Source organism: Bos javanicus, chromosome 3 (assembly GCF_032452875.1).
Source record: "Bos javanicus breed banteng chromosome 3, ARS-OSU_banteng_1.0, whole genome shotgun sequence".
Lineage (NCBI taxonomy): Eukaryota > Metazoa > Chordata > Mammalia > Artiodactyla > Bovidae > Bos > Bos javanicus.
The window spans coordinates 98,001,263-98,289,620 of record NC_083870.1 but is presented as its reverse complement, the minus strand read 5'-3'; the positions used below and the strand labels follow the sequence as shown (position 1 = coordinate 98,289,620).

Sequence of the window (288,358 nt, the reverse complement as noted above, 5' to 3'; positions counted from 1 at the left end):
CACAGAGTCCAAAAGACTCTTCTATACATCTGTGTCTCTTTTGCTGTCTTGCATACAGGGTTATCATTACCATCTTTCTAAATTCCATATGTACGTGTTAGTGTACTGTATTGGTGTTTTTCTTTCTGGCTTACTTCACTCTGTATAATAGGCTCCAGTTTCATCCACCTCATTAGAACTGATTCAAATGTATTCTTTTTAATGGCTGAGTAATACTCCATTGTGTATATGTACCACTGCTTTCTTATCCATTCATCTGCTGATGGACATATAGGTTGCTTCCATGTCCTGACTATTACAAACAGCACTGTGATGAACATTGGGGTACACGTGTCTTTTTCAGTTCTGGTTTCCTCGGTGTGTATGCCCAGCAGTGGGATTGCTGGGTCATAAGGCAGTTCTATTTCCAGTTTTTTAAGGAATCTCCACACTGTTCTCCATAGTGGCTGTACTAGTTTGCATTCCCACCAACAGTGTAAGAGGGTTCCCTTTTCTCCACACCCTCTCCAGCATTTTATTGCTTGTAGACTTTTGGATTGCAGCCATTCTGACTGGTGTGAAATGGTACCTCATAGTGGTTTTGATTTGCATTTCTCTGATAATGAGTGATGTTGAGCATCTTTTCATGTGTTTGTTAGCAATCTGTATGTCTACTTTGGAGAAATGTCTATTTAGTTCTTTGGCCCATTTTTTGATTGGGTCATTTATTTTTCTGGAATTGAGTTGCAGGAGTTGCTTGTATATTTTTGAGATTAGTTGTCTGTTAGTTGCTTCATTTGGTATTATTTTTTCCCATTCTGAAGGCTGTCTTTTCACCTTGCTTATAGTTTCTTTTGTTGTGCAGAAGCTTTAAATTTAATTAGGTCCCATTTGTTTATTTTTGCTTTTATTTCCAATATTCTGGGGGGTGGGTCATAGAGGATCCTGCTGTGATTTATGTCAGAGAGTGTTTTTCCTATGTTCTCCTCTAAGAGTTTCATAGTTTCAAGTCTTATGTTTAGATCTTTAATCCATTTTGAGTTTATTTTTGTGTATGGTGTTAGAAAGTGTTCTAGTTTCATTCTTTTACAAGTGGTTGACCAGTTTTCCCAGCACCACTTGTTAAAGAGATTGTCTTTTCTCCATTGTATATTCTTGCCTCCTTTGTCAAAGATAAGGTGTCTATAGGTACATGGGTTTATCTCTGGACTTTCTATTTTGTTCCATTGTTCTATATTTCTGTCTGTGCCAGTACTATATTGTCTTGATGACTGTGGCTTTGAAGTAGAGCCTGAAATCAGGCAGGTTGATTCCTCCACTTCCATTCTTCTTTCTCAAGATTGCTTTGGCTATTCAAGGTTTTTTGTTTTCCATACAAATTGTGAAATTATTTGTTCTAGCTCTGTGAAAAATACCGTTGGTAGCTTGATAGGGATTGCATTGAATCTATAGATTGCTTTGGGTAGTATACTCATTTTCACTATATTGATTCTTCCAATCATGAACATGGTATATTTCTCCATCTATTAGTGTCCTCTTTGATTTCTTTCACCAGTGTTTTACAGTTTTCTATATATAGGTCTTTAGTTTCTTTAGGTAGATATATTCCTAAGTATTTTATTCTTTTCATTGCAATGGTGAATGGAATTGTTTCCTTAATTTCTCTTTCTATTTTCTCATTATTAGTGTATAGGAATGCAAGGGATTTCTGTGTGTTGACTTTATATCCTGCAACTTTACTATATTCATTGATTAGCTCTAGTAATTTTCTGGTGTAGTCTTTAGGGTTTTCTATGTAGAGGATCATGTCATCTGCAAACAGTGAGTTTTACTTCCTCTTTTCCAACTTGGATTCCTTTTATTTCTTTTTCTGCTCTGATTGATGTGGCCAAAACTTCCAGAACTATGTTGAATAGCAGTGGTGAAAGTGGGCACCCTTGTCTTGTTCCTGACTTTAGGGGAAATGCTTTCAGTTTTTCACCATTGAGGATAATGTTTGCTGTGGGTTTGTCATATATAGCTTTTATTATGTTGAGGTATGTTCCTTCTATTCCTGCTTTCTGGAGAGTTTTTATCATAAATGGATGTTGAATTTTGTCAAAGGTTTTCTCTGCATCTATTGAGATAATCATATGGCTTTTATTTTTCAATTTGTTAATGTGGTGAATTACATTGATTGATTTGTGGATATTGAAGAATCGTTGCATCCCTGGGATAAAGCCCACTTGGTCATGGTATATGATCTTTTTAATGTGTTGTTGGATTCTGATTGCTAGAATTTTGTTAAGGATTTTTGCATCTATGTTCATCAGTGATATTGGCCTGTAGTTTTCTTTTTTTGTGGGATCTTTGTCAGGTTTTGGTATTAGGGTGATGGTGGCCTCATAGAATGAGTTTGGAAGTTTGCCTCCCTCTGCAATTTTCTGGAAGAGTTTGAGTAGGATAGGTGTTAGCTCTTCTCTAAATTTTTGGTAGAATTCAGCTGTGAAGCCATCTGGACATGGGCTTTTGTTTGCTGGACGATTTCTGATTACAGTTTCAATTTCCATGCTTGTGATGGGTCTGTTAAGATTTTCTATTTCTTCCTGGTTCAGTTTTGGAAAAGTTGTACTTTTCTAAGAATTTGTCCATTTCTTCCCAGTTGTCCATTTTATTGGCATATAATTGCTGATAGTAGTCTTTTATGATTCTTCGTATTTCTGTGTTGTCTGTTGTGATCTCTCCATTTTCATTTCTAATTTTATTGATTTGATTTTTCTCCCTTTGTTTCTTGATGGGTCTGGCTAATGGTCTGTCAATTTTATTTATCCTTTCAAAGAACCAACTTTTGGCTTTGTTGATTTTTGCTATGGTCACTTTTGTTTCTTTTGCATTTATTTCTGCCCTAATTTTTAAGGTTTCTTTCCTTCTACTAACCCTGGGGTTCTTCATTTCTTCCTTTTCTAGTTGCTTTAGGTGTAGAATTAGGTTATTTATTTGACTTTTTTCTTGTTTCTTGAGGTATGCCTGTATTGCTATGAACTTTCTCCTTAGCACTGCTTTTACAGTGTCCCAAAGGTTTGGGGTTGTTGTGTTTTCATTTTAATTCGTTTCTATGCATATTTTGATTTCTTTTTTGATTTCTTCTGTGATTTGTTGGTTATTCAAAAGCGTGTTTTCCAGCCTCCATATGTTGGAATTTTTAATAGTTTTTCTCCTGTAATTGAGATCTAATCTTACTGCATTGTGGTCAGAAAAGATGCTTGGAATGATTTCATTTTTTTTTGAATTTACCAAGGCTAGATTTTTGGCCCAGGATAATATGATCTATCCTGGAGAAGGTTCCGTGTGTGCTTGAGAAAAAGGTGAAATTCATTGTTTTGGGGTGAAATGTCCTATAGATATCAATTAGGTCTAACTCGTCTATTGTATCATTTAAAGTTTGTGTTTCTTTGTTAATTTTCTGTTTAGTTGATCTATCCATAGGTGTGAGTGGGGTATTAAAGTCTCCCACTATTATTGTGTTATTGTTGATTTCCCCTTTCATATTTGTTAGCATTTGTCTTACATATTGTGGTGCTCCTATGTTGGGTGCATATATATTTATAATTGTTATATCTTCTTGGATTGATCCTTTGATCATTATGTAGTGTCCTTCTTTGTCTCTTTTCACAGCCTTTGTTTTAAAGTCTATTTTATCTGATATGAGTATTGCTACTCCTGCTTTCTTTTGGTCTCTATTTGCATGGAATATCTTTTTCCAGCCCTTCACTTTCAGTCTGTATGTGTCCCTTGTTTTGAGGTGGGTCTCTTGTAGACAACATATATAGGGGTCTTGTTTTTGTATCCATTCAGCCAGTCTTTGTCTTTTGGTTAGGGCATTCAACCCATTTACGTTTAAGGTAATTATTGTTAAGTATGATCCCGTTGCCATTTACTTTATTGTTTTGGGTTCGAATTTATACACCCTTTTTGTGTTTCCTGTCTAGAGAATATCCTTTAGCATTAGTTGGAGAGCTGGTTTGGTGGTGCTGAATTCTCTCAGCTTTTGCTTGTCTATAAAGCTTTTGATTTCTCCTTCATATTTGAATGAGATCCTTGCTGGGTACAGTAATCTGGGCTGTAGGTTATTTTCTTTCATCACTTTAAGTATAGCTTGCCATTCCCTCCTGGCCTGAAGAGTTTCTATTGAAAGATCAGCTGTTATCCTTATGGGAATCCCCTTGTGGGTTATTTGTTGTTTTCCCCTTGCTGCTTTTAATATTTGTTCTTTGGTTTGACCTTTGTTAATTTGATTAATATGTGTCTTGGAGTGTTTCACCTTGGGCTTATCCTGTTTGGGACTCTCTGGGTTTCCTGGACTTGGATGATTATTTCCTTCCCCACTTTAGGAAAGTTTTCAACTATTATCTCCTCAAGTATTTTCTCATGGTCTTTTTTCTTTTCTTTTCTTTTTTTTGTCTTCTTCTTCTGGGACTCCTACGATTCAAATGTTGGAGCATTTAATATTGTCCTGGAGGTCTCTGACACTGTCCTCATTTCTTTTAATTCGTTTTTCTTTTTTCCTCTCTGATTCATTTATTTCTATCATTCTATCTTCTACTTCACTAATCCTATCTTCTGCCTCCATTATTCTACTATTTGTTGCCTCCAGAGTGTTTTTTATCTCATTTGTTGCATTATTCATTATATATTGACTCTTTTATTTATTTTAGGTCATTTTTAAACCTTTCTTGCATCTTATCAATCCTTGTCTCCAGGCTATTTATCTGTGATTCCATTTTTATTTCAAGATTTTGGATCATTTTCACTATCATTATTCAGAATTCTTTATCAGGTAGATTCCCTATCTCTTCCTCTTTTGTTTGGTTTGGTGGGCATTTATCCTGTTCCTTTACCTGCTGGGTATTCCTCTGTCTCTTCATCTTGCTTATATTGCTGCATTTGGGGTGGCCTTTCTATATCCTGGTAGTTTGTGGAGTTCTCTTTATTGTGGAGTTTCCTCGCTTTGGGTGGGGTTGTATCGGTGGCTTGTCAAGGTTTCTTGGTTAGGGAAGCTTGTGTCGGTGTTCTGGTGGGTGGAGCTGGATTTTTTCCCTCTGGAGTGCAATGAAGTGTCTAGTAATGAGTTATGAGATGTCAATGGATTTGGAGTAACTTTGGGCAGCCTGTATATTGAAGCTCAGGGCTGTGTTCCTGTGTTGCTGGAGAATTTGCGTGGTATGTCTTGCTCTGGAACTTGTTGGCTCTTGGGTGGTGCTTGGTTTCAGTGTAGGTATGGAGGCTTTTGATGAGCTCCTATCGATTAATGTTCCCTGGAGTCAGGAGTTCTCTGATGTTTTCAGGATTTGGACTTAAGCCTCCTGCTTCTGGTTTTCAGTCTTATTTTTACAGTGGTCTCAAGACTTCTCCTTCTATACAGCACCATTGATAAAACATCTAGGTTAAAGATGAAAAGTTTCTCCACAGTGAGGGACACCCAAAGAGGTTCACAGCGTTACATGGAGAAGAGAAGAGGGAGGAGGGAGTTAGAGGTGACCCGAATGAGATGAGGTGGAATCAAAAGAGGAGAGAGCAAGCTAGCCAGTAATCACTTCCTTATGTGCACTCCACAACTGGACCTCTCAGAGATGTTCATGGAGTTATACAGAGAAGAGAAGAAAGAGGAAGGAGACAGAGGCGGCCAGGAGGATAAAAGAGGGGAATGAAAAGGAGAGAGACAGATCTAGCCAGCAATCAGTTCTCTAAGTGTTCTCCACCATCTGGAAAACACAGAGATTCACAGAGTTGGGTAGAGAAGAGAAGGGGGAGGGAGGAGACAGAGGCGACCTGGTGGAGAAAAAGGAGAGTCCAAAGGAGGAGAGAGCAGTCAAGCCAGTAATCTCGCTCCCAAGTAAAAATGGGTACTGAAGATTGGGTTCTTAAAGGTACAAAATTGATAACAAATACCAAAAAGCAAAGATTAAAAATTTAGAGTAGAGGTTGGATTTTCAAAAATACAATATTAAAGAAAAGGAGAAGAAAAAAAAAGTCACAAAAATTATTTTTAAAATATATGGTTTGCTTTAAAAAATAGGGTCTTTTTTTGAAAAGTAATAGAAGGTTATAAAAATGAAAATTAAAGGAGTAATAGAGGACTTAAAAATTTTTAAAAGTTAAAAAAAAAAAAAGAATGATCGTAAAAATATATCTAGGACTTTCTCTGGTATTGTTGTGGGCAGTGTGGGGTCAGTTCGTTTTCTGATAGTTCCTTGGTCCAGCTTATATTTCTCAAGATCTTAGGCCCCTTCCTATGTAGTCGGTACTAACTACAGGGTTTTAATCTATTGCACCTGTCACTTCCAAGGCGGTTCCCTCTGTTTTAGCTTCTTCTGTTTTCTGGTCTCTTCAGTGTCTGATTTCTGCCCTGACACAAGGGAGCCCATGGTGGACACTTTTTTAAGGCTCATTGTTCAGTCGTGCTGTGGGGAGGGAGGGACGCTGCAAACAACACTGGCATGTGCTCGCAGTGTCTCGGCCACACTGGGCCTGCGCCCGGTCACTTCGCGTGTGCTCTCCCTGCCCACACAGCTCAGGCTCTAGGTTCTCCTCCGGGAACCCTCCAAGGCCAGCCCTGGGCTGCATGCACCTCCCAGGTCTAAGCTGCTCAGGTTCAGGCACTCCGGTAGTCCTCAGAGGTGCAGACTCTGTGGGGCCTGCGTTTTGTGCCCTTCCCAGGTCCAAGCAGCTCAGGTGATGAGGTGTTTGGTGAGCACTGTTGCTGCAACTTATCACCTCTCCTGTCCCTGCTGCTCGGTTTTCTGGGTGTACAATCGGCACACCTTCTCAGGCGGATGATGACTGTCCAGAACCCCAAGAAGTCTTAGTTAGCAAAGAAGCCTGCTTGCAGTTTGGTAGATAATGTCTCTCTGGGGCTGTGATTGCCCTCTTCCAGCTCTGGCTGCCTGTCACTGGAGGGGGATGGTCTTCAGCTGGCTAATTCTGTTCAGTCCTTTGTTCTGTGCGCGGTCCTGGCGGTGTCTTAGGTTAGAGCTTTTAGCGTGGTATCTATCCCACAGTCTGGTTTGCTAGCCCAAGTTGGTTCGCTCTGATTACCCTCGGGGCATTCAGGCCAGATCCTTACTCTTAACCATTGCAGCCCGCGCCTCCCTGCCCAGCCCCCACCTGCTAGTGGTGGATGCAGGCATCTGCACTGCTTCTTCGCTGGGGGAGTTACCGTTGGGCTCCTAATCTGTATGCTTTTGAACTGTGGTGTTGGAGAAGACTCTTGAGAGTCCCTTGGACTGCAAGGAGATCCAATCAGTCCATTCTAAAGGAGATCAGCCCTGGGTGTTCTTTGGAAGAAATGATGCTAAAGCTGAAACTCCAGTACTTTGGCCCCCTCATACGAAGAGTTGACTCATTGGAAAAGACTCTGATGCTGGGAGGGATTGGGGGCAGGAGGAGAACGGGACGACATTGGGTGAGATGGCTGTATGGCATCACCAACTCGATGGATGTGAGTTTGAGTGAACTCAAGGAGATGGTGATGGACAGGGAGGCCTGGCATGCTGCAACTCATGGGGTCACAAAGAGTCGGACACAACTGAGCAACTGAACTAAACTGACCACATGATGTACCAGGAAAAAAACAAAACCTGATTAAAGGCATTTAGTGGGAGAAGGCAATGGCACCCCACTCCAGTGCTCTTGCCTGGAAAATCCCATGGACGGAGGAGCCTGGTAGGCTGCAGTCCATGGGGTCGCTAAGAGTCTGACACGACTGAGTGACTTTCACTTTTCACTTTCACTTTTCACTTTCATGCATTGGAGGAGGAAATGGCAACCCACTCCAGTGTTCTTGCCTGGAGAATCCCAGGGACGGCGGGGCCTGGTGGGCTGCCATCTATGGGGTCGCACAGAGTTGGACACGACTGAAGCGACTTAGCAGCAGCAAAGGCATTTAGTGAGTTAGTGGTAAGGTGTAGGAGGAGGGGAGATATCCTTTAGTTCTGTGATTAGATTTCAGTCTTTTAGTGAGCGTGTGTCCTTGACTATGAACTTCATAATTGCTTCTCAGTTGCATCCCTCCTTGCTGCGTGCGTGTGCTCAGTCCCTTCAGTCCTGTCTGACTCTTTGCTATCCCTTGGACCGCAGCCTGCTAGGCTCCTCTGTCCATAGTATTCTCCCAGCAAGAATACTGAAGTGGGTTGCCATGGCCCCCACCAGGGGGCATGGATCAAACTAATTTCTCCTGTGTCTCCTGCATTGCAGGCAGATTTCTTTTACTCATGAGCCAAAAAGGGAAACCATATCCCTCCTTAATGGGACACAAAGGATACAGCAGACGGAAGTTGGATGTTTTCCTGCCCCCAGGTAAGTTAGACTCTGAGAAAATACCAATAGGTTAGGTTCTGGTAAAATATTGTCTCTTGAGGGCAGGCCTTGCTAAGAAGAACATATTTCAAAGTAATTGCTCTTCCCCTCCTCCTTCTAAAAACACAATGGCATTTCCCCCAATATTCCCTGTGAAAGCCTAGTAAAAACCATGGAGGTAAAACACAGAAGTGAGCTTTCTCATGATTGGGTCCCCTTGGAGTTTTTAACTTTCAGACTTGTCTACACTTGAGCCTGAAAGTGAAAGTGAAGTCACTCAGTCGTGTCCGACTCTTTGTGACCCCTTGGACTTGTAGCCCACCAGGCTCCTCAGTCCATGGGATTTTCCAGGCAAGAATACTGGAGTGGGTTGCCATTTCCTTCTCCAGGAGATCTTCTCGACCCAGGGATTGAACCCAGGTCTCCCACAGTGTAGGCAGATGCTTTACTGTCTGAGCCACCAGGGAAGTCTGGCCTACAGCAATTCAGTTATTACAGTTTAGATTTTCCTACCCTTGTACTGGCTTCCACAAAGATTTATGGCCTGGAAAGTTGTGAGTCTCTCTCTCCACTTAGGGCTTCCCTGATAAAGTGAAAGTGAAGTCGCTCAGTCGTGTCTGACTCTGTGGCCCCATGGACTGGAGCCTGGTGGGCTCTAGGTGCCAGTCTGTGGAATTTTCCAGGCAAGAGTGCCAGAGTGGGTTGCCATTTCCTCCTCCAGGGAATCTTCCTGACCCAGGGATCAAACCTGGGTCTCCAGCATTGCAGGCAGCCGCTTTTACCGACTGAGCCACCAGGCTTCCCTGATAGCTCAGTTAGTAAAAAATCTACCTGCAACGCAGGAGGTCCTGTTTTGACTCCTGGGTCAGGAAGATCCCCTGGGGAAGGGATAGGCTACCCACTCCAGTATTCCTAGGCTTCCCTTGTGGTTCAACCGGTAAAGAATCCACCTGCAATGTGGGAGACCTGGGTTTGATCCCTGGGTTGGAAAGATGCCCTAGAGAAGGGAACTGCTACCCACTCCAGTATTCTGGCCTGGAGAATTCCATAGACTGTATAGTCCATGGGGTTGCAAAGAGTTGGACACAATGAGTGACTTTCACCTCAGTATCCACTTCTGTATTTCTCTAATTTGGGAAGGAGCAATTTGTCCTATTACCTCAATTCTCTGTTGGATCCAGGAAGAGTTGTTGACTTTCAGTTTTTTTCCATTTTTTACTTGATAGCAGGCCATAGTAATGACTTCCAAGCTCCTTACATGCTAGAATGGACACTGTAGGTTCTTTCCACAGCTGTCACTCAGTAAGAAGAGAGTGGATGCTCTTACCTGAAGTTGATGTCATCACTTGTAGAAGAAGAAAGCTCACACAGGACCCAGAAAAAGAAGAGGATTTAAGCTTCATCATGCCTGGAAAAAGAGACAAGTAGAAAGTCATAGACTGAGATATGAGGCAGGAAATGTCAGGATGCTCAAAATTAAATCAAGATCATCAATAGGTACAACTTGGGACTCTCCTTTCAGAGTATAACCCCTCTCAGTATTCAGTAAAATGTCTGAATTTTACCATGTCTCCCCACTTGGTTCTTCTCAGGAGAGGCCTTCTTAATCCCTCTTTCCCATAAATTCACACTCTGCTTTTTTCCTCTTTCACTTTATGACCTAACTGACTAAATAAGCATTTCCTATGGCACGTGTAACAAATGGAGCAGAAAAAAATATCCTAAGTGAATAAATCAGGGGAGGGAATAAAAAATGGCAAACACAAAAGCCTGAATGCTTAAATATGCATGATGAAATAAGGAGAGTCTTTTTTGGATTATGTCCTTGAACAATTAAGATGAGATCAAATTATGGTGGAACTAAAATAGCTTGTCAACAATTTTATATATTAATTATAAAAAAGAAAGAGTGCTGAATTATTAGCTAGGTATCTTGTATTTTATCTGGCAACCCTCTTGTAACTCATAGAAACATGTGAGTTGGATTACAAAGTCAGTAAGTAAAAAACAAAAAAACATGAGATAATAAGAAAAAAAGGGGTTCAAATATTTATATATCTTTAAGGGAAGTGTAAACTGTATTCACATCATAGCTATGTGCTAAAAAAATGCGTTAAGAGCTGAAGGAAGAAGTTCCTCTGGTCATGGGAAACAAAATCTGTCTACTATTGAAACTAAACAAAATTAATCTACTTTCGAAAAAAAAAAAAGAAAGTCCTATTTGGCCTTTATAAAGCCCATGTGAAAATATTTAAAGTAATTGTGCTTTAAATTTTATTATTGTACATATCTGATAGATATGACAAATGATTATCAGCAATGCTAGCCTTTAAACAATTCACATCAATGGATAAAAGTAGGCAATTGTTGGCATAACACCCAGAAAAACAGATTACAATTTCCAAAGGAATGTAATCTCTAAATGACTCATAGTTATTTTGGTATCTCCCTCCACTACCTCTCATTCCTATTTAGAATCATTAACTTAAATTTTGAATTTATGAAAGATAAATAGTCATTTTTAAAAGCAAGCTACAAAAGAAATAAAGGCACATGTTCAGACTTATAACAAATGTTCATATTTTTATTTGTAATACTCCATAGCTGAAAATGGCTCAAAATTTTACATACAGATAAATGGATAAGCAAGTTGTGATATGTCCATATGATGTAATTAACTCAGTAATAAAATTATTATAATTAATAAATAAATATATATTTAATAAAACATATATAATTAATTAATTAAATTCTTATATTTCAATTATTCCTCATTAAATTTTTTAATCTACTTTTAAAAATACAGTTAAAACACTAGTAATATTCTTTTATGGGGTACTTATGTTTAATAACAATACGACATATACTTAAGGAAAGGATTCTTGGTCACTGGGGATACCTACCGTAGTGTCTAAAGCATTGGCATCACTGAAAGCTTTTTGATGTCTTTAAAAAAAGAGGCTAGGGAAGGGGTTCCATTTCTGGGACCCAGTGCAGATAGGATCGGCCTTTAATTGTCAGCAATCGAAAAATGAAATATGAAAGCAGATCTTCCTTTTTTTCTTATTTTTAGCTGCCCTGGATCTTCACTGTGGCTCATGGGTTTTATTTGCCCCGTAGCATGTGGAATCTTAGTTCCCTGACCAGGGATGAACTGTATCCCCTGCAGTGGAAGGCAGATTCATAACCACTGGACCACCAGGGAAGTCTCCCAGATCTTCTCTTTTGAAACACCTCACTGTCTATTACTTTTCTAAATCTACAAGTACCACTAGTCTCTGATAAAAAGATTGGCAAAATACTACACAATTAGAGCTAAAAGAACCCCTAACAGCATGTTTAAGGAGGTGGAATATAGCCTTATCCTTATCTATCTTTTACAAACTGGTCACTTACTTGAGCTCCAGAATCCAGAAGAAATTCTTTCCAGGTCCTTCATTAAGTTGTCTCAGTGTCCAAGGGTGAATCAGCCATGCTGCTGTACTGATAGTCGGTAAGAGATACTACAAAGTAGGTCCTGTGTACCACAGCGTCCACCTATTGCCTGCCAGCTGAACTTGTTTTTATTCTAAATTGAAATCAATATGCTTTAATAGAGACAACAGCAAGGTGCCTGTTGTCTGTATTACAAAATCTCAAAACCACTTGCAGCTGCGCCTTGCATGTCCTGAGAGAACTCATGTTATCTTTGCAAGAGACATGTACTGACATAACATGCCTTAGCCTGAAATGACATCTGAGCTCATCAGTCTTTATGTGTATTCCCCTGGACTTTTCCTTTACATCATGAGAATTCTGGGGAAATCTTAAGGAGAATTCTTTCTCTTATTAACAGACATATGCCATGCAAGTTACCTACGTAAGCACAATTTAAAATTTCCTCTTATTCATCCAGCCCTACTGAATACTATCTATTCTTCCCTACAACTGTTTTGTTTTCCTGCTGAAAACCATATTACATTCAATTTAGAGACGGGCACAGGACAAACACTGGGAAAATAATTTTCTAAGCTGTTTTTAGTAATGAAACAATGGAATTTTTAAAGTAAGAGGAGCCTAGAGAAAGCTTAGACAGTCTGTGCTAGAAATTGTCTGGTCCATAGGGGACTTTAATGACAGCGTTCTAAAAAGGACTTGAACCGAGGTCACTAGTGCCACGAAGTACAGCTATACGAGCTTATGGAGGACAGAACTTACAAGCTGATACGTGCAGGACCATGGACTAACCTCTAATTCTCCCTCTTTCATAGCAAGCTGTTCCGAGGCCAGGCACTGCTGAACTGAAGGCAGCATGGAGAGAGTTCCTCCTGTGATCCTCTGCTGTAATGCTCTACTTCTAAGACATGAGAAGTAGGAAGCATTCATGTGACTTTAGTCTCGTATGCATGCTAAGTTGCTTCAGTCATGTCCGACTCTGTGTGACGTTATGGACTGTAGTCTGCTAGGCTTCTCTGTCCATGGCATTCTCCAGGCAAGAATACTGAAGAGGGTTGCTGTGCCCTCCTCCAGGGAATCTTCCTGACCCAGGGGTCAAACCCAAGTCTGTAACAAGTCTGTGAATATGTCCTGCAATGGCAGGTGGGTTTTGTTTTTTTTTTTTTTTTTACCACTAGTGCCACCTGGGAAGTCCTGACTAGTCTTAGCCTGCTTTCTTGAGCTAACTCAGACCTTTTGAGCCATTTCTGCTGAGCTCCAAAAGGAGGGTTTGGAAATGAGGGCCATCTAGACTTTTTCCTCTATATCTCTGACACTTGGAGGTTCAGTAAATATTCCTTCCCACTGTGTACACAGACCGGACTAATCTGTTTTTGGACCAGAGGAAAGTTTCACAAGGATTCAAAATTTGCTATTCTTTCATCCACATAAACTTTAGGATTACCTAATAATTTTCAGTTAAAAACTGTTGGGATTTTGATTAAAGATAATTGACATATCAAGACTTCTGACCAATGATTATGGGTATTGCTCAATTTATTTGAGTCATCTTTATCTGATTACTAGCAAGTGTAATTATCTTTTTGTTAGACATTAGGGGTTTTCCCTTTGTGGAAAACACATAATAAAATTTTGTCTTAGATGAGGATCCTGGGAAACTGTCTCTAAAATGTGGAATTGGATATAGGAAGTTTAATTGGAGTATATACTTGGGATCAACACCAAGAATCAAGTGAGTGAAGTAGGATTTAGCAAGAACTGTTGTTGAACTGTGATGAAGCAACAATGAAGGTTGGTACCACAGGAAGCTGGGATGGTCCATTAAGGTTGCTCCACCATGAGGTGGGGTTGGGAGTTGTAGACCCGCGTACAACTATAAGGACAATCATTGGTACAGATTTTCCTTGTACCTGAAGAGGATGCATGACCTGTGACAAGGAAGCTTTGGTTTGCTTTGGTTGAGGACAACTCCCATGAAGGCACTTAGCAGAGAAATTGTAATCACTGGCATCTTGGGAATGGGTGACTCAGTCTTGAAGGGAGATCTGGAGGGCCTACCAGAGCATCTGCTATATACCACCCCATGCACTGCTTGATCCATGTGCATTCAATAGTAAATTAATCTAGAAGTCTCCATGCTGTCTTTTCCGAGTGAGCTTATAGCTGATCTTAGGGCCACAACTAACACCATCTCCCTCTTCTGCTACTTATTCTAGATTCCTCAACCTTTCAGCTATTCCTCTCACAGCATCTCTGTGAGCCTATGTAGCTCAACTAATGTGATGACTGAGCTTCTGATCCCTGAGATATGTAAGACCTTTATTACCACAACCTTCTCAAGTGATGAATGTTACATTTTACCATTTGCTATTAATATTTGACAAGTTGGGTGTCAAGCAGCAAGAAGGAACTTTTGGAGGTCATGGAAATGTTCTATACCTTGAATGTGGTCATGACTACAAGATAGAGATTTCTAAAAATGCCTCACACTATATTTTAAAAAGGTGCATTTTATTGTATATAAATGGTATTTCAATAAAATTTTTTAATTGAGAAATGAAGTAACAAATGAAGCTCTAATGGATTATCTGGCTGCCAAACTATGTAAATTATATACTAAGAACCTTAAGTGTTTGTTGAAATGACTCAGAAGACTTAGTTTATTAAAAAGGTTTTATTACAAAGGACATAATCCAGTAACAATAGAAGGGCATGCACTGAAAAGAGTTTGGAATTCCCAGAAGTGGTCTTCTTGGTCTACCTGTAGGGTAGCCTCACGCAGAATATGCATTGCCTCCAGATCTCGGATCACCACTGTGTTTGGTGAAGCATTCCAGGGCTAGAAAGCCCCAAATCTACCTATGGGGGGGTCTCATATTGAACTGTTCACATAAATCTATTCCAGCTATGTGACTAGACTTAGGCTTTGAACCCTGATATTACCTACTCCCTCCCCCCACCAAAATCTGGTGCTAATCTTAAATAAGATTATCATTCCTAAGCAGTGAAGACAGACTGATGCTTCTGGCTTTGTAACAACTTACAGACCCATGGTTTCAGAACACCATTTATCTTTAGTTGATAGATTTTACATTATTTACCAAGGGTCAATAGCTCTAGAGATAAGCATTCAGTCAATCCAGACCAGCTGAGATTAACTGATGCTGTAAACAAACACAGTCTTCCCTCCCGCCTTCGTATGCCTCTTCGTGATGATAAGCATAAATTGCCCCTGTCAAGATAGTGGCAACTTTCCTCACCTGCTATTTACTTGGCCTGAGAAACCCAAACATTGCGTGGAACTTCTGATTCCGGCTATGATGAAGTAACAAAGATAGGACCTAACATTAATAAACAATGATTAAACAAGAAAAATAAATAAAACACACGAAATAAATTTTAAGAAATGGATTTTTTTAAACTGTGGAAACAGACACAATAAAATCAATGAGGCAAGTTCTAAATCATCTAGGCTTCTGGGAGGCAAGATCTGATTACAGTTAGAGGAACAGAGAAAAGAAACAAAAGGCCTGGCTAAGTTGAGAAGATCTAATAGATTTCAGGAAGATAAGGTAGAAGGAAAAAGTAAGGCTGAATTCCAGGAAGAAGGGATCCATGAAGGAAAAGAGCTACCGAAATCTTCAGTTAAAGCACCTTGAACATTTCTGATTATTAAATAGTACATGTATAAAGTAAAACTCCACGAAACTGGGCAAAGGATGATTAATATTGCCTTAATACCATCACTAAAGGCACTACAAGAAAATTGCAGACCAAAATCCCCTGTGAAAACTGATTCAAAAATCCTCAACACAATACTAGTAAATAGAAGCCAGTAGCATATTAAAAGGGTTATACAACATGATCAAGTAGGATTTATTCTTAGATTAAAAGGATGGTTCAATACAAAAAAATTGATCAAAATAATATACCATATTAACAAAATGAAAGGAGAAAAACCACATGATCATCTCAATTGCTGCAGAAGAAATATACAACAAAATTCAAAATCCTCACATGATACAAAAAACAACTAGAAATAGAAGAAAACTGTCTCAGCATAAAATATATGAAAACCCACAGTGAACATCATTCAGTTCAGTTCAGTTCAGTTGCTCAGTCGTGTCCGACTCTTTGCAACTCCATGAATCACAGCATGCCAGGCCTCCCTGTCCATCACCAACTCCTGGAGTTCACTCAATCTCACCTCCATCGAGTCGGTGATGCCATCCAGCCATCTCATCCTCTGTCGTCCCCTTCTCCTCCTGCCCCCAATCCCTCCCAGCATCAGAGTCTTTTCCAATGAGTCATCTCTTTGCATGAGGTGGCCAAAGTACTGGAGTTTCGTATTCAGTGGTAAAAGACGGAAAACCTTTCCTCTAATATCAGGAACAAGGTAAGGATGTCCATTTTTGGCACTTCTATGAAATGGTAGATCAGCAGTAAGATTATCTGCTTGCCAATTCGGGAGACATGTATTCAATCCCTGGGTTGGGAAGTTCCCCCGGAGAAGGAAGTGGCAACCCCACTCCAGTATTCTTGCCTGGGAAGTCACATGGGCAGAGGAGCTTGGTGGGCTTCTGTATTGGCAGATGTATTCTTTACCAATGTGTCATCTGGGAAACCCATGTATATACCACTTACATCTTTTGTCTATTGATGGATACTTGGATTGTTTCCAAATCTTCAGCATAGTACCTAGTTCACAATGTAGTATTGTGTTCTTCAAATTTTTTTGAAAGCATAGACCTCGTGTTAAATTGACCACAAACACACACACACAAAATCAAACATAAAACAAAGGGACACGGAAACTTTGGGAAGTATTGGATATGTCTGTTACCTTGATTGTGGTGATGGAATCACAGGTGTTTGGGTTTGTTTGAACTCATCAAATTGTACTCATTAAATATGTTCAGTTCTTTGTATGTCAATTATACTTCAATGAAGCTCTTTTAAAAAGGAAAAAGAGTTCATGATTAAAGTACAAGTGCTCTTTCTCCTAAGCTATTGACAGAAATGTTGCCTCTCAATACTGACAAAGATTCTTTGCTTGATCTAACATTAGTCAGGGTCATGAGGCTTTCCTAGGCCCATCTGTGCACTTCCTTATAAAATTTCATTTTACCAGGAACCTTGCTAAATCAGTTTAACCAGAATCCCCACACCCCTCTCACTATCCAATAGCCTCAATGTCTGACCAGGTTCCTCATCCTCCACCATTACCTGTATCATGCCTGATCACCTTGACCTGTCTTCATTCAGCAAAAATCCCTTGTCAGATTTCCCCTTACTCCTGATGTTTCCTCTTAGTGCTTTTGTTCACTGACTTCCACCCTGCTGCTTGGCAATAAATTCCCATTTGCCCCTGCTGAATTTGGAGTTGAGCCCAATCTTTCTCCCCCACTGTAAAATTCCATTCCATCCTACTTGATGGTCCTGCATAAAGAATGTATGACCATCTTTAACAAATATCACTGAATATTTTTGGTACGATGGTGGCTCCCTTGGAGAGAGAGTTTGGGACTTCATCCTAGCAGTCTTCAATATTTTGTTTGCATATCCTCTAAAAGGATTTAAGTAACTCTGTAATCCCTTGAGAGCGTCCTAGGTAGTTCAGTGGTAAAGAATCGGCCTGCCGGTTCTTTGGCAAAGGCAGTAGATGATCTAACCAATTTAGATGTTGCTGTAAAAGTATTTTTAAGATATGATTAACATTTAAATCAGTAAGCTTAAAGAAAAGCAGACTACCCTCCACAGTGTGGGTAGGCCTTATTCAATCAGTTGAAGACCTTAAGAACTAAAACTAAGATTTCCCAAAGAAGAAAAAAGAAGAAAACATCTGGCTCATGGCTGTAATGTAGAAACCTTGCTTCTATTTCCAGTTTGCAGAACTATCCTGCAGATTTTGGACTCAAGACAGCAATGTCAACTCTTCCTCAGATCTCCAGCCTGCTGGTTTGCCTCATAGATTTTGAACTTGCCAGTCCCCACAACAATCTCCTGACTCAGTTCCTCTAGTATATATATTTATAGACAGATATTCATATATATGTGTATTATATATATGATAGACTAATTAATATATATCAAAAATGGAAATTAATATAATTACCTCTCCCTGACCCAAATGACAGAATTCCTTAAAATCGCTGAGCCCAAAGCTAAAATCCTAAAAATAACCTTGCTAAATTAGCAGTTTCTCTCTCCATTAGTCATTTGGAGACCTGAGTTTGATATCTTTTATTATATTTTTACAGTTAAAAGTGCTGATAAAAGTTTCCAAGAAACAAGCAATATCCCTCCATTTCTAAAACTCTGCTAGAGAAGAGAAACTAAGCCAGAAGCTACTTCTTCAGAGAGATACAACTGATGAATCTTTGACAATACTAATCATGGGGAAAAAGTAAATATGAATAAACAATATTAAGAATGGAAATCACAATGTAATTGCAAAGTCAAGAAAAAATAAAGGTAATAAGATTGAAACAATGATTGTATACTAACATATTCGAAAATAGATGAAATGAGAAAATTCACAGGAAACAATCAACAGATTATGGCAGAGACTACCATTTTTCCTACAGTATTTGTTATCTTGTCCTTCTATCTCATTAGAACATTTTTTTTAAGTGAGTACGTAGCCCAGTGAAATATAAACCACATTATTCAGCATCCTTTGTAGTCCTGTAGACAGATGAGACAATTAAATATAAGGGTAATGATGGTCCTACTCTGAAGAAATATCCACAGAAAGAGGGTGTGTTCTCTTTACTTTGGTTCAGGTACTTTTATGAACTGCATGGAAAAACAATACAATTGAAGAGATAACTGGTGATTGTGGAATGGAATGGACTTCCTGCCTTAGTGAGAGAGAGGAAAAAAGACACTGCCATCCTGTTTAAGCCATGATTACTTGGAGTTTGCATTAACCTGCATCTAAACCTAATCTAGAAAAAACAAAACTGATGAACTGGATTTCATCAAAATTAAAAACTTCTTATCAACAATACCATTAAGAAACTAACAGAAAAAACTTCAATCAGAAGAAAATATTTGCAATGTATACATCTGACAAAGGGTTTGCATCCAGAATATATAAATAACTTTTACAACTCAATAAAAAATTTTAAAACAACCCCATTGAAAAAGATTTAAACAAACACTTCAGAAAAGAAGATATATGAATGGCCAATAAGCACGCTAAAATGTGTGCAATATTACTAGGTGTTAGGGAATTGCAAAGTAAACTACACTGCGATTTCACCTCAGAGTCACTGAAATAGCTAAAATAAAAACACTGGCAACACAACACCCTGCCAAGGATGTGACAACTGGAACTTCTATATACTGCTGCTGTGTCCAAGACTGGCAGTTTCCAGTAAAGTATATATCTACCCAATAACTCAAAAATTTCTACCCCAAGGCATTAATCCAAGAGAAATGAAAACACATCTACAAATCTCTTTGTATAAGAATGTTCATAGTGGTTGTATGGTCAGGCCACTCAAGATGGCCATTCTCTTGCTCTCTGTACCTTTCCTCTGCTCCACCAGTGTTTGCTTTAGCTATGCCTTAGTTACATGACGGATCTTCTTTCTTGCCCCAGGTCCCAGGTAATGATTGTTCCAGCTTTAGATCAGAACACTCCACTATGCTTCTCAAAAGGATGGTTAGGGACATGCCCCTTTGCTGTTTTCCCTGGTAAACAATGAGCCCACTAGATACCAATTGCCACTATACTGATAACCTCCCCTGCCATCAGACTTCCCTTGTGGCTCAGCTGGTAAAGAATCTGCTTGCCATGCAGGAGATCCAGTTTCAATCCCTGGGTTAGGAAGCTCCCCTGGAGAAGGGAATGGCTACCCACTTCCGTACTGTTGCCTGGAGAATTCCATGGACAAAGGAGCCTGGTGGGCTACAGTCCATGGGGTCCCGAAGAGTCAGGCACAACTGAGCGACTAACATTGTCACTTTCCTCCTGCCACCAGGAGTGAAGTCTGTCTCCACGTCTTGCCTTGCCATCCACAGTACATGGTGGAGTGTGGCTCTAGGACCTTCCTTCAGACATGTAAGCTCCCCCATTCATTAAACCATTGATATCTCTGTTGCCAACTCTGGGCTCTTTCTTCAGTCTTGAAGCTGGGTAAGCACAGCCCTTGTAGTCCTGTCAAAAACCAGAAATAGTCCAAGTGCCCATCAGAAGGCAAATAGATACAATGTAGTGTATGGATAAAGGAAATATGCTATAGGGCACAATGAACAAGTGCATGCATTTTTCAAAATTCTTTGAACTGCACACACGATTTATTTGTTGCACTGTAGTGTTAAATTATCGGAGAAGGTGATGGCACCCCACTCCAGTACTCTTGCCTAGAAAATCCCATGGACGCAGGAGCCTGGTAGGCTGCAGTCATGGGGTCCCGAAGAGTCGGACACGACTGAGCGACTTCACTTTCACTTTTCACTTTCATGCATTGGAGAAGGAAATGGCAACCCATTCCAGTGTTCTTGCCTGGAGAATCCCAGGGACGGGGAAGCCTGGTGGGCTGCCATCTATGGGGTCTCACAGAGTTGGACATGACTGAAGCAACTTAGCAGCAGCAGTGTTAAATTAACCTTGATTATAAACAGGAGAATGATTCTATTGATTATCCTCATTGTTAAGGGTGGGGAAAGATAAATTAATTGATAATCAGTTGACCCAGGATGGGAATTTTTCTAACTCCCCCTAATTTTTTCCTTCCCTGGGGACGTTTACCTGTCTCTACATGTTAGAATCTCCTTGACATTTAACAGAGCTCATTCCTGAGGTATGAGTGGGAAAGACAAAGGATAAAGAGGAAAATACTGAGCCGGGGAAATCTTAGAAAATTTTATTTTTGAATATTGGCAAAAAGCAATAGTAAAACATGGTAAGTTGTTCATACATGAAAAGATTCACTATAAAGAAAATCCCAAGGAATTGAAAACATGAAACAAAACAAAAAACTCCTGGAACTGATAAGCAGTGATAGCAAGATTGTAGGATACATGGTTAATATCCAGAAATCAATTGCTTTTGATTCTATCTTTGCCGTTCCTTGGGAATATGTAATTATCTAAAAATTAAGATTCTAAAGTGGGAAATTTTATCTACTCTCATAAACTACAAATATCTGTAATCTTGCCTACTTTTGATAACTTGAATGCTGATAATCCATCAAATGACATCAAAAATTGCTGCTCCACCCTTTGAGATTTATTGATGGGACATAAGCCAAGAAACCCACAAAAATATCTGAAAAATGAGGTAATTTATTTTAAAATCATCTTATACTGAAACACATGCACATCTGTAGCCCTATCTCTCAAAGAAAATTACTAGTAATGTAAGCAGCTTTTGGCAGGATGTAGTTTTTTGCAGGAACTTTACAGAAGGACCCTTTGTCTTGTCACTAACCTTAAACCAGGCACCTCTGGCTCTACTCATCTCCAGCCTAAGTGCAACTTTCAAATATTTTGATCACAGAATGCCTTGACTAATCTATTGGTTCTTTCCATACATCAAAGCAGAAAATGAATAAATAATTAACAGATGACTAGATCTTTTCTCTAGCATCCCCTTCAGTAATTCTGGCAACAAATCGTGTGAACAAGACAGAATCTAAAGAAAAATCACAAGAAGTTGACAAGCCTGCACACAGTGGGGGATGGAGTCTACATTGACCCCTATCTCAGTGATTAACTGAGACTGTTACTGAATTCGAGCTCGCTCTGCTAGCCACATGAGAGGCCAATAAATCTGAGGGACGAGATACTGAGACAAAGAATATGGCTATTTGGAAAGTCGGCTGGCCTAGGAGATGGGAGACAAAGTTTGTCAGAGTCTGGATGCCAGGTTCTTTTAGAGGGTCAGAGAGAGAGGCAATGAACAATTTACGTAAAAAGGCAGAATAGAGAGAGAGGGGGAGTGAGGAACTAAAGTCAAAAGAGTCCTCAGTCTTGCAAAACATCTCAGGGAAGGGCCAGCCTTTGGAAGGGGGTGTGTTAATCTCTTCTATTCACAGGTGGGCAGGGTCAGATTATCTTTCCGAACCAAGGCACTTTAGTTTACCATCAGGCAGAGGGGCAGGGTCTTCTGAGGCAAGTTATTATGTATGATTGTAATAACAAAAAACGAAAAGCAAATCAAAGAAACAGCTTCCAACATGGACTCAGAATTGGCTTCTTACCGACTCAATGGACATGAGTTTGAGAAAACTCCAGGAGATGGTGAAGGACTGGGAATCCTGGCGTGCTGCAGTTCATGGGGTTGCAAAGAGTTGGACATGGCTGAGGGCCTGAACAACAACAGGAGGACTGCTTTCCTTTTTCCCTTTAAAGAACTTTCATGACAAAGCAGAATCTTCAGAAGTAGTTTTTTGGGGGACATTGAGTCCATCATCTCCCCAATTTGCTGGCATTCTGACTAAAGGCAACTTTCCTTTCTACCAACAACTGCCTCTTGGGTACTGATTTTCCAGCAGCAAGCAGCCAGTCCTAAAATGGTATGAGTAACATTTTAGTAAGTGTTTCCCTGGTGGTTCAGGTGGCAAAGAATCTGCCTGCAATGCAGGAGACCTGGGTTCGATTCCTGGGTCAGGAAGATTCCCTGGGAAGGAAATGGCAACCCACTCCAATATTCTTGCCTGGAGAATTCCATGAACAGAGGAGCCTGGTGAGCTACAGTCCATGGGGTCGCAAAGAGTTGGATATGATTAGATAACATTTTGGTATATTTTCATGAGTGCTTACAAAACTTCAGCATGCATGAGAATCACTTAGAGAACTTGTTAAAACATGCACCACTGGGTTCTACCCAGAGAGTAGGTGGAGTTTCTGATTCAGTAGATATAGTCAGGTGGAGTCCAAGAAGTTCCAGGTAGTGGCAATACTATCTATGGATATCCAGATCACACCTTTAGAATGACTGATAAACACCATAATTGTATTTTCCAAAATTAAACTAATTGAGAAATAATACAAAGATTAAGGCAGATTGTGAAATAAAATGTCATTGTGTCATTTTAGTCACTCAGTCATGTCAGACTCTTTGCAACCCCATGGACTGTAACCTGCCAGGCTCCTCAGTCCATGGAATTCTCCGGCAAGAATACTGGAGTGGGTTGCCATTCCCTTCTTCAGGGGATCTTCCCAACCCAGGGATCAAACCCAGGTCTGCATTACAGGCAGATTCTTTACCATCTAACTACCAGAAAAGCAATAATAAATCATTGGTATAAGATACAGTTAGCATATATGAGTGGGTGGGTGATTCATGACTCTAGGATTTAGGCATATGACATAGAGTCAGACAGCTGCTAAATTTACCTCCGCTGAGAACACATGTGGTCCACTGGAGACGGGAATGGCAAACCACTTCAGTATTCTTGCCTTGAGAACCCCATGAACAGTATGAAAAGGAAAAATGATGGGATACTGAAAGAGGAAATCCCCAGGTCAATAAGTGCCCAATATGCTACTGGAGATCAGTGGAGAAGTAACTCCAGAAAGAATGAAGGGATGGAGCCAAAGCAGAAACAATAACCAGTTGTGGATGTGACTAGTGATATAAGCAAGAGCAATATTGCATAGGAACCTGGAGTGTCAGGTCCATGAATCAAGGCAAACTGGAAGTGGTCAAACAGGAGATGGCAGGAGTGAATGTTGACATTCTAGGAATCAGTGAACTAAAATGGACTGGAATGGGTAATTTAACTCAGATGACCACTATATCTACTACTGCTGGCAGGAATCCCTCAGAAGAAATGGAATGGCCATCATGGTCAACAAAAGAGTCTGAAATGCAGTACTTGAATGCAATCTCAAAAATGACAGAATGATCTCTGCTCGTTTCCAAGGCAAACCATTCAATATCACAGTAATCCAAGCCTATGCCCCAACCAGTAACACTGAAGAAGCTGAAGTTGAATGGTTCTATGAAGACCTACAAGACTTAGAACTAACACCCCAAAACGATATCCTTTTCATTATAGGGGACTAGAATGCAAAAGTAGGAAGTCAAGAAACACCTGGAGTAATAGGCAAATTTGGCTTTGGAGTACGGAATGAAGCAGGGCAAAGGCTAATAGAGTTTTGCCAAGAAAATGCACTGGTCATAGCAAACACCCTCTTCCAACAACTCAAGAGAAGACTCTACACATGGACATCACCAGATGGTCAACAACGAAATCAGATTGATTATATTCTTTGCAGCCAAAGATGGAGAAGCTCTATACAGTCAGCAAAAAAAAAAGACCAGGAGCTGACTGTGGCTCAGATCATGAACTCCTTATTGCCAAATTCAGACTTAAATTGAAGCAAGTAGGGAAAACCACTAGACCATTCAGGTATGACCTAAATCAAATCCTTTATGATTATACAGTGGAAGTGAGAAATAGATTTAAGGGACTAGATCTGATAGACAGAGTGCCTGATGAACTATGGACGGAGGTTTGTGACACTGTACAGGAGACAAGGATCAAGACCATCCCCATGGAAAAGAAATACAAGAAAGCAAAATGGCTGTCTGCGACCAAAATGATTCTTTGTGACCCCATGAATTGCAGTACACCAGGCCTCCCTGTCCATCACCAACTCCCTGAGTTCACTCAGACTCACTCACTCACTCAGTCCATCGAGTCAGTGATGCCATCCAGCCATCTCATCCTGTCGTCCCCTTTTCCTCCTGCCCCCAATCCCTCCCAGCATCGGAGTCTTTTCCAATGAGTCAACTCTTTGCATCAGGTGACCAAAGTACTGGAGTTTCAGCTTTAGCATCATTTCTTCCAAAGAAATCCCAAGGCTGATCTCCTTCAGAATGAATTGGTTGGATATCCTTGCAGTCCAAGGGACTCTCAAGAGTCTTTTCCAACACCACAGTTCAAAAGCATCAATTCTTTGGTGCTCAGCTTTCTTCACAGTCCAACTCTCACATCCATACGTGAGCACGGGAAAAACCATAGCCTTGACTAGATGGACCTTTGTTTGCAAAGTAATGTCTCTCCTTTTCAATATGCTATCTAGGTTGGTCGTAACTTTCCTTCCAAGGAGTAAGCATCTTTTAATTTCCTGGCTGCAATCACCATCTGCAGTGATTTTGGGGCCCAAAAAATAAAGTCTGACACTGTTTCCCCATCTATTTCCCATTAAGTGATGGGACCAGATGCCATCATCTTCGTTTTCTGAATGTTGAGCTTTAAGCCAACTTTTTCACTCTCCACTTCACTTTCATCAAGAGGCTTTTTAGTTCCTCTTCACTTTCTGCCATAAGGGTGGTGTCATCTGCATATCTAAGGTTATTGATATTTCTCCTGGCAATCTCAGTTCCAGCTTGTGCTTCTTCCAGTCCAGCCTTTCTTATGATGTACTCTGCATATAAGTTAAGTAAGCAGAGTGACAATATACAGCCTTGACGAACTCCTTTTCCTATTTGGAACCAGTCTGTTGTTCCATGTCCAGTTCTAACTGTTGCTTCCTGACCTGCATATAGGTTTCTCAAGAGCCAGGTCAGGTGGTCTGGTATTCCCATCTCTTTCAGAATTTTCCACAGTTTATTGTGATCCACAAAGTCAAAGGCTTTGGCATAGTCAATAAAGCAGAAATAGATGTTTTTCTGGTACTCTCTTGCTTTTTCCATGATCCAGCAGATGTTGGCAATTTGATCTCTGGTTCCTCTGCCTTTTCTAAAACCAGCTCGAACCTCAGGAAGTTCATGGTTCACATATTGCTGAAGCCTGGCTTGGAGAATTTTGAGCATTACTTTACTAGCGTGTGAGATGAGTGCAATTGTGCGGTAGTTTGAGCATTCTTTGGCATTGCCTTTCTTTGGGACTGGAATGAAAACTGACCTTTTCCAGTCCTGTGGCCACTGCTGAGTTTTCCAAATTTGCTGGCATATTGAGTGCAGCACTTTCACAGCATCATCTTTCAGGATTTGAAATAGCTCAACTGGAATTCTATCACCTCCACCAGCTTTGTTCGTAGTGATGCTTCCTATGGCCCACTTGACTTCACATTCTAGGATGTCTGGCTCTAGGTGAGTGATCACACCATCATGATTATCTTGGTCATGAAGATCTTTTTTGTACAGTTCTTCTGTGTATTCCTGCCACCTCTTCTTAATATCTTCTGCTTCTGTTAGGTCCATACCATTTCTGTCCTTTATTGAGCCCATCTTTGCATGAAATATTCCCTTGGTATCTCTAATTTTCTTGAAGAGATCTCTAGTCTTTCCCATTCTGTTGTTTTCCTCTATTTCTTTGCACTGATCGCTGAGGAAGGGAATGGCAAACCACTTCAGTATTCTTGCCTTGAGAACCCCATGAACCATATGAAAAGGCAAAATGATAGGATACTGAAAGAGGAACTCCCAAGGTCAGTAGGTGCCCACTATGCTCTGGACATCAGTGGAGAAATAACTCCAGAAAGAATGAAGAGATGGAGCCAAAGCAAAAACAACACCCAGTTGTGGATGTGACTGGTGATAGAAGCAAGAGCAATATTGCATAGGAACCTGGAATGTCAGGTCCATGAATCAAGGCAAACTGGAAGTGGTCAAATAGGAGATGGCAGGAGTGAATGTCAACATTCTAGGAATCAGCGAACTAAAATGGACTGGAATGGGTGAATTTAACTCAGATGACCACTATATCTACTACTGCTGGCAGGAATCCCTCAGAAGAAATGGAGTGGCCATCATGGTCAACAAAAGAGTCTGAAATGCTGTACTTGAATGCAATCTCAAAAATGACAGAATGATCTCTGCTCGTTTCCAAGGCAAACCATTCAATATCACAGTAATCCAAGTCTATGCCCCAACCAGTAACACTGAAGAAGCTGAAGTTGAATGGTTCTTTGAAGACCTATAAGACCTTTTAGAACTAACACCCAAAAAAGATGTCCTTTTCATTATAGGGGACTGGAATGCAAAAGTAGGAAGTCAAGAAACACCTGGAGTAATAGGCAAATTTGCCCTTGGAATATGGAATGAAGCAGGGCAAAGGTTAATAGAGTTTTGCCAAGAAAATGCACTGGTCATAGCAAACACCCTCTTCCAACAACTCAAGAGAAGACTCTACACATGGACATCACCAGATGGTCAACAACGAAATCAGATTGATTATATTCTTTGCAGCCAAAGATGGAGAAGCTCTATACAGTCAGCAAAAAAAAAAGACCAGGAGCTGACTGTGGCTCAGATCATGAACTCCTTATTGCCAAATTCAGACTTAAATTGAAGCAAGTAGGGAAAACCACTAGACCATTCAGGTATGACCTAAATCAAATCCTTTATGATTATACAGTGGAAGTGAGAAATAGATTTAAGGGACTAGATCTGATAGACAGAGTGCCTGATGAACTATGGACGGAGGTTTGTGACACTGTACAGGAGACGGGGATCAAGACCATCCGCATGGAAAAGAAATGCAAGAAAGCAAAATGGCTGTCTGGGGAGGCCTTACAAATAGCTGTGAAAAGAAGAGAAGCGAAAAGCAAAGGAGAAAAGGAAATATATAAGCATCTGAATGCAGAGTTCCAAAGAATAGCAAGGAGAGATAAAAAAGCCTTCCTCAGCAATCAATGTAAAGAATTAGAGGAAAACAACAGATAAACAGTGGATATTTATAAATAGGCCTGTGGTCATATCCCGATAAACATAATAGAATTTACCACTTTGTTCTGTTACAATTAGCATATTCTTTTAGGCAATGGAGAGTCCAAGTACAAGTCCTGAGGCTCTTTTTTCGGGGGGTCTGGTTTTCCATTGGTATGCCATTTCTATAGACACCAGGCACAAAGTTCAGAGTCCATTGGGAGGGTGACCATGTGTGTACCCTAATGTTCACAGCCTGGCCTAAGATGGAGTCCAGCTCTGTCTGTTTCCTCCTTCAGAACCAGAGATCAAATTGCCAACATCTGCTGGATCATGGAAAAAGCAAGAGAGTACCAGAAAAACATCTATTTCTGCTTTGTTGACTATGCCAAAGCCTTTGACTTTGTGGATCACAATAAACTGTGGAAAATTCTGAAAGAGATGGGAATTACCAGACCACCTGACCTGGCTCTTGAGAAACCTATATGCAGGTCAGGAAGCAACAGTTAGAACTGGACATGGAACAACAGACTGGTTCCAAATAGGGAAAGGAGTTCGTCAAGGCTGTATATTGTCACTCTGCTTATTTAACTTATATGCAGAGTACATCATAAGAAAGGCTGGACTGGAAGAAGCACAAGCTGGAACTGAGATTGCCAGGAGAAATATCAATAACCTTAGATATGCAGATGACACCACCCTTATGGCAGAAAGTGAAGAGGAACTCAAAAGCCTCTTGATGAAGGTGAAAGAGGAGAGTGAAAAAGTTGGCTTAAAGCTCAACATTCAGAAAATGAAGATCATGGCATCTGGTCCCATCACTTCATGAGAAATAGATGGGGAAACAGTGGAAACAGTGTCAAACTTTATTTTTGGGGGGCTCCAAAATCACTGCAGATGGTGATTGCAACCAGGAAATTAAAAGACGCTTACTCCTTGGAAGGAAAGTTATGACCAACCTAGATAGCATATTGAAAAGCAGAGACATTATTTTGCCAACAAAGGTCCGTCTAGTCAAGGCTATGGTTTTTCCAGTGCTCATGTATGGATGTGAGAGTTGGACTGTGAAGGAAGCTGAGCGCCGAAGAATTGATGCTTTTGAACTGTGATGTTGGAATAGACTCTTGAGAGTCCCTTGGACTGCAAGGAGATCCAACCAGTCCATCCTAAAGGAGATCAGTCCTGGGTGTTCATTGGAAGAACTGATGCTGAAGCTGAAACTCCAATACTTTGGCCACCTCATGCGAAGAGTTAACTCATTGGAAAAGACCCTGATGCTGGGAGGGACTGGGGGCAGGAGGAAAAGGGGACGACAGGATGAGATGGCTGGATGGCATCAGTGACTCGACGGACATGAGTTTGGGTAAACTCTGGGAGTTGGTGATGGACAGGAAGGCCTGGCATACTGCGATTCATGGGGTCGCAAAGAGTTGGACTCCAAATTCCCGGCTCTTTTCTATGGATCCAGTTCTAACTGAAACTTCCCTGTGGGAAGGGATCTGATTTCCACCTTCTTCTAAACCAAGACAGTTGTAGCACAGAACTAGAAAGTGCTAATTCCTAAAGTTTGTCCCAGATAGCACCTGTTTTTTGTCCCATATCCATTTATGAAATGATAACAAGCTGTCATAGACAGCTGCCACAAAGGGTAGAGATGGTCAGAAAAGGACTCCCCTGATGAGAATAGATGAGTCATTGGAAAAGACCTTAATGCTGAGAAAGATTGAGGGCAGGAGGAGAAGGAGATGACAGAGGATGAGATGGTTGGATGGCATCACCTACTTCAGTTCAGTTGTCAGTCAGTCACATCTGACTCTTTGAAACCCCATGGACTGTAGCATGCCAGGTTTCCCTGTCCATCACCAACTCCTGAAGAGCGGCATGCTGCAGTTCATGGGGTCCCAAAGAGTTAGACATGACTTAACAGCTAAACAACAACAACAACAACATAGAGATTTTTAATTTTAGAGACTTATAGAAAGTCAGCATTTTGAGGAGTTTCAGAATATTTCAGGGAGATAGTTGGTGTCCCAAAAGTCTCAGAGAAATACAGAAAACTCTAGATATTTACATATTTTAGAAAGATATTGAGAGAGTTGATCAGAAAGTGTGAAAAAATCAGAGAAGGATTGAGATACTTCTCTGACACACTGACTCCTACGTGCCGGGAATGTCTCAGAGAACTTTTGACATCTTGCTGCAATTGAAAAATGCCATGACTCCCTCATCTATCTACAGATATTGTCTGTGGGAGTTTAGCTTTGATCATGGGTGTGAGAGGGAGTGAAGAAAGAATTCCCACCTATTGGTTTCTCACCTATTAGAACTAAAGAGCCTCTTGAGAGAATGAAAAAGCTGGCTTAAAACTCAACATTCAAAAAACTAAGATCATAGCATCTGGTCCCATCACTTTGTGCCAAATGGGAAAACAATTAAAACAGTGACAGATTTTATTTTCTTGGGCTCCAGAATCACCGCAGATAGTGACTACAGCCATGAAATTAAAAGATGCTGGCTCCTGGGAGGAAAAGCTATGACCAGCCTAGACAGCATATTAAAAAGCAGAGACATTACTTTGCCAACAAAGGTCTGTCTAGTCAAAGCTATGGTTTTTCCAGTAGTCATGTATGGATGTGAGAGTTGGACCATGAAGAAAGCTGAGTGCCAAAGAACTGATGCTTTTGAACTGTGGTGTTGGAGAAGACTCTTAAGAGTCCCTTGGACTGCAAGGAGATCAAACCAGTCAATTGTAAAGGAAATCAACTCTGAATATTCATTGGAAGGACTGGTGCTGAAGCTGAAGCTCCAACATTTTGGCCACCAGATGCGAACAGCTGACTCATTGAAAAAGACCCTGATGCTGGGCAAGATTGAAGAAGGAGACGACAGAGGATGAGACGGTTGAATGGCATCACTGACTCAATGGATATGAGTTTGAGCAGGTTCTAGGAGATGGTGAAGGATGGGGAGGCCTTATGTGCTGCAGCCAATGGGGTGGCAGAGTCAGACAGGGCTGAGCTGAGCGACTGAACAACAGCATTGGTTTTTCTGCCCAGGATGGTGGAATGGAAGATGCTAAAATTTGTCCTATGTCTCCTCCCTGTGGTCATCTGTTGAACTTCACATTCTGAAAACTGTTTCAGGGGCCCAGGCCCAGACTCATCCCAGTCAGAATTACCCGCTTTAAAAGCCTAGATCTTATAATTCACACATGACTATCTCCCTTCTCTAAATCCCTATCTCAGTTTAAATAGTTATAGTTGTGTGCATTCATCCTGCATTTGACACCACCAACAGCATTTCCCATGGATGCAGAACTGAGCAGTGTTTTCTATTCTCTCTTTAGTATTCACAAGCAAGCCAGGGATCCTGAACACTGAGCCTAAAAGAAGTGAATTCACTTGTCCACAGTTACACAGTAAACTGAAGTGCTGTCATTAAGACCTACCCCTGTCTTACTTCAAATCCCTCATCCTTATTCTCTGTCCCCACCTCCGAGCTCTTCAGTTGAATTTCCTTAAAGGAAAGCATCTAAGATCTGCTTTATTTCTGCCAATCACAGGCCAAGCACAGGGTTGGATACACAGTAGAAACTTGGTGAATAATGATAATTTAAAACTAATTGATGACTGACTGATCACTTATTGATCAATGCCTGATTGGGGTCAGTGACTGCTTAGAAAGCCCTCCTAGGACAGATGGCTTTCCTGAAACCTAACAGGCTTGGTGAGACCACTGAGATATGTTACACCTCCATTTGCTGCATGATACAAAGGCAATTTTTTCCTGCATCACATTTGCCAGCATCAGCACGGGGGAGCCAGGAGCCCTACCGAAGCGGGTAAACTTCCAGAGAAAAGTTCCACAGGGAAAGGAGAGGAGGGGTAAATGCTGCAGACCAACCAGAGTGTCAGAGTCTAAGCTTCACACTACGGAGTCTAACAGAGCAAGCATCACATGCCTTCTCGTTGTTGTTCAGTCGCTGAGCTGTATCCGACTCCTTGCAACCCCATGGCCTACAGCATGACAGGCTTCCCCGTCATTTAACTGTCTCCTGATGTTTGCTCAGATTCACGTCCATTGAGTTGGTGATGCCTTACAAGGGGCAAATCTCTCCCTCGGTGAGACTCCTTTCCAGTTGTTGGCACGTAATGCTGACAGCTCCTCACAGGCGATCAGGCTTCTAGCTGCAGAATAAACTCCAGGTGAGGGGCCTGGTCCAGTCTGGCAGGCGTGGGGCCTAGCTGGGGACTGGAGCAGTGGGAATGGGCTGGCGAGTCTCTCAGAGTCCAGTGCAGGAGGAAGTCCAGCTTAGATATTGGGATACTGTGCTCAAGCCTTGCTCCACCACTCGCTTGCCTCCTGACCTTGGACAGTGACTGGAATTCTCTGAGCAAGGACTCTAACTTGCTTGTGGTCCGTTCACTGAGTCCTTGGGGAGCCCCCAGGCTGTTCAGGGTCTGAGCTCACAGCGGCCCATCAGAGCTGTTGTCACCCTAGCTGGGGACATAGCCAGGAAAAGCCCAGAGTGGGCAGTGCTCTGATGGGGAGTGCATGACCCCCCAACCTGGCCACTAGAAAGGCAGCAAAGAGCAGTCTGAGGAGAGGAGGGGAGGAAGGGAATGATCTGTCAGTCAGCGGACCTCCTGGAGGAGCAGGAAGGGCAAGAGCTATGCAGCCAGGGCCTTGACCACCCACCCTAGTCCCGTGTGCCCAAGCAGGAATCCTCTGCAGTCTCCTGACAGTGGGAGCTGCCCAGCTTTAGCGCTCCAGACCCTGGCCTATCCTGCTGGTGTCTCTCCTCCTTTCTCGATGCCCTGAGCCTAGACCACCTTGGACACACATACAGTTCTGCACAGACCCTCTGAAACTCTTCTCTCTCATTTTCACTAGAGGGTGAAAGAAGCCGCCTCCACCCCTTGCCAAAGGGAAGCAGGAACGGTCACCAGGTCACTCTAACAACTTTTTGCAAAGCAATTGCCATGGGATTCTAGCTCAGTTCAAACAAAATTTCAGCTGGCCCATGGAGTGTCCTCCAGCCAAAAATGTCATTATTTGAGCCACACCTCCTGCAGTAAAAGGCCAGTCATCTGGGCTCAGTCACGGGCCAAGAGCGCCAGGGCAAGTGAGACCTCAGGGTGAGTGTTCAGTGCCAAGGGAGTGGCTGTGGCTAGGGCAGCAGGTGCCCTGAGCTTAGCTGTTGCCATGGTCTCCATGGCATGACTCCCCGGGTGTCCTGACTCACTTTTAGAATTCCAGGGAGGATACTCGGCCCCTATTATATTGTCCTCATCCATTGGACCTCAGCCAAAACTGAGACAGAAACTATCCCATTTCAACATCTAATTGCATACGCATTATCTCACGTAATAATCCTAACTTTTTAAGAGGTACATATTATTGCCTCACTTTGCAGATGCAAAATCTTGGCCTTGGTGGGTTAAATGATTCTTCTGTCTTAGGTAAGCTAGTGAGCAGCAGAACTGGGACTCATACTCTGACTCCAATCTTGGCTCCGCTACTTCAGGAATGCGGGACTCCCCCTGGGAGCTCAGGGAACACAAGCATGCGCTGGTCACGCCTGTGCATGGGCTGTGGCCCCACGCCAAGCCCTTCTTCCACGCTCCAGACAAAGCCCCAGTTGCCAAGTGTCAGCCCCACCTCTCCTCTTAAGAAACCTGTTTACCAGGCATGTGGGGACAACGGCAGCCACAGCAGCTGACTCTGAGCTGTAGGCTTCAGATCTGACCCTGGGGGCAGGGAGAGCCCCAAGTCCAGGACAAGATCTCTTTCTCAAGTTCAACATCAGGAAGTAAGGACAGGCACTGTCCCTCAGAACCCTGGGGCCAGTGGGCTGGAGTGAGATTTCATCACCACGGGGAGGAGCCAGGCTGCTCTACGTCCTAGACTTGAGTTGTCAGAAGCCAGGTCAGAGTCACATCAGACTTGGCAGCTTCTGCGCAGAGCTGAGGCCGAGACACTGAGCTCTGGAGGTTCCAGGCTGCGCTGTGCAGGTAGGGGTCTGACAGGGATCATTTAGTGATGAGTGTTTTTACTTTCTTCTTTTTCTTTCCTCTCCTTTCTTCATCCCTGGGTCTCTGTTATCATCTTTCTCAATCTTACCCCCATATACAGATGGCAATCCTTTCTTCTTGGAATTAAGTCTCCGGTCTGTCCACATGAGCCCCCATCCTACCTGGGACCTGGGAGCAGGTGTGATCTGGACCTGGGCACAGTCCAGTGACTTGGCCCTTTGGTGGCTGGAGCGGGAGGCCCCGTGAAGAGGTTAGTGCCTCCCCTGCTGCACAGATGGCGTAATTTTCTCCTCCATCACAGCCCCTCCTCCAGGATCAGGCCTGCTCTCCTCTCTCTGCCCAATACAGAGCACAGCCACTGCCCCAGGTACCACTGATATTGCGTTCTTGGGAATGGTGCCCCCTGGAGTTGTGTGATGGGACAGCCCTGACAGAGGGCGTGGCCCAGAATGTGCTCAGTGAGTGACTGGGATCAGTTAAATGGAATTGCAATTGAATTTGAATTTAGAGGAGCATGTGAAAAAACAATAGCATCACCAGACCACGTGGGCTGAGGGCTAGGACACTGGCAGGAAGGGGGCAGAGGTGGCCAGGGGAAGAAGGGTGGCTGGGGGCGAGGGTGGCAGGAAGGGGGCTGACAGGTCTCTGGAATCAGGACCCAGACCCAGGGGGGCTCCTGTCCTCTCTCAGAGCCCCTACAGGAAGGGAAAAAATGAAGCAGTTTCCTACCCACCCTGAGAAGGGATAAACCTCATCTCTCTCCCTGTAGACATAGGACTAGGACAGAAAGGGTTGTGTGAGGCAGCCCAGCTTTTAGAGTCAGTCAGGCCTGAATTCAGAACCCAAACAAGCCACAGTTACAGGCCGTCACCAGTGAACCTCAGCCTCTCACCTGTAAAACAGTGATGAGAAAACCAGCTCATTCAGTTAATACAAAACTGTGATTGTACTGGGGTTGTGAGCCACACAAATCTTCTGCCACATGCTGGTAGATATTAGTCCTTACCTCCTGTTGTTCTGGAAGAGGACGTTCTCAGCAGGAAGGTTGGCTGCTGAGAGTGGTTTTTCAGGAAGAACTTGCAAGCAGCCAGGGTGGTGCCAGCCAAAAGAATAACACCATGTGCCCTGGTTTCTTCCTGGGCCTGGGAGCACCCCAAAAAGACAGGAATGTCCAGGCAGCAGCATGAAAGGGGGTTTCCTTCCACATGGAAAACTCAGCTTCCACAGTGTGGACTGGTCTCTGGGCCCTGAGAGCCCCCTCTGCATCAGCATTTCATTCTCAAGCTCAGGATCTCACCTTTAGAGCTTCACTCTGTCAGTCAAAGGCGTCGCTGGTTAGTCAGTCCCTTTAGGATTTGAACAAACCCAGGGCTGCTTCTTACCCAGAGCTCCATGTCAGGGATAAGTATTTGCAGGTGCTGGGAGCTGAGTGGAATGTCTGCCAAGGGCTGGGGACCCTAAATGGAGGATTCTGGACCTTGGCCTCACACGTGGGGCAGGGACCCCAGGGGAGAGGAAGCCACAAAGGTCTGCATGCTTCCAGCTCAGTAAGAACAGCCGAAACCCTGCGCTCTCCATCCTTTCAACTAGGTGCCCTTCTCTGCCTGAACCTCTGTGCCAGCTTCCTCAGCCCCATCCACCCCCATGCTGGCCCCAGGAGGGTTCTCTAAACTGCCAGTCTCAACACCATGTCTCCTCTGGCATCCGCCAGTCTCCCTGCAGACCCTGAGCCAGGCACACTGCAAGCCCTCCCCTGAGAGCATCACTGCTATTCACTCTTCAGTGCCTGCTGGTCCCTCTGCCTGGAGGCCCTTCCGCTGCCCCTGCTCCCGGCCCACCTCCTCGCTCCAAAACCATGTGTTAGACACAGTTTCCACTCTCAGTGCATTGATCCTGCCCATCACTGGGACACAAATGTGAATGAGATACACAGAGAGCTAAGAGAGACATGCTCTAAATTGACAAGTACCTTCAGGGAGATAAACAGGGCTGCAGGCTGGGACTGTGGACGTTCCCCAGATTGGGGGTCAGAGAGGACTTCCAAGAAATGATGATGATGAAGGACACAGAACAGACTGAGACCTGGTTGGCACGGCCCTGTTGGGGGTGGCACGTGGGCAGTGCAGGAATGAGGAAGTACACGCTGAGTTCTGACCCCAGCTCCAGGGGCTCGGGAGAAGGAAGAGCATCCACGTGAGCAGGTGACCAAGGATGAAGGTGCCGTGGGACAAACTGGTCACTGTGACAGAGGATGGTGGGTCAGCAGTGACGAGCTTGAGGATAGCAGTATGTTTGCTCACCATGGGCCCTGTGGATGCTGGAGGTGAGCAGAGGAGCAGAAGGTTGGGAAGGAGCTGGGCAAACCCAAGCACATGGGGATAGAGAGACAGGAGAAGTGAGCTGTCCCATTGGATTGAAATTTTGGGTAGTGACCTCAGAGAACAAGTTCATGAGGCTAGTAGGAATAGCTGGCCCAGAGTCCAAGCAGAACTTTGGGCTCCAGAATCTTCCATGAGGGCACATCCTGGAGGCTAAGGGAGACCCAGGCTGCAGGTGGCAGCAGTAAGGGGACTGATCTTCCATTTACTGTGAGCTATGCGTGGGGCTTCCCTTGTGACTCAGGGGTAAAGAATCCACCTGCCAGTGCAGGAGACCCAGGTTTGATCCCTGGGCCAGGAAGATCCCCTGGAGAAGGAACTGGCAGCCTGTTCCAGTATTCTTGCCTGGAAAGTCCCACAGACAGATAAGCCTAGTGGGCTACAGTTCATGGGGTTGCAAAAGAGTGGGATATGCCTTAGCGACTAAACAACAGCACCACACGGGCTAAACAGGATGCAGGGAGTGAGAATCGGAAAGCAAGTGTCTCAAGCAACTCATGTGAGCAGCCTGTTCAGCGGAAGTAGTTCCCCCTTCACCCCCAAAACACAGGCTGTTCTGTGAGTGTCCTGGTTACATTTAAACCATGACAACACCCCACTGTCACTAACTCTGACAGCACAGATATGATTCAGAAATGATAACACCCAGCACCGTATCCTATTCCACACTCCTTTCTTCACTTGAAATTAAGGCTTCTCCCCGCAGTTCCTGCCCTCAGTTGAGCTGGCTGCAGGCTGGCCTGCCTTGGGAAGACAGACCACTGCTGACTTGCTTTTTTCTCACTCCCCTCATCCTGCTGCTCCCCAGGACCTGCAGTGCCAAAGAGGAGAAATCGGGGCAGGAAGGTTTTGACTTAAAGGCTGTGGCTCAGCTCATGACCTAACAAGTTTTAGTCTGACTCTTCCTTGTGGGTGCTCCCATGGTCCACTGGGGTTTGCTCAGTTGGAAGAGCCTCCCCAGGGCTCCCTGCCCACATCCCTAATCCATTCTTCCATGGCTTCCAGGAATCCGGAGCTTCACTGCCCAACTCTTCCAGCTTAAGCCCCAGGCCCTTTCCAGGTGGTCCATTGGACAGGGTCTCAGAGGGTCCCCATGCTGTCTTTTTCATGCATGTGATCCATACCTAGTACACACACATACACAGGAGGAAAACATGCACTCTTTGCCCAGCCCCAGGGTACAGGTCAGTCCCACACTGATAACTCCTGCCCACCCCATGTGGAAGCAGCTGGGCAGCCACAGCTTCTGCCTTCTACATGTGTCAGGCTGAGGCAGACTACAGTGACCCCAGCTGCAGGGACATGCACCAAGCTCTCCTAGTTTCCCTGCCAAAGCCCCTTTACTCAAAATCTTGGGGCAATGGGGAAGCAGCCCCCAACACCTTTCTCCCTTTCTTTTGGGAAAATATAGCAAAGATACACCCAGAGAAATATTCACAAAATACTTTATATTCTCTTTACAGAGCCTTTTTGTGATCCATAAGGCTTTAGTGTAGCCAATGAAGCAGAAGTAGATGTTTTTCTGGAATTTCCTTGCTTTTTCTATGATCCAACAGACCTTGGCAGCTTCATCTCCGGTTCCTCTGCCTTTGCTAAACTCAGCATGTACATCTGGAAGTTCTTGGTTCACATACTGTGAAGCCTATCTTGGAGGATTTTGAGAATGACCTTACTGGCATGTGAAATGAGTGTAATTGTATGAAAGTCTGAATATTCTTTAGTATTGCCATTCTTTGAGATTGGAACGAAAACTGACCTTTTCCAGGCCTGTGGCCAGTGTTGAGTTTTACAAATCTGCTGACATATTGAGTGCAACACTTTAACAGCATCATCTTCCAGGATTTTAATTAACTCAGCTGGAATTCCATCGCTTCTGTTAGCTGTGTTGGTAGTAATGCTTCCTAAGCCCCACTTGACTTTGTACTCCAGACGTCTGGCTCTGTGAGTGACCGCAGCATCATGGTTATCCAGGTCATTAAAACCTTTTTTGTATAGTTCTTCTGTGTATGTTTGCCACCTCTTCTTAATCTCTTCTGATTCTGTTAGGTCCTTACTGTTTCTGGCCTTTATCGTGACCATTCTTGCATGAAATGTTTCCTTGATATCTCCAGTTTTCTCAACGAGATCTCTATAGTTTTTCCTACTTATTATTTTCCTCTATTTCTTTGCATTGTTCTTTGAAGAAGGCCTTCTTATCTCTCCTTGCTGTTCTCAGTAATTCAGCATTAAGTTGGGTGTATCTTTCCCTTTCTCGCTTGCCTTCCACTTCTTTTCTCAGCTATTTGTAAAGTCTCCTCATGGGAATACCAGACCACCTTACCTGCCTCCTGAGGAACCTGTTTGCAGGCCAGGAAGCAACAGTTAGAACCAGATGTGGAGCAACTGACAGGTTCCAAATTGGGAAAGGAGTACGACAAGACTGTATATAGTCATCCTAGTTATTTATAACTTATGTGCAGAGTATATCATGTGAAATGCCAGGTTGGTGAATCACAAACTGGAATCAAGACTGTCAAGAGAAATAGCAACAACCTCTGATATCCAGATGACACCACTCTAATGGCAGAAAGTGAAGGGAAACTAAAGACTCTTTTGATGAGGATGAGAGAGAAGTGTGAAAAAGCTGGCTTAAAACTCAACATTCAAAAAATCAAGATTATGGCACCTAGTCCCATCATTTCATGGCAAGTAGGAGGGAGAAACACAGAAACAGTGACAGATTTTAATTTCTTGGGCTCCAAAATCACTGCAGATGGTGACTGCAGCCATGAAATTAAAAGACGCTTGCTCCTTGGAAGAAAAGCTGTGACAAACCTAGACAGCATATTAAAAAACAGAGACATCACTTTGCCAATAAAGGTCCATATTGTCAAAACCATGGCTTCTCTGGTAGTCATGTATGGATGAGAGGTGGACCATAAAGAAGGCTTAGTGCTTAAGAACTGATGCTTTTGAATTGCAGTATTAGAGAAGACTCTTGAGAGTCCCTTGGACTGTAAGGAGATCAAATTAGTCAATCCTAAAGGAAATCAGTCCTGAATATTCATTGGAAGGACTGATGCTGAAGCTCCAATCTTTTGGCCACCTGGTGTGAAGAGACAACTCATTAGAAAAGACCCTGAAGCTGAGAAAGATTGAAGGCAAAAGGAGAAAGGAGTGGCAGAGGATGAGATTGTTAGATCACTGACTCAATGGACATGAATCTGAGCTAATTCTAAGAGATAGTGAAGGACAGGTCATCAACAGGCGTTTGAATCCTCAGCTGCCATCAATAGTGCCTGGGTTGGGGGTTGATTTGCCCTATTTTCTTGGTCTGTTTGCCCCAGTTTGGCCTGCACTTTGTGGCATCCTTTCTGCTTTGCCTGGTTTTAATGATGACTAGTGCGCTGTCTGGCCATAAGTAGCAATTCTCCCAGCTATTCCTGTGCAGCCCTGCCTGCCTTGGGCAGCTTCTCTCCTGCTAAATTGTTTCCAACAGGCTGTGAGCGGGAACATAAATGCCAAAGCACAACTGCCAGGCCCGAGTTGGGGCCTTAGGGCTCAGTGATACGGCAAAGGCTTGAGGTTTGAGCAGAGGCTTTATGATAGATATTCTGGTGGTTTCATAGTCTTTTGTGCCCCCACACACAGCCCCTTTTGCCCACCCTCCACACTCTCTAGGCTCTGAATCTCCAAGTTGCCTGATGACCTAACAGATAGTTCACAGGAGTGGCTGAAGTCAGCCCAAACCAATTTGTTTGGGGTTAGGGACTCCGGGAGATACTGAAGGGCAGGGAAGCCTGGCATGCTGTAGTCCACGGGGTTGCAAGAGTCGGACACAATCTGGCGACTGAACAACAACAAAAATGTCCAATGGGTTGCAGCTCAGCCTCGGCATCTGTGAGGGGTGGCTGGGGGACCAGTGCATGAGCAGCAGAACCCAGAGGGCCAGGATGGGTCCCTTGGGTGGTGGGCATGGGAGAAAGTGCACACCCAGGTCATCTCCCCACTATACTCCTCTTCTCTTCTCTCGAGTGATCAGTCTGGACTCCTCACTGTGGTTGAGGAGCCTGAGCTCAGACATCTCCCTCTCTCCCTGATTAACATTCAACCATGCGGCTAGCCTCGTAGCCTCTACACAGCTCACCCCCAGACAACTTGGGGCCCAGAGAACTCTGCTTCATTTTTAAATATGAGCAGGGAGTTCGCTGGACCCCTGAGCTGCCCCCAAGCTGAGTCTACTCCAGCCTCTCTCCCAGTGCAGTGGCCCTGTCCCTGAGCTCAGCATAGGCTATGCCTGATGTTCTGAGCCAGAGGTCCAAGGAACTAGGAGGAGGGGTGTCCCAGGAGCTACGTTTCACTTCCCTCTCCTCAAAAGGGGAGGGAAGAGGGCCTGGCCCTCTACACCCAGGCCTAGAATCCTCATAGGGTGCTGGGTTGGGTGTGGATGGCAGTGAACAGGGCCCCCTGCTCCCCCGGCCTGGACCCCTGGCCCCTGAGTGTGCAGCCGAATGCAGAGCAGATGTTCCCAAGACTGAAACGTCCCAAATTCAGCAACTTTCAGGGGCAGTACGGGCACATCTGTGTGCCTGGTTCCTAGGGCCCTTGGTGCTTTGTGTTTGTTTCTTGGTGTGGCCCCCACCCCGCCCAAAAGCGGGCAATCCATCAGGGTTTGCAGAGGCCCTCAGGAGTGCATCCCAAACTCAGTTGCAATGTGAGGCTTCACTGAGGAGGACACAGGCTTAGAGTCACTGAGAAATCTGCCCACGGTCAGCCTGCTGCTGGAGACGTGCAGTGGGAACTTAAAAGCAGGCTGTGCAGGTCTCAGGCCTGGCCTGAACCTCCGTCTCCTGACTCCATGTCTCAGGGCATCTGCATCTCTCCCTGGACCTGGGGGGCCCTCTGTCCTTTCCAGGAGCACCCCTTTGTCACAGCACAGGGCAGGAGTGTAGATGCAGCAGGTGTGAATTGTAGCCGTGCTCTGTAGCTTGGAGGAAACCACGTCTCTGCCCAGGCCTGTTTCTCACATCCTGAAAAAAGGAAAATGACACCTGGGTATGTTGGAGGTAGGAGCACGTGACATGGTGGACCCTTTGCAAGGGTCACAGCGGACCCCCCTTCTCCCTGTGCATGGATCTGACATTAAGACACCCCAACTCCAGGCCCAGCTTCACCTTTACTTCCGGGGTCCCTTTCCCTTCCTGGGCCTCAGTTCCCTCTCCACATAAGCATGACCTTGAGCATCTTGATTCTGGAGTCTCCCTTCCACCCCCTGCCCAGTCCAGGTCGCCAGCACCCTGCTCTTTGCCTCCTGTTCTTCCTCCTACTCCTGCTCCTCTCAGGGGTGGGAGTGTGTGTGTCCAGGTGCGTGTGTGTGCGTGCGTGTGCATGTTTGTGTGTGTGTGTGTTTGCAGGGAAAGGGAGAGGCTTGGGGCTGGCAGTTAGGGGAAAGGGGCGGGAGTATCAGGACTTCATGTGCCAGTGGGGCTCAGGGATGGCTCAGCGGCCAATGGCGCTCGGGCCTGTTTAATCATTACAGGAAACGAACGAAGCCAGGAGCACCTCAAAGTCCAGTCTGGTTGTGACTGACTAGCAGGTGAGCACGGAGCTGGCAGCAATGGGGCCTGGCGCTTCGGGAAGTGGGGTCAGCACTGCGACAGTTCCACGCTCAGCGCCGGGTCCCAGAGGCAGCCTGCATGCCTACGATATCGCCGTCCTGGTCGTCTACTTTGTCTTCGTCATCGGAGTAGGGGTCTGGGTGAGTAGCCTGGAGGCTGGAGGTTGGCAGGGGAGGCAGAGACAGGCTGTCATCTGCAGCCGATCGTAGAGCTGGGGGCAGGGGTGGGCAGAAGGCAGGCATGTCTGGGAAGCACAGGGACTACTTAGAAGGACTTTAAGGGGGGATCACCCTCTCAAGCCCTCCATTTAGAGATGGGCAACTGAGGCGCAGAGAGGGCTGTGACTTGTCTGAGCTCACACAGTGAGCCCGAGGCAGGCCAGGCCTGAACCCCAATCTCTGGACTCCCTGTCTCTGTGCATCTGATGCCTTTGACCCCATGTACCCTTGGCCTCCTGAGTCCCATTCCTGCCATCTTCCTCATGCCAGATCCCCAACTCTGTGAGTGCTTGACTCCTGACCCTATCACACCCTCCACTGTGCAGCATCTTGGCATGGAGCTGAGCTTTCTAAAGGAGCTGGGGCAAGTGTGCTCATGGGAAGGGAGCCAGGTGGCTCCCAATGGGTTCTGGTCTCCAGCGTGTACTGGAGCCTCAGTGCGATGTATGGGGGCCAGGGTTGGAGGCCATGGAGCCCCGAGTTCAGATGCCAACTCTAACAGTTAGGGCAGCGTGGTTCCGGGAATATACTACAGAGCCTTAGTTTTCTCACCCAGACAATGAGAATAAAAAGGACTACTTGCTTTAGGAACATGACACATTTAAGGATCTGGTACAGTGCCCAACACACAGCCTGCAGCAATAAATGACCCCTATTGTCTCTGCAGCAGTCGAGGGAAATGCCAGCACCTTTAGACTCCGCTGTGAGGCAGAGAGGGATCTGAGTCCCAGCTGGTCGGTCACTTACAAGGCTGTGGCAAGGCCAAGAACCCTCTCTGGGCCTCAGTCTCCTCATCTGTAAAGTGGGACAAGCAGTCCCTGCTTCCCAAGTTGTGTGAGGAAGAACGGGGCAAACAGGCTCATGTGAGGAAGAACGGGGCAAACAGGCTCATGTGAGGAAGAATGGGGCAAACAGGCTTGTGTGAGGAAGAACGGGGCAAACAGGCTCGCTGGCTCCCAGACCACGGTCGTGAGAACACCAGCTCCTCTCCTCCATGACTTTGGACAAATTGCTTCCCATCTGGGGACCCCAGTTTCCTCATCTGTAGTGTAAATTCTTCGGGTTCATCTATCCTTCCCGAGGACCAGGACTGACACAGGAAGTCCAAGCAAAGGCTTGACAAGCCTCAGACCCTGCACAGCAGTCCCGCCCTACTGAGTAATATATGCCTTTCTCTCAGGGGAAGAGATGCTTCTTCTAATTTCCCTTCATTCTTCCAGTCCTTCAGGCATTTCTGATGTATGTAGACCCAACCAGACATTTACTGTCTTCAGCATCTTAATTTGTTTAGTCACTAAGTCATGTCCAACTGTTTGTGACCCCCATGGACTTCAGTATGCCAGGCTTCCCTGTCCTTAACTATCTCCCGGAGTTTGCTCCAACTCAGTCCGTTGAGTCAGTGATGCTATCTAATCATCTCATCCTCTGTCATCCCCTTCTCTTCCTGCCTTCAATCCTCCCCAGCATCAGGGTCTTTTCTAATGGGTCGTCTCTTCCCATCAGGTGGCCAAAGTATTGGAGTTTCAGCATCAGTCCTTCCAATGAATATTTGGGGTTGATTTCCTTTAGGATTGACTGGTTTGATCTCTTTGTAATCCAAGGGACTCTCAAGAGTCTTCTCCAGCACCACAATTCGAAAGTATCAACTCTTTGGCACTTAGCCTTTGTAGTCCAACTCTCGAATCTTAATAAAGGTTTTAAATTTATCCCCCCTACCCTCTACCCTGTCTCACTTTCTGCATTCTGAGAGAAAGTTCTTTCATTCCTCACTCCCTTTCAGTCCTCAGAGTAATTCTTCAAAAGGACAGCCACTGCCCCCCTCCCCGTGCAGGACAGGGTTTGCTCCAGGGTCCTGGGTGGGCCTCAGTGATGTGATCTGACTTGAGGCAGGGGCAGGAGGCCACCCCCCATTCCCACCCCTGGCAGAGCCCTGCCTCTGTCTGGGGACCAAGTGCTTTGTGTCTTCCCAGCCCCCAGGATGGGAGTCTGGCTGGGTGGAGGGAGCAGGGTGGTCTCCCCACCATGGTAGCCTGAGGATGAGATCCCAACTCACTTCCTGAAGGAATATTTGGATGGGGTGGAGGGCAGAATAGGGCACAAAAGGACATGCCAATAATCTGGGCACATGCACAGTGCCATGCATTCAGTAGGGCATTTCACACACCCTACCCCACCTCCAGCCCCCTCCTCCATTAACTCCTTTGTTCTTCGCACCAGTCCTGGTGGGCAAGGTGATTGACCCCACCAAAGCCCCATAGCTTAAAGATGGTGAAACCTCCAGCCTTGGTTCCCACCCTATGTCCCCATAGTGCCAGAAACCAAAGGGCAGGTAATCTGGGGCAGAGGGCAGAGCCTGGGGAGACTCGGGATTTCCTCACTCCTGCCGTTTCCCTTCCAGTCATCCATTCGTGCGAGCCGAGGGACCATCGGCGGCTACTTCCTGGCGGGGAGGTCCATGAGCTGGTGGCCAGTGAGTTCACCTTCCTCCTTCTCCTTCCCCCACCTCCCAGTCCCACCTCATCTTCTCCAATCTGGAACAAGGCTACAGCCTCTGAGGGGTTTCCTGGCTCTGGACTCCTCTCAGGTCCAGAGACACCTAGCAACATGAGAGATATTGCAAACGCATAGCTGGGACCCGCGTCCACTGGGCACCTCCTAAGCGTGGGTCCCAGGCAGGGCGCTGGACCTATAGAGCCCACCCAGAGTGTTCCCGTTCTAGAGGGGCTCAGAGCTGAACCAGGAGGATAGACTCGTAAAAAACTTGATGGTTGCTCAGCCGGAGGGGAGCATGGGGCCTGTGAGCGCATGGAGGAGGCCTCTATCCTCCGGACAGTGGAAGTGGGCTTAGGAAAGATTTTCTTGGGAAAGTGACACATAAATACTGCAGTTCAGGGAAGGAAATCTTAGAGGTAAAATTCCACCATCCTGAGGCCTTTGTGAAGCCCAGGCCCTCCCAGCAGGCCTCCCCACTTGCTCCCTTGGTCCTCCGGGCTAGCTTCCTCTTCCTGAAATAAGGAGGGAGGCGAGCCCTGCCTCAAAACTAACAGTGCAGAAGTCCGCCCCGGGGCCACTGAAGCTGGGCACGTGCCCGGGCATGCCTGACGCATGGCACGTGTGTGCACGGACACACACCACATACTCATACCCCTGTCTTGATTCTCACCAGCCTTCCTACCCAAAGAGCGGAGGAACCCAGGAGGCCCACAGGGCTCTCTGGAAGGTTCGGTGTCTGGGACAAGGAGAGGTGCAGGCAGGAGTATGACAGAATCCCCAGGGATGTGGGGGCTGTGGGCCTGGCAGCTCACAGGGACAGGGGCAGGGCCACTGGTACTGCCAGCAACCCCTCACCAGAATAATGAGAACCCCCTGGAGGCTGTTCTGCTCAGCTTGTGCCCCTACCCCCAGCCCTAAACTGCAGCCCTGGAAGTGAGTCTGTGAGAAAGACAGAAGAGGACCGGCACGTCTCCTCTGGTCCATCAGGAGGGTGAGCAGGGGCTGGCCTGGATGTTCAGTCCTGCAGAGAACAGAGGTCTGGGGTGTGAGGAAAGTCAAGGCTTTGGAGCAGGACAGGGTTCCCCAAAGATGGAGGTGGAGCCAGGCTTGGGAATGTGTACCCCGGGAAAAAGGATGTGGGGCGCCCTCCTTGGGGGCCAGGGCTGGAGCTGAGCCACCTGCAGTGAGAGCAGCTACAGTCTGAGTTGGGGCAGAACCAGCCACGGATGAGGACTCTTGACCCCTCTGCCCCACTGGAATGTGTGTTTCTGGTGTCTGTGATGATTGTCCAACAACTTGCCTGCTTCCCTACTCAGCCAGTCCTGAGAAGTGCCTGGTTCCCCTCGTGTGTCCTGAGAGCAGTGTGGCTGGGAGTTAAGAGCGGAGGGAGCAGCAGCATCCTTGTCTGAGAGGGGCCATGCGGGTCCCCTGATGACCTTGTGGGTGTCTCCTTGAGTGACGAGTTAGGAGCCCTGGGCAGGGTGGAGGTGAAGGCACCTCGCTGTCCCGAGAGCAGCCTGGGGAGCTTCTTCCTCCAAAGTGGAAGGCCCAGTGCTCTGTGCTCTGGCCAGGGGTCCAGCCCAGCCGCAGCATCCCAGGACCACCAGACAGAGGGAGGGAGTATGTGCGGGCGGCAGAGTGGCTCAGAGTCCTCAGCTAGGTCAGACGGGTCATTATCTCTGTGCCTTTGCACGGCTGCCTCTTCTCCGAATGGTTCAGTACTTTCTGCTGCCCAGCACCACGATTTTATTAAGATGACACAGGGTCCAAAACTGGCTCTTCCCCTCCAGCCCGCAGCCCCTCCTCTTACCAGTAATGATCCTGTCTAATAATAAAAGCTAACACTAATGACCGCTTACTAACTGCCTAGCACCCGTCAAGCAGTGGTTACTGGAGCAGATGGCCAGGGTTGAAATCCTCGTTCTGTCACTGATTAGTTCTGGAACTTGAGCTAGTTATTTACCTGTGCCTCAGTATCCTCGAGAACAATGGGGATGATAACAGAACCTTCCTCCTGGGGCTGTCATGAGGAGTCAGTGAGTTGCTAAATTTAGAATAGAACCTGGCACTTGGCAATGCTGCTTGTGTACGGACCGCTATGACTGTCATCATTATCTGTCTAACAGCATGGCCTTGGAGTAGCTGGCTGCCTCCAGGAGAAAAATTAACTCAGAGGCTGGCCCATCCTGTGCTTAACCCCCGTGGCTCCTCCCCTGGAGTCTGCAGGAAAGCGGTGGCAGAGGGCCTCCCCCATCTCTCTCATGGGGGACTCTCCTTCTCCCTTTAGCCTTCTTCTTTCCAGAGGCCCTTAGGCCCATGGCCCCAGAGCAGAGCTTCATGGTCCTTAATGGACCTTGCTTTCCATGTCTTTTCTTCTTTCCCACTTTGCCTCTCAAATCTCTGGGTGTCCTGGAGGTGGTGACTTCATTTCTCCAAACATTAACTCCTTCCTCTGTAAAGTGGAAAGATTAGTACCATCCCTCCAAATACTTTTGGAGATTTAAGTATATTAGTGCATATAAAATGCCCAGCACAGTGCTCAACATACAGTAAGTGCCTAATATGTGTCTATTCTGTTCAGCCTCCTCATTGCTCCCCAGTTTCCTCTCCTCCCTCTGATCTCACATTTATGAGTTCAGGTTCTGCTTTCTCTGCCTCCATTTCAGATCCTGAAGCTCATAGTCCTGACTCCAAATTGATTCAGATGAAAACTGACCCCTGACCCTCAACCCCACTTGTGCCTTGCAGATCGGAGCATCTCTGATGTCCAGCAACGTGGGCAGCGGCTTGTTCATCGGCCTGGCTGGGACGGGGGCTGCTGGAGGTCTTGCTGTGGGTGGCTTTGAGTGGAATGTAAGGAAGCTGGCTGGAAGATTCTCAGGGATAGAGGGGTCTTAGCCCACTCCACCCTATCCTGTCCCTGACCTTAGTGCTGAGAGAAACCTCAAAGGTGCTTGGGGAGGCTGCACGGTAAATGGAGAACCCATTTTATAGATAAGGAAACCAAGTCCTGATGGACCTCATCAGGTCACACAGGACTGAAATCAGGCCTCCGGTCCCTTACTTCCCCACCCAGGGCTCTCCTCTGCATGGACCACTCCCCCTCCATCTGCATTAGGAACATGAATCCCTTTTCCTCCCCATTCTCCCAGGCAACCTGGCTGCTTCTGGCCCTTGGCTGGATCTTCGTCCCCGTGTACATTGCTGCCGGTGTGGTCACAATGCCGCAGTACCTGAAGAAGCGATTCGGGGGCCAGAGGATCCAGGTGTACATGTCTGTCCTTTCTCTCATCCTCTACATCTTCACCAAGATTTCAGTGAGTACCGTTCCCATGTGGCCATATCATGTTGCTCTGAAAATGCTTAGTAGAGGACACAGCACGTTGTTGCTATACGTATGTATGGATGGATAAATTGATAGCTGGATAGATGGATGGATGGATGGATGGATAAATGAATAGATGGATGGATGGATGGCTAGATGGAAGAGCAAGGATAACAGAAATGGAGGATGAATTCACACCCCTTCATCACACGCTCCCCGTCCACCCCCACTAACAGCAGGGTAATTAGAGATGGACGATAAATGTTTGTTGAGTGAATAACAGTCCCTCTATCCAAAGAACTCACAATTTCAAGTTCATTCACTCGTTTATCTTCCCATTAAATTAGTCTTCATTCCGCACCAAGAATGTTACCATTAAAAAGGATGTATTCCTCCTCTATAGAGGCAAACTTGGAAGACAAACTCAGGTCAAACGATTTGCCAAGGTCCACACAGAGCACTAGCTCTGGGGCTGGAACTAATGTTTGGTTCCCGTGGCCCATTCCAGGCCTCCTGCGGCTCTGTCATGTTGAAGCCCCTGTCATGGGTCACAGAATACTCAGGGAAAGGGACCAGGAAGCATGCCCTGAGTTCAGGGCTGGAAAAACTATAGCCTCTTTTCCACCAATGCTTGTAAGCAACCCTAAATCAGCTCAGGCCAAGGCTGTGACCCCAAGTCCTCCAATAAAGCCCAGCACGTGGGTATCCAGGATCTGTGTCATCTGCGGCTCCTGCTCTGTCAGGTCACCTGGGGCCCACATCAGGTCCGAGTGGGCTGGTGCTCTTTCAGGGAGCAGTTGAAGGCCCTCTGGGTTCCCACCCTCTCCCCCAGGGGCCTCTTCTTCCTGACCCCCACTCCTGCCTCATTTCCTCAGCATGCTACTCCATCCTCTCACCGCCAGCACATGCCCCTGGGAGTGCAGCTGGATCACAGGGCCCTCAGGCTCAGAACTGTGTGCTCCTCTGCTTTGCAATCCCCCCGGCTTCTCAGTGTCCACAGGCCAAGCCCATTCTCCCGAGCATGTCACTTAAGGCTCATCCTCACTGTACTCTGAGGGCCGACAGCACCTGGCATCACTGAGCAGGAAGGAGACATTGCCCAGTGGCCACACAGAGGGCCTCGGGTGACCCGGACTCCTGGGTCCCTGTCCCTGCAGACTGACATCTTCTCTGGAGCCCTGTTCATCCAGATGGCCTTGGGCTGGAACCTTTACCTCTCCACAGTGACCCTGCTGGTGGTGACGGCCGTCTACACCATCACAGGTACGGCCAAGGGGAGGTCACGTCGGGTGTAGGTGCCGGGAACAGAGACACGGAGAGGTGGAATGGGAAGCTCTGGACAGCAGGGGCACAGAGGTCCAGGGAGGGACAGAGTGAAAACTGACCAGGAGAGTGAGAAAGAGAAGCATGAGGGGGAAAGAGAGAGGCAGGCAAAGATGCAGAGTCAGAGGAAAAGATGGAAAGGCACAGTGCATCAGAGAAAAGGGGAGTCGGAAAGGGAAGAAACAGGAGGAAGCAGAGCCGGCCCGAGAGAGCCAGGGAAGGAGAGACAGTAGGAGACACAGAGAAAAATGGACAGCAGGGACCTGGGTGATGAATGGGGGACTGTCACCCAGGCCAGAGTCACCACAGGCTGCTCCAGACAACAGCCACAAGCCTGCCTTCTCCTGTCTCCTCCAGAGCCCCTCACACAGGCCTGAATGCCCAAGATGTGGGCTCAGGCAGACTTCCTGCTGGCTAAGGTGTGGGGGAGTTTAAATGGGTGCTGGGGTGGGGAGGAAGGAAGGGAGGTCTCCTGGGGGAGCTGATAGCACAGCCAAGGACGGGACTTGGTATTTCACAAAAGCACAGCTGGAGGACAGAAAGAGCAGGACCTGAAGGCCCGACCATGACCAGCCTCACCTGCCGGGCGGACTGGAGGAACACGAGGGGCGGGGAAGGCAGAGGCCAGAGTCCACTGGCTGAGGGCTCCGCATGTTCTCTGGTCTCCCCAGTGTGGCTGAGCACAGGGCGGGTGCCCCGAGAGGAAGGCCCTGCTGGTGCTGACGAGCCCTCTCCTTGGGTCCCCAGGGGGCCTCACGGCCGTGATCTACACAGACACTCTGCAGACCGTGATCATGGTCGGGGGAGCCCTCGTCCTCATGTTTCTGGGTAAGGAAGAGGCCTGAGTACATCCCTGCCCCCCTAAACTCCTCTCTGATCTGGCTCTGGATGTCACCTCCATGGTCTGCAGAGCACAGAGCCATTCCCCACTTCAGGCAGGGCTCCCAAAGAACAGGATTCTCTCTACACCAAACAAGGGCTCTTGAGCCTGAGCCCCACTTTCCTCTCTCATCCCCAAGTCCCATATGAGTTCCAAGCTCAGGGATCCCACACAGGACTGGGATCTGGGAGTGGGGGTAGGTGACGAGCCCAGTGGGGCCCCAGGGCTGTTTCATTCACTGAGGTCTCTCCCTGCAGGCTTTCAGGAGGTGGGCTGGTACCCAGGCCTGGAGGAGCGGTACAGGCAGGCCCTCCCTAACGTCACAGTCCCCAACACCACCTGTCACCTCCCCCGGCCCGACGCCTTCCACATGTTCCGGGACCCTGTGCGCGGGGACCTCCCCTGGCCAGGCCTCATCTTCGGGCTCACGGTGCTGGCCACCTGGTGCTGGTGCACTGACCAGGTGATGCCCTTGCCAAGCTTGGCCAGCTCGTCACCAACTGGGAGGGCTCCTGTGGGCAAACCGCATGCGCCAATGCACAGAGGGCTGGGACTGGCTTGGGGGGATGGGTGTGGGGCACAGTCAGCGGCCATGCCAGGGCTCACCAGGGCTGAGCGGAGCCCGAGCCAGCCCAGGCGGCACGCCTGCCCTGCTGCCTTTCCAGGTCATTGTGCAGAGGTCTCTCTCCGCCAAGAGTCTGTCCCATGCCAAGGGGGGCTCCATTCTGGGGGGCTACCTGAAGATCCTGCCCATGTTCTTCATCGTCATGCCCGGCATGATCAGCCGGGCCCTGTACCCCGGTAAGAGCCAGTCCCCCTCTGGGCAATACTGGGCCAGAGCAGGGACCACACACACTATTTCTATTAAGAACACGTAGTAAATATGTTAGGTTTTGGGGGTCTGACATACAGCATGTATTTCAGTAGGAGAAACTTGTATCTGAATGTCATTTTAAAGTCTAGCTTTCTCTTTACAAGGGAAAGACAAACTGAGGCACTCATGGTGCCTTGTAATGATATTTACTATTTGTTAAAATAAAAGGCCTAAAATCTAAAGGAGTCTATCAGGCTTTGCAGGGTGGTTTGTGGTTGAGAAATTTACCAGATACCAATAAACCATAAGACCCAATATCAGCCTATTCTTGGACCCTCTAGATGCTGGTCCCTGCGAGTCACCAGTGAACATTTTTTCTATACGGTCAGAAAGCACATATTGAGCCAACCTGAGAAGGCATGGGATAATTTGGGTCTAACTACCATCACTTCTGCAGATGAGGTGGGCTGCGTGGATCCCGACGTCTGCCAAGCGATCTGTGGGGCCCGTGTGGGATGTTCTAACATTGCCTACCCCAAGCTGGTCATAGCTCTCATGCCCGTGGGTAAGTCCATCTCCCTCGCAGCATGCTTCACACCAGCTTTCCAGCAAAATCCAGAACTCACTATCCAGGATAGATTGATTGCATTAAGGATGCACATGGATGGGAAGAGAAAATGGGAACATTTACTTCCGCACCCCACTTCCTAACACACACACACACACACACACACACGTTTTCACAGCATCTGCGAGGTGCTGCTCTGTGCCCTGGCTCTGGAGAGGCAGGGATAAAAAGCAGGACTCTGTGCAGTCTCCAGGGTAGAGGCACAATGCAACGTGACCAGCATGAGACTCAGTGGGGATGAGGGACCCATATGAAGGCACCTGACCCACTTTGGGGAATGTGAAGGAAGGTTTTCCAGAGGAGAGGACATAGAGCTTAGTCCCAGGGGACATCTTAGGCAGACAAAGGGGGAGGGGCGTGGGAAATGTTATTATGGGGAGGAGGGCTGCATGTGCAAAGGCCCAGGGTTGCGAGAGAGCGTGAAGTTTGAACTGAAAATTGCCAGTGTGGACTCAGATGCAGCAGGAATGAAGATCACCTTTGTGGGGAGGACATGGTGGCCATGTGTAGCATGGCCTTTACTCTGAGGGCAGTGGAGGGTCACGGGGGTTTCAGGCCAGCATGCATGATTAGGGGCTTCCCTAGTAGCTCAGACGGTAAAGCATCTGCCTGCAATGCAGGAGACCTGGGTTCGGTCCCTGGGTCGGGAAGATCCCCTGGAGAAGGAAATAGCAACCCACTCCAGTATTCTTGCCTGGAGAATTCCATGGACAGAGAAGCCTGGTAGGTTATAGTCCATGGAGTCACAGAGAATCGGACACGACTAAGTGACTAACACACACATACGTTATGATCAGATGTGTGCTTTAGAAGGATCACTCTACATGGAGGGTTCAGCTTAGGGGGAGGCAGGGAGATGATTACTAAGGGATTTCCAGTGGTCCAGGTTGTCATGGGGGCTTGGCTAGGGTCAGTGGCTTTAGGGATAGACAGAAAGGGTTTAGTTTACATTTGTGAGAAAGAATTGGCAAGACTCGATGACTGGTCACATTTCAGAGACAAGAAAGACAGAGAGATCCAAAGAGGGCTCGCAGGTCTTGAGTTTATAGTAATATTGAGACTGGGGACACAGAAAAAAAGGCAGGTTTATGGAGGAAAGTCAAGTTATTCCCTCCCTCCAGTAGAAACAGTGGAGGTGAAATGAATGTAACAAATAGTGGAGGTGGGTGGAGGCCCAGCTATGATGGGGCAGACGCAGAGGGACCGGATGCGAGAGGTGGGAAGGAGGTAGAGGAAGAGGTCTGGGATAACTTGGAGGTGTCCGCTTAGAGACCAGAATTTATCATTAACCAACAGAAGAAGCAGGGGCCCCAGAGGAGATGCTGTCCTAGATCCGGGACACCTTGAGCCTTCTAGGGAGGCATGCGGGGGGTGGTTAAATATTCAGACTGAGGGGAAGGAGGACTAAGGTGGATCTGGCCAGAGAGTCATGTTTCTAGATGCTTCCTCATCAGAATCATACAGATCAGATATCAGCAGGCCCCACCCTCCCTTGTTACAGGTGTAAAACAGGCCCAGAAAGGATCAGGACTGGTCCAAAGATCACACAGCTAGGTACTTGCAGAATCAGGAAACAAACCCATGGCTTCTGAACGTGGGAAACAGTAAGGAGTTTTCTCAAAAAACTAAAAGTAGAACGACCGTCAGACCCCACAGTTCCACTCCTGGGCGTATATGCCAAAAACCCAAATACTAATTCTAAAAGATACATGCACTCCATTGTTCATAGTAGCACGAGTTATAATTGCCAGGATAAGGAAGTAAACTAAATGTCCATCAACAAATGAATGGATAAAGATGGTATGCACACACACACAGACACACAAATGGAATACTACTCAGCCGTAAGAAAGAACAAAGTTTTGCTATTTATAGCACCATGGATGACCTCGGAGGGCATTATACTAAGCGAAATAAGTCAGAGAGAGAAAGACAGATGTGGTATATTATCACTTGTATGTGGAATCTAAAAAAACAAACTAGTGAATATAACAAAAAAGAAGCAGATTCATAGATACAGATAAGGAACTAGTGGTTCCTGAGAATGGGGGACCCTGCGGTGGGGAACTGAAAGATGCAAATTACTGGGTATAAGATAGGCTCAAAGATGCAGTGTACAACACAGGGAATATGACCAATATTTTTTAGTAACTGTAAATGGGAACTAACCTTTAAAGTTTGCATTACAAATTAAAATAAATAAAATAAAAATTTTAAAAAGCTCAGAGCTTTCTGCTGCCCAGGCTGGCGCTTTAGCCTGGCACCATAGTGTCCATGATAAAGGTACAAAACACTGAAAAAAACTCAATAATTAATCATCACCCTTCTCCCAACCAGGGTCCACTAACCGTGTCTACAGGTTTAAAACCCAGATTGAGATGGCCAAGCTGAAGAGAACCTTAAAGGTCACCTGGTCCCACATCCTTTAATGTTCAGATGAGGAAACTGAGGCTCAGGGAGGAGAGATGACTTGGCCACGGCCGCAGAGGAAGGCAGAGGCACAGGGTGGCTGGGACCAGCCTCTAGTTCTATGAGTTTCCTGGGTTCCTGGAAGGGCACCTCATTCAATACCTCTGCCATCCCTTCTCCTCTGAGCTCCTGACTCTGCTGGACGCTGGTAGCCTCTATAGCCCCTGGCAGATCGGCTTTCACCGGCCAGCGGTCCACAGACACCTCGTCTCTCCCCAGGTCTGCGGGGCCTGATGATCGCGGTGATCATGGCCGCCCTCATGAGCTCACTCACCTCCATCTTCAACAGCAGCAGCACCCTGTTCGCCATTGACGTGTGGCAGCGCTTCCGCAAGAACGCAACAGAACAGGAGCTGATGGTGGTGGGCAGGTGCGCAGGCCCATCCTTCCTGGGTCCTCTCCCTGTAGGCAGAGGTCTTTCCCCCTGCCCCCTGCCCCGGGTTACCCCAAGGAGATGTGGCTGGGTCTAGACCCTGCCCCGGCAGCCAGAGCACCTGGGACCTAGGGCCACCTTTCTCTCTGACATGGGTAAGTTCTTCCCCAACTCTGGACCATTTACCTCCCTCCAGATAAGGAGAAAAAAAGTCTCTTCCATGCCTGCCTGTTCAACTTTATCTTGGAACTGATCAAAAGGGTAAATGAGAGCAGCTGACAAAGCATTTAATCAGTCAAAGATGCACTGTATTGATGGGAAGGAGTTAGCAAGCAGCTCACCCCCAGTGTCTCCCAGACCAGCTCTGGCTGTCACCCCAGGATACCAGAAAGACTCAGTCTCAGCAGGCATCCTGCATCATACTTTTGTGCTGGGGATGCAGGGATGATTTATATGGTCCTGCCCCGAGGATGCACACAGTTTAAGAGAAAGGCAGAAACACAGGTAATGCAGTGAGGGGCATGGGTGGATGGAGATGTTCATAGAAAGTTTGTCTCCAAAGGATGCAGAGCTCAGCTGAAAATTTTGAACCTTATCTCATAGGTATTCATTTTATGGTTTTCAAGACATAACTTGGTGGCTATTTTTACTTTTTCTCCCTAGGTTGGGGATTTATAGTTTACATAAAGTTAAGAGGACCTTTCCGAAATCTTTGCTTCATAATTTAAGGTTCTATAACTCAAGTTTCTGAATGTTCCTTCTCCCTTCTGGTAGATGGTACTTGAGTTTAGATAACTTACTCTTGTCCCTCTCCTTACCTTTGCCCTCACTGTTTCTTCCATCACGATGCCTCCTGCCCACGGCTGCCTAAGGGACCCCCTCATGCCCACTCATCTGTGCACCCCCAGCTCTACGCCCAGGGGCTGACCATTGAAGGACCTGAGTGCAGGACAGATTTTTACAAATGGGTGGAGCATGAGAGGGGAGTGAATGGCAGGAAGGCCATTAGGTAACTGCTGCTCTACTGGGGCCAGAAAGAGAGAATGGGAGGGAAAGGTGAGGAGAGGACAGAATCCTTTTCTCTCTGCCCACCTGCCAAGTTTTACAGCAATCAGTGGGGATTGGGCGCCATCTCCTGGCAATATTCACTATTGCACCCAACACACCCAAGAACAGTTTTTCAACAGAGGCCCTTTACTGAGGTGTATAAAGGAGAAAGGTATGGATTTCTTTCTGAAAGCAGGTGGTCCATACACCCCCTTCAAGGGATCTAATTTTTAAATTCTTGAGTTTTATTTGGGTTCTATAATTCTAATGTTCTGGGATTTTACGAAAATAAATTTCTGTAATCTTTGCATCTGTGATCCTGGCCTTCTATCCGTCTCTGATTCAGCGGCCACGCGTCCCTCTCTCCCTTCCTGGTTCCCATTCACCCCCTGCTGTGCTGCCCTGAGCACTCCTCACAGTGCCCTGTGCTCTCCTGCAGAGTGTTTGTGGTGTTCCTGGTCGTCATCAGCATCCTCTGGATCCCCATCATCCAAAGCTCCAACAGCGGGCAGCTCTTCGACTACATCCAGTCTGTCACCAGCTACCTGGCCCCGCCCATCACTGCCCTCTTCCTGCTGGCCATCTTCTGCAAGAGGGTCACAGAGCCTGTGAGTACAGAGCACACCTGTCTCTCCCAGAACGTCAGAGGGTCAGGAGAGCCACTCGGTCCATAACCTGACTGCCCTCTCCAGGCTTCCATCTCCCCGTCCACGTCGACAGGTCGAGATTTATTCATTCCCTCAACAAATATCACTCCCATTATGGAGGCTCTGGGGATGCAATGGTGTACAAAGTTCACGTCTGCCACCACTGAGCCAGAGGGAGGAGAGATAATTCAACATGTGATAACAGCAAAGTCGGATGGCTTCCCAGGTGGTGGGAGCAGTAAGGAATCTGCCTGCCAGTGCAGGAGATGAGAGAGATGCAGATTCAGTCCCTGGGTCAGGAAGATTCTGTGAAGTAGGAAATGGCAACCTGCTCCAGTATTCTTGCCTGGACAATTCCATAAACAACAGAGCCTGGTGGGCTACAGTCCATGGGGCCACAAAGAGTCAGACACAACCGAGCAATAAAAAAATATACACAAGTAGGATGGCTGCTAGGGGAGCAAAAAGCAGGAGCACCTAACCTATGGGACGCCTGGGAGGGGGGTCACAAAGTGACATCTGAGCTGAGATCTGAAGGATGAATGGGAGAGGAAAGAGTGTCCCAGACAGAAGGGTCAGTGTGTGTAAAAGCCCATGGGGACAGGAAGATCTCTAACACTGCTGCTGCTGCTGTTAAGTCAATTCAGTCGTGTCCGACTCTGTGCGACCCCAGAGACAGCAGCCCACCAGGCTCCTCTGTCCATGGGATTCTCCAGGCAAGAATACTGGAGTGGGTTACCATTTCTTCCTCCAATGCATGAAAGTGAAAAGTCAAAGTGAAGTCGCTCAGTCGTGTCCGATTCCTAGCGACCCCTTGGACTGCAGCCCACCAGGCTCCTCTGTCCATGGGATTCTCCAGGCAAGAGTACTGGAGTGGGGTGCCATTGCCTTCTCTAACACTGTAAGGTTCTAAATGTCAGCAAATTTACAGCAAAGAGGATGATGAAACAAAGTGTGAGCTTACAGGGGTGCATGTGTGCCATTCATGGAGCTGCACTGAAATCTAACAGGTCCTGGGAGGTACCGGGAGGGTGACCTTGGTCACTCCCTGGGATAGCCTGGAAAAGAGAGCCCCAAATCCATTGGCTGTACCTTGGGGGAGGTAAGAAACGTTGAGACATGACTGCCCAGGACCATGTGAGAGCCCAGGGTCATCAGGAAGGAGACCACAGAGCCCCCCACCCTCAGTGGGGTAGCTAAGCCAGGCCTCTGCTGGGTCTGCTGTTTGCAGAGCTCAAGGCCCCCTGCTGATAACCAGCATGCACACTGGGACTCTGCTGCGTTCTGGAGGTTTCTATTCATTCCAGAATTTTTGAAACTGGGCCAGCATCTCATATTGTGCAAATAAAAGCCTTCTAACCCTTATACCTGGGAAACAGGTGTAGGTTAGGGCCCAACAGTGCTACAGAGAAGATATGAAATTGAGCTTTTCTTTAAAGAAGGAAGTGCTCTGATTCTGATTTATTATGACAGGAATTTGGGGAGGAAGATCCTGGTTTTCCCCACTGATTACAAAGATTCCATTCTAGTTGAACATTAAACATCTATCCTTAGTACTTAGTAATTTGCTTATCGCTGCTCGTGAGTGAGGTCAAGTCACTGCTTTGGTCATTGTTCCACTGTGGAGCCTGGCCTGTCTGGTTCTGGAGCCCAGGTCCTTTCCAGTGTATCACTCTGCCTGCTTTAGGATAAGACAGCACCTCAGCATTCATGGGAGAAGGCAATGGCACCCCACTCCAGTACTCTTGCCTGGCAAATCCCATGGACGGAGGAGCCTGGTAGGCTGCAGTCCATGGGGTCGCTAGGAGTCGGACACTACTGAGCGACTTTACTTTCACTTTTCACTTTCATGCATTGGAGAAGGAAATGGCAACCCACTCCAGTGTTCTTGCCTGGAGAATCCCAGGGATGGGGGAGCCTGGTGGGCTGCCGTCTGTGGGGTCGCACAGAGTCGGACATGACTGAAATGACTTAGCAGCAATAGCAGCATTCATGGGGAACTCACTCAGGCAGGCTTGCACACACTGTGACAACCTGTGGCTTTTAGCTTCTGAGGCTCTCCCACCTGGATCCCACCCCTGGTGTGCCCTCTCTCTGCAGGGAGCCTTCTGGGGCCTCCTGTTTGGCCTGGTGGTGGGGCTTCTTCGCATGATCCTGGAGTTCTGCTACCCAGCCCCAGCCTGCGGGGAGGAGGACCGCAGGCCAGCCGTGCTCAAGGACTTCCACTACCTCTACTTCGCACTCCTCCTCTGTGGGCTCACCGCCATCGTCATCGTTGCTGTCAGCCTCTGCACAGCTCCCATCCCTGAGGAAAAGGCAAGTGGAGTGCTTGGAGTGAGGCCCCCATGCTCCCCTTCCCCAGTGCCTAGAATTCCACCATTGACTTTCACTCTACTGGGTTGCGGTCACAGATGTCTTAGGGATGGTGAGCTCCTTGTGCTGTTAATTCCCAAGTGAAAAGTAATTCATTCAATTGGAAAATTATTCAGCGGGCACCTACTCTGGGCCAGGCCCTGTCCTGGGCTTACAAAGATGAACGGTCCCTGCCAGCCACTGTCCATGGGAAGTGGGGGGCAGGGGGAGGAGGAAAGGAAGACCTCAACACCGCCAACAGTTACTCTACCAGGAGAAAGCACAGAGGACCAAGCTCAGAGGGAGCAGTCGAGAGTAGGAGAGGCAGGCGCCCCTGGGGGAGGGGAAGGGTGGTCTGACAAGGCCACTTTGAGTTGGACCTTGAAGAAACCAATCTATGAAAAAATAAACAATCTAGCAAAGTAAGAGCTCAGCGTGAAACCCTCACAGCTCCCATGCTGATGGATTTACCAGTCCCCAGACATGGACAGGGAGGCCTGGCGTGCTGTGATTCATGGGGTCGCAAAGAGTTGGACGCGACTGAGCGACTGGACTGAACTGAGACAGGGATGCTCTGTCTTTTGAAACTTTGTTTTCTTTAGAGCAAAAGGGCATTAGTTCGCTCAGGCTGCCATAACAAAGTACAACATACTGAGTGACTTCAACGATAGAAATTATTTTCCTGCAGGTCTGCAGGCCAGAAGTCAAGGTGTCAGCAGGGTTATTTCCTCCAGGGCCTCTCTCCTTGGCTCATAAATGGCCATCTTCCCTCTGTCTTCATGTGGGCTTTTACCTATGTCTGCCTGCGTCCTAATCTCCTTTCTAAGGACACCAGTCACGTTGGATTGGAGTTCACTCATCAGACTTCATTTAACCTTAATCACTTCTTTAAAGAGGAGCTTCCCAGGTGGTGTTAGTGGTAAACAATCCACCTGCCAGTGCAAGAGACCTGAGAGATGTGGGTTCAACCCCCAGGTCGGAAAACTCCCCCGAAGGAGGGCATGGCAACCCACTCCAGTAATCTTGCCTGGAGAATCCCATGGACAGAGGAGCCTGGTGGGCTACCATCCATGGGGTCACAAAGAGTCAGACACAATTGAAAGGACTTAGCACACACCGCTTTAAAGAACCTATCTCCAAATACAGTTACACTGTGAAGTAGGGGGTGATTAAGACTTCAGCATGTGAATTTGGCGGGAACAGTATTCTGCCCGTAACAGAGCCCATGCCAAAAGTTGGTCCCTGACACACTGGGTGGAAATAATAACACTCCTTACCTTTAGAGTTGGCAAAACAATCTAGACCTTTGGTGTAATGAAATCCTACAAACAAGCAGCATCTTCACAGATGAGCCGAGAGGTTGACTTCCCCAGGGGACTCACTCCAGAAATGATCTCCGCCCACTCCTTGATCCTGCAGCTTCCCCACTGTCTGCTGTCTCATTCCGCACCAAAATCCTTCCCAATGAAAAATCTCCTCCCTGGCTCCTGGTCTCCTCCAGATACAGTTGTCTCCCTCTCTGAGCCTCAGCAGAAAACTGTGAAGAATGGTCTCCATCCCCAGCCTCCGCTTCCCTCTCATCTACTTCCCATCCCACTGCCATCTGGCTGGCGTCCCACTGCCCTCTGGCGTCGCTCATGCCAAGATGCCCAACAACCTTGTAACTAAAAATCAATGGCCACTTCCCCATCCTCACCTTAAGTGGATTCTGAGAAGAACCAGATATCACTGCCAACATGCTGCATCCTGGAGACCTCTTTTCTGCTCATTGTATTTTTTTCCTGCCAGCTGACTGCCCCTCTGCCATCGTCATGGGGTTTTCTTCCTGCTCCTTAAATATTGTTGTTCCTTGTGTGAGCCGTCATTTCCTCTCTCCCCTGCCTGCTTACTCAGTTGTCATAGCCTGCAGAGCTCACTCCTTAACCTTGACACTGCCCCCTCCTGTGACGTCTGGCTGTTCCTTTTTTCTTGTTTCACTTGCACAGCCGGCTCTAGGCTGAATCCCATCAGTTCACTCCAGGAGATCTTTCTAAAGCTAGAACTCAACCTCTTTGCTCTGCCTCTGTCTTCCGTGACTCTCCACTGCCGGCCAGTTTCATTTACCGTCAGCTCCTCCACCTGACCACAGAAATTGCTACGTGGGGCATGAAGAAAAGTTACATGGATCAAAATAGCCTGGAGTTAAAACTTCCCTTAGGGTCCTCCCCACCATTCTATGCAAAACAAAGAACTCTCTCACCTGAAGGAAAAAAAAAAAAAAAAGGACATTAAGGTTGATTACGCCCAGCTCCCAGCTGATTCAGCCTCTGGCCGATCTCCAGAATTTCTTGCCCCAGCCGTTTAAGAGATAACTACTCCGAACAACCTTGGAAAATAACAGGCCCCCTTAAGACAGTAGATTTCCACATATATGCCTATATACACTTACTCTTTTCTTGGGTTAGCGCAGCAGCTCACTAATCTGACTACTGCCCCTTCTCACCTCATTAAGGTGATCTGTTCCTGTAAAGTGCCGGTCTATTTCCGAACCTCGCCTTCTCTAACTCCCTTACCCTACAGGGCACCTGTCTGCCTGTCCCCAGTCTTGCTTCTCCCTGTCTGTGAGCTCTGGGAGGTCAGGGGCCCAGCCTGATCCGCTGAGATTTTGGCCCCCCGAAGGAGGCCTGCGTGGAGCAGGTGCAAGGAGTTCAGGTTTTCAAAGGGCGGGTGAGTCAGGTCTCAGAGCCCGACCTCCTCCAGCCGCGAGCTCCTTCTTGTTCTCCACAAGGCTCTGCCGGCCTCCCAGGAACAGGGTCCTCTCTTCTTACAGTCCGACTGCCCTCCAAAAGCACCTGAGCTGAGACTGTTTGCTTTCCCTCCAGCTGGCTCGTCTGACTTGGTGGACGCGGCATCACCCTCTCTCTGAGCTGGAGAAGGAGCCCCCTGAGAGTACAGCGGGGACAGCGGAGGTGGCCTCTGGGGAGGGCCCCACAGGGGCCAGAGGAGCAGAAGACCCCGGCCAGGGCCAGGAGCAGCCTGGAGGTAGGCTGAGGGCATATGGGGTGGAGGGGAGCGATGGAGACAGACACCAAGTCGTGGGTCCTCAAAGACCCCATTTGGGAGTTCACTGGGATGGGGTCTCTAAGGGAATCCTCAAAATATCACCCTTCCTCTTCCCAGATGACTACTGATATTAAACGAGTAAGGCAGATGGGAGCCAAAATATTGCCCTCATTACTGTGAAAGTGCAGGTGTAGGATCTGGTTTATACCACAGGGCAGTGTGCTTCCTAATGCTGAGCCACTGGGTCCTCGGTCGCTCTGAACTGGGAGGAGCTCCATTACCCTCACCCCCAACACCCCCGCCCCTGGAGATGAATCTGCTATACAACAGTTTGGGGTTTCAGCATGAGGCCCTAGCTCAGCACTCCGCCTGCGGCTTGCACCAGGGCTAAGCTGACCTGCCTCTGCCCCTTCTGTGCGCCTCGCTCCTTTCCTGGGTTTCTCACCATCTCTCCCCCGGCCCTGCTCTCTCATCATCTCCTTTCTCCCACCTGTGCTCTGCTGCTCCCCTGCCTCCCTCCCCTCTGACTCCTGTCCCTCAGCCCCACGCAGGTCCTGGGGACAGTGGCTCTGGCGGTGGCTCTGCGGACTCTCGGGAGTCCCGGAGCAAGCGCTGAGCCCTGTCGAGAAGGCTGCCCTGGAACAGAAACTGACCAGCATCGCGGAGGAGCCGCTCTGGAGGAGCGTCTGCAACATTAACGCTGTGCTGCTGCTGGCCGTCAATGTCTTCCTTTGGGGCTATTTTGCATGACTCCGCAGGCCTGGCTTCGGCCCAGGCAGGTTCAGCACTTCCATTTGGCCCAGGCAGGTTCAGCACTGCCAGGCTTGGCCGGCTGCAGACAGGCTTTCCTCCAGCCTCGCTGTCCACACGGAACCCTGAGATTGAGACTGCGGGGGGCCCTGACAAGTACCCCGGCCAGGCTGCACACTGAGGAGAGGAGCCAGGAGGCCCAGAGAGGGCGCTTGGTCTGCTCAGGACACACAGCAGGCCTTGCACTGGGTCTCGGGCTCCAGCTCTCTCCACCTCAGAACCTTTCACTCCTACCTCAGAAACAGTTTTCTCTCCTCTGGTGAGTCTGTTCAGGAGCTTTTACTCTACATGTGTCATGAGTGGCAAGAAAGTTGCAAAAATCCTCCCGTGTCTTTGCTCGCCCTTATTCTTTCCTTGTCCACCATTTCCCCCCTTTACCCTCTGTCTCCCAATCCCCGCTCATCCATTTCCAGCCGGAACCTCCCCAGGGCTTTATACTCTCATTGGCAGCTCTGCAGTGGTGGCTGTCAGACTGGAAGGAGGGACGGACCAGGTGGAGGGTAAGCAAGGTGGCAGCTGGCATTGGGGCAGGGAGCTCTTCTTGGTACACTCAGATCTCCCAGCTTCCTACTCTCACATCCAAACGTGCACCAAGTCTCCAGCCCTTGAGGGACTTGGAGGCCAGCTGGAGAGAAAGGGCTTGTTGGAGACAAGAGAGATGAAGACCGGCTGCTTGGTGCTATGAGTAAGCCTGGCAGAGGGGCAGCGAAGACTACCTAGGAGCCCCTGCAGCTGTGCCTCTGCCCTCTCCCTCTGCCTGCCAGGCATCCAGCTACCCTGGAAAAAACCACGACCTTGCCTGGATGTCCCTCCTCCAGGAAGCTGCCTGATGCCCACAAATGGATCAAAGTCCCATTCCTGCTCCCACACCCGCTGGACCTGCTTCTGTGACAGTGCTGATCACAGGACTGTGAGATTTGGCTCCCAGACCAGACAGCACTCCAAGGGGCAGGGTCCAAGTGACTTTGTACCCAGAAAGTAACAGGCGTTGCATTAGTAACAGTAAACCTTGGATGGTAATTCTACAAAGTCCTGGCTGGGTGGGGAGCTGGGGGTGGCGAAGAATCTATTTCAGTTGGAGTTTACACTGAGTCTCAGATGTCTATAATGAAACCACGGCCCTGTCCCATTGCCAGAGACACCCATGAGAATGTCCCTTCCTTCTTTTGTCTTTGTCCAGGCTGTCCCTACTCTCATGGGATACATTTTAATGCTGACTTTGATCATCACTTTATGTTAATCACTCATCATAATTGAATACAAATAAAATTACTGTTTTGAGGGCTTCAATGCATCTGTGTATATGAATACCTCTTGTAGCTGCTGCCTCTACATTTCTGTGCACCTCAACCTTTTCCCATTCTGTGTCACCTCCCATGTCTATGCTATCCTTACTGATCATCAGGACCCTTTCTGGGCACTCAGCTGTTTCCCCCAATTTCCCTCAAACCGTCTACATAAGGCATTTATGTGCAACCGATTATACTGAAGGTTTGGGGAGGGGAAGAGCTGTAAGCTACAGAAGCACAATTTAAAATTAAATATTGAACATCTCCATTTCTCAGAGCTCTTCAGCCTGCTCTGAGGACTTCCCATGGGTCTCGCCAAGTCCAGCCTCCGGCTACTCGCTGTGGTCCCCAGCTCCCTCTCCCAGCAGCTTCTCTCACGTATCCCTCTCCTCTTTTCTCTTTCGAGGACCTCTTCCTCAGTTCCCCCTGCCTTTGTTATACTGAGTCTCATCTGAACTCCAGATCTATAGAGAAATAGATTCATGAGCACACTGTTAACCATGGTCAGACAGCAGGAAGGGTGGTTCATTCTACTTCTCTACCCTCTGTGCCTGGTTAATTCCTACTCATTGCTCACATCTCAACATGAAAGTCATGTCCTTCCAAAGGGAAGTTATGTCATCCCAGGCACCATCTCAACTTGGCCACCTGCATCCCAGAGCAGGTGAGTCCCCAGTATCCAGCATGTAGTCTCATGGTTCCAACTTTACCTTTAAAGAAAGTGTCAGAGTAACATATTTGCATAATTACTACATTTACACTTATCTCGTCCCCTAGATTGTAAAGTCCCCATCACCTAGGAAGTTCCCTGGTCCATGTTAGGTGTTAAAAAAATGTAAGTAAAACAATGAATGGATGAGTGAAAGAGCATCCTTCCCAGAGGAAATCAAATATTCAAAATAGAGGTGGGGAAACTCATGACATAATTAGGAAAGGGAAAGTAGTTTAAAATGTCTGGACTGGAGGGAAAACTGGGCAGGACCGCCGCTAATCCACATGGCTTCTCTGTGCTGCAAGCAAGCCAAAGGCCCCCTTCCTTCTTGTATCTGAGACTCTTCACCAGGGCTCACAGGTGTGGCCAGAGCCAAGCTGCATCATCTCTGCCCCCACATGGCCCTTGGCCTGGTGCATTTGTGCAGGATGCCCACACATCTAGGAGTAGCAGCCCCACAATGTTGGGGAATGGCTGGGGAGGTAAGGGGGGTTAGTCCCGGGAGGTGGAGTCCTGCTGAACTTGGGACTTCATCATACCTGGATTATTGCACCAGTCAGAATGCTGTTATCTCTTCTCAGTCTCTCTTCCTCTGATTCACCCTGTGCATGATGGTGAGAGTGACCTTTGTAAAATGCAAATCTTGAGTCATTTACCTGCTTAAGATTCTTTGCAGACAGTGTTTCCTAGCCTGGCATGAGGCCTTACCAAAACTGCCAGAAATAGTCCCAGAGTTCAGTGCTTGGGCCCCTTTCTCTACCCCAGCCAAAGAGAGTAGGGACTTGGAAGCCTGACCTTCTGAACCAAATCCCAGCTATGCCACTTGCCAACTGTAAGATATTGGGATAGCCGCTAATCTCTGTCTTCATTTCCAGTCTACAAAATGCAGATAGTAATTGCAGATACTTCATTGAGTTTTTCGGAGAAGGCAATGGCACCCCACTCCAGTACTCTTGCCTGGAAAATCCCATAGGCGGAGGAGCTTGGTAGGCTGCAGTCCATGGGGTCTCGAAGAGTTGGACACGACTGAGTGACTTCACTTTCACTTTTCATTTTCATGCACTGGAGAAGGAAATGGCAACCCACTCCAGTGTTCTTGCCTGGAGGATCCCAGGGACGGGGGAGCCTGGTGAGCTGCCGTCTATGGGGTCGCACAGAATTGGACACGACTGAAGCGACTTAGCAGCAGCTTTGAGTTTTTGAAAGTTTTAAATGAGTTAATTCACATAAATTACTTAAAACAGGGCCTGGAGCAAAAATTCGGAGAAGGCAATGGCAACCCACTCCAGTGCTCTTGCCTGGAAACTCCCATGGATGGAGGAGCCTGGAAGGCTGCAGTCCATGGGGTCGTGAAGAGTCAGACACGACTGAGCGACTTCACTTTCACTTTTCACTGTCATGCACTGGAGAAGGAAATGGCAACCCACTCCAGAGTTCTTGCCTGGAGAATCCCAGGGACGGAGGAGCCTGGTGGGCTGCTGTCTGTGGGGTCATGCAGAGTCGGACACGACTGAAGTGACTTAGCAGCAGTAGGAGCAAAATTAGTCAATAAACAGTAGCTATTATTACTACCATTAGTAGCAAGTGTGACAAAGGCAGGACATGCTGTTAGAGCAAAGTAAGAGAGCAATTAATTCTGCCTGAGGAATCAGCAAAGGACATAATAGACAGTTCTTATTGGAACTGGACTTTGTAGGATGAATAGGAGTTTTCTAGCAGTTCATACAAGATAGAGGGATAGTATGTGCAAAGTTGGTAACGTGCAAAAGTGCATGGTGGGTTCTGTAAAATAAGGATAATGCTTATTCATTTGCAAATACCAACTCTGTACATTTAATTTCCCCTTATAAGTCATGTTTTGTTTCAGCTTCTTACCTCTAAGGCAGTTAAAGTTTATTGGCCAGGGCAGGGAGGAACGAGCATTTGGCCGCTGCAGCAGGGGATGTCACTGCCCCACCCATATCTCCTACGCATGATTGCTGGGTGACTCCCACTGAAAGACTAAAACTCTGCTGAGGACTTCCTCCAGCTGCAGAAAAATACTTGGCCCCCTCCATAGAACAGGCTGGACGTGCTGGGGAATTAATCACCCTTCAGCCAATGAGAAACAAGAGCTGGTGGGTCACTGTGGAACCATGGGTTCCTTGACCCCCTCCAGTGGGACAGCTCAGAGGCGTGCTCTAAACCATCTCCTGAGGCTCTCAGGGGGGTTGTGCCCCAGTTGCCCACAGAGTTAAGGTGCTCATTACATCCTGAAGAGCTGCCTTCCCTTCCCTGTCTTATTTCACCACGCCCTGCTCTGTTTCCCGAATCACCTCCTAAATAAACTGCTTGCACTTGGTTTCCCGTTCCATTTCTGAGGAGGTCAAACTAAGAGAGTCTTAGGGACTTAAAGGTCCTCACATCCTGGCTTAATTTTATACACAATGGAGTATTACTCAGCCATTAAAAAGAATACATTTGAATCAGTTCTAATGAGGTGGATGAAACTGGAGCCTATTATACAGAGTGAAGTAAGCCAGAAAGAAAAACACCAATACAGTACACTAACACGTATATATGGAATTTAGAAAGATGGTAATGATAACCCTGTATGCAAGACAGCAAAAGAGACACAGATGTATAGAAGAGTCTTTTGGACTCTGTGGGAGAGGGAGAGGGTGGGATGATTTGGGAGAATGGCATTGATTTGAGAAATGGCATGTATAATATCATATAAGAAATGAATTGCCAGTCCAGGTTCGATGCAGGATACAGGATGCTTGGGGTTGGTGCACTGGGATGACCCAGAGGGATGGTACGGGGAGGGAGGTGGGAGGGGGTTCAGGATGGGGAGCACATGTACACCCATGGCAGATTCATGTTGATGTATGGCAAAACCAATGCAATATTGTAAAGTAATTAGCATCCAATTAAAATAAATAAATTTAAATTAAAAAAATTTTGCTACTTGCTTTGGGATGCTCCATACCTCAGCTTTTTCATCTTTAATAAGGGAGGTGCAAGGGTTTGAATTCATTGAGATGAAATCTTGGGAGCCTTCTAATGCTGACACTGTATGCTTCTAATTTGATTTCACAGTGGTCTCCTCGGGGCGGGGAGGGTGGGGGGAGTGGAGGGGTGAGCGGTAGTGGAGAGCATCCAGGGAAAGCAAGTCACGTACCTTCACTTGAATAGAAACAGCACAGAGAGAAAAACCGACAAGTAGTTTTCAGAGAACTGAAATGTGATTGCCATGAGCAATAATAACATTAAGAAGCAGCTTTTGATGGTAAAAGGAAGATGTTTAAAAACAAGTAGGTGTTCTAAAAAATACCGTGAGGAAGCTATTCTTTGAGTGATTTGCAATATAGTTTAGATCCCAAAAGCACTCAATATGTGAAACTCTCAACCATGTCCCTGGGTGGGAACTGCCAGAAGCCCAGGCAAAACAGTGTCAGTTTTCCATTAACCTAGAGCGAGCGTCTCTCTAGACTTCCAGCCCTAAGTAAGATGATTGTAATTTCTCCTTTTCTCCAGGGTGATAAGTTGGGAGAACTTTAAAGTCTATCAGATAAATATAAATCCTAGAGGCTTAAATTGAGGTAATTACAGTTTACTTTCATATTTCAAGATCAAATCTCAACTTTTGCCAGGACTCACAAAGTAGAAATATCAGACTTTCTACTGCAATCTTATATAAACATTACAACTTTCATTTAAAGAGGAAAGGAAAAGCACCATTATATCTTCCCCTGAATAGAATGCAAAAGCCTGGGTCCATCTCTCAATATCGTTCATATGTAAAGTTTAGAATAATATATGTCCAGAATGGGAAGGAACCTTAGGGGTCAGCTAGCTTAGCCCTCCCACCCTCTTCAGTCAAGGTCAGTGTATCTCAGACAGCCTCCCTGACAGGCAAGTTTAGCCAGCCTCAGCTTCAGTCAGTCAGTTCTCTCGCTCAGTTGTGTCTGACTCTTTGCAACCCCATGGACTGCAGCACGCCAGACTTCCCTGTCCATCATCAACTCCCCGAGCATGCTCAAACTCATGTCCATTGAGCTGGTGATGCCATTAGCATCTGCTTGCACACCCCCAATAAAGAGAAACTAACTATCTGCCACCCCCTGAAAACAGAGCAACCATTGTCCGATGACACCGATGATAAGCAAGTCCTTTCTTTTGCTGCCTAAACTTTGCATCCCTGAATTTCCACCATTTACATCATACATGTCACATAATTTGTGAAAGCGTCACATAAATCATTTACGTTAAAATTACCCCACCATCCCTGCTATTTGTGATCTATTCACAAAACAGGGAATATCCTGTAGAACATCACATTTATCTGGGATGGGCAGCACACAGGACTAACACACGCATGCTCAGTTGCTTCAGTCGTCTCTTTTTGACCCCACAGACTGTAGGCCACCAGGCCTCTCTGTCCATGGGATTAATCCCAGCAAGAATACTGGAGTGGTTTAACATTTTCTCCTCCAGGGGATCTTCCTGACCCAGGGATCAAACCTGCATCTCCTGTATTGGCTGGTGGATTCTTTACCACTTGAACCACCTGGGAAGCCCCACTTAGAGACTAATAAAATAGGTCATTTTCCAAAAAAGAAAAAACCCTCACAACTATTGATATGAAAGTGCTTTTAGGCAAGAGCACTTTCATATCAATCGTCTCATTTGGTTCTCAGTCCCACTATGGGATGTTGAATTGTTTACAGATGAAGAAGCAGCTGGGAGAGGTGCAGTGATGTGGCTGAGGCCTGACACTCAGTAGCTGTGCTGGCCTTTGAACCCAGAATTCTGACCCCACCTTCAGGCCTCTCCCCCTTGCACTACTCACGTATGCAGCATTCTTTGGGAATGCAACTCTAGGTTCTGGGCACATGGAATAAATGGGCAAAATATCTTCAGCCTCAACAGAGGCAATCTATTCATAACAATAAGGCAGGCAAGTAAGTAAGTTACTGCAGTCCCTTGCAATAGGACAGAGATTAGAGGTAGGAACAAAATACTTCAGGAAAAGAGAAAAGAGTAACGAATTCTTAGTAGAGAGGGTAGGAAGGGATTTACAGACTTGGATTTTGAAGGGTGAATAGAAATTTCCATGTGGAAAATGGAATGAATCCTATTTCCAAGCAGAAGAAACAGCACAAAGATAGAAAGTTATGCTTAAAGTAAACTGAGGTACTCAGTGAAGCTGAAGCATCCAGTGTATAGGAGAATAAAGCAGATCAGCTAGAAGTAGACAGATGTCATCCTAAGGACATGAATGTCACTATGAATTGGGTGCAATGATGTAGCCAAAAATGGACAGGGTCAGGGAGGGAAAGTGGGATTCCCAGGTGGCTTAGCAGTAAAGAATCCACCTGCTGATGCAGGAGATGAAGGTTCGATCCCTGGGTTGGGAAGATTCCCTGGAGGAGGAAATGGAAATCCACTCCAGTATTTTTGCCTGGGAAAATCCCAAGGACAGTGGCATCTAGCAGGCTACAGTCCATGGGGTCACAAGGAGTCAGACAAGACTGAGTGACTGAGCTCGCATGCAGGGAGGGTGAATGAATAAAGGCAATGAATATACCCAAGTAGCATCTTTTGTTTTTAGAAAGATTGTTATCAACACAGAAAGAGAACACAGAAAGGGAATAAAGGATCAGAAGCTGTTGAGGGAGGGAAATTTATGAGGTGAGTGCAGTATCATTGAAAATAATAAGGACGAATGGACAAAAACAGTACGCTGTATACCCACCCTGGAACGCTATTAAGCCTTATGGCATAAAGGTATGGAATTTTGATGTATGCTGTAATGTGGATGGACCTTGAAAACATTATGCTTAGTGACATAAGCCAGACACAGAAGAAAGACAAAGGTATGATTCCACTTATACCAAGTACGTAAAATAGGCAAATTCAGAGACACAATGTAAAATACAGGCTACAGGGTTGGGGAGAGGCAGGAACGAGGAGCAACTGTTAATGGGCACAGAGTTTATGTTGGGGAAGATGAAATAGTCTGGGCATAGATAGTGCGATGGTTACACAGGATGTGAATGGACAGAATGCCACTTACAGAATTGTACACTTACACATGGTTAAACTCAGGTTAAGAATTTTACAATTACAAGAATAAGGGCTGGTGGTTGTATAGAAATATCCTAAAGCAAATATAATAAAACGATGGGTTTAGACTTGAGCCCACTGATGCTGAGGTATCTGTGGGATGACCCACTAGGACTGCCAAAGAACTTTTTTGTATCTGTGGGTCTGGAGCTTGGTGGAGGGATCAGGGCTTAAAATATCCTTCAAATTCTTGCCTGGGAAAAATGGAACCTGCCTCATAGAACTACTATTAGAACTGTGCTTCTGTGTTGGGGGTAGTGGTACTGCCCAGTGGTGTAAAATAATTGAGGACAGTGAATTACTTGAGTCTTTTATTTTGCGGGTACAACAGAGAAAGGGAGTGGGTGAGGCCTCTCTCTGTCCAGTCAGGCTTCTGGGAACTGGTTGGTTCGCATATGTTATAACAGACCATGGAGGTGGAGGGGGAGACAAGGACAGGGCTTATTGCCCAGCTGCTGGCGGTTCTGGGGGGAGGCAGCCCCAACCAGCAGGGATGACCTCTGCTACAGAGCTACCCTGCCTGGGGTCCCACCCTTCTGAGGGCAGCCTGTGAAAGTGAAAGTGAAGTCGCTCAGTCGTGTCCGACTCTTTGCGACCCCATTGACTGTAGCCTACCAGGCTCCTTTGTCTGTGGGATTTTCCAGGCAATAGTTCTGGAGTGGATTGCCATTTTCTTCTCCAGGGGATCTTCCCAACCCAGGGATCGAATTTGGGTCTCCTGCATTGTAGACAGACGCTTTACCATCTGAGCCACCGCTCACCCAGTGACTAGTAAGTATAAAGTCCCAGACATTTCAGCCATGTCAGCCTAACATGAAATGACTCTGATGGGTCATTTTGTTCCAGAGCCCCCACCCAGTGGGGTTGGCCAAAGCTGCTATCACATCTACATCACAACTTAACCATCCCTCCCATCCACTGGAATGGTCCAAGGTGCTCCCTCACAAACATCCTGCATGCTAACCTGCAGTCTCTGAGTCTGAACCTCACCTGTGACAGGAGACTAAGTAGCTACCAGCTTTTTTGACTTTACCTAGAAAAGACTCTGATGCAGGAGGAGAAGGGGACGACAGAGGATGAGATGGCTGGATGGCATCACTGACTCGATGGACGTGAGTCTGAGTGAACTCCGGGAGTTAGTGATGGACAGGGAGGCCTGGCATGCTGCGATTCATGGGGTTGCAAAGAGTCGGACACGACTGAGCGACTGAACTGAACTGAACTGAGAGTAGTCATCCCAAACTGTGCTGACTGGATCCCTTAAGGCAGTCCCAAACTCTGGATTCTCCATGTGGACTGGTGAGTAGCTAATGGCTATTTTCTGTTTTATGAGATAAAGTGTTAACAGGCTTCAATTAATCCACTTGGACAACTAACAAAAAGACTATGTGTTCAGCAAATAATTCCATCCTGGCCACCCCAAAGCCCTCCTATAACAAAAGTCATTAAACCTTAATGTGTTTTATTTTCTTTCCTGCAGCCCTGAAGTGTTTGCTGACATTTGAAGCCTGGTAATAATCATCGTCCCCCAGCCATGTTTCTGAATCTTCAGGCAAATTCTTGGCTGTCCCATTTTCTGAGTCAGATGTTCTAATCAACTAATTCATTCTAAACAGCATTGCTTCTGGATATAAAGAAGGAAGAAAAAATAAACCTCTTTAAACTTTAGGGTCATAAAACTGCACTAGAAAAAGTCCCCAGTGGAATCACTGGATGGTCACAGATTACAGATTGATAAAAATCAATATAGTTGAGATGTTTATTCATTTGGCGTGGATCAAATGAACCAAGATTGAAGACAAAAAAAAAAAAAAATTGCTCATTCAAAACCTCTTAGAGGGATTTGTTTTGGTTTTGCTTTGGTCTTCAGCTGCTTTTTCACAGTACATTTTAAAGCCCAGTAAACTAAGAAAAGCACATTTTGCATTGTATTTAAAGTAATCTCAGGAACATATAGACTGATTAACTAGGATATAGGTATATAAACCTTTATAAATAAGAGATTTCAAATGGACTCATTCTTTAAAATTGCATCTGCCTGATTAACAGTAGTAAATGTTTATTGAGCACTGATAATGTGCATATATAACTGTTATACATGCATTGTCTTGCTTCATCTTCCAACCCACCTGAGACAGGTAGAGCCTGCAGGCATAAGGTGAATGACACCACTTGCAGTTGTGCAACGTGGCAGCCCGAGGATAGGTTCATTTTCTCTTTCTCTGATGAGGGAGGGAGGCATGGAGGCACACGATGATTCAGCACCTTGCCACCAACTCACACAATTGATGCATGACACAGATAGGACTCCAACTGGCTGATTTAACTAACCCAGGGCTGTTACATTACCCTGCACCTTGCCCTCTGCTGCAAGACACAAGAGCTCACTGTGGCAAGGAACAGCGTCATCTCTGTGATAACTTCCTCTGTGTTCTAGCTGTCCCCTTTGCCTTCACTCTCCTTTTGCACATCTCTTCCTCCCCAAATCCCATGCATCCATTAAGGTCCACAGAAAATGTCTATAAAAATCTCCCTGGACCCCTTCTTCCTGTGGTAGAATTAACCACATCCTCTCTTTGTCCCCAGAGTACACTGTACCTGAATATTTTCTAGTTTCCAAGACAGAATAGTAACAGCATTCAAAAACATTTAATGAATGCACTTCTAGTACTTATAGCAGTTATCTTATTCCTTGAGACACAGAAGGAGCATTTTCTCTTGCCCTTCTGCCAACCCGCCATCCCTCATCTCTTATTTTTTTTACTCTTCTTTTGGACTCTACAGTTACCGGACTTGTTTATACTCACTATAGTATCTTCTGTAATGAAGGGTTACCACCTGTTTTTCCCCTTCTCCTTAGGACTCTAAATTTCTCAAGAGCAATGATGAAGTTTCATTCACTTCTGTATCCTCTTTCCTTGGCACCTGACACTTTCCCCAACTGACTTCTCAACGAATTTCAAAGAAATCTCTCTCTGGCCAGCTAAATTTGTCTACTGGATGTGGAATTCCATGTCTTAGTTCAAGGAGAGAAAAGCTCTTATCAACTGTATCAACCTATAGAGTATAATTCAAAATGCAATTTCAATTTCTTGAAATTAAGGTCAATGTTACTGAAGGAATAAAACATTTATTAGCCCATTTCAAAATAGCTGCACAGAATATACAAAGTCCTGCATTTTTAGTGCTTTCATTTGTACTGGAATTGAAGAAAGGTTTCCATTTCAGAAAGAAAACACCATGAGTGTAAATAAAATGTACCATCATGTCTGTATTGGGTCAATGATAATTCTTGCATCATAGGCTGTATGATACAATAGTTTAAAACATACTTTCGAATCTATCTGAGGGTGGAAGGTGTATGATATAGTAAATCACCATACAAAGGAACCTCAATGTAGCCTAAATGCACTTATGCTTCTCTCATATTAAAACTTATGTGAAAATTTATTAGAACATTAGGCCAAAGTAATTTCATCCTTAGATGTCCAACTGGATTTGGAGAGACTATTAACATTTACACTAACACCTACGCTACGAACACAGCAAGGTCATCCACTTAGATGGAGCAAGAAGATAAAAGAACTCTTCATGATAGTCAGCGTTGGTGACACAAGATTAGTACCTCAAAGCTCCCCAACAGGACATTTTCATTCTTGTTTTATACAATCATATCAAACTAGTGACCTCGTCCCCAAGCCCACTCTACATCATAAACATAAGAGGAGGAAAGGAAATTCTGCAATAATGAGACGAATGGTGAACGAGGGAAGGACTAATACCAAGGCAGCATAAATGCTAAAGACTAAACAAAAGTTATATTAGGGTGGAGGCAGTGCTCGCTGGCACAAGTGGGTCTCCTCCACCTTCACAGCCCTGCATTTATGTTGGCTGATATAACTACTGAAGTTGACTGGAAGCCAAAATCATCAAGAATGCATTGAAATATATCCGGGATCCATTTTTTTTTCCCCTAAAAAAAAGGAGGTTAGGAAATATGTGAAAAATTTAGATGTTCCTGTCAATTAGAAGAATATTATAAAGTACAACAGAACTACTTGAAAAATTCAGATATTCAGAACCCATTCATTAGGGTTCAAGGAATAGAGGTTTCCACTTTGAGGACTTAACACAGTGGAGAATGTAAAGCCTGTCCAGACTAGTAGTTTTCTTTAAAGGCAAAGCAAACTTTTAAATGCTATCAGGTCCAATCCCTTTCTCAATTCAGACTCAACTTGATATGTCACTGCTTTTTAAATTAGTTCATCTCTGACTACACCTAACCTGAAGTGCAACACCAGTCATCTCAAAACCACCTACATGGTGTGGACAATCCTGCAAACAGACTTTCAGATGGGAGCAGGATGGTGTGTGGCTGAAAAGTAACCTGATTTTTATGCTTCCTTTCCCCTTCCCTCCCTCTTCACATTTAGTTTAAAAATCAATACTAAAGAACTGCAGTTTATATAATGGGTGCTATTGCCAAGTAGCACCAAGAGTACCTTTTTTCTTTTTTTATTGGAGTATAATTGCTTCACAATGTTGTGTTAGTTTCTTCTGTACAACAAAGTGCATCAGTTATATGTATACCCATATACATGTATCCCCTCCCTCTTGGGCCTCCCTCCAACCCCCACCCCCATCCTACACATGGAGGTCATTATAGAGCACCGAGCTGAGCTCCCTATGCTATGCAGCAGCTTCCCACTAGCGATCTACTTTACACATGGCAGTGTATATATGTCAATCCTAATCTCCCAATTTGCCCCACTCCCCATTCCCCATATGCCCATTCTCTATGTCTGCATGTCTATTCCTGCCCTGCAAATAGGTTCACATATACCATTTTTCTAGATTCCACACATATATGTTAACTTACAATATTGATTTTTCCCTTCCTGACATTTCAGTCTGTATGACAGACTCTAGGTCCATCTACATCTCTACAAATGACCTGCAGCAAACGTAATTTTCAATGTCAAAAAGCACCAATAGTATCTTAATTATAATTACTCACATCTGGCCAGACTTCAGATCTCACTGGACACATTTTCAATCTTACAAACATTAGGAACTCAAGGCTATATCCTTTATCATCATGTATAACCTAACACCTCAAAGAATCATTCAGTGTTTCCAGTTTGCTGGTTTACCTTCTGACAAGTTTTCTGAGAGAGATGGGAATGAAATTAACTTGCATTACATGCAAGATGCTGCCCACACAAATGCCAGAAAGGGAAGCAAAATGAACAGCCAGACCATATGGCGTGAGCTTGACAGCATAAAGAAACTAGTTCTGCATGAGCAACAAGGAACATCTTGAAATGTACAAGACATATGTGTTTTAGAAAGAAGGCTGGAGTGTTTCATAATAAAAACAGGACAAAGTGAACCACGAGTGCTGAAAAAAGTTTTAATTAAAAATGGTTTTTTAGCCTTCAATGTGAATATACAATATGCTTCACAGATGGATTTTTATATTTAAATCTTATCCAAACCAAAAAGTAAGTGAGAAAAATAAAGCTTCTGGAAATGACACAAGAGGCTAAAATGTATGTAAACAATAGAGGATTCTGGTACAAACAAACAAGAAAGGAAGAACAATCCTTCTGTCACCCATTTGCTGCTTGCACACTGCGTAAGTAGATCATATAACCCACCTTTGGTGCAGACACGTTTCTCCCTGGTTTAAATACATAACAGAAACACAGACTTGGGAAACGACCTAAGTGTGCAGCCACAGAGCAATGATTAAATCAACTCAGAGTATATCAGTGCATTATTAAATAGTCATTAAAGTACATTAATGCACCACTTTAGAAAAATGAAGAAATGCGTATGTGTTACCATTAAAATAGAAAGGTACAAAATTTGTTTGTAAAACCAAATGACTATAGAAATACATAGAATATTGCCAGTAAAATGTACAAAATATTACAAGTTATCTCATTTTTACTTTCACATGAGTACTTTATAAGTCTTCCAATTTTTATGTATCTTTTTAAAATCAGAAAATAACATTTGAAAAATCCAATTAAAAATATTTCTAGAAATGTTTTCCTAGAAAAAGTGATATAAAAACAATGACTCTAAGTTTATTAGAAAATGTTCTTATATTAATCTTTGATGTCTGACTTGTGGACCTTGTCTATATGGTTCTGCTCTGGGTTCAAGACAGGAAGGAATTATCCCTAAAGTTCACCGGCTATGGGCAAACAATGAATGAAACACAGACATTTAGCAGATGAAGACATGAAAATTATGCTCTGTGTGTACACAGGGCCAATGGCTATACTTTTCTACCTTTTCCTTGAAAAAAAAAGTCTAAACCAAACAAAAAGCTATCTAAAGCTCTTCCCAATGCATTTAAACAGCTTGACGTTAAGCTGGAAAATCTCTGGCAATGATTTTAGTGTTTGAAAGTATCTTAATGCCAGGAATTACTCTTCTGTACAAAATATTTATTTTTTTAAGTTCAGCTGGGGTTTGAGCTTTATGTGAGATCTTTAAGATGGATCAAAAGTAAATTCAGGAATAGCATTTCTTATGAGGTTCTCTGAAGGGGTTTCATTTCAAAGCCATATTTATTTATTGTCAATGCTCCTTCCCTATGTGAAACTCTAGCTCCAGGCAACCAATCAACTTGTGATCCACGAACACACTTCACAAACACTTCCACATCTTTATGCATTGTTCAATTTTTTTCCACTTAAAAGTACTTTTCTCTTTTCCCACCTATTCTAACCAACCCATGCTGCATACTGGATTCCTCTGTATTCATAGAGCCTTTTCAGACAAGTGACTAGTTCTCTCCATTTTTTGAACCTTTACTACTCACTGACTCTTCAGCAATTATAGATTCTTATCTCTTACTAGATATTTGATACTTACTACAAGAATAAATTAAAAAGCAAAGATATTACTTTGCTGACAAAAGTCCATATAGTCAAAGCTATCATTTTTCCAGTAGTCATGTATGGATGTGAGAGTTGAACCATAAAGAAGGCTGAGCACTGAAGAACTAATGCCTTTAATTTATGGTGCTGGAGGAGACTCTTCAGAGTCCCTTAGACTGCAAGGAGATCAAGCCAGTCAATTGTAAAGGAAATCAACCCTGAATATTCATTGGAAGAACTGATGCTGAAGCTGAAGTTCCAGTCTTTTGGGCTACCTGATGTGAAGAGTCAACTCATTGGAGAAGACCCTGATGCTAGGAAAGACTGAAGGCAAAAGGAGAAGAGGCCGGCAGAGGATGAGATGGTTAGATAGCATCACCAACTCAATGGACATGAATCTGAGCAAACTCAGGAAGATAGTGAAGGACAAGGAAGCCTCGTGTGCTTCAGTCCATGGGATCAGACATGACTTAGCGACTGAATGACAACAAGAAGTATGTCATCTGCTAAATTAGAGTGAAAATTCAATGAGAACAATTTAATAAGTATTTTTTATATTATCCAAAGTGTTTTGACATGCAAATGTTCAATAAATATGCAGAAGGATGAACAAATGGCTGGAGAAACAGACTACACAACTCTTGCCTTGGATCATAATATGACTTTGGGATGTCAAGTATATTCGCAAATGATACTATGAGAATGAAATGGTATTACATGAGTCCCTAAAACTTTCGGGGGTCTGAGGACAGAATTCAAATTCTATAGTAAGGCATATGAAGAAGGACCTTAATATAATGTCAACATACCCCCATTTCACCATACACCCCTGTACTCTAACCACACTGAACTGCAGTTCCCTGAAGATGCTGTGCCTCTTTCATGTCCACAAAACCTCTGATGCCCAGCCTCTCCTCTTCTGAGAAAATCATCCACTAAGACCAAGGTGAAAGACTGATTCCTTTGTGATGTCTTCCTTCACTCATTAAGGAAGTGGTTGCTTCCTCTTCCATACACCTTCCTTTTCCATACACCGACCCAAATATCACTCACATACATTTACAACATTTTACAACTCACTGTATGTATGTTTGAGAGGTCAGGATTCAGTTCAGTTCAGTTTAGTCACCCAGTCATGTCGGACTCTTTGCAACCCCATGGACTACAGCATGCCAGGCCTCCCTGTCAATCATCAACTCATGGAGCTTACTCAAACTCATGTCCTTTGAGTAGCTGAGGCCATCCAACCATCTCATCCTCTGTCGTCTCCTTCTCCTCCCACCTTCAATCTTTCCCAGCATCAGGATATTTTCACATGAGTCACTTCTTCACATCAGGTAGCCAAAGTATTGGAGTTTCCATTCAGCATCAGCCCTTCCAATGAACACCCAGGACTGATTTCCTTTAGGACAGACTGGTTGGATTTCCTTGCAGTCCAAGGGACTCTCAAGAGTCTTCTCCGACACCACAGTTCAAAAGCATCAATTCCTCGGTGCTCAGCTTTCTTTATAGTCCAAGTCTCATATCCATACATGACTACTGGAAAAACCATAGCCTTGGCTAGATGGACTTTTGTTGGCAAAGTAATGTCTCTGCTTTTTAATATGCTGTCTAGGTTGGTCATAACTTTCCTTTCAAGGAGTAAGCATCTTTTAATTTCATGGTTGCAGTCACCATTTGCAGTGATTTTGGAGCCCCCCAAAATAAAGTCTGTCACTGTTTCCACTGTTTCCCCATCTATTTCCCATGAAGTGATGGGACTGGATGCCATGATCTTAGTTTTCTGAACGCTGAGCTTTAAGCCAACTTTTTCACTCTCCTCTTTCACTTTCATCAAGAGGCTCTTTAGTTCTTCTTCACTTTCTGCCATAAGGGTGGTGTCATCTGCATGTTTGAGGTTATTGATATTTCTCCCATCAATCTTGATTCCAGCTGTGCTTCATCCAGCCCAGTGTTTCTCATGATGTACTCTGCATATAAGTTAAATAAGCATGGTGACAATATACATCCTTGACATACTCCTTTCCCAATGTGGAACCAGTCTGTTGTTCCATGTCCAGTTCTAACTGTTGCTTTCTGACCTGCATTCAGATTTCTCAAGAGGCAGGTCAGGTGGTCTGGTATTCCCATCTCTTTCAGAATGTTCCAGTTTGTTGTGATCCACACAGTCAAAAGCTTTGGAATAGTCTAGAAAGCAGAAACAGATTTTTTTCTGGAACTCTCTTGCTTTTTCGGTGTCCAGCAGATGTTGGCAATTTGATCTCTGGTTCCTCTGCCTTTTCTAAAACCAGCTTGAACATCTGGAAGTTCATGGTTCACGTATTGCTGAAGCCTGGCTTGGAGAACTTTGAGCATTACTTTGCTAGTGTGTGAGATGAGTGCAATTGTGTGGTAGTTTGAGCATTCTTTGGCATTGCCTTTCTTTGGGATTGGAATGAAAACTGACCTTTTCCAGTCCTGTGGCCACTGCTGAGTTTTCCAAATTTGCTGGCATAGTGAGGGCAGCACTTTTACAGCATCATCTTTCAGGATTTGGAATAGCTCAACTGGAATTCCATCACCTCCACTAGCTTTGTCCATCAGATCAGATCAGATCAGATCAGTTGCTCAGTCGTGTTCAACCCTTTGCGACCCCATGAATTGCAGCACGCCAGGTCTCCCTGTCCATCACCAACTGCCGGAGTTCACTCAGACTCATGTCCATCGAGTCAGTGATGCCATCCAGCTATCTCATCCTCTGTCGTCCCCTTCTCCTCCTGCCCCCAATCCCTCCTAGCATCAGAGTCTTTTCCAATGAGTCAACTCTTCACGTGAGGCGTCCAAAGTACTGGAGTTTCAGCTTTAGCATCATTCCTTCCAAAGAAATCCCAGGGCTGATCTCCTTCAGAATGGACTGGTTGGATCTCCTTGCAGTGCAGGGACTCTCAGGAGTCTTCTCCAACACCACAGTTCAAAAGCATCAATTCTTCGGCACTCAGCCTTCTTCACAGTCCAACTCACATCCATACATGACCACTGGAAAAACCATAGCCTTGACTAGACGGACCTTTGTTGGCAAAGTAATGTCTCTGTGTTTGAACATGCTATCTAGGTTGGTCATAACTTTCCTTCCAAGGAGTAAGCGTCTTTTAATTTCATGGCTGCAGTCACCATCTGCAGTGATTTTGGAAAAATAAAGTCTGACACTGTTTCCACTGTTTCCCCATCTATTTCCCATGAAGTGATGGGACCGGATGCCATGATCTTCATTTTCTGAATGTTGAGCTTTAAGTCAACTTTTTCACTCTCCACTTTTACTTTCATCAAGTGGCTTTTTAGTTCCTCTTCACTTTCTGCCATAACGGTGGTGTCATAATGATGCTTTCTAAGGCCCACTTGACTTCACATTCCAGGATGTCTAGCTCTAGATGAGTGATCACACCATCGTGATTATCTGGGTTGTGAAGATGTGTTTTGTACAGCTCTTCTGTGTATTCTTGCCACCTCTTCTTATTATCTTCTGCCTTTGTTAGGTGCATACCATTTCTGTCCTTTATTGTGCCCATCTTTACATGAAATGTTCCCTTGGTATCTCTAATTTTCTTGAAGAGATCTCTAGACTTTCCCACTCTATTGTTTTCCTCTATTTCTTTGCACTGATTGCTGAGGAAGGCTTTCTTATCCTTGCTATTCTTTGGAACTCTGCATTCAAAGGGGTATATCTTTCCTTTTCTCCTTTGGCTCTCTTCTTTTCATGGCTATTTGTAAGGCCTCCTCAGACAGCCATTTTGCTTTTTTGCATTTCTTTTTCTTGGGGATGGTCTTGCTTCCTGTCTCCTGTACAATGTCATGAACCTCCATCCTTAGTTCATCAGGCACTCTATCAGATCTAGTCCCTTAAATCTGTTTCTCACTTCCACTGTATAATTGTTAGGTATTTAATTTAGTACATACCTGAATGGTCTAGTGGTTTCCCTACTTTCTTCAATTTAAGTCTGAATTTGGCAATAAGGAGTTCATGATATGAAACCCGTGACCCCACAGGAGACCTGCCTATGGGTGTCTGGGATTCTCCAGTGAAGGCATGGGTCAGGTGGCTTGCTGCAGGGTTGGGGGCATGGACTGTAGGGGTACATGCATGGGATCTTTTGAGGGAGGTCACCACTATCTTCATTACCTCCACCATAGTTTGGCCCCAGATAAGTAGCAGGGAGGGAACACAGCTCCACTCATCAAAAGAAAATTGGATTAAAGATTTACTGAGCATGGCCCCGCCCACCAGAACAAGACCCAGTATTCCCCTCAGTCAGTCTATCCATCCCATCAGGAAGCTTTCATAAGCCTCTTATCCTTCTCCAACAGAGCACAGACAGACTGAAAACCACAATCACAGAAAACTAACCAATCTAATCACATGAACCAGAGCCTTGTCTAACTCGATTAAACTATGTATGCCGTGTAGGGCCACCCAAGACAGACGGGTCATGGTGGAGAGTTCTGACAAAATGTGGTCCACTGGAGAAGGAAATGGCAAACCACTTCATTATTCTTGCCTTGAGAACCCCATGAACAGTATGAAAAGGCAAAAAGATAGGATACTGAAAGATGAACTCCCCAGGTCTGTAGGTGCCCAATACGCTACTGGAGATCAGTGGAGAAATAACTCAAGAAAGAATGAAGAGATGGAGACAAAGCAAAAAGAACACCCAGTTGTGGATGTGACTGGTGATAGACGCAAGGTCCGATGCTGTAAAGAGCAATATTGCATAGGAACCTGGAATGTTAGGGCCATGAATCAAGGCAAACTGGAAGTGATCAAACAGGAGATGACAAGAGCGAACGTCGACATTTTAGGAATCAGTGAACTAAAATGGACTGGAATGGGTGAATTTAACTCAGATGACCATTATATCTACCACTGTGGGCAAGAATCCCTTAGAAGAAATGGAGTAGCCATCATGGTCAACAAAAGAGTCCTTATGGTTCAGCAACACCTAGGCAAACATCACAATCACCTCGAGAGACTCTTAAAAACTCTTTAATAAGTTAAATTTATTGTATCAGGATCTCCAGAGATTGAGAGGAGGAAACTTTCTAACTGCTTCCTGAGTGACTCTCATCAGTCAGGATTTGGAAATACTGAACTGGAACAGAAAAGCTTTACCAGCTTTAGACCTGGATGCTACATAATCACACTTTCAACTAATGAGTGGAATGTTAGGTATGTCTCAGCTACTCTTTGCATACTACACTTAAGTTACTTTCAAATTATGACAATTTCCAATTATTTGGAGTAACTAGATCACTGAATTCTTTAAATGTCATGGAACTCTTTACTACTAACCATTTCTAGTACAACTCCTCATAAGTTATAAGCTAGCTAGCTTAACTTCCGTTGCTCTTCAATAGACTGGCGGTGTGTTCGTAAGTGGGATAATTAGCCAACATGTAGGGCCTGGGTAGAGAGAAGGAAAAACAAATGGCTGGAGATAGTCACAAACATATTGAAGAGTCTGAATGATGAAAACTAAGCCTTCTCCAAATATAGATGTGATCAATCAACGAGAACCAAGTATCACCTCTTAAAATCCAATATTAAAACCAATATTTAAGAGGAATATCAAGCAATAGCAGGAAAAGTTCAATAGGATATTTATGAGAAAATACTAATATTTGGTTTTAAGTCCTTACGGAGCCACTTATACACCCACTTATATCCCCACTGTGTGACCTGCAAGAGACACTTAACCCAAATTTGTAAAACTGTAGATTATAACCCTGTCCTACCTAATTTATGAACATGTTATGGAGAAATACAACAAAGATAACTTATGTTAAAGTGCTTGAAAATGGTAATAGGTATACAAAATACAAGTTATTACTTATCATAGAAGTCTAGTGGAAATAGTTTTTCTAAGGTTTTAAAAGTTTGGTGGATTAAATTCACTGAAGTAAAATGTTCTTTTTCTTCCATTTTCCCCACATAAACACTTGGAAATACTTACTAACACAAAAGCTGGCATGTTCTCTCTCATTTGGAGAAAACAATTACCCCCCTGGGTTTCCAGTGGAACTGAAATTAGTTTGACTGTTTTAGTTTAAGATTATCAACAAAAATATCTCCAAATTATGCAGTTTCTATGCCAAAACACATTCTTTATTCCATATAGCTGTAGGAATGTATAATAAGTGAACAACTGCTGGGCCACAAAGGAGAGTCAGGATAATGCAAAATATTTTTAACTTATTCCTGTTGAGTGGTAGATTCAAGTATATTATTTTATTTAGCAACAGAATATTACTATAAACAGGATAAAGAGGGGGCGGTACTAAATAATTGTTTCAGAAAACATACATGTAATAGGTAAGTCCAGTAGATAATCTGTCAGCTGTTTAACAATAACAACAATAACTGTAGTAATCATATATTTATGCAGTCCTTACCATGTGCAAGGCATTGCTTTAAGCACTTTCTATATGTTAACTACTTTAATATTCACAATGATCCCATGGGATTGGTAATAGTATCTTCATTGTATAGATGAGAAAACTAGGCACAAAGAAATCAGATAACCTGTCAAAGCTCACACAGTTATTAGGTGGCTGAAGTGGAACTGGAATCTAGAAGAGTGACTCCAGAGGCTGTGTATTTAATCACTAGGCTATTTTTCTGAGCAATGAATAATTCATATGCAGTAAGATGCAACAGCTAAAATATAATCATTCATCAGCAATTTCTAAAAACAAACACTTTAAAATTTATTTTATTTATCTTAAGTTATAAAGGAATTTTTTGAAATTGCTATTTTTAAAATTTAAGACTTCTAAAGAATTACATAGCAACCTGAGATGGGTCTACAGCTTTATGTGCATGTGTGTATGTAAGTAAGCGCACACACACACACTTCCGTGACTAGTGTCAAACAGCACAGTTTTCTGAAAAAGGTGACTACTCAATCACATTCATAACAAATTCTTAAGACTTACAGGGATGTTTATCTGACTGAGATGATCCAGGGTTACTTCTGTTGAATTATGGAGATTTAACTCTAACTTCCAAATGGGGGTTTCCCTCATAGCTCAGCTGGTAAAGAATCTGGGTTCAGGAGTCAATCCCTGGGTTGGGAAGATCCCCTGGAGAAGGAAATGGCAACCCACTCCAGTATTCGTGCCTGGAGAATCCCATGGGCAGAGGAGCCTGGCAGGCTACCGTCCACGGGGTCCCAAGAGTCAGACACGATAGCAACTAAACCACCACCACCAGATGGGTAGATAGAGCCACTGACTCAATGGACATGAATTTGAGCAGACTCTGGGACATAGTGGAGGACAGAGGAGCCTGGCAGGCTACCGTCCACGGGGTCCCAAAGAGTCAGACGTGACTTAGTGACTGAATAACAATTTTAACTTCTGCCTCTAACATCCCCCAGATCAAAAGAATAGGGTTAATTTGCAAAACATAACTGCGCTAAGTCCAAAATAAACAGAGGACAAAATAAACTTCCTAGTATCAAAACTGGTTAATAGGACAGGCCCTCAAACAACTGAGAGAAGCCACATATAAAGTTCAAGTGGACAATACTCTCAAGGACTAAGTCATGTGTTTAGTTTCACTTGTAAAATCTATGTAAAACCTCTAGCAAAGTGCACAACATATACAAGGTTAATAGGATTCTAAATAATAAAAATAAATGATGTTAAGGTCTATGCCTGGGTGGATTTATACACAAAATAATGAAAGGGAAAGCAAAAGATGTCTACTTTAAGCATCTACTATTTTTTAGGTATAATACTAATCACTTTGCAACATTTACCTAATATATTCTTCATAGTAACCATTTTAGGTAGGTATCATTCCCATTTTGTAAAAAATAAAATTAAGGTCTAATATCTTCAGATGGCACCACAGAATAGAATACAAGGCTAAGAAAGGCTCCGTGGCTTAGCTGGTTAAAGCGCCTGTCTAGTAAATAGGAGATCCTGGGTTCAAACCCCAGTGGGGCCTGCAGGTGTTCTATTTAGGCTCTGGAAGTTGGTGAAGGACAGGGAAGACTGGCGTGCTGAGATCCATGGGGTCACAGAGTCGGACACGACTAAGTGACTGAACTGAAATGAATATTATACAACCTACATAAACTAAATAACTAGTAAACTTAAGAGCCATACTGAAAGAAATCTGATTTGGTCTTGTGTCCTGAAATAATTTTGAAATTTTTTTACATTTATTCCACTTTCTGTCCAATCAGATCCTCAAGATCTATCAGAATACTATCTCTATACTGACCTGGAAGCACAGCTACTACAGTCACCCTTTATTGAGCACCACGTTTTGTATGAGGTAGTTCACATGCATTAACTGGTTAAATGAACTCTACGAAAACAGCTTCCACTTCACAAATGAGCAAATAAGTTCAGAAAAGTTAAGCAGCACAGAGGTTACAAGAAAACACAGAGAACAAAATCTGAAGTTCATTCAACTCTGCAACCAACAGTATTGTTATTATGCCAGATGGATTATTTTTAAAGTTGTTAATTTTTTTCCCAGATCACTTCCAAAAAATAATTAGGATAGTGCCTCACATGTGTCAAAGAATGTCCACATTATGTTCCTACTTAATCCTAATACTTTTATGAGGAATGGAGGGCAATGTTTATCAATATCTTATTTCACAGGCTAAAAAAAGAGGTTCAGAAAAGTTGTGAAGAAAGCACTTTTTCTATTATTCAGTGTTGTTGTCAACCTCCTAGAAATAGATGTTACTGGAAATGTTGCATACATCACTAATTTTACTGAAAAACAAACACACACAAAAAAACTCCAGTGAAGAATGTGTTTCACTGATGAAAATAAGTCTCTAAGAGGATACACCTATTCTCAAATCTATTACAGTGTTCAAAGGCATTAAAGGTTTCCTCTCATTTCTGAACTATATCATAAACTCCAAAGACTAAACTTTTAAAAACTTAAACTGCAACAGAAATGTAGTGATGCTTGTGACAGACTTAAAGTCTATTTTTTTCCTGATAATACTATAGGCACCTGTGCTCTCTTGTTTAATATTTGCATGGAATACTATTTTGCCACTCCTCCACTTTTAGCCTATGTGTGTCCTTTAATATAAAGAGAGTCTCTTGTAGATAGCATATAGTTGGGTCTTGCTTTATTATCCATTCAGCCACTCTGTGTCTTTCGGAGAGCTTAATCCATTTACACTTAAGGCAATCATTGATAGGCAAGGATTTGCTTTTGCCATTTTGCTGTTTTCTGTTTTCTATTTTGTCCCTCTATTCCTCTCTTGTGATCTTCCTTTGTGCCTTGTTGATTTTTTGTAGTAAGATTCTTTAATTCTTTTCTTTTTTAATTTTGTGTGTCTTCTTTACACGTTTGTGTGTGTGTGTGATTATCATGTGGGTGGTTAAAATGTCCACTTCCCAAAGTGATATACAGATTTCCTATTAAGCCCATCAAAATCCCAATGACATTTTTTACAGAAATAGAAAAAAAAAATCATAAAATCATATAGAACCACCAAAGACTCAGAATAAACCAAAGTGATCTTAAAAAAGAGCAAAAAAGCTGGAGACATCATACTCCTGATTTCAAGCTAAACTATAAACCTACAGCAATTAAAACAGTATGGTACTGGGATAAAGACAGAAAAAGAGCAGTGGAACAGAATAGACAGCCCAGAAATAAAGTAACACACACAGAGTCAACTGATCTTTGAAAGGGAGTCAAGAACATACAAAGGGGGAAAACCAGTCTCTTCAACAAATGATTAGGAAAATTATATATCCACATGCAAAAAAAAAAAAAAAAAAAGAAGAAATCAAACCCTTAACTTACATTATACACAAAAATCAAGTCAAAGTGGATTAAAGATTTAAACATAAGACCTGAAATTGTAAAACTCCTAATAGAAAATATAGGGGGAAATCTTGACATTGGTCTTGGCAATGATTTCTTAGATATGACACTGAAAGCAAAAGCAATGAAAGTAAAAATAGACAAAGTGGAACCACGTCACATAGAACCATATAGAAAGGTTCTTCAGTGCAAAGGAAACAATCAACAACAAAAAGACAATCAATGGGATGAGAGAAAATACTTGCAAACCTTATCATCTATTATAGTACTTCTTTCATTGTAATAAGTAAATGTCAGTTTTTCCGCCTATGAACTTGGGTCAGGAACTAGGTTTTTGTTTATCTCTGGACATTAGACCTTCAATAACATTTGTTAAATGGATGAATACTCACAAGTTCTGGTTGTCTAAGGATCTTCACATAATTAAACTCAAAGTATATCATTCAGAGATAAATAATACTCTCATAACCCCAACAACAAAAAATTGAGTTTCTCTCTAACTTTTTCATTTTTGTAAATAAATTTCTAGCTAGTTAGATAATCTGGGATTGGGAGGACAATATCTTTCTTAATTTCTAAAAGGGTGTTCCTCAAACTAACTTTCTCCCACCAGGGCCTCAATAATAAGTAAAAAGCACAATTGCTTGGGGTCCACTACTCTCAAGGTGCTTATTATGGTCACATACAAATTAGGACAAGAGCAACATAGGTTTTTTGTTTATTTTGATCTGACTTCAAAAATCCATTTTCAATTCTTGAGTTCTCCCAAGTTTTATATCTTTAAATGATTTCTGGACATTTTCCTCAATCTCGCCTCCACCCTCGTAAAAACTGATCAATATTGAGTATATCCCATCTTGGTTTCCAGTTCACCAAAGTCCTTCCCATCTTCCAGTGTCCAGCTAAAAGGCTGCCTCATTTAATGCGGCTCCAAGCCTGTGGTTCTCTTTGTGGTCCATTTTAACATTCATCATATCCCATCAAAGTTTTTGCAATCTTGTACACAATCTCTAGTTAACAGCATTTGGAGTTTTCTGAACAATCATTTTCTCTCCCATTTTCATGCTTTTACAAGTTCTGTTGCATCAAGCTAGCATACTCTACGCTCATTCTTATATTATTTTATCATAGAAGTTACCAAACCATTCTATAAATGCTGGAATATATTGTTTTCTTGTCTCTCTCAATAGATTCTTTGTGCTTATGGAAAGATACATTTAAAAATTTTATACTCTATATCTAACACAGTGCTCAATAAATACGTGATAAATGGGTGAATGGGTGGTTGAACGTGTAACTAGCCTAAGTTCCTAAGATAACATAAAAATAAACATAATAGTTGTAAAATGATTGAGTCACTTTGGAAAGCAATTCTTCAAAATGTTAAACAAAGAGTTTCCATATGACCCAACAATTCTACTCTTAGGTGTATATTCAAGGAAAATAAAAACATATATCCATCACAAACTTCACAAATGTTCATAGTACCAGCATTTTTCATAATATCCCCAAAGTGAAAGCAATGAAAACACCCACCAACTGAATGGATAAACAAAATATGATATATCTATACAATAGATTATTTTTTAGCAATAAAAAGAAATAAAGTACTGACACATGTTACAACAGGTATGAGTCCTGAAAACATTATGCTAGATGAAAGAAGCCAGACAAAAAAAACTCACATATTATATAATCCCATGTATATGAAATGTGTAAATGTCCAGAGTAGGCATAGAAACAGAAAGCAGATCAGCAAGAGTTGTGACAAGGGAAAAAAGGCATGGGGAGCAATTGCTAATGGATACAGGATTCTTTCTGGGGTGATGAAATATTTTATAATTAGCTAGTGGTTACAGTTGCACACCTCTGTGACTATACTGAAAACCACTCAACTGTATACTTTTAAAGGGTAAATTTTATAGCATATGAACTATCTCAAAAAAGCCATTATTAGGAATGAGCACAATAATGAGAATTCTCTTTTGGTCCAGATTTTTAATCAAGGGCTTAATCTTTGAAATCAGAATACAACTCTGCTGCCGAAAACTTCCTGATCTACATCGATCAATTACACAATTATAAAAATATTGGAACATTAAAAGATCATTCTAAATTAACCTCTTCCTCAATATAGGAAAGAAAACCGAGGTCTAAGAAGGATAGATGACTTAAACAAGGTTATATAACTAGTAGTGAAACCAGGGAAGACACACTCTCAGTCCAATGATTTAATTTTTTCCTTAGCTGAATTAACATTTTCCTTCCTGAAATTCCTAGGATTTTTTTAAGAGAAAAATTACATTAAAAAGAAGGAGACAGACCAATTTATCTTTCATATTGTCTAATAACTATTGCTAGATTGTAGGAAATATTAAAAAGGGGGTTAAGAGAATAAACTATGGCATCTTTCTGCTTCTTTCAATGAGAAAAGGCAGCTATTAGTACTTAGAGGTTTTACTCTTGAAAGATAATACAACATAAGAATTCATCATAATAGTTAGGGAAAACAACAAAGACTACTCTTTCCTCAAGGGAATGGAAATAGACACTTAGCAAAGATGTTAAGTATGTGGAAATTTATATTTGATCCTTCAGGGAGATGTCAAATTTAATTCAGAGGAAAATGTCTCTTAAATATTTTCTAAAGTTCCCCTTTGAGACCCATTTTTTGGTGGCCTTTGTATGATAATGGCAAATATAGGTGCAAAGTAATATATATATATATATTTTTTTGTACTTACTCAGGAAATTTTCTATGATAGCAAATATTTTCTTTAAAGTTCATATTTGCTCTTTTTACCAAGGAGCCTGGGCTTCCCTTGTGGCTCAGCTGGTAAAGAATCTGCCTGCAGTGCGGAAGACCTGGGCTCAATCCCTGGAGAAGGGAAAGGCTACCCACACTCCAGTATTCTGGCCTGGAGAATTCCAGGCACCATACAGTCCATGGGGTCACAAAGAGTCGGACATGACTGAGTGACTTTCACTTCACTTCACTGATCTTCCCGGGTGGCGCTAGTGGTAAAGAACCTGCCTTCCAATGCAGTAGACAGGAGGCTCAGGTTCATTCCCTGGGTCAGGAAGATCCCCTGGAGGAGGCCATGGCAACCCACTCTAGTATTCTTGCCTGGAGAATCCTATGGACAGAGAAGCCTGGTGAGCTGCAGTCTGTAGGGTCTCAAAGAGTCAGACATGACTGAAGGCATGTAGCACACCAAGAAGCCACTTTTAAATAGGGGAATTTTTCATTTGTTTCCATCAAGGAGGAAAAGATATTAAGTTTTTAATTAATTTTTTTTAAAAAACCATCATTCAATGCTGACCTTCAAAAACTTATACAAAAAATCATCAGAAAACTTACAACCAGAGGGTAGCTGAGTGATTGTGGAGTCCAGTATTTTCCCGACTCTGTCAACATGTGTCTGCAGATGGCATTTCAGAGGAAGTCTCAGGAGTTGGGGGAGAGGAATGGGAGGGGAAAGATAACCATAACAGCAATCACTGTTACACACTCAATTTAGTTTAGGAAAGTCTGGGTTAATCAATAAATATTTAATGAGCACCAAGTATGTATCAGACTTTCTATTAGATGCTAGAGCGAAGCATGTTTATGCCAGGATTTCTTACAGCCTCAAACATGCTAATGTTTTTACTAAGGTGACCATATGTAGTTTGCCTGAACAATTTACCACTGTTTTTTTCAGTATTACTAGCAACCCCTTTTTATTCCTGTCATCTTACCCATGACTCTCTAAGTTTGAGTGGTACACAGATTTTTCCTAAACTTACATGACCAATGAAAATACTTGTATCTACATTCCTAAAGCCATCTCTTAGAACAGCAGTCTACAAACACGGTTCAGGAAATGCTGACCTATTCCGTTCCCTCCACTGATAACTGAGGAAACCAGGACCAGAGATCTGTAGCCTAGGATACCTGGCTCCTGTCTCTGATGTGCTTCCAATACATTGCAGATAGCCACAGATAAAACAATCAACATGAAGCTGAAAAGTCTTATTATTAGATAACAGGTATTACGTACTTTCTCCAATTAGAAAAATAAATCGCCCAATTTACATACCAATTCCAACTTAAATAGAGTTCAACTCAAGTATTTTAATATCATAACTATAAAATTAACCAAAGATGGAATCAATGAGAAAACATTATCTTGTAGTCAACTCTTAAAGTTTGTAAGTCAAGTTTATCATTTCCTATTCTCTGCATTTCTTCTACTCTCTCTAATAAATATAAGGTAACTGATTTCTTTGTATCTTCAAAGCCTAACTGTCCTCAGATGTGTTTGGAGCCAGGGTAGAGGGGAGAGGGGGAAGAAGCTAATTTTATCAACCAACAACTTTTGAGTACAAAGAGTTATGCTCTAATATTTCCTCCCCTTTATGGTTCCCAGGTTTTTTTGTTTTTTTTTTTTTTAAAGTAAGGTTGCTACTTTCACGGGCTATTTGATACCTATGAATACTCTAAAGAGATTAAATTACAACATAAATCCCTTATTCTTTATGAGTTTTTACAAGCTTTTTAACAAAGGCTATTTTCTGATTCTGGTTCCACCAAAAGTTTTGACTCTAGGAAAAAACAATGCAAAAAAAAAATCTATCTTTAAAAATCAGTTATTCATATCTGGGGTCACATTTGGCCATTCCTATTTCTCGCTATCTGTTAGGCATTTTAGGTAACTTAGCTAGCTCTTTTAGAGAAGAGGGAGTAAAGGATTATAGAAACTTTAAAAAGAAAACTGTATCTTAGGAGCTAAGACATTAATAGCCTTTTCTTAGGGAGCAAACAGTAGAAAATACTAGTTAAAATAGAGTTTAAACTCCTGGGAAATTCATCTCTGTATATGTTTTTTTGCCTATGACCAAGAAATGAACGTTAATAATAAAAATAATCTTAGTCAGACAAGATAACCGGTCGAGCAAATGGAAAGAAAATTACAAGGTGATGAAGGCAGAAGAGCATTTTTAGAGAGAATATGTTCTTGGATTTGTAGCTGGTGACATGAGAGACATGTGACAGGACAGCCTTCTCGTAATCAGAATGGAGGTTTTGACTGTGTTGCAGAACTGTGGGAATATAGCACTCTCTACTGTGATTGGAAAAAGAAGGCTTGCCCATGATACTTTATCATTTGAAATAATAAACTTAAAGTCTAACTACTGTGCTCAATTAGAACCACCTGATTAAAAAAAATAAAAGAGTACAGGTATTGATCACATCAAACGTTTTCATTGAGAAGTTGACAAGGACACTCATACAGTTTATCGCGGCTGATCTCAGAAGCTTTCCTGTGTATGAGAAACAGAACTACAGGCCTTTTTGTATAAGTTCCTGTATATCTTGTCCATGCTGTTCTCAAAGATGGGTCGGTGGGATTTTCCTTTGTAAGAGGCTGCCCTGTTGGACCAGTATTCACCATCATCCAAATGGAGGGTGCCACGTGGCCGTTGAAATGAGCTATAGAAAAGGATATAAACGATTAAAACAATAGTGAAGCAAAATGAGAGGTGGGATATAAAAATTAAATATTTACTAAGAACTTTATAGGCTTGATAACACTTTTTTATTTGTTAGAAAGAAATACTGACTTTTTAAAAGGCTAAGTTTATTTTTTAAATAAATAATGAACCCACTTCAATAAATTAAGTACTTATTATAGATAAGACCTCTCAGGCATGTTAGATGTGCCATGTAAAACTGTTATGTTCTTGCTATTAAAGGTTACAAATATTTTATTCATCTATTTGGAATCTCAATCCACAGAAAACAATTTCTTCCCTGACTTATCAGTCTCATGATTTTACAGTACTTGTGAACTGTGAAACAAGAACTCTTGAAGCTGGATATCTATAAAAAGAATTTGCTGTTTCACCTGGAGTCAATCTGCCACATGAACACAATAAAAGTGGTCATGAAAAAAGGCACAAAGTGGCTTAGAGCCTGCCGCACCCTTAGAGCCTGACACAGTGTCGATGAGGATGTAAAATAATGAGAACACTTATACACTTTGCAAAACCGTTTGGCATGACTCAGTAAGGTTACATACACAACTCTAGCCAACCCCCTGGCTCCTAAGTATCCCAGCAAAATCCTCGCATGTGTGCACCAGAAGATATGTGCCAACATGTTCATAATCACACGCTTTGTAATAGAACTAAAAACTGCAAGCAATCTAAATATCCGTTTATGTTGGAACAAAAAACTGAGCTGTGGTGAGTGCATACAGTGGTATAATATGCAGCAGGGAAAATTAAAGATCTATGGCTACATGCATCAACATAGATGAAACTGAAAAATTAATTCAGTGCAAAAAAGAAAACTTCAAACAATAAACAGTTAAAATTACATTTGTGTAGAATAGTTTAAAACAAGGAAAATTAAATAATTCATTGCTTAAGGGTAGATACATGTGTGGTATAACCATAAAGAAAAAAGAAAAATCACAATAGCAGTTATTTCTATGGAAATAGGTGCGACTTGTTAGCGGCATAAGGTTATGTTCTATTTCTTAAGTTGGATGATAAGTAAATGGGCACTCCTTTTATTGCTGTTGCTATTTAGGACACACAAATCTTAAGTATATACCTCTGTTACGGCTGACATATTTTATAATAGCATTAAAAAATTCACTTCTGTAAATCGTGTTAATAGGTGTCTCTATCTCCTGATGGCTTTGCTAAAATGGGAATCTACCTCATATATTCCAGCAATCTTACTAGATTTTATCAAACTTTCTTTACACCTGGTACCACCTCTTTCACACTGGAAAATTTTGAAAATGATAACATGATTAACCTTACTTTTACTTTGTCCATTCAGTTTCAGAGAGGTAATTAACACAATTTTAAATAATGTTAGTATAATCTTTGAAATATTTCAAAAGGCCTTAGCCAAGTCTGCAATGCTATTGCTTTCATATAGTTTCCACCTTTCATTAGCTTAGCTTCAGAAACAGTCTAGCCAAATGAATACAAGTTCTTTCATACAGTTTCTCACAATCCAAACTCCTGCCTAAAAACAGTCACTCAAAACAGTTTTTTGGACATTTTGAGTCAAATGGTAAAGAAATCACATACATAAACACATTAATAGAATATTTCTGCATATACTCTGTACCTCTGCAAACATTCTACAAGTCTAAGGCCCCACGTTTGCCTCTGTTCCCTCATACTACTTTCAGTTCAGTTCAGTTGCTCAGTTGTGTCCGACTCTTTGTGACCCCACGGACTGCAGCATGCCAGGCTTCCCTGTCCTTCACCACCTCCTGGAGCTTGCTCAAACTCATGTCCATCAAGATGGTGATGCCATCTAACCATCTCATCCTCTGTCGGTCCCTTCTCCTCCTGCCTTCGATCTTTCCCAGCACAGGGTCTTTTCCAGGGAGTCAGTTCTTCGCATCAGGGGGCCAAAGTATTGGAGTTTCAGCTTCAGCATCTGTCCTTCCAATGAATATTCAGGACAGATTTCCTTTAGGATTTCCTTTAGGATTGACTGATTTCCAAGGGACTCTCAAGAGTCTTCTTCAACACCACAGTTCAAAAGCATCAATTCTTCAGCACTCAGCCTTTTTAATGGTCCAACTCTCACATCCTTACATGACTACTGGAACAACTACAGCTTTGACTAGATGGATCTTTGTTGGCAAAGTAATGTCTCTGCTTTTTAATACGTTGTCTAGGTTGGTCATAGCTTTTCTTCCAAGGACCAAGTATCTTTTAATTTCATGGCAGTGGTCACCATCTGCAGTGATTTTGGAGTCCAAGAAAATAAAGTCTCTCGCTGTTTCCATTGTTTCCCCATCTATTTGCCGTGAAGTGATGGGACAAGATGCCATGATCTTAGTTTTCTGAATGTTGAGTTTTCAGCCAGCTTTTCACTCTCCTCTTTCACTTTCATTAAGAGGCTCTTTAGTTTCTATTTGCTTTCTGCCATAAGGGTGGTGTCATCTGCATATCTGAGGTTACTGATATTTCTCCAGGCAGTCTTGATTCCAGCTTGTGCTTCATCCAGCATGGCATTTCACATGATGTACTCCACATAGAAGTTAAACAAGCAGAGTGACAATATACAGCCTTGATGTACTTTTTTCCCAATCTGGAACCACTGTTCCATGTCCAGTTCTAAATGCTGCTTCTTGACCTGCATACAGATTTCTCAGGAGGCAGGGAAGGTGGTCTGGTATTTCCACCTCTTTAAGAATTCTCCACATTGGAAAGCCCTCATAATACTTTAGGAGTCCCCAGATGTTATCTTTTTTTCATTGGATTGTATTTGCTTTATTTGTTGCTGTGTTTTGTTTTACATCAAGTCGTGCACTAATTAATATTCACAAAGCACAGATCTGTACTTTATGTTCCTGTTGTCCATAGTCATCAACTTTACTGCATAATAATGTCCTTTTCTGAACTCTGTATTTTGCCAGGCTAGTTCTACCACAATAAACCTACTCAACACAAATTTGAATTTCTATTAAGCCACTACCCAAATCTCAGAAAAGTAAGCAATAGTAGGGACATTAACTTTGAAAATCATTGTGTAGGTTTTTCTGATATTGTAAATCTAATTCCTAATCTCTATCATAAATTATTATATTTAATGCCATCAGGCATAGATTTGCTACTGCTTTGGTATTATTAGACAATACTTTTTTTCATATCACAAAGCTGCTTTAAAATATCAATGCTATCTCAATGGCTTGCAATGAATAAATAAAGTCCAATAACCTTTTCAGAAGCAACTGTGAACCTGGAGAGTTTCTGTAAAAAAAGAGCTGAAGTGGTCAAAACAGATATCCTAAAACGCTTTAAAAATCTTGAAGATTTTGACAGGGAGATATTTCTTTTTAAAATTGTAAAACTTTAGACAGTATTGTGGTTCTCTGGAAAGAATTGGGAATTGGCTCATCCTGTAAGTCTGAATTGCAAAGTAGAGATGTTTGCAAAACAGGTCCTAATATAGCCCATGGATAGGTGCAAACAAAGAACAGCAGAATCTTAAAAGCAACATTTACTTCTAGACATAGAAGCACTGGCTATCTAACTAATAGATTGTGAACATATTGAGTCAATTCTAATTTTCCATTACTGAGAACATTAATAAGCTTAAAATGGGTAAGCAACACTAAAACATCTTATTATAGTAATAGGCTTTTAAACCACACTTCTGTATTTTACTAAGAGTATCTCCAGCATTCATTCATTCAAAGCACTCAAAGTTCCTACTCTACAAAGCATAGCATCAGTGTTATGTAACATAAAATGGTTATCTTCAAAGCAGGATAACATTGCTATTTTATTAAATGCAGCATAGATATATATTTTTTTAGCAATTTTCTCTTGCTACTTCAATAGGGAGCTCTCTATTTAATTATGACAATGCTATTAAAAAAAAACACACACAAAAAAGAACAGAGACTAGGATAATATCTGCGAACTAAGCACTTTCAAAATTTAAATGTTGTTAAGATATAAATTATAAATTTTTAAAGCCTTGCATATATTTAACAAGAGAAAGGTCTTATGCAGCTTAACATGTACTAGGATACCAAGGGCATGACTAGGTTTTATACTCAGAAAAGGAGGAACTCACTTGAAACCCTGACAGTGTTTCTGTATCAGTATGAAATGAAGACCAAGTACATACCAGTTTACACACGGTATTCAGATAACATATCTATAAAGTGATATACATGAAGAAAAGGTCAGAGGGTAAGATATATGGCACACAAATGATAAGAACAGGTGGCAAGAATACACAAAAGAACTATAAAAAAAGATCTTTATGACCCAGACAATCACTATGGTATGATCACTCACCTAGAGCCAGACATCCTGGAAATTAAGTCAAGTGGGCCTTAGGAAGCATCACTATGAACAAAGCTCGTGGAGGTGATGGAAATCCAGTTGAACTATTTCAAAATGCTGTTAAAGTGTTGCACTCAGGTCAGCAAATTTGGAAAACTCAGCAGTAGCCACAGGAGTGGAAAAGGTGAGTTTTCATTCCAATCCCAAAGAAAGGCAATGCCAAAGAATGCTCCAACTATGGCACAACTGCACTCATCTCACACGCTAGCAAAGTGAAGCTCAAAATTCTCCAAGCCAGGCTTCAGCAGTATGTGAATCGAGAACTTCCAGATGTTCAAGCTAGATTTAGGAAAGGCAGGGGAACCAGAGATCAAATTGCTAATATCCGTTGGATCATCAAAAAAGGAAGAGAGTTCCAGAAAAAACATCTATTTCTGCTTTACTGACTAAGCCAAAGCCTTTGACTGTGTGGATCCACAACACACTGTGGAAAATTCTTCAAGAGATGGGAATACCAGACCATCTTACCTGCCTCCTGAAAAATCTGTATGCAGGTCAAGAAGCAACAGTTAGAACTGGACATGGAATAGCAGACTGGTTACAAATTGGGAAGGAAGTACGTCAAGGCTGTATATTTCCACCCTGCTTATTTAACTTATATGCAGAGTACATCATGTGAAACGCTGGGCTGAATGAAGCACAAGCTGGAATCAAGATTGCCTGGAGAAATATCAGTAACCTCAGATATGCAGATGACACCACCCTTATGGCAGAAAGCGAGCAGGAACTAAAGAGCCTTTTGATGAAAGTGAAAGAGGAGAGTGAAAAAGCTGGCTGAAAACTCAACATTCAGAAAACTAAGATCATGGCATCCGATCCCATCACTTCATGGCAAATAGATGGGGCAATGATGTAAACAGTGAGAGACTTTATTTTCCTGGACTCCAAAATCACTGCAGATGGTGATCACTGCCATGAAATTAAAAGATGCTTGCTCCTTGGAAGAAAAGCTATAACCAACCTAAATAGCATATTAAAAAGCAGACACATTACTTTACTGACAAAGATCCATGTAGTCAAAGCTTTGGTTTTTCCAATAGTCATGTATGGACGTGAGAGTTGGACCATAAAGAAAGCTGAGAGCCAAAGTTTTGATGCTTTTAAATTGTGGTATTGGAGAAGACTCTTGAGAGTCCCTTGGACTGCAAGGAAATCAAACCAGTCAATTCTAAAGGAAATTTGTCCTGAATATTCATTGGAAGGATTGATGTTGAAGCTGAAACCTGTTGTGAAGAATAGACTCATTGAAAAAGACCCTGATGCCGGGCAAGATTGAAGACAGGAGAAGGGGCTGACAGAGGATGAGATGGTTGAATGGCATCACCGACTCAATGGACATGAGTTTGAGCAAGCTCCAGGAATTGGTGATGGACAGGGAAGCCTGGCATGCTGCAGTCCAGGGGGTCACAAAGAGTCAGACACAAATGAGTGACTGAATAAATATACTGGATGGATGTATGATGGATGTATGGATAGATGTAAGTAAGGAATTTAGGAAGGAAAGATTCAAAATCCTGGAGATCAGGATAGATGATAGGGAGAAGCTTTAATATGAGGTAATAAAATTGTGAAAGCATTTTGCATCTTTAAAGATACAACAGAAAATAAAATGTCATAAAATATCATTAAAGCCATCAAGAGACTTCTGGTTCAAGATGCTGGAATAGAAAGTCATGCACTCATCTCCTCCTGCAAGGGCACCAAAATCACAACTAGCTATTGAACAACCATCCACAGGAGGACCCTGGAACCTACCGAAAAAGATACCCCATGTCCGAAGGCAAAGAAGAAGCTGCATTGAGATGGCAGGAGAGGCACAATCACAGTAAAATCAAATCCCACACCCGCTGGGTGGGGGACTCACAAACTGGAGACCAATAGTACCAAAGAAATTCTCCCACTGTTGTGAATGTTTGGAACCTGACATCAGGCTTCCTAGTCTGGGCCCTCGACAAAGGGACTGGGAATCCTCAGGGAATCCGATCTTGAAGGCCAGAGGGATCTGATTATAATACTTCCACAGGGTTGGGGGAATCAGAGACTCCAGTCTTGGAGGGCACAAACAAAACCTTGAGTGCACCAAGACTCAGAGGAAAGGAGCAGTGATTCCACAGGAAACTGAACCCAAACTACCTGCTAGTGTTGGAGGGTCTCCTGTGGAGGTGTGGGTCAGCAGGGGCCCACCACAGGGATGGGGGGACTGGTGGCAGCTGTCTGGGAAAGCCCCATCTTGGTGGTCACCCTTAACTCCCAAGGGATGGGTCACCTCAGGCCAAAAAGCTACCAGAGAGGGAGCAAACCCTTCCCATCAGCAGATAATCAGATCAAAGATTTACTGAGCAAGGCCCTGCCCACCAGAGCAAGACTCAGTTTTTCCCACCACAGTCCTTCTCATCAAGAAGCTTACACAAGCCTCTTAGCCTCTGCCATCAGAGAGCAGACAGAAGAAGCAAGAACCACAATCCCACAGGGAGTAAAACAAAACCATGTTAAGAAAGTTAATTAGTATGAAAAAGCAGAAAGTTACATCCCAGATGAAGCGACAAGATAGTGTCAGAATAGTGATAGTGGTTGATCCCGCTGTCAGAGGATGTCTGCAGAGGGGTAATTTTGGCCAAGATCTCAAGTTCCCTTTTGACTTCTGCTGAGAGAAGCTTTAAGGCAAGCAAGTGGGTAATTACTTTGAGTGTGATTCCCTCATATTTGAGATGGAAAGTAGAATGGGAGTGACTTCTTGCCCTATTATATAACTTGGGGATAAAACAAATAATATCATAATCATTCATCCATGGACTAGTGTCTCCCTAATATACTCTCTAGTCTCTCCTGAACATATTTACAGCCTATGCATACACATAATATTCTAGACGACCAGAGATAGATAGAACTTTATCAAGGACAACTGTGGCTATCTTGTCCCTGGAATTTTATTGTCTGTCCATTAAGCAGTAAGTAAGATCTCAAGTACTCACATACTGTTTGCTATTACCAGAATAATGATAGTGAATATAATTCAGGATCTTGGAAAAAGAACGGAGGTAAAGATTGAGATGATGCAAGAAATGTCTACCACAGACCTAAAAGAACTAAAGAACAAACAAACAAGAGATGAATAGTACACTAGAAGGAATCCATAGCAGAATAACTGAAGCATGGATAAATGACCTGGGGGACAGAATGGTGGAAACCACTGCCACGAACAGAATATAGAAAAAAGGATGAAAATAAAAGAAGCCAGCCTAAAAGACCTCTGGAACAACATTATCACATGAACATTCACATTATAGGGATCCCAGGAGGACAAGAGAGAAAAAGGACCTGAGAAAATATTTGAGGAGATAATAGCTGAAAACTTCCCTAACATGGAAAAGGAAATAGTCAACCAAGTCTTGGAAGCACACAGAGTCCCAGGCAGGATAAACCCAAGGAGGAATACACTGAGACACATAACAATCAAACTGACAAAAATTAAAGACAGAGATAAAATATTAAAGCAACAGGGGAAAAACAACAAAAAAACATATAAGGGAACTCCCATAAGGCTGATTTCTCAACAGAAACTTTACATGACAGAAGGGAACAGCATGACATATTTAAAGTGATGAAAGGGAAGAATGTACAACCAAGAATACTCTACTCAGCAAGACTCTCCTTCAGATTTGATGGAGAAATCAGAAGTTTTACAGACAAGCAAAAGTTAAGAGAATTGCACCACCAAACCAGCTTTACAACAAATGCTAAAGGCAGAAAATAAGAGAAGGAAAAGCCCTACCTAAAGAAAATAAGCCCCAAACAATTAAGAAAACGGTAATAGGATTACCTTAAGGTAAGATTTAATTACCTTAAATGTAAATGGATTAAATGCACCCAAAAGACACAGATTGGCTGAGCAGATGAAAACCTGTGCATGTATGCACTTCCACTTACATTACTCTACTTGACCCCCCAAACTGTATGCAGTTATTTTATATTGTTAGGTTAATCATGTCCCCATTATGACTTGCAATTGTAATTATCTTTTATTTTTTGTCTGACTATTGATTGTGAAAACTGATAAACATCTTTTACTATTGTGATTATGTAACTATTACTCACTTAATACTACTGTATCATGATTGGTCAACAGAAATATTATAGAATTCTATATCACCAAAGCTACCATTTAATAGAAAAACCTGTAATCACTTTTTAAAATCCATATGCATATCAGAATTACCTTGGAATTTTTTGGAAAAAAAAAAAGACAACAAGATTTCTTGGTAAATTATAGCAGTAGTTCTCAAACTTTAACACACATCAGAGTCATCTGAAGGGCTTATTACAACTCAGATTATTGAGTCTAACACCCAGAATAACTAACTGAATATGTCTGAGGTGGGGTCCAAGAATTTGGATTTCTAACAAATACCAGGGTATTTATGATACCACTCATCTAGGAACTATAGTAAATTATTGGCTTTTCTATAGAAATGTGAAACTTTAGGGAAAAAATTGGATGTTGTTTAAGTTCTTTTACTATTCACATAAACTACATAGTAAACATTAATAGAAGTTTATTCAAATGAATTTACTGAAGACTGGTTACTTACAGGTCACTTACTTCCCTTTCTTGGATGTGTAGAAATGAGCCACTGACAAGAAATAAGATCTGATTGCTTTCATCATCATTAATTCCACTGTTGATTCCTCATCTAGAGATGTTATTAAATATCACAACCATACAGTGTTTACTTAAATAATGCCTTAAAGCTTCAACAAATGCAATTGATCATTATTAATAAAGGACTTAATTTTAATATCTGAACTTTTTTTAAAAAACTGAGCTCCTAGTACACATCAGAGACCTTGATACACAGTCAAAAACAAAGGTAGGAAAAACATCGGTGCCTTATGCTTAACATGAGGAGGCAAGACAGACACAGAATGAAACAATCATTATGGGATAAATACTGCCAATTGCAAATATATACGTGAGAGGAAATGGTAGGATAAAGGAAAAAACGACAGTCTAAGATCCAACCAGTCCATCCTAAAGGAAATCAGTCCTGGGTGTTCATTGGAAGGACTGATGTTGAAGCTGAAACTCCAATACTTTGGCCACCTGATGTGAAGAGCTGACTCATTTGAAAAGACCCTAATGTTGGGAAAGATTGGAGGCAGGAGGAGAAGGGGACGACAGAGGATGAGATGGTTAGATGGCATCACTGACTCAATGGACATGAGTTTGGGTAAACTCTGGGAGTTGGTGATGGACAGGGAGGCCCGGCATGCTGCGGTTCATGGAGTTGCAAAGAGTCAGAATATGACTGAGCAACTGAACTGAACTGAACTGAACTGCTGAGGTCATAAAAGGTATCTCAGAAGATGGAATAACTTGAGCTTAGTCCTAAAGAATGGATAGACATTCACTAGATAAACAAGATGGCATTGGTTATTCTCTATATCATACTATAACAGAACCAAGGCACAAATTATCTGAAACATCATAATATACCAGGTCACACAAAATCCAAAGAATTCAAATTAGAATTAAGCAACATTTTTCTCACTTAAAACTGAAAGTTTATTCTTGTTCAAGGGACTTTAAGTCTATGTATTATTTTGATTTTTTTTTCCATTTACTAGTACCAAAGACAGCTTTTTGGCTATGTGTTACACCTTGGTAAATTCATCAAGTTAACTGGATAGTGAGCAATGGCAGGAGATTGAAATTACAGTCAATCTGTGTTATTCAAGAACATATAGTCAAAGTTTAAACTAGTCACTTTGAGATTACGTTATAAACAATTTCATAATTATAACATTTATGTTGAGCATATTCCTACTGTTAGTAACCTGAAAAATATGTACAAGTAAATAGAAAACAGTTTATATAAATAGCCAGTCCCATAAAAGGACAACATAGCTAAAAATTCAGGGCGATAGTTATAAATGGCCATCTAATGTTCTAAACATGAAATTAAAATTATTTTTATACTCTTCTCTATTTCTGTGGCCAACTCCCATCATAAAGTATCACCCCTTGCCTGATATTTCAGTTCAGTTCAGTTCAGTCGCTCACTCGTGTCCGACTCTTTGCGACCCCATGAATCGCAGCACGCCAGGCCTCCCTGTCCATCACCAACTCCCGGAGTTTACCCAGACTCACGTCCATCGAGTCAGTGATGCCATCCAGCCATCTCATCCTCCATCGTCCCCTTCTCCTCCTGCCCCCAATCCCTTCAAGCATCAGAGTCTTTTCCAATGAGTCAACTCTTCGCATGAGGTGGCCAAAGTACTGGAGTTTCAGCTTTAGCATCATTCCTTCCAAAGAAATCCTAGGGCTGATCTCCTTCAGAATGGACTGGTTGGATCTCCTTGCAGTCCAAGGGACTCTCAAGAGTCTTCTTCAACACTACAGTTCAAAGGCATCAATTCTTCCGCGCTCAGCCTTCTTCACAGTCCAACTCTCACATCCATACAAGACCACAGGAAAAACCATAGCCTTGACTAGACGGACCTTTGTTGGCAAAGTAATGTCTCTGCTTTTGAATATGCTATCTAGGTTGGCCATAACTTTCTTTCCAAGGAGTAAGCATCTTTTAATTTCATGGCTGCAGTCACCATCTGCAGTGTTTTTGGAGCCCCCAAAAATAAAGTCTGACACTGTTTCCACTGTTTCCCCATCTATTTCCCATGAAGTGATGGGACCGGATGCCATGATCTTCATTTTCTGAATGTTGAGCTTTAAGACAACTTTTTCACTCTCCATTTTCACTTTCACCAAGAGGCTTTTTAGTTCCTCTTCCCTTTCTGCCATAAGGGTGGTATCATCTGCATATCTGAGGTTATTGATATTTCTCCCTGCAATCTTGATTCCAGCTTGTGCTTCTTCCAGTCCAGCGTTTCTCATGATGTACTCTGCATATAAGTTAAATAAGCAGGGTGACAATATACAGCCTTGACGTACTCCTTTTCCTATTTGGAACCAGTCTGTTGTTCCATGTCCAGTTCTAACTGTTGCTGCCTGATATTTAGTTAGGACTAATTCTCAAACTGGACAGTGATGCTGCTGCTGCTGCTGCTGCTAAGTCGCTTCAGTCGTGTCCGACTCTGTGCGACCCCATAGACGGCAGCCCACCAGGCTCCCCCGTTCCTGGGATTCTCCAGGCAAGAACACTGGAGTGGGTTGCCATTTCCTTCTCCAATGCATGAAAGTGAAAAAATAAAGTGAAGTCGCTCAGTCGTGTCTGACTCCTAGCGAATTATACAACAATGAAGGGAATTTTCAACATCCTGAAAACTGAAGAAATTTGAAATATATACAGAAGGTATTAAAAAGAGAAAGAGCATCTCAGGACCCTGGTAATTGGTAACGGTACAATAGCAAATGTCTAAAATTTCCTGAAAGATAGGCAGTATGAAAGTTGAGAAGGACTATCTTTATAGTAGTAAATTCTTTCCCCAATCCAGCTCTCAAATCCCAAATTATTAGAAGTAAAAGGTCACTTAATAATTTCTTAATAAGAGATTTCTTTCAAGTGAATTTCATATTCAAAGGTGATAGAAGAGACAGGACAGTTAGCACGGGAAATATAATAACAAGTACTCTGATAACCACAATGAATATCTAGATCATAAGATAAAGGATTGAGTCCTGGGCATAGATTTTTCTGGGAAAAAAATATGAAAGAAAATAATTTCTCATTATGAATATTCTTTATTTGATTGTCATTATATTTCCCTTTAGTTCTTTAAACATAGCTGCTACATCCTCGGGGCCAGCTCAAACTGTTTTTAATAATTCATTTTCCATGTGTATGGGTCACACTTTACTGTTTCTTTGCATGTCCCATAATCTTTTGTCAAAAACAACAATTTAGATAAAAATTGCAGCAACTCTGGGTTCTGGATCCTTACCTAGAGTTGTTGTTATTTGTTTAGTGACTTGTCTAGACCTATGCCATGGAGTCTGTTTCCCTTGCACACTGTAGTTGCTGGTGTCTCTTGTTCTTTTCTTTTTTTTTTTAAATTATTGTTTCCATTTTTAAGCCTGGCCTTCTAGAGGTTGCCCTGGGTCAGCATAGCTTCAGTCAGTTCAGTTCAGTTCAGTCGCTCAGTTGCGTCCGACTCTTTGCGACCCCATGAATCACAGCGCGCCAGGCCTTCCTGTCCATCACCAACTCCCGGAGTTCACTCAGACTCACGTCCATCAAGTCAGTGATGCCATCCAGCCATCTCATCCTCTGTCGTCCCCTTCTCCTGCCCTCAATCCCTCCCAACATCAGAGTCTTTTCCAATGAGTCAACTCTTTGCATGAGGTGGCCAAAGTACTGGAGTTTCAGCTTTAGCATCATTCCTTCCAAAGAATACCCAGGACTGATCTCCTTTACAATGGACTGACTGGATCTCCTTGCAGTCCAAGGGAATCTCAAGAGTCTTCTCCAATACCACAGTTCAAAAGCATCAATTCTTCGGCACTCAGCATAGCTAGCTGCAGCTACTGCTGCTAAGTGGCTTCAGTCGTGTCCGACTCTGTGTGACCCCATAGACGGCAGCCCACCAGGCTCCCCTATCCCTGGGATTCTCCAAGCAAGAACACTGGAATGGGTTGCCATCTCCTTCTCCGATGCATGAAAGTGAAAAGTGAAAGTGAAGTCATGTCTGACTCTTAGCAACCCCATGGATTGCAGCCCACCAGGCTCCTCCGTCCATGGGATTTTCCAATGACTGGTCAGAGTCAATAACCCTATAAAGTTTCCATTTTTTTTGCCAATGGATCTATGTGTGGCTTAGGGAATATATTTAACATTTATCTGGTTGACAAAACTGCCCTGGAGTTTGCTTTCTGCCTTCACAAGATCTGACATTCATCCATGGACTAGTGGCTCCTTAATACACTCTCTAGTCTCTCCTGAACATATTTACAGCCTATGCATACACATAATATTCTAGACAACCAGGGATAGATAGAACTTTATCAAGGACAGCTGTGGCTATCTTGTCCCTGGAATTTTATTGTCTGTCCATTAAACCGTAAGTAAGATCTCAAGTACTCCCTTACTGTTTGCCAGTAGGATCATTATTGTTTCCATTAATCCCTCTACACATGTCATTTCCTATACTATGCTCCATATAAAGTCAGTCCCCTCAGGAAGAGGAACTGCCTGACTTTTGGCATAACTGCCCCAAAACTTTTGTGCCAAGGATCTGGGGGTCCAGGTGGGCCTTGGAGCTCCAAGGAAAATGGCATAGAGTCCTAATGCTCTTATAGAACCTCAGTAGATTTTCTTGATAAATGTTTTTCAATTTGTAAGTTTTTAGTCAATTTCCAGAGTCCTTAAGTCTTTTTTTTTTTTTTTTTGATAATTCCATTCAGTTTTGTTGCTTTTGGAGGAGAGGATTTGCTGCGATCCTCACTCAGTCATTCCAGAGGTCCATGTGGACTTCCCCTTGACCCCGGTGTCAGAGGATGTCTGCAGAGGGGTAATGTTGGCCAAGATCTCAAGTTTTGACTTCTGCTGAGAGAAGCCTTAAGGCAAGCAAGTGAGTAATTACTTTGAGTGTGATTCCCTCATCTTTGAGATGGAAAGTAGAATGGGAGTGACTTCTTGGCCTATTATATAACTTGGGGATAAAACAAATAATATCATTATCAGTTCAGTACCTTCTGGAGTTAATAACAAAGGTACTCTTATAAAATGTCTTGAAGCATTAACCATTCTGTCCTATTGTTTCAATTATGTCCTAAGGGTCCAAGAGAAGAGGCAAGGAGTGTACTGTGATCTTAAAAATGTGTCAGTATAACTTTCCTGATGCTCTGCTTAACTCTCTCACTGGAGAGGTACTAAAACAGTCTCAGGTGACCTAAAGCTGAGCCATTAACATTGCCTGTGAACTGCAAAAAGAATCAATACTAAGGCTTATGGCAAACTTTAAACAGAAACAAGTGCTTTTCCAAATATGGTCCTTATATTACTTGCATTAGAATCATGTACAATATTTTTAAAAATGCTAATTTCTAGGTCTCACTCCTATATATAAGGAACCAGAATCTATGGAAGTAGAAAGTAGAAATCTATATTTTTAGAAGCAATATCGTGCATCTAAAATTTTGAAAATCAGACTGTTTACCAACCCTTTATCAACCCTACTCACTTCTTATCCAAAGTAGAATTAATTATGTGGATATAGAACACAAAATTGGAATGCTAATCCATATGACAATAATTTAGGGAACAGAAGTCTAAGTAACAATAATAAATGGTAAAAATTCTTCCCAAGGTATGTACTTTCTTGCACCTTCCTTTTCCTGTTTGAATTACTTCTTCTTCAAACTCACTTAAAATACAGGGAAAGTAGGGTATTCCTCTAAGATTGGGAAGCAGCAACTTTGGACAGGAGTTTACATTTATACTCTGTGTAATGAACACAAGGAAAAGTCCTCACATGTTCATGAAACACTTACACGAGCCTACCACGGTAAAGATCAGAGATTTCAGTCCATATCCCTGGTTAGCAATAAAACATATTCCATTATCTGGAACTTTTTTCCTTACACTTGTTCAGAAAACTCAGGAAGGCGGAAGACATAGTAATCAGTGGTATAGCATCAATCAGTCATACAGACTCAGAGAAATTTTAGTTACATAAACTCAAAATTTACACATTCAGTTTTTAACACCACACTTAATGGCAATTAACACAGTTTTCAAAAGTCTTCATGAGATATGTTAGTATAATTTTGCAAAAATTTTATTATTACTACAACATTTCTGAAATTTTAGGCTAGAAGGGCTGAATTTCTCCTATACTATTGAAAAATAATTTTTAAATTATAATAAATTAAAATAATTTAGCTTACTTATGGACAAAAATTATGAAACCTGTTGTTTGGATGAGAGTTAATATATCCTGAAATAAATTAGGACTATGTGGATTTGCAAGGCAGCCAAATACACTGTAAATTTTAAGTAGAAAGAAAGGCAACACCATTAACTGACCATATCTGTTTTCATTGAAAATTTTCAGTAATGCAAACATTAAAACATTTTACTAGGATTTTATATAGCTAAAATAAAATATAAATAAGTAAATAAATAAATATAAAAATTTGTCACAAATTCTGCAGATTAAAAACAAGGTTATTTGGACACTAACTATGAGAAGATCTCTGTACACTGCATTAGTCAAGCTCATACCTATACTCTGGGTCACTGTCATAGGCAGAGTCTCTATATAAAAGACCTCTTTTCAGTTCCAGTTCATCTTCTTTCTCTGGGTCTCGCTCATCCTGAAAAATTTAAAGATTTCCATTAATTTATTTTATAATTAAAATTACACCCATGTTTCTTTGGTAATTGTGATCCCCCTCTCCCAATACAAGAGACTGAATTAAATGCTGAATTTCTTAAGAAAAGAAACAAAAAGGTAAATGAGAATTTATTATTCTGTTAAATAAAACTAATATAGCTTTTTTTCTGTTATAGTATCACTTACACTGTTTATCAGAGACTAGCACACAGATGTTTCTTGCATCAGTGAATGATTAGGAATGGATACTGTCTCAAGATACATAATAAAATGTGCAGAAGTGATAGTTCACATACTTTTCCCTGGTGGCTCAGATAGTAAAGCATTTGCCTACAATGCGGGAGACCTAGGTTCGATCCCCAGGTTGGGAAGATCCTCTGGAGAAGGAAATAGCAACCCACTCCAGTACCCTTGCCTGGAAAATCCCATGGACGGAGGAGTGTGGTAGACTACAGTCCATGGGGTTGCAAAGAGTCAGACACGACTGAACGACTTTCATTTCACTTCAAAAAGATTATACCTACGCTCTGAAAAATAAGTATTTGGGAAAACTATGCAGATGTAAGCATTTAGACATACCTATGACCCCCCAAAGAAGTGACTTAGCTTTATCACTCATATGCCAAAATGCAGTAACAAGCCATGAGAAGCGAAAACAAAAGCAAAGTAGTTGCAATCAAAACACATGGCTCCTCCCACTCCAGGCAGCCTCTTCTTTACTCCTGACAGATCCACTCAAAGGCAGAAGAAAAAGAATTCTAAAGAGACAGCTTTTTTTGTAAACTATGTCATTCACAGTAGTGCTCTTATATATATTAACTTTATATAATTCAGTATCAAATATCTTTCTCAACTATTGAATAATACTCTTATTCTACAGTCAAATAGGCACAGAAATAGAACTGATGGTAAAGGAACTAGTAAGCACAAATAGACTGTTATAAGGATTAGTATTAATATGTTATTCTTCATTTTATGTAAGAAATTTGTTAAATAAAGATTATGAAGAAAAATGATTTTAAAAATTTGGTGATGGCATGAAATTAATTAGGAAGAGAGCATTCAGTTAAAAAAAGTAGGGACTTCACTGATAGTTCAGTGATTAAGAATCCACTTTGCAGTGCAGGGCATGCAGGTTCAGTCCCTGGTCAGGGAACTAAGATCCCATACGCTGTGGAGCAACTAAGCCCACGTGCCACAACTACTGAACCAGCATGCTCCAGAGAGTCCGCATTCTGCAACAACTGAAGCCCACATGCTCTGCAGCCTGTGTGCCACAACTAGAGAGCCTATGTGCCACAACTACTGAAGCCCTGGGCACTGGGAGTCCACACATCACACTAGAGAGTCTGTGGGAGGCAAGATCCAGCATGATGCAACAGAGATTGTGTGCTGCAACTAAGACCCAACACAGCCAGATGAATAAGTAAATAACGTAAGCAATAAATACTACAACAGGTTTGAAAATCACAGAAAATGTGAACATATATTTAGAATTATTATAATTTCCAGATGAATTGAGCACATTACCATTATGAAGCAACTCCATTTATTTCTATTAATGCTTTTTCCCCTGACATTTTTTGGTTTACTTTTAATATAGCTATAATAGTGCTTGGATGATAAGTATTTGTACTTTTATTTTCAACTTTTCCTTGTTATCATATATATATCTTTTTCTTAAATACTATATAGATGGGTGTTGCTTACTTTTGTCCAGTCTGATAAATCAATGAAGAAGAGTATATACCATATTATCACAGAAAATGTTATTGCCAGTAGTGAGTACAAAAAACATTACAAGAGAAAGTGCAAGGAATAAAAGAAAAAACGTTTACTCATTTCTAGATCATATAATAAATGACATCAGAAATAAACATAAATCAATATTCCTCATTTAATTTTGTCAGTACGGTTGAAAAAAATTTTTGACCAGAAGTAATAAAAACGTAGACTGAATTTTAAAAGTTTTTGTATGAAAAAATACAGAACTGCCTTTAAGATCTGAATCTTAAATATTCATTAAATAACCCCTGTTTTGAGCTGAGGAGACACGGGTTCAATCCCAGGGTCAGGAAGATCCCCTGGAGAAGGGAATGGCAACCCACTCCAGTATTCTTGCCTGGAGAATCCCATGGACAGAACAGCCTGGTGGGCTACAGACTATGGGGGTCTCAAAGAGTTGGACATGACTGAGTGACTGAGCATACACAGCACACTTACTATCCTAGACTCTGAGGACAGAAAGATGATTAAGACAAGATTCCTGCATATACATGAAATAAGATTAGTTTATTCTGTGAATATATATGAGTAGAATGGATCGACAGGTAGAATTATTATGAGATACAATAAAGGACAAAATGAAGAAGACCTTTCTAATAAATAGAACATTCTAAAGCCAGAACAGTGTCTTAAGAGGGAGTAAGATCACAGTCACTAAAGCTATTTCTATAGAGCACTGATACCTATCCAGAACCAAGGAGTTCAGGGAGGGAAATTCTGCCCCAAGAAACAAAAAGACTATATAGCCTTTATGGCTATTCTTTTCAAATTTTAAGACTGTATTTTGGGACATTTATCATACATATGCAAACACATACGTATCTCTTACAAGCATCCTTATAGGCTTTTTTTTTAAAGATTAAATTGTGAAAAAGCAAAGAGGCAACAAACAACACACTTTATCCAAAGCTATTAACTATGAGTAAAGCAAGTATTTGAAGAGATATATCAGTCTCATTAATGCCAGAAAAATTCAGTTCTGGGGCATGGAGGAGGGATTCCCTTCTTATTTCTCATCAACATTCCCATTTGCCCACATGTAAACACAGATGAATGACACCAATATTTGCTGAGTTCCTTCAAGGTATCCAGGACTGAATTAGGTACTTCTCATATGAATATCTTATAAGCCTTCAATAACCTTATAAAAAAGGCACTGAAACTTGGAAAAATTAATAACTTACCCAAAGATTCAAGTTATTAAGTGGCAGAGCTGGAATTTAAACCCAGATAATTTACATTACCTTGTCTGCTACAATGCATATAAGTTGGGCTATAAAATAAAAATCTCCATTCCAAGCCATTAGATTATTCCCCTTTATGAAAATTAAGGTCAAAGTCTTTCAGCTAATATCTATTCAGTTAGTTTTTTAAGAGGGTATTCTGTAATAATTTAACCTAGAAGAAACTTTTTTAGGAATTCCATGAAGAAAAATTTTTCTTTCAGCAAAAGTCATTAATAAAATGACACTTTATTAAAAGAAGCTGTGGGCTCTCCTTCCCTGAAACTGGCAGTAAGTTAAAGATTCTCTTAAGGTTCCCATCATTGATGATCACTGTCTTACACATGCAACTGACATCATACTTAGAACAACCCTGGAACAAAGAAATAAAAGGTATCTAACTCATGCTTGCAAACTGAAAAACTTAGGACAAAAGAAGTTCAACACTCTAAGATAAAGCCACAACTAAAAAGGTAGTCATCTCACTCATTAAATAGTATTTAATTAATTATACACCATCATTCTCAAATGAAATTCTCACGTATAGTTAAAATATCTACAAGATTTTTATTGCCATCAAATTCAAAACATTATTTATAATGAATTGTGTACAAGGACAAGAATTCAAATATAATTTAACTATTAGTTCTAATTTGCATTATCACCCTGGACAATTAATAGATTTAAATTTCTAAATCATAATATAGAGAAAATTTAGTTCAGTTCAGTTCAGTCGCTCAGTCGTTTCTGACTCTGCAACCCCATGAATCGCAGCACGCCAGGCCTCCCATGACTCAAACTCATGTCCATTGAGTCGGTGATGCCATCCAGCCATCTCATCCTCTGTTGTCCCCTTCTCCTCCTGCCCCCAATCCCTCCCAGCATCAGTCTTTTCCAATGAGTCAACTCTTCGCATGAGGTGGTCAAAGTATTGGAGTTTCAGCTTTAGCATCATTCCTTCCAAAGAACACCCAGGGCTGATGTCCTTTAGAATGGACTGGTTGGATCTCCTTGCAGTCCAAGGGACTCTCAAGAGTCTTCTCCAACACCACAGTTCAAAAGCATCAATTCTTCGGCGCTCAGCTTTCTTCATAGTTCAACTCTCGCATCCATACATGACCACAGGAAAAACCATAGCTTTGACTAAACGGACCTTTGTTGGCAAAGTAATGTCTCTGCTTTTGAATATGCTATCTAGGTTGGTCATAACTTTTCTTCCAAGGAGTAAGCATCTTTTAATTTCATGGCTGCAGTCACCATCTGCAGTGATTTTGGAGCCCCAAAAGATAAAATCTGACACTGTTTCCACTGTTTCCCCATCTATTTCCCATGAAGTGATGGGACCAGATGTCATGATCTTCGTTTTCTGAATGTTGAGTTTTAAGCCAACTTTTTCACTCTCCTCTTTCACTCTCATTAAGAGGCTTTTCAGTTCTTCACTTTCTGCCATAAGGGTGGTATCATCTGCATATCTGAGATTATTGATATTTCTCCCGGCAATCTTGATTCCAGCTTGTGCTTCTTCCAGTCCAGCATTTCTCATGATGTACTCTGCATATAAGTTAAATAAGCAGGGTGATAATATACAGCCTTGACATACTCCTTTCCCAATTTGGAACCAGTCTGTTGTTCTATGTCCAGTTCTAACTGTTGCTTCCTGACCTGCATACAGGTTTCTCAAGAGGCAGGTCAAGTGGTCTGGTATTCCCATCTCTCTCAGAATGTTCCACAGTTTATTGTGATCCACACAGTCAAAGGCTTTGGCATAGTCAATAAAACAGAAATAGACATTTTTCTGGAACTCTCTTGCTTTTTCGATGATCCAGCAGATGTTGGCAATTTGATCTCTGGTTCCTCTGCCTTTTCTAAAACCAGCTTGAACGTCAGGAAGTTCACGGTTCACATATTGCTGAAGGCTGGCTTGGAGAATTTTGAGCATTACTTTACTAGTGTGTGAGATGAGTGCAATTGTGAGGTAGTTTGAGCATTCTTTGCCATTGCCTTTCTTTGGGACTGGAATGAAAACTGACCTTTTCCAGTCCTGTGGCCACTGCTGAGTTTTCCAAATTTGCTGGCATATTGAGTGCAGCACTTTCACAGCATCATCTTTCAGGATTTGAAATAGCTCAACTAAAATTCCATCACCTCCACTAGCTTTGTTCTTAGTGGTGCTTTCTAAGGCCCACTTGACTTCACATTCCAGGATGTCTGGCTCTAGGTGAGTGATCACACCATCTTGATTATCTGGGTCGTGAAGATCTTTCTTGTACAGCTCTTCTGTGTATTCTTGCCACCTCCTCTTAATATCTTCTGCTTCTGTTAGGTCCATACCATTTCTGTCCTTTATTGAGCCCATCTTTGCATGAAATGTTCCCTTGGTATCTCTGATTTTCTTGAAGAAATCTCTAGTCTTTCCCATTCTGTTGTTTTCCTCTATTTCTTTGCATTGATCACTGAGGAATGCTTTCTTATCTCTTCTTGCTAGTCTTTAGAGTTGTTCAAAGTCACAAGGCTAAGAAGTTGCAGAGCTGGCCTTGAACCAGGTTTTTATAATTCTATAAACTGCTTTTTATTGTAAGTATAATAGAGGATAACAAATTCTAAAGGGAAGATCACTTAAAAGAACACTTAAATGCTAACTTTGACATATTTCTGGAGGCAAAGTGTGGAAAAACATGGGTAATGGTTAACTTTACGTCAAACTGGATCAGCCATGGTGCCCAGATATTTGGTTAAACGTTATTATTGATATATCTGTGGTCCTTTTATGGCTGAGATTAACATTTATTTTTTTCTTTAATATATAATTTTATTTCTGGTTATAGAAACAAATGCTAAGAGGAGAAACAAAATATCCCAGGCCACATCAACAATAGATAAAAGAACAGTTAAAATAATGAAACACAAAAAGGTAGAAATTTTAAACATTGTTATAGCTTTAAAACATTAACATCTGGTACAATTAGAAATCACATTCAGGTCTCAAAATTTTTTTAAAAAAGTATGACTCCCTATTAAAAAAAACAAAACAAAAAAACAACTGTATCCCATTTGAAATGAAAACACAGGCCGGCCCAGCTGCAGTGGGTTTCCCCCTGCCCAAGTGCCGGGGTGTGTGAATCCCTCCTGGGTGCCCCAGAGCCCAGAGCCCACGTGCAAATGGTGAGACACTCCCACCCAGTGTGCCAGGGAGCCTAATTCCCAGAATTCTATAGGACTCTGCTTTTTAAAGCACTGATGATGAAACATAATGTGAAAAATAGTCACCGTAAAAAAAAAAAAAAAAAAAAAGAACATCAGCCCCCTATTAACATCCCTCCCCAACAAATGACCCTAACAGGAAAATTCTCAGTCAGGTAAGAAAACACAATTCGTGTTGGGTTTATCCCTCGCCCATGTGCGCCCAGCTACCTGGGGTCAGAGTCCAACTGCAACCGATAATCAGGGACACACTTTCCTCTCTCCTCCCCATCCCTGTCCTGAAGCAGAAATCAAGCTGGGTCAGTAGCCCTCGACTAGGTACCCAGAAAGCCCATATTGGAAGGAAGCTGGAAGAGGAGGAGACAGGGGCCAAACTTAAAAGTGTTTAATTTTTAAATCCTATTTTTACTTATTAAAAACATTTTTTTGGACAAGTTAACCCAGAAATTTAGAGGCTATGGTCTTAAGGGGCTACAGACCTGGTTGAATATCCTTTAGGCCAGTTAACTTCATGCACAAAAATTCCCTTTTGGAATCACAGGCCTTGTTGAAATTAACATTTACATCGTTGGATTTGGAATAAAGCAGACTGATCTCCATAAAATGGGTGGGCCTCATCTAGTCAGCTGAAGACCTTAATAGAACAAAGACTGATCTCCCCTCAAGAAGGAATTCCACCAGCAGACCGCCTTTGGATTTGAACTATAAACTCTCTGCTGAGTATCCACCTGACGGACCATCAGACTAACCCTCTGCAATCACATGAGCCAATTCTTTAAAATTTCTTTCTCTCTCTGTTATACACACACACACACACACACACACACACACACCCCTCCTGTTTCTTCTGTTTCTCTGGAGAATCCTAATATGAATGAGAATAAGAAACTCCTGATGCATACTACTTGGAGCCTTTAGCACCTCGTTTTCAACAATGGACAGTACAATCAGACAGAAGATTAACAAGTAAACAGAAGACCTGAGCAACACTATAAACCAGGGAGACCTAACAGACATCTACTGAACATTCTATCAGACAACAGAAGAATATACATTCTTCTTAAATACAGGAAATTCTCCAAAAGAGACCATATTATGTTAGACCCTAAAATGAGGCTCAAAAAATTTAAAAGGACTAAAGTCATACAAAGATTTTTCTGGCCACAATAATCAGCTAATTAAATCCATTATTAAGAACTGTCAAAGATGGGCTTACTTAAAACATTTAAGAAATAAATAATCTTACAAAAAGACTCTTTCAGAGAATGGTTGGTAATATTTTTCGACTCATTTTTATGAGGCAAGTGAAACCCTGAGGAGGACACCACAAGATAGGAAACTTACATATCAAGCACTATCATTAATTTAGATGTAAAAATCCTAGGAAAAATATCAGCAAATTGAAACTGGTGACATGTTTTTTAAAAATTATGACAAGAATTCTGTTCCAAGTATCCAAGTATGGTTTAACATCTGAAAATCAAGTAGTTTACCACATTAAAGTAAGGAAAAAAGCATATAATTATCTCAATAGATACAATGTAGTAAAATTCATACATTTATAATATAAGTCTCTTTGAAGATAAGGAATATAGGAAACTTCTGTAACCTGACAAAGCATGCTCACAAAAAGTCTACATAAATCATCACACTCAATGTTCGGTAATGATAGAAAGCTTTCTTTGGACGGCAAATAAGCCAAGCCTTTTCTATCACCACTTCTATTGGATACTGGAAACCCTAGAAGTGTAATAAGGCAAAGATAAATAAATAAAAGAAATAAAGATTAAAAAGGAAGAAATAAAATGTCATTATTTTCAGATTTTATGATTACACATAAAAATATCCAAAATCTACCATCTATTAACATTAATATGTGAATGTAAGGTCATCACTAGATACAGATAACTATACAAAAATCTATTCTAAGAAATCATCATACTAAGAATTAATAGACAATAGAATTTTAAAAGATACAATTTATAATAAAATAAATATCAGACATTAAGGAATAAATCTATTGAAATACATGCAAGTCTTCTAAAATAAAAATGACAGAATTGGAAGAAATTAAAGATCTACATTTATTTTTAAAGTCTATCTTTATGAATTAGAAGATTCAATACTGGTAAGATATCAGTTCTCCTCTAATCAAAGCACAGATTTAATGTAATCCCAATCAAAATCCTAGCAGGGTTTTTAAAACTGACAAGTTAACACTGGAATGCAGATAAAAATACAAAGAACCAAGAATAATCATAGCAATCTGCAAGAAAGAATACAGCTAATGGACTTATGCCATAGGATATCAAGGTATTATAAACTTACAGAAATTGAGAGAGTATGGTATTAATACAAAATTAGACAATTAAATCAATTAAATAGAAGAAAATTCAGAAACAGACTTATGTATCTAAACTCCCAATGGAACAGAACAGAATCCAGGACTATCTCCAAGAACTTACAGTGAGGAAAAGAAAGGCTGTTTAGAGAAAGATGCTGGATCATAATCATATGAGGATAAAATGAATCTTGATCCAAATCTCACATTATATATACAAATCAAATCCACATGCATTGTTGATTTAACGTGAAAGGCAACATGATTAAAGATTTTATAAATAGGAGAATATTTTTAGAACCATGGTTAGCCAAAGTTTTCTTACATGGGGTAAAGCAAGTGCTAACCAAAGCATTAACCAATGTACCAGTGCAACTGAGCTACATTAAATTAAGAACTTGTATTCCCAAAAGGACTCTCATTAAGAAAACAAATATGCAAGTTACAGATTGAAATATATTCATAATATAAAACATGCCCATCAGAAAATGTCCAGGAATGAAAATAAAAGACCTTAAGAGACACATGGCAAACAGAGAACACGTCTAATGTGTCTAATGTGTGCTCTTTGAGAAGTTCTATAAATGTCAAACAGTAAATACAAAGAAAACCACACATAAGTGTGTAATATTTAACTGCTAAAAATAAATTACAAAGAAAAAATATTTTAAGAATTGTCAGAGAAGGGAATTCCAGGAAGGTGTTACTGGCACTGTGGTGGGTAGAATACTGGTTCCCAGTGATATCCAAGCCTTAATTCCCAGAACCAGGGATTATGATACTGCAGACTGTACAGATTTGAGGTGGCTGCGTAGTTGCAGGAGGGCCTAGAGGAGCTATCCCACGTTGAAGGTCAGGAAGGGCGACGGTGAGGAGATACCCCTTGTCCAAGGTAAGGAGCAGTGGCTGCGCTTTGCTGGAGCAGCTGTGAAGAGATACCCCATGCTCAAGGTAAGAGAAACCCAAGTAAGATGGTTGGTGTTGCAAGAGGGCATCAGAGGGCAGACATACTGAAACCATACTCACAAAAAACTAGTTAATCTAATCACACTAGGACCACAGCCTTGTCTAACTCAATGAAACTAAGCCATGCCCGTGGGGCAACCCAAGACGGGCGGGTCATGGTGGAGAGATCTGACAGAATGTGGTCCACTGGAGAAGGGAATGGCAAACCACTTCAGTATTCTTGCCTTGAGAACCCCATGAACAGTATGAAAAGGCAAAATGATAGGATACTGAAAGAGAAACTCCCCAGGTCAGTAGGTGCCGAATATGCTACTGGAGATCAGTGGAGAAATAACTCCAGAAAGAATGAAGGGATGGAGTCAAAGCAAAAAGAATACCCAGCTGTGGATGTGACTGGTGATAGAAGCAAGGTCCTATGCTGTATGCAGCAATATTGCATAGGAAACTGGAATGTCAGGTCCATGAATCAAGGCAAACTGGAAGTGGTCAAACAAGAGATGGCAAGAGTGAACATCGACATTCTAGGAATCAGTGAACTAAAATGGACTGGAATGGGTGAATTTAACTCAGATGACTATTATATCTGCTACTGCAGGCAGGAATTCCTGAGAAGAAATGGAGTAGCCATCATGGTCAACAAAAGAGTCCGAAATGCAGTACTTGGATGCAATCTCAAAAATGACAGAATGATCTCTGTTCGTTTCCAAGGCAAACCATTCAATATCACAGTAATCCAAGTCTATGCCCCAGCGAGTAACACTGAAGAAGCTGAACGGTTCTAAGAAGACCTACAAGACCTTTTAGAACTAACACCCAAAAAAGATGTCCTTTTCATTATAGGGGACTGGAATGCAAAAGTAGGAAGTCAAGAAACACATGGAGTAACAGGCAAATTTGGCCTTGGAATATGCAATGAAGCAGGGCAAAGACTGATAGAGTTTTGCCAAGAAAATGCACTGGTCATAACAAACACCCTCTTCCAACAACACAAGAGAAGACTCTACACATGGATATCACCAGATGGTCAACACCGAAATCAGACTGATTATCTTCTTTGCAGCCAAAGATGGAGAAGCTCTATACAGTCAGCAAAAACAAGACCAGGAGCTGACTGTGGCTCAGATCATGAACTCCTTACTGCCAAATTCAGACTTAAATTGAAGAAAGTAGGGAAAACCACTAGAGCATTCAGGTATGACCTAAATCAAATCCCTTATGATTATACAGTGGAAGTGAGAAATAGATTTAAGGGCCTAGATCTGATAGATAGAGTGCCTGACGAACTATGGACTGAGGTTCATGACATTGTACAGGAGACAGGGATCAAGACCATCCGCATGGAAAAGAAATTCAAGAAAGCAAAATGGCTGTCTGGGGAGGCCTTACAAATAGCTGTGAAAAGAAGAGAAGCGAAAAGCAAAGGAGAAAAGGAAAGATATAAGCATCTGAATGCAGAGTTCCAAGGAACAGCAAGAAGAGATAAGAAATCCTTCTTCAGCAATCAATGCAAAGAAATAGAGGAAAACAACAGAATGGGAAAGACTAGAGATCTCTTCAAGAAAATTAGAGATACCAAGGGAACATTTCATGCAAAGATGGGCTCGATAAAGGACAGAAATGGTATGGACCTAACAGAAGCAGAAGATATTAAGAAGAGATGGCAAGAATACACAGAAGAATTGTACAAAAAAGATCTTCACGACCCAGATAATCACGATGGTGTGATCACTGACCTAGAGCCAGACATTCTGGAATGAGAAGTCAAGTGGGCCTTAGAAAGCATCACTACGAACAAAGCTAGTGGAGGTGATGGAATTCCAGTTGAGTTCTTTCAAATCCTGAAAGATGATGCTGTGAAAGTGCTGCACTCAATATGCCAGCAAATTTGGAAAACTCAGCAGTGGCCACAGGACTGGAAAAGGTCAGTTTTCATTCCAATCCCAAAGAAAGGCAATGCCAAAGAATGCTCAAACTACCGCACAACTGCACTCATCTCACACACTAGTAAAGTAATGCTCAAAATTCTCCAAGTCAGGCTTCAGCAATACATGAACCGTGAACTTCCTGACGTTCATGCTGGTTTTAGAAAAGGCAGAGGAACCAGAGATCAAATTGCCAACATCTGCTGGATCATCGAAAAAGCAAGAGAGTTCCAGAAAAACGTTTATTTCTGCTTTATTGACTATGCCAAAGCCTTTGACAGTGTGGATCACATAAACTGTGGAAAATTCTGAAAGAGATGGGAATACCAGACCACCTGATCTGCCTCTTGAGAAACCTGTATGCAGGTCAGGAAGCAACAGTTAGAACTGGACATGGAACAACAGACTGGTTCCAAATAGGAAAAGGAGTACGTCAAGGCTGTATATTGTCACCCTGCTTATTTAACTTATATGCAGAGTACATCACGAGAAACGCTGGACTGGAAGAAACACAAGCTGGAATCAAGATTGCTGAGAGAAATATCAATAACCTCAGATATGCAGATGACACCACCCTTATGGCAGAAAGTGAAGAGGAACTCAAAAGCCTCTTGATGAAGGTGAAAGTGGAGAGTGAAAAAGTTGGCTTAAAGCTCAACATTCAGAAAACGAAGATCATGGCATCCGGTCCCATCACTTCATGGGAAATAGATGGGGGAACAGTGGAAACAGTGTCAGACTTTATTTTTTTGGGCTCCAAAATCACTGCAGATGGTGACTGCAGCCATGAAATTAAAAGACGCTTACTCCTTGGGAGGAAAGTTATGACCAACCTAGATAGCATATTCAAAAGCAGAGACATTACTTTGCCTACAAAGTTTCATCTAGTCAAGGCTATGGTTTTTCCTATGGTCATGTATGGATGTGAGAGTTGGACTGTGAAGAAGGCTGAGCGCCAAAGAATTGATGCTTTTGAACTGTGGTGTTGGAGAATACTCTTGAGAGTCCCTTGGACTGCAAGGAGATCCAACCAGTCCATTCTGAAGGAGATCAGCCCTGGGAGTTCTTTGGAAGGAATGATGCTAAAGCTGAAACTCCAGCACTTTGGCCACCTCATGCGAAGAGTTGACTTTTTGGAGAAGACTCTGATGCTGGGAGGGTTGGGGGCAGGAGGAGAAGGGGACGACAGAGGATGAGATGGCTGGATGGCATCACTGACTCAGTGGATATGAGTTTGAGCAAACTCTGGGAGACAGTGAAGGACAGGGAAAGCCTTGTGTGCTGCAGTCTGTGGGGGTCACAAAGAGTCGGACACTACTTAGCAACTGAACAACAACAACAATGTAATCAAATGATTTGTTAAAAGCAGAGAAACCTTTTATGGCTATGGTTAGACAGAGGGAAATGTGACTAAGAATAAGGGTCAGGGAGATGGAATTGTTGCTGGCTTTGCAAATGGAGGAAAGTGGCCACAAGCCAAGAAATGTGGGTGGCTGCCAGAAGCTGGAAATAGTAAGGAAATGGGTCCTCCCTGGAAACTCTAGAAAGAAAACAGATACCTTGATTTTGGCCCCGTAAGACCCATTTTAAAACTCAGGTCTACAGAAGTGTAAGATAATTAATTTCAGTCACCAAATTTATGATAATTTGTTATGGCAGCAAGAAAAAACAAATATACAGAGGTATAAATCATCTCATAAGAACATATAGAAGTTGTTTTGAGGTTAGATGGAATAATTCATGGCAGACCAATGCTATTGCTAAAAACTAGAAAAGCCAGAAAAAAATAAAAATTTACAGTTTTTAAACATATTAGAAAGGTGCAGAAACAATGAAGACTAGAGATACTAAAATTTCAGAGGAGAGAATCTTTCAAAAGTGGTCTAATGATCTATAGCTCTATTTTTCCTCAAAGCATTTATACATTCTGAGCATGGACAAGAGGTGAAGAATCAGGGCTTATATTATGACAAGGGTCATTGCTGTGACACAGAAAAACTAACAAAGCTTTTGATGGCTATAGGGAAATGGAGTGATGAAACTAGTGATGAAACTGACATACAGCCAGTTTCTCAATCATGACATCTACTGATTTATAAAGCTGTACGGGACTGCTAGGTAGATAACTCAAAAGTATCTGAAAAGTAGAGCAGATATTAGCGCAGTCTTATGGTGCTTAAGAAATAAAGATATACCAGGGCAAGAAGCCTTGAAAATACAAGAAGCAAAATTCATAGAAGTAATATTGACATTTGAGGAACTGGATTCTTAACCTGAAGACTGAACAATCTGGACTAGTGAGGGTAAAAAAACTTGGTCCTGGCTCAAGCAAAGGTTATTTCTGGGGGACAGAGCACCCAGCAGAATTGTTTCATGAAACACACTAGGCTAGAGAGGTAAAACTGAAGACTCGAAGAGCCTCAAACACAGAAAAGGTCCTTATTAAGGTATTTACTAAATTTTGAAGGTATGCTAGGTATAAATCAGGTAACTTCAAAATAACAAAAGAGTTTCACTCAAAAGCTCAGTTGGGGGAAGAAAAACCACAGTGGGCCAATTTGAGAACAGTGAAATTGGAAAAAGTTTTCCTACTTCCATAGTGATGAGTACAAATGGTTTACAGTGTATTCTGAAGGGGCTGGAGCAGTCTGGGATCCATTAACTCTCAAAACTAACATCCCAAAGTCACCTGTCAAGATAAAACTTTACACTGAATAAAAACATCTGGGAAAAGAATCTAAATTGATCAGGGAAATAAAATTAAAATAAGAAAAATTCTATATAAAAGTTGGAAAGAGAAAATCAGAAAATCTAAATTGCCACATTTTCAAACAAATGACCAAAACAGAAAAAGAAGAGCTCTCAATCTACAAAGTTAGAAAAGTAAATCTAAATCATACGTCCTTCTAAAATTTAAGGAAAAAATAAATTTGCACACACACAAATCATCATAAGTGGGTTAAGCTTCATAAAAAGTTTTTTAAGAGGGGGGGGGGGGGGAAAGACCAAATAAGAGCCCTCGACAAATGCATGCCAGGAAAGATATGTTTGCAAAACAGATAAAAAATGTATTAAATTATCTATGCCCTCATGACAGACAGTTGACTTACCAAGAGTAAGTGGTCTTACAGGAGAACAACACAGAAACTTCTACATCTTTTATGATCTAGCCTTGGAAATCATACATTATAATTTCTGAAACAGTCTGTTGTTTACACAGATCAGCCCTATTCAGGCACAGTGGGAGGAAATTACACATTAATCACTTATACACGGAACTAACACTAATTGAAGGATAGAAGGGACAGAGTATAGTATACAATATGTTCTATGACAAGGTAGGTAAGTACAATTGTTCAAAAGTAGATGAGATAAAAATGTGGAAGGCATATGTTTTAAAAAAAATTAACTGTTTTTGGGTCATCTTTGGTGGTAGTTTGTTATTTTTGTCCTGAGAACATTTTGCTGAGAAAGCAAACGAGGACTTGTGTTATATCCTTTTTATATTGTATGTTTTATCTTTTATATATGTATATTTTTATATTCTCTGGTATCTTTGAGAAATGAGACTTGATGTGGGAAATAAGGAGACACATATAAGATATACTGCATTGGCCATAATGCTCATTTGTTACAGAAAAAAAATCCTGAACAAACTTTCTGGCCAACCCAATAAATTAAGGGGAGGAATCTGTGATCCTAATTTAGAATCTGAATATATGAAGTATCATTTGTTTAAAAATATGTCTTTTCTAGTTCTGCCCGATGAAAAGACCTAAAAAACAATGACCAATTCTGTAGCATGAACACCACTAGCACACGTTTTGTTCTGAATATATAACTGCCCATCAAAACAAACTAGAATTTCTTAGAGAAATGGGTGCCATCAGATCTAGGTGAGGAAATGTGCAAAACGAGCCTGGAACTGTTACAGCCTACCAAGGTCATGTCCAAAAGACTTGGGAGCCAACACGAAGAGCTTCCTATTGCCCAAAGTTACGCTCATTAAATAAATACTGTAACTCCACTTATATGCATTAATCACATATAATGTATATGTGTCTGTGTGTGTGTGTGTGTATATATGTATGTGTGTATATATATATATATATATATATATATATATATATATAAAATCCAAAATACACAAAGCTCAAATTGTTAGAACAGGGAAATTAAAATTGGCAAATTACAAAGGGAGATTTTTAAAAACTGTTCTCTCAGTATCTGATAGAATTAACAGACAAGAAAAAATCAGTAAGGATAAAGAAAAACTGAACCATATTAACAAACCTGACCTAGTTGTCAAGCACACTACTCAACAAAAACAGATATGATGTGTTTTTTTTCTAAAATGCACTTGGAAGAAAAATGGACCACATATTGAGCATAAAAGAGATCTCAAAAGTTCCAGAAGACTGAAAACTCACGTGTACTCAAGCTACAGTAGAATAGAGCAAAAATTTCTTAAAAAAGAAAAAACAGACTCCTCCCACACCAAAAATGTTTGGGAATCTAGCAATATACTTTTAAATATCCCAAGGATAAAAGAAAAATTACAATGGAAATGGTAGCAAAAATATGACTGATTAGATGGGTATGAAATCTACAGTTTTAAATACATGTATACAATAGGAGAGAGAAGGCAATGGCACCCCACTCCAGTACTGTTGCCCAGAAAATCCCATGGACCGAGGAGCCTGGTAGGCTGCATGCAGTCCATGGGGTCGCTAAGAGTCAGACATGACTGAGCGACTTCTTTCACTTTCCACTTTCATGCATTGGAGAAGGAAATGGCAACCCATTCCAGTGTTCCTGCCTGGAGAATCCCAGGGACGGAGAAGCCTGGTAGGCTGCAGTCCATGGGGTTGCATAGAGTCGGACACGACTGAAGCAACTTGGCAGCAGCAGCAGCATACAATAGGAAAAAGCCTAAACTTCATGATGTGAATAGTCACTGAAAGTTTCTAAGAGAAAGAACAGTAAATTAACTCCAAAGAAAGAAGAAGGAAGTGATATAGACCAAAAATTAATAATGTAGGAAACATATATACAACAGAGCCAATAAAACCAAAAGTTGATTTTTCAGAGGGAAAAAGTAACAAAAATCTTATTATTCCTTTGTGAGACTGACTTCTCAGTTGCTTATAATAATCTCCAATTTACTATCATCATAGAAAAGTGATTTTAAAAAAAGAATAGCAAACATTATTAAATACTTTCTATATGCCTGTGCCATTCTAAATATGTTATATATACCAATTCTACTAATACAAGAAACCTATCAAGAAACTGGAATAGAACAGTACTTGCTGAACAGACTGGTTCCAGACAGAGCCTCCATAAAATAGCACACAGTCCTAGTTTCAGGCATACAGTAGCAATTTATTAAATTTGTTAAACTTACTAATCAACTTCAAAATTTTAATATTTAAACCATACTATTCCCTGGCAAATCATATACCCTTCTTGATTTATTCTTTCATTATATTATTTTCACAAATCTCACTCTAAATTGTCATTCTTTCCACAAGCCAACTGACTACTTAACGCTATCAAATCCATTTCCTAAGAAAAACACTGATTATATACTGATCACACAAGAAGAGGTTGCCCGTTAGCAGTGGGTATATGTGCTTTGTTTGGACCACAAAATGTTTTGTTTTAATGTGAATTAAAGATAACAAATTTATATAAAAATGAATACTTTTAAAAAATAATTGGGGAGGGAGGAGGGAGGAGGGTTCAGGATGGGGAACACATGTATACCTGTGGTGGATTCTTTTTTAAAATTATTAAAAAAAAAAATTAAAAAAAAAATAAAGGCAAAGAAGGAAAAAAAAAAAAAATTGGAAGATCTGGCAACATTGTGCCTGAATTCCTATATGGCAACACTTTTATCTAGAGCTGAGTAGTGGTTTTTTCATCCAGAGAGGTTACAGACTTTCTCTATTGGTCACAGTACTCAACACCTACCCTAACTCTTGAATGCATCTGACTTCATGACTCCTGGATTTCAGGATAAAGTCTATGCGTCCTATTCTGTTTTTCCCACAATTTGGCCCAACAAGAACCTTTCAGTTTCACTGGATTATACCTCACAGTTTCCAGAATGAGTTTTATGTAAAAACATGAATTTCTAGACAGTATAGGCTGATAGGATTATATCACATTCTTATTTGTGCCAAAAGGCACCAGAAACTGGGGTTTCAGACACTGTAACAGAAGGACTGAGGTCTTTTTGTTGAAATTTTAGATTTTCTTGAAAAAATGTTTAAGTCAAAATGTCAAGAGTCTTCTCCTTACTCAACTGGGTTTTATTTCCAACGGGATCTTTCATGATCACTAACTTCCATTAACTTGTTTGAGACGGGTTCTCTTCATTTGTAAATGTCAAATTTCTGATACAGTATGTTTTACTCTCCTCTCTACTAATAAAATATTTAAGGATTTATGAAGGACCTTTTTACTGCCTCAGAAGAGGTTGATATTTAAATTCTTTGTGAAATAAAAAATTTTACTTTTAAAAATTCTTTGTGATGTAATTTTTTAAAAAACCCAAAAAACCTAATGTTTGTATTCAAGACAGTACAGCTTTGTCTGGGAGTCTCTTTCAGGCAGGACCGATGTGGACTTTGGCCTGCTCTGTATTTAGGGAGTGTGTTTTAGTGTAGAGTTTGCAACGCGTGCCTCTGGTATGCTGCTGTTTGTTTCTGAACATGGATCTTGTGTTTCCATGTTTTCACATGTTTATGCTTAGGTATATTGTAGATATATGCATAAGACTGTATGTATTCTTAGAGCTTAGTGTTCAAGATCAAAGAGTATTAATATAAATTTAAATCTTGGCTCCAATCATCCTAAGTAGCTATGTGACCTTATATGGAAGTCATAACTTTTCAGAGGCTCAGTTTCTCATCTATGAAATAGTACTTCTTAATAGTACTCACTCTGTAAAATTATTATGAGGATAAAATGGAATAATAAATACATGCATGGTGCCTGGCCATGTAAATGTTTAATAAAGTTATTATTCCTATGTAACCAATTTCAGTTTTTCTCTGGAAAAACAATAACATTTCCTACTTATGCTTTTTATTCTTATCCTTCATCATATACTGTGCCACACTACTTTTTTAATCTTTCATATTTCTTTTTTGGTTTAAAAATAATAACTGAATTACATAAGTTCCTTATGGAAAACTTGATTTCACGAAAATACCCCCAGTGCTTTGCATAGTCCAAGCAACAGAGGATGCAGATACTTGATGAAAATGTTCAATATATACCGCAAGAAAGAACTGAGGCAAAAAAAAAACAGAATAATTTGAAGAGCTTGTGTTCAGACTGCTCTTAATGTAAAACAATTTAAGATACTGAGATTTAGTATATCATGTAAGTCAACGTGAGCAACCTTACTGCCTTCCACTCAAGAAAGGCAGGTCAGGGACAAAGACAAATTAAAGGAATTAAAAGAAGTGATGCTAAGGTCTTTTACTTTCGAGTAGGAAGGGGCTGTTTGTGTGTGTGTGTGTGTGTATGTGCATGTATATGTATACTTACATTGCTTTTGTTTAAAGGCATTAGAAAGCTGCTTAAACAACACTGTGAGTAGTGCCGAGATTCCTGAGGGCAGGGGTGAGCTAACAGCCTACAGCTGTTATTTTCCTAGGGGCATTTGTGAATTCTGAGAACAGAACAAGAAGTTGAGAAAAGCATGCTTTGTCACAGGTCCACTGCTGGAGGACAAACCAACCAGCAGTGTTTTGGCAGTCTTACTATGTTGGACAAAACTGAAAATCCGAGAGGCCAAAACTCAATGAGACACACTGGGTGCAAAACTGCGTCGACGGGTCCTCAATACACTTGCAGAATATCTGAGACTGTCAAAGCTCCGCAAAAGTCTCTGAAAAAGTTTCTGCTATCCTGCCTGAGAAGATGAGCTTTATAAATAGTACCTATGAGAACAAAGCATGTGAGCAGGAAGGGGTCTGTAATCACACCAACTCTCAGGTAGAAGTCAAAAGGACTGAAAATGAAGAACTCAATAGGTTTTTAAAAAAATATTTAGAGAAAAATTGCAAAGATGAAGAGTTCTTGTACACAGGAATGTCACCCTTCATCCAAGTTCTCTTAATGTTAACATCTCATATAAGTAGAGTAAATTTTGCAAAACTAAGAAATTAACATTGTATACTATTACCTAAACTACAGACTTTATTTGGATTTCACCAATTTTTTCAATAATGTATTATTTCTGTTCCAGGATCCAAAATAGGATGCTGTGCTGCATTTAGTCATCGTTTTTCCTTTGTTTCCTCGAATCTGTGATAAGTTTCTGTGCTCTCTCTTTCTCATGATTTTGACATACTAGTCAGCTATTTCAGAGAAGGCGATGGCACCCCACTCCAGTACTCTTGCCTGGAAAATCCCATGGACGGAGGAGCCTGGTAGACTGCAGTCCATGGGGTCACTAGGAGTCGGACACGACTGAGCGACTTTACTTTCACTTTTCACTTTAATGCATTGGAGAAGGAAATGGCAACCCACTCCAGTGTTCTTGCCTGGAGAATCCCAGGGACGGGGAGCCTGGTGGGCTGCCGTCTCTGGGGTCGCACGGAGTCGGACACGACTGAAGCGACTTAGCAGCAGCAGCAGCAGTCAGCTATTTTGTACAATGGAGACGGCAATGGCAAACCACTCCAGTACTCTTGCCTGGAAAATCGTGTCCAACTTTTTGTGACCCCATGGACTGTAATCTGCCAGGCTCCTCTTTCCATGGGATTTTTCTCAGCAAGGATATTGGAGTGGGTTGCCATTTCCTCTTCCAACCCAGGGATCAAATCTCTGTCTCTCGCATTGGCAGATGATTCTTTACCACTGCGCCACCTAAATTATTATTTCTTTTTTCCATGTTCTATTCTTAGACATAAATCAAGCCCAGCCCAAGAGCAAGAGAAGAATTAAGCTCTATTCCTTGGAGTGGGCAATATCAACAACTATTATTTAGGATTCTTCTGTAAGGAAGATTGGTCCATTCTCATCATTACTCATTCATCGTTTCACTTACATCAGTGTGGACTCATGGATATTTATTTCACTGTCTGGATTATAATTCAATACTAATGCTATTTATTTTGTTGCTCAAATTATTCAAGAAATGGCCAGTTGGGGGGCTCATTTAGGTTGCTCCTGTGTCCTTTAGATATGCCCCTATTCCTCTTACATTTTGAACAATTCATCACTTTCCATAACGTAAGATGTTCCAGGCTCTACCCTGAGAATTAACTATCGCTCCAAGAAAAAAGGCCTGTTGATTTTTATAGAAAATAAATATTCAGAAATAATAGGTATTAGATCTTGGAGCTGGGTATGCTTATTGCTATTGGGTTGTCACTCCCTCTAGGCCCTTTCAAAGGGTAAAGACAGGAAAATACACGAGTATACTAACACATGTATACTCATATCTATAACTCTGAATTAATCTGTCTGTATATATTTAAAAAAAACCATGAATTAAAATTGTCATCTCAGACTCTAATCCAGCTTCACAGAGTTCATTCTAGCTTTATCCATCTTGTTTCTTTGTAACTTCTTTTTCTGACAGTGAGAAACCTGGTTATTTTATCCACAATTTATTTACTTATTTGTCCAACTCTCATATAAATGTAAAGCATTTTCAGAGTTGTTAATCCATATCACTGTGTAAAGCACATTTATCTACTAGAGCAAGGGTTGGCAAACAGCTCCCAGGGCAATTCTGGCCCTTTGCCTGTTTTGGTATGACTGATAACTGAGAGTAATTTTTATATTCTTAAATGACTAGCTGGGGAAAGACAGAATATTTCATGAAAATTTCATGGAATTCACATTTTAGTGGACATGGATAAAGTTTTACTGGAACACAGTCATGACCATTTGTTTATGTGTTGTCTATGACTGCTTTTGTGCTCTGTTAGTAGAGTTGAGTAGTTATATGACAGAGATCCCACAGCATACACACAGAAAATAATCACTATCTGACTCTTTACAGAAAAAGTTTGGTAATTTCCAAATAAGAATAGAGTGATCATGTAGTTCTTCTTGGCTTTAGCTTTACAGTATCCAGCCAAAACACCATATTTCAAAGTTATTTAGATAAGCTAATTTAAAGACAAGTCTTGTAATTTTAATACTGCTAGTTCATTATAATCTACATTAAATCTTCAAGAGTCAACATCACACTTTAAATTTTTATATAATAAATTTAACGCTTTCTAATGTATATTAGAAGAGTAAAATATTCTGTCTCCCCCCACCAAGTCATTTAAAAATATAAAAATTACTCCTAGCTATCAGCCATTTTCCTAGGAGTTTTGACAAATATATTAAGTCATATATCAGTTATACCAGTATATTAATCAGTCTCTGCACCCTAAAAATTCCCATGAGGCGAGTTTCTTTGCAGTTAACAACTTCTATGTCTCCTAACCTTTGCTATTTTAACAATGTCATATAAATAAAATCATACAATGTGTAGCTCTGGGGTTCTGGCTTTTTATATTTAGCAAACTAAATTTAAGATTCATCATGTAACATACATTAATAGCTTACTCTTTTTTATTGCTGAATTATATTCCATTGAGCTGTACCATAGTTTGTTCACTGTTCACAATTAAAGAACATGCTGTTTTTGGAAATGATGCATAAAGTTTCTATAAACATTCACGTACAGGTTTCTGTGTGAAGATAGGCTTTTAGTTCACTTGGGTATATAGCTAAGAGAAGGACTGCTGGGTAATATGGCAAATAGGAAAACGAGTCCGTCAAGGCTGTATATTGTCACCCTGTTTATTTAACTTTTATGCAGAGTACATCACGAGAAACGCTGGACTGGAAGAAACACAAGCTGGAATCAAGACTGCTGGGAGAAATATCAATAACCTCAGATATGCAGATGACACCACCCTTATGGCAGAAAGTGAAGAGGAACTCAAAAGCCTCTTGATGAAAGTGAAAGTGGAGAGTGAAAAAGTTGGCTTAAAACTCAACATTCAGAAAACGAAGATCATGGCATCCGGTCCCATCACTTCATGGGAAATAGATGGGGAAACAGTGGAAACAGTGTCAGACTTTGTTTTGGGGGGCTCCAAAATCACTGCAGATGGTGACTGCAGTCATGAAATTAAAAGACGCTTACTCCTTGGAAGGAAAGTTATGACCAACCTAGATAGCATATTCAAAAGCAGAGACATTACTTTGCCAACAAAGGTTCGTCTAGTCAAGGCTATGGTTTTTCCTGTGGTCATGTATGGATGTGAGAGTTGGACTGTGAAGAAGGCTGAGCGCCGAAGAATTGATGCTTTTGAACTGTAGTGTTGGAGAAGACTCTTGAGAGTTCCTTGGACTGCAAGGAGATCCAACCAGTCCATTCTGAAGGAGATCAGCCCTGGGATTTCTTTGGAAGGAATGATGCTAAAGCTGAAACTCCAGTACTTTGGCCATCTCATGCGAAGAGTTGACTCATTGGAAAAGACTCTGATGCTGGAAGGGATTGGGGGCAAGAGGAGAAGGGGACGACAGAGGATGAGATGGCTGGATGGCATCACTGACTCGATGGATGTGAGTCTGCATGAACTCCGGGAGTTGGTGATGGACAGGGAGGCCTGGCGTGCTGCGATTCATGGGGTCGCAAAGAGTTAGACACGACTGAGCGACTGATCTGATCTGATCTGATATTTAAACTTACACAAAACTACCTTCAAACTGTCCTCAAGAGTGGCTGTAAGTTTAAGCATTCCCACCAGCATTAAATGATAATTCCTGTTGGTCCATATCCTTGACAGTATTTTGGGGGTTTCTTTTTAGGGAGGCACTGGGGGGTAGTTTCATTTAACAAATTCTAACAGGTGTGTAATAGTATCTCAGATTGTGTTAATTTGCATTTCTATGACTACTGAGCATCTTTTCATATGCTAACTGGATAAAATGTCTGTTCAGCTCATATGCCCAGTTTTAATTTTATTTATTTTTTTATTGTTGAGCCTGAAAAGTTGTTTTATATATTTCAGTTTTGGATACAAATCCTTAATTATATATGTGATTTACAAATATTTTTATTCAGACAAGGGTTAATCTTTCTATTATTTTAACAGTGTCTTCATAGAGCAAAAAATTTTAATTTTAATAACATTTATCAATAACTTGCCTTTTCCTTTATAGGGCTTCCCTGGTGGCTCATATGATCCCTGGATCAGGAAGATCATCTGCAGAAGGAAATGGCAACCCACTCTAATATTCTTGCCTGGAGAATCCCAAGGGCACAGAAGCCTGGTAGGCTGCAGTCTACAGGGTCACAAGAGTCAGACATGACTGAGTGACTAACACTTTCACTTTCCTTTTCCTTTATAGATCATGTGTTTGATGTCGTATCTAAAGTCGTTTTAAAATATAAATTAAATGGATTTTCTACTATGTTTATGCTGTGCTTAGTTGCTCAGTCATGTCCAGCTCTTTTGCAACCCCATGGACTGCAGCCTGCCAGGCTCCTCTTCCATGGGGATTCTCCAGGCAAGAATACTAGGGTGGGTTGTCATGCCCTCTTCTAGGGGATCTTCCCAACCCAGACAGCGAACACAGGTCTCCTGCATTGCAGGCAGATTCCTTACTGTCTGAGGCACCAGGTAAGTCCCAGTATACTGGAGTGGGTAGCCAATCCTGTCTCCAGGGGATCTTCCTGACCCAGGATTCACACCTGGGTCTCCTGCATTGCAGGCATATTCTTTACCAGCTAAGCTACCAGAGAAGCCCCTACTATGTTTTAGGTCTATGATATATTTTTGATATATTTGTAATTATGTGTTAGCAGTTTGTTTTTGGTTGTCCACAACCATGTGTTAAAAAGAGAATAAATGCAAAGACTCCATTTAATTGGGTTTATACTTTTGTTAAAGATCAGTACTTGTGTGGGTCTATTTCCAGAGGATTTCTTCTATTCCTTGACATCTGTGTCTATAAGTTAATCAATACCACAGTCTTCATTGGTGGCACGGTGATAAAGAATCCACTTGCCAGTGCAGGAGCCACAAAGGACTCGGGTTCAGTCCTTGGGTTGGGAAGATCTCCTGGAGTAGGAAATGGCAACCAGCTCTAGGAGTCTTGCCTGGAAAATTCCAGGGACAGAAGACTCTTGCAGGCTACAGTCCAGGGGTCACAGAGTTGGACACAACTAAGTGCCTGAGCAAACACACACACACACATACACACACAGTCTTCACTGCTGTGCTTTATAGTTAAATCTTAAAATTAGGGGGTGGATCCTCCAATTTTGTTCTTTCAGAACTTCTTTGGTATCTCAAGTACTCTTCCATTCACATTTTAGAATCAGCTTATCAATATCCACTTGAAAGCTCGATGGGGTTTTATGATTTCATTGAAAAATAGAGTTCAAACTGGGAAAAACTGACATCTTAACATTAAGTCTTCCAACCAATGAATATGGTGTAACTCTCTGTTTTAGTTCTATCTTCTTTGATTTCTTTCAACAGTGTTTTGTAGTTCTCAGAATGCACATCCTGCATTCTGTATAATCCTGCTAGAATTATATGTAAGCACTTCAGTTTCTGGTGCTATTGTAAACTATATGAATTTTCTTTTTTAAAATTCTAATTGTTCATGGCTAGTATATAGGAAAAAATTACTTTCTTTTTATCCTGTGACATTGATAAACTTACTTCTTAGGAGTTTTTCTGTAGATCATTTGGAATTTTCTACATAAATAACCATATCCTTTGCAAATAGTTTTGTTTCTTGCCTTCTAACCTTGATGCCTTTTATCTATGTTCTTATCTATCTGTATTATCTAAGACTCCCAGTATGATGTTAAAGAAATGGTGAGAGAGGGCTTGCTTGCCTTGCTTCTGAGCTTAGGGGGAGAAAGCATTTAGTCTTTCACCATTAAGTATAATGTCAGCAGTTAGGTTTTTTAAAGATGCTTCTTAATTACGTTAAGGAAGTATGCTTCTACCTCAACTTTACTGACAGTGTTTAACATGAATAGAGTTAAACTTTGCTGTATACTTTTTCTGTCTATTGAAATGACACAGAACAAAATGTATTTACTCTGTTAACAGGATGAATTTACATTGTGTTTCTGGAATAAGTCCACTTGATTACAATACATTTTCATTTTTATATATTGCTGATTCTAATTTCCTAACATGTTGTTAAGGATTTTTATGTATATATTATATGGGATTTTGGTCTATTTTTCTTTTCTTGTAATGTCATTATCTATTTGACATTAGAAGAAATATTGATATCATGAGATGACCCAGGATGTATTTTTTCTTCTATTTTCAGGAATGTATAAAACCAGCATTATGTTTTCCTTAAAGGTTTGGTTGAATTCACTATAGAAAGCCTCTGGGCTTAGGGTTTTCTTATATGGGAGATTCCTAACTTTAAATTAAATTTCTTTAATGAGATAAAAAATTAAAAGCATCAAAACAAGCATAAGATACATATGATATACAGTCTAAAGACCCTATAGAAATGTAATTTGAAATTCCAGAGGGACAGTATTGGAACAGAAGCAATGTTTAAAGAAAGAATGAATGAGTTTTCCAAAACTGATGAAAGATATCAACTTAAAAATTTAAGAAGCTCTGCAAACAGTGTAGAATTAATCCAAGAAAACTACACTTAGGCATATCATAGTAAGATTACTAAACACAAAGTTGAAGAGCAAATCTTAAATGCAAGAGCGTGGGGAAACCCTACAGTACTTCAAAGGAATGACAGGTGACTATTCAAGTAACACAGAAGAAGCCAGAAGACAGTGAATGGCTTCCTTAAAGTGTCAAAGGAGGAAACTCCCTAGTGGTCCAGTGGTTAGACTCCATGCTTTCACTGCTGAGAGCAGAGGTTCAATCCCCGATTAGGGAACTAAGATCCTTGTGGTATGGCCAAAAAATAGGAAGATAAAGTGCCAAAAGGAAACAGCCACCAACCTGGATCTAATACAGAATTTTATATCCAGTAAAACCAGCCTACATAAAAGTAGAACCATGATGTTTTTAAAAAAACAAAATTGGAATTCAAAGCCAGGATAGTAACATTAAAGAAAGTACTACAGGGAGGAGGAAGATGACTCAAAAACTGAAATTGGAACATGGAACCTCAGGAAAGGATGAAGAATAACAGAAAAGGTAAATATGTGATTAAAATGAATAAACATTACTACACAAACAAAATGAATTTGTTGTATGTTTTATATATGTAGAATCAAAATGCAAGATAATAGATATCAAAAAAATGAGACAGGTTAAAAAAACAGTAAATGTTTTTAGGTCCCAACATTATTGGCGAGGTCAACAAAGAAATAATTTGTTATGTATGCAAGTTGCAATCTCTAGGGCAACCAATAACATAGTTAAGAAAAGTGGATAACAAGTTAATAAAAAGGAAAAGGATTATAAAAAAGTTATTAATTAAAATGAAAGCTGCATCAGTCTACATGAAAATTCTAGATTTTAAATCTGGAAAAAAATCTCATGTGCTATTCACAAGATACACACTTTAAATATAATGATTAAAAAAAGGATGGAAAATATATACCATGTATATATGGCCAAAATAAAGTTGCTATAACTGTACACCTAGCAGTGTAGGTGCTGCTACATGGTACTATGAAACAAGAAATAATACTAGAAATAAAAAAGACACTTTACAATAAAAGATTTGTATCACAGTCTGAAATCTGTATCCAACCAACATGGCTTCAAAATATATAAAACAAAGTTAACAGAACTACAAAGAAAAAGAGATATCCACAGTCATAGAACTTGAAACTTTCTTGAAATTTGCCACCTTCCTCCACTATGCAGAAAAAATAATTCCAACTAGATCATATGTTTAAATGTGAAAGAAAACAAAAAGTCTTTAGAAGAAAACATAGGATGGAGTCCTGAAGTAGACTAAGAGAAGAAATTTTCACATACTGAGGGATGGAGAAGTCATTCTGGCCTGTCCCTCATGTGGCTTGAACTTTACGCTAAGTACAGCCAGCAGTTCTTATGAACTTTATCGAACTCAAGGATACTAGCAGTTCTCAAGACAACATCTGCAGCAGCAATCAGCTGCAATCTTAAGATCACAAAGGTCTCCTCTAATGACTACACAGCCATTTCGACCATAACCAACCCTAACTTATTAACTCATCTATCTATAACTCTGTGGGTTTTGCTAATATAAGCCTCCTCCATTTTGCAGTCTGGCAGAACACAATTCAAGAGCTACTCCGTCACAGTTCAAATCTCTTGGGCTATAGTTCTCAGTCTGGCTCTAATAAAACCTTTCTATTCTTATTTTAGATTGTTTATTGATTATTTCCACTGATAAGACAAACATTCTAAAAATGCTAATACAAAAGATAAATTGGATTCATTGGACTTAAGAACTTCTTTTCATCAAAAGATATCATTAAAAGAAAGAAAAGGCAAGGTACAGAGTGGGAAAAGAAAATTATGAAACATATATCTGACATATCAAGAATCTATATGGAAATTTTAACAAATTAAGAGAGACAATGCAGTATAAAAATGGGCAAGTAACTTGAACAAATACTCACAAAAGAGAATACCCAGTCAATAAACTAGTCACCAGGAAACAGCAAATTGAAACCATTATGTGATAAAACTACTTCTCACAGTCAAAATGCCAAAATTAAAATGCATGTATGCACAAACACATATACATGCACACAACCTATCAAGCAGAAGTGAGCATACGAAACAAACTGAACTCATTCACACTGGTAGTGGGAGTGTAAATCATTAAAATCACTTGGAAAAGCTTAATGTTTATACAGTTTATGACTGAGCAATACAGTGGTGGCAACATACCCAAATAAAATGTATACAATGTTATCTGAGGATACATACTGTTCATAACAGTTCTAAAATAGCTCAAACCAGAAACAACCCAAAGGCCCATCGATAGATGAATGCATTAACCAATGGTAGTATTTTCACACAATGAAATACCATGCAGCAGCAAGAGTGAAGAACTAGGTAACAAGATGTCTGCACTGCAAAAATATCCGAACTGGAAAAACAAAATGAAATAAGTAAGAAAAAAAAAGGGAAAAGACACGGTAGGATGTCACTGCTATAAACATAAAAACATGCAATACTTTTACTTCTAATCTTCTAATACTTCTAATCTTGTTATTAGAAGTTAGGATAATGTTAACCTTGGGAGAGGCAGTCACTGGGACTATCTGTAATTATACTTTGAAAACAAGTTTAATTTAAAAATATGCATAATAGAAGCTTTCAACTATATAAAATGATGCCAATGTCACATAATCCAGTTACATTCCCAGGACCAAGCTTGGTGTCCAACATGACTCCTGATAAACAATTGTTTTTAAATAAATGACTGAAACAAGATACCAAACATAAAAAGAATAATATACTGTAATTATTTCCCACCTGTCATTTATTTATATGTTCATTTGCCTTATGTCAGATTTTCATACTGATGTTATTTAGTACTAAACTGATAAACCTGACCTCTTCTTGTCCTCTTTTAAGTATTTAAATAGCATAAAAATCAGCTGGGAAACTTCTCCAAAACACATATCTCATCCCTCCTCTCATTCTACCATTCAATCAAATCTATTTGCAGGAAATGGAATTTATTCCGGGTCATAAAATAAGAGTTCCCGTATTTTGAAGGCTGTGAAAAATTATCGTGAAATCACTACTTACTGACTCTTTATGAGATAGGTATCACTAATATTTTTTTTATAGTTAACATGATCTGTGTCAAACATTTTGCATAATGACTCAGGTCAGGCAGGAAGTTAGATATGTTCCCTTTAGCTAAACCACTGACTTCCATTAAATGGAGGTTGTATCTTTTCTTTTCCTTCCCAGGGATTAAATATTGTGAGCGTTAAACATCTTGGGTGGTTTTCATGCCTAATTTTAAAAAAAGCCTTCAAGAGAAAAATTTAGAAACTAACATATAAATGTCTTTGATGAGCCTGATGTGATTTCAAGACATTCTTTACCCGGTCATGGATCTCATCACAGTTGGAAGGTGAACACCAATCAGAATGGAACCTGTAGGCATAAAAAACAAAGATGATTGCATTCCAGAGGGAGAGAAAAATAAATCACCAAATGCCAGACACATAGTTATTTTTTCTTATCCCTTTCTGATAACATATAAGGATTAGAATAACATATTTTCTTTCTTTGAGGATGAGAGACAGATATAAAATCAAATACTCAACCTCAACTATAGTATTAGGTCCTCACAATATGTTCAATTCATAGTCTAACAAAGTTGGACATGCTTTGGGGACAGCAAATCTATATACCTAACCATTTTAACAATGTCCATATATAATTCTTTAGAGCTTTATCTCTAAACAAAGATATAAATTTTTATATTAGAGCAATAATTCCACATATAGTACCTTTAAAATTATTTTCCATTCTTGGAATTAAACATGCCAAAGAAGAACTAAAGCAGCCCATCATTTCTCTTTCTCATGCATTTCCCAAACACAAAGCTGGCACTAGTATAATTAAGATATCTTGCTTTATCTAAGTGATAACGAAAATTTCTACATCCATCTGATTATAATGTATCTACATGACATATTCTTGATAATTCCTTTATAAAGGAAGTAAGTGAAAATCACTCAGTCGGGTCCGACTCTTTGCGACACCATGGACTATACAGACCATGGAATTCTCCAGGCCAGAATACTGGAGTGGGTAGCTGTTCCCTTCTCCAGGGGATCTTCCCAACCCAGGGATCAAACCCAGGTCTCCTGCATTGCAGGCAGATTCTTTACCAGCTGAACCACAAGGGAAGCCCAAGAATACTGGAGTGGGTAGCCTATCCCTTCTCCAGTAGATCTTCCCAACCCAGGAATCTAACCAGGGTCTCCCGCATTGCAAAAGGATTCATTATAAAGGAATGAGTTATTAAAATGCTAATAGTTTGCTTAAAACCTTCTAGCTTCTAGTTTGTCCTTACAAAGTTATAATTTTATGTGTTTACACAAAGTATAAACTATTAGGCAGGATAAATGATTTACATAATCTGTTTTAAAGAATGCAATCAATAATGGATGATTAACTATATCTAAATCTTAATCTCCTGCATTTGTAATAGGAAGTGTTGCCTGCACTGATGGAAATATATTGGCAGGCCTTATTACTGGCTACGTATGTAACACATCTTGAAAATCAGAGACTCAAATGTGCAGCTCCAGGAGGATCTCTTTGATGATACTGTGAGAGGATCCACTAGTCTGTGCTGTGGTATAAGGAATGACTGCCTAACAGTCTTACTGCATTTAGAAAGCAAAACCTTTAGCATGAGAATATCAGCTCCTATTAAATTAGATTTGCTATTATTTCTTAGTCTGATTTTATTAATAACTCTATAAGCTAATATAATTATTATGCCATAATATTAATATTTATACTTTGAAGAGAAAACTGGTTTTGAAACATAACACTTATAATCAGAAGTGAAACCCGTTTATGGTGTACTAACTCTACTGGAGTTATTCTTTTGAAAGGATTAAAGCAAAAAGGACCTTCATGATAAATAAATAAAGTCATTTGCTTAGAGTCGCTGATAAAGCTTTCAAAATGTGTTTATTCCTATACATGATAAGGAGTCAGCATTTTACAGCAATCTTAGAGGAAAACTTATTTAATTTTAATGAATATGTACCTAGAAAAAATAGAGCTCTATGTTCTGTCATACTCCCAATTTTGCCAAGGACATACAATCTATGTTTACATCAGTTTAAATTGTTTATTGATTCCAATGGATTGTATAAACACTCTAGTATATTTCTCAGTGACCTAAAAGCCACATCATAGAAAGTCTTATATTTAAACATGTGGTACTAAGCATGCTAAAAAGAACAAAATGTTTTTTCTTTTGGTAATATGTCTTAAAGACATATTGTCTGATATATTTTACTTTCCTTTACAGACTAGATCTAGATTTTTTTAGAAAATACATTCGAAGTAGAGGTGTTCTTAGTGAAAATAAAAAAGTTTATTTATATTATAAAGTACTAAAATAAAATTTTATCAACTTATTTAGATGTGTTCAAACTAAACAACTATTATATTCTTTAATTTTAAAAGTACCTCAAATTTCTTCCAGTCATAGGTAAAATATGTAATGTTTAACATTTGAATCACTGGTATCCTTCTAGCAAAGAACTTATTTATCTATATCTACTATCCAACGCCAAAATAAATGCTGTCACCTACTCTAAACCATCCCCTGCACTGAAATATGAAAAAGGGACAGCTGACATTAGCTAGCCTCAATAAAGAAGTTTTGAAAACAGCCTCAATGAAGAATTTATCAACCTGACTTCAAAATACTGAGACAAAATTATATACAAGGAAAAAAAAACAACACAAGATTAAATTTGATATTTTACTATAGCAGTAGACAATTGCAGACTTCTTCAAAATATGCAAAAAGACAGAAAAATAAATCAAGGTTTATAATAAGATATTCAAGGAGTTATAGGTTTAAAAAATGCTTGAAAACCTACAGATATAGCAAAGAACCTAATCAAGAAAACCACAAGTGCTTAATTCTAAAAGCAGGGAAAAGTAGAGTAGCACCAACTGAATGTTTGAGCGTCAGAGCAGTCGTGGAAGCAAAGAAAGTCCCCTGGTAACAGAGACACAAGTTATCAGACTTCAGTAGAAAAACCTCTCTTTAAGAGCTTCTCTTGAACTTTTAAAACCTACAGATACACAGACATATCTCTCTATATAGATGTACCTACCTACCTATCTGAACTTATATCTATATAGATCTTATACCTATATATAGAACTTATACCTATATAGATCTACCTACCTACCTACCTATCTGAACTTGATTTCCAGAGGCATGATTGACTTTAAGTAACGTTAGTCAAAATTCCCTAATTTAGGATGAGTGTCTCTAGCATTCCTTCATATACCTATTTCAAATGGTTACAGGACTAACGATGAAACAAATTTATGTGTTCATAACAGGGGTGCTTTAGTACAGTTCCCAAACTGGCACACTCTTGTTTGAATCATCGGTTTTGAGATGAACTTTTGATAGATTCTCTACAGCTAATTTAAACTTTCTTATTTATGCCTGATGCCCCTAGCACACCGTAGAGATTTAGTGTGCCTCTTTAGCTTTTTGATACCATGTGTGATGATAGATTATACTTCTATGTGTTGACGGTATATCTCTTAGGTTTTCAAATTTCTACAAAATTTCTTAAATACCGAGGGTTGGGTTTGTTTGCTTTTTTTTTAATTTATGACAATTCTTGTTTTCTATGTTACTAAATGTGAGGGAGGCAAGGAATTTTCAATTTGGATTCAACAACAACAAAAACAGATGAAGAGGAATTATTTCTTTCACATTCAAATTATAACAAGTGTCTTAACTTTGTTTGCCAAAACGTTTTTAGAGGGAGAACTAGATCATTAACATGATTAAGATTCTCTTGGCAGTTGGGGATAGGTAATTTGATGAAAGCAGGTGCCATGAACCCATAATATACAGTATCATTATTATCAGTAAAAGAAAAAATATAACCTATGCTATTTTTATACATAAGTCATGACTATAATGTTAAATTCCTATGAATCTCTTAAAAACAATTATACTCTATTTTTCACTTTGGGAACTACAATATTTAATTAGGGTTAAAGTGACTCTAATTAATAAACTCACTATAGTTAATAAACTCACTTTGAGAGAACTGAGCTGGGGAGGAGTATCTGACACTGTGCAATATGTTCTAAGCAAAAACAATTTAAAGTAACTCTCTTAAAATCAAATTACCCTTTTGCAAATAATCACATGACATACATAATTACTGCCTGCTCTTTTCTAATGATTATTCAAAAATTAATACAGAAATAGAAACTAAGCATTACCTTTCCCTGAGAGAAGCTCGATTTAACACAGGGCTTGGAGAATGCTTCGGCATGGTAGAGGGTGCTGAATGAACAAGTAAGGTCCTGGCTGAATGCTGGGGCTTGCTGCATGACCTTGAACTCAAGTAGTCTTCGCACCTTTCCAAAGACTCATCGAAGTCTCTCCCATGAGGTGTTCTGATGACCTGTTTAAAAATTACATATGTAAAAAAAAAAAAATTACATATGTATACACAGGATATATATATATATATATATATATATATATATATATATATATATATACAGTGACATTATACACATACACATACAACATTTGTAAAAATAAAAAAAATCAAATATAATGTCACAGCTATATTTGAAGATAAATTTCATTAGGCGGTTCCCTGGTGATCTAATGGTTAGGATTCCATGCTTTTACTACCATGGCCTGGGTTCATTCCCTAGTTGGGGAACTGAGATCTCACAAACTGCATGGCAAAATAGGTTTAAAAAAAAAGATAATGTATGTAAAAACACATGAAAATTCTCGACACAGAACAAGTCCTCAGTAAGTGGATTCAAACGTTAAAAGCTATTTTGGGCTTCCCCAGTGGCTCAGCAATAAAGAATCAGCCTGCTAATGCAGGAGACGTGGGTTCGATCCTTGCGTTGGGATGATACCCTGGAGAAGGAAATGGCAACCCACTCTAGTATTCTTGGAAAATCCCCTGGATAGAGGAGCCTGGCAGGCTACAGTCCAGGGGGCTGCAGAGTCAGATAAAACTGAGCTACTGAGCATAGCAATCGTTACTACCACTATATGACTAAACATTGAATAATCTGACTATTCAATCCACATGTCCAAAATCACTGCAGATGGTGACTGCAGCCATGAAATTAAAAGACACTTGCTCCTTGGAAGAAAAGCTATGATCAACCTAGACAGCATATTAAAAAGCAGAGACATTATTTGCCAACAAAGGCCCATCTAGTCAAAGCTATGGTTTTTCTAGTAGTCATGTGAGGATGAGAGTTAGACTATAAAGAAAGCTGAGCTCCAAAGAATTGATGCTTTTGAACTGCGGTGTTGGAGAAGACTCTTGAGAGTCTCTTGGACTGCAAGGAGATCAAGCCAGTCAGTCAATCCTAAAGGAAATCAGTCCTGAATATTCATTGGAAGGACTGATGCTGAAGCTGAGCTCCAATACTTTAGCCACCTGATGCTGGGAAAGATTGAAGGCAGGAGAAGTGGACCATAGAGGATGAGACAGTTGGATGCCATCACTGACTCGATGAACATGAATTTGAGCAAGCTCCGGGAGTTGGTGATGGACAGGGAGGCCTGGCATGCTGCAGTCCATGGGGTCACAAAGAGTCAGACACAACTGAGTGACTGAACTGAAAATCTATAGAACTTTATCAATTCCAAGGCCTTTTGAGTAGGAATGGGGTAAAGGGAGGGATGGATATATAAAGCAAAGGACAAATACACATGAACTGATAATAGTCTAGCTATGAGGCCAAACAGAACAGAATGCTAGTCCTCATACTCATCCATTGCTTCATAATAAATCAAGGTATATAAATGAATAAATTTCTACCCTTGTAGAACTTACATTCTAGTAAAATTTACATTCTAGTAAGGAGAAACAGATTTAAAAACACACAACCCCCTGTAAAATAAATAGGTAAAATACACAGTATATTGAAGGATGGTAAATACCATGGGAGGAAAATAAAGGAAATAAGAAGTGCTGCCGGGTGGGGTGGGAGGGATATGTAGGGAAGCAGCTGTAATTTTACATAGGGTGGTCAATGGGGACCTCACAGAGAGAACCGCCCTAGCAAAATTCTATGGAGTATAGGCCTGAAGACCCTATTAAATATCACAAGACATAAATCATGGGGACATTCCAGAAAGAGAGAAACAAACAAACAACAAAAACCACACACAAAGATCCTGTGGGTGGGGTAGGGTATATGCCTGATAATTAGAAATACCAAGAAAGCCAATAGGGCTAGACTGAATAGTAGGAAATAAAGTAAAAAAGGCAAATTTTAAGGATTTAGACTTCTATTTTGAAAAGACAAGTTCTTTTATTTATTTTTTTGGGGGAAATAATATCTTCTTGGCTACTGTGTCAAGAACAATCTATAGTGTCCATGGGCAGAGTCAAGGAAATCAATTAAGAAATTATTAACAACAAAGCATGGAAAAGAATGCTGGCTTGCCTCTGAGTGATGGCAGTGGAGGCAAAAAGTGATCAGATTCAGATGCCATCTGGAAGATACAGTCCACAGGAACTGCTGATAGACTGTCAATGAGAACATCAAAGTTTTTTGGTGAAAGCAGCTGGAAGAATTGAGTTTGTGTAAATTAGTTATACCCTTCCAATGGGACAGATGGAAGAATAAGATATTAGGAGTCTGGTTTTTGATATGTTGAGCTTCATGTATCTATCAGTCATCCAAACTATCAGAGTAGAGGTTCAGGGGAAGACTCAAGGTTAAACATATAAACTGGTCATTTTTAGAGTCTAAATGGTATTTAAAAATATGGCACTAAGTGATATAACCAAGGAAGTGAGCATAAATAGGAAACCTCTGAAAACTGAGCCCTGGGAATACTCCACTGTTTAGAATCTGGGAAGATGAGAAGCAGACTAAGGAATGGCCAGGAAAAAAGGGGAAGAAAATGGAGAATGTATTATGCTGGAAGTCAATTAAATAATGTATTTCAAGGAAGGGGAGTAACTAGTTCAGTCTAATGTTGCTGATAAGACAAGGTAGAAAAGACTTGGAATAGTATCAATAATTTTAATAAGAGTAGCTTTGATGGAGTGATGGGAGTGTTAATCTGGAGTTAAATAAATTCAATTCCTCTTTCTTGTTCCTTAACACATATTTAACTTCCCATCACCATATTACTGGAGAAGGGAATGGCTACACACTCCAGTATTCTTGCCTGGAGAATTCCCTGGACAGAGGAGCCTGGTGGGCTACAGTCCATGGGGTCGCAAAGTGTCAGACAGGACTGAAGCAACTTGGCATGCAAGCACCAAGTGCTGAGACTACAATAGTGAACACGACAAAGTCCCTGCCTTTATGAAATTTTGTCCTAGCAGTTATTATCAACTAAATATTTGACCTTTAAGAAGGTCACTATGACCTTTCATCTTTCTCAGACTCATTTCTCCAGGTTTAATAATGGCTACCTTATATCTAAAAATCTTCCATAATTTATTTTAAGTTTCCTGCAGAATAGGCAATGGCACCCCACTCCAGTACTCTTGCCTGGAAAATCCCACGGACGGAGGAGCCTGGAAGGCTGCAGTCCATGGGGTCGCGAAGAGTCAGACACGACTAAGCGACTTCACTTTCACTTTTCACCTTCATGCATTGGAGAAGGAAATGGCAACCCACTCCAGGGTTCTTGCCTGGAGAATCCCAGGGATGGGGGAGCCTGGTGCGCTGCTGTCTATGGGGTTGCACAGAGTCGGACACGACTGAAGTGACTTAGCAGCTTAGCAGCAGAATATCTAGATGTGTGAATTAGTTATAAAACAAATGTAAGCAATTTATTATTAAAACACCACTCCTCCTTCAATACTACCACAATTTTCACTGCTTTCCAGAATTACAGCAACATATGGCGAGCCAGCAGTCAACAGAGAGAATCAAACTTTGATTCCAGAACCAAATAGCATGTAATTCAAATGACTCAGTTATGGTCCCAAATAACTGACCAAGAATATGTGATCCAGACTGAATGAGAGGAAAAAACTGAAAAATGCTCTGAAGACTGATGGGAAAGGGAAAAAAAAGTGCTATAATGCCCTTTCTCGAATTATATCCAAATCTGAGCCACTTGGCTTATAGAGATTATTTATCTCCATTAATTTCAATGCCAGTTGAGTCATGTTGGTTGCAGACCATTTCACTTTTTGTTTACTAAAATTTCTCCACAAACTAGTCAGCAACGCTCTACATAAAGCCTCTTCTAGGTGACTACAACTGTTTCTCTTTATCAGACTAGTCACTAAGAATCTCTTGGACAACACATTAGCTAACACAGAGATCTAGAGAGGTACAGGGATTTGAACTCACAAACCAGATAAGAGAGGGTATTAACACAAAGAAAACTGACAGATATGCTAGGGGGCAAATCTATATGACAATACCTGCAGAAGGACATTTATAAACTTCTAATGGTCTAAATGGTGGAGGGCTCCTGGAGGAGGTAGGTTGGAATCAAGGCGCTAAGCAGAGAAAAGGGGGAGATAGGGCATTCCAAGTGGAAGAAAAGGCACAAGGAATAAACAATGAAGATACAATCACATGGCTAGTTGTGTAGGAAAGTAATTGGAGAGAATATCACAGAGGCAGAGAGGGGCACACTGCAGAGAACCTTGAATACTGTGTATAACTCAACACTATCCAATATTTATTAAGCATCTTCTATGTATCAAGTACTGAACAAGGTAGGAGACAGTAATCACAGATAAATATAATAGGAGACTTCAAAGATATTACCGTCCAGAATGAGAGACATGAAAAAACAAATAATGATAACACAGTGAGGAAGGAGATTAGAACCAAATAGATATACAATGAGTAACAGTGCAGTGGGGATACAGCTGGATATATTCCTTCCATGGAATTAGAATAAATATTTTGGAAAATTATATTTCAAAATGAGGGAATGGAAGGTATAATAAGGGGATGAGATAAGAATCCACTTCAAATTTTCAACCTAGACTTAGCTTAAGAAGCATTTTCATAGCTCTTGTGAGTTTTCCATAGGTTGCTCATTCACCTCCAGAAATCAAAGGGAATGTCCTTACTTTGGCTCATAATGGAAGAGGCATATTTCTCGGATGATTCCTCAAGAACCCTAGCTTAGAGTGTTCAAAGAATTGGGTTCAAATCCCTGCTTGTTATGTGACCCTGAGCAAGTCATTTACTCTAAGTTTTCATTTCCTTATCTATAAACTGGGGAAACAACCTTATGGGTTTGCTACAGAAAATAAATAAGACAAAATTAGTACAAACACAAAGCAGAGAGCTTGATTCATGAAAGACAACAGTATTTATTTCCTCTGTTTACATAAACCTTCATATTCCAGCATAAAGAGTTTCTTCCTTTTTACATTTATGGAAATAGTTCTTTAAATCCTTTTTATAAGATCGCGGAAATGCAACAATTCCAATATTGCAGATGTTGAAACGCATCAAGATAAAATCTAATAGTTTTAAACCAATCTGAAATTGTTATAGGTTAAAAAAGAAAATTTCATTTCACCAAGTTCATTGTAACTACATAAATGTAATTATGTAGATAACATACTTTTCAAATAGGTGATATATAATGGTTGAGTTATGCCATACTGCAGAAATAAGGTTCCTGAAAAGCTGCTTATACAATAAGTTAAGTTAAATCATATTTGTGCCCATAAAATTTATAATTTACAGGAACTTCAAAGTTAAATTAATGGAAGAAAGAACCACTAAGTATAAACAGGAACCAGGAAACTCACTTATCCAAAAAATATTTGTTGAAGACTGGTACTACATGCCATACTTGACAATTTCTCTTTCATCATGGGAAATATATTAAAAAAAATAATTCTAATGGAATTTGCTGGGAAGTAGTTGAGGAGGATGATGACAGGAAAGAAATGTGGTAGAAGCACTACTTTCAGGATAGTAAGGATAAGGCAGGTGGCTGCTGCAAGTGCCAAGCTGCTTCAGTTGGGTTCGACTCTTTGCAACCCTATGGACCATAACCCGCCAGGCTCGTCTGTCCATGAGATTCTCCAGGCAAGAATACTGGAGTGCGTTGCCGTGTAGTCCTCCAGGGGATCTTCCCAACCCAGGGACTGAACCCACATTTCTTACATGTCTCCTGTATTGGCAGGCAGGTTCTTTACTACTAGTGCCATAGTTCTGAGTAAAAAGGAAGAGAAGCAGATTTTTGCAACTGAGATGAATTTCTCAATTTTGCTGAAAACATTCCTTTTGAATCCTACTCAAGTGAATGATCAATTCCTACCTCACCCAATTTAAAAATCCATATGCTCACCTATCCTGTTTAGTTTAAGGAAAATGTACTTTCTTTATACTAGAGAAAATTTTAAAAGAAATTCCAAAATAATGCAATGAAATTGATATGTAATTCTTAGGTGTGCCAATATTTAGGGGGTAGGGGGAAATTCCTTCCTTCTTAGATTACTCCTTGCACTTACATAAATAATTTGTTTAACCCTCACAACAACCTTTGTGGTATTTTTACTATCTACACTTTATAAGAGAGGAAACTGAAGTAAAGTCAAATAGCTACTGTTTGGTGGTAGTACTCCCAGGTCAGTGAACTATGAGAGATCCACAGCAGAAAAAAAAAAAAAAACAGAACACTCCCACAGCCCAAGCCTCAAAGGATGCCTATAAGGAAAGTTCCACAGAAGATACACTAACAGTCGGACTTACTAACAGCCCAATAAAGAGTGAAGGAACAAACTGGTAAACTGCTTCCAAGAAAGAAAATATCCCCCAATTAATTTTATGATGTGATCATAAGATTGCTACCAAACCACTGAAGAAAAGTAGGAGAAATCTAATTATAGATCTCTCTTACTAGTGACCATGGGCTTCCCAGGTGGCACTAGTGGTAAATAACAGATGAGGGTTTGATTCCTCAGTAGGGAAGATCCCCTGGGGAAGGGCATGGCAGGCTATAGTCAATAAGTCGCAAAGAGTAGGACACGACTGAAGCGACTTGGCACACATACATGCTCACATGCATGACAATATGTGGAAAAGTATCTTAAACAAAATATTAACAAATTAAAGTTAGTGATGATCAAAAAAGAATACAACATGATTAAGCTGGGTACTTTCAAAGAATACAAGAATGGATTATCAATAGAAAATCTATTAATTCACCATAGGAAAAACATTATCAACTCACTAGAAGCTGAAAAAAGTATTCAGTAACATCCAACATCCACTCATAATTCAAAAATGTAAATTCTTTGAAAACAAGGAATTTCAAAGGGAACTTCCTTAACTTGCTAAAGGATATCCAACAAAAATCTACTGCAAACAACATTCACAGGTGTGAAATCTTCGACATGATCCTATCTAAGACAGGATCAAGACAAGAAGGCACATAGTATTAGTTTTGTGCTGCAACCTATCAGGTTGCACTGCAAGAGCAAATTAAGTCTGAAAATTAGTGGCTTAACATAATAAAGGTTCATTTTTCCCTGTACTTTATGGTAATACAGGTTAGCAAGAGAATCACACTTCACAAAATTGCCCAAGGACCTGTGCTGATGAGACAGGCTGAACAACTTGCAGCTGTACCATCGAGAACAGGTGACCTCACTGTCACTATAACAACAGAGAGTTCTTATCAATTCTTCTATGCCGCTCCCTGGAAGGGATCCACATAATTTCCATTTATAGTCTACTGGCTGGAACTAGGCCCTATACACCTGCAAGAGGGCTTGAAAATATAGGAAAGGAAATGAATAGCCAGTAGGCAATAAATATCTCTGCCACATGCACAATCACCACTTTTATTTCAGTACATTGAAAATTCTAGTAAGTCAAGACAAGGTAATCTGTAAGGCAGAATTAAAATTCATTGTTTGTAGATGATATGGCTTCCTCTACTAAACAATTCAAGAATATCTAAGACAAGAATGTTATACAAAAATCTATTTCAAAACCATAGATTAGCAAAACACATACAAAAGTATTTTTACATAAAAAATTGTTTACAATGGGAACCAAAACTATAAGGTTTCTGAGACTAAATCTAACAATGTGTAACACATTAATGGAAAAGTGTATATAACTGTAGTAAGACATGTGAGACCTGAGATGACCTGCATTCACAAGGCTAACAGAACTAAAATCTTAGGCTCACCTACCTCAATAAGACTTTACCATGAGTTTTAATGCTATAAACCAGTAAATAGCTTCATTATTTGCTTTAGTATCTTCCCATAAGTCATTTGCCTGAACAACAGTCTGCTCAATCATCATTCAGCTCCCTTCCCATAATGATAGATTCTTAATCTGAGCAAACAGTCCCCTTCTCAGCCCAAGAGATAACTCAGGAAGACAAATTTCTTCCCTATTAAATACTTGCTTACTTATCAAGACTTGCTTTAAGACTCTAATCTTCACGTCCAACGTTGCTGTTGTTTAGTCACTAAGTTGCATCCAACTCTTTGCAACCCCATGAACTGTAGCCTGCTAGGCTCTTCAGTCCATGGGACTTCCCAGGCAAGAATACTGGAGTGACTTGCCATTTCCTTCTGCAGGGGATCTTCTCAAACCAGAGATCGAACCTACATCTCCTGTTTGGCAGGTGGATTCGTTACCACTGCACCACCAGGGAACCCTAATCTTTTATATTGCAAACATTGCCAATGAGATTCCCTGCTTTAAAGTTCAGTTCAGTTCAGTTGCTCAATCATGTCTGACTCTGTGACCCCATGGACTGCAGCATGTCAGGCCTCACTATCCATTACAAACTCCCAGAGTCCACCCAAACTCATGTCCATTGAGTTGTTGATGCCATCCAACCATCTCATCCTCTGTCATCCCCTTCTCCTCCTGTCCTCAATCTTTCCCAGCATCAGGGTCTTTTCAAATGAGTCAGCTCTTCACATCAGGTGGCCAAAGGACTGGAGTTTCAGCTTCAACATCAGTCCTTCCAGTGAACACCAGGACTGATCTCCTTTAGATTGGACTGGTTGGATCTCCTTGCAGTCCAAGGGACTCACAGGAGTCTTCTCCAACACCACAGTTCAAAAGCATCAATTCTTAGGCGCTCAACTTTCTTTATAGTCCAACTCTCACATCCATACATGACCACTGGAAAAACCATAGCCTTGACGGACCTTTGCTGGCAAAGTAATGTTTCTGCTTTTTAATATGCTGTCTAGGTTGGTCATAACTTTTCTTTCAAGGAGTAAGCCTCTTTTTATTTCATGGCTGCAGTCACCATCTGCAGTGATTTTGGAGCCGCCCAAAAAATAAAATCAGCCACTGTTTCTCCATCTATTTGCCATGAAGTGATGGGACCGGATGCCATGATCTTAATTTCTGAATGTTGAGCTTTAAGCCAACTTTTTCACTCTCCTCTTTCACTTTCATCAAGACGCTCTTTAGTTCTTCATTTTCTGCCATAAAGGTAGTATCATCTCCATATCTGAGGTTATTGATATTTCTCTCAGCAATCTTGATTCCAGTTTGTGCTTCATCCAGCCCAGCATTTCTCATGATGTACTCTGCATATAAATTAAATAAGCACGGTGACAATATACAGCCTTGACATACTCCTTTCCCAATTTGGAACCAGTCTGTTATTCCATGTCCAGTTCTAACTGTTGCTTCCTGACCTGCATACAGATTTCTCAAGAGGCAGGTCAGGTGGTCTGGTATTCCCATCTCTTTCAGAATTTTCCACAGTATATTGCGAGCCACAGAGTCAAAGGCTTTTGAATAGTCAATAAAGCAGAAGTAGATGTTTTTCTGGAACTCTCTTGCTTTTTTGATGACCCAGCAGATGTTGGCAATTTGATATCTGGTTCCTCTGCCTTTTCTAAAACCAGCTTGAACATCTGGAAGTTCACGGTTCACGTATTGCTGAAGCCTGGCTTGGAGAAATTTGAGCATTACTTTACTAGCATGTGAGATGAGTGCAATTGTGCCGTAGTTTGAGCATTCTTTGGCATTGCCTTTCTTTGGGACTGGAATGAAAATTGACCTTTTCCAGTCCTGTGGCCACTGCTGAGTTTTCCAAATTTGCTGGCATTTTGAGTGAAGTACTTTCACAGCATCATCTTTGAGGATTTGAAACAGCTCAACTGGAATTACTCAACAAAGCAATTTGAGCTCAACAAAGCTCAACACTAGCTTTGTTCATAGTGATGCTTTCTAAGGCCCACTTGACTTCACATTCCAGGATGTCTGGCTCTAGGTCAGTGATCACACCATCGTGATTATCTTGGTCATGAAGATCTTTTTTGTACAGTTCTTCTGTGTATTCTTGCCACCTCTTCTTAATATCTTCTGCTTCTGTTAGGTCCATACCATTTCTGTCCTTGTATCAAGCCCATCTTTGCATGAAATGTTCCCTTGGTATCTCTAATTTTCTTGAAGAGATCTCTAGTCTTTTCCTTTCTATTATTGTCCTCTATTTTTTTGCACTGATCGCTGGGGAAGGCTTTCTTATCTCTCCTTGCTATTCTTTGGAACTCTGCATTTAAATGGGTATACCTTTCCTTTTCTCCTTTGCTTTTCACTTCTCTTCTTTACACAGCTATTTGTAAGGCCTCCTCAGACAGCCATTTTGCTTTTTTGCATTTCTTTTTCTTGGGGATGGTCTTGATCCCTGTCTCCTGTACAATGTCACGAACCTCAGTCCATAGTTCATCGGGTGCTCTATCAGATCTAGTCCCTTAATTCTGTTTCTCACTTCCACTGTACAGTCATAAGGGATTTGATTTAGGTCATACCTGAATGGTCTAATGGTTTTCCCCACTTTCTTCAATTTAAGTCTGAATTTGGCAATAAGGAGTTCATGATCTCAGCCACAGTCAGCTAAAGCCCTTCTTGCTTTAAAGCCCTTCCTTAAAACTGTGGAGCCAAGACTCCCAAACACTTAACCTTTAAATATTTACCTGTAAATATCCACCCTTAACTTTTCAGAGATATTACTCTTAACCTTTCAGAGATACTACTAAGTCTGCAAAGGTGATGCTCTCCCTTCCTGCATAATCAAAGCTCTGCTTTGCTTGATATCAACAGATTCTTCAGTTATTGTGGTGATGTTTTGGTGAGCTGGCAATTGACAACCCTGAAATCCAACTTAGATCCTGAAGATCCAAATAGACCCTCCTTGTTGCCACATCTAAGACACTCAACTCAGAAATATTTTTTTCCTCTGGGACTCTTGGGCCTCCCTCCTTGGTGGGGGGTCTCTCTTAACTATCAATACAATGGTGTGGGAACTGAATCTTCTTGTTAGGTCTGGACTCTGCTCTCCTTTTGGTAAAGCTCCCAAATGCTGAGTTACTTTGTCTTGTAGGAATGGAGAACCCTTGTCATTATCTGGTCAAATCTGAAAACTTGTATCTCAGGTGGAAACATGTCTTGTTATATATGTTACTAATATGTCTCTCTGTCACTTTCTGCTCTGAGTCTGTAAGAGGAAGTCCACAGCAAAATGACCAGGAATGAACTACTAAAGCTATCCTGTAGCCAAATCTAAGAACTGACAGGTTCAGATGTCCTCAATCTACCAGAATCCTTAGTAAAAACTTTGCCCTTGGCCACCTGTCAGAAAATCATGAAAACTTTCCTCAGTTTCTTCTTTTTATTTTCCTCCATGGGAGAAAAAGCTTCTGGAAGAAACCACTACCAAACCTTCCATCTTCTTAGAATTACAGATCTGTCAGGTCTCCAATTTAAGATACCAATCACTAGGTTGGCGCCCAAGACATAAGCTGTATCAGCAACATAATGACCAATGCTGTCAGATTCTTATGCCCGTATTTCAGTTTAGACCAATGCCCCCTCCAAGTCAGATTCAATCTTTTGATCATCTTACGTATATTTACACGATGATTTTAAATTGCACACTTACTGTTCCAAAAACCATAATTTCACTAAGTATATTTTAGAATTACAGTGGCTACCTTGGAGGGTGTTTTATATGAACAAAACTGTTTATGTAAAAGATGCCTTAGAATGAAAAAGAGTAAAATCCTACATATCCAATAGTCTGCACTTCTCAACTGGCACAATAAAAATTCCAAAAAAAAAAATTTCAGCGTTTACAAATTGCTTCCTTAAAAGATCTGTTGGCCAAGGCCAATTTTTAAGAATGTGAAAATGTAAAATTATGTCTTGTTAGGATACCCTCACACCCCACGAAAGAAATGGCCTTCAGCCCACTATTTATCTCCTGCCCTATCCTCTCCCTTGCCTGAGAACCCTATCCTCTTTCTGTGAGCTTTCATTCCCATCTCAAGTGCCAGAAACAAACGCTCAGTGACTTCTTAAAATTAATCCCCTTCAGAATACATCAAGTGCCATATGGTTTACTTTTAAGCTCTGATCTTTTTCTGAGCTGAATAGTCAAGACATTCTCCAAAGTCTAACAAACAAGATAAAACAAGAAATTGCAGCAGAATTTAGAATTTTATATACTTTAATTTGGCTTTTCCACATTTCCTATCTCAATAAAAGGTATCAAGAAAACACTGAGTTGTCAAAATCAGAAATACAAAAGTTATTTATAATACTGCACGGCTAAGAGCCTTTCAATACTCTCTGATTTCAAACTTTTCTTGACTATTTTTGCTTAGTTCATAGAATTAAAAAAAAAAAGGGCCTGGAGATATTTTTATTGAGATTTTGTTAATTTTTGAATTACCCTACATAGAAGTATATCTTTATGACACTGATGTTTTCTCTAGGAGAACATAGTACATCTTTTCCATCTGTCAAGTCTACTTTTCTGTCAACATTAACCCTAAATATCTGTCTAATATCTCCACTGCAATTGACCTCCATTACTATCATCTTAATCCAAGCCATCATGTCTCACATTGACTATTCAATAGTCTACTAACTTGTCTACTGTCTCCATTCTTTTCCCAGTCCACGCTACTATCAAGACTAATATTTTCAAAGTACAAAGCCAACTATATCATCTCGTTGTTTAAAATAACTTCATTTGCTTCCCATTGTACCTAGGATAATAATCAAAATTCTTAACATGGCAAAAAAGATTTATCCCTATCTACTACTCCAGCCTAAGCTTACACCGTGTGCCTGCTCATGTCTGTCACTCCTAGCAACACTGGTCTTTTAGTTGCCTACCCACTGAGCCTTTGTAAATGCTACTTCCCCCTTTTGCTTTGGGCATGTGCTTCCCTCCTTTTCACACAGTAAATTCCTATCCACCTTCAGAGCTCCAGAGCAGTCACTGAGCCTCAAAATCCTTTTTCCGTTCTCCTTCACCAGATCAAATCCTCCTAATATATAACTAGTCGAAGCCAGCATGCATATCCCTCGTGATATTTGTCACAGTTCCAATATATATTGATTTTTGTGATTTTATTATCTCTCTCATTATCATAAAATATCCATGAAGGCAGAGACAGTTACTAGTTTTGCTAATTTTTTGCTAATTTCTATTAATAATATAATAGAGTTTTAGTCATATCATCTTTCTTAATAGTAAAAGAGAAGCTGGGAGTAGAGAGGAACAAGGCATTCTAGATATGACAGAACAAAGGACTAGCTTTCCATCACGATTCATCTTTGCTTCCTTCAGAGCAGAATTACTGCTGAGAAGCAATCCCTGCATGTAGGTGTGGCCATCTGGTTAGTTCTTGACAGAGTGTAGGTAAAAATGTCATGTGTCAATTCAAGGCCAAGGCTTTTAAGAAACAGATATGCCTCTTCAGGTTCTTCTTCGTTTTCCACTATGTGAAGAGGACAGCAATGCTCTAGAATAAGGTGAAGACACAAAATGGGGTCACTTCGTGGACCTCTCTTCTCTTGCCTCTGCAGAATATATTTCTCAACAGAGCAAGGCAAAGTCTTGCTTTTCTAAAAACATCTTGCAAACACTCCTAGTTTCATAACTCTTTTCCTTATAGATACCGTATAGCGTTCCACTATCAACTATTATACACCTATACGAAAACAATCCTTTATTTCTCCATGGGAAAAACAGCCCCGTTCAATGATGAATATGTATTTCTATGGAAATCTATCTCTTCAATACAAAAAATAATCCTGTGAGCTGACTTACTACCCACACAGACAGCCTTAGAAGGGTAGTATGAATGATTAACTTCTACTCTAACTCTGAAAGTGAAGAATACAGAGTTGAGGGTGGGCAGATAGTTAAGGGATAGAAGTGAAGCTCTTTAAAATATTTCATTTAGAAGAGGGAATTCTGAATATATACACCTACCTTTAAATAGACCAGTCAACACAGAACTGGATTATAGTTACCTTAGGATAAAGATTAGTGTCTGATAAACTTTTTCACCTTTCTATACTTTTATATATTTACTTTACTTGTTTTCTCTTTATAATCCACTCACACAACACACATATTTTAGGAATCCACACTATGTATTAGACAATATGCTAAGTACTGCTGCTGCTGCTAAGTCGCTTCAGTCGTGTCCGACTCCGTGCGACCCCATAGACGGCAGCCCACCAGGCTCCCCCGTCCCTGGGATTCTCCAGGCAAGAACACTGGAATGGGTTGCCATTTCCTTCTCCAATGCATGAAAGTGAAAAGTGAAAGTGAAGTCTCTCAGTCATGTCTGACTCTTAGCGATCCCATGGACTGCAGCCCACCAGGCTCCTCCATCCATGGGATTTTTCAGGCAAGAGTACTGGAGTGGGGTGCCATGGCCTGCTAAGTACTAGTGATTATCAATAAGTAAGACCAATAGGATCCTTGCCATTTTGGAACGGACAGATTAGTTTGTTTTTTTTTTTTAAAGGCAGACTATAAACAAAGATGTAAATAAAGAAGGAAATAAATACATAAAAATTGTGAAACATGACTTGAAGAAAATGTACAAAGACAGGCTTATCCCTTGGTGTTACAAGTAAGGTGGCTTCTCCAGGTCCCATACAAGACAATGAACATTATGCTTTTTGATGTATGTGTGTGTGTGCATGTGTGTGTGTTTACAGGCATGCTCACAAGCACATATATTACACAGATCGGTATACATGTATGTGTTTAAGTAAATTCCACATAATAGTGTGGGTCTGCACCAGGTGAACTATGCCAGGCCCACACTCCTCTAGGGACAGCCTTAAACAAGGGCACAGCCCTATACAAACACTATATGAGGGATGGTTCTATTTAAGTGCTATGATCTCAGATGCCAATGCTTGCATAGACAGCAAAAGAATGCATAAGAATCACCTGGAAACTTGTAATAAAAATTTCCAGTCTCTATTCTCAGCAATTTTCATTTAGTAGGCCTGGAATGGATTGTCATAAAGTTCCACCTATATGATTCTGACACTTTGGTAGATTTGGATCCTCAGTCACAACTCTGCCTTGGCTCTTCTGTATTTCTTTCACCAAAATCAAAGCATGGCAAAGAACTATGCTATTCAGTGCCCTAAAGCACAGAATAAATCGTCTTCAAGTAAATAAACAAAAGTATTATAAAGAAAGGTGTGATTTTTGTTTTGCTTTCCTAAATATAATGCCTCCTCTTATTAAGAAGTTTTCACTTAGAGGCAGAAAAGATAAATCCTGGGGAAATACTTCTCAAAATGCAGAACATGAACTACGAGTGATACAGCAGGTTTTTAATATGCTGTCCAAAATAAATTTAGATAATACACAAGATTATTTTACATGGTGCATGGACATCCACTAAAAGACAGTGTATCACAAAGGAAAAAATGTACTTTCTTTTCAGTTCTCTTTCAATCAGAAATCTTCAGTTAGCTATTGGTAATGTCTGCTACACCTGTATGTCATTGCTTATCTCATTTTAAGAAATAGAGAACATGTCTCAGAGTCTTGTTATCTAGCTAGAATTTAATACCATTGTTTTGTTTTCCCTGTATTTTTAAGGCTATCATCCATTTAAAGCATATGATACTGATTTTCATTTATATTAATTTTCATTTATACTTATAAATGAAAAGAAGATGAACTTTCAGTTTTTGAATTTTTAAATTAATTTCTATTACAGTTGATTTACAATATTGTGTTAGTTTCCACTGTACAGCAAAATGAATCAGTTATAATATATATATATATATCTCCACTCTTTTTTAGATTCTGTGGATTTTTTAAAGATAGCATAAATTATATGCAGATATTGCAAAAATTATGAGGATGCTGCTGTATGAATGAATGAATGAATAAAATTTAGCATTACTACTGTGAGATATCATTAAAAGTAACAGCCAATTTTGCTGTCTCTAACTTCCTCTCACACAAACACACACACACACAAACACAAATAACTAGTCCAAATGAACAATCGAAAGTCGCAAAATAGTTATAGGAGACACGCAATGAAAAGTCTATTCCAGACAAAATAATGACATTCCATAAGATGACAATTATTGTTTGTAAATTTCTTGACTAAATGAATATGATAATATCTGACCATACATTTCAGAAATTTACGTATGCTCTAACCTGAAAGCCAGGATAACTATCACATGTAGTTTTTATTACATACCTTATAATCCTTGGGTCGATAGCAGCCAAGATGAGAATGATCTAAAAAAGGACATATAAAAGAAACTATAAATATTTCCACCAAAAATAAATTTGGTTTAATCTTTGCTTTTTCCTACAATCACTGTTTCTATGATTATAATTCACACAGCAGTTTTCAGAAATACGTTCAAAATCCTTCAACAATGTTACAAAGATGATAAGCATAAGTTCAAATCTATAAGTTCTTTAGCAAATAAATGATTTCACAAATATTATTTTCATTACAGTAGGAGGTATCTGATATAGACCATGTTAATTTTTCTTTGATAAACCAATCTGTGTGCATGACACTTTTTAGTTGACAAACCAGTTTATGATAATACATATTTTGAACATGCAGACTTGATAGATATTGCCAAACTACAAGTATTCCTAATCTTGGAGTCTATGCCTGAATTAAGTGAGTGTAATGGAAACAGGACCAGCTTTAGCAAGTGGGAGCACACTGTCCTGTAGTGTATACATCTTGCTGACAAATAGATGTGCATTACAGTTTAGGCACCAGCACTTCTAATATGGTGACGGGCATATTCTCTGACTTTTCCAGTACTTCAGCTGTCCCATGTACCTCTTTCATTAGATTACATTAGATATTACATGTGAGGCAGTAAAATAAACGCTAACTGTTATTACTAACAGCTTTCCTGGTGGCTGCAATGTGGGAGACCTGGGTTCAATCCCTGGGTCGGGAAGATCCCCTAGAGAAGGAAATGGCAACCCACTCCAGTACTCTTGCCTGGAAAATCTCATGGATGGAAGAACCTGGTAGGCTACAGTCCATGGGGTCGCAAAGAGTTGGACACGACTGAGTGACTTCACTTTCTTTCTATTATTACTAACACAACATCAACACATTACTATTGAATTCTAACTCAAACAAGGCCAGGTTCAATCTACCACAGATGCTAATTTGGTCAAGCTACACAATTAATTTCATGCCTCATTTTAAAAGTATAAAGACAATGCTTACCTTACCTCAAAACAGAGTTATAGTTATGATTAAGTTATACAATTCATAAAAGTAACTATTCTCAGTATTTACAACAGTGGGTTATAAAATTATTTCAAATCTCTCCCTAAAACAAACCACTACATTATAAATGTACATTTGGTGTTCTATTTATTACTTAAAGGAGTCAACTTTGTAGAATTACAATCTCTATTATATTGATAGATGAGAAAATCAGAACCATAATTTGAAACTCTACTTTACTAATACATTTCAATAAAAAAACACTCTTAACAGTCTATATTTTACCTTCCCTAACCACTTTGTACAGAAAAACAGGCTATACAGATACAGACCCAGGATAATCTGTGCCGTGCTGTGCTTAGTTACTCAGTTCTGTCTGACTCTTTGTGACCCCATGGACTGTAGTCCGCCAGGCTCATCTGTCCATGGAATTCTCCAGGCAAAAACCATTTATAAACTTACTCTAATTCAGACAAACTTCTACAGTTTTCTTTCATTTTTATAAATTAAACTAATACTTTGATCTGAGGTTTTCTAATGTTCATATTTAATCACCCTTACTAACAATTAGGCACTAACTATATCCTAAATGTAGGAGATAAAGGACATAAAAATCATGGCCCATGGTTGTACAGTGCTTATAATTTACTTAAGTTATTACCAAGTCAAATAACAGCAGCATAAAAGGACAAGCTACATCAGAATGGTACTGGCAATTAATGCTATCAAAAAGTCATATCAGAGCCCAGTGTCTCAAAGTTGAAGACAATCAGGCAAAACTTCCTATAGGAGGAAAAAGTTGAGCTGGGCCTTAATGTATGGGTCACACTAAAGAAAAGTATAAGGAAAATGAAAGAACTAATTTAGATTGTGTGTGAGTATATGTGTGCTCTTGAACAATTTACATTTCCTTAAATCTCAGATTTCTTCATCTGTAAAGTGAGGATAACTAATAGTACCTAAAATTTTTGAGGTTACTGTGAGTAATGAATCAATGAAATACAAGTACTTAGAATAGTGGCTAGCAGAAAACACAATATATATTAGCTATTATTTGATTCTCCTATAATCTCATGAAATCAGTGTTACAAAATGAATATTTGTGTCCTCCCAAAATGTGTATGTGGAAGCCCTACTCCTCAAAGTAACAGCATTTGGAAATGAGAGGTATTTGCTAAATCCTAAGCAAATTAAAAAAGGACAACTTTAAAATGCTCAAATGACCAGATGAAGCTTCCAAATATTCTTAACGTACGAGAGATACTAAGTTTCTTCAAAAGGATTGCATAGATTAGAATTATATTTCATGGAAATTCTAGCCAGAGAAAACTTGGAGATTTTATCTAAAAAAAAAAATACATCTAAAGGATAGTAGGGAAAGGAGTAAGAGAGTGGTGGAAAAAAAAGGAACTTGGGGTTGTAAGATCTGGGTTCAAGTTCTATAGTGCTCCAACAGGTCACATAGCCTCTCTAAGCTTTGGTCACTCTCTTCCTGATCAAACATAGTTAAATCCACCTTCACATGACTCGAATGAAGACTAAATCAATCAACACTGGTGAAAATGGTATCCAATAGGAACTTAAAAATTATTCTGCAAGATAATTTGATAAGAAAATTTTCAAGAAGAATTTCCAAGATAGTCATAAGTGAAAATTTACTATGCCTAAGACAGTCTATCGTAAGAAATTTCCACAAGTATTTAAATAGCTGATGAGAATCCAAAGTACAGTTGCTCAACTACGAGACAGAAAGAAAAGCAGTCCACAGAATAGGGGCATTAAAATTAGAGAAAAGAGAAGGGAAGCTCTTTATGGTAAAAGGCAAATAATAAATGTATAAAGAAAAATGGAATTTTTAAAATATTTGGTAAAAATCACCATAATAAACTGTTTCCAGCAAGAACCATCAACATATGGTAAAGAGGTCAAAGTCAAGGAGTATTAACTGAGTCTTGATCTCCCCAAAATTACAAAGGGAAGGAAGAAATAGCAGCTTTTTCCTGCAGAAACCTAGCAGATACCACCGTAATCAAGTGAGCAAATTAACATCATCAGTAACAAAGCAACATCACATACATCTTGACGTGCTGCACTGAGAGTAATATATCACTTCTGTTGTACTTTGGGAGAAAAAGAATAAATCTAATAAAGAGGAAAATAGTAAAACAAACCCAAATTGAGGGATTTTCTATTTAAAAAGTGGCCTTTACCCTTAAAAATGATCACAAACACAAAGAAAGGCCAAAGAACTGATCCATATTAAAGAAAACAAAAGAGATGTGGCAACTGAAGGATATGCATGATGTGGCATTCCTTTTGCTATAAAAGTATTAGAACAAGTGGCAAAATCTGAGTTAGGTTTATAGATTAGTCAACATTATTATATTGTTAGTTTCTTGTTTTGATAATTACATCACCTTAAGATAAAAACTGTGTTAATTTTCTCGGGCTGTCTTCTACCATAAATTAGGTGAATTAAACAATAAACATTTATTTCTCATACTTCTAGAAACTGGAAGTCTGAGATGTGGGTGCCAACACAGCCAGGTTTTGGTGAAAGCTCTCATCTGGCTTGAGGATGGCTGCCTTTTGGTTGTGTCCTTACATGATAGAGAGAAAGGAACAAAACTCATCTAAACCTAATTACCTCCCAAAGGTAATGACCCATCTCCAAATAACACCACTGGGGGTTAGAACTTCAACATGTGAATTTTGAGGGACACAATTCAGTCCATAGCAACGTCGGGAAAAATTTTTACGCAGACACACATACAGAGATGGAGGCAAGGAGGAGAAAGAAAGAGAAAGATTGAGGGAGAAGGAAAGGCAAATATTAGTATTTGTAGATTCTGAGTAAAAGGCATAGGGGAATTCTTTGTACTATTTCAACTTTCTATAAGTCTAAAATTATATCAAAATAAAAAGTTAAAAGAAAAAGCACCTCATTATGACCTAATTGTACCTCTATATAGGCAGCTGATTGCTTTGATATGAAGTTACTAGAAACTATAATAGTTCTGCTGGGAAATATATAATAATTGTTAGGGGAAATCAGATATTTAAGTGCATTCCAAAAACATCTTCCCAAGAAAAGTCTATATTGAAGTCATTTTCAATTTTTCTGGTCTTTAAAGCATATTTACTCAATGTCTATAAATTTAGTCCAAGAGGGGAAACAGTATAACATCTGTTCCTAATTTCATATAATCTATTATTCAGAGTACAAAAGGCTTATCAATTACCCTATTTATCTCCCAATTAATGCTAAAAAAGGAAAATAGGTGAGTGCAAACTCTTCATGTTCTTAGATAAGAATGTTTTATATCCTAATTTTAAAAGAGAGAGATTATATACTAGAGTTTAGAATCAGAAAGAGACAAAGCTCACAATATGTTGATTGTATTTTTTTACTCTCACTTTTCTATGCCTTTTTCTTAGTGTGCAATAAATTAACTTAAAAGCTTCTGGTGAATTGACTAGCCAGCGTCTACAGATATTAATACTTAGACGTCCCTAATTAGGCTTCCCAGGTAGCTCAGAGGTAAACAATCCTTCTGCCAATGCAGAAGACGTGGAGATGCTGGTTCAATCCCTGGGTCAGGAAGATCCCTTGGGGAAGGAAATGACAACCCACTCCATTTTTGTGACTGCCTGAAGAATCTCATGGACAGTGCAGCCTGGTGAGTTACAGTCTGTAGGGTCACAGAATCAGACACAACTGATCGCGCATGCGCGCGGGCACACACACACACACACACACACACACACACATATCCCCAACTATAAAATACTATTTAATCTTCTTTATTAAAATCATCTTCATATTGAACTTAGAAATAACCTATCTAACTATTAGGATCAGGCCTAAAAATGAAAAAAAAAATTGTTATAAACTAAATCTAAAGAATGTTATCTTTCCCGAAATATAAATTTTATTGTGACAGTTGATATTAAGTGTCCTGTGTGCTAGGGCATCTTGCATAGTAATATTTATCATGTTATCTTCATTCTTCAATAAACTGATAATCAGAGTAGTTAAGATAATTTGTTCAAGAATGCTCCATTTATAAATAAGTGGCTGAGCAAGCATTCAAATATACGTGTAAATGTATGTCTAAAAGTATCAGCTTGAACTCTTTCTACAACTGTATTTCCCAAAGCCTGTTCCACAAGCAGTAATGCATGTTAAAGCAGGAAAAAGGTTTCATGGCCAAATAAATTTAAAAATTGTTGAGCAAAACAAAATCAAAGTTTTTTGTTGTTGTTTTGTTTTACTAAAAGGTATCACAGTCTTTAATATGCTAATATGTGTTTTGAATCACAAAGAAGATGGCTTATAGCAGCATTTAAATTCTATTATTTTTAGAGAGTATCTACCTGGGTGTCCCATAGGTTTTAAAAAGTGTCATTGTAACATACTTTCCAATATAGCCACGATTCTGTTTTTTTTTTTTAATTGATAGGAAAGATAACTAAAACAATAGAGATAACTTGTATATTACCATTGTGCAGCCTGGACCATCCATCTCTTTCACAGTCTCTGCCAGGAGATCCAAATAGAGCATCGGCCCTGGGACTTGGGGGATCAACCTAGAATAAGGAAAATTTCAATGTAACAAAAAGCTTAATTTTTTTTCAGTCTAATGGTAACAGAAAATCAAGTAAGGTGCATAGATCACATATCATCAGGTTTACATGATACTGCCTACATAGTTCAGGCACGTTCCAAAATCAGAGCTTAGCCAAGTATTTTGCTATTTGTTTTTAAGTAAAATTTAAATCCCAGAAATTTAAAATTATATTCTGAATCCACTCTAAAATCAACAGATTTACAGTTGAAATGTCCATTATTCTATTGCCTAATTTGCTTCCCACTACAGAGTTAAAAGGCAATGGCACCCCACTCCAGTACTCTTGCCTGGAAAATCCCATGGACGGAGGAGCCTGGTAGGCTGCAAGTCCACGGGGTCACTAAGAGTCGGACACGGCTGAGCGACTTCACTTTTACTTTTTACTTTCATGCATTGGAGAAGGAAATGGCAACCCACTCCAGTGTTCTTGCCTGGAGAATCCCAGGGACGGCGGAGCCTGGTGGGCTGCCGTCTATGGGGTCGCACAGAGTTGGACATGACTGAAGCGACTTGGCACAGAGTTAAAAAGAGAAATCTTACTTTGCTACATTTCAAAAACAAGTTTAGCCTTTTATTACTTATCTCCTTAGCATACAGATTTTGAATTTAGTGTCTTTACCTGGCTGTGTTTAAGAGCCAGCATTCTGAGTATAGGAATAACATATTAACAGTCATCCATGTTTTCTAACAAAAAGAGTCAGACTGATTTAAATCTGTGCAAAAAAGACAGCTCTATCTACCAAAATTAAAAGTTTTTTACATAAAAGGGCAATATCAAGAGTGAAAAGGCACCCATGTAGTAGGGCAAAATATTTGCAAATTATTATCTGAAAAGGCATTAATATTCAGAATATATCAACAAACTTCAAAAACTCAATAAAAAAAAATTGAGCAAAGGACTTCAAAAAAGACTTCTCCAAAAAAAAAATATATATATACAAATGACCAATAAGCACATGAAAAACCATTCAGCATCACTAGTCATTAGTAAAATGCAAGTCAAAAGTCTATTTTACCCCCATCATGAGATACCATTCTACACCCTCAGGATAGCTACAATAAAAATAAAACAGAAAATAACAGACATTAGTGAGAATGTGGATAAATTGGAAACATCATACACTGCTGGTGAAAACACAACAAACTCTGGAAAAGAGTTCGGCAATTCTTCAACAAGCTAAACACAGAATTACCACGTGTTAGTCCCTCAGTTCGGTCTGACTCTGTGAACCCACAGACTGTAGCCCACCAGGCTCCTCTGTCCATGGATTTCCCAGGCAAGAATACTGGAGTGGGCTGCCATTCCCTTCTCCAGGCAATCTTCCTGACCCAGGGATTGAACTTAGGTCTCCCGCATTGTGGGCAGATTCTTTACTGTCTGAGCCACCAGGGAAGCCCATATGGCCCCGCAATTCCACTCCTAGGTATTAAAGCAGTTGGGAATTAAAACAGATATCCACAGGTTCAATGCACGATACTGGATGCTTGGGGCTAGTACACTGGGACGACCCAGAGGGATGGTATGGGGAGGGAGGAGGGTTCAGGATGGGGAGCACATGTTTACTTGTGATGGATTCATTTGATATTTGGCAAAACTAATACAATTATGTAAAGTTTAAAAATAAAATAAAATTAAAAAAAAAACAAAACAGATATTCAAACAAAACTTGTACATGAATGTTCACAGAAGTACTATTCACATAACTAAAAGGTGAAAACTCAAATGTCCATCAACAGATTAATGGATACACAAAATGTACACTGAATTATTCAGCCATAAAAAGAATCAAGTGCTGATACGTGCTGCAACACAAATGAAACTTGAAAGCACTGTACTAAATGTACTAAATGAAAAAAAACAAAAAGGCAAAAATTGTATGTTTCTATTTATATGAAATGGCAGAATCAAAATATTATATTATGACTATTTTACCATAATAGAAAAAAATACTAACTTCCACATAAATAAAAAAAGCAAAGAATGTAGCTTAACTCATAGAATGGTTGTGCTGGTTTGTTTGGGAGCACACTAGTTCCTTGAAACTTCTTTATTCTTTAAGATTACTTTTTATATAGTACCTATAAAACTAGAATGTCTTTCCTAGGAGTATTATATTTTGTATATTCATATATCAATTAAAATTTTGCTTGGTTACCAATTTTGTTAAGTGCTTTGAAAATCATGAATGGTTACAGAGGTGGGAGGCATATGTTTATAAACACAGTTGGAAAAATCTAGTCCTTTACAGTCACTGAAAGTAATTTTGTAGCTATAAACTTAGAAGCATGTATTTCTTCCTGTTCATTGCAAGTTGAAAGGGAAATTATTTAATAAAAATCTCAAAATTTATACCAAGAATTAAAAAAATTATTCTATTTTAAGTAGTGACATGAAAATAATACTAAACATTTTAAGAGTAGTTATTTCCCTAAGCAATTTTTATGTGGCTAATGTTCAAAATATTCCTAGCTATCTTTGTACATAGGTATTTTAATTAAAGTGCTAATATTCCTTCAGGTTAGAATTTAGTCCTTTCTTTTCAATTTAATTTGCAATTGTGGGCAAACAAAATTAAAGGCATTCTGGAACTGCCATCAAACAAGCAAGTAATCATATCTGGATATTGTTCAAACAACCAAAAACAGTGACCAGAACCTATAAACAAGTTCTATAATTAAGACAAGTGCAATTACAATGATCTCAATAAAATGTAACCATTTAAAAGTTACCGTAACTATTAAAATTTTTTTTTACAATAAAAATCTATTACTTTAGGCTAAAATAATAAAAGATACATAGTCAAAATAAGAAAATGGAATGAAATATTGCTTAAAGTATATCTAAATATTTTTAAAATGGTATCACAAATGTTAAAAAAGCTATTAGATCATCAAAGGAACATGTTTACTTGTTTGCATTTACATTCACATTTTAAAATTTGGGAAAATGCACTGGAAACATTAAAGTAAGAAAGTGTTTTATAGATACCTCAAAAAGTTGTTTTGCTTCTATAGGCACTTGAATCTTCAAGTTTATTATTATATAAAGCAATTTTTTAAATTAATTTGCAATTTTTTGTTACTGAAATGCTTTTAAGGTAAAATACTTATAAAAATTAAAGAAATTATGAAGATTCTGAGAAAGATTTTTATTAAGTATTATTCAGTTCAGTTCAGTTCAGTCATTCAGTCGTGTCCGACTCTTTGCGACCCCATGAATCGCAGCATGCCAGGCTTCCCTGTCCATCACCAACTCCCGGAGTTCACCCAAACTCATGTGCATCGAGTCGGTGATGCCATCCAGCCATCTCATCCTCTGTCGTCCCCTTCTCCTCCTGCCCCCAATCCCTCCGAGCATCAGGGTCTTTTCCAATGAGTCAACTCTTCATATGAGGTGGCCAAACTATTGGAGTTTCAGCCTCAGCATTAGTCCTTCCAATGAACACCTAGGACTGGTCTCCTTTAGGATGGACTATAGACCCTTAAAAATTAGCCAAAATCTTTTTGACTATCATATGGATACAAGCTTTAAACACAAAACACATCATAACAGGCTTCCATACAGAAAGATTAGAAACTCTATTACCCTTAAAGTTAAGTCTTCTCTTTGAAAGGCCTTTCTGTTCCCATCAAATGATGATTTGCTTCAAACTCCATTATATAAGGTTTAGCCAAGGGACATAATTACAAGGGAAACTTTTCCATTACAATTTTTTAAAGGGCTGGGGGGTGGGTGTCTTCCTTTTCACAAAGAAAACTAGTTCCTATTTTAAAATCCTACTCTGCCATTTTAGTACTAATGTCAATTATATATCAGTTCAATTTGTAAAATTACACTGTCCACTTATAAGAAGAAAGGAAACGGCTACTTAGAGGACTTATGGGATTCATAATGGAGCTTGATCTCTGTCAGGTTTAAAGGCTGCAAAAGAATGTTTTTATTAAGTTAATTTTCCATTTTAGATTGCTAGGCTAACATACAGTTCATGAAGAAAAATTATTCATATAAGCTAGAAGTTGAAAGAAGTTTGAGTAATATTTTAGTGCAATTACAAATTAGATCAATTTCAAATGGAAATGTTTCAAAGAACACATACATGTCTAATCACAAATGGAGGTTTATCTGTTTCTTTTTTGAATTCATAAGGGCCGAGATTTAAATGGGCCAGCCGCCGCCTGGTGTCTTCCGATAGCTCACACATGCGTCTTTTTGTGTAAGGAGATGGAGAGTGTGATTTTGAAGAAATTGTAGGCTGTTCGTAGTTTTTTGCATTTATGCAATACTTATTCCTCTCAGGTGACTTGGATTTTTTCTTTTGTGACCTTGATGTTCTGTTTTGTAGTCTGCCGTGTGGTTTTTCAACTGGAGCCGTATGGTAAACAAATTTATCCTAAACATAAAAAATAAAAATTAGTTTGGCCAGGAGAATATATTTTATACATATTATGACCCTTGGGTAAACCATATATATAACCAAGGTTATAAGGTACATATAATCTATCAAAACCAACTAGATCAGTCTCTCTTATTTGTGCAGATTCTGGGGGAAGTCAAATCCATATCCTCCCAAATAACTCTGTCTAGTAACAAGTAAAATATACTGTACCATACTTCTTCTTAAGTATAATAAGTACTTTATAAAAGTTAAAGCCCAATATTTAATCATTTGAAAAATCTAAGAAAAAATTAAAAAGTTATTTTTCAATATACTAAAGATTAATGTAAATGTTGGTTTATCATTTATAACTATGTATTCAAATAATTGGCTATATAATTTAAGAGGGTAAGTATAATAATCTTACAAATACACATCTAATTAGTTGATTATAAAATCCTAATGGAGAAAACTATATATGTTTTATTCATACTATTATAATTACATATACTTGCACAATATGAAAATCTGAAGTAAAGCTTTTTACATATTTTCATTGAACATATTATTTGAATTATACAAGGTGATTAGAATTTTAATATCTCTTCTAAACTTTAAAATTCAATGGCAGATAACCATAACGTCTTAATTCTGTACTTTCATAAAAGTAAAAATATCCAAAAGACATGTTACAAATTTTAATAACTAGTACTCTATCTTCTAATAATATTGGCTAATAGTCCAAAATTTTAAAAACAAACATGATATTTCTAAAATTTTTGAGTTATTAGGATATTTTATTCAAATAAAAATTATTCTGCCTTACAAAAGCTGGGTCACAAATAAACAATGCTAAGACCACTTCAAGCATTATCTAGATTTATAAGCTTTCCAATATTAGAGAAAACAGACGGTTAAGAATCTGTGAATGTCCTCCTAACTTTATAACTTTAAAAAACCACCTAACCTACCTCTGCCCTTTTCTACCTTCTCCCTACCTGCTATGGGTATCTATTTCAGAGTAAATAAAATACAAACATAAAATAGAAAAGTCATGCATTTTTTAAAGCAGATAAACAGAAAAGAAAATAGGAAAACAAGAAAACATTTCCTGATTAGGAAAAAGGTAAGTCCACAAGTTTCATACAGACCAGCAGCATCAGATTATTTCATCATCTTTCTTTCTTCTCTAGCTCTTGTTAATGCTCCTGGACCTTCTCCCACCTTGTTCAATGACTTCAACAAGTAATTCAGAATTTTCATCCCATTTCATGCATCTTTATGACATCACACTGACTCAAAGCAGCAGCAATGTTAGCACATGAACCTTTGAGGTTTAATAAAATGTTCAAGCAATGAATCTTTCCAAGACCTTGGACTTAGACTTTCTACTGCTGAGCTTTAACTATTTCTTTCTACTTTATCTTAGATTTCATCATTATTCAGATTCACTGCACCCTAAACTCTGAAAATCTCTTGTTGACCAAACCTTCTTTTCCTCAACCTACTCCTTTTATTTTCACTGAATCTGTTACTTGCCCTCCTGTCCTCTTCAGCCCCTAGATCTCTTTCCCCTAGATCTTCATACATTTTTAGTGTCTCTTACTTTCAGATGCAGATGAATCCATCATTACCTATTTCAGCAATGCTGTAAAGTTCCTTCTTACCCACTTCTATTTATACCAAACCAACACTAACTCGAACTTTCTTCTTCATTACACTTTTTAAATGCTGAATATCATACAGAAAGTGAGCTATATCTGTGCTGCATCTACCACAGATTCATGCTTTCTAACCTAATCAACCCTTAATGTATCCTATTAATGTCCAACAAAACTTAAAATGCTAAGTCACTTCAGTCGTGTCTGACTCTGTGCAAACCAGTAGACAGCAGCCCACCAGGCTCCCCCGTCCCTGGGATTCTCCAGGCAAGAACACTGGAGTGGGTTGCCATTTCCTTCTCCAACACATGAAAGTGAAAAGTCAAAGTGAAGTCACTCAGTCATATCCGACTCTTAGCGACCCATGGACTGCAGCCTACCAGGCTCCTCTGTCCATGGGATTTTCCAGGCAAGAGTACTGGAGTGGGTTGCCATTAGTGGCTGTTTTACACTGTTTCATACAAAATGGCTCCCTCCATCAGCTACCAGGCAACAGCAATTGTAACAAAAGGAGACTTGAAAAGTGCTTGTCTTCTTTTACTCCAGAAAAACTTTTCTGCCTTATGTGAAGGAGCTGAAATTTGCCTGCTAGATGAGGACAGTCTATGGCCATCACCCCAGTTGACATCAAGCCAAATACCAGGAATGTAAAGTCCCTCTCAGACCAAGAAGTCATCTAGCTGCCAAACATTTAGGTGAAGCCATCCTAGACCACTCAGCCCTAGCCTAGCCAGCCCAAACCAAAAGAAAGACACAGCCAAGCCACACAACAGTGAGAAACATCTTAAGTTACTTAGTTACACAGGAAACCTGATACAGATTATCAGACATACTAATAAAGTCACTTTATTAATATTAATACGTAACTACTTACTACTAATGATAAACTCTAATCTGTGGTAGGTAAAAGAAAGTAAGTAGAAATGATTTATTCCAGAAAATCCCAATAATATACCTTATTATTATCAGTCCATTCAATTGGTGACATCAATTGTGATTTAAAAAACTTGAAAAAAAAATGTTCCCAAAGGAATAAAGATCATTATAAATATTTATAAACCTAAATTATCATATGAAGTTTATTTTACTCACTCTTAAAAATTAAAATGGTTTGTCTTATTTAAAACTGTATTTAAAGCTGAAAATGCTGTTTTATAGCCATTAAAAATTTAATTGTAACTAATACTTACTTGGGAAAAAAGTGGATTTAGCATGTTCTCAAACAGTATCACATAAAATTAAAATTCTGCCTGTTACCATCCACAATTTTAATGTAAAAATGTATACTCTGTTGCACCTATCAGACAATATATTCTAATATCTCATCTATGTCTTCTACATCTCAATTATCTTAATTAAAACCATAACCTCAGTAACAGTCACAAAATTTATTAATTATATATTACATGCCAGGCACATATATTCTCAAATCTTTAAACCAGTCTTATGAGGAACTTGAAACCAAATCTGTCTTATTTTCAAGAATATTATCTTAAACACTAACATCAGTAACTAGTTTCTCACATTTCTGTTCCACAAAGAACAAATGACAAACACTGAAACAGCAAGTCAGCCGAAAGCTTAGAGAGGAAAACGCTAGTCCAGTGAAACTACCAGTGGGATGACAGCTCTCATTAATTAGTAAGGAGTCTCCCACCAAGCTGTACACTTAGAGCGTGTGCACTCTTCTGTGTGTATGCCACACTTCCGACCGAAAAAGAGAACTTTCCACCCATCAGCAGAAGCGAACACCCCAGCGTGGAAAGGAAACTTGTTCTGATCAGGGAAAGAATTTACGACAATTTATAAATGTGCACAGAGCATATCTCCAAACAAGTCAGTAAGCCAGCTCTACATCTGGCAAGCAAGTCATCAGACCTCTAACAGCAGTATTTCATCTTGCATTTAAAAGAAAAATAATTAGGCTAAACTCTGACATAGCAAATGTCTTGCTAAACAAAGTAAAAAAGATCCCCTTGATAATCCTAAAACTATATTTTACCTTTTTTAGCTTGTTGTCACCCTGAGAAAATTTACTGTTAAACTGTGGATGTAGGAAATTAACATTCTACTTTTCCCACCATAGGTCCAGTCCTGCCCTGTTTGGGGCCACTAGGCTTTATATAGTCCTGGCTCATCGTCACAGGCTGCTCATTGTTACCTGGTCATAATGCAGCCACATATGTATGAGTAATGCCTGGACATTGTTAGATCATCTGCGGACAGGGTAGCAAGATGAGCCTGGTGACTCAGCAGAAAGTTGGACCAAAATGGAGTATTAGATCCAGATATCTGAGTTTGCTAAAGACAGTTTTTACAAACATAGAAGGTACTTAAACTGAAATAGCCAAGCTTCTCTTGATCTGATAGCATTAGAACAGCCACCAAACTCGAGCAACAGTCCCTTAAGGAATCAGAAACACTCAAGAAGCTATACCTACTAAACACCTATAACCCAGTCTGAGTACCTGTGGTCCCATTTGATAAAAAGGGAACTTTTTAGCAAATCCTTTGAACTTTAAGTTCTTTAAGATTTATAGAAGCCTCCAATCTGGTTCTCTGTGGGACTTCTTGATCCCAACATCTTTCTGGCAGTTTAGTTTCTTTCCATTTAAAACAACAACAACAAAAAAACCATGAAGTAAGTAAGTCAATGTACCATCTACCAACTGTAACAAGCTTTTCACATTAACACTTATTAACATGTAAACAAAATGCTAAGTATCTATGATAACTGCCTTAAAGATTCAAATATAATCCCTTACGATTATACAGTGGAAGTGAGAAACAGATCTGATAGAGTGCCTGATGAACTAAGGATGGAGGTTCATGACATTGTATAGGAGACAGGGAGCAAGACCATCCCCAAGAAAAAAAAATGCAAAAAAGCAAAAGCAAATGGCTATCTGAAGAGGCCTTACACATAGCTGTGAAAAGAAGAGAAGCGAAAAGCAAAGGAGAAAAGGAAAGATATACCCATTTGAACGCAGAGTTCCAAAGAATAGCAAGGAGAGATAAGAAAGCCTTCCTCAGTTATCAATGCAAAGAAACAGAGGAAAACAATAGAATGGGAAAGACTAGTGATCTCTTCAAGAAAATTAGAGATACCAAGGGAACATTTCATGCAAAGATGGGCTCAATAAAGGACAGAAATGGTATGGACCTAACGGAAGCAGAAGATATTAAGAAGAGGTGGCAAGAATACACAGAAGAACTATACAAAAAAGATCTTCACGAGCCAGATAATCACGGTGGTGTGATCACTCACCTAGAGCCAAACATCCTGAATGTGAAGTCAAGTGGGCCTTTAGGAAGCATCACTACAAACAAACCGAGTGGAGGTGATGGAATTCCAGTTGAGCTGTTTCAAATCCTAAAAGATGATGCTGTGAAAGTATTGCACTCAATGTCAGCAAATTTGGAAAACTCAGCAGTGGCCATGGGACTGGAAAAGGTCAGTGTTCATTCCAATCCCAAAGAAAGGCAATGCCAAAGAATGCTCAAACTACTGCTCAGTTGCACTCATCTCACATGCTAGCAAAGTAATCCTCAAAATTCTCCAAGCCAGGCTTCAGCAATACGTGAACCATGAACTTCCAGATGTTCAAACTGGTTTTAGAAAAGGCAGAGGAACCAGAGATCAAATTGCCAACATCCACTGGATCATGGAAAAAGCAAGAGAATTCCAGAAAAATATCTATTTCTGCTTTATTGACTATGCCAAAGCCTTTGACTGTGTGGATCACAATAAACTGTGGAAAATTCTGAAAGAGATGGGAATACCAGACCACCTGACCTGCCTCTTGAGAAATCTGTGTGCAGGTCAGGAAGCAATAGTGAGAACTAGACATGGAACAACGGACTGGTTCCAAATAGGAAAAGGAGTACGTCAAGGCTGTATATTGTCACCCTGCTTATTTAGCTTATATGCAGAGTACATCATGAGAAATGCTGGGACGGATAAAGCACAGGCTGGAATCAAGATTGCCAGGAGAAATATCAGTAACCTCAGATATGCAGATGACACCATCCTTATGGCAAAAAGCGAAGAAGAACTAAAGAGCCTCTTGATGAATGTGAAAAAGGAGAGTGAAAATGTTGGCTTAAAGCTCAACATTCAGAAAACTAAGATCATGGCATCTGGTCCCATCACTTCATGCCAAACAGATGAGGAAACAGTGGAAACAGTGACAGACTTTATTTTTTGGGGCTCCAAAATCACTACAGATGGTGATGGCAGCCATGTTATTCAAAGACGCTTACTCCTTGGAAAGAAAATTATGACTAACCTAGACACCATATTAAGAACCAGAGATATTACCCTACCAACAAAGGTCTGTCTCATCAAGGCTATGATTTTTCCAGTAGTCATGTATGGATGTGAGAGTCAGACTATAAAGAAAGCTGAACACTGAAAAATTGATGCTTTTGAGCTGTGGTGTTGGAGAAGATTCTTGAGAGTCCCTTTGACTGCAAGAAGATCTAACCAGTCTATCCTAAAGGAGATCAGTCCTGAGTGTTCATTGGAAGGACTGATGTTGAAGTTGAAACTCCAATACTTTGGCCACCTAAGGTGAAGAACTGACTCATTTGAAAAGACCCTGATGCTGGGGAAGATTGAAGGCAGGAGAAGGGGACGACAGAGGATGAGATGGTTGGATGGCCTCATCGACTCAATGGAGATGAGTTTGAGTAGACTCCAGGAGTTGGTGAAGGACAGGGAGGCCTGGCGTGCTGTGGTCCATGGGGTTGTGAAGAGTCGGACACGACTGAGTGACTGAACTGAACTAACTGAACTGAAAGATCCAAAAAATGTGAAATGAACTGCAGCCAAAATAAAAAAAAATAGCACTTGCCACATGACCAATAAATATGAACTAATACATTAAATCATTAAATACTTTAATTAAATTATTTTAACCTGAGTGCGGCACTTTCTTGAACTTATCAGACATTCAGTAATCACTGAGGTTGTAGAAAATTCCAGCTTTGGAGCAATTCCCTGAAGAGAAAAGACAGGGTATTATTAGACATTTTAACTTTTAAAAAGATAATTATTATTGATGAAAATAAAACCTACAGTAACAAACATTTATCAAGGTTCAGCTGCTTTATTTGTTAGTTTGAACTTCTTATTAAGGATAAAGACAACAAACTAATGTTAAATGTTATCAAGAAACAGTTTCACTGCTGATGATTCACTTACAAGTGATTATATCACTTTTATGGAGAAATTAAGAAATTTTTCATTTTCAAGTATTTCCCTATAAAAAATTTTAAAGATTGTTAATAATAATATTAAAGTTCTAAATATGTGAAAATACTTAATGGATTCCAACTCTTTTAACTCTTACAAATTGAGACATACATAACTACATAATCAAGAAATACTTTCATAGTCTCTAGATGCTAAAAAATATTCACAGCTCCTGGGTATATAGTTCTTGAATATAGAAGACAGATAAGTCTCTACCAATTCTTCCAACAGTGTTTCCCATAATGAAGCTTAAATCCAGATCTATGAATGAATGAATCTGGTTTCTATTTCTTGCAACATTTCAATCATCAGCTTAAACACTGTTTTGAGATAAGTAGAGAAAAATGGTAAAATTCAAAGGAACAGTCACAAAGTACCTGAGAAAATATCTGGAAGCACACAAATGACAGCCACGCAAATTATAGTTCATCAAAACATCAAAGATACAGAGTTGTCTGTGCCCAGGGCTGCTTCATTCTAATATAATGGAAGTCAAACATCTTACCCTGTCTTTGACTTACTAACTTTAAAGTTTCAAACATTATACACTACAAAAAAGTTAAATATGAGCTACCTATGAATTAAGTGGATGACTTTTTCAGCAAACATACTTTTATTGATGATATCCACTATGCTTATTTATTAGTTATCTATTGTTGCAAAGCATGTTACTTGGCAGTTTAAAACATCATTACACGTTTATTATGTCACATAGTTTCTAAGGGTCAGCAATCTGGAAGAGGCTGAACTAGGTGATTCTGGCTTGAAATCTCTCCTGGGATTTGAGCAAGACATTGTTTGGGCTGTAGTTATCTGAAGGCTTGTCTGAGCCAAGAGGATTTGCATCCTAAGATTCACACAGCTGCTGACTGGAGGACTCACTTCTTTTCCATCTTTTAAAAAAGAGGACGTGGCTCCTTATCATACACACCTCTCCACAGGACTTCTTGAACGTTCTCATGATATGGTAACTAGTTCTCCCAAAGAAAAGCAAGGAAGAAGACACAATTCTTTTTATGCTTTAGTCTTATAAGTCTAACACTGTCACTTCTGTCACTTTCTATTCATTAGGGCTCCTAAGTACAATCCACATTCTAGAACAAAAGAAGCAGACTACATTTTTAGCAGAAGGGCATGAAAATTGGGGGGGGGGCATGTTTTTAGACAATCACAATTCACTCTTTGTTCATAAATTACTTAGATTTCTCTCATGTGTAAAATAAATGCATGCCCTACAGAAGGAAATAGAAAGAAAGGGAAAGGAAAAAGTTTCACCCTTTTAAAACACCAGCTTGAAATCCAGGATGTTGACATCTAAATCAAACCATTATTTAGCCGTCTCCAGTATGGTTCTTTAAGTACAGTTCCAAGAATATAGTTCCTTACAATTAGAATATATATGAACTAATAAAGAAACAAGTTATGTGCCCCACATATAATCAAGGTATGTATGTAGCAGACAGGATAATCACTATAGAATACAAGAGGCAAACAGGAATCACTTTGTTATTATTCTTATTCAGTGGCTAAGACATGTCTGACTCCTTACGACCCCATGGACTGCAGCACATCAGGCTTCCCTGTCCTTTGCCATCTCCCGGAGTTTGCTCAAACTCATGTCCATTGACTGAGTGATGCCATCCAACCATCTCATCCTTTGTCACCCCCTTTTCCTACTTTCTTCAATTTTTCCCAGCATCAGGGTCTTTTCCAACGAGTAGGCTCTTTGCATTAGGTGGCCAAATGATTGGAGCTTCAGCTTCAGCATCAGTCCTTCCAAAGAATATTCAGGGTTGACTTCCTTTAGGACTGACTGGTTTGATCTCTGCAGTCCAAGGGACTCTCAAGAGTCTTCAGCACCACAGTTCGAAAGCATTAATTCTTTGACACTCAGCCTTCTTTATGGTCCAACTCTCACATCCATACATGACTACTGGAAAAACCATACCTTTGACTATACAAGACCTATAGGCAAAGTAATGTCTCTGCTTTTTAATATGCTGTCTAGGTTTGTCATAGCTTTCTTTCCAAGGAGCAAGTGTTTTTTAATTTCATGGATACAGTTACCAACCCAGTGATTTTGGAGCCCAAGAAAAGAAAATCTGTTACTGTTTCCACTTTTCCCCCTTCAATTTGCCATGAAGGGACTGGTCCAGATGCCATGATCTTTGTTTTTTGAATGCTGAATTTCAAGGCAGCTTTTTCACTCTCCTCTTTCACCCTCATCAAGCGGTTCTTTAGTTCCTCCTCACTTTCTGCCACTTGAGTGGTATCATCTGCATATCTGAAACTGCTGATATTTCTCCTGACAATCTGGATTTTGATTAGTGATTCATCCAGACTGGCATTTCACATGATGTACTCTGTATATAAGTTAAATAAGGAGGGTGAAAATACACTGCCTTATCTTACTCCTTTCCTAATTTTGAACCAGTCCATTGTTCCATGTCTGATTCTAACTGTTGCTTCTTGACTCACATACAAGTTTCTCAGGAGATAGGTAAGGTAGTCTGGTACTCACATCTCTTGAAGAATTTTCCAGTTTGTTATGATCCACACTGGCAAAGGCTTTAGTGTAGTCAAAGAAGCAGAAGTAGTTGTTTTTATGGAACTCCCTTGCTTTCTCCATGATCCAACAAATGTTGTCAATTTGATCTCTGGTTCCTCTGCGTCTTCTAGAACCAACTTGTATATCTGGAAGTTCTCAGTTAATGTACTGCTGAAGCCTTGCTTGAAGGATTTTGAGCATAACCTTGTTAGCAAGTGAAGTGAGCCCAACTGTATAGTAGTTTGAACATTCTTTAGCATTTCCCTTCTTTGGGATTGAAATGAAAACTGACCTTTTCCAGTCCTGTGGCCACTGCTGAGGTGGCCATATGGAGTGTAGCTGACATACTGAGTGCTGACATATTGCGTGTAGCACTTTAACAGCATCACATTATCTTTTAGGATTTGAGATAGCTCAGTTGGAATTCCATTGCCTCTATTAGCTTTGTTTATAGTAATTCTTCCTAAGGCCCACTTGACCTCGCACTCCATGATGTCTGGCTCTAGGTGAGTGACCAAAACATCTCGATCATTAAGATTTTTTGTGTAGTTCTTCTATGTATTCTTGCCACTTCTTTTAATCTCTTCTGCTTCTGATAGATTGTTATCGTTTCTGTCCTTTATCATGCCCATCCTTGCATGGAATTTTCCCTTGGTATCTCCAGTTTTCTTGAAGAGATCTTTAGTCTTTCCCATTCTATTGTTTCCCTCTATTTCTTTGCTTTGTTTGTTTAAGAAGGCCTTCTTGTCTCTTCCTGCTAGTCTCTGGGACTTTGCATTCAGTTGAAAATACCTTTCCCTTTGCTCCTGGCCTTTTGCTTCTCGTCTCCCCTCAGTTATTTATAAAGCCTCCTCAGACAACCACTTTGCCTTCTTGCATTCCTTTTTCTTTGGGATGGTTTTGGTTATTGCCTCCTGTACAGTGTTACAAACCCCCACCCGTAGTTCTTCAGACACTCTGTCTATCAGATCTAGTTCCTGGAATGTATTCATCATCTTCACTGTATAATCATAAGCGCTTTGATTTGGGTCATACCTTAATGGCCTAGTGGTTTCCCCTACTTTCTTCACATTACCAGTAGGGGGAAGGAAGGGGGAATCTAGAGACAGGGGACAGAGAAGTACAAACTACGAGGTGTGAGCCAGCTTCAAGTATGTATTGCACAACACAGGAAATACCCAATATTTTATAATAACTGTAACTGGAAAGTAACCTTTAAAAATGTGATAAAATTTCACATCCTTTTATAATATATATGCTCTAGAAAGTGGGCGCAGAGGAAACATACTTCAACATAATAAAGGCCATATATGAGAAAGCCACAGCTAACACCATTTTCAATGGTGAAAAGCTGAAAGGCAACAAGGACACCCACTCTCACCACTTTTCTTCAATGTAGTTTTGGAAGTTCTAGCCACAGCAATCAGAGAAGAAAAACAAATAAAATGAATCCATGTTGGAAGGAAGAAATAAAACTATTTGCAAATAACATGATACTACACAGAAAATCCTAAAGACACCACCAGAAAACCACTAGTGCTCATCAATGAATTCAGTACAGCTGCAAGATACTAAATTAACATATAAAAATCAGTTGCATTTCTATACACTAACAATGAGCTATTAGAAAGAGAAATTAAGGGACCAATCTCATTTATCATGACATCAAAAGGAATAAAACACTTAGGAATAAAACCTACTTAAGGTGGCAAAAGATCTGTACTCCAAAAATTATAAGACACAGATTGGAGACAACACAAACAAATGCAAATGCATGCCATGTTCTTGGATTGGAAGAATCAATATTGTTAAAATGACCATACTACCAAGGCAATCTACAGATTCAATGCAATCCCTATCAAATCACCAACAGCATTTTTCACAGAACTAGAATGAATAATTTTAAAATTTGTATTGAAACACAAAAGACCCCAAATAGCAAAAACAATATTGATAAAGAAGAATGAAGTTGGAGGAATCATGCTAACTTGAGACTACACTACAAAGCTACAGTCATCAATATAGTATGAAACTGGCATAAAAACAGACACACAGACCAATGGAACAGGTTGGAAAGCCCAGAAATAAACCCCGACACTCATGGGGAAAAGATAGTCTCTTGAATAAGTGGTGCTGGGAAAACCTGGAAAACTGGATGGCTACATGTAAAGGAATGTAATTAGAACACTCTAACACCATATACAAAAATAAACTCAAAATGTATTAAAAACCTAAATATAAGACCAGATACCATAAAACTCCTAGAAGAAAACATGGGCAGAACACTCTGACATAAATTGCAGCAATACTTTTTTTTGAATCAATCTTCTCTAATAATGGAAATAAAGGCAAAAATAAACAAATGGGACCCAATTAAACTCAAAAGCTTTTGCACAGCAACAGAAATCATAAACAAAATGAAAAGACAATGTACAGAATGGGAGAAAGTATCTGTAATGGGATCAACAAGGGCTCATACAGTCCAATACAAAAAAAAAAGCAGAAGACCTAAAAAGAACTTAATGGCCATCTGTATGTTCATTTTTAGATTTATTTACAACAAGCACATGAAAAGATGCTCAACATCACTAATTATTAGAGAAACACAAATCAAAACTACAGTGAGGCAATACTTCACACCAGTCAGAATGGCTGTTATCAAAAATTCTACAAATAATAAATGCTGGAGAGGGTGTGGAGAAAAAATAATCCTCCTACACTGTTGGTAGCAATATAAATTGCAACCACTCTGGAGAATAGTATAGAGGTTCCTTAAAAACCAAAATTGGAGGTACCATATGATCCAGCATTCCTACTCCTGGGCACGTATCTGGAAAAGATGAAAAATTCTAATTCAAAAACGTACATGCACACCGATGTTCACGGCAGCACTATTTACAACAGAAAAAACATGGAAGCAACCTAAATGTCCATCGACAGATTAATCGATAAAGAAGACGCAGCATATATACCATGGAATACTACTCAGCCACTAAAAAGAATGAAATAATAGCATTTGCAGCAAAATGGATGCACCTAGCAATTTTCATACTAAGTGCCATAAGTCAGAGAAAGACAAGCATTATAGATTACTTATATGTAGAATCTAATAAATGATGCAAGTGAACTTGTTTAAAAAACAGAAATAGACTCAGAGATACAGAGAACAAACTTGGTCACCAAAGTGGAAATGGGAAGACTAAAAAATTAGGAGTATGGGATTAATCAGATACATATTACTATGTATATGATTTAACAACAAGGGAACTATATTCAATATCTAGTAATAACCTATAATGGCAAAGAATTTGAAACAGATGTGTATATATACATATATATACACACATACATATGCATGGGCTTCCCAGGTGGTTCAGTGGTACAGAATCTGCCTGTAATCCAAAAGACCTGAGTTCCATCCTTAGGTTGGGAAGATCCCCTGGAGGAGGGCATAGCAACGCACTCCAGTATTTTTGGCTGGAAAATCCCACAGATGGAGGAGCCTGGCAGGCTATAGTTCATAGGTTTGCAAAGAGTCAGACACTACTGAAGCAACTTAGCATGCATGGATGCACATAGACACATATATACATATACAGAGAAATGGATAACTAAATCACTTTGCTGTATACCTGAAACTAATAGAACACTGTAAATCATCTTTACTTCAATTTTTTAATTATATAAAAATTTTAATTAAAAATTAAAAAAATAAAATACAAAAAATAAAGTAGAATAAAACCTGCTTCATTAAATTATTTTCTGAGGCAACAGCTTAGATATTTGGAGATTTTAATAAAGGATTTTATAGTTATAACCTTGGTTTTACCATCAGACCATAATTTCCTGAAAGTGCCCTAGAATAATTTTTGCTCATAAGTCATTCCTTAATTTCAGCATTACTTGCCATGGGGGAAGGCTGAGAATCCTTAAAAACAGTAAGTTCTACCTCCTTTTTGTATTATTAACAGCATTTCCTTTTGCATTTCTCTCTCCTCTCACATTTTTCTATAAGCAGCAGTAAGAAACCAGAGAGCCCCCCTAACACTCTGTCAGAAAGTCTCCTTAAAAAGACCACCCATTTCATAAGTTATTTTTAATATCCTACATGGCTGCTAAACTTTATACCATCACACAACAAGGGTTCCTTCTTCCACTAATTTCCAATAACATTTACCTCATTTTCCTGCAAACATTCATTTGATAATTTCTTCAAGGCTCTTCAAGCTCTTATCTACACTCCAAGAAAGCTGTTCCAGCTTCTGCCCTCTTCAGAGAGGTGCCTGAATGTCCTCAAACATGGCAATTGGTTTCCCCAGGAGTGAGTGATATAAGAGTGAGAGCAAAGAGGAAGCCACAGTGCATTTAATGACCTGGTCTCAAAAGTCTAACACTGTCACTTCACCACATTGTATCTGTGAGAATCACTAAGTAGAGTCCATACTTAAGAGCAGTAGAGTTGGCTCTGCATTTGGAAGACAGGAGTGTCAAACCGTTTGAGCACATATTTTATAACTACCACAGCCTGGACTGCAACTTATCACTTTACCCCTCCCCATATATTGCTGGTCATACAAGTAAACACTTGGTGTTTTAGCCATTAATTAGATCTTTCAAGACCCATATGTATCAGTTGAGATTTCAGGGAAACAAAATTACTAGCATATACACAGAGATGGATATTTATTTTAAGGAATTGGTACATGCAATTGTGAGAATGACAAGTCCAAAATCCATAGGGAAAGCTAGCAGACTGGAAACTCAGGCAAAGTTGATACTGTAGTTTTGAGTGTGAAATCTCTAAGCAAACCAGAAGGCTGGAAACTCGGGATTTCTATATTACAGTCTTGAGGCAGAATTTCTTATTCTTTGGGAAACTTGAGTCTTTGCTCTTCATGTCTTCAGATAATTGGATGAGGTCTACCTACATTATCAAGGGTAATCTCCTATACTTAAAAGTCAAGTGACTATAAATATTAGTCACATCTACAAAATACCTTTACAGTAACATCGAGACTAATGTTTGACTAAACAATTGGGCACTACAACCTAACCAAAAGAAATATAATCATCACACATCTGAAATGTCAGTTTCCTCTATGAAGTCTACAGTAAGATGTGATTCATTTATTCAATTCAATCAAGAGGCATATAAGTACTTTATGCAAAGAACAATGCTAAGAATTAAGATCAAAGACAAAGTCACAGATTTTGTTTTTATGGGGTTCATGGTGTAGAGACGATATTAACATCACCACTACCATCCATAACAAACAGCACCTTGCTATGATCTCCCTGGCCATTACCATATCACTAATATTTATTGATCATTCTCTATGTGCCACGTTACTATAGTAACCATTTACAAGCATTCATTAATCCACAAAAAACATGCCATCTCCAAGGTATAGCAGTCTCGTTTACTCAGGCAGTCTGTGACAGTGCCAAGATTTAAGCCCAAATGTGACTTGAATTCTTGCTATAGTGATGGGTTCAGAAAGATGCCCTAAAACCCAGATAGATTGTCTATGCTAAGAATTATGAGGAGGAGTGCATTGTGTCCTGCCAGGACAATGAACTACTGATTATAGAGTGTGTTGTTTACTCACATTTAAATACAATAACTGATGTGATTGAATTTATATCTGCTATTCTGCTGTTCAATTTATATATGTGCCATATCTTTTTTTCTATTCTTTCTAGTGGTCATCCAACAAACCTGTAAGGGTTCTACTCTACTGATTATCTGTGTGTGGGCTGGGGAAAGGCACTCCAAGATACAGCAGGTCTCTAGTTCCCTCAGCTTTCCCTGTTTGTTGGACTCCCACTGTCTCCCCCAAATATGCACAGTTTCAGCCAGCAAGGAATGAGTGGAAAGCTCGCTTCTGCCTTTTGACTGCACCCTCATTTCCAGTCAACTTTCTGGCAGGTGTGCAGCTCGCTAACTGGAACTGCAATCAGCCTAGCAAAGCTGTAGGTTTCCTCATATGCTTCCAACTGAATAGTCTGCATTAAGCTGGTAAAGCCATGATATGTACCCCCATGATTGTGACACCAATTCCAATGTGTGGGTTTTCTAGCACCATCAAGATGTCACTATCACAAGTCTCTGTAACACCATTTGGGTGTTCTGCAATTTAACCCAGTTCTGACTATCTGGAGATGGCATCAGATCCCATAGGTTAAGGGCTCAGTTCCACAAGACTGCTCCCATCTGACTTCAGTTGCTAATCACAAGTCTTAGGTTGTCACCCATAAGCTACAAGTAAGAGGCTTTCACAACCCCCTCTGCGGGTTCCATCAATTTGCTACAGCAGCTCATAGAACTCAAGAAATATTTTACTTCCTGTTTCCCAGTTTATATAAAAGGATATAATGACATGCAGATGGAAGAGATGTACAGAGCAAAATACACAGAAGTCTCTGTGCCCTCACCCTCTGTGCCACTTTCCCAGTACCTCCAAGTGTTCACAATGTGGAAGCTCTCCAAACCGCATTGTTTTGGGTATTATAATCCCTTCATTACACAGGCTTGGTTGATAAAATCACTGGCCGTTGGTGATTGAACTCAATCTCTAGCCCCTCTCTTCTTCAGAGATGTGGCTGAAAGTTCCAATGTGGTTGGTTTCCCTGGCATCTAGTTCCCATCCTTAGGTTCCCAACTAGCTCTCCAAAAATCTCATCAACCTAACTCTTAAACACAGGAAATTCCAAGGGCTTTATGAGTTCTGTGCTAGGAATGGGGTAAGAAGACCAAATACATGTTCCTTACTACAAATTACAGTATCACTGCCCCAAAGTCATTCTGACCTCTCTGCTTGTGAACTGCTGACTTTTGCACCCTGCCACATGCTTGGTGAAGCTACACTCCTCACTGGCCATGCAGGGTCTGAGAGCAGCCTATGCTGGATGACCACATACTTCTGCCATTTTTACCAAAACTCTTAGTAGTTATTCAAGCAAAGATACTTCTTAATTTGTCCTAAATGCTGATCACTTTCCAGTGCCCTGAAACTGTTGTTTGTGACAATTTTGTCCAGTTTTATACTTGTGTGGTGAGAGTAACTGATAAACTCTCTGCACCACCATCACCAGAAGTCTCAGTTTTTATATTGTTAAAAACAAGACAAGAGGCCCAAAATGGAGTTGCTTACACTAAGCCCCATGTCATCAAACAGATTAAAATTAATTACAGTTTCTGTTCTTCCAGAAATAGAATTTTAAAGCAATTCATCCAGAATAGCCTAATTAGCTAAAGGAAGCAAATCTTGTAACAACCAGCACACTTTTTAGCCTAGTATGATTTCCTTGTTCTATACCCTTCTGAATATAAAAGTATTTCACTTTGTGCAGCTCCTTGGAGCTTCTATCTGCTAGATTAGATGCTGCCTAAATCAAATCAACTGTTGCTCAAATAAACTAAAAATTTTTAATATGCCCCAATTTATCTTTTAATATATATATAGATTTTTTTGCCTTAGTAATCCAACCTTTTCTGATATATGAAAAGGTAACTCAAATTCAATAAAGTAAATACCTGTTAATGGTCCATATTATGTTTATATTGTGAAATTTAGTACAAAACAGCATTTTAAATTACTTTAAAAAAAGCTAATTTTAAAATTGGATTTTTTTTCCTTTCAAGTTTCTAGAAAGGTCCTGCAACATGCTTTAAAGTCTTTTTTGGCTAAAGAACATGGAAAATATCTCAAAGGAGGTATATTTTAATACATTTGCTAGTGAACTGTTAAAATTTCAACAAGCTGAAATTTGCTATTTCCTGCTGCTGCTGCTGCTAAGTCACTTCAGTCGTGTCTGACTCTGTGTGACCCCATAGACGGCAGCCCACCAGGTTCCCCCGTCCCTGGGATTCTCCAGGCAAGAACACCGGAGTAGGTTGCCATTTCCTTCTCCAAAGCATGAAAGTGAAAAGTGAAAGTGAAGTCGCTCAGTCGTGTCCGACTCTTAGCGACCCCATGGACTGCAGCCTACCAGGCTCCTCCATCCATGGGATTTTCCAGGCAAGTACTGGAAGTGGGTGCCATTGCCTTCTCCTATAGAGCGCCAAAGAATTGATGCTTTTGAACTGTGGTGCTGGAGAAGACTCTTGAGAGTCCCTTGGACTGCAAGGAGATCCAACCAGTCCATCCTAAAGGAGATCAGTCCTGGGTGTTCATTGGAAGGACTGATGCTAAAGCTGAAACTCCAATACTTTGGCCACCTCATGCGAAGAGTTGACTCATTGGAAAAGACTCTGATGCTGGGAGGGACTGGGGGCAGGAGGAGAAGAGGACAACAGAGGATGAGATGGCTGGATGGCATCACCGACTAGATGGACGTGAGTTTGAGTGAACTCCGGGAGTTGGTGATGGACAGGGAGGCCTGGTGTGTTGGAATTCATGGGGTCGCAAAGAGTTGGACACGACCGAGCAACTGAACTGAACTGAACTGAGGATGGAATATATCAAAACCTAGACCTACAGGAAATATTACTTAATTTACCATACTGACTCATATATCATGCTAATTTCCTTACTTTTATAAAGTTAGCAAAAAAAAATTATCCCCAAAACTTCACCTAGACAACTTTTACTTTTTTTTTCTTTGAAACAGCAGGGGCTGCACTCAGTCTCTCTTAACAGAAAGTATTTTCAGGAATAAAAATATGATTAAATCATCCAGTGAATATTGAAAAGGTTGTTAGGAAAAGATGAGAGTTGGCTATCACCTAATGCAGTTTTCACTTTTAGGTGTATGAATATCTATTTCCATTACATGAACATATAATAATTATTCTATATAAACTCCTGCAACTCAACAGACATGAATTTGAACAAACTCTGGGAGCTGGTGAAAGACAGGGAAGCCTGGTCTATGGGGTTGCAAACAGTTGGACACAGCTGAGCAAATAAACAACAAAAACCTCCTACTAATGGACATTTAAATTATTTCCATTTTTCATTATCATGAATAATGCTACAAATGAACATTCCTAAGAAGGTTCTTAGTATGTCAGACAGAATATATCTCAAAGACATATACCTAGAAGACCAGTGCTATGAGAATCTTTGCCTTTACTAGATAATTCTGAATTATGGTTGTTCCACTTCACACAGCATACAAACATACACATATCCACTTTTCCACACTTTTGGTATTTGTCAGATTTATTAAATTTTACCAATCTTATAGCTATAAAAACGAAATCATCTGTTTAAATTTGAACTTTAAATGCTAATGGGATTATGTACCTTTTCAAATGTTTATTGGTCATTTTTTTTGAGAGAAAAATAAAGAGAGAGAATAAAAATAAAGAGAGACAAGGAGACAGATAGGGCCAGTGGGGAGGGGAGATAAGGAGAAGAGGAGAGAAATCTGAAGAATATAAGGTAAAATAATACTTGTTAATTTTGAAAAGTAGATGCATGCATTCTGGTAAATTATTTTTATTTAGGTTTCAATACGTTTACAATAACATCATAAATTCATAGGGCTCCCCCAGTGGCTCAGAGGTAAAGAATCCGTCTACAATGCAGGAGTCTCAGGAGAAGCAGGTTCAATCCCTGGGACGGGAAGATCCCCTGGAGGAGCACATGGAAGCCCACTCTGGTGGTCTTGTCTGGAGAATCCCATGGACAGAGGAGCCTGGTAGGCTATAGTTCATAGCATCGCAAAGAGTAGGACATGACTGAAGTGACTTAGCATAGTTTCATAACACAATTGTGCTTTAAACAGAATTAAACTTTAAATTAGTTCTTCACATTTCAGGTACTAAGGGCTATGTGGTAGTTTTGGCAATGATCCTGCATGATAATTTGATTCAGAAAACAGTAAGCACTTACTCGAAGGCCAGAAATCCTCCTCATGGTAACCTGGCGGTTTGAATCATGGTGTCCAGAAATTTGATTTGGACCCGGGAACATGAAATCTCGTGTATTCTCATCATATGTAGACAATGTTTCACCCACTACAAGAAAGATATCCTATGATTCAAATTATAACAAAATATGCTATTTAGAAACAGTATCATCAAGTACAAATATATAATGCCTGATGCCTTAAAGAAATACCTGCTTCAGGATCATGCTTTTAATTTTTTTCTATAAAAGGAAAAAAATTAAAATAAAGTTATGTTAAATGAATTAACACATTTCCTTATAGGAGATGTCATACATACTACTGATTCTCTCTCCCCTTTTGTAGAAAGGGGATATTCATGTAAATTTTTTATGTACCTATGAATTCCTAGGGAAAAAAAAAAAACATTTTAAACATATAAAACTGACATAATATTTACACATCAAAAACTTAATTACCATCTCCACAATTTATTTTGCTATCTTCCATTCCTTTCTACCTGCCATTGTAAGACATTAGACTACATGTTGAAAAATATATATACATTTTTTAGAATTTGTGGTTACCAGAATTAGGTATATATGTGACACTCAAAAATGTTAGATTACTAGCTTTCAACAAAATATAGCCTCCTGTGACTCACATAAAATAAGGACTTAAGATAGAGTCTTCTATAATCATAGAAATCAATAATATAAATATAACTATCCTTCAGGTTTTAACTGTACCTACCACAGGGATCTATACTGCTTAGGTACAGTTTTAATTCCCCGACATTTCTAATAACAGCCAATACCCCAAAACAAAGATAATGAACTACTTTATCAGTAAAAGCATACTGTTTTAGAAAAATCACAAGAACTTTTAAGATGTTAATTTTTATGAATGTCACAAAATATGCTAGGATGATATCAGGTTTTTTTCACTTTCAATCATGATTATTTATTCAATTTTAGAACAACGTGTTCACATATAATTTATGTCAATCTTTCCGTATATATTATTTTGGCCTACTGACATTTCACACAGAGTGGACCAATGCTGGAAACTCAGCATTGCTCTTAAGGTGGCAAGAAGTGGAAAAGATGACATTTTTAAAAAGCATTTCATTAAAATGGGTTCACATGTCAATTACCTTATCAAAATACAATACAGTACCTGGTGGAACTAGCTGAATCAACTCAAACAATGCTGTATCATCTGAAAGTTTAAAGAAAAATTTCCTTAAATAAACAAATTTATAATAAACAATAACTACTTTAACCACAGAAGTACATAAAAGCCAAAGTAATTTCCAGTAGACTACACATATGTTTATATCTTAGTATGAAAGTGAAAGTGAAGTCGCTCAGTCGTGTCCGACTCTTTGTGACCCCTTAGACTGTAGCCCACCAGGCTCCTCCATTCACGGGATTCTCCAGGCAAGAATACTGGAGTGGGTTGTCATTTCCTTCTCCAATATCTTAGTATACTGTGTGTATTTTTCGTTGCTCTTTATCATATAGATTTATTAATCTGTAGTAGAAATTGATCTTTTCTAGGTTTTTTCCTGATTTTAAGGCCTTAATTTTTTAGAGTACTTTTATTTAGGTTTACAACAAAATTGAGACAGAGGCACACAGATTGCCTCTATATACCCTTTGCCCCTAAACATGCATAGCCTCCCCCACTATCATTCACAGGAACGGCACATTTTTTAAACAAGCATGAACCTACACCGATACGTCATAAATGCCCAAAGGCTGTAGTGAAACTTAGGTTCACTCTTAGTGATGTACACTCTGTGGGTTTCAGTTAGTTCAGTTCAGTCGCTCAGTCGTGTCCGACTCTTTGCGACCCCATGAATTGCAGCACGCCAGGCCTCCCTGTCCATCACCATCTCCCGGAGTTCACTCAAACTCACGTCCATCAAGTTGGTGATGCCATCCAGCCATCTCATCCTGTCGTCCCCTTCTCCTCTTGCCCCCAGTCTCTCCCAGCATCAGAGTCTTTTCCAATGACTCAACTCTTTGCATGAGGTGGCCAAAGTACTGGAGTTTCAGCTTCAGCATCATTCCTTCCAAACAACACCCAGGACTGATCTCCTTTAGAATGGACTGGTTGGATCTCCTTGCAATCCAAGGGACTCTCAAGAGTCTTCTCCAACACCACAGTTCAAAAGCATCAATTCTTCAGCGCTCAGCCTTCTTCACAGTCCAACTTGCATCCATACATGACTACTGGAAAAACCATAGCCTTGACTAGATGGACCTTTTTTGGCAAAGTAATGTCTCTGCTTTTGAATATGCTATCTAGGTTGGTCATAACCTTCCTTCTAAGAAGTAAGCATCTTTTAATTTCATGGCTGCAGTCACCACCTGCAGTGATTTTGGAGCCCAAAAAAATAAAGTCTGACAGTGTTTCCACTGTTTCCCCATCTATTTCCCATGAAGTGATGGGACCAGATGCCATGATCTTCGTTTTCTGAATGTTGAGCTTTAAGCCAACTTTTTCACTCTCCTCTTTCACTTTCATCAAGAGGCTTTTTAGTTCCTCTTCACTTTCTGCCATAAGGATGGTGTCATCTGCATATGACAAATGTAATAATGACATTGTGTGTTAGTTGTTCAGTCATGTCCGACTCTTTGCGACCCCACGGACTGTAGCCCATGAGGCTTCTTTGTCCACGGAATTCTCTAGGCAAGAGTATTGGAGTGGAATGCTATTCCCTTCTCCAGAGGAACTTCCCAACCCAGTGATCAAACCCTGGTCTCCTGCATTGCAGGCAGATTCTTTACCGTTTGAGCTACAGGGAAGTCCTAATAATGACATTATCCATCATTATAATACCATACAGAGTATTTTTCACTGCCCTGTTCCTCTGCTCTCTGGTTATTTACCTCTCTCCCCTCCACAATCCACCACCACCACAATCACTGATCTTTTCGTTGTCTCTACAAAGTTTTATCTTTTCCAGAATGACATGTACTTGAAAACACACAGTATGTAGCCTTTCAGATTGGCTTCTTTCACTTAGGAATATGCATTTAAGGTTCCCTATGTGTTGTTAGAAGGAAATGACAATTGACTCCAGTACTATTGCCTGGAAAATCCCATGGACAGAGGAGCCTGGTAGGCTACAGTCCATGGGGTCACAAAGAGTCGGACACGACTGAGTGACTTCACTTCACTTTCACTTTCTGTGTTGTTAAGAATTGATGCTTTTGAACTGTGGTGTTGGAGAAGACTCTTGAGAGTCCCTTGGACTGCAAGGAGATCCAACCAGTCCATTCTGAAGGAGATCAGCCCTGGGATTTCTTTGGAAGGAATGATGCTAAAGCTGAAACTCTAGTACTTTGGCCTCATGCGAAGAGTTGACTCATTGGAAAAGACTCTGATGCTGGGAGGAATTGGGGGCAAGAGGAGAAGGGGACGACAGAGGATGAGATGGCTGGATGGCATCACTGACTTCATGGACGTGGGTCTCAGTGAACTCCGGGAGTTGGTGATGGATAGGGAGGCCTGGTGTGCTGCGATTCATGGGGTCGCAAAGAGTCGGACACGACTGAGCGACTGATCTGATCTGATCTGATGGCTTGATAGCTCATTTCTTTTTATTGCTGAACCATTGTCTGGATATTCCACAGTTTATTCCTTCACCTATTGAAAGACATCAACTGCTTTCAAGTTTTGGCAATTATGAATAAAGCTGTATAAATATCCATGTGCTGACTTTTGTGTAGACATAAATTTTCATTTCTTTGCATAAAAACCAAGGAGCAGTATTGCCCAATCATATGGAAAGGATGCGCTAGCTTTTGGAAAAAATCCATCAAACTGTCTTCCAAAGTGTCTGCACCATTCTGCATTCTCACCAGCAATAAGTGAGAGTTCTTGTTGCTCTGTATCCTCACTAGCATTTCATGTTGTCACTGTTCCAGATTTTGGCAATTCTAAGGAATGTACAGCAATTTCATTGTTTTAATTTGCATTTCTCTAGTGATATACAATGTGAAGTATCTTTTCACGTGCTTGTTTGCCACCTGTATATCTTTGGTGAGGTATCAATTAAGGCTTTTGACCCATTTTTTAATTAGGTTGTTTGTTTTCTTATCATTGAATTTTAAGCATTATTGGCATATTTTAGATAATAGTCCTTTATCGGGTGTGTCTTTTGCAAATACCTTCATCCAGTCTGTGGCTGGTCTTCTAATTCTCTTTATTTTTCCTTTCACAGAGCAGAAGTTTTTAACTTATCAGTTTCAGCTTATCAATTATTTCTTCCATAGTTTCATTCAAAAACAACTATGGTGTCTTTCATGTTGTCTCTAAAAACATATCACCATGCCCAAGATCATCTAGATTTCTCTCCTGTGCTAATATCTAGGAGTTTTATAGTTTTGCATTTTCCAGTTAGGTCTATGATCCATTGGTGGTGGTGGTTTAGTTGCTAAATTGTGTCAGACTCTTGTGACCCCATGGACTGTACCCCACCAGGTTCCTCTATCCATGGAATTTTCCAGGCAAGAATATTGGAGTGGGTTCCCATTTCATTCTCCAGGGGATCTTCCCAACTCAAGGATCAAACCTGTATCTACTGTATTGCAGGCAGTCTCCTGCATTGCAAATGGATTCTTAACCAATTGATTCATGAGGGAAGCTAATAGAAAATACATTTAAGAGTATATATTTCCCTCTAAGTACTACTACAGCTGCATCCCACAACTTTTGTTCTATAATATTTTTATAATTCAATACAAAACATTTTCTAGTTTCTTATATGCTTTCCTCTTTACCCAGGTGTTCCTGAGAAATAAATTTAATTTCCAAACACAAGGCAATATTCTAGTTGTCTTTCTGTTACTGCTTTCTAAGCTAAAATTTAACTGTACAGTGTGATCAGAAAACATGATTATGGTTTCAATGCTTTGAAATTTGAGACTGAATTTGTGGCTTAAAATATGATCAAATGAAATAATTTTGTAGTTGGAAGGTGTTGATTAAGCATTTTATATATGTCCATGTAAAAACATAGTAATCCTTTTGTCCTAATCTTCTATATCCTTATTGATTTTATGTTTGTTCTATAACTACTGAGAAAGGGGTGTTAAATCTCCCATTGCAGTTGGTAACAGTTGGTCTTTATATCTCATTTACTTTGAGGCTATACTCTTAGATCTGTTCAAACTGGAAACTATTGTCTTCCTAGTTAAGTTTTATCAATATGACATGAGCCTCTTGAACATTTTTTTCCCAAGGATTATATCTAAGTCTTAAAAACTACTTGATTAGGTTTTTTAAATCCAGTCTGACAATGTTTATCTTTTAATTGGAAGTTAATCCACTTACATTTAATGAGAATTACTTCTGAATCTACATCTACCTCTATCTACTTTGTCCTGCTTTGAATTTATTAAAAAGAATTATTCCAAATGTTTGGAATAATTCCAAAGAATTATTCCAAAACCCCAAATGTTTGGAATTTTTATGCTCAAATTGTGTTTTTTAAGCAGTTACCCTTGAAAATATTACATGTATCCTTTTATCAAAGTTTAATGTTAACACCTTATAAAAATACCTTTTTCATTACACCTGATAGGTTGCTGTTAGTTTAACTCTGCGTATTTTTTTAACTTTCATAATTACCTTTTTAAGCAGTCAATGCTCATTTATATTTATTCATACAAAATGACTTTCATTTTTCTACTTTCATTTTTGCATCTATGATCTTCATTTTCCTTCTGCCTGAAATATATTCTCTAGAATTTCCTTCGGTAAGCTGACTGGTGGCACACACTTTCAACTGTGTGTCTAAAGGTCTGTTGTACAATCACTCTTACAAAATATTTTTTGTTTAGTGTAGGATTTGTGGTCAGTTGTTTTCTTTCAGGCCATTACAGATATCCCACTCTCATACAGCTTCCACTATTGCTGCTGAAAAGTTATCAAACTAACTAACGTGACTTTGAGGGACTTCTGAGATGTTTCATATTTGGTTTTCTGTAGTCACCATAACTTTCTACATGTGTGTTTCTTTTAATATTGACATCAAATCAGAGGATAAGTAAGTCTAACAAATTCCAAAAAAATATATGATCCATTAGGAGTTTTAATTTTTGTGAACGGTATATGGTTTGTATCTAGATTCATTCTTTTTTGAATGTGTATGTCCAGTTGCTCTAGCACCATTTACTGAAGAGTCTATAAATACGTTTGTTCTACAGTATTGTCTTTGCTCCTTTGTTAAATATCAGTTGACTATATTTACAGAGGCATATTTCTGTTCTTCTCATATATTTTTATAAATATAAATTAAGTTTACTTCTTAAACAGAGTGATGGGCACAGCTGGGTATATTATACAACTCCTTAGACTTTTAATATGTCTGAAATACTTTATAATAAATTTATAAAAATAAGAACAAAATATAAATTACATCCTTCCTCCCTTCTAAGAACCCATGAATGAGACAAATCTTTTTCTTCCTTTAAATTCTGTTACTTTCAACCAAGGGAAATCTCAGTCATTTAACTCAATAAACTATATGCCCAATTTATGAAGAAATAGTAACTATTCCTTGTAACTCATAAATTGGGGCTGTAATAAGGAAAAAAATAACTGATACAGCGCTTTTCCTCAATGATCTGACATTGTGTTGAAAAGACAAACATTAAATAAAATAAAGAAACAAACATTTATAAACTACAACTACAACAGAGGCATTCAGGTAGTGCTGTAAGAGTATTATAACAAGATAATCCAGTCAGGGAGTCAGCAAAGTCTGAAGAAGAGAAGATCTCTTTAGAACTTAACCCATAGCATGAATAACTGTAAACCAGGAGTTAGGAAAGTGAAAGAAAAGAAAGAAGTCGCTCAGTCGTGTCTGACTCTTTGCGACCCCATGGACTGCAGCCTACCAGGCTCCTCCGTCCATGGGATTCTCCAGGTAAGAACCCTGGAGTGGGTTGCCCTTTCCTTCTCCAATGCATGAACGTGAAAAGTGAAAGTGAAGTCGCTCAGTCGTGTCCGACCCTCAGCGACCCCATGGACTGCAGCCTTCCAGGCTCCTCTGTCCATGGGATTTTCCAGGCAAGAGTACTGGAGTGGGGTGCCATTGCCTTCTCCAAGAAGATAAGTATACAAATTACAAATCTGAAACTCAATATAAGAAATAAATACAGATAAGTAAGCCTGGTATTTGAGGCTGCTTCTCTTTTTGTGTATCTGACGGTTCTGACAGAGGTAGCTAACAGGGTAAGAAGCAGAGTATAACTTTTTATAAGCTCATGAAGTAGAGTTACAAAAATTGGACTATCATGACCTTGGGAAGAGATGAGAAGGGAGGTCCACAGGTAAGAGACAATGGCTGTGAAGTAGCTAGGCCTTAGGACTGAATCTTGAAAAGATAAACCATAAGAGTAAACTAAAAATAGATAACCCATGCTATATAACTGAATGTCTGCATCCCCTCAAAATGCATATGTTGAAATTCTATCCACCCACCCCCCTACCCCGCCCAAGTGTGATATTTAGAATTAGGGCCTTTATGAGGTTATTAGGGCTAAGGCTTCATTAATGGGATTAGTGCCCATTAGTGCCACTGGTGACCAAAAGACCCCAGAGAATGTCCTTACCCTTTCTGCCACATGAGGAAACAGAGAGAAGATGGTCATCTATGAACAGAAAGGGGACCCTCACCAAATCTGCTGACTCCTTGATCTGGGATTTTCCAGCTTCCAAAACTATGAAAAATTAACTTCTATTATTTATAAGCTACCCAGTCTATGGTATTTTGCTGTTCCAGCCCAAAAGGACTAAGACAGTCAACTAAGAATTTAGGCTTAAATCTGAATCATCCCAAATCTTGTCTGAATTAAGTTGGTCTAGAATTCCAAGTGCCCTTTAGAAATCTTCTAAAACAATCATAAACCTTGTCTGAAGGAAAATATCTTCACAAAAGGTTTTTAATAATTTCTAAAATTTTTATATACAAAATCTGACATTTAATGAAAATCAACCAGGGATATAGGGAAAAAATCACTGGGATCAAAACACAAGAGAAATAACAGGAAATAAAAACAAATCAACAGGAAATCCAGAAAAAATAGTTATCAGACTGCAACTTAAAATATGCTTACTATGCTCAAGAAAATAAAATACAAGATTGAAAATGTCAGCAGACAACTAGAAAGCATTACAAGAAACAAGTGGAAAATTTTTAAATAAAAAATAAAATAACCAAAAATTAACCATAACAAATGTATTTACTAACAGATTATAAATTACTCAAGAGAGAATTATGGAATTGGAAGACAAAAGCATCTTGAGAGAAGCACAGAAAACCAAAAAGATGGAGTAACATAAAAAAGAAAAAAAACAAAAAAACAAAAACAGAGTAAGAAGATATAACAATGTGTAATTGGATTTGTAGAAAAAGATAAAAGGAGAAAAATATTTGAAAAGTTAATGTCTGAGAATTTATCTTAAGAAAGACATCAAGATACAAATCCCAAGAGAACAAATTTTAAAACACACACACACAAAGAGTTGGGTACACTTGAAGTAAAGCTACAGGGAAACAGATGTAAGAGAATGTATTAAAAGAAGCCAGCAGAAAAAGAAAAAAATACCTTCAAAGAAGTAACAATAAAATTAACAGATGATTTCTCATCAGAAAGTAAGGGAGCAAAAAGACAATGGAATAGTGTTAATATTTTCTAAGGGCTGGACGACACTAACACCAACATTCAGCACATGTGTAACTGAATCACTTTGCTGTACACCTGAAACTGATACACAGTGCTAATCAACTATACTCCAGTATAAAATTTAAAAAATATAGCCTTCAGAAAAGGTGAAATAAACAGATTTTCAGAGAAATAAAAATCAAGATAATGTATCAACAAAAGACTATAAGAAAGGGATCGTGAAAGGATATTCCTTAGAAAGAAGCAATAAATCTTGAAGATTTTCAAAAAATGAAAGGAAATAAAGAACAACCAAAAGGCAAAATATAAAGTGAAATAAATGATGCCTATATAATAATAGCAATACTATTTTGTGTGGTTTAATTGCACACTAAATTAAAATGCATAACTAAAAATAATATATTATCTAGAAGGGTTACAAATGAAGTGAACCATGAACTTCCAGATGTTCAAGGTGGATTTCTAAAAGGCAGAGGAACCAGAGATCAAATTGCCAATATCTGTTGGATCACAGAAAAAGCAAATGAATTCCAAAAAAACATCTACTTCTGCTTCATTGTCTACACCAAAACCTTGGACTATGTGGATCACGACAAACTGTAAAATTCTTCAAGAAATGGGAATACCAGACCACCTTCACTGCCTCCTGAGAAATCTATATAGCAGGTCAAGAAGCAACAGTTAGAACTGGACATGGAACAACAGACTGGTTCCAATTTGAGAAAGGAATACATCAAGGCTGTGTATCATCACCTTGCTTATTTAACTTATATGCAGAATACATCATGCAAAATGCTAGACTGGATGAAGTATAAGCTGGAATCAAGATGCAGGGAGCCATCTGTATGTTTTCTTTGGAGAACTGTCTGTTTATGTCTTTTTCCTACTTTTTGATTGGGTTGTTTGATTTTCTGGTATTGAGTGGTATGAGATGCTTGTATATTTTGGAAATTAATCCTTTGTCAGCTGCTGAAAAGATGCTCATTATTAGAGAAACTCAAATTAAAATTACAATGAGATATCACCTCACAGTGGTCAGAATGGCCAGCATCAAAAAGTCTACAAACAATAAATGCTGGAGAGGGAATGGAGAAAAGGGAACACTCTTGTGCTGTTGGTGGGAATGTAAATTGATACGGCCACTATGGAAGACAGTATGGAGATTCCTAAAACTCTAGGAATAAACCCACCATATGATCCAGCAATCCCACTCCTAGGCATATACCCTGAGGAAACCAAAATTGAAAAATACACACGTACTCCAATGTTCACTGCAGCACTATTTACTATAGAACATATTTACAGTATGTTTACAATAGAATATATTTACAATAGCTAGTAAGCAGCTTAGGTGTCCACCGAAAGATGAATGGATAAAGAAGTTGTGGTACATATACACAATGGAATATGACTTAGCCATAAAAAGGAATGCATCTGAGTCAATTCTAGTGAGGTGGATGAACCTAAAGCCTATTATACAGAGTGAAGTGAGTCAGAAAGAGAAAGATAAATATTGTATACCAACACACATATATGGAATCTAGAAAGATGGTACTGATGAATTTATTTTCAAGGCAGCAATGGAGAAACAGACACAGAGAACAGACTTATGGACACAGGGAGAGGGGACGAGAAGCTGAGATGTATGGAGAGAGCAACATGGAAACTTACATTACCATATGTGAAATAGATAGCCAATGGGAATTTGCTGTATGTCTCAGGGAATTCATATAGGGGCTCTTATCAACCTTGTGGGATGGGATGGAGGGGAGGTGCGAGGAAGGTTCAAGAGAGGGGACATATGTACGCCTATGGCTGATCCATGTTGATGTTTCACAGAAAACAACAAAATTCTGTAAAGCAATGATCCTTCAATTAAAAAATAAATAATTATTTTAAATGTGCATAAAAAAGTTTGCAGAGAAAAATATCAATAACCTCAGATATGCAGATGACACTACCTTTATGGCAGAAAGCAAAGAGGAACTAAAAAGCCTCTTGATGAAAGTGAAAGAGGAGACTGAAAAAGCTGGCTTAAAATTCAACATTCAAAAAATGAAGATCATGGCATCCTGTCCCATCACTTCATGGCAAATAAATGGGGAAACAATGGAAACAGTGACAGACTTTATTTTCTTGGGCTCCAAAATCTCTGCTAATGGTGACTGCAGCCAGAAATTAAAAGACACTTGCTCCTTGGAAGAAAAGCTATGGCCAACCTAGACAGCATATTAAAAAGTAGAGACATAACTTTGCCAACAAAGGTCCGTCTAGTTAAAGCTATGGTTTTTCCAGTGGTCATGTATGGATGTGAGAGTTGAACCATAAAGAAGTTGAGCACAGAAGAACTGATGCTTTTGAACCGTGGTGTTGCAGAAAACTCTCCAGAGTCCCTTGGACTGCAAGGAGATCAAACCAGTCCATCCTAAATGAAATAAGTCCTGAATATTCATTGGATGGACTGATGCTAAAGCTGAAGCTCCAATACTTTGACCGACTGATGTGCTCTGACTTATTGGAAAAGACCCTGATGCTGGGAAAGGTTGAAGATAGGAGGAGAAGGGGATGACAGAGGATGAGATCATTGGATGGCATCACTGACTTGATGGACATGAGTTTGAAAAGCTCTGGGAGTTGCTGATGGACAGGGAAGCCTGGTGTACTGAAGTCCATGGGGTTGCAAAGAGTCGGACATGAATGAGCGGCTGAACAACAACAATCTTATCGTATATACTTAGTAACTTTATCTCCTCTTTTTAAGTTTTTATGCTTCTAATTTCTTTTTTGTGTCTAACTGCATTGGCTAGTACTTCTACAACAATTTAAAAGGATCATCTATTTTCTCTATTTTTTTTTTTTTTTGGCCATGCTGCATGGCTTGTAGGATCTTAGTTCCCTGACTAGGATTGACCTCAGGCCACCACAGTGAACACACTAAGTCCTTACAACTGGAGCATCAGGGAATACCCAGAGATTATTTACTTTCTAAGATCTCTTCCCTCTCTGAGAGTCTAGATTTTACCTGGAATAGAAAAGGGTCTAGGAAATTAACCTACATGGGGTCTGAGCTGAAGTTCTAGTTCTTTTTCTTCTTCATTGCACATACTGAGCACTTTGCTGGCAATACCAAAGGCCACAGATACTAATTTCATCACCATCCTACTATGTTTTGTGCCTAAACTGGCCTGATGGGCTCGTGTTGGTCCATAAGAATAGAGGAGGAAGGCAGGCAGAGTTCCTAACTCTGGTTCTAATGTTCACATAATCTATAACCATGAACAGCAGCAGCCATTCACTGTACCTCGATTTCTGCATCTTTAAGTGGCTGTTGGATAAGAGAAAACAGACATGGCTTTCTTAAGTTTTCCATGATTTTGTCTCATATTCTGTTAAAATAAATCCCTTCACCTTCTGCAAACAGCTTCTTGCTTGGGCCTTGATGTCAGTACTTGTTACTGTATAGGTATCCTTGTGTACTGTATAGATATACTTGTTACTGTATAGGTATACTTGTTACTGTAATCTGGTTAGAAAGTATGTCTGTCTGCCTATGACCACATTGAGGACACGGACCAAGTCTGACCCCATTCCATCATCTCTTTCTTGTTTTACTACAATAGCTTCTGACCTGGTTTCCTTGCTGCTTTAGAGCAATCCTTTAAAATGTAAACAAATAGTGGTGCTTCTTTAAGTGAAACTGCTCTATCCCTCCCTATCACCCACAGGACAGACTCCAAACCCCTTCATATATTATAAAAGGCCTTGTGTGATCTGGCCCTTGCCTCCTGCCTACTATCAGCTCTCACAACTTCTGGTCTGATACTCTATACTTCAGTCCATGGAGCTGCCTGAGTACTTCAAATCTCTAGGCTTGTGACTTTCATCTCCATATTTACACATAATGAATGTCTCCTCTGCCTGAAATACAAGTTCTCTTTATCTGGGTAACCCTGAGACAACCTTAAGACTTAAGGCAAACTAAGGAGATGCTCACAGTTCCATATCCTTTTCCTGGACCCTGGACAACATCTCTCAGTCTCCCTTGGTATTTGGTTGGGATCAAAAGGGATGTGGGCAGTGGTAATAAGTGCCGCTTCCAGGCCTGGTCATCAAACACATACACAATTGCCCAATTCTTGCTCTTGGGCATGGAAGCTGCATGTAAAATCAATGGTATCGTAATAAGGAAAAAGGCTAGTTCGCCAAGTCAACACTGGGAGGAAAATTGCCAGACAAGTCACTTGACCTGCATCAGACTGTAATGAACCTTTACTGTATTAAGCCATTGAGATTTGGGGACTGCTTATTATAGCATCTAAAATTGTTCACCTGACTCGTACAAAAAGACAAATTCAAACAGCCATTTTTATCCCTCAGGGATGAGTGAACAGCCTCCTGTGTGCTCTCACAAGTCTCTCTCCTGGCACTGACATGGCATAATCATGCTTTGTTTATTTCCATCTCCCATTAAAATGTGAACTCTTTCAGGGAAGGGACCATACATTTTGGTTTTTTAAATTCATAGGACCAGAGCAAGCCCTGGTATATAGTAGGTTATCACTGGAAGTTTAGTGGGAGAATGAATAGAAAATGAGTCAATTAACTGATGGAAGAATGAGTGAATTAAATGAATGAACAGCTACATCTGAACTTTTTCACAGCAGTCAAATGAGGTACTTTTTTTGTGGCTATGTTAGAGCAGAGGGTGTGCTGCTAATGCAGGGCCCTTAATCATGTGAGGATGTGAGAGCTGGACTATAAAGAAAGCTGAGCACCGAAGAACTGATGCTTTTGAACTGTGGCATTGGAGAAGACTCTTGCAAGACCCTTGGACTGCAAATGACCAAAACAGTCAATCCTAGAGGAAATCAGTCCTCATTGTTCATTGGAGGGACTAATGCTAAAGCTGAAGCCACTTGATGTGAAGAACTGACTCACTGGAAAAGACCCCGATGCTGGGGAAGATTGAAAACAGGAGGAGAAGGGGACAACAGAGGATGAGATGGTTGGATGGTATCACCAACTTGGTGGACATGAGTTCGAGCAAGCTCCAGGAGTTGGTGATGGACAGGGAAGCCTGGCATGCTACGGTCCATGGGGTCGCAAAGAATTGGACAGGATTGAGCGACTGACCTGAACTGAAAAAGTCAAGAAGGCAAGTTGTAGCACTGACTCATGAATGGACATTAATAAGGGTCTCCTATATGTTAGCTTTGATGTAATACATGACATAATGCAATCAGTAAGCTAAAGTAAGATATAGAAAGAATGCTTCAAATGTTGTTACCAACACAAAGGGAACACACCTTTTTAAGTAAACAAGTCATGTTTATATTTGATTCCTAGCCCAGATGCTCAGGGAAATCACCATTAAATTCCAAGAAGCAGTACTATTATAGGCCACATGCTCTGATTGAAATGCAAACTAACAAATTTTTAATACTTAGACTAATCATGAATAAATATCTGAAACAGACTGAAAAAAACAATAGCGCCAATATGAAGGTTCAGTGAAATGACTGGCTCCCCAACAAATATTTTTTCACTTTCTTGCATATTAACTACAAAAAAAAGGAAGAAAGGAAAATCATGCGAAGAATCTTATTCTCAAAAGTCACAAAATATGCAACAGATAGAAATAAATATGAAAATAAACACGAAATACATGGCAACTATACACACACACACACTCACACACATACCTCAAAACCTTGGTAACAGGGTGAAAGAAAACATAAGTTTAATAAATCAATATATATCACTTATCTACATGGGAAGAATGAATAATATAAAGATGCTAATTCTTTCAAAATAATTAAAATTCAGAGAGGTTTATCTTAGATCTTAAAAATGAGTTTAAGTTCATCTAGAAAAATAAACAAGTAGGAATATAAATGTGTGCTTTTTAAATGAAAGAATATGGATTATAGAAAGATGTCGTAATTAGCTATGCAATGTTAGCCCACATATAGATACTTAGGATAGGTAAATAGATACAATGAGGTGGGGACAAATGGGAGAGCACACAGAGACACAGGACGAGGGTAGAAAGGGTATTGATGAGGAATGGATTTCTGCTTCAGATAATGGCAACTTACATGAAGCACACCAATCATCTTACTAAGAAGACTAAGAAAATCTGGTCAAGTTATTTTTTAATATCTGCTTGAAGGCACAGAGAAGCTAATATGGCAGTGAAGAATTACAGGGCCAAGTTCTAGGAAAACAAAGAGTCAGGGAGATGAGCCAAACATTGGAACTGCTTTCTCCCCAAGGGCATCTGCTAATTCCAGAAATGGCAAACTAAGGATTAATAAACTTAGCTGAGATTTTGATGGTCTCATAGACCTAGAAGAAAAATATCACTACAGGAGACCTCCCCAGTGGTCCAGTGGTTAAGAATTTTCCAGCCAAAGCAGGGGACATGGGTTTGATCCCTGGTCTGGGAAGATTCTACACGCTGCAGGGCAACTTAGCTCACGTACCACAGAGCATGTGCTCTAGAGCCTGTGAGTCACAACTACAGAGCCCAAATGCCACAACTACTGAAGCCTGTGTACCTAGAACCTGTCTCTGCAACAAGACAAGCCATCACAACGAGAAGCACACACACCGCAACTAGAGAGTAGCCCCCACTTGCAACAACTAGAGAAAGTTCACTCTCAGCAACAAAGGCCCATGGCAGACAAAAATTTATTTAAAAAAATCACTATAGGGCCTACACCAAGAAGGAGAGGTCTTCATAAATTCTCCACAGTTTAGATAAGAGTGTCTAAAAGACAACATCACAGGAGCAAGGATAAATTGCAAATATCCTCCCCTAGTCCTTGCACTCAGAAAGAAACCCAGCTTCTAATCACCTTAATCTCTGACATCAGACTTACATAATAGAGGTTTGCTGGTACCACTGACACCCTACAGAAGGGAAATAAAAGGCAAACATAAAGCCTATCTGGAGAACAATAGTATGATGTTATGTCCCCAATTATTTCTATAATTTTTCACATACAAAGTTCAATACTCAAAAGGAATTGTACAATTATTTTTAGGAAAGTGTTCAGCAGTATCAAATAAAGCTAAATATACATCTATTCCATGACCCAGAAATTCCTCTCCAAGAGAACTGAATATAAATGTTTATCAAAAGATATTTGTAAGAATATTCATAGTAAGCCTAAAAATAATCGTCATTTACAAGAAATGAATAAATTACTTTTATATAATGGAACAATAAAAAGCAATAAAAAAAAAGAGTGGACTAATGAAATACAACATCATAGGTGATTCACAGACATTAGGCTGAATGAAAAAATTCAAACAAATATATATTTATGATTTAAGTTATAGGAAGTCCAAAAATGGACAAAAGTAATAAATACTAACAAAAGTTACAACACTGATTATCGTGAGGGGGCTACTGACTGGCAGAGGTACAAAACCTTTTCAGATGTTGGAAATATCCTCTGTCTTGATGAATGGTGGTTATGGAGTACTCAAATGTGAATATTCATTCAAGGGTACATTTAGGGCTAAAATTAGCATACTTTAGGCACTAAAAATACCTAAGACAGTCTTCATAAGGGATGAACCTGGAGGGCTTAAACTACCAGATATCAAAACTGAAGTTCTAGTAATTAAGAAACCATAAGGTTTATGCAAGGATCCATGAAACAAAACAGAAAATATATAAATTAAAAAAATCCACAAGTAGGTAGGCATTTAGCTTGTGATAACATTTGGAGCAAGGGGAATAAAAGTCTCTTCACCAAATGGTATTGCCCAATTAGATATACATAAAATAAAAATAAAATATTATCCTTACTTCAACCATATATAAAAGTAAAATCAAAGGAAGACAGCAAATCTGAATGTATATGATAGAAATAAGTCTTCTAGAAAATTTTATAGAGTATCTTCATAACTTTAGTGTGGGAAAATTAACAAGATGGTTCCAGTCTGGCTCTTTTAACCTGTGCTCTCATGCTCTTTCACTCCATGTTCTGAAAACATGACTTTGCACAATTGTGTAATGGCTGAGATCACTTATAGCACTGTGTGTGACTGTCACGAGTTACTCACTTGGTCATGGGCTACTTTGTGCAGTACGCCTGTATGAGCTTCACCATGAAAGCCCTGGCTGCTGCTGCACTGGGGCTACACTGGAGTGACATCATGGTTACGTTACATGAAGTTATGTTATGGCAACCTTATGGCTACATTATGGTTATGTTACAGCTGCAGCTTCAGCTGCCATGTCAGCCAGGAGAGAGACTGAGTTGTGGCTGCTGTGCCAGCCAGAAGAGAATAACCGTGTCTGCAGTTTCCATGGCTCTTAGAGTCTTCTTCCAGCCTCTTAGCTTGCGCCTTGCCTACCCTAGGTGCAGTGAATGGGGGAACAGCAAGAAAACTGGTGTCACAAACAGAAACAGCGACATACTGGGATAGGGAAAAACATAACCCCAAAAGGACTAAGCATAAGGGGCTTCCCTGGTGGCTCAGCTGGTAAAGAATCTGCCTGCAATGAAGAAGACAACAAGAATCACTTAATGGATTGAAAATGCAAGCCACAGAGTGAGAGATTATTGTACTTACAACACACATAAATGACATAAATCTTGCTAACTAGAAAATATTGAGAAACCCTACAAATTAGTAAGAAAGTAATAAACAGCCAAAAAGAGAAATGAGCAAAAGACAAGCATTTCACACACACACAAAGATGTCCAGAAAAGATGATGTCATTTATCTTCACAGAAATGCAAAATGAAACCACTGTCCACGTACCATAATGACTAAAATGAAAAAGTCTGGCAATTCCAGGAGTTGGCAAGGATGTGGAGAACAGAACTTTCACCAATGGCAGAGTGTATATCAACAGAGAAACACTGGAAAACTGCTTGGCACTGTCTACTCATATTCACCTTAAGACTCAGCAATTACACACACACACACACATTTTATATATATATATATATATATATATGTATATGTATGTCTATATATACACACACTCATATATATGTGTATATATATATATGTGTATGGGTTTCCCAGGTGGCACTAGTGGTAAAGAACCCACCTGCCAATGCAGGAGATGTAAGAAACACAGAATCAATCCTTGGGTTGGTAAGATCCCCTAGAGAAGGTCACATCAACACACACACACATACCAAATAGATATGCATGCTCATGAACATCAAGGCATGTAATCAAGAATATTCATAGTAACTTCATTCATAGCAGCAAAAAGGGAAATAAGCAAAATGCCCATTAATAATAGAATAAACAACTTGGAGTATAGTCACATAAGGAGATACTACATAGCAACAAAGACAAATGAAAGTTATCAAAACAAAAATCAATTTCTCAGCAAAAACGCTAAGCAAAATAGGCCTAGAACAAAAGAATTTGCAAACAATGATTCCATTTATTTAATTTTCAACAATAGGCAAAACTAAACTACAATATCAGACTTTAAAATGGAAATTTCTTTCTGGAGCATAGAGGAAATAGAGATTGAACACAAAAGTAAAAGTGTTACTGGCTCAGCTGTGTCTGACTCTTTACAACTCCATGTACTATGGGCCACAAGGCTACCCTGTCCATGGAATTCTCCAAGCAAAAACACTGGAGTGGGTAGCCATTCTTTTCTCCAGGGGATCTTTCCAACACAGGGATAGAACCCAGGTCTCCTGCAATGCAGGCAGATTTTTTACCATCTGAGCCACCAGGGAAGCCTTTAGGTCAATAAATAGATATAGCGAAATTTCAGATGTTCAAGCTTCATTTTAAAAAGACAGCAGAACCAGAGATAAAACTGCCATCTGCTGGATCATTGTAAAAGCAAGAGAGTTCCAGAAATATACTACATCTGCTTTATTGACTATGCCAAAACCTCTGACTGTGTGGATCACAATAAACTGTGGAAAATCCTGAAAGACATGGGAATACCAAACCACCTTACCTGCCTCCTGAGAAATCTGTAGTCAGGTCAAGAAGCAACAGTTAGAACCAGACATGGAACAACAGACTGGTTCCAAATTAGGAAAGGAGCATGCCAAGCTGTATATTGTCACCCTCCTTTTTAATTTCTATGAAGAGTATATCATGTGAAATGCAGGCTGGATAAAGCACAAGCTGGAATCAAGATTGCTGGGAGAAATATCAATAACCAGATATGAAGATGACACCACCATTATGGCAGAAAGTGAAGAAGAACTAAAGGGCCTCTTGATGAAAGTGAAAGAGGACAGTGAAAAAGTTGGCTTAAAAGTCAACATTCAGAAAACTAAAATCATGGCATCTGCTCCCATCATTTCATGGCAAATAGATGGGGAAACAATGGAAACAGTGACAGACTTTATTTTTGAGGGGGCTCCAAAATTACTGCAGATGGTGACTGCAGCCATGAAATAAAAGACACTTGCTCCTTGGAAGAAAAGTTATGACCAACCTAGACAGCATGTTAAAAAGCAGAGACTACTTTGCCAACAAAGGTCCATCTAGTCAAAGCTATGGTTTTTCCAGTAGTCATGGATGGACGTGAGAGTTGGACTATAAAGAAAGCTGAGTGCCAAAGAATTGATGCTTTTGAACTGTGGTGCTAGAGAAGATTCTTGAGAGTCCCTGGAAAGCAAGGAGATCAAACTAGTGAATCCTAAGGTAAATCAATGCTGAAGATTCACTGAGAGGACTGATGCTGAAGCTGAAACTCTAATATTTGGCCACATGATGCAAAGAACTGACTCATTGGAAAAGACCCTGATGCTGGGAAAGATTGAAGGTGGGAGGAGAAAGGGACGACAGAGGATGAGATGGTTGGATGGCATCACTGTCAACGGACATGAGTTTGAGTAAACTCCAGGAGTTGGTGATGAACAGGGAAGCCTGGTGTGCTGCAGTCTAAGGGGTCGCAAAGAGTCAGACATGACTGAAAGACTGAACTGAACTGAAATTTCAGAAAGCTTTCCTTATCAGTTCAGTCAATCAGCTGTGTCCAACTCATTGCGACCCTATGGACTGCAGCATGCCAGGCCTCCCTGTCCATCACCAACTCACAGAGTTTACTCAGTCTCATGACCATTGAGTGGGTGATGTCATCCAACCATCTCATCCTCTGTCGTCCCCTTTTCCACTCGCCTTCAATCTTTGGGTCTTTCCTAATGAGTCAGTTCTTCACATCAGGTGGCCAAAGTATTGGAGTTTCAGCTTCAGCATCAGTCCTTCCAATGAATATTCAGGACTCATCTCCTTTAGGATGAACTGGTTGGATCTCCTTGCTGTCCAAGGGACTCTCAAGAGTCTTCTCCAACACCACAGTTCAAAAGCATCAATTCTTCACTGCTCAGCTTCTTTATAGTCCAACTCTCACATCCATACATGACTACTGGAAAAACCATAGCCTTGACTAGATGGACCTTTGTTGACAAAATAATGTCTCTGCTTTTTAATACGCTGTCTAGGTTGGTCATAACTTTTCTCAAAGGAGTAAGCATCTTTTTATTTCATGGATGCAGTCACCATCTGCAGTGATTTTGGAGCCCAAGAAATTAAAATCTGCCACAGTTTCTACTATTTCTCCCTCTATTTGCCATGTAGTGATGGGACTGGATGCCATGATTTTTGTTTTCTGAATGTTGACCTTTAAGCCAGCTTTTCACTCTCCTCTTGCACTTTCATCAAGAGGCCCTTTAGTTCTTCTTCACTTCCTGCCATAAAGGTCGTGTCATCTGCATATTTGAGGTTATTGATATTTCTCCCAGCAATCTTGATTCCAGCTTGTGCTGTATCAATCCCGGCGTTTCTCAAGATGTAGTCTGCATATAAGTTAAATAAGCATGGTGACAACATACAGCTTTGATGTACTCCTTTTCCTATTTGGAACCAGTCTGTTGTTCCATATCCATTTCTAACTGTTGTTTCCTGACCTACATACATTTTCTCAAGAGGCAGGTCAGGTGGTCTGGTATTCCCGTCTCTTTCCGAATTTTCCACAGTTTATTGTGATCCACACAGTCAAAGGCTTTGGCGTAGTCAATAAAGCAGAAATAGTTGTTTTTCTGGGCTCTCTTGCTTTTTTGGTGATCCAGCGGTGGTTGGCAATTTGATCTCTGGTTCCTCTGCCTTTTCTAAAACCAGCTTGAACATCTGGAAGTTCATGGTTCACGTACTGGCTTGGAGAATTTTGAGTATTACTTTGCTATCATGTGAGATGAGTGCAATTGTGCAGTAGTTTGAGCATTCTTTGGCATTGCCTTTCTTTGGGATTGGAATGAACACTGACCTTTTCCAGTCCCATGGCCACTGCAAGTTTTCCAAATTTGCTGGCATATTGAGTCCAGCACTTTCACAGCATCATCTTTCAGGATTTGAAATAGCTCAACTGGAATTCCATCATCTCCACTCGCTTTGTTCATAGTGATGCTTTCTAAAGCCCACTTGACTTCACATTCCAGGATGTCTGGCTCTAGGTGAGTGATCACACCATTATGGTTATCTGGGTCATGAAGATCTTTTTTGTACAGTTCTTCTGTGTATCCTTGCCACCTCTTCTTAATATCTTCTGCTTCTGTTAGGTCCATACCATTTCTGTCCTTTATTGTGCCCATCTTTGCATGAAATGTTCCCTTGGTATCTCTAATTTTCTTGAATAGATCTCTAGACTTTCCCATTCTATTGTTTCGTCTATTTCTTTGCACTGATCACTGAGGAAGGCTTTCTTATCTATCCTTGCTATTCTTTGGAACTCTGCATTCAAATGGGTATATCTTTCCTTTTCTGTTTTGCTTTTCGCTTCCCTTCTTTTCATGGCTATTTGTAAGGCCTCCTCAGACAGCCATTTTGCTTTTTTGCATTTCTTTTTCTTGGGGATGGTCTTGATCCCTGTCTACTGTACAATGTCAGGAACCTCCATCCATTGTTCATCAGGCAGTCTTTATCAGATCTAGTCCCTTTAATCTATTTCTCACTTTCACTGAATAATCATTGGGATTTGATTTAGATCATACCTGAGTAGTCTAGTGATTTTCCCTACTTCAATTTAAGTCTAAATTTGACAATAAGGAGTTCATGATCTGAGCCACAGTCAGCTCCCAGTCTTATTTTTGCTGACTGTATAGAGCTTCTCCATCTTTGGCTGCAAAAAATATAATCAATATGATTTCAGTGTTGAACATCTGTCGGTGTCCATGTGTAGTCTTCTCTTGTATTGTTGGAAGAGGGTGTTTGCTATGACCAGTGCATTCTCTTGGCAGAACTCTATTAGTGTTTGCCCTGCTTCATTCTGTACTCCAAGGCCAGGTGTTTCTTGATATCCTACTTTTGCATTCCAGTCCCCTATAATGAAAAGGACATCTTTTTTGGGTGTTAATTCTAGAAGGTCTTATAGGTCTTCATAGAACCGTTCAGCTTCTTCAGCATTACTGGTTGGGGCATAGACTTCGATTACTGTGATACTGAATAGAGGTTAGAGAGTATAAGGTAGGTTTTCTGAAATTTGGCAATGTTCTAATTCTTGACCTAGGTTGCACTTACACAGGTGGTCATACTGTAATATTTCAGTCAGCTACTGTTAGAGATAGCAGGTTAAATGTATGCATATAGTTCCTTTCTGAACTCTCACTAAATGAATAAAGGAATTAAACACACACATACACACCAACTCACAATGACAAAACTAAAGAGAAAAAAATTTGAACAAAAGTGGTAACTGAGTTAACAGCCTAAAGAAAGAACCTTAAGCCAATAGAGAGAAAAGCTTAGAAGCAAGCTTTTTTATACTAAAGAACTCCTAAAAAACATAGCAATTGGAGCAATTGGTGGTACAGTGTACCTTTGGCAATGACAAAATCAGTGGAGCTAAACCCAGAGAAATAACTGAAAATTTCAGAAACAGTCTACCCCATATCCTTCTTCTAACTTACTGCTAGGAAACTGCCCTTACCCATTCTCAGACACATGAGAGGGAGTTATTCTCTAAAGAGTTAGAACAGGAGGGTAAGGGGAGACGAATTGAAAGTTTTTTAGAGAAAGGAGAAGCAGAGGGAAGAAGAGGGTTAGGAGGAAGAGAAAAAGAAGTAACAGTAATAGTCACTGTTGTCCTCACTGTCATGGAAACAGCAAGTACAAATGAAAACAGGTAGATTAAGAATCTCAGCTATGTAATGAGATTTTACTATAGGTCCTTACACCACAAGGTTCTAAAAACAGGTCATCAAGTATATAGCTTCCAGGAGAAATATGTAAATGATTTTTCTACTGAATACGATCTGCTGAAGAGAAAAGACATTAAAAGATGCTGACATAATTTCCAATAAAATAGCTCAAGAAATCACCCTACAATAAAGTTCACACTGAAATCTCCATCCTAGAGGAACCCCAATAGACTTAGTAATTAGTGGCACCTCTGGGAAAAATTGAGGGCAGGAGGAGAAGGGAACGACAGAGGATAAGATGGTTGAATGGCACCACCAACTCAATGGACATGGGTTTGGGTGGACTCCAGGAGTTGGTGATGGACAAGGAGGCCTGGTGTGCTGTGGTTCATGGGGCCGCAAAGAGTTGGACACGACTGAGCAACTGAACTGGAACTGGAACTGGATGTTCCTATTGCCATTTTAATTGTTTGGGGTTGATTTTGTAGATCTTTTTTCTTCTCTTCTATTTCTTGACTATATACGTCCCTTTAACATTTGTTGTAAAGCTGGTTTGGTGGTATGGAATTCTCTTAACTTTTGCTTGTCTGAAAAGCTTTTTATTTCTCCATCAATTTTGAATGAGATCTTTGCTGGCTACAGTAATCTTGGTTATAGATTTTTCCCTTTTGGTACTTCAAATGTATCCTGCTATTCCTTTCTGGCCTGCAGAGTTTCGGCTGAAAGATCAGCTGTTAAGCATATGGGGTTTCCCTTGAATGTTACTTGTTGCTTCTCCCTTGCTGCTTTTAATATTCTTTCTTTGTGTTTAGTCTTTGTTAGTTTGATTAATATGTGTCTTGGCATGTTTCTCCTTGGGTTTATCCTGTATAGCACTCTTTGTGCCTCTTGGATTCGACTATTTCCTTTTCCATGTTGGGGAAATCTTCAACTATAATCTCTTCAAAAATTTTCTCATACCCTTTCTTCTTCTCTTCTTCATCTGGGACCCCTATAATTCAAATATTGGTGCATTTGATATTGTCCCAGAGATCTCTGCAACTATCCTCGGTTCTTTTCATTCTTTTTACTTTATTGTGCTCTTGAGAAGTTATTTCCACCATTTTATCTTCCAGCTCACTGATTCATTCTTCTGCTTCAGATATTCTGCTATTGATTCCTTCTAGAGTACTTTTCATTTCAATAATTGTGTTGTCTAGGTATGCTTATTCTCTAATTCCTCTAGGTCTTTGTTAATTGATTCTTGCATTTTCTCCATTTTGTTTTCAAGGTTTTTGATCATCTTTACTATAATTATTTTGAATTCTTTTTTAGGTAGTTTGCCTATTTCTTCTTCATTTACTTGGACTTCTGTGTTTCTAGTTTGTTCCTTCCTTTGTGTAGTATTTCTCTACCTTTTCACTATTTTTTAAAATCTTATTGTGTTTGAGGTCTCTTTTTCCCAGGTTTCAAGGTTGTAGAAAGAAACAAATCGTAAAGATTTGAGCAGAAATAAATGAAAAAGAAATGAAAGAAACAATAGTAAAGATTAATGAAATTAAAAGTGGGTTCTTTGAGAAGATAAACAAAATTGACAAATCTTTATAAAAATAAACAAAATTGACAAGCCAGACTCATCAAGAAAAAAAGAGGGAAGAATCAAATCAACAAAATTAGAAATGAAAAAGGAGAGGTAACAAAAAACAATGCAGAAATACAAAGGATTATAAGAGACTATTATGAACAACTATATGGCAATAAAATGGATAACCTGGAAGAAATGGACAGATTCTTAGAAAAGTTCAATCTTCCAAAACTGAACCAGGAAAAAAGAGAAATTATGAACAACTCAATTATAAGCACTGAAATTGAAGCTGTGTTCAAAAATCTCCCAAAATATGAAAGTCCAGGACCAGATGGCTTCACAGGAGAACTCTATCAAACATTTAGAGAAGAGCTAATACTTATCCTTCTAAAACTCTTTCAAAAAATTACAGAGGAAGGAACACTTCCAAACTCATTCTACAAGGCCAATTAACCTGATACAAAAACCAGACAAAGACAACACAAAAAAAGAAAACTATAGTCCAATATCACTGATGAACACAGATGCAAAAATGCTCAACAAAATGTTAGCAAACAGAATTCAGCAACACATCAAAAGCTCAGATGCCATGATTGAGTTGGGTTTATTCCAGGAATGCAAGGATTCTTCAATATATGCAAATCAATGTGGTACACCATATTAACAAACTGAAAGGTAAAAACCATATGATAATCTCAATAGATGCAGAAATATCCTTTGACAAAATTTAGCACCCATTTATGAATAAACTCTTCAAAAAGTAGGCATAGAAGGAACCTACCTTCACATAGTAAAGGCCATATATGATAAGTCTACAGCAAACATTATTCTCAATGGTGAAAAACTGAAAGCATTCCCCCTAAGATGAGGAACAAGACAAGGGTGTCCACTTGCACCACTATTATTCAACATAGTTTTGGATGTCGTAGCTACAGCAATCAGAGAAGAAAAAGAAATAAAAGGAATCCAGATCAGAAAAGAAGTAGTAAAGCTCTCACTGTTTGCAGATGACATGATACTGTACATAGAAAACCCTAAAGATAGTATCAGAAAATTACTAGAGCTAATGAGTGAATTTAGCAAAGTTGCAGGATATAAAATCAATACACAGAAATCACCTGCATTTCTATATACTAACAATGAAAAATCAGAAAGAGAAATTAAGGAATCAATCCCATTCACCACTGCAACAAAAAGAATTAAATACCTAGGAATAAACTTACCTAAGGAGACAAAAGAACTGTACACATAAAATTATAAGACAGTGATGAAAGAAATCAAAGATAACATAAACAGATGGAGAGATATTCCATGTTCCTGGTAGGAAGAATCAATATTGTAAAAATGACTATACTACCAAATGCAATCTACAGATTCAATGTGATCCCTGTCAAATTACCAATGGTATTTTTCACAGAACTAGAGCAAAAAATTTCACAATTCATATGGAAATACAAAAGACCCCAGATAACCAAAGCAGTCTTGAGAAAGAAGAATGGAGCTGGAGGAATCAATCTTCCTGACTTCAGATTGTATTTCAAAGCTACAGTCATCAAGGCAGTATGTTACTGACACAAAAACAGAAATACAGACCATTGGAACAAGACAGAAAGCCCAGAAATAAACCCATCCACCCATGGGTACCTCATTTCTGACAAAGGAGGCAAGAATATACAATGGGGCAAAGACAGCCTCTTCAATAAATGGTGCTGGGAAAACTGGACAGCTACATGTAAAAGAATGAAATTAGAACACTTCCTAACACCATACACAAAGATAAACTCAAAATGGATTAAAGACCTAAATGTAAGACCAAAAACTATGAAATTGTTAGACAAAAACATAGGCAGAACACTCCGACATAAAACAAAGCAAGATCGTCTATGACCTACCTCCTAGAGTAACGGAAATAAAAACAAAAGTAATCAAGTGAGACCTGATTAAACTTAAAAGCTTTTGCACTGCAAAGAAACTTTAAGCAAGGTGAAAAGACAACCCTCAGAATGGGAGAAAATAATAGCAAATAAAACAACTGACAAACGATTAATTTCCAAAATATACAAGCAGCTCATAGAACTCAATATCAGAAAAACAAATAATACTATCAAAAAGTGGGGGAAAGACCTAAATAGACATTTCTCCAAAGAAGACACACAGATGGCTAACAAACACATGAAAAGATGCTCAACATCACTCATTATTAGAGAAATACAAATAAAAACTACAATGAGATATCACCTCACACTGGTCAGAATGGCCATCATCAAAAAGTCTACAAACAATAAATGCTGGAGAGGGTGTGGAGAAAAGGGAATGCTCTTGCACTGTTGGTGGGAATACAAACTGATACAGCCACTATGGAAGACAGTATGGAGATTCCTTTAAAAACTAGGAATAAAAAGACACATGTATCCCATTATTCATTGAAGCACTATTTACAATAGCTAGAGCATGGAAATAACCTAGATGTCCATCAACAGATGAATGGATAAAGAAGTTGTGGTACAAATGCACAATGAAATATTACTCAGCCATAAAAAGGAACGTATTTGAGTCAGTTTTGATGAGGTGGATGAACCTAAAACCTATTATACAGAGTGAAGTGAGTCATAAAGAGAAAGATAAACATTGTATTCTTACACATATATACGGAATCCAGAAAAATGGTACTGAAGAATTTATTTACAGGGCAGCAGTAGAGAAACAGACATAGAGAATAGACTTATAGACATGGGGAGAAGGGAGGGGAGGGTGAAATGTATGGAAAGAGTAACATGGAAACTTCCATTAACATACATAAAATAGATAGCCAATGGGAATTTGTTGTATGGCTCAGGAAACTTAAACCAGGGCTGTGCATCAACCTAGAGGGGTGGGATGGGGAGGGAGATGGGAGGGAGGTTCAAAAGGGAGAGGATATATGTATACCTATGGATGAAAGTGAAAGAGAAGAGTGAAAAAGTTGGCTTAAAGCTCAACATTCAGAAAACTAAGATCATGGCATCTGGTCCCATCACTTCATGGCAAATAGATGGAGAAACAGTGGAAACAGTGTCACTTTATTTTGGGGAGCTCCAAAATCACTGCATTTGGTGATTACAGCCATGAAATTAAAAGATGCTTACTCCTTGGAAGGAAAGTCATGGTCAACCTAGATAGCATATTAAAAAGCAGAGATATTACTTTGCCAACAAAAGTCCATCTAGTCAAGGCTATGGTTTTTCCAGTGGTCATGGATGGATCTGAGAGTTGGACTGTAAAGAAGGCTGAGCGCTGAAGAATTGATGCTTTTGAACTGTGGTGCTGGAGAGGACTCTTGCGAGTCCCTTGGACTGCAAGGAGGTCCAACCAGTCCATCCTAAAGGAGACCAGTCCTAGGTGTTCATTGGAAGGACTGATGCTGAGGCTGAAACGCCACCTCATGCAAAGAGTTGACTCATTGGAAAAGACCCTGATGCTGGGAGGGATTGGGGGCAGGAGGAGAAGGGGACGACAGAGGATGAGATGGCTGGATGGCATCACCGACTCAATGGACATGAGTTTGAGTAAACTCCGGGAGTTGGGAGGGACAGGGAGGCCTGGTGTGCTGCGATTCATGGGCTCGCAAAAAGTCAGACACGACTGAGCGACTGAACTGAACTGAACTGATGGCTGATTCATGTTGAGGTTTGACGGAAAACAACAAAATTCTATAAAGCAATTATCCTTCTACAAAAAAAATTTTTTTAAAGAAAGACTTTAAATTACTAAAGAAAAAGCTTTTACAGAACTAATGTTCCTGGAAACCAAATAGTAAGTTCCAATTATTGGAACATATAATTAGTCCCATTTTACTGTTGTTTTTTTATCTTATAACTAAGTAATGACAATTTACCTTCTTTCTCTGTAAAAATTCAAATTTTTACATGTACTTTCAGTGTGAGTTACAAAGTAAATGTACTACAGTATTCCAGAAATCTTAGTCATGTGCGGCAAGTCAAAAGCTATAGTAAACTTCTTAAGAGACAGTGCCAGAATACCATTAATCCTTTGTACCAACAAGAGTAATCGCTATAACAATTTCCAATAAATGTCTATTTATCCGCTTTAACTACAAGGGCAATTGGTGGGAATGCATTTGCCATCATGGATTTAAAATATGAATCCTGAGTCCTACAAGCTCTCCTGATGACTGAGGCAGGGAGTCTCTCACTCACAGACACTGAAGGATTTATTCTCAGGCTTCAAATCTTCACGTGAAAGCATTTTAAATACTGCAGACACAAAACAAGCAGCAAATCTCAGAAGCGATAAAGCAGGGGCTATAATGAAACTGCTATTTTTCCCTATAGGCAAGAGAAAACAATAGGGACAGCTAGTAATCTACTGCAATAAAAATAAAGATCTTATCTTCTCTTTATCCAAACGTTGAAGGGTATGATACCAAGGTAGTTATTAATATATTACAAATTTTCAAATACAAAATATATTTCCTAATCAAAGGATTATAGTACGAACAGGTATCCTTCAATTGCACAGTTCCAGCACTCATGAAAAGAGTAATGAGAGGCAGTTATATGATATTTATGGTATTTTATTTAACTCCTTTGAACATTAAACATCTAGTATGTATCAGGTATTGTCATATGCACACAGCAGCCACAAAAAAGGAAAAGTCAATGCTCTTATGAAACTATCATTCTGATGAGAGAAAAAATAAAAAATAATGTATCAGTGCTAAGAAGAAAAACAGGAGGACTATCTCCATCCCTATTTACCCTGAGCAGTACCCTTTTCACAGCTGTTGTCTTAGTGGAAATACTAAAAACACTCTCTTATGCGCAAAGTATCCTGCTAGAAGATAGGATAACCTTAAAGACAACGGGATAGAGATGGAGATAATGACCAAAAGGCGATGCCATTATTAAATACTTGGATGAGAAAAGATCTCTCATTATGATGATAAATTTGAGGAAGGACTGGAGAGAAGAGAGGGAGCAAGCAATACCCACATCTGCAAGAAGAGCTTTGAAGGCCGTATATTTGTGGCAGTATGTAGCTCACCCTTGAACAATGTGAGGGCCAGGGGTGCCCATTTTCTCTGCAAAAATCCACATACAGCTTACAGTCAGCCCTCCATATTGGTTTCTCCGTGTAAGTGGTTCCTCCATATCTGTTCAGTTCAGTTCAGTTGAGTCGCTCAGTCCTATCCGACTCTTTGCGAGCCCATGAATCGCAGCACACCAGGACTCCCTGTCCATCACCAACTCCCAGAGTTTACTCAAACTCATGTCCATCGAGTCAGTGATGCCATCCAGCCATCTCATCCTCTGTCATCCCCTTCTCCTCCTGCCCCCAATCCCTCCCAGCATCAGGGTCTTTTCCAATGAGTCATCTCTTTGCATGAGGTGGCCAAAGTATTGGAGTTTCAGCTTCAGCATCAGTCCTTCCAATGAACACCTAGGACTGATCTGTTTTAGAATGGACTGCTTGGATATCCTTGCAGTCCATGGGACTCTCAAGAGTCTTCTCCAACACCACAGTTCAAAAGCATCAATTCTTCGGTGCTCAGCTTTCTTCACAGTCCAACTCTCAGATCCATACACGACCACTGGAAAAACCATAGCCTTGACTAGATGGACCTTTGTTGGCAAGTAATGTCTATGCTTCTTAATATGCTATCTAGGTTGACCATAACTTTCCTTCCAAGGAGTAAGCGTCTTTTAATTTCATGGCTGCAATCACCATCTGCAGTGATATTGGAGCCCCGAAAAATAAAGTCTGTTTATTTGTTTCCCCATCTATTTGCCATGAAGTGATGGGACTGGATGCCATGATCTTAGTGTTCTGAAAGGTGAGCTTTAAGCCAACTTTTTCACTCTCCTCTTTTACTTTCATGAAGAGGCTCTTTAGTTCCTCTTCACTTTCTGCCATAAGGGTGGTGTCATCTGCATATCTGAGGTTATTGATATTTCTTCCAGAAATCTTGATTCCAGCTTGTGCTTCATCCAGCCCAGCGTTTCTCATGATGTACTCTGCATAGAAGTTAAATAAGCAGGGTGACAATATATAGCCTTGATATACTCCTTTTCCTATTTGGAACCAGTCTGTTGTTCCATGTCCAGTTCTAACTGTTGCTTCCTGACCTGCATATAGGTTTCTCAAGAGCCAGGTCAGGTGGTCTGGTATTCCCATCTCTTTCAGAATTTTCCACAGTTTATCGTGATCCACACAGTCAAAGGCTTTGGCATAGTCAATAAAGCAGAAATAGATGTTTTTCTGGAACTCTCTTGCTTTTTCCATGATCCAGTGGATGTTGGCAATTTGATCTCTGGTTTCTCTGCCTTTTCTAAAACCAGCTTGAACTTCTGGAAGTTCATGCTTCACGTATTGCTGAAGCCTGGCTTGGAGAATTTTGAGCATTACTTTACTAGCATGTGACATGAGTGCAATTGTGTGGTAGTTTGAGCATTCTTTGGCATTGCCTTTCACTGGGATCGGAATGAAAACTGACCTTTTCCAGTCCTGTGGCCACTGCTGAGTTTTCCAAATTTGCTGGCATATTGAGTGCAGCACTTTCACAGCATCATCTTTCAGGATTTGAAAGAGCTCAACTGGAATTCCATCACCTCCACTAGCTTTGTTTGTAGTGATGCTTTCTAAGGCCCACTAGACTTCACATTCAGGATATCTGGCTCTCGGTGAGTGATCACACCATCATGATTATCTGGCTTGTGAAGATCTTTTTTGTACAGTTCTTCTGTGCATTCTTGTCACCTCTTCTTAGTATCTTCTGTTTCTGTTAGGTCCATACCATTTCTGTTCTTTATTGAGCTTTGCATGAAATGTTCCCTTGGTATCTCTAATTTTCTTGAAGAGATCTCTAGTCCTTCCCATTCTGTTGTTTTCCTCTATTTCTTTGCATTGATTGCTGAGGAAGGCCTTCTTATCTCTCCTTGCTATTCTTTGGAACTCTGCCTTCAGATGCTTATATCTTTCCTTTTCTCCTTTGCTTTTCACTTCTCTTCTTTTCACAGCTATTTGTAAGGCCTCCCCAGACAGCCATTTTGCTTTTTTGTATTTCTTTTTCTTGGGGATGGTCTTGATCCCTGTCTCCTGTACAATGTCACAAACCTCCATCCATAGTTCATCAGGCACTCTGTCTATCAGATCTAGTCCCTTAAATCTATTTCTCACTTGCACTGTATAATCATAAGGGATTTGATTTAGGTCATACCTGAATGGTCTAGTGGTTTTCCCTACTTTCTTCAATTTAAGCATGAATTTGGCAATAAGGAGTTCATGATCTGAGCCACAGTCCGTATCTGTAGTTCCTCCTAATCTGTGGTTCAGCATCCATGGAGTCAACCAACCAAAGACCATGCACTGTAGTATTTACTATAGAAAAAATCTGTGTATAAGTGGACCTGTGCAACTCAAATCTGTGTTGTCCAAGGTTCAAGTGCATTGTGTGTGTGAGAGACACAGTGTGTGCTATGTAAGAGAGAGAGAGTGTGTGTATCTACAGAAGAGAACCTACAAACCTTCAATGAGAAAGGATGAAAATTCAGTTTCAATAGAGAAGTCTACATGGTAGCAAACTTTTCATTCTCTTTCTTACCTAAAAATGGCTCCCAACAAATAGCTTTCATCATAACTATAATTTTATTCTGGTAAATTCCAGAATTAAAACCATTTCCCTAAGGAGACTGCCTTTTCTATGAATGCAAAATCACCCTATATGGCTTTTAATGTCACTGGCCCTCATATATTACTTTGTATTTATGTATTATAAATATATATTTCACCAGAGACTTAATGTGGTTCTGGGCCTCTAGAGGCTCCTTACAGGTTCAGATATGGTATGAATAGAATGTGGCAGTTCCCAAATAATAAAGAGTAATAACACACTACCAATAAAAATAAGCAAGGATATTTTAAGTGTTTCCTGTGTGCCAAGACTTTTCTAAGCACTCTGTCTGAGGTTACTCAAGGATCTGACCATTCATCAGAATGCCCAATTTAAGAGGGTCCTTGGATATCCTTGAGCATTTGCACAATCCACCAAAACAAAAAACAAAAACAGATCCTTACCTCTCACCGTACACAGAAAAATTAACTCATAATGGACCACAGGCATATATGTAAAGAAAAAAGTATAAACTTTGTAGAAGAAACGGGAAAATTTTTGTGACCTTGGTAAGGCAAACATTTCACCAAACATATGATCCCATTAAAGGAAAAAAAAAGTTGTTAACGTGGACTTCCTTTGTTCTTCAGAAAGTGAAAAGTGTTAGTCGCTCAGTTGTGTTCAACTCTTTGCAACCCCATGGACTGCAGCCCACCAGGCTCCTCTGTCCATGGGCTTTTCCAGGCAGGAATACTGGAGTGAGTTGCTATTCTCTTCTCCAGAGGATATTCCTAATCCAAGGATCAAACCCAGGTCTCCTGCATTTCAGGCAGATTCTTTACCCTGAGCCATAAGAAGACACCATTAAAAGAATGAAAAAATTAAAATAGGATGAAGTATTTACCAATCTTATATCTGATAAAAGACTTATATTTAGAATATGTTTAAAAAGAAAAAAAAAAACTTGATAAGAAGACAAACTACCCAGTTCAAAATGGATAAAATATTTGAATAAGCATTTTACAAGAAAAGGTATATAAAGGATGCTCAAGAGTATTAAAATGCAAATTAAAAACACGGGAAATCACTACACATCCATCAGAATGACTATATTCCAAAAAGACTAACATTATCAAATCTTGGGGATGATATGGAACATGTTCATACTTTGCTGGTGGGAATGTAAAATGGTACAGTAACTTTAGAAAGGGCTTCTCGGGTGGGGCTAGTGGTAAAGAACACATCTGCCAATGCAGGAGACACAAGAGACACAGGTTTGGTCCATGGGTTGGGAAGATATTCTGGAGGAGGGTATGGCAAGCCACTCCAGTATTCTTTTCTGGAGAACCCCATGGACAGAGGAGCCTGGCGGGCTACAGTCCTTAGGGTTGCAAAGAGTCGGACATGACTGAAGTGACTCAGCATGCACACACTCAACTTTAGAATACAGGCTGAGAGTTTAAGTTAAACATATACTTAGCATACAACCCAGCATGCATCCATATACTCATAGCAAATTGCTCATAATAGTCAAAAACCGAAAGAATCCAAACATCCGTCAAATAGTGAATGGAAAGGGAAAAAAAGTTCTATGAATAGAGTATCATTCATCAACAAAAAGGAATGAACTACTAAATGTAGAACAACACGGATAAACCTCAAAAACATTATTCCAAGTAAAAGAAGTCAGACACAAAAGACAACATATTATATAAATCCATTTAAATAAAATTTCTAGGAAAGAAAAATATACAAAGATAGAAAATAGATCAGTGTTGTTGGGACTGAAGTACACATAGAAACTGAATACAAATAGGCATTAGGAAATATGAGGTGATAGAATATTCTAAACTGGATTGTGGTGATAGCTCACAACTATATACATTTTCTAGAAATCACTTAACTACATTTACAATGGGTAAATTTTGTGATATGTAAGTTATACCTCACTATAGCTGTTAAGGAAGGAAAGGAGAGATGACCCCACTTTTCATATAAGAACAGTATTTCAAGCTCACTACCTTGTTGATATGGAGAAGGAATGGCAACCCACTCCAATAATCTTGCCAGGAATCCCATGGACAGAAGAGCTGGTGGGCTACAGTCCATTGGGTCACAAGAGTCAGACACAACTTAGCGACTAAACCACCAACCACATTGCTGATGAGGGAGATATTTTAATAGAAGAATTCCAGCTAACAAACACAGAAAAAAGACAATATTAGAAAAACCACATTTGGTAACTGCTAATGAAAACATGGGTATCAAGGAATACTAAAGCTATCAGATGAAAGACTGTAGAGGAAATTTATTATGGAATAACATCAGGCTGATACTGCCTGAAGCAAAAAAGATCAATCTTAATATCACCAAACTTAAGACAATCAGATATTATATGCCACCTGATATGATGTAATAAGTACAGAACACCAATTATGAAGGATTCTTCTAGGGGGAAAAAAAAGAAGCCTGAATTGAACCAAACCTTTAGGTCTAATCAGTTTACATAACACTCTTGCCCATAAGAAAATAAAATAGGCACGAATTAAACAAAACCTTTAGCTCTAATTATCCGTTTACATAATACAAGTGATGAATAAGCTAAACAACACTTTAAGGAAGCAATCAACCAAATCCAAACTATAGGCTATACTAAAGAACTTGATTTTTCTAAAAAACTCAAGCATTAGGGGGGGCGGGGGGAAAGTGAGAGATACTATTACAGAAAAAAATAAACCTAAGAGCTAAATAGCCATAAACAGAATATGAACCAATGGGATCCTGATTTTAACAAAACAACTGTATAAAGACATTTTGATGACAACTGGAGAAATTTGCACAATGACTAAATATTTGATGTTAACAGGGAACTATTACTAATTTTGTTAGGTATGATACCAGTATAGAGGTTTTATTTAAAAAAAAAAAACAACTATCAATTAGAAGTCATGCCAGAATATTTGCAATGAAATAATGTATGTATTTTCTTTTAAATATTCCAACTTTTCTTTAAGTGTCAGGGTGAGAGAGTCAATTCCTAGGCAGATTGATAAGAAGTCCAGGGTCCCCAAGGAGGAGAAAGGGGTCTGGGCCTCTCAAAGTGGAGATGGGGTCTGGAATTCTCAAGGAGGAGGAAAGGACAAACTTTTTTTGTCTACATTTCTTGCTGCTGCTGCTAAGTCACTTCAGTCATGTCCAACTCTGTGAGACAACATAGACCACAGCCAACCAGGCTCCGTGGTCCCTGGGCTTCTCCAGGCAAGAACACTGGAGTGGATTGCCATTTCCTTCTCAAATGCATGAAAGTGAAAAGTCAAAATGAAGTCGCTCAGTTGTGTCCAACTCTTCCTGACTCCATGGACTGCAGGCTACCAGGCTCCTCCGTCCATGGGATTTTGAAGGCAAGAGTACTGGAGTGGGTTGCCATTGCCTTCTTCAGTTCACTTCAGTTGCTCAGTCATGTCCGACTCTTTGCGAACCCATGAATCGTAGCACGCCAGGCCTCCCTGTCCATCACCAACCGGAGTTCACTCAAACTCACATCCATCGACTCAGTGATGCCATACAGCCATCTCATCCTCTGTTGTCCCCTTCTCCTCCTGCCCCCAGTCCCTCCCAGCATCAGAGTCTTATCCAATGAGTCAACTTTTTGCATGAGGTGGCCAAACTACTGGAGTTTCAGCTTTAGCATCTTTCCTTCCAAAAAAATCCCAGGGCTGATCTCCTTCAGAATGGACTGGTTGGATCTCCTTGCGGTCCGAGGGACTCTGAAGAGTCTTTGCCAACACCACAGTTCAAAAGCATGAGCCTTCTTCACAGTCTCACTCTCACATCCATACATGACCAGTGGAAAAATCATAGCCTTGACTAGATGGACCTTTGTTGGCAAAGTAATGTCTCTGCTTTTGAATATGCTATCTAGGTTGGTCATAACTTTCCTTCCAAGGAGTAAGTATCTTTTAATTTCATGGCTGCAGTCACCATCTGCAGTGATTTTGGAGCCCCGAAAAATAAAGTCTGTTTCCACTGTTTCCCCATCTATTTGCCATGAAGTGATGGGACCAGATGCCATGATCTTCGTTTTCTGAATGTTGAGCTTTAAGCCAACTTTTTCACTCTTCTCTTTCACTTTCATCAAGAGGCTTTTTAGTTCCTCTTCACTTTCTGCCATAAGGGTGGTGTCATCTGCATATCTGAGGTTATTGATATTTCTTCCAGAAATCTTGATTCCAGTTTGTGCTTCCTCTAGTCCAGCGTTTCTCATGATGTACTCTGCATATAAGTTAAATAAGCAGGGTGACAATATACAGTCTTGACGTACTCCTTTTCCTATTTGGAGCCAGTCTGTTGTTCCATGTCCAGTTCTAACTGTTGCTTCCTGACCTGCATACAGATTTCTCAAGAGGCAGGTCAGGTGGTCTGGTATTCCCATCTCTTTCAGAATTTTCCACAGTATTGTGATCCACACAGTCAAAGGCTTTGGCATAGTCAATAAAGCAGAAATACATGTTTTTCTGGAATCTCTTGCTTTTTTCATGATCCAGCGGATGTTGGCAATTTGATCTCTGGTTCCTTTGCCTTTTCTAAAACCAGCTTGAACATCAGCAAGTTCACGGTTCACGTATTGCTGAAGCCTGGCTTGGAGAATTTTGAGCATTACTTTACTACCATGTGACATGAGTGCAATTGTGCGGTAGTTTGAGCATTCTTTGGCATTGCTTTTCTTTGGGATTGGAATGAAAACTGACCTTTTCCAGGCCTGTGGCCACTGCTGAGTTTTCCAAATTTGCTGGCATATTGAGTGCTGCACTTTCACAGCATCATCTTTCAGGATTTGAAAGAGCTCAACTGGAATTCCATCACCTCCACTAGCTTTGTCATAGTCATGCTTTCTAAGGCCCACTTGACTTCACATTCCAGGATGTCTGGCCCTAGGTGAGTGATCACATCATCGTGATTATCTGGGTCATGAAGATCTTTTTTGTACAGTTCTGTGCATTCTTGCCACCTCTTCTTAGTATCTTCTGCTTCTGTTAGGTCCATACCATTTCTGTCCTTTATCAAGCCCATCTTTGCATGAAATGTTCCCTTGATATCTCTACTTTTCTTGAAGAGATCTCTAGTCTTTCCCATTCTATTGTTTTCCTCTATTTCTTTGCACTGATTGCTGAGGAAGGCTTTCTTATCTCTCCTTGCTATTCTTTGGAACTCTGCCTTCAGATGCTTATATCTTTCTTTTTCTCCTTTGCTTTTCGCTTCTCTTCTTTTCACAGCTATTTGTAAGGCCTCCTCAGACAGCCATTTTGCTTTTTTGCATTTCTTTTTCTTGGGGATGGTCTTGATCCCTGTCTCTTGTCAATGTCATGAACCTCTGTCCATGGTTCATCAGGCACTCTGTTTATCAGATCTAGTCCCTTAAATCTATTTCTCACTTCCACTGTATAATCATAAGGGATTTGATTTAGGTCATATCTGAATGGTCTACTGGTTTTTCCCTACACAGCCTTGTCTAACACAATGAAACTAAGCTATGCCCTGTGGGGCCACCCAAGATGGGCGGGTCATGGTGGAGAGACCTGACAGAATGTGGTCCACTGCAGAAGGGAATGGCAAACCACTTCAGTATTATTGCCTTGAGAACCCCATGAACAGTATGAAAAGGCAAAATGATAGGATACTGAAAGAGGAACTCCCCAGGTCAGTAGGTGCCCAATATGCTACTGGAGATCAGTGGGGAAATAACTCCAGAAAGAATGAAGGGATGGAGCCAAAGCAAAAACAATACCCAGTTGTGGGTGCGACTGGTGATAGAAGCAAGGTCTGATGCTATAAAGAGCAATATTGCATAGGAACCTGGAATGTCAGGTCCACAAATCAAGGCAAATTGCAAGTGGTCAAACAAGAGACGGCAAGAGTGAATGTCAACATTCTAGGAATCAGCGAACTGAAATGGACTGGAATGGGTGAATTTAACTCAGATGACCATTATATCTACTACTGCGGACAGGAATCCCTCAGAAGAAATGGAGTAGCCATCATGGTCAACAAAAGAGTCCATAATGCAGTACTTGGATGCAATCTCAAAAACGACAGAATGATCTCTGTTCGTTTCCAAGGCAAACCATTTAATATCACAGTAATCCAAGTCTATGCCCCAACCAGTAATGCTGAAGAAGCTGAAGTTGAACGGTTCTATGAAGACCTACAAGACCTTTTAGAACTAACACCCAAAAAAGATGTCCTTTTCTTTATAGGGGACTGGAATGCAAAAGTAGGAAGTCAAGAAACACCTGGAATAACAGGCAAATTTGGCCTTGGAATACGGAATGAAGCAGGGCAAAGACTAATAGAGTTTTGCCAAGAAAATGCACTGGTCATAGCAAACACCCTCTTCCAACAACATAAGAGAAGACTCTACACGTGGACATCCCTAGATGGTCAACACTGAAATCAGACTGATTATGTTCTTTTCAGCCAAAGATGGAGAAGCTCTATACAGTCAACAAAAACAAGACCGGGAGCTGACTGTGGCTCAGATCATGAACTCTTTATTACCAAATTCAGACTTAAATTGAAGAAAGTAGGGAAAACCACTAGACCATTCAGGTATGACCTAAATCAAATCCCTTATGATTGCCTTCTTAGTCTTAGTCAATTACACAACTCAGTTTAAACTCTGTACTAGGGATTATACAACAACAATGTATCCTGCTTGAGGATAGTTTCTCCTTCCTGAAAATGTTCTGACTAGTCTTGATAGTTTAGAATGTATATTATGGGAGTAGGTCTGGTAGTATCTTTCTATTGTTAAATTCTAATCTTGTTATCATAAAATGTAAATTGTGGGAGTGGGTCTGGTAAAATTTTCACAAACTCCAGACATTCTTTTGATTCATTGTAATAACTAATTAAAAGGTATATAATTCCATTGCTAACACTAGCAAGGGGGGCACTCTCTGTCCCACTTCTGATAACTGTGCCAGAAGCTTTCTCTATCTCTTTTATACTTTAATAAAACTTTATTACACAAAAGCTCTGAGTGATCAAGCCTTGTCTCTGGCTCCGGATTGAATTCTTCTCCTCCGAAGGCCAAGAATCCCAGCGTCTTTCGTGGTTCAGCAACAACCTTTCAAGGGTTAACATACAGTACAATAGGCAAATGTCAAAAACTATTAAAGCTGATAGGTATTATGGGATTTCAGCACTCCATCCTTTCTACTTTTAGTATGGTTTTAATTTTCATATCAGTAAGGTTAGGACACAACAAAAAGTTGCAAAACTGAGAAGAAAATAAGAGAAAAAGGAGCCCAAAGCTCACCAGAGAGGTCAGGGATAAAGACTCTCGTGAAGTCATCAGAAGACAGGTTAAAAACAAAAGACAGGTAAAACATGAAGCCAAGTGCTTGGAGAATATCATATAAGGAGAAGAGTAGAAACTAAGTAAAGAGAGACCACGGAAGTAAAGCCAGAAGAATGCCAATATTTAAAGACAGGACGGACAAACATGAATTTGAGAAAGATACCAAAAAGTAGAATATCAGTGACAAGAGAAGAGACTTAACAGCAAAATTGAATCAGGGAAATCAAGGCAAGAAAGATTCCAGATAATAATAATCATCAAGTACCCTTCTTAGAGTTCCTAAATTTCAAATCAAAGAGAAAAATAATTATGTTTAACAAAATTTCAGCATGATGAGAGAAATAATTATCTTCATATTTTCTGAGATGTACAGTTTATCAGATACTGAACAAGATGTTCAAAAAAATTATAAGCCATTTACCCACTAGCACCTGGTGGCTCAAATGGCAAAGAATCTGCCTGCAATGTAGGAGATCTGGGTTTGATCCCTGTGTAGGAAAGATCTCCTGGAGAAGGATTTCCAAGGGTAGAAATGAACCAGCCCTATTTCTATCCATATGTCCAGATTCTAGCATGGTGCCAAGTTGCAATGTTTCTATATTGCCAGACTCCCAGTGGGGTGCAAACCCCATGGAAGGGACAGCTGACACTGATGAGGCTCAATATCGTTGGTGTTTTGAGCCACAGTTATACATTAGACCAATCTGGTAATTCCTAATCCCTTTCTGATTACAAAGATAAGTAACAGAGCTTTTCACTTCATATTCAAAACTTGAATAACTTCTCCCCAATATACTTTGCATTGATGTTCCCACAAATAACTGGATCTTTTTATAGTTGGTTCCTAGCACTTTGAGGAACTTACTGCTAACCACAACCTTGAAAATGTTGCTTTCAAATAATTGATTTATATACTATGTACAATAAAAACACAAAAGCAAATATATATTTTAAGCTACTATTACTTTAATCTTCTATTATTTACTCTCTTGACTTGATGTTAAAGCTGAAACTCTAATACTTCGGCCACCTGATGCAAAGAGCTGACTCATTTGAAAAGACCCTGATGCTGGGAAAGAATGAGGGCAGGAGGAGAAGGGGACGACAGAGGATGAGATGATTGGATGGCATCACTGACTCAACAGACATGGCTTTGGGTGAACTCCAGGAGTTGGTGATGGACAGGGAGCCTGGCGTGCTGAGGTTCATGGGGTTGCAAAGAGTCGGACATGACTGAGCGACTGAACTGAACTGAACTGACTTGCAACACGATGAGGTTAAAGACAGATTTTTGTATGCAGGGCAGAATCCCACTTAACACGAATCATAATCCTTACATCATTAACAACCCATAACATCTTAGTCAATAAAAAGTTCAAATAACTCTTTTTGTTATTTACAGATCAAACCCAGAAAAAGGAAAGATTCCCCATCTCTGCAGCACATGTATTTTTTTTTATTATTGCTTCCAGGTATATTCCGAAATTCTAAAAAAAGTAGGAAAAAAAAAAGGCCTCACCTTGAGATTTATCAAGTTCTTATTAGACCCTCTTTGACTTTTATCTAACTCAGGACTAAATATCATAATTCTAAAATCTCTCAGAATCAGGAATTAAGAGTTAAAAACTTACATTCAAGCTGTGCAACCACATCTCCAGGGTCCACTGCTTCAGGGAACACCTATGAGAGAAGGCAGAGAGAAGAAGGATGGAGAAGAGAAAGTAAAAGGAAGACATACATGAGACAGGCTTTGTGCTTTCCTTCTCTTTACCAGAATATTCCTTTCCCAACCAAAGAAACTTTTGACATTATTGAGAATTGTCACTTCTCTGTTTCCCATGATCACCATGCAAGATTTTACCAACAAAAAAAAATTACAGCTGGCTCTGCTTCCCTCTCCAATTTCATCTGCTAGCAGTCCTCTCTTTGTTACCATGGTCATATTTGCCTTCTTGCTGTTCCTCCTGCTCAGTAAGCTTATTCCCAAGAAGACACCTTTATATTTGCTGTTCCTCTGCTTAGAATGCTTCTACCCTAGACATTTAAATACTACCTCATAATTCAGACTCAATTTCAATGTTATTGCCTTCTCTGACCACCACCTTCAAAACAGACAATCCTCTTAATCCCTCTGTTCCCTTACCCTCCCTTTATTCTCTTCATGACAACTCAGTTCAGTTTAGTTGCTGTCGTGTTCAATTCTTTGCACCCCCATGGACTGCAGCATGCCAAGCCTCCCTGTCCATCATCAACTCCCAGAGTTTACTCAAACTCATGTCCATTGAGTCAGTGATGCCATTCAACCATCTCATCCTCTGTCGTCCCCTTCTCCTCCCACCTTCAATCTTTCCCAGCATCAGGATCTTTTCAAATGAGTCAGTTCTTCGCATCAGGTGGCCAAAGTATTGGAGTTTCAGCTTCAACATCAATCCTTCCAATGAATATTCAGGACTGATTTCCTTTAGGATGGACTGGTTGGATCTCGCAGTCCAAGGGACTCTCAAGAGTCTTCTCCGACACCACAGTTCATGACACTCACCGTCTAAAAGTGTATTACTCATGCATTTACTTGATTACTGTTTGTTTTTCCTATTATAATGAAAGCTCCAAGAGGGGAAAATGTTTGTCTTATTTATTCAGTGCCTAGAATAGTACATAGAACAGAGCTGGTACTCAGTATTTATTCCTGGAGAAGAGAAAGGAAAATAAGAAAGGAAGTAAGGAGGAAGGGAAGAAAGGGAAGGAAAGAAGGAGGGAAGTCGGAAAGGAAACAAAGGTGAGGAATACAATTGGTAAGAATTAATCAAAAGCATCAGATTCAAGGGAAAAAAAGAAAAGAGATCTAAAGAAAGAAGCAGCACAAGACAGCCATAAGTAAAATATGACGTATTCTTCCCTATTAAAATCTCCCCTTTCTCTCTAAGATAAGTATTTATAATTCAAGGTGCTATTTTTTACATAAAGACCACTAAGACAATTTTAGAAGTAAACTGATACATCAAGAAAAAGAGGTAACTGATTCAGTGTATAATATAAGGAATACTTATTTTCAAGCTTCCAGATTTAAGTCATAAATCTTTTCAATTAAAGTGCATATTCAAATTTTGGAACCACTTTAATTTTTTAATTTGTTAACCTTTGATAGAATATTTGAACTCACCTTTTCAAACACCATTCTGGCATTGAAGACCAATGGAAAATTGGCTGGGACACATTGTGTCTTTTTGTATTGGCCAAACACACAGATGCTAAGATAGATGTCCTCCTTGTCTTTCAGCACCACTCCTGGGCAAGTTACCTGGAAGAAATTAGAGAGATGAATGTGACTGCTTCATGAATTCCCTAAACTATCATATTAAAATAACTTACCAAACATTACATAAAAACACTAGTCTGCTAAGCTAATAAAAATGGGCACAGGTTAAAAAAAGAGAGAGATTCTAGTGTTTACAGAGTTAAATGAAATGCCTTTATAACTTCCATCCCTCTGAGAAATCTATGATTTTCCACTTGGTTACTTGTGCGACATTTGAAGCTCTACGTACTGGCTCTTGGGACAGACACTAATAGTTTTAAACAATTAGCCTTAGGCTTCCACTTTATGTAGAATGCTGACATAAACTTATTCAGCATCATTTAATCACAAAGGATAAAGATTCAGCAGAAATAAAGCACTATACTAGAAGACAAGAAGATACCAAAACAAAGCACAAATCTGACCTGTAGTGCCGTAAGTCACAGCCCATATACACCCTCATCAAAAGAAATATGACAAACTTCCAAAGCAAATGAATTGTAAAGTTTCCAGCCTGTGAAATATTTTTTAAATATAAAACTGTACTTAACTATTCTCAGGATTGACACAATGATGTACGGTTTCTAAAACATACACAGCAAGGTCTTTCCAGTTTCTGCCATATTTCATTGCCAGTGATCAACTATCCTTAGTAGAATATAGAAGACTGTCTAAGATTTGAATCCAATTTATCACATAACTATATTACTCAATATCTCCTAAAACTACAGAGTATATGTGTTATTATTCCCTGAACACATACATGGATTTCTTGCCACATTATCTGGATTACTACTCCATTCTATCTTCTCTTCACCTACATCTATCTCCCAAGGCTTTCATTAACTGCCATCTCAATACACAAAACTTCTCTTGATTTTCCAATTATCACTACTGAATTCACTCTAATTCAAACATTTGTTGTGAATTTATTATATTCAAGTAAATAAGTCGTAGCTTCTCATAGCATTTTACAATTCTTTTAAGGCCCTAATTATTGTCTCCCTGCACATCAATCAAATAGGTACACCTCACCTCTTTAACTGGAGAAGGCAATGGCGACCCACTCCAGTACTCTTGCCTGGAAAATCCCATGCACGGAGGAGCCTGGTGAGCTGCAGTCCATGGGGGTCACTAAGACTTGGACACAACTGAGTGACTTCACTTTCACTTTTCACTTTCATGCATTGGAGAAGGAAATGACAACCCACTCCAGTGTTCTTGCCTGGAAAATCCCAGGGCCGGGGGAGCCTGGTGGGCTGCCGTCTATGGGGTCGCACAGAGTCATACGCGACTGAAGCAACTTAGCAGCAGCAGCACCTCTTTAACTTGACTATAAACTCCTGAGAACAGAAACTCTGATTTCCTCATTAATGTATCCAAATACTCAGACTCTCAGTATTAAAAAGCAACTTAGAAATAATCTAGTAAAGCTTCAAATTTTTTACGTAGGGAAACAGTTCAGTCGCTCAGTCGTGTCTGACTCTTTGCGACCCCATGAATCACAGCACGCCAGGCCTCCCTGTCCATCACCAACTCCCGGAGTTCACCCAGACTCATGTCCATCGAGTCAGTGATGCCATCCAGCCATCTCATCCTCTGTCGTCCCCTTCTAGACCCCCAATAAAGACAAGGTAATTTACTACTTAAAGTCAAACAATAAATGAGTCACTTCATGTCCCTTTGTTATATAGCAGCTAAAATTATTTTCTATGCCAGTTACTTTGAGTCTATCTACCTCTTATTCTATTTTGTACTTTTGTCCTAATAATTCACTACTGATTATTAAAATCAAGCAAGGTCCTCAGAAATTTCACTCTGTCTGAAAGCTTCATTTTCTACTGCCTCATTTAAACGAAACCTGTTAGAGTCCTTCTACATATCTGCTATGCTTACAGATGTGACTGCTCCAAATTGAGATGATGGTTAGTATAAAACACAAGATTTTGAAGATTTTTGAAGACTTGTTCTAAAATATTTTAAGGAATTTTTACCAAAAAAAGTGCAAAATATCTCATTAACAACTTTTATATTAACTACATGTTGAAAGGATAATACTTTGATATACTGAATTAAGTAAAATTATTATAAAGTTAATTTATCATTTATAATTTATGACTTACTTAGTGCAACTAGTTTATACTGCACAGTATAGCTCTAATTATCCTCACTGGAAACTGCTGAGTGTTTTCCCAATTTGTTGTATATGTAAGAAGACATGACATTTTTTCTTATCTACAATTCTACAAATTCTGCCATTCTTTAAAGGAATACCATGGAACATTCCAAAAAGAAGGCATTACAAGAAGGTTTAAAGACAATCCTACGGAACAAACAGAAAAGAAATAGCAAACTGGTTGACTTAAAACAGTCATATGGGTAATTATTGCTTTTGTTTTTGTTGTTTAGTTCCTAAGTCATTTCCACCTCTTTGCAACAGCATGGCCTGTAGCATACCAGGCTTCTCTGTCCTCCACTATCTCCTGGGATTTGCTCAAATTCATGTCTGTTGAGTTGATAATACTATCTAACCATCTCATCTTCTGCTGATCCCTTCTCCTCCTGCTCTCAATCTTTCCCAGCATCAGAGTCTTTTCCAATGAGTCAGATCCTCGCAGCAGGTGGCCAAAGGACTGGAGCTTCAGCATCAGTCTTTCCAATGGATAGACAGGCTTGATTTCATTTAGGATTGACTGGTTTGATCTCCTTGCAGTCCAAGGGACTCTCAAGATTCTTCTCCAGCATCACAACTCAAAAGCATCAAGTCTTTGGTGCCCAGCCTTCTTTATGGTCCAGTTCCACATCTGTACATGACTACTGGAAAAACCATAGCTTTCACTATACTGACCTTTGTCAGCAAAGCAGTGTCTGTGCTTTTTAATATGCTATCTAGGTTTGTCGTAGTTTTTCTCCCAAGGAGCGAGCATATTTTATTTTCATGGCTACAGTCGCCATCTGCAGTGATTTTGGAGCCCAAGAAAACAAAATCTGTCACTGCTTTTACTTTTTTCCCTTCTATTTGCCATAAAGTGATGGGACTGGATGGTCTGATCTTAGTTTCTTGAATGCTGAGTTTTAAGCTAGCTTTTTCACTCTCCCGTTTCACTCTCAAGAAGTGTTTTAGTTCGTCATCACTTTCTGCCATTAGAGTGGTGTATCTGAGGTTGCTGATATTTCTCCCAGCAATCTTGATTCCAGTTTGTGATTTATCCAGTCCAGAATTCTGCATGATAAACTCTGCATAGAATTTAAATTAACAGCCTTGCTGTATATTATCACTCCTTTCCCAATTTTGAACCAGTCAATTGTTCCATGTCTGGTTCTAACTTGCTTTTTGACCCACACAGATGTTTTTCAGGAGACATCTCTTAAAGAACTTTCCAGTTTGTTATGATCCACACAGTCAAAGGCTTTAGCTCAATCAGTGAAGCACATGTTTTTTCTGGAACTCCGTTGCTTTCTCCATGATCCAATAAATGTTGGTGAATTATAATTTATATAGGACAACAAGTTTATCCTTGTTCTTAGGGGATTTACACTGAAATATTTAGTGGTAAAGTGTCTGAATGTAAGCAACTTCCTTTCAAATATCTAATCACTATATTTATATTTCTATATCTCTACTTATATCATAGAGAGAAAGAAATAAATCAGATGTGAAACAATCAGACTCTCTGTAAAAGCAGTGAGAATGTCAACAAAAACTGTCAAAATCAACTCTTTAGGGGTCTGGAAATTAACCAGAGGTTTGCAACAATCTAAGGAGCATTTATTCAAGAAAAACAGTTGACATACTTTATTCGCAATGTCCTCCACTCAGGTCTACTACACCCTTGAAAACCAAAATTCTTATGAAAATTAGCAGCCCCACTGGCATTGTAGGAATTAGAACTGCAGATTTAAAGCTACCCCAAGGCCCACGCCTAAAGAACTGTCATTATTTGACCTGTCGGACAGTACTCTGGAAACCCCCATTCACAGGGCTTCTCTTTATTTGACCTGAATCAGAACTTGGTTGCAACAAACATCCTTTACCTGCAAGGCATCTGTCAAGAACAATAAGCAGCTATTATTTAACATCATGGATGCTTGAAATTGGAGCAAAAAATAAGTGATCAAAACATTTAAAAGGCAAAGCTGGATAACTGTGTATTTGTGTGTGTGTGTGTCTTATCTGTGTGTCTGTGTGTCTGTGTGTCTCTGTGTGTGTATGAGCTAGGCAGGGTGTCTTTGACAAGCTATGATATTCTTGGCAATTGAGAAGATCACGCACATGTGCGGGGATGTGTATGCATCCGGAAATTACCTAAGGAAACCCTAATCTCTCACCTCGGACTGATCTGAGGTTTTGAAATGTTGAAAGTGAAGACTAAGACAGAGTTGAAAACCGTGTGCATGGCATAGAAAGCATGTCCCAACATGCAACAGAGGTACTGAGCAAAGGCTGGGGGACTTACTGGTTCAAGGCATTTAAGGAAGTATAAATCCTGTCATTAAAGGGCCATAAAGCTAACTAAGTAGAGACTTCAATGACAACACTCAACAAAGAACACAGATTTTACAGAATACAGACTTTAGCTCAGAAAAGTAACTAAACAAACAGAAAACAACAACGGCAAAAATAAATAAACTCTGAGAAACAGAGGGAGTCTTATTAACACAGTTCCACATTATATTATTTAAAATGTCTAGTTCTCAACAAAATTTATGACATGTAAAGAAACAAGAGAATGACCTATACATGAAGGCAGTCAACAGAAAGTGTCCTTGAAGAAGGCCAGAAGTTGGGCTTACTAAATAAAAGCTTTAAATCATCTGTTATAAATATGCACAAATGACTAAAGAAAACCTTACCTCAAGATCTAAAGCAAAGTATGGCGGTGTGGCAATGATGTCTCATCAAATAAGGAATATCAATAGATAGCTAGAAATTACTTTAAAAGATAGAAATTTTAGAGTTGAAAATACACAATAAATGAAAAATTCACTAGAGAATCTCAAGAGCAGATATAGGCTGGCAGAAGAAAGAATAAATGAACCTGAAAAGTAGTCAATTGAGATTATCCAGCCTGAGGTACGGAAAGAGAAAAGAAAAGTGAATAGTCTCTGAGACCTGTGCGAAACCATAAGGCACAGTAACATAGATATAATGGGACCCCTACAATAGAGGACAAACCCATGGGGTCACTAAGAGTCGGGCACGACTGAGCGACTTCACTTTCACTTTTCACTTTCATGCATTGGAGAAGGAAATGGCAACCCACTCCAGTGTTCTTGCCTGGAGAATCCCAGGGACAGAGAAGCCTAGTGGGCTGCTGTCTATGGGGTCGCATAGAGTCGGACACGACTGAAGCGACTTAGCAGCAGCAGCAGCAGCCAGTAAGAACAGTTGCTGAAACAATGGATGAAAACTTCTGAAATTTAAAGAAAAACAATCTATATATTCAATCCAACAAACTCCAATAACTCCAATCACACATCATAATCAGACTTTTCAAATACAAAGATGAAGAATCTTGAAAGAAGCAAAGGGAAAATGTTTCAGTAGGTACTAGAAAACCTCACTAGTAATAACAGCTGATTTCTCATGAGAAACATGAAGCAGAAGAAGGTAGAATGATGTATTCAAAGTACTAAAAGAAGACATTCGATAGTTCAATATCCAGGATATTCTCCTTTACAAAAGATGGAAAATTAAGGCTTTTCTTACACAAAAAGATAATTCTGTTTAAGAAAAGAGAACTTCCCTACAAGAATTACTAAAGAAAATCCTTCAAATTAAAATGAAAGGACACCAGCTAAAACGTACAGGAAAAACTAAACACCAGTAAGGGAACTACACAGGTAAACCTAAGACAATATATTGTATTTTTCTCTCATTTATCCATTCTTATTTAAAATAAAATTGAATAAAGCAACAATTACTAAATTATGTTGAAGAGTGTATATGTATAGAGATGTTATCTGCATGACAATGAAATTATAAAGAAGAGAGGGAGCAAACTAAATACAAGCAAAGGTTTTATGCATTATTCAAATTAAATTGGTATTAATCCATACTATATTGTTAAAAATTAAAATATTAACTGTGAACCCTAGAACAACCACTAAGAAAATAACTCAAAAAATACACTAAAAGAAACAAGGGAATTAAAATGGCACACTAGATAATAGTTAACACAAAAGAAGTCCCAAAAGGCATTAATGCAGAAAAGACAGAAAACAAATAGCAAAATGACAAAGGTAAAGCCTACTTTATCTTACATTAAAGGTAAACTGACTAAACACTCCAATCAAAAGGTAGAGTTAGCAAAATGGACTAAAAACTATAATCCAGGTTTCCCTGGTGGCTCAGTGGTAAAGAACCCACCTGCCAACGCAGGAGACATGGGCTTGCCCCTGGTCTGAGAAGATTCCACATGCCATGCAACAACTAAGTCATGCACCACAAGCACTGAGCCTGTGCTCTAGAGCCCAGGAGCCACAACCACCGCGCCCACATGCTGCAACTACTGACGTCTACACACGCTAGAGCCTGTGCTCTGCAATGAGGGAAGCCACTGCAATGAAACGCCATGTACCACAACTAGAGAGGCGCTCCTGCTTGCCACAACTAGAGAAAAGCTCGACAGCAGTGAAGACCGAGCACAGCCAAAAAGTAAATAAAATTTTTACAAAATACGTTAAAAACAATTACAATCCAACCATGTGTTGAAAACAAGAGACTCACTTTAAATTCAAAGACACAAATGGGTTGATAAGTAAAAGAGTGGAAAAAATAACCTATGCATTATAAATGACATAACAATTAAAAACATAGGCAATAATTAAACTTTAGGACACAACATATAAAGATATATGTACTTAACAACCCCAAAATACATGACGGAAAAACCAACAGGCATCTCTCTAAAGAAGATTAACAAATGGCCAAAAAGCACATGAAAACATATTCAACATCATTAGTCACTACTACTGCTACTGCTAAGTCACTTCAGTCGTGTCCGACTCTGTGCGACCCCAGAGACAGCAGCCCAACAGGCTCCCCCGTCCATAGGATTCTCCAGGCAAGAACACATTAGTCACTAAGGAAATATAAATCAAAATCACAATGAGATTTCTCTTCATACTCACTAGGATGGCTATAAATAGAAAGATGGACAAAACAAGTGTCAGGGAGGGTGTCAAAAAATTGGAACCCTTATACTGTGCTGATGGAAAAGTAAAATGCTGTAGTCACTATGGTAGAATTTTTATAGTTCCTCAAGAAAAGTAAACAGTTACCTCAAGAACCAGCAACTTGCTAGGTATACACCCAGGAGTAATGAAAATATACATCCACACAATAATGTGTACAAGAGTATAACAGCAGTATTCATAAAAGCCAAAATGTGGATACAACCCAAATGTCCCGTGCATAAGCTAAATGTGGTATATCCATACAATAGAATATGATTTGGCCATAAAAAGGAATAAAGCACTTATAAGATACTGATATATACTATGACATGGATGAATCTTAAAAACATTATGCTAAGTGAAAGATGTCAGACACAGAAGTCCACATATTATGTAACTCCACTTATAAAAATGTTCATTATAGGCAAATCCATAGATCTAGAAATTAGCTTAGTGGTAGCCAGGGGTTGGGGGAGAGGGAGATGAAATTATGAAATTTCTTTATGGGGTAATGAAAATGTTCTGGAACTAGTAGCGATTATTGCACAACTTTGTGAATATATGAAAATTTACTAAACTGTATACTTTAAAATTGTGGATTTTATGATATGTGAATTATTTCTCAAATTTTTAAAAGATTCAGGATTAAACTAAAATTATAGAAAAAGATATACCATACATTCACTAATCATAAGAAAGCTAGGGTAGCCATTTTAATATGATATAAAGTAGACTTTAGAGAAAGATTACCAAGGTTAAAGTGGAACACTTCATATTAATTAAAATTTTGATTTATGAAAAGATATAGAAAATTAAATTGTATGTACCTAGAAGGCAATGGCACCCCACTCCAGTACTCTTGCCTGGAAAATCCCATGGACTTTCCCTGGTACTCTGCAGTCCATGGGATCGCTGAGGGTCGGACATGACTGAGCAACTTCACTTTCACTTTTCACTTTCATGCATTGGAGAAGGAAATGGCAGCCCACTCCAGTGTTCTTGCCTGGAGAATCCCAGGGACAGCGGAGCCTGGTGGGCTGCCGTCTTTGGGGTCACACAGAGTCGGACACGACTGAAGTGACTTAACAGCAGCAGCAAATAATACAATATTAAATAATACAGTGGAAACAGTGTCAGACTTTATTTTTGGGGGGCTCCAAAATCACTGCAGATGGTGACTGCAGCCATGAAATTAAAAGACGCTTACTCCTTGGAAGGAAAGTTATGACCAACCTAGACAGCATATTCAAAAGCAGAGACATTACTTTGTCAGCAAAGGTCCGTCTAGTTTTCTAGGCTATGGTTTTTCCAGTGGTCATGTATGGATGTGAGAGTTGGACTGTGAAGAAAGCTGAGCGCTGAAGAATTGATGCTTTTGAACTGTGGTGTTGGAGAAGACTCTTGAGAGTCCCTTGCACTGCAGGAGATCCAACCAGTCCATTCTAAAGGAGATCAGTCCTGGGTGTTCTTTGGAAGGAATGATGCTAAAGCTGAAACTCCATAGTTTGGCCACCTCATTCATGCAAAGAGTTGACTCACTGGAAAACGCTCTGATGCTGAGAGGGATTGGGGGCAGGAGGAGAAGGGGACGACAGAGGATCAGATGGCTAGATGGCATCACTGACTCGATGGATGTCAGTTTGAGTAAACTCCGGGAGATGGTGATGGACAGGGAGGCCTGGCGTGCTGCGATTCATGGGGTCGCAAAGAGTCAGACATGACCGAGTGACTGAACTGAACTGGACTGAAATAATACAATGTCAAAGTAATGAAGCAAAAAATTATATAACTGAATTTTGACACTTTCCAGTAAACGATATAAGAAGAAGAAAAAAATCATAAAGAGTATAGAAGACATAGACAACACCATTCAAGTAATTTGACCTAACTGACATTTACATAATACTCTATACAACCGAAGGATATACAGTTTTTTACAAGTACACATGAAAACATGCAATAAGATGATATGAGCCATAAAACAAGTCTCAATAACCATAAAAGGATATAGGTTCAATATGCAAAAAATCAATTTCAATATATTAGAAATAACATTTTAGAAAATTTAACACCATTTATAATATCACTAAAATCTAAGGCATGTACTACTTAGGTACAAATTTAACAAAACATGTGTAAGACATGTATTCTGAAAACTACAAACATTACTGAAAGAATATGAAAGAAAATTAAAGAAATTTACACAACCTGAAAATAATGTTAAGTATTTAGAATCTTTCATCTAATAAGGGGAGAAAATCCCATAAAAAACAAAAATTATGAAATCAAAATACGTAAAAATGTAATTATTTGGCATATGTTTAAAAAGAGACACTAAATGAAAAATCCTAGAATATGTAGTCAATGAAGTTAAATATCTTAATAAAGATTTAAAATTTTAATTTAATAAGAAAATACTACAGAATTATCTCAAAACAAGAGGATATAAAAATAAATATTATACCAAAAAGTACTTAAGAAAGAAAATATAAAAGTTCCAATATATGTCTAATTGTACTGTCAGCAGAAAAGAGAGAACAGCATAAAAAGAATATTGATAGGTATAAAAGCTAAGAATTTCCCAGAACAGCAGAAACCCATAAATTCTCAGATCAAAGTACAAACCCAGTGCAAAACAGAAGAGAAATGAATATATAATTCTATACATCATAGTGTACTAGAATGCATCAAGGAGAAAGTGAAAATACATTATCATAGTGAAGATTTTAACATCAAGACTGAAGATTTTATTACCTCCATTACAGTCTGATACAGGTTATATGCAGACAAAAAATTTAATATAGACTTAAAGATATTTCAGAGAAAATAAAGGATCTGATAATGGCAGATAGAACCCTACATCAAACAAATAAATTAATATATCATTTTCAGGTAAATACGGAACACTTGCAATAATTGGATTATTTATAAATATACACATAATAATTGGAAAACAATACATTGGAAATTGCAACAAAAACAATCAGTATTACCCAAATTTCATTCAATACTCACAATGCAATTAAATTAAAATACATTAGGACTTTGCCGTTGGTCCAGTGGTTAAGAATCTGCCTCCCAAGGCAGGGGACACAGGTTCAATTCCTGGTCTGGGAAGATCCCCCATGGTGCAGGGCAACTAAACCCATGAGCCACAACTACTGAGCCAGTGCTCTAGAGCCCGTATGCGGCAACTACTGAAGTCATCTGCAACAAGAGAAGCCGCCAAGACGAGAGAAGCCGCCAAGATGAGAGAAGCCTGTGCACCACAACCAGAGAGCAGCTCCCACTCACCACAACCACAGAAAGCCTGCACACAACAGTGAAGACCAGCATAGCCAGAAACAAATGAATAAGGGAATGACTTAAAAAAAAAATACCACAACAAAAGACAGAATGTATGTGTATGTGCGTGAGCATGCATGGAGCCGCGGGGGTGGGAGAGGGAAGGGAAAGAAGAAAAAGACACATATAAATCCTATATATCTTGTAATTTAAACAAACTCTTAAAATAGCTCATAAGCCAAAGTAAATAGTATAAAATAAATTTTATAAAAATTATAAAATATTCAATATTTTCCTGGAGGAGGAAATGGCAAACAATTCCAGTATTTTTGCCATAAAAAAATCGCATGGACAGAGGAGCCTGGTGGTGTGCTACAATCCATGGGGTGGCAAAGAGTTGAACACAACTGAGCAACTGAACAACGCAACATTAGACTTAGGGAAAACCATTCAGTATAATTCAAGCTCAGAATATTTTTAAAATTATGGGGAATTCCATGGTAGTCCAGTGGTTAGGATTCTACACCCTCACTTCCAAGGTCCCTGGTTCAATCCCTGGTAGGGAACTAAGATTCCACATCACATAACCCAAACAGTGTGGGAAAAAAAAAATTAGGAATAGAAGGGAACTTTCTTAACTTAATAAATAAAATCCTACATCCAATATTATATTAGGTTGAAATATATGAAATTGTCATTGCTTTTTAAAGTCAAAAACTAGTCCACTGACAACATTTTGTAAGATTCAATCTAATACTGGTGACTTCAGCATAACTTAAATAAAATGACAAGTATATGCCCTGTTATTCCCACTACTTAACACTGTGCTAGTCAAGACATAAGTAAGAAAAAGAAAAAAGATTGTACAGAAGTCAAAACTGACTTTATCTGTAAACATGATTTTCCACATAGAAAATCCAAATAACTTATATGAGATTTCAGCAATGTTGCTGAATTCAAAATATGCAAGGACATGTACAGAAATGTTCATAGGAGCCCAATTCATAATAGTACAAAATTGGAAAAAAATGAAAATGTCATAAACAATAGAATTGACATAGAGAAAAGGAATAGTCTTCCAAGTTCAGTTCAGTTCAGTAGTTCAGTCGCAGTCATGTCCAACTCTTTGTGATCCAACGGACTGCAGCATGCCAGGCTTCCCTGACCATCATCAACTCCTGGAACTTGTTCAAACTCATGTCCATCGAGTCAGTGATGCCATCCAACATTCTCATCCTCTGTTGTCCCCTTCTCCTCCCACCTTCAATCTTTCCCACTATCAGGGTCTTTCCCAATGAGTCAGTTCTTCGCATCAGGTGGCCAAAGTATTAGAGCTTCAGCTTCAGCATCAGTCCTTCCAATGAATATCCACGACTAATTTCCTTCAGAATGGACTGGTTTGATCTCCTTGCAGTCCAACACTCTTGCAAGAGTCTTCTCCAACATCAAGTTAAAAGCATCAATTCTTAGGCACTCAGCTTTCTTTACAGTCCAACTCACACTTATACATGACTACTGAAAAAAACATAGCTTTGACTAGACGGACCTTTGTCGCCAAAGTAATGTCTTTGCTTTTTAATATGCTATCTAGGTTGGTCATAGCTTTTCTACCAAGGAGCAAGCATCCTTTAATTTCATGATGTAGTCACCATCTGCAGTGATTTTGGAGCCCAAGAAAATAGTGTATCTCACTGTTTCCATTGTTTCCCCATCTATTTGCAATGAAGTGATGGGAGAGGATGTCATGATCTTAGTTTTCTGAATGTTGAGTTTCAAGCCAACTTTTTCACTCTCCTCTTTCACTTTCATCAAGAGGCTCTTTAGTTCTTATTTGCCTTCTGCCATGAGGGTGGTATCATCTGCATATCTGAAGTTACAGATATTTCTCCTTGTAATCTTGATTCCAGCTTCTACTTCAATCAGCCTGGCATTTTGCAAGATGTACTCTGCATATAAGTTTAAAAAGCAGGGTAACAATATACAGCCTTGATGTACTCCTTTCCCAATTTGGAACCAGTCCATTACTCTATGTCCAGTTCTAAGTGTTGCTTCTTGACCTGCATACAGATCACCCAGGTAAGGTGATCTGGTATTCCCCACTCTTGAAGAATTTTGCACAGTTTGTTGTGACAAGCACAGACAAAGGCTTTGGTGTAGTCAATCATGCAGAAGTAGATGTCTTTTCTGGAACTCTCTTGCTTTTTGTATGATGCAATGGATGTTGGCCATTTGATCTCTGGTGTCCTTGTCTTTTCTAAATCCAGCTTCACAGTTCATGTACTATTGAAGCCTCACTTGGAGAATTTTGAGCATTACTTGCTATTGTGTGAGATGTGTGCAGTTGTACAATAGCTTGAGCATTCTTGGGCATTGCCCTTCTTTGGGATGGGAATGATAACTGACCTTTTCCAGTCCTGTGGCCACTGCAGACTTTTCCAAATTTGCTGGCATACTGAGTGCAGCACTTTCACAGCATCATTTTTTAGGATTTGAAATAACTGGAATTCCCTCACCTCCACTAGTTTTGCTGGTAGTGATGGTTCCTAAGGTCCACTTGACTTTGCATTGCAGGATGTCTGGCTCTAGGTGAGAGATCACACCACTGTGATTATTTGGGTCATTAAGATCTTTTTTGTATAGTTCTTCAGTGTATTCTTGGATCTCTTCTTAACATCTGCTTCTGATAGGTCTATACCAATTCTGTCCTTTACAGTGTCCATCTTTGCATGAAATATTCCCTTGGTATCTCTTAGTTTTTTTGAGATCTCTAATCTTTCCCATTCTATTGTTTTCCTCTATTTGTTTGCACTGATCACTGAGGAAGGCTTTCTTATATCTTCTTACTTCTGTTTGGAACACTGCATTCAGATGGGTGTATCTTTCCTTTTCTCCTTTGTCTTTAGCTTCTCTTCTTTTCTAAGCTATTTGTAAGGCCTCCTTAGACAACCATTTTGTCTTTTTGCATTTCTTTTTCTTGGGAATAGTCTTGATCACTGCCTCCTGTACAATGTCATGAACCTCTGTCCATATTTCGTCAGGTACTCTAACAGGTCGAATCCTATGAATTTATTTGTCACTTCCACTGTATAACATTGAGTTAGACAAGGCTGCTGGTCCATGTGATCAGATTGGTTAGTTTCCTATGATTGTAGTTTTCATTCTGCCTGCTCTCTGATGGAAAAGGATAAGAGGCTTATAGAAGCTTCTCGATAGGAGAGACTGACTGAGGGGGAAACTGAGTCTTGTTCTGATGGGCAGGGCTATGCTCAATTCAAATCAGTTCAGTCACTCAGTCGTGTCCGACTCTTTGTGATACCATGAATTGCAGCATGCCAGGCCTACCTGTCTATCACCAACTCCCGGAGTTCACTCAAACTCATGGCCATCGAGTCGGTGATGCCATCCAGCCATCTCATCCTCTGTCATCCCCTTCTCCTCCTGCCCCCAATCCCTCCCAGCATCAGTCTTTTCCAATGAGTCAACTCTTTGCATGAGGTGGCCAAAGTATTGGAGTTTCAGGTTTAGCATCATTCCTTCCAAAGAACACCCAGGATTCATCTCCTTTAGAATGGACTGGTTGGATCTCCTTGTAGTGCAAGGGACTCTTAAGAGTCTTCTCCAACACCACAGTTCAAAAGCATCAACTCTTCGGCGCTCAGCTTTCTTCACAGTCCAACTCTCACATCCATACATGACCACTGGAAAAACCATAGCCTTGACCAGACGGACCTTTGTTGGCAAGAAATGTCTCTGCTTTTTAATATGCTGTCTAGGTTGGTCATAACTCTCCTTCCAAGGAGTAAGCGTCTTTTAATTTTATGGCTGCAATCACCATCTGCAGTGATTTTGGAGCCCAACAAATAAAGTCTAACATGGTTTCCACTGTTTCCCTGTCTATTTCCCAGGAAGTGATGGGAACAGATGCCATGATCTTAGTTTTCTAAATGTTGAGCTTTAAGCCAACTTTTTCACTCTCCTCTTTCACTTTCATCAAGAGGCTTTTCAGTTTCTCTTCACTTTCTGCCATGAGGTGGTGTCATCTGCATATCTGAGGTTATTGATATTTCTCCTGGCAATCTTGATTCCAGCTTGTGCTTCTTCCAGCCCAGCGTTTCTCATGATGTACTCTGCATATAAGTTAAATAAGCAGGGTGACAATATACAGCCTTGAAGTACTCCTTTTCCTATTTGGAACCAGTCTGTTGTTCCATGTCCAGTTCTAACTGTTGCTTCCTCACCTGCATATAGGTTTCTCAAGAGACAGGTCAGGTGGTCTGGTATTCCCATCTCTATAAATCTTTAATCCAGTTTTCTGTTGATGGGCAGGGCTGTGTTCCCTCCCTATTGTTTCACCTGAGGCCAAACTATGCAGGAGGTAATGAAGATAATGGCAACTGCCTTCAAAAGGTTCCATGCACACACTGCTGCATGCCCTCAACCCAGCAGCAAGCTACCACCAACCCACGCCTTGGCTGGAGTCTCCTGAACACTCATGGGCAAGTCTGGGTGAGTCTCTTCTGGGGTCACTGCTCCTTTCTCCTGGGTCCTGGTGGGCACAAGGTTTTATTTGTGCCCTCCAAAAGTCTATTTCTCCAGTCTTGTGTAAGTTCTGGTAGCTTCATGGTGGGGTTAATGGTGACCTCCTCCAAGAGGGCTTATGTTATACCCAGGTCTACTGCACCCAAAGCCCCTGCTAATGCGTACCTTTCCAGGAGACACTCAAACACAGTTCTGGCTCAGTCTCTGTGGGGTCTCTGGGTCCTGGTGTGCATAAGACTTGTTTGAACACTCCAAGCGTCTCTGGTGGGCATGGGGTTTGATTCTAAACATGATTTCACCCCTTCTACCATCCTGCTGGATGGTTCTCCTTTGCCCTTGGATGTAAGGTAACTTTTTTTAGTGGGATCCAACTTTTCTTGGTGGGATCCAACATTCTCCTGTCAATGGCTGTTCAGCAGTGAGTTGTAATTTTGGAGTTTTCAGAGGAGAAGATAAGTGCACATCCTTTTACTCTGACATCTTGAGAACTATGAGCCATGCTGTGTAGGACCACCCAAGATGGACGGTTCATAGTGGAGAGTTCTGACAAAACGTGGTCCACTGGAGAAGCGAATGGCAGACCTCTTCAATATTCTTGCCTTGAGAACCCCATAAACAGTATGAAAAGGCCAAACGATAGGACACTGAAAGATGAACTCCCCAGGTCAGAAGGTGCCCAATATGCTCCTGGAGATCAGTGGAGAAATAACTCCAGAAACAATGAAGAGACAGAGACAGAGTAAAAACAAAACCCAGCTCTGGATATGACTAGTGATGGAAATAAAGTCCGATGCCAGAAAGCCCAATATTTCATACCAACCTGGAATGTTAGGTCCATGAATCAAGGCAAATTGGAAGAGGTCAAACAGGAGATGGCAAGACTGAACATCGACATTTTAGGAACCAGAGAACTAAAATGGACTAGAATGGGTGAATTTAACTCAGATGACCATTATATCTACTACTGTGGCCAAGAATCCCTTGGAAGAAATGGAGTAGCCATCATAGTCAACAAAAGAGTCTAAAATGCAGTACTTTGATGCAATCTCAAAAATGACAGAATGATCTCTGTTCGTTTCCAAGCCAAACCATTTAATATCACAGTAATCCAAGTCTATGCCCCAACCAGTAATGCTGAAGAAGCTGAAGGTGAATGGTTCTATGAAGACCTACAAGCCCTTCTAGAACTAACACCTGAAAAAGATGTCCTTTTCATTATAGGGGACTGGAATGCTAAAGTAGGAAGTCAAGAAACACCTGGATTAACAGGCAAATTTGGCCTTGGAGTACAGAATGAAGCAGGGCAAAGGCTAATAGAATTCTGCCAAGACAACACACTGGTCATAGCAAACACCCTCTTCCAGAAACACAGGAGAAGACTCTACACATGGACATCACCAGATGGTCAACAGCAAAATCAGATTGATTATATTTTTTGCAGCCAAAGGTGGAAAAGCTCTATACAGTCAGCAGAAAAAAGACTGGAAGATGACTGTGGCTCAAATCATGAACTTCTTATAGCTAAATGCAGACTTAATTGAAGAAAGTAGGGGAAACCACTAGACCATTCAGGTATGACCTAAATCAAATCCCTTATGACTATACAGTGGAAGTGACAAATAGATTCAAGGGATTAGATCTGATAGAGTGCCTGAAGAACTATGGACAGAAGTTCATTACTTTATACAGGAGGCAGTGATCAAGACCATCCCCAAGAAAAAGAAATGCAAAAAGGCAAAATGGTTGTCTGAGGAGGCCTTACAAATAGCTGTGAAAAGAAGAGAAGTGAAAGGCAAAGGAGAAAACAAAAGATACACCCATTTGAATACAGAGTTCCAAAGAATAGCAAGGAGAGATAAGAAAGCCTTCCTCAGTGATTACTGCAAAGAAATAGAGGAAAACAACAGAATGGGAAAGACTAGAGACCTCTTCAAGAAAATTAGAGATAACAAGGGAACATTTCATGCAAAGATGGGCACAATAAAGGACAGAAATGGTATGGATCTAACAGAAACAGAAGATATTAAGAAGAGGTGGCAAGAATACACAGAAGAACTATACAAAAAAGATCTTCATGACCCAGATAACCATAATGGTGTGATCACTCACCTAGAGCCAGACATCCTGGAATGTGAAGTGAAGTGGGCTTTAGGAAGCATCACTGCCAATAAAGCTAGTGGAGGTGAGGGAATTCCAGTTGAGTTATTTCAAATTCTGAAAGATAATGCTGTGAAAGTGCTGCACTCAATATGCCAGCAAATTTGGAAAACTCAGCAGTAGCCACAGGATTTGAAAAGGGCAGTTTTCATTCCAATCCCAAAGAAAGGCAATGCCAAAGAATGCTCAAACTACTGCACAACTGCACTCATCTCACATGATAAGAAGGTAATGCTAAAAATTCTCCAAGCCAGGCTTCAACAGTATGTGAACCGAGAACTTCCAGATGTTCAAGCTGGATTAGGAAAGGCAGAGGAACCAGAGATCAAATTGCCAACATCCGCTGGATCATCAGAAAAGCAAGAGAGTTCCAGAAAAACACCTACTTCTGCTTCATTGATTACGCCAAAGCCTTTGACTGTGTGGTTCACAACAAAGTGTGGAAAATTCTTCAGGAGAGGGGAATATCAGACCACCTGACCTGCCTCCTGAGAAATCTGTATGCAGGTGAAGAAGCAATAGTTAGAACTGGACATGGAACAACAGACTGGTTCCAAATTGAGAAAGGAGTACGTTATATATTGTTACACTGCTTGTTTAACTTCTATGCAGAGTACATCATGGGAAATGCTGGGTTGGATGAAGCACAAGCTGGAATCAAGATTGCCAGGAGAAATATCAGTAACCTCAGATATGCAGATGACACCACCCTTATGGAAGAAAGCAAAGAAGAATTAAAGAGCTTCTTGATGAAAGTAAAAGAGGAGAGTGAAATAGTTGGCCTAAAGCTCAACATTCAGAAAACTGAGATCATGGCGTCTGGTCCCATCACCTCCTGGCAAATAGATGGGGAAACAATGGAAACAGTGACAGACTTTATTTTCTTGGGCTCCAAAATCACTGCAGATGGCAACTGCAGCCATGAATTTAAAAGACACTTCCTCCTTGGAAGAAAAGCTATGACCAACCTAGACAGCATATTAAAAAACAGAGACATCACTTTGCCAACAAATGTCCATGTAGTCAAAGCTATGGTTTTTCCAGTAGTCAGGTATGGATGAGAGCTGGACTATAAAGAAAGCTGAGTGTCTAAGAATTGATGCTTTTGAACTGTGGTATTGGAGAAGACTCTTGAGAGTCCCTTGGACTGCAAGGAGATCCAACCAGTCTATCCTAAAGGAAATCAGTCCTGAATATTCATTGGAAGGATGGATGCTATAGTTGAAACTCCAATATTTTGGCCACCTGATGTGAAGAACTGACTAATTGAAAAAGACCCTGAGGCTGGGAAAGAATGAAGGTGGGAAGAGAAGGGGACTACAGAGGACGAGATGGTTGGATGGGATCACTGATTCGATGGACATGAGTTTGAATAAACTCTAGGAGTTGGTGATAGACAGGGAAGCTTGGTGTGCAGCAGTCCATGGGGTCACAAAGAGTCGGACCCGACTCAGTGACTGAACTGACTGACTGTATAATCATAAGGGATTAAACAGCCAACAGGTACGTGAAAAGATGTTCAACATCACAAATCATCAGGGAAATGCAAATCAAAGCTACAATTAGATATCACTTCACACATGTCAGAAGAACTATCATGAAGAAGACATGATATAACAAGTGTTGGTGAGGATCTAAAGAAAAGGGAATCGTAAAGACACTGCTTGTGGGAATGCAATTGCGCATAGCCACTATGGAAAACACTACGGAGGTTCCTCAAATAACCCGAAATAGAATGACCATATATGATCCAACAATCCTAATTTTGGATGTATACACAAAGGAACTGAAATCAAGATCTCATATCTGCACTCTCATGTTTACAACAGCATTACTCACAACACCCAAGATAAGAAGGCAACCTAAGTGTCTGTCAATGGATAACTAGATGAATGGCAAAGAACAGGGGATATACATGTAGCAATACCATTCAGCCAACAGAAAAAATGAAATCCTGTCATTTGTGACAAACTGGATGGACCTTGAAGGCATTATGCTAAATCAAACAGAAAAAAAACAAACACTGTAAGATATCACTTATATGTAAAATCTAAAAAGATCAACTCAGAGAAACAGATAGTAGAGTGGTGTTTACCAAGGGTTGAGGAGGTGGGGGAAATGGGGAGATAATGGTCAAAGGGTGTAAACTTCTAGTTATAAGATTAACAAGTATCTAATGTAAACAGCATGGTCACTATAATTAATAATACTGTACTGTATACTTGAATGTTGCTAAGAAAGTAAATCTTAACTGTTCTCAACTCAAAAAAGAATGTCAACTATGTGACAGGATGGCGATAGTAGCTAATATTTTGGTAGCAATCATTTTGCAATTTATAAACATAAATCAACATACTGTACACTTTAAACACATATAATGCTATGTGTCAATTATATATCAATAAAGTTGGGGAAGAGACAATAGAAAGGATAAAGAATTATTGCTTCACATGACAACATGGATGAATTTTCACAAAGAAGTCACAGAAAAAAGTCGAAGGAGACAGGGAGTGAAAGGAGGGACAGAGAAAGAGAGACAGAGAAATTGACATTACAAGTTCAAAATACATTGAGATAGAAGTTAACATAGTGGTTACCTCTGGGAAGAGAAGAGTGGAGGTGGAGTAGCCAAAAGGAATGGAGCACAAGGAAGCAACCTGGAGTGCTGATACTATTCTAACTATCCATCTGGGTGGTAATTATACACTTTGCATATGTACACTTTCTAAATATATGCTATAGTTCCATAAAAAGTTAAGGACTCAGTGGCATTCTTTATCAGCAACAACAACAAAAAGAACAAAGAAAATGAAAACAAAAGGCATTACTAAAAAGAGCAAAAACAAAGTGAAAAAATTATCTTCAACTGGAAGATCTCTGAAATTTACATTACATATAACCAACAAGTTATATTGGTGATTTCTCATAGAAGCCCTACGAAATTAACACAATTCCCTAACATTCAATAGTTTCATTTCTAAATCTATACCCTAGAGCACTGGATGTCTCTAAGATCCAAAATCCTGCTTTTACAACTAACATTTTGTAGTTTATCTATACCTATAACTGAAAAAATAAACCAATGCCAAAACTGAAAAAAATACAGAAATACTTTATAATTACATATGTCTATGTGTAAATCCTGAGACAGGACTAGGCTTCAAGATACACTCTTTGCACCTATTCACAGAATCAACATGAACTGGTCAGTTTCAAATGCCGAATGGTAGCTGTCAGTTCAGTTCAGTCACTCAGTCGTGTCCAACTCTTTGCGACCCCATGAACCACAGCACGCCAGGCCTCCCTGTCCATCACCAACTCCCGGAGTCCACCTAAACCCATGTCCATCAAGTCAGTGATGCCATCCAGCCATCTCATCCTCTGTCGTCCCCATCTCCTCCTGCCCTCAATCTTTCCCAGCATCAGGGTCTTTTCAAATGAGTCAGCTCTTCGCATCAGGTGGCCAAAGTATTGGAGTTTCAGCTTCAAAATCAGTCCTTCCAGTGAACACCCAGGACTGATCTCCTTTAGGATGGACTGGTTGGATCTCCTTGCAGTCCAAGGGACTCTCAAGAGTCTTCTCCGACACCACAGTTCAAAAGCATCAATCCTTCAGCGCTCAGCTTTCTTCACAGTCCAACTCTCACATCCATACATGACCATTGGAAAAACCATGGCCTTGACTAGACGGACCTTTGTTGGCAAAATAATGTCTTTGCTTTTTAATATGCTGTCTAGGTTGGTCATAACTTTCCTTCCAAGGAATGAGCGTCTTTTAATTTCATGGCTGCAATCACCATTTGCAGTGATTTTGGAGCCCTGAAAAAATAAAGTCAGCCACTGTTTCCCCATCTATTTCCCAGGAAGTGATGGGACTGGATACCATGATCTTAGTTTTCTGAACGTTGAGCTTTAAGCCAACTTTTTCACTCTCCTCTTTCACTTTTATCAAGAGGCTCTTTAGTTCTTCTTCACTTTCTACCATAAGACTGGTGTCATCTGCATGTCTGAGGTTATTGATATTTCTCCTGGCAATCTTGATTCCAGCTTGTGCTTCCTCCAGCCCAGCGTTTCTCATGATGTACTCTGCATATAAGTTAAATAAGCAGGGTGACAATATACAGCCTTGATGTACTCCTTTTCCTATTTGGAACCAGTCTGTTGTTCCATGTCAACTCAATTTAAGCAGAGCTGCCAGTGATGCTATGATTTTCTGAAAAAGTAAACTCTTAACAGAGTTCCAAACAAAACAAAGTACACTCTTTCCTCACTTTAGATGATAATTGCATCACTGGAAAAGTCACTGTACTTAAAACTTTTCCACACACAGACACACATACACACACACAAAAGGTCTGTCTTTATACATAAAACAGAGTTAGATTCTTAATCTCTAATCATAAACAGGCTTTCATATATATGTATAGATATATATTCAAGGGAATATTCAAGTCATGCAGAATAACAGACAATCAACACCAACAGAAACACCCCCAACACACACACACACTGCAACCACTATGACAAACACAGGTAGCCAACAAATTTCTTAGAATGAACCCTAGGGCATAGTACCAGCCCTTGAGAACAACAGATTCATGGACACTAAGATATGTACGAATATTCTCACTGCAATGCTATCTGTAATATTCAAAAAGAGGAACACTGGTAGTTAAAAGTCCATCAATAGGGGAATAAGAATTAAATCTCTAATGCAAACATACAGCATTATGCAACAATCAGGGCTTCCTAGATAGTTCAGTGGTAAAGAATCTGCCTGCCAATGCAGGAGATGCGGGTTCTATCCCTGGGTTGGGAAGATCCCCTGGAGAAGGAAATGGCAATCCACTCTAGTATTCTTGCCTGGGAAATCCCATGGAGAGAGGAGCCTAGTGGACTATAGTCCATGGAATCACAAAAACGTCAGGCGTGACTTAGCAACTAAACAACAACATCAACAACAACAAAATCTAACAATTAAGGAAATGAACTAGATTTGCAAGAATCAACACTTGGCGACAAATTTTAGAAACAGTGAAGTGGGAAAACAGATTTGCAGAAGGACACCTACATTATTTCCTGCAGTCTATGGGGTCGCAAAGAGTTGGACACAACTTGGTGACTGAACAAGAACCTACAGTATTAAACCATTTGTGTAAGATTTTAAAACAGAGCAATAGTATACAGATTATGTAGGCATACACAAATATGTAGCAACTGTAAAAAACCTGAATGAAAAGAACACAGTCCAACTTCAGGATATTTATTACATTACCTTTAGGAAGGGAGGGAGGAAAACTGGACTCAGAAAGAGGTGCAAAAGGGCCTTAAACTAGATCTGTAACATTTTCTTAAAAACAAAAATCTTCAGAAAATGTAAAATGAGCATTTGTTAAATCAGGGTGGTGAAGGATGACAGCATTTAGATTTTCTTTTTCTGTAAGTCTGAAGCACTTTATAGGCAAAGTTTTAAAAAGTCTGTATTCCAGGGAAATACCAACTGCAGCATAACTGAGTAAGGAAACCAGACGATCAGATGAATAGTAACAGAAAAGGACCTAGATCTGTTTGCTTCAATGCTGTCAGTAATGTGACTGAGGTGACTGAGGTAACAAGGTGAGGTCAATATAGAGAAGAAAAAATGGGAATTATATAATATTGACTAACTCCAAACTGACACTATTCAGGTAAAGCAAATTGGCTGGTTTTACTGCCCAGGCATTGGGCTTTACTCTTATACCTCCAATTTCTTCTGTCTATATTCCTAAAAAAAAAAATCTCATGGAAACTGCACTACTGAATAAGAAGAAGGTAGAGAGAAGCAGTGGTAAATATACTTTTTTATATCACATTTGTTTCAAATATCAAAAGTGTAAGTGATAGGAAATATAATTTTTGGCTGCTCTTTAAAATTGAGTTACTTGGCATATTATATCATTCTCCCAAGATTCCTTGAGAAAAGTCACACTTTCTTTCCCAGCAATATATTTTCTCTCAAATCTTGGTTCTGTTGAGCAACTCAAAATATTGTGTTATACACCAAAACCTTTCCTGTTTACTCATTTTTGCTCTCATGTGATCACAGTATCAAAGATGAGCTTGCCACAAATACAAGACTGCAACAAAACATAAACATGGAAAGGGGAGAAGAAAATGAAGTGCCACATTTTCAATAAGCCAGTAGAAATTAAACACCTAATTTCCAGTTTAGAAGAGCAAATTAAATGTCACCACAATGGGAAAAAAAAATCAGACAATAACATGGGATATTCTGTATCCGAGTCTGGTCTCCTTAACATAATGTGCATAAAAAGACCTTTTCAGGAATGAATGTGCCTAGTAGCTTTATCCAAGACAGTCACAACCTGGTAACAATCCAAATAATCAACAATAAAGAGAAGGCATAAACATGCTGTGGTGTACAACAAAATCTGGTGTGAACCATATGATAGAAATCTATTGTGAACCATATATATATATATATATGATATATATAACCATATAACCATATAACCATATGATAGCTACTACACAATATAAAGGAATGACTACTGATAAGCACAGCAACATGGATGAGTCTCAAAAATACAATGAGCAAGAGAAGCCCACAGAAAATATTATACACTATATAGCTCATTTCGGAGAAGGCAATGGCACCCCACTCCAGTACTCTTGCCTGGAAAATCCCATGGACAGAGGAGCCTGGTAGGCTGCAGTCCACGGGGTCAGTAGGAGTCTGACATGACTGAGCGACTTCACTTTATTTTTTCACTTTCATGCATTGGAGAAGGAAATGGAAACCCACTCCAGTGTTCTTGCCTGGAGAATCCCAGGGTTGGGGGAGCCTGGTGGGCTTCTGTCTATGAGGTCGCAGAGTCAGATACGACTGAAGCGACTTAGCAGCAGCAGCAGCATATATAGCTCATTTAATATGAAGCTCAAATACTGGCAAACTAATCTGTGGTGAGTGACAGAAATCAGAGTAAGTGTTCCCTTTGTGCAGGGTTTAAAAGGAGGAACAAGGGAATTTACTGGGGTGCTGCAAGAGTTCTAAACCTTGATTTGAATAATGGTTATATAAAAGTGTATGAATTTATCTAAATCCACAAAAGAAAAGACATTGTGGAAAAGAAAAAGTAGAACTGCTTTATATCAAGATGAACTAAAATGATCTAACAACCAAATGCAACATGTAAACTTTGATTGGATCCTGGTTTGGAAAAGCCAACTATACAAGTCATTTCTGTGACGATGAGGAAAACCTGAAAGTGGACTAGATACTAAGAAAGCATCGATAATTATCATAGCTGTGATAATAGTCTTGAGGTTATGTAGAGCAATGTTCTTATTTTTAGAAGACATATACTAAAGTATTTAGGACTCTCATAGCAACAATTCTGTCATATTTTAGCAAAAAAAATTATTATAAATATACAAATTTACAGATATATCAAACTAATGAACACAGGTCATGGGATATAGCTACTCATTGTACTATTCTCTCAACAACTCTGTATGTTTGGGAAAATGTCAGTAAAAAATTGAGGGGGAAAAGAAGATGTCAACTTTTTTAGATCTTGAGTGATCTTCAGGATACATTATAGAAAGCATAAAAGCAAAGTGCAGAGTAGCTTATGTAATATGCTATCTATCATGAAGGAAAGGAAGGAAAGTAAAAAATATATATGGGAAGGGGCAGTGTACTGTGTGTGTGTATCTAATGAGATTATATTACAAGTGGAAATAGTAGAAGAATCAATAAAAATGGTTTCTTATAGCAGATGAAAATAGATGGAAGATATGTTTGAATAGGGCTGGAAGTGAGACTTCTTGGAATGTATCATTTTATACAGTTTTGACTTTTAACCCATAAATGTAAAGAATTGAATTAAATTTAAAAAAAAATGAAATTGAAAAGATGTTAAAAATATCTTTGCTCATATAATTCCTCTATTCAATCAAAGCTGAATCAAGCTTGTTTAACCTATACGATTATTAACAGTTTTTATATATATATTTTTTGCTCCTTCTGAGCATCAGAGTAATTTAATGGGGCTTTTGCTGGTCAGAAATCTTAGCCTGTTGCTGCAGATCTGCCCCTAAAAATAGTCATGCTATTTTCTCATCTGTAAAATAATAATAATAATAGTAATCCAATGAAAGTTAAGATTTCTTAGAACTGTAAAATTCTTGATTCAAATGTTTGTTGAAAAAAACCAGGAATGTTTCCACATGCATAATTTCTTAAGCCACGATGAACAACAAAGTTCCACTGTATAGTCATTCACTTTCCCTAATACTGGAGAGAAAGGCTGGTGAAATAACTTTTCTCTCTTCAACCCCTTCAAGCAGAAGTCAGTTACCACAAAGCACTGATTCTTCCTCTAAGCAAGAATGGATTGGCCAAGGAAGGGATGCAACAGCCAGCCCATCAGGCAGCTGCTCTCCGCAGGCTGCTAAACTCCATTGGTCAGCACAGGAGGAAGCAGCCAGAAACAAAGTCTAGAGAGGCTGAACTCCAGAGTTTTACTAACTGCCAAGCAGTTCAGGAAGCTTTGTGTATTCTTTTGCCAAATGAATCCTCCTTTACAAAAAGGCAGCTGTGGGATTAGAAAAGCATCTGAAACCAAAACTACAGAGTTTCTGACATTGCAAGGAATAAAATCTCTGCAGCCTTAAACATAAAACAAGGGAGCCAGAAACTCTGTTCTTCACCCCTGCCTCACACTCTGCCCTACCCGGCCTTCCTTTCTTTAAGACCCAGCAAAAGATGTAAGATAGTCTTGTGATTTCCCTGGAGGTTTCAGGGGCTGTGCCTCACTGGCCTCACTGTAATGTGAGGAAGAATAGACAGGAAAGCAGGGGATGCTTTCGGAGAGGTTGGGGGGCGGGGGGCCTGGATGGCAGGGTGTGCAGGAAGGAAGGGGAGTTACTGGCTATGTAAAGTATTAAAACACACCACACATCCATGCACCCATACACACACACACACACACACACACACACACAGTTTTGCTGGGAGATGAAAGAGCTGAGAAATAAAAGGACTTAAAGAAGTAGAAAAAGAAAAAAAAAAAGGACTGAAGGAGGAGGAATTGTGTTTCCAAACTGCTTACAGGTCTAAAACAGAGGTATGGAAAGACTTTTGGGTGGATTTCCTCTAGAAGAGAGAAGCTGGGCTTTCGTCTTAAGAGGAGAAAGGAGGGTTCTGTAAAGAATGAGGGGGAAGGAGATCAAAACCCCTTGGAAGGTCCTATGAGATTGTTCAGAGGGATGGTGTTTGCTCAGAGCTTGGAGAGGTCCTGGGCCCTTCTCTTGAGGAAGGACACGGGAGTTCTCTGCCTCAGCTGGATTTCCACAGCAACGTCGGGGACAGGACCCTCTTTGGCATCTCTTCCATAGGGTTGCGGGTCGTCTCCAGCAAGTTGAGAGAATGAGTAGTTTCCTCTTAACGTTGGTGCCTTTCTTGGAGTGAAGGGAAGGATCGGGGATCCCTCTCAACATTGGGAGAGTTTGGGGACTGCAGGAACTTGAAACGGTTTCTGAGGGGTGGCCCTGGGGTGGCGGGGCGGGGGGCGCGGGGGGGGAGATGGCAAGCTGCCGCGCGCAATGATGACACACTTCGGTTGTGGAGTGCAGGGATTCTACTTTGGAGATTTGAGAGGAAAGGCCCCTTCACTAATCAGAAGCTTGCTAAACAGTTCGAAGGAATCCACCAGCACTGATTTGAGAAGAAATCCATCCCCCAGTCCCCGCCCCTAAGACTGGGGAGAACTCAGGTCAGTAATAATCTCTCACGAAAAGAACAGGAGCAGAGAAGAGGAATTTTTAAAAGAAACCCCTATCCCCCTACCCCAATCCACTGGAAAGTTAAGCACGCGGAGAGCAGGACTTTCAAAAGTGGTTTAGAAAGGATGTGAAGAAACTCTAACTGGAAGCTGAGAGGAAGTTAGGGGAGCTAAGGGGTGGGGATCAGAACTCTGTGTGGCTGGAGTGGGAGGGCATTCATGATTTTTGAGGCTAAGGAAGACCCAAGTGACACGGGGTCAGGGCTCCACAGGGATGACTCAGAGGGTGGAGGAAGTTTCTAGGTGAACCTGGGTTCTCGGAAGTAAACACAGGCGACGTCCCGAGTAAATTCCCGAGGCTCACGACACCCGGGCGGCGGCGATGGGGCCGCGACCAGTACTCACAGAGCGGATCTCCAGCGCCAGGGCGCATTGCAGCGCCTTCACCTTCGGCATCCGGGCGGGGTTGGGGCGGCGGGGACAGACCCCGGCCGCGGACCCGAGGGAGGCGAGGAGACGCAGGGCGGGGCTAGGACGGGGAGGAGACGAGGTGGCGGCGGCGGTGACGGCTGTGGCCCCCAGGCCGGGGCCCGCGGTCCAGCCTGGGTCCCGCCGGAGCAGCAGCGGTGCGCGGGGCGCGGACTCGTTGTCATAGCAGCTGGGAGGGGCGGGGCCGGAAGAGAAGCCCGGCGGGAACGCGCGGGAGCCGCCTCTAGAGTACGATGGCCTGGGGGAGGGGCTTGGCGAACGCCAGGAGGGGCAGGGCCGCGCGAGGAGGCGGGGCCGCCGAAGAGTCAGGGTGGGCGGGGCAGTTCGTCTGTGACGTCAAACTACGAGCCCAAATCCAGAGGAGGAAGAGAATAGCTGTATTAATAGCACAGTATGCAAGGCAGGGAGGAGGACTCAAGAGCCCTGAGTTCCAGCGTGGCAGTGGCAACTTGTGGTAGTGGCGTCTCCAACTATAAAGAATTATAATGGTTTTTCGTTTTCTTATTTGAATTTCACGATATAGTTTTCAAAGCCAGCATGAGAAAACAGGGTTGGAGAAGATCCTTGTTCAATTCAAAGTTATAACCAAGATTGCACCTTAAGAACTCTCCTGTAAAACTCTGGTTCCTCCCTGAGAAGAGGGTTGTCAGTCAAATCACCTATCTCTTCCTAATCTCCTGTGACTTTTTTGTTACGGCATCCACCTTCCCTTCAAGGATTCGTGTCTAATAACTATATGCATCCCAGAGTATATTGTTTTAAATTGTTTAAAATTGAACTGTCAGTGAAGTGCCAACAGTGTTTATTGTTTTAAATTGAACTGTCAATGAAGTGCCTACAAATCTAGTTGTGAAGCACCTGAGCCATAGACTGTCAAAGATTAAACGAATCTAAGATTTTGCTCAAATCAATCATTTTAAAACCATGTTTAGGGTGAAATTTAATCTCTGGTTCCTCTCTTTTCTAAGTCCAGCTTGAACAACTGAAAGTTCATGGTTCACATATTGTTGAAGCCTGGCTTGGAGAATTTTGAGAATTACTTCACTAGCATGTGAGATGCGTGCAATTTTGCAGTAGTTTGAACATTCTTTGGCATTGCCTTTTTTGGGGATTGAAATGAAAACTGACCTTTTCAAGTCCTGTGGCCACTGCTGAGTTTTCCAGATTTGCTGGCATATTGAATGCAGCACTTTCATAGCATCATCTTTTAGGGTTTGAAATAGCTCAACGGGAATTACATCACCTTCACTAGCTTTGTTTGAAGTGATGATTCCTAAGGCCCACTTGACTTCACATTCCAGGATGTCTGGCTCTAGGTGAGTGATCACACCATCATGGTTATCTGGGTCATGAAGATCTTTTTTATATACTTCTTCTGTGTATTCTTGGCACCTCTTCTTCTGCTTCTGTTAGGTCCATACCATTTCTGCCCTTTATTGTGCTCATCTTTGCATGAAATGGTCCCTTGGTATTTCTAATTTTCTTGAAGAGATCTCTGGCATCTAGCAGATGCCAACATCCACTGGATCATCGAAAAAGCAAGAGAGTTCCAGAAAAATATCTATTTTTGCTTTATTGACTACACCAAAACTTTTGACTGTGTAGATCACAACAAACTGTGGAAAATTCTGAAAGAGATGGGAATACCAGACCACCTTCCCTGCCTCCTGAGAAATCTGTATGCAGGTCAAGAAGCAACAGGTAGAACTGGACATGGAACAATAGACTGGTTCCAAATTGAGAAAGGAGTACATCAAGGCTGCTTGTTTAACTTCTCTGTGGAGTATATCATGGGAAATGTTGGGCTGGATGAAGCATAAGCTGGAATCAAGATTGCCGGGAGAAGTATCAATAACCTCAGATATGCAGATGATACCACCTTATGGCAGAAAGTGAAGAACTAAAGAGCCTTTTGATGAAAGTGAAAGAGGAGAGTAAAAATGTTGGCTTGAAACTCAACATTCAGAAAACTAAGATCATGGCATCTAGGCCCATCACTTCATGGGAAATAGATGGGGAAACAGTATAAAGAGTGGCTGACTTTATTTTGGGGGTCTCCAAAATCACTGCAAATGGTGACTGCAGCCATAAAATGAAAAACACTTGCTCCTTGGAAGAAAAGCTATGACCAATCTAGCTGCTGCTGCGTCGCTTCAGTCGTGTCTGACTCTGTGCGACCCCATAGACGGCAGCCCACCAGGCTCCCCCGTCCCTGGGATTCTCTAGGCAAGAACACTGGAGTGGGTTGCCATTTCCTTCTCCAATGCATGAAAGTGAAAAGTGAAAGTGAAGTTGCTCAGTCGTGTCCGACCCTTCACGACCCCATGGACTGCAGCCTATCAGGCTCCTCTGTCCATGGGATTTTCCAGGCAAGAGTACTGGAGTGGGTTGCCATTGCCTTCTCCATGACCAATCTAGACAGCATATTAAAAAGCAGAAACAATACTTTACCAACAAAGGTCCATCTAGTCAATGCTATCGTTTTTCCAGTAGTCATGTATGGATGTGAGAGTTGGATTATAAAGAAAGCTGAGGGCCAAAGAATTGATTCTTTTGAACTGTGGTATTGGAGAAGACTCTTGAGAGTCCCTTGGACTGCAAGGAGATCCAACCAGTCTATCCTAAAGGAAATCAGTCCTGAATATTCATTGGAAGGACTGATGCTGAAGCTGAAACACCAATACTTTGGCCACTTGACGTGAAGAACTGACTCATCTGAAAAGACCCTGACGCTGGGAAAGACTGAAGGCAGGAGGAGAAGGGGACAACAGAGGATAAGACGGTTGGATGGCATCACCATCTCAATGGACAAGAGTTTGAGTAAGCTCTGGGAGTTGGTGATGGACAGGGAGGCCTGGTGTGCTGAAGTCCATGGGGTTGCAAAGAATTGGACATGACTGAGCAACTGAACTGAACTAAACTTAGTGTGAAATACATTATACATACAGAAGTATATAAACCAATTTCATCTTAAACAATAATAACAATACAGCAATACCTGTGCAACTAACATACAGCTTAATAGAACATTACCAGCGTCTTACAAATGTCCCAAACATTTCATTGCCTTCCTTGCCCTGAAAGTAACCACTACCCTGACTTTGTCACAATAATTCCCTTGGTTTTCTAAATACTTTTGAGTTCATGATTGCATTTCTAATCAAAAAATTATTTAACTTTTTTCTGTTATTGATGTGATATAGACGTAATTAATACTATATGTATTCTGTGACTTGCTTCTATCACTCTTACGCAGTAGGATTCTCCCAATGTTGATGCTGTGTAACAGGAAGCTTTTTCCATGATTGGACGGTGAAATATGTCCGACATAACACAAGAATATACATTGATTTCGTTATACTTAAAGAGCCCCTTGATGAAGGTGAAAGAGGAGAGTGAAAAAACTGACTCAAAATTCAACATTCAAAAAACTAAGATCATGGTATCCAGTCCCATCACTTCATGATAAATAGATGGGGGAAAAGAGGAAACAGTGACAGATTTTATTTTCTTGGACTCCAAAATCACTGTGGATGGTGACTGCAGCCATAAAATTAAAAGACACTTGTTCCTTAGAGGAAAAGCTATGACAAACCTAGACAGTATGTTGCAAAGCAGGGACATCACTTTGCTGACAAAGGTCATACAGTCAAAGCTATGGTTTTTCCTGTAGTCATGTATGGATGTGAGAGTTGGACCATAAAGAAGGCTGAGCACCAAAGAATTGATGCTTTCGAAATGTGGTGCTGGAGAAGACTCTTGAGAGTCCTTTGGACAGCAGGGAGATCAAGCCTAAAGGAAATCAACACTGAATATTCATTGGAAGGACTAATGATGAAGCTGTAGCTCCAATACTTTGGCCACCTGATGTGAAGAGCTGACTCATTAGAAAAGACCCTGATGCTGGGAAAGATTGAGGGCAGGAGGATAAAGGGATAACAGAGGATGAGATGATTGGATGGCATCATCGATTCAATGAAAGTGAGTTTGAGCAAATTCTGAGAGATAGTGAAGGGCAGGGAAGCCCGACATGCTACAGTCCATGGGTTCAAAAAGAGTCAGATGTGACTTAGAGACTGAACAGCAGCATTGATGGTTACCTGTACTGTTTCCGTTTTTAGCTGTTAACAACAATGTTGTTGTAGACATTCTAGTCCATGTCTACTAGTGCATATACGCTACAGGAGTGGATTGACTGGGTTTTAAGTTTTGCAATGTGGGACTTTAATAAGTAATGACACACCATTTTCCAAAGTTGTTGTATCAATTAATATTCCTACTGGGAGTGTATACGAGTTTTTATTTTCCACAGATCTCATGATATTTGGATAGAAATCCAGGATCCAGGTTTTGTTTTGTTTCCTGAATAAGCTAGATTTCCCAACAATATCTACTAAACATTTTATATTTTATCTCATTGATTTGTGGCACTGCCTGTATCATACATTAACTACCCAAAGTTCTGTCTTAAAGATTTCTATTCTGTTCTTGTGTTCTATTTGTCTTTCTTGAAATAGTAAAACACTGCATTATTACTAGGCTTCTTAATACCCCATTTAGCAAGTTTCTTTCTCCATCTTTCTCGATTTATTTAACTCTGTGATCTTTTATTCTTTTTTTATTTTAGAGTAAGCTTATCAAGTTTCTCATGCAGTTCAACTGGAATTTTTATTGTGATACATTAAATTTATAGACTAATTTGGGGAACTGACATCTTTGTAATATTGCATCATCCTATCCAAGAACATAAAATGTTTCTGTCTCAGTTCATCTTCTATATTCTTTGCTAGAGTTTTCAAATTTTCTGCATAAAGGTCTACTTAATCCTGGGTGTTTAATTATAGTTTTTTTTCTTTTTACTATTGAGAACAGTTTCTTACTTTTCATTATATTTGCTAATTATTGCAACTGTAGAGACATTTTTATTTTTATAAGTTTAATCTGCCAAATCTGTTAAACTTGTACTATTTGGAATAGTTTCTCTGTTCCATTGTTATTGATTTTTTTTATTGCAGAGATGATAAGCACTGTATTGCATTTTGATTGCCACCATAACAAATCACTACAAACTTGGAGGTTGAAAACAATACATGTTTATTATCTTACTGTTCTGTAGGTCAGAAGTCTGATGCAGGTCTTCCTGTGCTAAAATCAAAGGATTTTATTGGGTTCCTTTCTAGGAGAACCTGTTTCCTTTTCAGCTTCCAGATGCCACCAACATTCCTTGGCTCATGATCTCCTTCCTCCATCTTCAAAGCCAACAGTGAAGAGTCAAGTCTTTCTCAACTTGTTTCACTCTGACCTACTCTTCTGTCTCCCTCCTTCCTCCTTGAAGGACTCTTATGATTACAGTGAGGCCACTCAGATAAGCACCTTTCTCAAGGTCATGTGATTAACAATTCTAATTCCATGTGTCAACTTAATTCTCCCTTTGCCATTTAAGATAACATGTTCATAGATCCAGGGATTAGGATATGGACATCTTTGGGGGCTTATTATTCTGTCTCCCACAAGTACCAAGTGAAAGTGAAAGTTGCTCAGTCATGTCCGACTCTCTGTGACCCCATGAACTATACAGTCCATGGAATTCTCTAGGCCAGAATACTGGACTGGGTAGTCTTTCCTTTCTCCAGAGGATCTTCCCAACCCAGGGATCAAACCCAGGTCTCCCTCATTGCAGGTGGATTCTTTACCAGCTGAACCATAAGGGAAGCCCAAAAGGAATTATAATTGTATTGCATCAAATTGCTTCCCAAGTGGCGCTAGTGGTAAAGAATCCTCCTGCAAATGCAGGAGACACAGGAGACATGGGTTCAATCCCTGTGTCGGGAAGATCCCCTGGAGAAGGAAATGGCAACCCACTCCAGTGTTCTTGCCTGGAAAATTCCATGGGCAGAGGAGCCTGGCAGGCTAGAGTCCATGCAGTCTCAAAGAGCTGGACACAACTGAGCATCTGACCACACACACATTGCATCAAAATACATCAAATGTGTTAAAAATCCTTGAGTTGGTAAAAATACTTGAAGGGGAAAAAAGGCATGAGTCAGCTTTGAGTAATTTAAGAACCAACTCATTCTCTAATTTGATAAATAAAAAGAAAGAAGCAAGCATTCATACTGAATTTCTTGTTGGAATTATACCCCAGGGTGACCAAAGAATTGATGAGTGGTCTTTATAGAAGATTCCAAGTGATAAATGAACAGAGAGAATGAAGAATTAGAATATTCATGGCTACTAAAACCATTAGTGAAAAGCTGAAAAGGATTTTTATCATGGGTTGGGTCAGTGTGACAACATTCAAACACATTGATCAATCTTAGTATCACAAAAAGAGAGAAAATCAGACATTATATCCCTTTTGGTACAATAAAATATGAACTTTCATGACAAAAGAATCAAACTTGAATCTCACCAAAGCATCCAAATATATCACCAATGTACAGGAAATATAATGTTTAAAGTAACTAACTTGTTAAATAAAACCATAGGGATTTAAGCAGCAAAATGAAGACCATATGATTTTTTTCAACAAATTGCAAAGGAAAAAATCAAAAAAGAGACCCTGTGGACCCTGTGTATTAAAAGAGTGAAAAAGACAGTCTAATATGAAGTGCTTATGAAGCAAGAGTAGAAATTTGAATGCTGACTTACTTAAGATAATCTTAAATAATTTTTAAAATATTTTTTTTTTTTAGGAATGGAATGGTGCTGGGATCTAGTTATTAAAAAAAGAGCCTATATATTTTATAATATCATATACACTAAAGCATTTATGGATGAAATATGATGTCTGGGATTTGCTCCAAAAACTTCCAGTGGAGGTGGGAGCTGTTAGTGTTAACAGTGGTTGAGGTATGGATAAAACAAACTATCCTTCTAATTGTTGATGGTAGGTATGTTGGAGTTCATTATAGTGGTTTTTTCTATTTTTTGTATGAACTTAATTCTTATTCAGTTCAGTTCAGTTCAGTCGCTCAGTCGTGTCCAACTCTTTGTGACCCCACGAATTGCTGCACACCAGGCCTCCCTGTCCGTCACCAACTCCCGAAGTTCACTCAAACTCATGTCCATCGAGTCGGTGATTCATGCAAAAGTAGTAAGTGTTGAACAGTGCCAAATGCTCTTTCTATACTGATTGTTGAGATAATCATGTGAGCTTTCAACTTTAGCCTATGTGCAAAGTGAATTACATTGAGTTATTGGTTCCTGATATTATACCTTTCTTGTTGTCTTATACTTCGTTATTTTGTAAATATGCTTTTTATATGATTATAGGTAATATTTAATTTAGGTTTTCTCATCTGTGTTCATATGAATATTGGACCTATAATTTCCCTTTGTCATTGTTTCTTGATTTTAGAATATGGATCATAAAAGCATATAATAGACTGCATGTTTACTCTTGTCCACAGATCTCTGATGTTCTCTTCATTTTTCTTCAATCTTTGGTTTCAGATTTTCAAATTGTATAATTTTTTGATCTGTATTCAAAGGAACTAACACTTTCTGCCATCCCTAATCTTATGTTAAGCCATTCAGTAAAATTTTCATTTCATTTACTATACTGTTTAGCTTTTACTACTGTTTCATCTAGTATACTAATTAAATTTCCATTAAATCTTTCTTTTAAGTTTCCACATGACTGCTGAGATTCCCATTTTGCTCATACATTGGGATCATATTTTCCTTTACCCTCTGAGCATATTTTCCTTTAATTCTTCGAACATATTTACAGTAATTGTTTTAAAGTCTTACATCTGACATCAGACATCTATACCATATCAAGTTCTGTTCCTATTAGCTGCATGTTTCATAATCACATTTTCCCATTTCTTTGTATGTCTAGTGGTTTTTTAAATTGAATATTGGATATTTTGAATAACACATTGTGAAATCATGGATTCTGGGTTATCTATTATCTTTTCTCTGAAGAGTGTCGTTTTAGCAGTCAGTTTAATTAAACTGATGCAGACTTAATGATATACTTTGTTACTTCAGATATGTGAAAATCCTAAGATGTTTTTATAGCCCTTCTAACTTGGTAAAACTCAACTTCTAAATTCTGTCTCTCCTATGAGTTTGTCAGTCTTGGTTATAGACTTTAAGGCAAATCTGCTGCTGTGCTTAGGCATTCAGTTATGTCTGACTCTTCGCTACCACATAGACTATAGCCTGCCAGGCTCCTGTATTCATGGAATTTTTCAGGCAAGAACACTGGAGTGGGTTGCCATTTCCTCCTCCAGGGAGGGAGATTCTTTACCACTAGTGCCAGCTTCTTCCCTCTAGTGTGGGCCTTACTATACGACACGGTCCTTTCTTCTAAAGTACAGCCATCCTGGTGTATCAGCTGGATTCCAGGAATATTAAGAGTGTTAAATAGATCACTCCACAATGGAAAGTTCAGAATTCCAGTGTCCCCCAGCACTGCTTGATCTCAAGTATCTCTCTTCTGTTCCCAACCCTGGAACAGCTGCTAAGTGGCAAGCCTGAGGTGGTCTCACTTGCACATGTAAAGCTCATCCCTCATCATTGAAATTTTGAGGGAATTGCTCATAGTTTCTAGGCTCTCTCCACACAGCTCCTGTCTTACTAAAGTCTGCTAGAACAGTACATCACAGTTTGAGTGGCTTGTAAACCACAGAAATTTATTTCTTACTATTGTTGAGGCAAGAATTCAAGATCAGGGTGCCAGCACAGTTGGGCTCTGGTGGAAGCCTCTTCCAGGCTCTTCCAGAATCCTTGTATCCTCACATGGTAAAATGGGTGAGAGAACTCTCTGTGGTCTCTTTTATTAGTGTATTAATCATATTAATGTGGCTTTCCTGGTGTCTCAGTGGTGAAGAATCTGCCTACTAAGGCAGGAGACACAGGTTTGATCCCTGGATGGGGAAAATCCCCTGGAGAAGGAAATGGCAACTCACTCCAGATTTCTTGCCTGGAAAATTCCACGGGCGGAGGAGTTTGGCAGCCTACAACCCATGGGGTCACAAAGAGTTGGACATGATTAGTGACTAAACAACAATCACATTAATGAAGGCTCCATTCTCATGACCTACTTACCTTTCAGAGGCCCTAACATCAGTGCAAAGAAATAGAGGAAAATAACAGAATGGGAACAACTAGAGATCTCTTCAAGAAAAGTAGAGATATCAAGGGAACATTTCATGCAAAGATGGGCTCAATAAAGGACAGAAATGGTATGGACCTAACAGAAGCAGAAGATATTAAGAAGAGGTGGCAAGAATACACGGAAGAACTGTACAAAAAAGATCTTCACGACCAAGATAATCATGATGATGTGATCACTCAACTAGAGCCAGATCCTGGAATGTGAAGTCAAGTGGTCTCTTAGAAAGCATCACTATGAACAGAACTAGTGGAGGTGATGGAATTCCAGTTGAGCTATTTCAAATCCTGGAAGATGATGCTGTGAAAGTGCTGCACTCAATATGCCAGCAAATTTGGAAAACTCAGCAGTGGCCACAGGACTTGAAAAGGTCAGTTTTCATTCCAATCCCAAAGAAAGGCAATGCCAAAGAATGCTCAAACTACCACACAATTGCACTCATCTCACACACTAGTAAAGTAATGCTCAAAATTCTCCAAGCCAGGATTCAGCAATACATGAACCGTGAACTTCCAGATGTTCAAGTTGGTTTTAGAAAAGGCAGAGGAACCAGAGATCGAATTGCCAACATCTGCTGGATCATGGAAAAAGCAAGAGAATTCCAGAAAAACATCTATCTCTGCTTTATTGACTATGCCAAAGCCTTTGACTGTGTGGATCACAATAAACTGTGGAAAATTCTGAAAGAGATGGGAATACCAGACCACCTGACCTGTCTCTTGAGAAACCTGTATGCAGGTCAAGAAGCAACAGTTAGAACAGGGCATGGAACAACAGACTGGTTCCAAATAGGAAAAGGAGTATATCAAGGCTGTATATTGTCACCCTGCTTATTTAACTTCTATGCAGAGTACATCATGAGAAACGCTGGGCTGGAAGAAGCACAAGCTGGAATCAAGATTGCCAGGAGAAATATCAATAACCTCAGATATGCAGATGACACCACCCTTATGGCAGAAAGTGAAGAGGAACTAAAGAGCCTCTTGATGAAAGTGAAAGAGGAGAGTGAAAAAGTTGGCTTAAAGCTCAACATTCAGAAAACGAAGATCATGGCATCTGGTCCCATCATCTCATGGGAAATAGATGGGGAAACAGTGGAAACAGTGTCAGACATGATTGCAGCCATGAAATTAGAAGATGCTTACTTCTTGTAAGGAAAGTTATAACCAACCTAGACAGCATATTAAAAAGCAGAGACATTACTTTACCAACAAAGGTCTAATCAAGGCTATGGTTTTTCCAGTGGTCATGTATGGATGTGAGAGTTGGACTGTGAAGGAAGCTAAGCACCAAAGAATTGATGCTTTTGAACTGCGGTGTTGGAGAAGACTCTTGAGAGTCCCTTGGACTGCAAGGAGATCCAACCAGTCCATCGTAAAGGAGATCAGTCCTGGGTGTTCATTGGAAGGACTGACATTGGAGCTGATACTCCAATACTTTGGACACCTCATGCGAAGAGTTGACTCATTGGAAAAGACTCAGATGCTGGGAGGGATTGAGGGCAGGAGGAGAAGGGGACGACAGAGGATGAGATGGCTGGATGGCATCACCGACTCAATGGACATGGGTTTGGGTGGACTCCGGGAGTTGGTGATGGACAGGGAGGCCTGGCGTGCTGCAATTCATGGGGTCGCAAAGAGTCGGACACGACTGAGTGACTGAACTGAACTGAAGTGAACCACGGATCCGTTGCATTGGGGGTTAGGGTTTCAGCATGTGTACTGGGGAGAGGACACAGACGTTCAGTCCATAGTGATAGTTTGAACGTGTTACTTCTGTCACAGTCTTCAAGTTTCAACCTCATACAAAAATTCAGCTGCAAATTTCTAAGTCCCAGTCCTAGAATTTTTAGTAAAAATTCTAGCAGGCCTGGAATAGCAGCGTTGTGAATGGCACCATTATAATTAATGATATCTCAGGAAGATTTATAACTGCAGGTAGCAGATAAAACAGAAACAGTGCTGCTTCTACACTTCCCCTCCTTTTATCCTCTATGAAATTTTATGGGAAGCAGGTCTAATAAAAAATGTAAGCCCTTAATCTTTCTCAGAGATCTTATCTCATTTGATGAATACTTGGAGGGAATAAATTATTTTTTTTCTTTTATGTAGTCGACTTTGCATTTATGAAGGGAGGATGGTAACTGACTCCCTGGCCAAATGGCCAGAATGTCAGAGACATTTTTAAAGACCTCTATTATCTTTCATTTGTGTTCAGTCTCCTAAAGGGATTGATTTAGTAATAACAAAGTCAGTGTCTTCATTAGTTATAAGCCAAACAAATAGCCATAGTAACCATTCAGTGATGGTGCATTATAAACAGGCATTGCACGGGGTATTTTATATGAATAATTATATACCTCACACATCTCTACAAGGTAAGTACTTGAATCCTCACTTAAGAAATGAAGAAAAAACTCAGACTAAAGACTTACCCGTGCTCACACAGATAGTACCTGGCACGACAGGAATGTACACCTTAGTCTTCCCTATTCCAAAAGCAGCCTTCTTTTTGTTATAAAATGCTGCCTCTCATTACATACTAGCTTTACAATATCAAAAGCAAACATGCCAATTAGTTTAAGATGCAATACAACCAGATAATCATGATGACAGCAGTAACTGTTATATTAATAGAATCTGTTACATATGTTATTATGATCTTTCATCTGAATATGAATTTATTTCTGAAAGTATGTTTCTACCACTTGATTCTCAGAATGATTCTGTGTATTTTAAAATAGAACTATTTCTAAACCCCTAACACTAGACTGTAGGCTTATCACTGACCATGGTGTGGAAGGTTTATGAGAAACAAGACTTTAAAATTTTCAGATAGAGTTTGAAATGAAAAGATAAAGCAGGAGTTGCCCTGTGGTAAAATTTTCTTATATAGAACAGTATGAATTTTACCCCTTGGAAAAATGTACTTTGTCTTGATATGTATTATGCAACTATAATAATATGTACCCAAAAGAATATTTTGTTTTATTAATCTTGCCTCCCTATGTAAGATATGCTGGTTCAGCCAATAATAATTACGCTGCCATTCCCCTGATGGAGTTTTAGAAATTAATAAGCCAATGAGGAAACATTTCCAATTTTTCATATAAAAGTCTTAGAGAAAATGGCTGTGTAACAGGCCAGCTTGCTTTGGACAAGCAAGAAGTTAGAGTGGGAGGAGACACTGTCAAAGTTCTGAGCCCAAGTTACAAACTGGGTCTGCTGGAACTGAGCATTACTTCCAACTTGGGAGTCATGGTCTTGAGATTCAACCACAGTGTCTCCAATGTGCAAAGGTCCCCAAATGGCTAGGAGCTTTGCATCAACTGTAAGCCATATCAGTCTTAGGGAAGACTTCTGAACAAGGAAGATCCTCTTGTGATGTTGGACTTAGTTGTTGGGGGAAGGAGGATATTCTGATGTATGTACCATTTGTCTTTGTCCACGACTACCAAGCTGGAAGCTCCTGGAACACTGAGCACTTGTGGTAAACTGAATAATAGTCTCCCAAAGATGTCTATGGAACATATAGATATTACTTCCTATAGCAAAGGACTTTGTAGATGTGATCAAGTTAATGATATTGAGATAGGGAGATTATCCTGCATTATCCAGATGGGCCTTATGTAATCACAAGGGACCCAGAAGAAATCAGAGTCAGAAAGAAGGCAATGTGATTATGGAAGCAGAGGGGAAAAAAGTGATGTGGGGCCCTGGGCTGAGAAATGAGGACAGCTCTTAGGAACTGGAAAAGGCAAGGAATGGATTCTCCCCTAGAGAGTCTAGAGGAACCACACTGTCAACACCTTGATTTTATCAGACTCATTTATAAGACATTTCAGACTCATGACCACCAGATTTTAAAAAAATGTGTTGGGCTTCCCAGGTGACTCAGTGGTAAAGAATATGCCTGCCAATGTGAGAGACACAGGAAATATGGGTTTGATCCCTGGGTCAAGAATATCCCCTTAAGGAAGAAATGGCAACCCACTCCAGTACTCTTGCCTGGAAAAAAAATCCCATGGACAGAGGAGCCTGGCAGGCTACAATCCATTGTGGTTGCAAAAAAGTTGGAAATGACAGCGACTCAACACATAAGCCATTAAGCTTGTGATAATTTTTTATAGCAGCAGTAGTTAATTAATAACAGTACCTGATTTGGTCAAGTTAATGAAATTGGATTGGGAATTCCCTGGAGGTCCAGTGGCTAGGACTCAGAGCTTTCATTGATGGGTCCCCGTGTCCCCTGGTTAGGTAACTAAGATCCCACAAGCTGCAGGGCACAGCCTCCAGCCAAAAGAACTGTAGGTGAATTGAGTTAATGGGCTGACTGTAAATTTCTTAAACTAACCCAGAACTAATTTTGCAACAGAAATTACAAATTTAAAAAGCACGACACAAATAGTGTCAAAGGACTTGTTAAGCCATGCTCTCGGGAAATGAACAATTAATTCCTCTTCCAGTCCTTCTTAGGCATCTGCAAGTTTCAACAAAGTGTAAATGAAAGTGAAGTCACTCAGTCGTGTCCAACTCTTTGCGACCCTGTGGACTGGAGCCCACTAGGCTCCTCCGTCTGTGGGCTTCCCCAGGCAAGAATACTGGAGTGGGTTGCCATTTCCTTCTCCAGGGGATCTCCCCAACCCAAGGATCGAACCTGGGTCTCCCGCATTGGAGGCAGACGCTTTAACCTCTGAGCCACCAGGGAAGCCCAAATATAAGTTTAATACCAGTCCCTGGGGGAAAAAAATCAGGCGTATTAATTGATAGCATAGACAAAAAACATAGGGCCATGTTGGCACCAAATGACTGGCGTCCGGCCCTGTGCACCCCTGTGTATTCCATTTCAGATATCCTTTCTCAAACAGATGTGGCTGCCAGTGCCTCTGGGCATCTTCATCTGCCCTGTTCTTATAAGGACCAAGAATGAAGATAAGCTGGGTTTCTCCCCATTTTATGGACAAGACATGCAGTTTGACCCCAACACAAAGACCTCTTTTTGTATTACTCCTCCCTCAGCATCTACCCAAGAGAACAAGGTGGGCCTCTCACCTCTCCCTCAAAGTTCTGGGGATTTTTAAAAATAAAGTTGACAACTCTCATATGAGAAATAATGGTTGCCAATACCTAACATTATATATCTGGCCCACCCAGACTAATGAAATCACCTTTGGGAGCAAGGCTTGTGTGTCTGTGTCTGTGTGCACGCTCAGTTATGTCCGACCGTTTGCTGCCCCATGGACTGTAGCCCACCAGGCTTCTCTGTCCATGGAATTTTCCAGGCAAGAATACTGGAGTGGGTTGCCATTTTCTTCTCCAGGGGATCTTCCCAACCCAGGGCCGAAACGTAACATTTCTGTCTCTTGCATTGGCAGGCAGATTCTTTATCACTGTGCCACCTAGGAAGCCCTGGAAGCAAGGCTTAGGCATCTATAGTTTTACAATTTCTCCAGGTGATTGTAGTCAGGATTCAGAACAACTGATCTAAGCCAATCATGAAAATCATCAGTTCGGTTCAGTTCAGTTGCTGAGTTGTGTCCGATTCTTTGCGATCCCATGGACCACAGCATGCCAGGCCTCCCTATCCATCACCAAGTCCCAGAGTCCACCCAAACCCATGTCCATTGAGTCGGTGATGCCATTCAGCCATCTAATCCTCTGTCGTCCCCTTCTCCTCCTGCCCTCAATCCCTCCCAGCATCAGAGTCTTTTCCAATAAGTCAACTCTTCGCATGAGGTGGCCAAAGTATTGGAGTTTCAGCTTCAACATCAGTCTTTACAATGAACACTCAGGACTGATCTCCTTTAGAATGGACTGGTTGGATCTCCTTGCAGTCCAAGGGACTCTCAAGAGTCTTCTCCAACACCACAGTTCAAAAGCATCAATTCTTTGGCACCCAGCTTTCTTCACAGTCCAACTCTCACATCCATACATGACTACTGGAAAAACCATAGCCTTGACTAGACCTTTGTTGGCAAAGTAATGTCTTTGCTTTTTAATATGCTGTCTAGGTTGGTCATAACTTTCCTTCCAAGGACCAAGTGTCTTTTAATTTCATGGCTGCAGTCACCATCTACAGTGATTTTGGAGCTCCCAAAAATAAAGTCAGCCACTGTTTCCCCATCTATTTGCCATGAAGTGATGGGAACAGATGCCATGATCCTAGTGTTCTGAATGTTGAGCTTTAAGCCAGCTTTTTCACTCTCGTCTTTCAGTTTGATCACTTTCACTTTAGTTTCTCTTCACTTTCTGCCATAAGGGTGGTGTCATCTGCATATCTGAGGTTATTGATATTTCTCCTGGCAATCTTGATTCCAGCTTGTGCTTCTTCCAGCCCAGCATTTCTCATGATGTACTCCACATAGAAGTTAAATAGCAGGGTGACAATATACAGCCTTGACATTCTCCTTTTCCTATTTGGAACCAGTCTGTTGTTCCATGCCCTGTTCTAACTGTTGCTCCCTGACCTGCATATAGATTTCTCAAAAGGCAGGTCAGGTGGTCTGGTATTCCCATCTCTTCAGAATTTCCCACAGTTAATTGTGATCCACACAGTCAAAGGCTTTGGCATAGTCAATAAAGCAGAAATAGATGTTTTTCTGCAACTGTCTTGCCTTTTCTATGATCTAGTGGATGTTGGCAACTTGATCTCTAGTTCCTCTGCCTTTTCTAAGTCCAGCTTGAACATCTGGAAGTTCATGATTCATGGATTGTTGAAGCCTGGCTTGGAGGATTTTGAGCATTACTTTACTAGCATGTGAGATAAGTACATTTGTGTGGTAGTTTGAGCATTCTTTGGCATTGCCTTTTTTGGGGGATTGGAATGAAAACTGACCTTTTCCAGTCCTGTGACCACTGCTGGGTTTTCCAAATTTGCTGGCATATTGACTGCAGCACTTTGACAGCATCATCTTTTAGGATTTGAAATAGCTGACTATGCCAAGCCTGTGTGGATCACAATGAACTGTGGAAAATTCTGAAAGAGATGGGAATACCAGACCACCTGTCCTGCCTCTTGAGAAACCTGTATGCAGGTGAGGAAGCAACAGTTAAAACTGGACATGGAACAACAGACTGGTTCTAAATAGGAAAAGGAGTACGTCAAGGCTGTATATTGTCACCCTGCTTATTTAACTTCTATGCAGAGTACATCATGAGAAATGCTGGGCTGGAGGAAGCATAAGCTGGAAGCAAGATTGCCTGGAGAAATATCAATAACCTCAGATATGTAGATGACACCACCCTTATGGCAGAAAGTGAAGAGGAACTAAAAAGCCTCTTGATGATAGTGAAAGAGGAGAGTGAAAAAGTTGGCTTAAAGTTCAACATTCAGAACACTAAGATCATGGCATCTGGTCCCATCACTTCATGGCAAATAGATGGGGAAACAGTGGAAACAGTGGCTGACCTTATTTTGGGGGGCTCCAAAATCACCACAGATAGTGATTGCAGCCATGAAATTAAAAGACGCTTACTCCTTGGAAGGAAAGTTATGACCAACCTAGACAGCATATTAAAAAGCAAAGACATTACTTTGCCAACAAAGGTCCATCTAGTCAAGGCTATGGTTTTTCCAGTAGTCATGTATGGATGTGAGAGTTGGACTATAAAGAAAGCTGTGCCAAAGGATTGATGCTTTTGAACTGTGGTGTTGGAGAAGACTCTTGAGAGTCCCTTGGACTGCAAGGAGATCCAGTCAGTTCATCCTAAAGGAGATCAGTCCTGGGTGTTCATTAGAAGGACTGATGTTGAAGCTGAAACTCCAATACTTTGGTCACCTCATGTGAAGAGTTGTCTTATTGGAAAAGACTCTGATGCTGGGAGAGATTGGGGGCAGGAGGAGAAGGGGACGACAGAGGATGAGATTGTTGCATGGCTTCACCAACTCAGTGAACATGGGTTTGGGTAGACTCCAGGAGTTGGTGATGGACAGGGAGGCCTGGCATGCTGTGATTCATGGGGTCGCAAAGAGTTGGACACGACTGAGTGACTGAACTGAACTGAACTGGAATTCCATCACTTCCACTAGCTTTGTTCATAGTGATGCTTCCTAAGGCCCACTTGACTTCACCTTCCAGGATGTCTGCCTCTAGGTGAGTTATCACACCATTGTGATTATCTTGGTCATGAAGATCTTTTTTGTACAGTTCTTCTGTGTACTCTTGCTATCTCTTCTTAATGTCTTCTGCTTCTGTTAGGTCCAAACCATTTCTGTTCTTTATTGTGCCCATCTTTGCGTGAATATTTCCCTTGGTATCTCTAATTTTCTTGAAGAGATCTCTAGTCTTTTCCATTCTTTTTTTCCCCTCTATTTCCTTGCCCTGATTACTGAGGAAGGCTTTCTTATCTCTTCTTGCTATTCTTTGGAACTCTGCATTCAAAATTGCTGACCAAATTTTAGTCATCAGTATTATGGATAGAGGGCTTCCCAGGTGGCGCTAGTGGTAAAGAGCCCGCCTGCTAATGCAGAAGTTAGAGATATAGGTTTAATCCCTGTGTCGGGAAGATCCCCTGGAGAAAGAAATGGCAAAGCACTCCCATATTCTTGCCTGGAGAATTCCAAGGACAGAGGAGCCTGGTGGGCTACTGTCCATAGGCTCGCAAAGAGTCAGACATGACTGAGTGACTAACAAACACACACACACACCCTCACCCACACACACATTGTGGACCTAACTTTATCCCCTAATACTCATACCTTGACATCTTAACAGTACCTCAGAATGTGATTGCATCTGTAGACAGAGTCTTTACAAAAGATAATCAAGGTTAAATGAGAATGTTGGGGTGGGACTTAATCCACTGGCATCCTTATAGGAAAAGGATCTTAGGACACGGCACATACAGAGGAAAAAATATGAAGACAGAGAGAGAAGATGGTCTCTCTCTAACAAGCTGAAGAGAAAGCCTCAGAAGAAATCAGTCCTGCCAAACTTTGATCCTGGACTTCTAGCCTCCTGAACTATGAGAAAATAAGTTTTGGTTGTTTTATCCTCTCAGTCTGTAGTACCTTGTTATGACAGCCCTAACAAGCTGCAGTCAGTTTAAAAAAATTGACCTCAAATCATTGTACACTGTTATCCAAGGAACAGTCATTTTCTGAACTCCTTTCAATCATAATAGCCTTTGTCCTAAGAAAATACCACATATGCGGGTAAATTGCTTTTACTAGCAAATAACAGAAAACTCGATTACCTTTGGCTTACAAAACAAAGATATTTAAGAATTTCAAATAACAAGTGCTCTTGAGATGGTCAGGAGAGGGATGCTGCAGAAACTCACCTGGTCTGAAAACTGAGGCCTGTCTACCTTTCTCTTTCACTGTCTTTAGCACATATTTGTGGATATTGTTCTTGCTGTTTGAAAAGTTTTTTGTCTTCAGGCTGGTTGTCCATAGTCATACCAGGAAAAAGGAGAAATGGCAGCACCCATGAACAAGAATGTTATGCCTATCCCTTTTTATAGGAAAATAAAAGCTCTTCCAGAAGTATTTCAACAGACCTCTGTTTACTAGGTAACATGGCTTCCTTGAAGCTGTTCAGTTCAGTTCAGTTCAGTCACTCAGTCGTGTCCAACTCTTTGCAACCCCATGAATCGCAGCATGCCATGCCTCCCTGTCCATCACCAACTCCTGGAGTTTACCCAAACTCATGTCCATCGAGTCAGTGATGCCATCCAGCCATCTCATCCTCTGTCGTCCCCTTCTCCTCCTGCCCCCAATCCCTCTCAGCATCAGAGCCTTTTCCAATGAGTCAACTCTTTGCATGAATGAGGTGGCCAAAGTACTGGAGTTTCAGCTTTAGCATCATTCCTTCCAAAGAACACCCAGGACTGATCTCCTTTAGAATGGACTGGCTGGATCTCCTGCAGTCCAAGGGACTCTCAAGAGTCTTCTCCAGCACCACAGTTCAAAAGGATCCATTCTTCGGCGCTCAGCTTTCTTCACAGTCCAACTCTCACATCCATACATGACCACTGGAAAAGCCATAGCCTTGACAAGATGGACCTTTGTTGGCAAAGTAATGTCTCTGCTTCTGAATATGCTGTCTAGGTTGGTCATAACTCTCCTTCCAAGGAGTAAGCATCTTTTAATTTCATGGCTGCAATCACCAGTGATTTTGGAGTCCAGAAAAATGAAGTCTGACACTGTTTCCCCATCTATTTCCCATGAAGTGATGGGACCAGATGCCATGATTTTAGTTTCCTGAATGTTGAGCTTGAAGCCAACTCTTTCACTCTTCTCTTTCACTCTCATCAAGAGGCTTTTTAGTTCCTCTTCACTTTCTGCCATAAGGGTGGTGTCATCTGTATGTCTGAGGTTATTGATATTTCTCCTGGCAATCTTGATTCCAGCTTGTGCTTCTTCTAGCCCAGCATTTCTCATGATGTACTCTGCATATGGTGAGGCTAGAGTGAAATAGCTCACAAATGGAAAAAGAAGTTAGTATCTCAGAACCTGTGATTCCAATCCTGAATGGAATCACCTGGGGGAATTTTACACTATATATGCCTGGGCTTTAGTCTCAAAGTTTCTGATTACATATATATGGGTAAATTAAATTGTACATAATGTAAATATTGGGCTTCCCTGATGACTCAGTGGTAAAGAATCTGCCTGCCAAAGCAAGAGACATGGGTTTGAGCCTTGGGTTGGGAAGGTCCCCTGAAGAAGGAATGGCAATCCACTCCAGTATTCTTGCCTGGGAAATCCTGTGGACAGAGGAGCCTGGTGGACTACAGTCCAAGGGGTTGTAAAGAGTCAGACATGACTTAGCAATTAAATAACAACAACATAAATATTATAAATCTATACTTTTATGTAAAATTAGCATAAACATAGATATAAACATTTAATGTAAATACATAATGTATATATAGCAGTAATGTTTGTTTTACATAAATACTAATATAAATATACACATAAAATTTATATAAACAATATATAAAAATAACATTAATAAATATATAGGGAAATATAATGTTGCTATCTATAAGCTTTATATAAACATAAATATAAACTATTATATATACTTTTATATAAAATTTGTATAAATATATGAAGTTCTTAACTGTAAAGTTGATTCTACTGTGTAGTCAGGTTGAGAACCACTGGCATAGACCCAATATCATTCATTCCATGGTACCGCCTGGAACAAAATTGGGATTCAAATAGCAAGTAGGCAGGACAGGAAAATAATAGGATAGAAATTAACATTTTGTGGTAGACACATCTAGAAATGATTTGCCCCTGAAACAGGGAAGATGCAGCTGGATCTGGGCATATTTGGATACTATAAAATTAAAATGGTCAATCAATCTCTTTCTCTGCTCTTTCCCTTTCTCCTCCATCTCCCTTCCATCTCATCTCTCTTCCCCTCCATCTTCCTCTCTGTCCATCCCTCTCTCTTGCGCTTTATTATTTCTTCCCTTCATCTCCCTCTCCTATGTCTAGCACATCTTCATTACAAAGGTTAGATCATAGTAAGCAGGATTATAAGAAATATTTCCTAGGAACAAAAACAGATCATCCAATCATTGGCTGAATCCTCTCAGTGACTCACTGAGAGGATTCAGTGAAATCTCACTGCCTTCCATGGAGTTAGTACATGAGACAGCATGAGTTATGTTCTGCACTAGGCCACCTGCCCAAACTAACAAGTGGGTGCTGAGGGCCATTGTGTCAGGCTTAAACTTGCTACAAAAGAAGCACCTTTTTCTAGTTCACATGAAGATGTCGCATAGGTTACCAGAGACCCTTTCTACTGCTACATGGCTGTAACCTTTATGAAGTTCTCTTTCAGTAAAGCAAAACCTACCTCCTCAAATATTAATATTCCACTCAATGATCTATTTAGTGACTTGGAGGTGCTTAGAGCACATTGACTTCCTCCTTTCCAGTCTCCATGACATGTTTTCCTCTCTAGGTTTCTCAGTCCTGGTTCATCCTCCTGCTTTAACAAGGCTCAGATTCCACCACGATCACACCTCTCTCTTCTCTGAATATGCTGTTGAGTGGTCAGTGGCCCTCTTAAGCTACAGCATCCTGCCCTGATCACTGTAATAGGGAGAGACTTCCCACAGATGGGGTGACTTCATTACTCTTCAAGAAGAGAAAGATGATGTGGAAAATCAGAGCCTCATTTGCAGAGATCACCTGCTGCCAGCTGTGAAGAAGGTAGATCTAGGGAGGCTCAAAAACAAGTGGCAGTTTAGTGGAAGTCAATCATGGAACGAGTTTCAAGGATGCGGTGATGACCGTCAGTGCTCTATGCTGTTAGAAGGGGAGCAGAGAAAATGCTTAAGGGATGGGGCAACTGGTCGTCAGTGACTGTCATTAGGTAAGTTTCAGTTAATGGATAAATGCCAAATAAGGCAGTAGAGACAGCAAGTGCAACAGAATGAAGAGCTTGTAGATGGCAGTTACAGGGAGGAAATAGTCCAGAAGGTGGAAGTCAGGGGGCCTAAGGGTGGGAGAAGTTTGAGTGTGGCTAAAGGCTGACCCAAGAGAGGCAGTAGTGAAATGGAGAGAGGCTGAACCTGGGAGCAGGAAGATGATTATCAGAGCTAAGCCTGGAGGATTCAGAGGATTCAGATTTAGCTTGCTGATTTTAGGAGTCAGCAAACTAAAATGGACTGGAGTGGGTGAATTTAACTTGGATGACCATTATATCTACTACTGAGGGCAAGAATCCTTTAGAAGAAATGGAGTAGCCATCATGGTCAACAAAAGAGTCCAAAATGCAGTACTTGGATGCAATCTCAAAAACAACAGAATGATTTCTGTTCATTTTCAAGGCAGAACATGCAACATCACGGTAATCCAAGTCTATGCCCTGACAAGTAATGCTGAAGAAGCTGAAGTTGAATGGTTCTATGAAGACCTACAAGACCTTCTAAAACTAACACCCAAAAAAGATGTCCCTTTCATTATAGGGGACTTGAATGCAAAAGTAGGAAGTCAAGAAACACCTGGAGTAACAGGCAAATTTGGCTTTGGAGTACAAAACGAAGCAGTGAAAAAGCTAATAGAGTTTTGCCAAGAGTACGCACTGGACATAGCAAACACCCTTTTTCAACAACACAGGAGAAGACTCTACACATGGATATCATCAGATGGTCAACAACGAAATCAGATTGATTATATTATTTGCAGCCAAAGGTGGAGAAGCTCTATACAATCAGCAAAAACAAGACTGGGAGATGACTGTGGCTCAGATCATGAACTCCTTATAGCTAAATTCAGACTTAATTGAAGAAAGTAGGGAAAACCACTAGACCATTCAGGTATGACCTAAACCAAATCACTTATGATTATACAATGGAAGTGACAAATAGATTCAAGGGATTAGATCTGATAGAATGCCTGAAGAACTATGGACAGAGGTTTGTGACATTGTACAAGAGGCAGTGATCAAGACCATCCCCAAGAAAAAGAAATGCAAAAAAGCAAAATGGTTGTCTGAGGAGGCCTTACAAAAGGTGAAAAGAGGAGAAGCAAAAAGCAAAGGAAAAAAGGAAAGATATATCCATTTGAATGCAGGGTTCCAAAGAATAAGGAGAGATAAGAAAGCCTTCCTCAATAGAGGAAAATAATAGAATTGGAAAGACTAGAGATCACTTCAAGAAAATTAGAGATACCAAGGGAAATTTTCATGCAAACATGGGCACAATAAAGGGCAGAAATGGTATGGACCTAACAGAAGCAGAAGATATTAAGAAGAGGTGGCAAGAATACACAGAAGAACTATACAAAAAAGATCTTCACGACCAAGATAATCACAATGGTGTGATCACTCACCTAGAGCCAGACATTCTGGAATGTGAAGTCAAGTGGGCCTTAGGAAGCATCACTATCAATAAAGCTAGTGGAGGTGATGGAATTCCAGATGAGCTATTTCAAATCTTTAAAGATGATGCTGTAAAAGTGCTGCACTCAATATGCCAGCAAATTTGGAAAACTCAGCAGTGGCCACAGGACTGGAAAAAGTCAGTTTTCATTCCAATCCCAAAGAAAGGCAATGCTCAAACTACTGGTCAATTGCACTCATCTCACATACTAGCAAAGTAATGCTCAAAATCCTCCAAGCCAGGCTTCAACAGTACGTGAACCATGAACTTCCAGATATTCAAGCTGGTTTTAGAAAAGGCAGAGGAACCAGAGATCAAGTTGCCAACATCCATTGGATCATAGAAAAGGCAAGACAGTTCCAAAACAAACCATCTATTTCTGCTTTATTGACTATGCCAAAGCCTTTGACTGTGTGGATCACCACAAACTGTGGAATATTCTGAAAGAGAATGGAATACCATACCACCTGACCTGACTCTTGAGAAATCTGTATGCAGGTTAGGAAGCAACATTTAGAACAGGACATGGAACAACAGACTGGTTCCAAATAGGAAAAGGAGTACGTCAAGGCTGTATACTGTCACCCTGTTTATTTAACTTATATGCAGAGTACATCATGATAAACTCTGGGCTGGATGAAGCATAAGCTGGAATCAAGACTGCCGGGAGAAATATCAATAACCTCAGATATGCAGATGACACCAATCTTATGGCAGAAAGCAAAGAAGAACTAAAGGGCCTCTTGATTAAAATGAAAGAGGAGAGTGAAAAAGTTGGCTTAAAGTTCAACATTCAGAACACTAAGATCATGGCATCTGGTCCCATCACTTCATGGCAAATAGATAGGGAAACAGTGTCAGACTTTATTTTTCTGGACTCCAAAATCACTGCAGATGGTGACTGCAGCCATGAAATTAAAAGACGCTTACTCCTTGAAAGGAAAGTTATGACCAACCTAGACAGCATATTAAAAAGCAGAGACATTACTTTGCCAACAAAGGTCCATCTAGTCAAGGCTATGGTTTTTCCAGTAGTCATGTATGGATGTGAGAGTTGGACTATAAAGAAAGCTGAGCACCAAAGAATTGATGCTTTTGAACTGTGGTGTTGGAGAAGACTCTTGAGAGTCCCTTGGACTGCAAGGAGATCCAGCCAGTCCATCCTGTTGAAGCTGAAACCCAATACTTTGGGTACCTGATGTGAAGAACTGACTCATTTGAAAAGACCCTGATGCTGGGAAAGATTGAAGGCGAGAAGAGAATGGGACAACAGAGGATGAGATGTTTTGATGGCATCACCGACTCGGTGGACATGAATTTGAGTAAACTCTGAGAGTTGGTGATGGACAGGGAGGCCTGGTGTGCTGCGGTTTATGGGGTTGCGAAGAGTTGGACATGACTGAGCGACTGAACTGAACTGAACTGAAGCCTGGAGGATTCAGGAGAGTCTGAAGTCAAGGTGGAGGGACTGACCCTGAACAGGTGGAATAACACATGTTCCCAGGAGCTGAGGGAAGGATAAATGATCTGTGCATAGAAAAGGGTTCACTTCTTTGAAATGAAGGCACAGAAAGGATTACTTTTATCAGATGAAGCATCTCAGTGCAAATATGTCCCTCAGTTCTTTTCTCCTCCTTCCATCAAATATTTATCCAATCCCTACCTTTCTCCCCTCTGCCAGGAAGCAGATACAGAGAAATATAAGACAAAGCCTTTGTCCTTGCAGTGCTCCTAGTCTCAATAAGGATGACCCTGCTCTTTACCTGTCACTCTCCACCGACAGAACCCAGCCCAGCACCACACGTGTGTGGACCACTTTTCTGGTAGCCCACAATGTTTCCTCTAAGTCTCCAGATGCTCTTGATTTCTTAATCATTTTGTCAAAGCGGTATGGGAGAGAACACAACCCCCTGGGATGCTCAGATGAGGGAAAAGAAAAAAGTCAGGGATGGATCAAGTAGGGAAGAAATAATAAATTGTTGGTTTAAAGTAGATGGCCTAAGCCCTCTTCTCAAGAGAACTGTGTCTGTGTGGAGAAATAATTTCAAGACATATACACTACCATGTGTAAAATAGATACATCATGGGAAACTGCTGTATAACACAGGGAGCCCAGACTGGTGGGTGCTCTGTGATGACCCAGAAGGGTGGGAGGGAGGCTTGAGAGAGAGGGCTTGTGTACAAAAATTACGGATGGCTTGCGTTGTGTTGGGAGAGGCCAACACAACATTGTAAAGCAATTAACCTCCAATTAAAAAAAAAAACAAACTCTCTGCAGTTATTAAAAAAGAAACCCAGAGGACACACAGGACAGTCCAGTGAAGCGGAAACGGGACAGAAGTGCTTTACACAGGAAGTGGGATGAGTTCTGAGGCGTGGGTGTGGGGAGGAGGGGGCCCGAGAATGCCTCACATGTGAAGCAGGAAGGGGGGAATGGAAGCACCTTAAGGTAAGGTATGTGAGCTCCTAAAAATTCATTTCTGGATAGAAAAACAAGCAGACTGAATTGAGGGATGGAAGTGAGGTGAGGCCCTGAGCTTCCAGGTGGCACACTGCATAATTCTTAGTTTGTGTATGAGGCTGGTCCAGTGGCCTGGGGACCCTTGAAGCCAAGGACCACATCTTGGCTACTTTATGCCCAGTAGTCGTTACTGTACCTGAGCAGATCTGGGTTTTTTGAACCCTGAATCTTATACAATTTGGAGGCCCCTTTAAGAAAAAGAATACAAAATTTATCATGAAAATCAAGAAAGTGATTATTTAAAATGAAAGAACAAATCAAAGATTAATGTTTTAATTTCAAAATCCAGGAAAAAAATCACATTATTTTTATTATTGAATGGCTGTCTGATACACTTCTATACTACTTTTCATCCTATGTTTCTTGGATTTTCTCTTTGATCATCTTTTTATATGACAACAGTTTTTGTCAAATAATTTTCCTTTCAGAGAACAGAAAGATAATTTACTTTCTTCTAGCATGATTGATCGAAATTGGATTTTTATTTTCCAGAATGCAGAAGAGTTCATTTTAGCTTGGAACACTCCTTATTTGTCATGTTTTGTAGAGTTTTCAGACTGTTGTTTTTGAAATTTCTATTGAGTTTCCTGTACTAGGTGCTATATGAGTTCAGGCCATCTCATTGCCTCGTGCACACTCTAAATCCCCACCGTGTTATTGCCCATGTCTCTGTTCTAGAGGCCCTGCACCTTTGGTGACAATGGGTGAGTTGGTCCCATGGGCAGTGGCAATATTCCTGGAAGCCATTTCTACATTTGGGATGGCTAACAATAATTGAGCAGTCCATAGGGAGTGACTGTGAGTCCCATAAACAACCCAATAAATGGGCTTCTTAGGTGGTACTAGTGGAAAAGAACTTGACTGCCAATGTAGGAGAGATGAGAGAGATGGGTTCAATACCTGGGTTAGGAAGATCCCCTGGAGGAGGGCACAGCAACCCACTCCAGAATTCTTACCTGGAGAATTCCATGGACAGTGGAGCCTGGCGGGCTATGGTCCATAGGGTTGCAAAGAACTGCGGCATTCAGGATATGACTGAAGTAACTTAGCATGCAATCCACTGAACCCAAACTTCAACCCAACTTCCCAAAGTGCTTATGGCTACCTCATTGCCACCATATGTGAAACCAAGTAAGGCAAAGGGGAAACTGGAGACAAGGGTCTTAGAAGACCGCCATTAAAATCTTTATGCAACTTGCAAAACATATCCTCAGGTGAACATAGCACAGGGGAAGGGGCTAGTGTGGGTCAGGGACCCTGTAGCCTCCTGAACACACAATAAATCTCTGGGTCTGGCACATAGTGGACGGGTGCTCAATGAATGGATAAACGTGAAAGGGAGGGGAAGGAGGAAGAAGAGATGTGAGTAGGAGCAAGAGCGTCGATGCCTGAAAGGAAGGGGGTGCCCAATTGGCTGGGGGTAAGGTGCCATTGGTACCCTGCCTGACTCTAGCCCAGAAGTTTGGCTTTGATCTCCAGTGGGGTTTCTGACCTCCCGGGTAAGCTGCCTGTGATCCCCACTCCTCTTCACCCTTAGCTGTTCTGGCCACACAAAGGACTCTATTCTTAACCCTGTAACAGGAAGTTTGCCAACCACCAAGCCCCCTCGTGTTCCTCTTTGATTTGCAATGTTTAAAGGGCATGAAGAGATGCATTCAGAGGCAGGCTTTTACATCTGAAGTTACCCTCGTGTGAGTCCCAACTGAAACTTCTCGCTGGCAGTCACTGCTGAGCGCAGCTGGGCAGATAGTAGCATTTGCCCTAAAAAACATCTGATACTTTGCCAGTAAACTGTAAAGAGGAAAAGAAAGCCCCTGTCTGGCTTGAAGTTACAGGATGGCTCTGGAATGAGTTGACTGAAGCAAAATGTGCTCCATCAGATTACAGTCCCCCTCGACCCAACCCTGCTGATGAATACGAGTATAGTTATCCGTGACCCAGGCCTCTGACTCAAGACCTCACTCAGCAAAGCCACTGGGGCTCTGAAGCCTGCCCCAGATCCCTCGCTGCCCCACTGGGGCTGCATATTGAAGGATGTCCTAGGGAGCCACTGAAGCTGTCTGGCCATGGGTACCACAGCTGCTCTCCACTCCATCTCTTTGTGGCCCTGTTTGTCAGCTGGTGCTACTACCACCCTGATAAAGAATGGAGACCTGAACCTCTGCGGCCACTACTGTCACCCTAGAGCTGTCTCTTCATTTGTACCCTCGCTTCCCCACTTTCCCTGTAATCGCGGTCCTTGAAAGGGGAGTCTCTCCAGTCAGTGAAAACCCCCTCAGTCAGACTTCAAAGGGTCCAGCAATCTACTGAAAACAGCTATTTTAAAAGTTTACTGAGGGTTAATGCCCTTTCTGATTTTCATATCCATTCTTCATCAGTGTGGGTCATGTTAACCAGAGCCCAGGTGAAAGACAGTTAAATGGTAGTATTCAGTATCGAGTACAAACACCATTTCTTCCTACCAGCCCAAGGACTGCAAACACTCCAAGGCAGGAGTCATTGGTCTCCTACTTTAGGATGAGTTCCTTGAGCCTGAGCATGCTGCTGGAGGGCATCCTATGAGATGCAGTTTACTTAAGGATTCAAGCGCCAGGAATCTGGGCTTGGCTTTCAGGTTCAAGTTTCAACCACTGTTTCTCCCTGGGAGACCTAGGAGTCCTTATGTAAACAGGATTCCTGGAAGCTTTGCCTTCCCAGAGTTCCTGCCTCAGCTTGGATTCCCCCAGAATTGTCAGACAATTATTTAAGTAGTTTATTGAGGTGATGATCCCAGGAAACTAACCAGAGAAGGGAAGAGACCAATAAAGGGTACGTTTTCAGGCAGGTTCCCATCGTGAGCAAGCAGGGTTTAATCCTACTCAGAGCCAGTGCAGAGTCTACAACTTAGAGTTACCCTGTCCTAGGGGTGAAGAATCTGAGTTCTTTATCTATCCTTTCCCATCATCAGTTGAAAGTGTTAATTCCAGCCTTTCTGGCCTGCCATGAGGGCAGAGTTGGCTCAGTCTCTGGAAAAAGCAGAGACTCAGAGTTGTTGGCAGTTGGAAATCTGGCCGATGAGCGCAGACGTGGTACATACCGGGTAATAGGAGCTGAAGCTACATGGAGGCTACACTTCCCAAGGCAGACAAACAGGACCCTCTCATGATCCATAAAGGCCATAACTGAGGAAAGGGAGTTTGTATGATCTTTGGAGTAGGATGATAATCTGGATGAGATTCATGAGTAGTCTATTCAGGAAGGAGCAGCTAGGAATATAAGGACTGGATCAGTCCTACATCCCTAAGCCACCAGGCACTGGTAAGAATAAAGCTGGGGATTCAGGACAAAAAAATCTTAGTTCAAGGGGAATTGGGGTCAGAAGGAAGGAAAACTGAGGTATCAGTCTGCATTGCTCTAGGTGAGTGTTTCTTCATGAAGATGCTATCACCCTGTATATATTTCAGAAATATGGGGGGTCACATTTTTAAAATGGCTGTCACAATAATTGGGGGAGGGGTGCTCTGGCACTTACTAGGAAATATTCAGAAGTGTCAGGTAGTCTGACATACTAAAGGATTGTCCAGCATCCCCAAATCCTATTTCTCCACACATTCTTAGATGTGAAAAAGCTATTTATAAATATCTAGAGTTTATATCCTAACTTCATTTCCCATATAAAATTACAGCCTTTTTTGCATGATTTAAATACAGAGCAGTTTTTCCAGGAGTAATGAAACTTCCTTTTAAATCAAGAGAAAACTATATTTTATTTAGAACTCTACCGAGAGTTGTCCAAAAGTTTAGAAAAATACATCATTTTCAATTAATGGCAATATTTCAATCACCAAGTCAATATACCTGCCAGAGTCAGTTTGCATTTGTAGGTCAGGTAATTATATAAAGCATGTGCTCCTTTATTATATCTTTTTTTGTAGTTGTGCCAGAATACTTGTATATGGCAATACATCTTATTCTATTAAATGTTACTCCTTTTTTGTTTCTGCTTTATAGTACAATTGGAGAAGGAAATGGCAACCTGCTCCAGTACTCTTGGCTGGAAAATCCCATGGACTGAGGAGTGTGGTAGGCTACAGTCCATGGGGTCGCAAAGCGTCGGACACGACGGAGTGACTTCATTTATAGTACAATTAGAATAATATTTCTATTTTTTAAAGTTGTATATGTATTCAAGTTCTATTTTCTGTGAATTTCACATAGATAAGAAAATGTTACAAATACCTATTATAAAAAACAAGTGTTGGGTCTGGTAGCACTGATTCACTGCTCTACGGTGTTAGTAGCTCCATCATGTCGAGCTCTTTGGGACCCAGCCAAGAATACCACCACTCCCTCCTCCAAGAGATCTTCCCGACCCAGGGATCGAACCTGCATTTCCTGTTACTTCCACGATGAGGGTGGATCCTTTGCCACTGGAGCCATCAGAGAAGCCTCTTGATTTGAGTAAGCTTATCATGTAAACACAAGGAAGAACACGATTAGCTCTAGACGCCCCCTGCTGGTGGGGATGAGTTGATGCCATTCTGATAGCCTCTCCCACACTGTGGTGACAGATTCTGGAATTTGCCTTTAGATTTTGGCATCTGCTTTAAAAAAAACTGAGCCACCAGGGAAGCTTCTCTGGTGGCTCAGATGGTAAATAATCTGCCTGCAATTCAGGAGACCCAGGTTCGGAACCCTGAGTCGGGAAGATCCCCTGGAGAAGGGCATGGCAACCCACTCTAATATTCTTGCCTGGAGAATCCCGTGGACGGAGGAGCCTGGCGGGCTACAGTCCCTAGGATCGCAAGAGTCGGACACAACTAAGGGACTAACCCTTAAAAAGGTTATCAACAGGTATTTGGCAGAAAACAACAAAATTCTGTAAAGCAATTATCCTACAATTTATTTATTTATTTTTTTAGCAATTATCCTACAATTTAAAAAACAATTTTTTAAAAAAAAGGCTATCAACAAATCCAAAAACTTCCAGGCAAGCATAACTAAGTCATCAATGTATCTGAAAATTGTAACCTAAACAACAGCTCGGGGGGTGGGGGGAGGCGGGGTGTATTAAGACGCCTTGGAGATATTTAGCTTGATTATGTGATTCAGACGGAGAAGGCAACGGCACCCCACTCCAGGACTCTTCCCTGGAAAATCCCATGGACGGAAGAGCCTGGTAGGCTTCAGTCCATGGGGTCGCGAATAGTTGGACACGACTGAGAGACTTCACTTTCTCTTTTCACTTTCATGCACTGGAGAAGGAAATGGCAACCCACTCCATCGTTCTTGCCTGGAGAATCCCAGGGACGGGGGAGCCTGATGGGCTGCGGTCTATGGGGTCGCACAGACTTGGACATGACTGAAGCGACTTAGCAGCAGCAGTAGCAGCAGCATGTGATTCAGGAGTTGCGTGCAGGTGGAATGAGATAGAACTAAATTCTATCGTTTAGTTTCTGCAGGGCTGAGATGGATAAACTAGTCCTGAGTGAGGGAGAGGGGAAAGCTAGGATCAGTAGCCCCATAACAGGAATGAATGCTTCCAAAATATTAGGGTGCAAATATGGTCATTTTAAAGAAGTTAAATAAATTATCCTTTCCCTCTCTCCTCAGATGACCTCCCAGGTGGCTCAGACGGGGAAGTGTCTGTCTCTCAATGAGGGAGACCTGGGTTCGATCCCTGGGTCGGGAAGATTCCTTGGAGAAGGCAATGGCAGCCGACTCCAGTACTCATGCCTAGAAAATCCCATGGACGGAGGAGCCTGGTGCAGGCTACTGTCCATGGGGTCGCAAAGTTTCGGACACGACTGAGCGACTTCACTTTCTTTCTTTCTTTAGAGGACTTATTTCCTGAGAGTTCAGTATCTCTTTCCTGAGTCTTCCTTTTATTCGTCTAGGAGTCAGCTTCAAACTGGGGTTTGTTGTGTTTTCACAGCCAAAGG

At 40.3% G+C, this 288,358-nt stretch overlaps 2 protein-coding genes, 1 long non-coding RNA gene and 1 other non-coding gene across 8 annotated transcripts; 3 read left to right on the top strand and 1 right to left on the bottom strand.

Moving 5' to 3' along the window:
* Nucleotides 1–33,061: 33,061 nt before the first annotated feature.
* On the top strand, nucleotides 33,062–63,086 carry SLC5A9 (solute carrier family 5 member 9). 4 transcript variants are annotated; one of them, XM_061412049.1, is made up of 16 exons: nucleotides 33,062–33,378; nucleotides 33,500–33,649; nucleotides 41,296–41,514; nucleotides 43,991–44,062; nucleotides 46,834–46,938; nucleotides 47,238–47,402; nucleotides 48,568–48,673; nucleotides 49,481–49,561; nucleotides 49,871–50,076; nucleotides 50,279–50,414; nucleotides 50,885–50,992; nucleotides 53,744–53,894; nucleotides 55,384–55,552; nucleotides 57,692–57,907; nucleotides 60,805–60,964; nucleotides 62,560–63,086. In XM_061412049.1, the coding sequence occupies exons 3-16, from the start codon at nucleotides 41,374–41,376 to the stop codon at nucleotides 62,775–62,777; spliced, it is 2,034 nt and encodes a 677-aa protein (XP_061268033.1). In that variant the 5' UTR covers nucleotides 33,062–33,378; nucleotides 33,500–33,649; nucleotides 41,296–41,373; the 3' UTR covers nucleotides 62,778–63,086. The 4 variants fall into 4 exon arrangements, with proteins under 4 accessions (XP_061268033.1, XP_061268035.1, XP_061268032.1 ...); XM_061412051.1 differs by lacking the exon at nucleotides 62,560–63,086 and adding an exon at nucleotides 61,527–61,761; XM_061412048.1 differs by lacking the exon at nucleotides 33,500–33,649.
* Nucleotides 63,087–66,896: 3,810 nt separating this feature from the next.
* LOC133244623 (uncharacterized) lies at nucleotides 66,897–73,179 on the top strand. The gene is made up of 2 exons (XR_009735457.1): nucleotides 66,897–71,206; nucleotides 71,388–73,179. It is a non-coding gene; the product is annotated as an uncharacterized LOC133244623 (long non-coding RNA).
* An 11,534-nt stretch (nucleotides 73,180–84,713) lies between these two features.
* TRNAT-AGU (transfer RNA threonine (anticodon AGU)) lies at nucleotides 84,714–84,787 on the top strand. Its single transcript has one exon. It is a non-coding gene; the product is annotated as a tRNA-Thr (tRNA).
* Nucleotides 84,788–91,878: 7,091 nt separating this feature from the next.
* Nucleotides 91,879–257,216, bottom strand: SPATA6 (spermatogenesis associated 6). 2 transcript variants are annotated; one of them, XM_061412053.1, is made up of 13 exons: nucleotides 256,859–257,216; nucleotides 229,371–229,508; nucleotides 227,842–227,890; nucleotides 187,996–188,037; nucleotides 186,822–186,946; nucleotides 174,096–174,176; nucleotides 167,235–167,528; nucleotides 163,009–163,096; nucleotides 157,493–157,533; nucleotides 141,237–141,421; nucleotides 137,273–137,372; nucleotides 107,713–107,804; nucleotides 91,879–92,126 (listed from the first exon to the last, which is right to left on the bottom strand). In XM_061412053.1, the coding sequence occupies exons 1-13, from the start codon at nucleotides 256,907–256,909 to the stop codon at nucleotides 91,946–91,948; spliced, it is 1,467 nt and encodes a 488-aa protein (XP_061268037.1). In that variant the 5' UTR covers nucleotides 256,910–257,216; the 3' UTR covers nucleotides 91,879–91,945. The 2 variants fall into 2 exon arrangements, with proteins under 2 accessions (XP_061268037.1, XP_061268038.1); XM_061412054.1 differs by having other exon boundaries at nucleotides 137,321–137,372.
* Nucleotides 257,217–288,358: the final 31,142 nt, after the last annotated feature.

What these genes read in the sequence shown, in the direction of transcription:
- SLC5A9 (XM_061412048.1), top strand. Translation starts at nt 41,374, where the DNA reads ATGGGGCCTGGCGCTTCGGGAAGTGGGGTCAGCACTGCGACAGTTCCA. An exon ending in GGTGCTGGTGCACTGACCAG is followed by an intron (nt 50,077 to 50,278) that starts GTGATGCCCTTG and finishes CTGCCTTTCCAG; the next exon opens with GTCATTGTGCAGAGGTCTCT. An exon ending in CAGCCGGGCCCTGTACCCCG is followed by an intron (nt 50,415 to 50,884) that starts GTAAGAGCCAGT and finishes TCACTTCTGCAG; the next exon opens with ATGAGGTGGGCTGCGTGGAT.
- SPATA6 (XM_061412053.1), bottom strand. Translation starts at nt 256,909, where the DNA reads ATGCCGAAGGTGAAGGCGCTGCAATGCGCCCTGGCGCTGGAGATCCGC. An exon ending in CAAGAAAGTGCCGCACTCAG is followed by an intron (nt 167,529 to 174,095) that starts GTTAAAATAATT and finishes TTTTATGTTTAG; the next exon opens with GATAAATTTGTTTACCATAC. An exon ending in ATCGACCCAAGGATTATAAG is followed by an intron (nt 141,422 to 157,492) that starts GTATGTAATAAA and finishes ATTTTTAAACAG; the next exon opens with GTCATCAGAACACCTCATGG.